Source organism: Hypanus sabinus, chromosome 1, assembly GCF_030144855.1.
Source record: "Hypanus sabinus isolate sHypSab1 chromosome 1, sHypSab1.hap1, whole genome shotgun sequence".
NCBI classification, from domain to species: domain Eukaryota; kingdom Metazoa; phylum Chordata; class Chondrichthyes; order Myliobatiformes; family Dasyatidae; genus Hypanus; species Hypanus sabinus.
The window spans coordinates 43297056-43559064 of NC_082706.1; the positions used below are offsets into that span (position 1 = coordinate 43297056).

At 50.3% G+C, this 262009-nt stretch overlaps 5 protein-coding genes across 6 annotated transcripts; 2 read left to right on the forward strand and 3 right to left on the reverse strand.

Annotated features, from left to right (window-relative positions):
- The first annotated feature begins 35840 nt into the window (after positions 1–35840).
- On the forward strand, positions 35841–57065 carry upk1a (uroplakin 1a). Its single transcript, XM_059968433.1, has 8 exons — positions 35841–35939; positions 40098–40182; positions 47153–47353; positions 48008–48082; positions 52672–52782; positions 53601–53780; positions 55708–55791; positions 56147–57065. Exons 2-8 carry the CDS (start codon positions 40117–40119, stop codon positions 56189–56191), a joined length of 762 nt encoding a protein of 253 aa, XP_059824416.1. The 5' UTR covers positions 35841–35939; positions 40098–40116; the 3' UTR covers positions 56192–57065.
- A 4816-nt stretch (positions 57066–61881) lies between these two features.
- On the reverse strand, positions 61882–148848 carry LOC132398847 (rho GTPase-activating protein 33-like). The gene is made up of 24 exons (XM_059978712.1): positions 148511–148848; positions 141370–141461; positions 114213–114286; positions 112952–113036; positions 111312–111398; positions 106892–107029; positions 106694–106786; positions 102427–102549; positions 100223–100300; positions 94193–94274; positions 93829–93906; positions 93124–93273; positions 92742–92844; positions 90938–91082; positions 87134–87216; positions 86158–86265; positions 85662–85807; positions 72201–72357; positions 68136–68278; positions 66802–66876; positions 65866–66120; positions 63996–64372; positions 62686–63507; positions 61882–62202 (listed from the first exon to the last, which is right to left on the reverse strand). The coding sequence occupies exons 1-24, from the start codon at positions 148578–148580 to the stop codon at positions 61882–61884; spliced, it is 3885 nt and encodes a 1294-aa protein (XP_059834695.1). The 5' UTR covers positions 148581–148848.
- Positions 135578–139225, reverse strand: LOC132401504 (uncharacterized; the record flags this gene model as incomplete). Its single annotated transcript, XM_059987212.1, has 5 exons — positions 139160–139225; positions 137428–137690; positions 136860–136901; positions 136145–136654; positions 135578–135860 (listed from the first exon to the last, which is right to left on the reverse strand). Coding segments are annotated over exons 1-5 (1164 nt in total), but the record flags the coding sequence as incomplete, so codon positions are not given.
- A 5731-nt stretch (positions 148849–154579) lies between the features above and the next one.
- Positions 154580–186437, reverse strand: proser3 (proline and serine rich 3). Of its 2 annotated transcripts, XM_059968448.1 has the most exons (12): positions 186370–186437; positions 177648–177753; positions 177174–177463; positions 174767–174915; positions 169280–169419; positions 168879–168967; positions 166868–166998; positions 163966–164165; positions 161974–162615; positions 158974–159175; positions 158457–158538; positions 154580–156215 (listed from the first exon to the last, which is right to left on the reverse strand). In XM_059968448.1, the coding sequence occupies exons 1-12, from the start codon at positions 186387–186389 to the stop codon at positions 156170–156172; spliced, it is 2097 nt and encodes a 698-aa protein (XP_059824431.1). In that variant the 5' UTR covers positions 186390–186437; the 3' UTR covers positions 154580–156169. The 2 variants fall into 2 exon arrangements, 1 of the variants encoding a protein (XP_059824431.1); XR_009511842.1 differs by having other exon boundaries at positions 156148–156215; positions 158457–159175.
- Positions 186438–186606: 169 nt separating this feature from the next.
- Positions 186607–218332, forward strand: lin37 (lin-37 DREAM MuvB core complex component). Its single transcript, XM_059968458.1, has 10 exons — positions 186607–186691; positions 209533–209639; positions 210276–210351; positions 212495–212548; positions 214407–214436; positions 215279–215364; positions 215577–215743; positions 216647–216790; positions 217230–217303; positions 217576–218332. The coding sequence occupies exons 2-10, from the start codon at positions 209585–209587 to the stop codon at positions 217655–217657; spliced, it is 768 nt and encodes a 255-aa protein (XP_059824441.1). The 5' UTR covers positions 186607–186691; positions 209533–209584; the 3' UTR covers positions 217658–218332.
- The last annotated feature ends 43677 nt before the right edge of the window (positions 218333–262009 follow it).

A 262009-nucleotide genomic window follows, 5' to 3' on the forward strand; every position in this document is an offset into this window, starting at 1 on the left:
CACTCCACACACACTGACCCCACTGGTGGACAGTGATACCCCACTCCACACACAATGACCCCACTGGCGGACAGTGATACCCCACTCCACACACACTGACCCCACTGGCGGACAGTGATACCCCACTCCACACACGCACTGATCCCACTGGCGGACAGTGATAGCCCACTCCACACACACTGACCCCACTGGCGGACAGTAACACCCCACTCCACACACACTGACCCCACTGGCGGACAGTAACACCCCACTCCACACACACTGACCCCACTGGTGGACAGTGATACCCCACTCCACACACAATGACCCCACTGGCGGACAGTGATACCCCACTCCACACACACTGACACCACTGGCGGACAGTGACACCCCACTCCACACACACTGACCCCACTGGCGGACAGTGATACCCCACTCCACACACACTGACCCCACTGGCGTTCAGTGATACCCCACTCCACACACACTGACCCCACTGGTGGAAAGTGATACCCCACTCCACACACACTGACCCCACTGGTGGACAGTGATACCCCACTCCACACACAATGACCCCACTGGCGGACAGTGATACCCCACTCCACACACACTGACCCCACTGGCGGACAGTAACACCCCACTCCACACACACTGACCCCACTGGTGGAAAGTGATACCCCACTCCACACACAGACTGACCCCACTGGCGGACAGTGACACCCCACTCCACACACAGACTGACCCCACTGGCAGACAGTATTACCCCACTCAACACACACTGACCCCACTGGCGGACAGTAACACCCCACTCCACACACACTGACCCCACTGGCGGACAGTGATACCCCACTCCACACACACTGACCCCACTGGCAGACAGTGATACCCCACTCTACACACACTGACACCACTGGCGGACAGTGATACCCCACTCCACACACACTGACCCCACTTGCGGACAGTGATACCCCACTCCACACACACACTGACCCCACTGGAAGACAGTGATACCCCACTCCTCACACACTGACCCCACTGGCGGACAGTGATACCCCACTCCACACGCACACTGACCCCACTGGCGGACAGTGATACCCCACTCCTCACACACTGACCCCACTGGCGGACAGTAACACCCCACTCCACACGCACTGACCCCACTTGCGGACAGTGATACCCCACTCTACACACACTGAACCCACTGGCAGACAGTGATACCCCACTCTACACACACTGACACCACTGGCGGACAGTGACACCCCACTCCACACACACTGACCCCACTGGCGGACAGTGACACCCCACTCCACACACACTGACCCCACTGGCGGACAGTGACACCCCACTCCACACACACTGACCCCACTGGCGGACAGTGATACCCTACTCCACACACACTGACCCCACTGGCGGACAGTGATACCCCACTCCACACAAACTGACCCCACTTGCGGACAGTGATACCCCACTCCACACACACTGACCCCACTGGCGGACAGTAACACCCCACTCCACACACACTGACCCCACTGGCAGACAGTAACACCCCACTCCACACACACTGACCCCACTGGCAGACAGTGATACCCCACTCCACACACACTGACCCCACTGGCGGACAGTGATACCCCACTCCACACACACTGACCCCACTGGCGGACAGTAACACCCCACTCCACACACACTGACCCCACTGGCGGACAGTGATACCCCACTCCACACACACTGACCCCACTGGCAGACAGTGATACCCCACTCTACACACACTGACACCACTGGCGGACAGTGATACCCCACTCCACACACACTGACCCCACTGGCAGACAGTGATACCCCACTCCAAACACATTGTACCTCACTGGGGGATGGGGATACCCCTCTCCAGTCACTCTGACCCCACTGGTCGACAGTAATACCCCACTCCACACACATTGTACCTCACTGGGGGACGGGGGTACCCCACTCCACACACAGTGACACCACTGGCGGACAGTGATTCCCCACTCCACACACACTGACCCCACTGGCGTACAGTGATACCCCACTCCACACACACTGACCCCACTGGCGTTCACTGATACCCCACTCCACACACACACTGACCCCACTGGAAGACAGTGATACCCCACTCCACACGCACTGACCCCACTTGCGGACAGTGATACCCCACTCTACACACACTGACCCCACTGGCAGACAGTGATACCCCACTCCACACACACTGACCCCACTGGCGGACAGTGACACCCCACTCCACACACACTGACCCCACTGGCGGACAGTGACACCCCACTCCACACACACTGACCCCACTGGCGGACAGTGATACCCCACTCCACACACACTGACCCCACTGGCGGACAGTGATACCCCACTCCAAACATATTGTACCTCAGAGGGGGACGGGGGGTACCCCACTCGACACACACTGACCCCACTGGCGGACAGTGATACCCCACTCCACACACACTGACCCCACTGGCGGACAGTGATACCCCACTCCACACACACTGACCCCACTGGCGGACAGTGATACCCCACTCCACACACACACTGACCCCACTGGAAGACAGTGATACCCCACTCCACACACACTGACCCCACTGGCGTTCAGTGATACCCCACTCCACACACACACTGACCCCACTGGAAGACAGTATTACCCCACTCCACACAAACTGACCCCACTGGCGGACAGTGATACCCCACTTCACACACGCTGACCCCACTGGCGGACAGTGATACCCCACTCCACACACACTGACCCCACTGGCGGACAGTGATACCCCACTCCACACACACTGACCCCACTGGCGGACAGTGATATCCCACTCCTCACACACTGACCCCACTGGCGTTCAGTGATACCCCACTCCACACACACACTGACCCCACTGGAAGACAGTGATACCCCACTCCTCACACACTGACCCCACTGGCGGACAGTGATACCCCACTCCACACGCACACTGACCCCACTGGCGGACAGTGATACCCCACTCCTCACACACTGACCCCACTGGCGTTCACTGATACCCCACTCCACACACACACTGACCCCACTGGAAGACAGTGATACCCCACTCCACACGCACTGACCCCACTTGCGGACAGTGATACCCCACTCCACACACACTGACCCCACTGGCGGACAGTGACACCCCACTCCACACACACTGACCCCACTGGCGGACAGTGACACCCCACTCCACACACACTGACCCCACTGGCGGACAGTAACACCCCACTCCACACACACTGACCCCACTGGCGGACAGTGATACCCCACTCCACACACACTGACCCCACTGGCGGACAGTGATACCCCACTCCACACACACTGACCCCACTGGCGGACAGTAACACCCCACTCCACACACACTGACCCCACTGGCAGACAGTAACACCCCACTCCACACACACTGACCCCACTGGCGGACAGTGATACCCCACTCCACACAAACTGACCCCACTTGCGGACAGTGATACCCCACTCCACACACACACTGACCCCACTGGCGGACAGCGATACCCCACTCCACACACATACTGACCCCACTGGCGGACAGTGATACCCCACTCCACACACGCACTGATCCCACTGGCGGACAGTGATAGCCCACTCCACACACACTGACCCCACTGGCGGACAGTAACACCCCACTCCACACACACTGACCCCACTGGTGGACAGTGATACCCCACTCCACACACAATGACCCCACTGGCGGACAGTAATACCCCACTCCACACACACTGACCCCACTGGCGGACAGTAACACCCCACTCAACACACACTGACCCCACTGGCGGACAGTAACACCCCACTCCACACACACTGACCCCACTGGCGGACAGTGATACCCCACTCCACACACACTGACCCCACTGGCAGACAGTGATACCCCACTCTACACACACTGACACCACTGGCGGACAGTGATACCCCACTCCACACACACTGACCCCACTTGCGGACAGTGATACCCCACTCCACACACACACTGACCCCACTGGAAGACAGTGATACCCCACTCCTCACACACTGACCCCACTGGCGGACAGTGATACCCCACTCCACACGCACACTGACCCCACTGGCGGACAGTGATACCCCACTCCACACACACTGACCCCACTGGAAGACAGTGATACCCCACTCCACACACACTGACCCCACTGGCGGACAGTGATACCCCACTCCACACACACTGACCCCACTGGCGGACAGTGATACCCCACTCCACACACACTGACCCCACTGGCGGACAGTGATAGCCCACTCCACACACACTGACCCCACTTGCGGACAGTGATACCCCACTCTACACACAGACTGACCCCACTGGCGGACAGTAACACCCCACTCCACACACACTGACCCCACTGGTGGAAAGTGATACCCCACTCCACACACAGACTGACCCCACTGGCGGACAGTGATACCCCACTCCACACAAACTGACCCCACTTGCGGACAGTGATACCCCACTCCACACACACTGACCCCACTGGCGGACAGTGATACCCCACTCCACACACACTGACCCCACTGGCGGACAGTAACACCCCACTCCACACACACTGACCCCACTGGCGGACAGTGATACCCCACTCCACACACACTGACCCCACTGGCAGACAGTGATACCCCACTCTACACACACTGACACCACTGGCGGACAGTGATACCCCACTCCACACACACTGACCCCACTGGCAGACAGTGATACCCCACTCCAAACACATTGTACCTCACTGGGGGATGGGGATACCCCTCTCCAGTCACTCTGACCCCACTGGTCGACAGTAATACCCCACTCCACACACATTGTACCTCACTGGGGGACGGGGGTACCCCACTCCACACACAGTGACACCACTGGCGGACAGTGATTCCCCACTCCACACACACTGACCCCACTGGCGTACAGTGATTCCCCACTCCACACACACTGACCCCACTGGCGTACAGTGATTCCCCACTCCACACACACTGACCCCACTGGCGTACAGTGATACCCCACTCCACACACACTGACCCCACTGGCGTTCAGTGTTAACCCACTCCACACACACTCACTCAGAGATGTGAACACACCACCCCAACACCCTGACTGTGGACAGGTCACATTCACACACACACACGACCATACCTAGACAGCGGAACGGTACAACAATGTGGACATGTCCATTACACTTCCTCTTCCCCCTCTTGCACCAATTCTCAATCTTCGTCGGCTGGTTCGACTCTATCACACCACTGATCTGCAAATCCGGGTAAACCTGCAAAGTACATCCAACGGAACAAAGGTCAGACACAGAGTGAAACTCCCTCCACACTGTCCCCTCACACACTCCTGGGGTCAGACACAGAGTGAAACTCCCTCCACACTGTCCCATCACACACTCCCGGGGTCAGACACAGAGTGAAACTCCCTCCACACTGTCCCCTCACACACTCCCGGGGTCAGACACAGAGTGAAGCTCCCTCCACACCTCCCATCACACACTCCCGGGGTCAGACACAGAGTGAAACTCCCTCCACACTGTCCCCTCACACACTCCTGGGGTCAGACAGAGTGAAACTCCCTCCACACTGTCCCCTCACACACTCCTGGGGTCAGACACAGAGTGAAACTCCCTCCACACTGTCCCCTCACACACTCCCGCGGTCAGACACAGAGTGAAGCTCCCTCCACACCTCCCATCACACACTCCCGGGGTCAGACACAGAGTGAATCTCCCTCCACACCGTCCCATCACACACTCCCGGGGTCAGACACAGAGTGAAACTCCCTCCACACTGTCCCCTCACACACTCCTGGGGTCAGACACAGAGTGAAACTCCCTCCACACTGTCCCCTCACACACTCCTGGGGTCAGACACAGAGTGAAACTCCCTCCACACTGTCCCCTCACACACTCCCGGGGTCAGACACAGAGTGAAGCTCCCTCCACACCTCCCATCACACAATCCCGGGGTCAGACACAGAGTGAATCTCCCTCCACGTCGTCCCATCACACACTCCCGTGGTGAGACAGAGTGAAGCTCCCTCCACACCGTCCCATCACACAGTCCCGGGGTCAGACACAGAGTGAAACTCCGTCCATACCGTCCCATCACACACTCCTGGGGTCAGACACAGAGTGAAGCTCCCTCCACACCGTCCCATCACACACTCCCGGGGTCGGACACAGAGTGAAGCTCCCTCCACACCATCCCATCACACACTCCTGGGGTCAGTCACAAAGTGAATCTCCCTCCACACCACCCCATCACATACTCCCAGGGACAGACACAGAGTGAAGCTCCCTCCACACCGTCCCATCACACACTCTTGGGGTCAGACACAGAGTGCAGCTCCCTCCACACTGTCCCATCACACACTCCCGGGGTCAGACACAGAGTAAAACTCCCTCCACACTGTCCCATCACACACTCCCGGGGTCAGACACAGAATGAAGCTCGCTCCACACCGTCCCATCACAAACTCCCGGGATCAGACACAGAGTGAAACTCCCTCCACACCGTCCCATCACACACTCTCAGGGTCAGACACAGAGTGAAACTCCCCCCACACCGTCCCATCACACACTTCCGGGGTCAGACACAGAGTGAAGCTCCCTCCACAGTGTCCCATCACACACTCCCAGGGTCAGACACAGAGTGAAGCTCCCTCCACACGGTCCCATCACACCCTCTTGGGGTCAGACACAGAGTGAAGCTCCCTCCACACTATCCCATCACACACTCCCGGGATCAGATACAGAGTGAAGCTCCCTCCACACCGTTCCGTCACACACTCCCGAGATCAGATACAGAGTGAAGCTCCCTCCATACCGTCCTATCACACACTTCCGGGGTCAGACACAGAGTGAAGCTCCCCCCACACCGTCCCATCACACACTCCCGGGGTCAGACAGAGTGAAGCTCCCTCCACACCGTCCCATCACACACTCCCGGGGTCAGACAGAGTGAAGCTCCCTCCACACCGTCCCATCACACACTCCCAGGATCAGATACAGAGAGAAGCTCCCTCCATACCGTCCTATCACACACTTCCGGGGTCAGACACAGAGTGAAGCTCCCCCCACACCGTCCCATCACACACTCCCGGGGTCAGACAGAGTGAAGCTCCCTCCACACCGTCCCATCACACACTCCCAGGGTCGGACACAGAGTGAAGCTCCCTCCCCATCATCTCATCACACACCTTAGAGCAGTAGTTCAGAATTTCATCCTTCGTTCCCAGGCAGCTCTGCGTACCCAAGGGATCTGCCTCCCACTTCCCGGTTTTGATGTCCATGAACATGTTGAGCTTTCCGCAGAACATCGCAATCTGGGGCTCTGCGAGTTGAATCCTGGCGTCTCCATGAGGTCCCGCTGCCTGTGGGAGCAGAGACTGGAGTTATAACCCTGCACTCTGGGCAGGAGCACGGAATTCGCGGTCGATCCACAGCCTTGTCGTCGCTGTTAACTCAGCTCCTCTGCTCCAACCTTGGCATCGTGATGGAGGAGGTATGATGTACAGCTGGACAGTATGTGGGGCAGGTGCGCAGAGCTGGGGTTGTGCTGAACAGCTGTGGTGCCGAGGGGAACAGATACCATGCACAGCTGGACAGTATGTGGGGCAGGTGCGCAGAGCTGGGGTTGTGCTGAACAGCTGTGGTGCCGAGGGGAACAGATACCATGCACAGCTGGAGATCTGTGGGAGCTGCTTAATACCGAGAACATGAGTTGTAGAGTTCTCAAAAGTGAATCAGTTCAGTGTCGAGGTGAGTGAAATTTTCTCGACTGGTTCAGGAGCCTGATGGTTGAGGGGTAATGACTGCTTCTGAACCCGGTGGCGTGGGACCCGAGCTCCCGTACCTCCTTCCTGATGGCAGGTGTGAGGAGAGAGCATTGCCTTGACGATGGATGCTGCTTTCTCATTGCAGTGTTCCATGGTGATCCCTCTCATTACCGAGGTGTTTTCACCCACACAACTGTGTTGGTTTTTTTCTTTCAGACACTGTAGTGCATAAAAATCCCGGGAGATCAGCAGTTTCTGAGATACTCAAACCACCCCGTCTGGCACCAGCAATCATCCTATGGTCAAAGTCACTGAGATCACATTTCTTCCCCATTCTGACATTTGGTCTGAACAAGTGAACCTCCTGACAACGTCTGCATGCTTTTATGCATTGAGTTGCTGCCACAAGATTTTCATTAATGAGCAGGTGTACCTGACAAAGTGCTCACTGGGTCTACGTTCACAGGTATGCACAGTAAGGGTGTTTTGCAGGTGTCGATGTAATGCACGGCTGATTTATTCTGACCGACAGAAGACAAGTATATCTGGGTATACATTCGTAGTATTATGGGCTGGTGTTATAGGAGCAGGTATGCTGCACTTTGCCCTCCCTCCCTCCCTGTCTACACACACCTACCCAGAACAATGGTTTGCCTAAACCACAAACCTCTGCCATGTCCAATACTTCCCAAACTGTATGCCTCTGGGGGAGGGTAGCTTTGTTTCCCACCCCCACCACGTCCAGGCGTGCCACACATCACATCAACAGAGGGTTCATCCCTCGGGGCTTCACCCTGGGCAGGCTGCATGGCCAAATGGGGTTACAGAGGGCTGTAGGAGAGGGAGGGGATCACAGAAACAGGAAGGAGTGTGGGGCCAGAGGGAGTCACATCAACGGAGAGGGGCGTCGGGGGTTACAGATAATCAGGACTCCTCTCTCTCTCTCTCTGGAGAGCACAGGGTTAACCTGTGCTTCTGGCAGACGTCAGGCCTGAGGGAGCCCTGACAAGCCTCAGCACAGCCCGGGCAAACGGGGAGACGCCCCGCACTCCCACACAGGCTCAGCCGAAAGCCAACCAGCATGCTGCTGCCCCTCCACCTCATCTCCCAGTGGCCTCTCCTGAGCAATTTTCACCGTGTTGTTTGCCGCGGGCAGAGCCTCTGTCTCCCAGGTCTGGAGACCCAGATTCGATCCCCACAACTACGTGTGTGTTTATAGTTTCTGTGTTCTCCCTGTGACCCCATGGGCTTCTCCCTGGGAGCTCCAGGTTCCACCCACAGTCCAAGACCACACCAGTTAGTGGGTTAATTGGTCATTGTAAATTGTCCCGTGATTAAGCTGAGGTTCAGTCGGTGGGTTGCTGGGCAGCCAGGATTGAAGGGTCGGAAAAGCCCATTCCGCTGCATTTCAAAATAAATAAATCTGGAGGAAGTTGATGGCAGTGTGGGGGGAATGAAGTGGGGATTGGTGGTCAACATTGACTTGATGGGCCAAAGGGCCTGTTTCTGTGACTGCGCATTGAAACCACAAGGTTTTGTACTTTGAGGATTTTACACAAGGAGGATGAGAGGTGACCTGACAGAGGCATATAGATGATGGGAGACAGTGATTATGTGGATAGGCAAAGGGTTTTTCCCAGGGCTAACACAAGGGGGCATAGTTTAGGTACAAGGGGCATGTCAGAGGTAAGTTTTTCCCACACAGAGAGTGGTGGGAATGCACTGCCAGCGAAGGTGGTAGAGGTGGATACAACAAGTTCTTTTAAAGGACTCTTACGTAAGTACATGGAACTTAGAGAAATAGAGGGCTGTGCGGAAGGGAAATTCTCGGCAGCTTCTAGAACAGGTTACATGGTCAGCACAACATTGTGGGCCGAAGGGCCTGTAATGTGCTGTAGATGTCTATGTTTTTGTTTCTATGTCCTTCAGAAACAGAAGCGAGAGGACATCCCCCCCACCCACCACCATTCCTCTTCCCCTATTCATCTTCCAGCCTTCTTGCTCAAAATTCAAAGAAAAATTTATTATCAGAGGACACACGACACCACAGACAACCCTGAGATTCTTTCTCCTCGGGCACACTCAGCAAATCTATCGAACAGCAATTGTAAACAGGATCAATGAACAACAAACTGTGTAAATGCAAATATAAATAAACAGCAATAAATAACGAGCATGAAATAACAAGATAAGGAGTCCTTAAAGTGCGACCATTGGTTGCGGGAACACCAGAAATAGAACGAGTGTAGTTAACCCCTTTTGTTCAAGACCCTGATGGTTGAGGGGTAGTAACTGTTCTTGAGCCTGGTGATGTGAGTCCTGAGGCTCTTGTACCTTCTACCTGATGGCAGCAGCGAGAAGAGAGCACGGCCTGGGTGGAGAGGATCTTTGATGATGGATGCTGCTTTTCTATGGCAATGTTTCATGTAGATGTGCACAATGGTTGGGAGGGTTTTACCCATGGTGTACTGGGCCAAATCCACTACCCATTGCAGGATTTTCCACTCAAAAGCATTGGTGTTCCCATACCAGACCGACACATCTATAGGGGTTTGCCAAGGATTTCAATGACAAGCCAAACCTCCACAGACTGCTGAGGAAGTAGAGGCACTGTCATGCTTTCTTTGCTATTATACTCATACGATGGGTCCAGGACAAGTCCTCTGAGAGAGTGACAAAGCTACTGACCGTCACCACCTCTGATCCTCCAATGATTACTGGCTCATAGACCTCTGGTTTCTTTCTTTGAAGTCCACAACTAGTTCCTTTATCTTAATGACGTTGAGTGAGAGGTTGTTCTTATTACACCACGCAGCCAAATCACGGATTTCCAGTTCTCCCCCCACCACCCTGGTTAGAAATCCAGTGAACACAGCAACTAATCCGCTAGAGATTTTTTAAAAAATCAAGAGAATCACCAATCCTCTGGGTGAAGACACACAGCATGGAAACAGGCCCTTCAGCCCAACTGGTCCATGCTAACCAAGATTCCCATCCAAGCATTTGGCCCATATTCATCTATAGCAGGGGTTCGCAGCCTGGAGTTCTCATAACCCTCGATTAATGGTAGACAATCCACGGCATAAAAAAGGTAAGGAGCCCCTGGTCTAAATCTTCTCTATTCATTTACCTGTCCAAGGGTCACTTAAACATTAATGTATTTGTTTCAGTCACATCACTCGTTCCATATACAGGCCACCCTCTGGGTGAAGAAGCTTCCCCTCAGGTTCCTATCCAATCTCTCTCCTCAAACCGAGGGTTAGAGATCAATAACCCTCTAGTTCTTGATCTCTCATCACAGGGAAAATGTACGTTCACCCTCATGATTTTACACACCTCTAGACGGTCATCCTTCAGCCTCCAACACACCCAGAAATAAAGTCCCAGGCTCATCAACCTCCCTTCATAATCCAGGCCTCAAGTTCTTGCAACATCTCTGTAAAGCTCCTCTGCACTCCTTCCAAATTAATTCCTACAGCTGGCTGACCAAAACCAGGAGGAGCCTCACGAACTCTGTCGTGCATGGGGCCCCCGATCCTAGCTTGCTCATCTGAGGGGAAGAACTGCCCCAGACCCAATCCTCTGAAGACCAGTGAGAACAGTACTCTTCACTGCGGCATTATGACCAATCCCACTACCTCTTCGGAAGGAATTTGGCGTGTCCCTACCCATCACCAATTTTTATGGATACATCACAGGTTGGTACGGCAACTCTCTGCCCGTGATCGCAAGAAACCGATGGGAATTGTGGACATGGGGAAACCAGACTCCCCTCCATGCTCTCTCTCTCTCTACACTTCCCACTGCCTTGGTTAACATAATCAACCCTGACATTCCTTCCTCACCCCTTCCCATCAGGCTGAAGATACAAAAGCCTGAAAGCACCTTTCACCAGGCTCAAGGTCTGCTTCTATCCCGCTGTTGAACAGTTCCCTAGTACAATAAGTTGTACTTGTGACCTCACAACCTATCTCGAGATGACTTTGTACCTTATTGCCTACAGCACTGCTCTCTCTGTCACTCTTACAAATTATTCTGCATTCTGTTATTGTTCTATGTCAATGCACTGTATGATCTGTATGAACAGGGTGCAAACAAGCCTTTCACTTGTTATATGTGACAATAATAATCCCAGTCCAATTCATTCTTCTTAACTTAAAGGGAGTACAAGCCAGCCTGCTCTGTTCTCTCTACACCCATGACTGTGTAACTAAGCATTGCTCAAATGTCATCGATAAATTCACCAGTGACTCCTCTGTTGTTGGCAGAATCTCAGGTGGTGACTCAGAGGTGTACAGCAGTGAGATAGATCAGCTGGTTGAGCGTGGACATCGGGAAGGAGAAATCAGGAGAACACGTACGAGTCCCCATCGGGAGGTCAGCAGCGGAAAGGGTGAGCTCCCGGGCGTCGACATCGCAGAGGACACATTGATACAATCACAAAGGAACGTCAGTGGCTGATGTGGACACAGATGAAACTTTCGTATAAACTTCTACAGATGTAAGGGGGAGAGAACCGTGTCTGCATCAGCTCCTGGTGCGGAAGCTGCAGAGGGCAGTAGCTCAGGAAGGCTGCAGCTAACAAGAACCCTCACCACCTAGGACATGTCTTCTTCTCACTGCTGTGGCAAAGCAATAAATTTCATATTATCAAAGTCAAAGATAATGAATCTGATTTTATGATCATTTTCTCATATTGGCCATCGTCGGTCAGGAACTGATGCAGGAGTTGGGATTCCACGTTACAGCTGTACAAGATCTCACACTGGGAGTATTGCGAGAAGTTCTCAGCACACAGCTATAGGAATGATGTCAGTAATCTGGAGAGGGTGCAGGAAAGTCACTGTAGTTATAAGGAGAGGCTAGGTAGTCTGGAACTAAACACAAGAGATTTTGCCGATGCTGGAAATCCAGAGCAAAACACACAGAACGCTGGAGGAGCTCAGCAGGTCAAGATGACGCTATGGAAATGTCGTCCATTTATTCATTTCCATAGATGCTGCCTGACCTGCTGAGTTCCGCCGGTGTTCTGTGATAGTCTGGGACTGTGTTTCCTGGAGTGAAGGAAGCCAAGAGGTGACCTTATAGAGGTTTATAAATCAATGAGGGGCATAGATAAGGTAGAATGTCACAGTCTTTTCTCCAAGTTTGGGGAATTTAAAACGAGAGGGCACAGGTTTAAGGTGAGAAGGGAAAACAGCCCCCTGAAAGTGGCCACACAGGTTCATCGTGGACATCGGGAAGGAGAAATCAGGAGAACACGTAAGAAAGTGAATGGCACGCTTGCCTGTATTGAGTTCAAGGGTCAGGAAGTTATGTTGCAACTTTATAAAATCCCAGTCAGTCCACACTTGGAGTAATGCGTAAACGCAAGAGATTCTGCTGATATTGGAAGTCCAGAGTAACACACACAAAGTGCTGGAGGAACTCGGCAGGCCAGGTAGCGTCTACGGAGAGGAATGAACAGTTGACATTTTGGGCTGAGTCCCTTCATCAGGACTGGAAAGGAAGGGGAAGACGTGTTTAGTTGTAGATAGGGGCAGGCGAGAGGTAGACAGAATGATGCGCTGGAGTTGGAGGGGTGGGGCATGTTGGGTGGTAGGTTAGGAAAAGGGGAACCCTATTCCTGTTATGGTGGCAGGAGATGAGCGGGAAATAGTGGGTGGAGTACTGCATTCAGTTCTGGTCACCCTACTACAGGAAGCATGCAGAGGCTTTAAGAGGGTGTAGAAGATGTTCACCAGGATACTCCCTGGATTAAAGAGTATGAGCTATAAAGTTGAACAAACGTGTTGTTTTCTCTGGAGCAATGGAAACTGAGGAGAGACCTGATGGAATTTAATAGGATTCTGAGAGATGCAGATGTTATACCGAACTAATTCAACCAATAACATCTAACTTTTTCTGCTTACACAATGTCCATGTATCTATCTAAACACTTCTATCATGTCTGCCTCCCCCACCACCCCCAGCAGCACATTCCAGGCACCCAGCACTCTCTGTGAAAAAAGAACTTGTCCCACACCTCTACTCTGAACTTCCACTTTAAATCCATGCCCGCTGGTATTAGGCCCTTCAACCCTGAGAACAGGGATGTCAACTCTGTCTGTGCTTCGCATAACTTTATAAACCCTCATCAGGACTCCCCTCAGCCTCTGCAGAGAAAACAACCCAAATCTGTCCAACTTCGCCTTACCCCTGAATCCAGGCACGCTGGTGAGCTGCACCCTCCACTGAGTCCAGGTGTGCCTGGGAACAATGCAGCAACTGTGGAGAGGGGGTGGAAGGGGGCTTACGGGAACAATTCAAGGACATGATTTCCGTGGAAAAGTGCTGACTGTGAATGTCCTTGGAGCAGAGGGGATGAGTAGTGATGGGATTTCATGGCGGGGGTGGAGAGGAGAGGTCTCATGAAGGTGAATGGACAGAGAGGGGGAGGCTGTGGGAACAATGAGGGGACTGTCTGAAATAAAAGAACTAACAAAAATAAAGGTAATGGGAGGGAACTATTTCCTGGAGCAGAGGGTCAGGGGGTTGGATTCCACAAGGTCAGGAGGGTAATGGGACTCTACCCACTTCCCAGGAGGAGGGCGGTAACTCTGGAGAAGCTTGACACTGTCTGGGACAGAGTAGACAGTTTCCCCGTCCACCTATCTCCCTCAAATAATGCCTCCGGTCACCACCGGCTGTAGTCTGCACTGTCTGCTGGACACACTGCAGCTCTCCCGAAACCTCCACCTCTCCTGCCCAGAAACACATGGGTAGCAGGGGGGTGGGGGGTTAGGCAGGGGAACACTACCACTGCTAGGGTCCCCTTTGTCCCTGACCGGGAAAGCTATTGGCCATTCCTTCAGCGTCAGCTGGTCTGAACCCTGGGACTCCCTCCCCACTCCAACAGCACCTCCCCCACATGAACCACGGTGGTTCGAATGGGTGGCTCAACCTCACCTCCACACCACAACCACTTCTATAACCAGTCTTTGTACAGCAAGCTCTCCTCCCTGCAGAAGGGACAACTCCCACTAACATATCACCCAGTGGGGGGAGGGAGAGAGGGGAAAAAGGGGGAGGGGGAGGGGGAGTGTGAAGAGGAGGAGTAGGAGAGCAGAAGTGGTGAAGGGGGTCGAGGGGAGAGAGGGAGGGGGAGGGGGGGTTGAAGAGGATGGGGGCTATGAAGAGGAGGGGGAGTGAAGAGGGGGAAGAGGAGTAAGAGAACAGGTGGCAAGAGGAGTGAGCAGTAGAGTGGAGGTGAAGGGTGAGAGGGGAGGGGGTAGAGTAGAGAAGGGAGGGGAAATAGGAGGGGAGAAGAGAGGGTGGTGAAAGAGGAGGGGGCAGGGAGAGGGGGAGGGGGAAGAGTGGAGGGGTGGGAAGTGGGAGGGGAAATGGAGAGAGTGAGGGGTGGGGTGAGGGAGATGAGAGGGGAGTGAGAGGGGTAAGGTTGAGGGGTTTGAGGCTATTTGAGGGGATGTGGGGTGAGGTGGGATAGTGGGGATGAGAGTGGGGGCAGTGTTTGAGGGGAGGAGAGTTGAGGATGTGTGGGGAGGAGGGGGTGAAAAGGAGTGGGATGAGGGCAGAGGTGTGGGGGAGAGAGGGGCGGGGTAAGAGGGTGTGAGTGGTTGAGGAGGGTTGGTGATTTGAGGGGATGAGGAGTGAGGTGGGAGAGTGGGGGCTGTGAGAGGGGAGGGGAGTTGAGGGTGTGAGGGGAACGAGGGGGAGAGAAGTGGTGAAAAGGGATGGGATGAGGGCGGAGAAGTGAGGTATGAGAGCGGAGGGAAGGGGTGGGGGTGAGAGTGGATGGGTTGGGTTGGGAGAAGGGTGGGGGTGTGGTAGCAGAGGTGGCTAGTGGGGGGCATGAGTGGGGAGAGAGGTAGAGATGGGAGAGGTAGGGGGGGAGAGGGGGGGGGAGAGGGGGGGAGAGGGGGAGGGGGGAATGAGTGGTGGTGTGAATAGGAGACTCCCCTTTTACCCCCTTCCCACACTGTCCCCTCTCCCTGAGGATGGAGGAGAGTGTGGGACAGGGGGTAAAAGGGGAGAGAGTTGAGAGGTAGGGGAAATGGGGTAAAACAATAGAGGTAAAGCAGTTCAGGTGAAAGAAGTAGACAATGTAGGTTCCTTTCCTTCCTCCAATTTTCTGAGGCTCCAAGGCTTGAAGGCCCATTTCCATGGCAACCAATCCCACCAGAGCTGATCCAGCCCGGCCTGTTACCATGGCGACAGATCCCTAAGGAAAAATCGGCTCTCGCTTCAGCTGCTGCTGAATATTCTGGGGTGGATCTGGAGACAGGATACAGGCCCCAGCTATGTCTGTACTCCCACTGTCCCCATCACCACACCAGCAGACTTGTGAGAGTGAGAGACCATGAGGGAGTGAGACAGAGTGTGAGAGTGAGAACAGAAGTGAGAAAGCACTGCATGTCAGAGTGGCTCACTCTGTGTCTGACCCCGGGAATGTGTGATGGGACGGTGTGGGGGGAGCTTCACTCTGTGTCTGACCCCTGGAGTGTGTGATGGGACGGTGTGGAGGGAGCTTCACTCTGTGTCTGACCCTGGGAATGTGTGATGGGACGGTGTGGAGGGAGCTTCGCTCTGTGTCTGACCCCTGGAGTGTGTGATGGGACGGTGTGGGGGGAGCTTCTCTCTGTGTCTGACCCCGGGAGTGTGTGATGGGACGGTGTGGAGGGAGCTTCGCTCTGTGTCTGACCCCTGGAGTGTGTGATGGGACGGTGTGGGGGGAGCTTCTCTCTGTGTCTGACCCCGGGAGTGTGTGATGGGACGGTGTGGAGGCAGTTTCACTCTGTGTCTGACCCCGGGAGTGTGTGATGGGACAGTGTGGAGGAAGCTTTACTCTGTGTCTGACCCCGGGAGTGTGTGATGGGACGGTGTGGAGGGAGTTTCACTCTGTCTGACCCCGGGAGTGTGTGAGGGGACGGTGTGGGGGGAGCTTCACCCTGTGTCTGACCCCGGGAGTGTGTGATGGGACGGTGTGGAGGGAGTTTCACTCTGTGTCTGACCCCGGGAATGTGTGAGGGGACGGTGTGGAGGAAGCTTCACTCTGTGTCTGACCCCGGGAGTGTGTGATGGGACGGTGTGGAAGGAGCTTCTCTCTGTGTCTGACCCCGGGAGTGTGTGATGGGACGGTGTGGAGGGAGCTTCCACTGTTGCGAGTATATTGGAAGTGTATCTCAGAACCAGAATCAGGTTTAACATCACTGACATATTTTGTGAAATTTGCTCTTTTGTGTTAGCAAAACATAGAGTCATAAAAATCACTAAAGGTTAGAATCACAGAATAGAGAATCAGTGCAAAAGAGGAATTGTGAGGTTGTGTTCGTGAGTTAATGGGTCGTTCAGAAATCTGATGGTGGAGGGGAAGAAGCTGTTCCTGAATCATCGAGTGTGGGTCTTGAGCCTCCGGTACTTCCTCCCTGACGGTGGAAATGAAAAAAGGGCAGATCTCTGAAGATGAAGGTCCATGATGAGTCTTGCCTCCTTATTGAGATAAACACACGCACACTCACAGTGTAGAGGATAACAGAGATAAGGAGATTTGTTACAGGGTTTCAGAGATGGGAGGCAGTGTAGGGGCCAGAGGGGGTCACAGACATGGCGCTTCCCTACACTGTCTCTGTGTGACTGGAAGTGACCAGAGCCCTCCAGATCTGGGGTGAGTTGAGGTCCTGGGACGAAGGCTGAAATTCGGTTTGAGGTGCAATGTTTATGATTGGGATGGAAGTCTCCCCCAGTCCTTAAACACCAGCTCCCTTCCCTTCGCTTTATTGGCTTTCCTTTGATGCTAGAAATTTCTGGCGCATGTTGGCCCTGCTGTGAAACTTCAATAATAGAGGTCAGATATTTCTCGGAGAGAAGCATGCTCCTCGTGTTTCACAGTTCCTGGGCTTACTACAGTCATGGGATGAGTCTGTTGTAGCAGGTCATCTCCACATCCCCTCCCCTCAATGTCCTGTCTCCCCCCCACTCATCAACGTTCCTCACTGCAACTCCAACACGCTTATCTACTCTTTCTCTCCCCAGTCTCTGTATGACACTCCTCCATTCCCTCAATCACACATTCCACCCCTCCTCTCCCTCTTCATTATACTCTCCTCATCCAACACTGTCCCTGCTGTCTTTAGTAATTCTCATTTGCCACTCACAAATCTTCAACCCTGCCTTGCTCACTCAGTACACACCTCCCCATTCCCTCTCCCCTTCACCCTACCCCATTCCCTCTCCCCTTCACCCTACCCCATTCCCTCTCCCCTTCACCCTACCCCATTCCCTCTCCCCTTCACCCTACCCCATTCCCTCTCCCCTACGCCCTACCCCCATTCCCTCTCCCCTACGCCCTACCCCATTCCCTCTCCCTACGCCCTACCCCATTCCCTCTCCCTACGCCCTACCCCATTCCCTCTCCCCTTCACCCTACCCCATTCCCTCTCCCCTTCACCCTACCCCATTCCCTCTCCCCCTTCACCCTACCCCATTCCCTCTCCCCTTCACCCTACCCCCATTCCCTCTCCCCTTCACCCTACCCCATTCCCTCTTCCCTATGCCCTACCCCATTCCCTCTCTCTCCCTACGCCCTACCCCATTCCCTCTCTCCCCTACGCCCTACCCCATTCCCTCTCTCCCCTACGCCCTACCCCATTCCCTCTCTCCCCTACACCCTACCCTCCCTCTCCCCTACACCCTACCCCATTCCCTCTCCCTACGCCCTACCCCATTCCCTCTCCCTACGCCCTACCCTATTCCCTCTCCCTACGCCCTACCCCATTCCCTCTCCCCTACGCCCTACCCCATTCCCTCTCCCTACGCCCTACCCCATTCCCTCTCCCTACGCCCTACCCCATTCCCTCTCCCTACGCCCTACCCCATTCCCTCTCCCTACGCCCTACCCCATTCCCTCTCCCTACGCCCTACCCCATTCCCTCTCCCTACGCCCTACCCCATTCCCTCTCCCTACGCCCCTACCCCCATTCCCTCTCCCTACGCCCTACCCCATTCCCTCTCCCTACGCCCTACCCCATTCCCTCTCCCTACGCCCTACCCCATTCCCTCTCCCTACGCCCTACCCCATTCCCTCTCCCTACGCCCTACCCCATTCCCTCCTACACCCTAACCCATTCCCTCTCCCTACGCCCTAACCCATTCCCTCTCCCTACGCCCTAACCCATTCCCTCTCCCTACGCCCTAACCCATTCCCTCTCCCTACGCCCTAACCCATTCCCTCTCCCTACGCCCTAACCCATTCCCTACACCCTACGTCCTACCCTATTCACTCTCCCTACGCCCTACCCCCATTCCCTCTCCCTACGCCCTACCCCATTCCCTCTCCCTACGCCCTACCCCATTCCCTCTCCCTACGCCCTACCCCATTCCCTCCCTACACCCTACCCCATTCCCTCTCCCTACGCCCTACCCCATTCCCTCTCCCTACGCCCTACCCCATTCCCTCTCCCTACGCCCTACCCCATTCCCTCTCCCTACGCCCTACCCCATTCCCTCTCCCTACGCCCTACCCCATTCCCTCTCCCTACGCCCTACCCCATTCCCTCTCCCTACGCCCTACCCCATTCCCTCTCCCTACGCCCTACCCCATTCCCTCTCCCTACGCCCTACCCCATTCCCTCTCCCTACGCCCTAACCCCATTCCCTCTCCCTACGCCCTACCCCATTCCCTCTCCCTACGCCCTACCCCATTCCCTCTCCCTACGCCCTACCCCATTCCCTCTCCCTACGCCCTACCCCATTCCCTCTCCCTACGCCCTACCCCATTCCCTCTCCCTACGCCCTACCCCATTCCCTCTCCCTACGCCCTACCCCATTCCCTCTCCCTACGCCCTACCCCATTCCCTCTCCCTACGCCCTACCCCATTCCCTCTCCCTACGCCCTACCCCATTCCCTCTCCCTACGCCCTACCCCATTCCCTCTCCCTACGCCCTACCCCCATTCCCTCTCCCTACGCCCTACCCCATTCCCTCCCTACACCCTAACCCATTCCCTCTCCCTACGCCCTAACCCATTCCCTCTCCCTACGCCCTAACCCATTCCCTCTCCCTACGCCCTAAACCCATTCCCTCTCCCTACGCCCTAACCCATTCCCTCTCCCTACACCCTAACCCATTCCCTACACCCTACGTCCTACCCTATTCCCTCTCCCTACGCCCTACCCCATTCCCTCTCCCTACGCCCTACCCCATTCCCTCTCCCTACGCCCTACCCCATTCCCTCCCTACACCCTACCCCATTCCCTCTCCCTACGCCCTACCCCATTCCCTCTCCCTACGCCCTACCCCATTCCCTCTCCCTACGCCCTACCCCATTCCCTCTCCCTACGCCCTACCCCATTCCCCTCTCCCTACGCCCTACCCCATTCCCTCTCCCTACGCCCTACCCCATTCCCTCTCCCTACGCCCTACCCCATTCCCTCCCCTACACCCTAACCCATTCCCTCTCCCTACGCCCTAACCCATTCCCTCTCCCTACGCCCTAACCCATTCCCTCTCCCTACGCCCTAACCCATTCCCTCTCCCTACGCCCTAACCCATTCCCTCTCCCTACACCCTAACCCATTCCCTACACCCTACGTCCTACCCTATTCCCTCTCCCTACGCCCTACCCCATTCCCTCTCCCTACGCCCTACCCCATTCCCTCTCCCTACGCCCTACCCCATTCCCTCCCTACACCCTACCCCCATTCCCTCTCCCTACGCCCTACCCCATTCCCTCTCCCTACGCCCTACCCCATTCCCTCTCCCTACGCCCTACCCCATTCCCTCTCCCTACGCCCTACCCCATTCCCTCTCCCTACGCCCTACCCCATTCCCTCTCCCTACGCCCTACCCCATTCCCTCTCCCTACGCCCTACCCCATTCCCTCTCCCTACGCCCTACCCCATTCCCTCTCCCTACGCCCTACCCCATTCCCTCTCCCTACGCCCTACCCCATTCCCTCTCCCTACGCCCTACCCCATTCCCTCTCCCTACGCCCTACCCCATTCCCTCTCCCTACGCCCTACCCCATTCCCTCTCCCTACGCCCTACCCCATTCCCTCTCCCTACGCCCTACCCCATTCCCTCTCCCTACGCCCTACCCCATTCCCTCTCCCTACGCCCTACCCCATTCCCTCTCCCTACGCCCTACCCCATTCCCTCTCCCTACGCCCTACCCCATTCCCTCTCCCTACGCCCTACCCCATTCCCTCTCCCTACGCCCTACCCCATTCCCTCTCCCTACGCCCTACCCCATTCCCTCTCCCTACGCCCTACCCCATTCCCTCCCTACACCCTAACCCATTCCCTCTCCCTACGCCCTAACCCATTCCCTCTCCCTACGCCCTAACCCATTCCCTCTCCCTACGCCCTAACCCATTCCCTCTCCCTACGCCCTAACCCATTCCCTCTCCCTACACCCTAACCCATTCCCTACACCCTACGTCCTACCCTATTCCCTCTCCCTACGCCCTACCCCATTCCCTCTCCCTACGCCCTACCCCATTCCCTCTCCCTACGCCCTACCCCATTCCCTCCCTACACCCTACCCCATTCCCTCTCCCTACGCCCTACCCCATTCCCTCTCCCTACGCCCTACCCCATTCCCTCTCCCTACGCCCTACCCCATTCCCTCTCCCTACGCCCTACCCCATTCCCTCTCCCTACGCCCCTACCCCATTCCCTCTCCCTACGCCCTACCCCATTCCCTCTCCCTACGCCCTACCCCATTCCCCTCTCCCTACGCCCTACCCCATTCCCTCTCCCTACGCCCTACCCCATTCCCTCTCCCTACGCCCTACCCCATTCCCTCTCCCTACGCCCTACCCCATTCCCTCTCCCTACGCCCTACCCCATTCCCTCTCCCTACGCCCTACCCCATTCCCTCTCCCTACGCCCTACCCCATTCCCTCCCTACACCCTAACCCATTCCCTCTCCCTACGCCCTAACCCATTCCCTCTCCCTACGCCCTAACCCATTCCCTCTCCCTACGCCCTAACCCATTCCCTCTCCCTACGCCCTAACCCATTCCCTCTCCCTACGCCCTAACCCATTCCCTACACCCTACGTCCTACCCTATTCCCTCTCACCTATACCCTACCCCATTTCCTCTCTCCCTACACCCTAACCCATTTCCTCTCCCTACGCCCTACCCCATTCCCTCTCCCCTACGCCCTACCCCATTCCCTCTCCCCTACGCCCTAACCCATTCCCTCTCCCCTACGCCCTAACCCATTCCCTCTCCCCTACGTCCTACCCCATTCCCTCTCCCTACACCCTACCCCATTTCCTCTCCCTACACCCTAACTTCCTCTCCCTACTCCCTAACCCATTCCCTCTCCCCTACTTCCTACCCCTATTCCCTCTCCCCTACTTCCTACCCCTATTCCCTCTCCCCTACTTCCTACCCTATTCCCTCTCCCCTACTTCCTACCCTATTCCCTCTCCCCTACTTCCTACCCTATTCCCTCTCCCCTATTTCCTACCCTATTCCCTCTCCCCTACTTCCTACCCTATTCCCTCTCCCCTACTTCCTACCCTATTCCCTCTCCCCTACGCCCTACCCCATTCCCTCTCCCCTACGCCCTACCCCATTCCCTCTCCCCTATGCCCTACCCCGTTCCCTCTCCCCTACGCCCTACCCATTCCCTCTCCCCTACGCCCTACCCCATTCCCTCTCTCCCTACACTCTACCCCATACCTTCTCCCTACACCCTGACCCATTCTCTCTCCCACACCCTACACCACTCCCTCTCTACCACCTTCATCCCCCATTCACTCTCTCACCCTATACCCTCTGCCATTCCCTCTCTCCATACACCCTTCCCTATTCACTCCCTCTCTCCCTACACCCTATCCCATTCCCCTCTCTCCCTACAGCCTACCTATTCCGTACACCCTACTACATTCACTCTCGCTCCTTCTCTCCACCAATACCCTACTCTCAATCTCTCTCCCTGCATCCTACCCCACTCCCTCTCTACTACACACCACAGCATTCCCTCTCTTTCAACACACTACTCCATTCCCTTCCTCTCTCTCCCTGCACCCTACACCACTCATTGCCTCTCTCCTACACCCTAATTTCCTCTCTACTTTCACCCTATCCATTCCCTCTCCCTCTCTCACACCCTACAGCATTCCCTCTCTACCACCTTCATCCCCCATTCACTCTCTCACCCTATACCCTCTGCCATTCCCTCTCTCCATACACCCTTCCCTATTCACTCCCTCTCTCCCTACACCCTATCCCATTCCCCTCTCTCCCTACAGCCTACCTATTCCGTACACCCTACTACATTCACTCTCGCTCCTTCTCTCCACCAATACCCTACTCTCAATCTCTCTCCCTGCATCCTACCCCACTCCCTCTCTACTACACACCACAGCATTCCCTCTCTTTCAACACACTACTCCATTCCCTTCCTCTCTCTCCCTGCACCCTACACCACTCATTGCCTCTCTCCTACACCCTAATTTCCTCTCTACTTTCACCCTATCCATTCCCTCTCCCTCTCTCACACCCTACAGCATTCCCTCTCTCCCTACAACCTACTCTATACCCCTCTCTACACCCTGACCCATTCCCTCTCCCTCTCTCACACCCTACAGCGTTCCCTCTCTCCCTACAACCTACTCTATACACCTCTCTCTACACCCTACCCCCATTCCTTCCTTCTCTCCCTACACCCCACCCCCATTCCATCTATCTCTCTCCTTACAGCATTCCCTCTCCCACTCTACATCCTTCCCCATTTTCCTTCGCTCTCCCTACACTCTACCCCACTCCCACTATCTCTCTCTGACAATCTACAACTTTCCTCTCTCTACACCCTACCACAGTCCCTCCCTCATCTCACCCTGCAACCACATTTTCTCTCTCTGTACCCATACGCCATTCCCCCTCTCCCTACACCATATCCCACTCATTCTCTCCCCTACACCCCTACCCACCCCCTCTCTCCAACCCACCCCATTCTCTTCCTGCCTCTCTCCTCTTTCTTCCATCGCATCATCACTGTCTCCTTTCCTCCCTTTTCCACATCTTCTCACTCCCCTGCCTCTCCATCTCTCTTGCCCTCCCACTCCCTCCTCATCTCCCTCTCTCCCCTCTACCTCCCCTTATCCCTCTCTCCCTACCTTCCCTTAGTTCCTTTGCTGTCATCTGCTTCCTCCATCCTCCCCTTCCTTCCCTCTCATCCCTTCTATCCTACCCCTCATTTCTCTCCACTCTCTCCCCAGCCCTTCATTCTGCCCCAATTCCCTCCCTCTGTCCCTGCCCTTCCCCTCTCTTCCCCCTGACTGTGCTCTCTCCCTGATTTCTTAACCTTTAGTCTGCTCGATTCAAGGTCTCCATGTTCCAGCCTCGTCTGCGCTTCCCTCTCCTCACCTCCTCCTGCGTCTGCCTCGCGCCGCCTCCCCAATCTCCCTATCCCTACTCCCTCTTCACTCCTCCCACCTCCATTTCTCTCACCCTGTTCCCCCTCGTTTCTTTCCCCCTCTCTCTCCCCATTCATCTCGGCCACCACACCCCAGCCCTTCCCCCGTCGCCAGCTGCTGACCGACTCAGATACCAGCCGGTGTCAGCGCCGCCGTCTCTGCGTCTCTCGGCGGCAACAGTAACGTCACCACAATCACCCATTGTCCGACCGCAGCCCCACAGTCACCCATTGTTTCCCTGGTTTACCCTACCCCACCCACCACTGTCTGCATCGTTCTCCCTTTCTGCTACACCTTCTCCATCCTCTGTCACGGTCCCTCCATCTTCCTCTCTCCACGCGTCTCCTATTCCTCTCATCTCTCTCTATCCCTTATCCTCCCCATCCCTCTCTCCGCCCCTCCCTCTCCACCGTCTCTCTCACTTCTATCCCTTTCCCTCCCCCATCCCGCTCTCCACCCCTCCCTCTCATCCTCTCCCACCCTCGCTCCTTCCCCGTCCCTCTCTCCCCACACGTAGCGGGTTTTCAGACAATCCTGGGAGATGGAGGGAGAGAGGGGCGCTTTGACAGCGACACTGAAACAGCTTCACACAAGGAAGGACTCACCTCCACACTCAGCGCCCCAGCGACAAAGCACAGCAGCCAGAGGCCGATCTCCCTCCAGCAGCCGGACGCTATCAACACCATCCTGACCCACTGTACAGCTCCGAGATCGTTCTGCGAATGCCTGGCTTTCCGTCCGCGCTGGGCTCTGAGAGCAAACACCACCTCTCGCTCAAAAATACTGAGGCAGATTCACTGGCGTGAAAACACCTCCCACCGCGCCGGCAGCAGCGCACGGGCGCCTCCAGCTGTCCGACAGAGGTACTGCAGTCAGAGGGAGGGAGAGACAGGAGAGAGAGAGGAGGGAGGGAGGGAGAGACACAGAGAGAGAGACAGACAGATAGAGAGAGGGAGAGAGAAGAGAGAGGGAGGGAGAGAGAGTGAGTGAGTGAGGGAGGGAGAGAGGGAGAGACAGAGAGAGGAGGGAGGGAGAGGGGGAAAGGGAGGGTGAGAGAGAGAGAGAGAGACACACACACACACAGAGACAGACAGACAGAGAGAGGGAGACAGAGAGAGGAGGGAGGGAGAGGGAGAGACAGAGGGAGGGAGAGGGGAGAGGGAGGGATAGAGAGGGAGAGACACAGATAGAGAGAGGGAGAGACAAAGAGAGGGAGAGAGAAGAGAGAGGGAGGAAGAGAGTGTGAGTGAGTGAGGGAGGGAATGAGAGAGGGAGAGACAGAGAGAGAGACATACAGAGAGAGAGGGAGAGACAGAGAGAGGAGGGAGGGAGAGGGGGAAAGGGAGGGTGAGAGAGAGAGAGAGACACACACACACACACACACACAGAGACCATATAACCATATAACAATCACAGCACGGAAACAGGCCATCTTGGCCCTCCTAGTCCGTGCCGAACCCTTAATCTCACCTAGTCCCACCTACCCGCACTCAGCCCATAACCCTCCACTCCTTTCCTGTCCATATACCTATCCAATTTTACCTTAAATGACACAACTGAACTGGCCTCTACTACTTCTAAAGGAAGCTCATTCCACACAGCTATCACTCTTTGAGTAAAGAAATACCCCCTCATATTTCCCTTAAACTTCTGCCCCCTAACTCTCAAATCATGTCCTCTAGTTTGAATCTCCCCTCCTCTCAATGGAAACAGCCTGTTCACGTCAACTCTATCTATCCCTCTCAAAATTTTAAATACCTCGATCAAATCCCCCCTCAACCTTCTACGCTCCAATGAATAGAGACCTAACTTGTTCAACCTTTCTCTGTAACTTAATTGCTGAAACCCAGGTAACATCCTAGTAAATCATCTCTGCACTCTCTCTAATTTATTGATATCTTTCCTATAATTCGGTGACCAGAACTGCACACAATATTCCAAATTTGGCCTTACCAATGCCTTGTACAACTTTAGCATTACATTCCAACTTCTGTACTCAATGCTTTGATTTATAAAGGCCAGCGTTCCAAAAGCCCTCTTCACCACCCTATCTACATGAGACTCCACTTTCAGGGAACTATGCACATGGATTATTCCTGCCAAAATGTAGAACCTCACACTTCTCAGCATTAAACTCCATCTGCCAACGTTCAGCCCATTCTTCTAACCGGCATAAATCTCCCTGCAAGCTTTGAAAATCCACCTCATTATCCACAACACCTCCTACCTTAGTATCATCCGCATACTTACTAATCCAATTTACCACCCCATCATCCAGATCATTTATGTATATTACAAACCACATTGGGCCCAAAACAGATCCCTGAGGCACCCCGCTAGTCACCGGCCTCCATCCCGATAAACAATTATCCACCACTACTCTCTGGCATCTCCCATCTAGCCACTGTTGAATCCATTTTATTACTCCAGCATTAATACCTAACGACTGAACCTTCTTAACTAACCTTCCATGCTCCTGCTATTTCTACACAAACTTCCCTCAAGGTCCTGGGGAATATCCTGTCAGGATCCAGAGATTTATCCACTTTTAAATTTCTTAAAAGCGCCAGTACCTCCACCTCTTTAATTGTCATAGGTTCCATAACTTCCTTACTTGTTTCCCACACCTTAGGAAATTCAATATCCTTCTCCTTAGTGAATACCGAAGAGAAGAAATCATTCAAAATCTCTCCCATCTCCTTCGGTTCCACACATAGCTGACCACTCTGATTCTCTAAGGGGCCAATTTTATCCCTCACTATCCTCTTGCTTTTAATATAACTGTAGAAACTGTAGACAGACAGACAGAGAGAGAGGGAGAGACACAGAGGGAGGGGGAGAGACAGAGAGAGAGGAGGGAGGGAGTGGAGAGAGAGAGTGAGGGAGGGACAGAGTCAGAGAGGGAGAGACACAGAGAGAGGAGGGAGGGAGAGGGGTAGAGAGGGCGGGAGAGGGGGAAAGTGAGGGAGAGAGAGACAGAGAGGGAGAGACAGAGAGAGAGACAGACAGAGAGAGGGAGAGGGAAAGACAGTGAGGGAGGGAGAGGGAGAGAGAGAGGGGGGGAGACACAGAGAGAAAGGGAGAGACCCAGAGAGAGACAGACAGACAGAGAGACAGAGACAGAGAGAGAGGAGGGAGGGAGAGGGAGAGACAGACAGACAGAGAGAGGCACAGAGGGAGAGAGAGGGGAGAGGGAGGGAGGGAGAGACAGCGAGAGGGAGAGACAGAGAGAGGAGAGAGAGAGGAGGGAGGGAGAGGGGAAAAGGGTGAGAGAGGGAGACAGAGGGAGATAGACAGAGAGAGAGGGAGAGACAAAGGGAGAGGGAGAGTGAGAGGAGGGAGGGAGGGGAGAGAGAGTGAGGGAGGGAGAGAGAGAGGGAGAGACACAGACAGAGAGAGGAGGGAGGGAGAGGGGTAGAGAGGAGGGCGGGAGAGGGGGAAAGGGAGGGAGAGAGAGGGAAAGACAGAGAGAGGAAGGGGAGAGAGAGACAGAGAGAGAGAGTGGGGGAGACAGAGAGAGGGAGAGACAGAGGGAGAGGGAGAGAGAGAGAGAGAGGGAGAGACAGAGAGGGGGAGAGGGAGGGAGACAGAGAGAGGAGGGGGAAAGGGAGGGATAGAGAGAGGAGGGAGAGAGAGAGAGGGGGAGAGACAGAGGAAGAGGGAGAGACAGAGAGAGGAGGGAGGGAGAGACAGAGGGAGAGGGAGAGACAGAGAAAGGGAGGGAGAGAGAGAGAGGAGGGGGAAAGGGAGGGAGAGACAGAGAGGGGGAGAGGGAGAGAGACAGAGAGAGGGGGAGAGACACAGGAAGAGGGAGAGACAGAGAGAGGAGGGAGGGAGAGACAGAGGGAGAGGGAGAGAGAGAGGGAGAGGGAGGACAGAGAAAGAGAGGGAGAGACAGACAGACAGACAGACAGAGGGAGGGAGAGAGAGAAAACGAAAGCATGAGATCCACTATCTGTTGTAGGCCACATTAATGGTATTCAAGTCTGGCGACCAAGTTAATAACAGAAGTCCCAGTACGATCTCCAGAAAGTCATGTCATGGACAAAATGGCAATTCTGGACCGAACCTGCAGGATGTTTTGCAGCTGTGGCAGGGCCTGAAAACTACCAACCGAGCGACATAGGTGACTGCAGTGCTTCACTTCCAGATGAGCTCAAGGCCTTCCAGACTCACTCTGACCGTCAAACCATGGAGGAACCTTCAGGAACTTCCACAGCGCCCCTGCCCCGATAACCCTGTGATTTCTGCATCTGAGAGCGATGTGAGAACATCCTTCAGGAGGGAGGACCCACGAAAAGCATCCAGCCCAGTTGGGGTCCCTGGCCAAATACTAAAGCCCTGTGCTGATCAGCTGGCTGCAGCATTCACCAGTGTCTTTAACCTCTCACTTCGGCAGTCCGAGATTCCCACCTGCTTCAATTACACCGGTAACCAAGAAGAACGTGGTAATCTGCCCTTCCATCCACTGTGATGAAGTGTTTTGAGAGGCTGGTGATGAATTAGATCAACTCCTGCCTGAGGAGTGACTTGAATCCAGGCCAGTTGCTTACCAGTACAACAAGTCCAGAGCAGATGCCATTCTCAACCCTCGACCATCACTCTAGACAGAAAAGATGCATACAGCTTTATTGATTACAACTCTCCATTCTAGACTATCATCCCCTCTAAGCTTCAAGACCTTGGCCTCAATACCTCCTTGTGCAACTGGATCCTCGATTTTCTCAGTTGCAGACACCAGTCAGTTCGGATTGGCAATGACATCTCCTCCACAATCTCCATCAGCACAGGTGCACCACCAGGCTGTGTGCTTGGCCAACCTTTACACTTGTGGCTATGCGGCTGAACGTAGCTCCAATGCCATATTTAAGTTTGCCGTTGGCAGCTCTGCCGTCGGCCAAATCAAAGGTGAGAGACCAGCGTACAGGAACGAGTTGGGAAATCTGGCTGGGTGGTGCCACGACAGCTTCTCACTCAATGTCCGCAAGACCATGGAGCTGAATATTAACCAAAGCTCCGTGAATCTGTCCTATCCGAGGATCAAAGGTGGAGAGGGTCAGCAACTTTAAATTGCTTGACGTTGTCACTTTGGAAGCTCTATCCTGGGTCCGACACGTGTACAATTATGGAGAAAGCACTCCAGCGCCTTTACTTCCTTAGACGTTTGTGAAGATTCTGTATATGGCATCTAAACTTTTGACAAATATGTGGTGTGGATATATTGACTGGTTGCATGATGGCTTGGCATGGAAACACCAAAGCCCTGGAATGGAAAATCCTACAAAAAGTAATGGATGCGGGCTGGTCCATCGCGGTTAAAGCCCTTCCCACCTTTGAGCACATCTACATGGAGTGTTGTCGCAGGAAAGCAGCATCCATCATCAGGGACCCCCACCACCCAGGCCATGCTCTCTTCTCACTGCTGTCATCAGGAAGAAGGTACAGGAGCCCCAGGACCCACACCACTGGGTTTCGGCAACATGTACAACAAGCTGGAGGAACTCAGCAGGTCGGGCAGCATCCGTGGAAACGAGCAGTCAACATTTCGTCAGGTCTCGGCCCGAAACGTTCCACGGATGCTGCCCGACCTGCTGAGTTCCTCCAACGTGTTGTACAGGTTGCTTTGACCCCAGCATCTGCAGTGTACTTTGTGATTACCACCAGGTTTAGGAACAGTTATTACCCCTTAACCATTAGGCTCCAGAACCAGTGGGGATAATGTTCACCCAACTTCACTTGGCCCATCACTGAATTGTTCCCACAAACTACAGAGTCACAGTCAAGGACTCTTCATTTCATATTCTCGATATTTATTAATTATTTATTTACTTGTTTAGTTTTTAATTTGCACAGTTTGTTGTCTTTTGCACATTTGCACATCTATTGGGTGCAGATGTTCATTGATTCTATCATGTTTCTTGGATTTACTGAGCACACCTGCAAGAAAGCAATGGCAGGTACTTCTGGGAATAATTCAGAAGGTGCAGGATCAGTCCATTCCAAAGAGGAAGAAAGATTCTAGGGGGAGTAGGGGGCGACTGTGGCTGACAAGGGAAGTCAAAGACAGTATAAAAGTAAAAGAGAAGAGGTATAACATAGCAAAGATGAGAGGGAAACCAGAGGATTGGGAAACTTTTAAAGAGCAAAAGAAGATAACAAAAAAGGCAATATGGGGAGAAAAGATGAGGGACGAAGGTAAGCTAGCCAAGAGTGTAGAGGAGGATAGTAAAAGCTTCTTTGGGTATGTGAAGAGGAAAAAAATTAGTTAAGACCAAAGTTGGGCCCTTGAAGGCAGAAACGGGTGAATTTATTATGGGAACACGGAAATGGCAGACGAGTTGAACAGGTACATTGGATCTGTCTTCACTAGGAAAGAGACAAACAATCTCCCAGATGTAATAGTGGCCAGAGGACCTCGGGTAACGGAGGGACTGAAGCAAATTCACATAAGTCAAAAAATGGTGTTGGGTAGACTGATGGAACTGAAGACTGATAAATCCCCAGGGCCTGATGGTCTGCATCCCAGGGTACTTAAGGAAGTAGCTCTAGAAATCGTGAACATATTGGTAATCATTTTCCAATGTTCTATAGATTCAGGATCAATTCCTGTGGATTAGAGGGTAGCTAATGTTATCCCACATTTTAAGAAAGGAGGGAGAGAGAAAATAGGGAATTATAGACCAGTTTTCCAGACATCAGTGGTGGGGAAGATGCTGAAGACAATTATAAAAGATGAAATAGCGGCACTTTTGGATAACAGTAACAGGATCACTCCGAGTCAGCATGGATTTATGAAGAGGAAATCATGCTTGACTAATCTCCTGGAATTCTTTGAGGATGTAACTTTGAAAATGGACAAGGGAGAGCCAGTGGATGTAGTGTACCTGGACTTTCAGAAAGACTTTAATAAGGTCCCATATAGGAGATTAGTGGGCAAAATTAGAGCACATGGTATTGGGGGTAGGGTACTGACATGGATAGAAAATTGGTTGGCAGACAGGAAACAAAGAGTAGGGATTAATGGGTCCTTTTCAGAATGGCAGGCAGTGACTAGTGGGGTACCGCAAGGCTCGGTGCTGCGACCGCAGCGATTTACAATATACATTAATGATTTGGATGAAGGGATTAAAAGTAACATTAGCAAATTTGCAGATGACACAAAACTGGGTGGCGGTGTGAAATATGAGGAGAATGTTAGGAGAATGCAGGGTGACTTGGACAGGTTGGGTGAGTGGGCAGATACATGGCAGATGCAGTTTAATGTGGATAAATGCACAAGAACAGGAAGGCAGATTATTATCTGAATGGTGTCGTTAGGAAAAGGGGAAGTACAACGAGATCTAGGTGTCCTTGTTCATCAGTCACTGAAAGTAAGCATGCAGGTACAGCAGGCAGTGAAGAAAGCGAATGGCATGTTGGCCTTCATAACAAGGGGAGTTGAGTATAGGAGCAAAGAAGTCCTTCTGCAGTTGTACAGGGCCCTAGTGAGACCACACCTGGAGTATTGTGTGCAATTTTGGTCTCCAAATTTGAGGAAGGGCATTCTTGCTATTGAGGGAGTGCAGCGTAGGTTCACGAGGTTAATTCCTGGGATGGCAGGACTGTCATATGTTGAAAGATTGGAGTGACTGGGCTTGTATACTCTGGAATTTAGAAGGATGAGAGGGGATCTGATTGAAACATATAAGATTATTAATGTATTGGACACACTAGAGGCAGGAAACATGTTCCTGATGTTGGAGGAGTCCAGAACCAGAGGCCACCGTTTAAGAATAAGGGGTAGGCCATTTAGAACGGAGTTGAGGAAAAACTTTTTCACCCAGTGAGTTGTGGATCTGTGGAATGCTCTGCCTTAGAAGGCAGTGGAGGCCAATTCTCTGGTTGCTTTCAAGAGTTAGTTAGAGCTCTTAAAGATAGCGGAGTCAAGGGACATGGGGAGAAGGCAGGAACGGGATACGGATTGTGGATGATGAGCCATGATCACAGAGAAATGCAGTGCTGGCTCGAAGGGCTGAATGGCCTACTCCTGCACCTATTGTCTATTGTAAAGCAAACCTCAGGGTTGTATATGATGACATATATGTACTTTGATAATAAATTTACTTTGAACTTTGAGAGAGAAAGAGAGATGGAAACAGAGACAGTCAGTCCCACGAAGTGACCCTCACTAGGGGACAGATCATACACACGTACATACACTGACCCTCACTGAGGACGGGTTACGCAGACACTATGAGAAGTTAGAGAGAGAGAGGAAGAGAGGGAATAAGATTTATTATCACTGTCTTATATGATATGAAATTTGTTTTTTTGGCATCAGTCAGGGTGAAGACGTAAAATTACAATAAATTACAAACCAATAAAGATCATGCAGAAACAGAAATTAGTATTCATGGGTTGATGGGCTGATCAGAAATCTGATGGCAGAGGGGAAGAAGCTATTCTTGAATCACCGAGTGTGGGTCTTCAGGCTCCTGTACCTCCCCCCCCATGCCGGTAATGAGAAGAGGGGATGTCCTGGATGGTGTGGGGCCTTGGTGATGGATGGTAGTTTCTTGAGGAACCGTCCCTTGAAGATGCCCTTGAGGACAGGGATGGTTGTGCCCATGTTGACATACCAAATGAAATCTAGCCACTGGGGTCAGTCGGGCAGGAGGTACAGGAGCCTTAGGTCCCACACTATCAGGTTCATGAACAGTTATTACCATTTAGCCATCAGGCTCGTGAACCAGGGTGGACAACTTCACTCACCTCAATGCTGAACTGATCCCACAACCTGTGGACTCACTTTCAGGGACTTTGCACAATTTGTCTTCTACACAGTGGTTGTCAGTCTTTGTGCATATTTTTTCATTTATTCAATTGTATTTTACTGTTCTACTGTGAATGCCCGCAAAAATTTTTATCTCATGGTGACATATATGTACTTTGATAATCACCAGATAATAGCCACAGCTGGAGAAGAGGGATGCTTATGTGAGAATGCTGTTCCTGGATGACAGTCCAGCATTCAACACCATCATTCCCTCCAGGCTCGACAAGAAGCTCAGAGACCTTGGCCTTCAGCCTGCCTTGTGCAGCTGGATCCTGGACTTCCTGTCAGATAACCAGCAGGTAAGAGTGTGCTCCCTCACCTCTGCCCCTCAACACAGGTGTCCCTCAGGGCTGTGTCCTAAGCCCCTCCTTTACTCTTTGTGTACCCATGACTGTGTCACCACCCACGGCTCCCATCTGCTAATTCAATTTGATTGGCCTAATCTCAAATAATGATGAGGCAGCCTACAGAGAAGAAGTCATCACCCTGACACAGTGGTGTCAGAAAATCAACCTCTCCCTCAATGTCACAAAAGCAAAGGAGCTGGTTGTGGACTACAGGAGGAATGGAGATGGGCTAACCCCTATGGACATCAATGGATCTGGGGTTGAGAGGGTGAACTGCTTTAAGTTCCTCACTGAGGATCTCACATGGTCTGTAATGGTGGAAAAGGCACAACAGCACCTCTTTCACCTCAGATGGTTGAAGAAGTTTGGCAAGAGTTCCCAGTTCCTAAGAACTTTCTACAAGGGCACAATTGAGACATCCTGACCGGCTGCACCACTGCCTGGTATGGAAACTATATTCCTCAATCGCAGGACTCTGCAGAGAGTGGTGAGGACAGCCCAGCGCATCTGGAGATGCGAACTTCCCACTATTCAGGATATTTACAAGGACGGGTGTGAAAGGGCCCGAAGGATCATTGATGACCTGATTTCCCCCACCCCCAACCACAAACAGTTCCGGCTGCTACCATCCAGGAAACGGTACCACAGCCTAAAATCCAGGACCAACAGGCTCCGAGACAGCTTCTTCCACCAGGCCATCAGACTGATTAACTCATTCTGATACAATTGTATTTCTATGTCATACTGACTGTCCTGTTGTACGTACAGGATTATGTACTATATTATAAATATACAAGTTACTATAAATTGCACACTGCACATTTAGGTGGAGACGTAACGTGAAGATTTTTACTCCTCGTGTATATGAAGGATGTAAGTAATAAGGTCAATTCAATTCAATTTACTTTCTTCCAGATTGCATCGATATGTTGAGCCCAGGATGGATCCTCTGAAATGTTGAACGCTGTTGACCCCTCAATGGGGACTAGTATGTTTTCTCCCGACCTCCCCTTCCTGAAGGCCACAATCAGTTCCCCGCACTTACTGCACTCAACAAGCTGATCCATCTCACTCCTCGTCGCCATCTAAGCTTCTGCCAACCACAGTTATGTCATCGGCAGATTGATAGATGGTGTCTGAGCTGTGCCTCGCCACACAGTCACGGGTGCAGGGGCTAAGCAAGGGGCTAAGCACGCATCTTTGAGGTGCACCAGTGTTGAATGTCAGCGAAGAGGGGATGTTATTTCTCCGGCTGATGAGGTCAAGGGTCCAGTTGCCGAGGGAGGTACAGAGGGCTAGGTTCTGAAGCTTGTTGATCAGTACTGAGGGGAATGATTACTACCGATCCAAGGCCGAGGGGAGAGCCAGTGAGACTGCATCTGCTGCAGACCTATTGTGGCGACAGGCAAATTGCACTGAGTCCGGATCCTCGCTGAGGCAGGAGTCAATTCTGACCGTGACCAGCTTCTCATCACCGTAGTTGTGGCCGCTCGCCCTGCTCTTCCTGGGCACCGCTACAATTGCTGCCCTTTGAAAACCTCCGACTGCAATGGTGAGAGTTTGAAGATTAGACCGGTTGGCCGACATATCACATGAGTGAGAGAGGAAGGGGTAGAAGGGTGTGTGAGAAGGAGCTGTGATAGGGAAAGAATATGGGGGGAAGGGGGAGCAAGTGAGGTGAGTGAACTTCGGGAGAGAGGATGACCGTGAAACTAAAGGAAAGAGGACAGAAAAAGGAATAGATAGAAAGAGAGGGAGGGATGAGAGGTAGAGTGGGAGGGAGGAGTGGAGTGAGGGGGTAGAGAGAGGGAGGTAAGCAGAAGTGAGCTATAGGGGTGAGAGAGATGGAGTGGGGGAAGAAAGAGGAGAGAGGGGTGAGGAGGGTAGGAGAGAGGGAGTGGAAGAGGGGTAGATAGGAATTGTGGTGAGTGGTGTGGGGAGCCTGCAGGATATGACAGTGGCAAACCAGCCTGTTCCACTGGGGTAGAAACTCACACCATCACTCCCTTCACCCCCTCTCCACCCCACCCAAGCCTTCCATCCCAAAACCCACTCCTCCACTTCCTTCTCCCTCCCTCTCAGCCTCCCCATCATGCCTATCTCTCTCCACCTCTCCCTCCCTCATTTCTCTCACTCCCTTGTTCTACTATCCTGCCCTCGTACCACCCACAACCTAATGCCCCCTTTTGCTCCCCTAATCTTTTGCCCCCCTGCTGCTCCACCTCCCACTCCGCTGTCATATCTTTCGCCCCTTTCCCTCGGTACCCACTCACTCAACCTCATTGGAGAACGGGTCTCATACACACACCCGGACTCTCACTGGGGGTCGGATCACAAACTCATACACAATTATTTCACGTCTGGATAAGTTTAGTCTTTATTTATCAGGTGAGTTGAAGTTTGCCAACGACTGCAGCTTCTGAACTCCGCAGCAGGTCCGATCCAGATGAGTCCTGATCCCGCCTCTTGCTTCCTGCCCCGTGTGACGTCAGAGAGCAGGCGGACTGGCTGGTGTGGTATTCAGGTGTTGGCGGCGCAGGTGTTGGGACAGGGTGGCTGTCGGTCTACAGGTAAGGCTGGGAGATGAAAATTTTCCAAAGGGTTGGCTGTGTAAGTGGGGGGGGGGGGGGAGAGAATTCCCAAAATGTCTTGAGAAGTGTGTATAAAACGTGAGATGCGAAAGGGGGTTAAGAGGGAAAGAGAAAGTTTTGAGAAAAGGAATACAGGCTGGATGCGGGTAAAGAGAGAAAGATTCCATCAAAAAGTCTTGATGAGAGTGTGGGTTGAGGGGAAAGAAAGTCCAGGATGGTGGGTGGGTGGAAGAAATAATGTGGGGGGGGGGGAAGTCCCAGACGTCTTGACTTATGTGTATAGAATGTAGGGTGAGAAAGGGGCGTTGGTGGGGAAAGTAAATTCAGGAGAGAGAGAGAGAGAGAGAGAGAGAGAGGAGGGAAGGTGGGAAATACAGACAAGTGTGAGTATAATACAAAGTGTCCTAACTAGTCTGTAAGAAGGTGGGATAAAGGAGGTGAGAGAGGGAGGGTGGGACAGAGTGAAATGGACATGCTGGAGGGGTCTCAAAATGTCAAAACAGGTGTGTATAGACAGAGTGCAGAGATGAGGGGACAGGAAGTTCAAAAGTGAGTGGAAGGAGGATGGGAGGCTGGAAGAACGGGCATCTGTAGCGAGGAGACCCCAAATGTCTCAACAAGGTGGCTGTGTATGTAAGATTAGGGGATGGAGAGAGGCAAACAGATCACAAAAGGGTGTGCGTGTTACACACAAATGACAATAAACCTTGACAAGTGACAGGGTGGCTGTTTACAGAAGGTAAGGGGTGGTGGGAAGAGACAGAGGGAAAGATCTTGACAAGGTGGTGGTTTATTAAAAAGTGTTCAGGAAAGTTTGGAGGAGGGTTGGTAGAGATATATCTGAAACTGCTTAAAAATTTGATATCCAACGCAATGTAGGACCCCACCCCCACCATTTCAAAATAAGGTCTCAATCACTCACACTGAGGCTGAGCTGAATCTTCCCCTCGGGGAGTCTTGACTTTCGCCCTACTTTCCTCCCTGAGAAGGAATGTTCTCTACAAAGTTCAGGAAGGGAGGGTTGCTCGGGGGGGTGGGGGGAGAGAGAGGCAAACAGTTACCTGGAGGTGCTGGTGGACGTTAAACCAGTGGTGATTGTGGTGTTGGGGACCAGGGGCCAGACTGAGATTCAGCTACTTCTGCTTCGTGGGCAAACGGGCAGCTAGTTTCATCAACTGATCAGAATCTGATTTCAATAAACTGTGTTCTTGAAATGTGTCTTAACTTTCCAGAGAACTTTGCAAATATTATTTCAGTCCAGGTAAAGGGACCTGAGAGGTTGTGGAGGGGATGTTTCTAGGACCAGCGGGCGCAGCTTCTGAATGGAGGGATGCCCTTTCAAACAGGAATGAGGAGGATTTTTTTTAAGCCAGTGGGTGGTGAATCTGAGAAATTCATTGCTACAGATGGCTGTGGAGGCCAAGCCATCGGGTATACTTAAAGCAGAGATTCATGGGTTCTTGATTAGTCAGGGCATCAAAGGTTACGGGAGAAGGCAGGAAAATGGGGTTGAGACGGATAATAAATCAGCCATGGTCAAATAGCGGAGCAGTCCCTGGGCCGAGTGGCCACTCCCTGCACCCGTGGAAGCTGTTCGACCTGCTGAGATCCACTGGCACTTTGCATGTTAGTCAAAGATTTCCAGCATCTGCAGCCTCCTGTGACCTCACCTGCCTCCTGCACCTGTTTTATCAAACTTTCATTAACATTCCTGCTGAGAGCTGTTTGTATTCTTGTCATGAGAAGGCAGATTGTACGCATCCTACCTTCCTGAAAGTTTGTTTTGATTATCCTCCCTACATACCTGAGCTTTTACAAACTTTGCTTTCAATGTTGCTTCAATTCTTGGGTGTGGTTTTTAATCTGCCTTCTTAACCTATTGCTCAGCGGATGGCCTCTGAGGAATGTCAGCTCACCGGCTGAACACTCAACTGATACTAAATGTCCCAGTTGTCTTGAAGAAAAGGTCAGGCAGGCTGAGCCTATCTCTATGCATAGTTGGGAACCGTGAGAAAGGGCTGGACTGAGATGAGATACGATGCCTTATGGGGGCCTCAGTCTGTTACTGAGGAAAATACCTTTCTCTGTGAATCAGACCCCTTAAGTGTCATATTTTCCTTCTATTGGATCAGAATCGGGTTTAATTTCACTGATGTATGTTGTGGATTTTGCTTTGCAGCAGCAGTGAAGTTCTAAAAAAACTAAATTATAATTAAAACAAAACACTACGTCGTGCAAAAATAGTGAGATGGTGTTCGTAAGTTGGTTCATTGTCCCTTCAGAAATCTGATGGTGGAGGGGAAGAAGCTGTTCCCAAAACGTTGTGTGTGTCTTTAGGCTCCTGCACTTTCCCCCGGTGGTAATAAGAAGAGGGCACGTCTCAGGAGAGCCTGGAGCCAAGATTGTTTTAGGGATGAGAATCGTGGGTCATCCATTTAAGTAAATTTTCCTGAGGCTTAGATCTCTCCCTCAAACAGGTGGAAGCAGTTTTTTTTAATATTTCAGTGGCAAGGGGGTGACAATTGCTTCTCAAGACATGGGGGGGTCAGGGGAAGGTCACAGAAGCTGGGAACATAAGGACAGATCCCAGTAATGCCCTACTCCCTCAGAGGGTCTGTGATAGGTTTGAGTGTTACAATTTGAGGAGTGGATATTGGTTTCCTTTGTAACCACCAACTCCAAATTGTGCTGTGGTATCTTTCTGGAGTGGAGTCTCCGGTGATTGTTGGAAACCCCCTGGCCTGTCTGAGATCGTGGAAGAGGGAGGAGAGAAGTTCCAAATCTCCGGGAGGCTCGGAACCTTCTGAGCACACTGAGTGGGGAAGGGATCTCATCCTGGGTTTTAATGGGAAGCCTACACCTCATGGAGAGGATGTGGAGGCTTTTGGAAAACGTGCAGAAGAGGTTTAAGAGGAAGGAGACATGAGAGAGAAAAGAGGAGAATGTCCTTAAAGTAGGAATGATGCTGACTGTAAGGAGAAGCTGGACAAACTTGGGCTGTTTTCTTGGAGTGATGAAGACTGAGGTTTGAGAGGCAGAGACAGAGTAGACATCCTGTGTCATTTTCCAATGGTTGAAATGGGAAGTCACATTCGAGCCATACAAAACTTTGGTTTGGGCTGCAGTTGGAATATTATGCCCAGTTCTAGTCACCCTAGTACAGGGAGGCTTTGGAGAGGGTGCAGAAGAGGTTCGCCAGGATGCTGCCTGGATTAGAGGGTATGCTTTGTAAGGAGACGTTAGACAAACTTGGGTTTGTTCAGCAGAGGCTGAAGAGAAACCTACAGAGAGTAGACGGTCCTGATGAAGGGTCTCGGCCCAAAATGTCAACTGCTCATTCCCCTCCATAGATGCTGGCTGACCTGCCGAGTTCCTCCAGCACTTTGTGCGTGTTGCTCAAGATTTCCAGCATCTGCAGAATCTCTTCAGTTGTAGATAGCTAAATGTCTTTTTTCCAGGGTAAAAACAACAAGACAGAGAATGGGGGTAAACTTAGAAAGAAAAGTGCGCTGAAAAGTGATGGAGTCATTTGAGTTGCTTTTGGGTAGGCAGATGTGCAGAGAATGGAGGGATATGGACATTGTGTAGGCAGAAGGGATTTGGTTTAATTCTGTGTAATGTTCTGTACAGTTACCTACATCTACATCCCTTGGAATGCCGAGTCAACTTGGGAGAGCATTTCCCAAAGTCTGGTTCACTTTTCATCAGGAACTGACAACTGCACTGGAATTCAATTCCAGACATCTTCCTGGAGTAGTTGACAGGGGTGGTAGAACAGAGATGAGGGTGTGGAAAAACTCTGGGGACAGGAAATTCTGGGGGAGAGGGGGTGGAAGAAGGTGGGGCAAGTGGAGGATTGACCTCAGGACCAGCATTGCAACATCCAGTGAGAGATCTGTTGCCCACAAGAGGGAGGGATGATACTGGTGAATTCTTGATTGGGGTGGAGAGAATGGAGTGAGCCAATATTTACCTGTCTCAGGCCACCATCTGGGTTGTTGGAATCTTTGTGCTTTTCTCACATCAATGTCTAGTTCCCAATGAGTCAGCCAATCGTGCGCCCGGAGAGGGGTGGTGGGGTCTGGTGTTTTGAGGGCAGTGGGTGCCTCCCTTCTCATGGCTGCCTTCTCTGCACAGGAAGATCCTAGCGAGAATCATGGGCGATACGTCTGCCTCAGCGGGGTTCAAGGCCCTCCTGATCTTCGGCAAGCTCGTGCTGGCGGTGAGTTTCGGACTGGTGCAGGGAAGTGGGGAGCCTCGATATCACCTTCCCCCTCGGGTGGGCTGGGAAGGAAACATCAGCTTGTCAAAAGAGTGGGAGGGGACACATGAACTTGGTGGGTTGGAGAGGGTGGACGAGAATTGGAGTGTTGGGTGCCTGGCAGGTGGGATCACCCCCTTGTCTGTGGGGACAGGGAGGGGAGACTTCTGAGGTGTGGTGCACTCAGTGTCTTTGGGTGGCACCCTTGGGTGTTAAGGGAGAAGAGTTGGCTACCTGTCTATTCACAGGGATGTGTGGGTCGTACTTGGTTGGTTTGAGCACCTTTTGGAGAGTGGAGGGGAATGAGTGGAAATGTCAGTGGGCAGTGACACCCTTGTCTGTGGGTAGAGGGGTGTGTCTGTGACAGTGGGCGCCTTAAGGTGGGGGCTTGAAGAAAGTGATTGTTATTCAGGTTACAGAAGCCCTGTTGAGTACAGAGAGGGGGGAAACGGGTCTGCTGATGGGTGAGATTTACCAGTGGCTGTAGGGGAAGTGATATGCTTTAATGTTCGAGAAAGGGCAGGAGTAGAACCCTTGGGTCTGCTGATGGTGGAGAGGAGGGAGAGCAGGTGGGGTCATGCCAAGGAAGAGGGCAGACTTGTGAGGAGTGGCCCTGGCCTTGGGTGGGTGGACAAGTGGGTGAGTGAGTGCTCCTGTGTTGGAGGGGACCCTTGGGTGGGTGGATGTGGGTGAGTGAGTGCTCCTGTGTTGGAGGGGACCCTTGGGTGGGTGGATGTGGGTGAGTGAGTGCTCCTGTGTTGGAGGGGACCCTTGGGTGGGTGGATGTGGGTGAGTGAGTGCTCCTGTGTTGGAGGGGACCCTTGGGTGGGTGGATGTGGGTGAGTGAGTGCTCCTGTGTTGGAGGGGACCCTTGGGTGGGTGGATGTGGGTGAGTGAGTGCTCCTGTGTTGGAGGGGACCCTTGGGTGGGTGGATGTGGGTGAGTGAGTGCTCCTGTGTTGGAGGGGACCCTTGGGTGGGTGGATGTGGGTGAGTGAGTGCTCCTGTGTTGGAGGGGACCCTTGGGTGGGTGGATGTGGGTGAGTGAGTGCTCCTGTGTTGGAGGGGACCCTTGGGTGGGTGGATGTGGGTGAGTGAGTGCTCCTGTGTTGGAGGGGACCCTTGGGTGGGTGGATGTGGGTGAGTGAGTGCTCCTGTGTTGGAGGGGACCCTTGGGTGGGTGGATGTGGGTGAGTGAGTGCTCCTGTGTTGGAGGGGACCCTTGGGTGGGTGGATGTGGGTGAGTGAGTGCTCCTGTGTTGGAGGGGACCCTTGGGTGGGTGGATGTGAGTGAGTGAGTGCTCCTGTGTTGGAGGGGACCCTTGGGTGGGTGGATGTGAGTGAGTGAGTGCTCCTGTGTTGGAGGGGACCCTTGGGTGGGTGGATGTGAGTGAGTGAGTGCTCCTGTGTTGGAGGGGACCCTTGGGTGGGTGGATGTGAGTGAGTGAGTGCTCCTGTGTTGGAGGGGACCCTTGGGTGGATTTGGCGGTATTAGAAAGTAGCTTTGGGTGGGTAATGAGATGAGCCTTTTAAGGGGTTGGGGACAAGAAGGGGTGAGTATCTGAGGGCACCTAGCATGGGAGTGATGATAGGGCTGGGAGTTGCTTAGCAGAAGGGTAAGTGGGGGTGGGAAGAACCTTGCAGAGGGGTAAAGTTGGAGTTCTGTCACCTGGATGTGCACCACATGGTCCTCCTTTTCTCTCCTCCCATCCACCCCGTCTCGCTGTTCTCTCCTCCCATTGAGAGGGGTCCAGCCTCACCCCTGACAGGAATGCTACAGAAATTCTCGGAATCTCCCCAAACCGGTTCCCACAACTTCCTTGATTCCCTCATAGCTCAGAGGATTGTGTAAGCTTGAGGTTCTGCAGATGTTGTAAACCTAGAGCAAAGCACACAAAATGCTGGAGGCAGGTCAGGCAGCGTCTATGAAGGAGAAGAAGCAGCTGCCATTTCGGGCTGAGACCCTTCATCAGGATCCTCCGACTCAGCATTGCAATGTGATGCTTTGCATGTCTTGGGTTCAAAGAAAGGGCAGGAGTGATACCGGACCATTCCTCAACTGGAACGTCCTCTCTAAATTAAGCAATACGCACGATGTTGAAATAACTTGGCAAGTCAGACATTTCTTGCTGCTGCAGGAAAGAGTTTGTACACACTCCCCATGAATGTGTGTGTTTCCTTCGGGTGTGCCGGTTTCCTCTCACAGTCCAAAGACCTGTGGGCTTGTAGGTTAATTGGTCATTTTAAATTACGCTGCGATAGGGCTAGGATTAAATTGGGGGGGGGATTGGCCTGTTCCACGTGTATCTCAATAGATAAATAATCTATGGGAGAAACAGTCAACATTTGTATTGTTCAAGATTTCCAGCATCTACCGAACCTCTGCGTCTCTAAGCAAATTAGTTTTTTTGTTGTTGTCACGTGCTGAGATTCAGTGAAAAGCTTCTCCTGCATAATCAGAAAGGATAAATCCAAAGCAACACACAAGGAACGCTGGAGGAACTCACCAGGTCTGGCAGCATCCATAGAAATTAATAAGCAGTTGGCATTTTGGGCCGAGACCCTTCATCAGAACTGGAAAGGAGGGAGGAAGATGAGAGAATAAAAAGGTGGGGGTTGGGGAAGAGACATCCATAATTGCATGAAGCATTGGTGCTGTTTCCTGCACTCATGCTGAGGTCATCAATTTCATCAACTTTGCCTCCAACTTCCACCCTGCCCTTAAATTCACCTGGTCCATTTCTGACAGCTCTCTCCCCATCTCTGAAGACCAACATCTTTTATTAACCTACCAATTCCCACAGTTATCTTGATAGCTTCTTCCCACCCTGTCTCCTGATTTTAAAAAAAAATGTTTTTGCTTTTCCTCAGTTCCTTTGTCTTCGCTGCATCTGTTCCCAAGATCTGGCGTTCCTTACCAGGACATCAGAGATGTTCACAGTAGTGCTTCCCTTCCTTCACCATTGTTGCTGCCTTCACCTGCACCTCCTCCAGTTCCTGATCATCTGTGCTCACCCCATATCTCTGCTGCCTCAACACTGATAGAGTTCCTCTTGTCCTTACCTACCACCCCATGAGCCTCCATATCCTTCTGTTTAACTTCCACCATCTCCAAAGGGATCCTACCACCAAATGTATCTTTACCTCACTCCCCCTCTATCCTTTCTGAAGGATCTCACCCTCTGTGATTACCTTGTCCATTCATTCCTCCATACTAGTCTCCCTTCAGGCACTCATCCATCCACCTCCCTCGCCTTCATTCAGGGCCCCTGACAGGTGAGGCAATACTTCACCTACAAATCCACTAGAGTCGTCCAAAGTAGCTGGTACTTCCAATGCAGCCTCCTCTACGTTGGTGAGACCTGTCATAAACTGGGAGATGGCTTCCTTCATCGAGCACCTCCATCTGCCAAAAGCAGAACTTCCCAGTGGCCAAACATTCTAATTCCAATCCCTGTTCTGACATGTTGGGCCATGGCCTCCTCTTGTGACACAATGAGGCCACCCTCAGTGAAGAAGCTGATTTCCAGTTTTAAAAAATCCCTCCCTTTCCACTCTTCAATTCTTCACTCAGGCAGGTGAGAAGGGATAAGAGGTCGGTCACCTCCCCCGGGTTCCCTCCTCACCTTTCTGCTATGTTCCGCTCTCCTCTCCTATCAGATTCCTTCCTCTTCAGCAATTTAACTTTCCTATCACCCTGCCTTCACCTATCACCTTCCAGGGCTATCCTCCTTCCCCTCCCCTCATGTTTTTATTTTGTTCTGCTGTCTCCCCTTTTCTTTCCATTGCTGATGAAAGATTTCAGCCCAAAATGTTTCTTCATTTCCATAAATGAGGCATAACCAGCTGAGTTCCTCCAGCATTTGGTGGGTGTTGCTTTGTCTTGCATACCGTTCATACAGATCAAATCATTACAGTGTACTGAGGTAGAACAAGGCAAAATCCTGCAAGCCGTGTAATGGCTACAGAGTAAGTGCAGTGCAAGTAAACGATATGATGCAAGTTCATAACAAGGTAGATTGGGATCAAGAGTCCATCTTGCTGTACGAGGAATTATTCAATACTCTAAGTGGGATAGAAGCTACCCTTGAACTGGATGGTACAAGGTTCCAGGCTCTTGTATCTTCTGCCTGTTTTTTTTCCCTGATGGGTGGGGAGAGAAGAGAAAATGTCCAGGGTGGGAGGGTTCCTTGATTATCCTGGCTTTAGTGAGAAATGGACAGAGTCCATGGAGAGGAGGTTTGTTTTCATGATGTGCTGAGCTGTGTTCACAACTCTGCAGTTTCTCATGGTCGTAGCTGTCATACCAAGCTGGGATACATCCGGATAGGATGATATCTATTGTACATCGTTTTAAAGAAGAAAAATGAGATTCAAATGGGACAAACCAAATTTCTTTGGCCTCTGAAGAAGCAGAGGTACTGCTGAGCTCTCTAAGTCATTGCATCAATGTGGCTGGATTAGGACGGGCTAGTGGTAACGTTCACTCCTAGGAACTTGAAGCTTTCAATCTTTACACTGTTGATGTAAACGGGAAGAAAGTATGTACCACACTCCACCCCCTTCCAAGGTTGGGCTTGTGTTTGCTGGCTGAGGGATCTTGGTCATCGAGCAATCCAACTGCTCCAGATGCCTATCTTAACTACTCCCACTTGTCCCATAGCCCTCTTAAAACTTTCCTGTCCAAATGCCTTTGGCAAGCAGCTTGTTGCCTTTCACATTAATGTTTGTCAGAGTGTGCCAACTTGTTGCGAGCTGCCCTCTGCAGGTCAACTAATGGGAAAGTGTGAACACTGCAAACTACAGAGTGACTCTGCACTCCAAGTGTGGAGAGTGTGGGGAGCGTTCTTGTAGAACTGGAGTCTCAAAAGATGGACCTCGGTTCTGTCTGTGTGGAGTTTCCCTGTGACCCTGTAGGTTTCTCTTGAGTACTCTGGTTTCCTCCCACACCCCAAAAATAGGCTGTGGGGTGGGTCTGCTGTGAATTTACCCCCAAGTCTGGGTGAGGGGCAGAATCTCAGGAAAAGGGCAGATGAGGATGGTGAATCTGTGAAATTCATTGCCACAGATGGCAGTGGAGGCAAAGTCATTAGGTGTATTTAAAAATGGAGGTTGTAGTGTTCATGATTTCCATTCCATCATGGTTAATTTATTATCCTTCTCAATCCTATTCTTCTGTCTTCTCCCCGTAACTTTTGACACCCTGACTAATCAAGAATCAATCAACCTCTATAAAACATAAGAACAGTTATGGGGAGAAGGCTAGAGAATGGGGTTGAGGATGAAAAGTAAATTGGCCATGATGGAATGGTGGAGCAGACCTGATAGGCCAAATGGCCGAATTCTCCTCCTATATCTTGGGGGAGAATTGGTGATGAAGAGAGAGGAATGAAATGGACTGAATATCCTCATTTTCTTCAGGGAAATGAACCCAGCTAAAAAAACCAGAAAAGGCTTGGCAGTCTCCGTGGAGAGGGACATGGTTGTTGTTTTGGGTCAGATTATTTTGCTTGTAGTTGAGGGAGGTGAGGGGGAAATGTGGTCCAAGTTTCGGCAGACTGGGTGGAGATTGACAGCTGAGTGACGCAGGTACAGGAGGCAGTGAGTCATGACTTGTTAGGAGGCACAATCCGCAAAAGCGCAGTGGAATTTGGTTCAGCAGGAATCTCAAACTTTATTCATGATCATTACAACATTGGTTTCTTCTCGATGACGCTTGTTTGTCACTGTACACCTCCCTCAGCTGATTCAACTAAGGTCATCCCACTGAAGTCACTTTATTGTTGTTTTCACCATCCCTGGCAGAGACAGCAATTCAACAAAGGAAGGGTGGGGAGCGGCATTCAAGGAAGACAATAATACAAATTGCAATAATGATATCAGATTCTGTCAAACTATTGCTACAGGAGTTGGTTGTCAGGCCTTTTTGCCAAACCATGCTGACCAAGACTTCCATGTAAATTGGCCCCATTAGCCTGCAGTTGGCAATCTGTCCAAACCTTTCCTCTCCATGTACCTGTCTGAGTATCACCAAAATATTCCAATTGTACACACCTCCACCATTTCCTCTGGCAGCTCAATCCATGTGTTCACCAGGAGGGGTGAGATTTTTGCTTTAAATCTTTCCCTCTCAGTTTCAGAGTCCTCTAGCCAGGGGAAAAGACTGTGACCATCCACCTTACCTACACCTCTCATGGTTTTATAAACCTCAACCTCGTGCACTGCAGGGAAAACAGTACCAACCTGTCCAGTCTCTCGCTATGACTCAAGCCCTCCAGTCCTGGTAACATCCTCATGAATCTTTCCTACACCTTCTCCAGCTTCCTTCCTGTATGTGGGCAACCAGAACTGCACACAGTACACCAAGTGTGGTCTCACCAACGTCTTGTACAGCTGAAATGTGATGTTCCAATTCCTGTACTCATTGCCCTAATTCTACCCTCACCACCCTGAGGCTCGAGAAAGATGAAACTATTAGAGGTGCAGATCTGAGTTGAAGGGTGGGCAGAAAATTTGGAAGGGAAGCTAACTTCCACCCAGATGGGCGAGTACCCAGAACACATTGCTTCCCTCACTCATTTGTAAAGTCCCTGGCAGTGTCTGGACGTGCAGTTCAATCTCCTGGGCAGAGAGAGGGCTACTGGCCAGGTAGGTGCTGGGTGGGAGGACTAATACAGATGGGTTCACAGTGGTAGGCATGGACATGATGGTCCCAATGTCTTGTTTGCCTGCTGGATGTGGGTGGGGGCGTGGTTCAGGTGAGGTTCTCTGTCACAGGGTTGTGGAGAAGATGAGGTGGATCATGTGTTTGATCTAATATCACATTTCTTGTCTCCCTCTTTCACTTTTGGTTTGCTCTTATCTGTCTTCACTCCCCCCCTCCCCCGTGACCTCTCTCTCTCTCTTCTGCCCCCTCCCTTTTCTCTCTCCAGCTAGCTGGGTTGGCCCTATTCGCGGTCACCATCTGGGTGGTGACGGACCCATACCGAGTCTACCCAGCACTGGGTGCCTCCGGTAAGGATGATGTGTTTGCAGGTGCCTGGATCGCCATCTTCACTGGCTTCGCCTTCTTCTGCATCGCCGTCTTCGGGATAATCTCCGTGCTGAGTGAGAGCCGCACTATGATGATTACGGTAAGCTAGCAGGCTCGTAGGACCGGAGACCCCAGTTCCATCGCTGTGTGCACACGCGGGTCCCCCCTGCGGGCTTGGATTTCCTCCCATACAAAAAAAAACATGTTGGGGTCAGTGGGATTATCATCCGCTGAATTGCAACCCCTCCCCACCCCAATTAGTGTGGGTGGAGGTAGGGGAAAGAACCTGTGAGGGACTTTATTGCAATGGGATCAGTGTCAATGGGTTGGCACAGACTTGATGGGCTAAAGGGTCTGATTCTGAACAGTGCCACCCCCCCCCCCCCCACAAAAATCAATTAGTTGCTTAGGGTCCAGAAACTGGTGGTGATGGGGTAAGAAATGGTTGGGATTACTGTGGTAGAAGCTAGTAGATTCTTGTTAGTTGAATTGCCTCTTGTTTGGCCGTCCTGAGGATGGTGGCGGTGTTGGACACTGCATTGGCTAAAAGGGCATGAATTTGTGTCATGGGACAGTTGATACCTTTGAATGGATTGATGAAGTTTTGGTGGTTGGGTAATTCTGTGGGGGTCTGTGAACACACCAGCATGTGAGTGTGTGTGTACAAACCCTGTGTGTGTCTGACTAACTACTGTTGTTTTGGTCTTGAAGCCATCCAAGACCCCCTCACTAATCCCCTCTCTCCCACCCACAGTACCTAATCCTAATGCTGATTGTCTACATCTTTGAATGTGCCTCGTGCATCACTTCCATCACCCACAGGGACTACGTGAGTATTGGGGGAACTTCCTGTATAGGGAGGGTTGGGTCTATCAGTCCTGCTTGGAGAACATGGAGTGAGGGTGGAGGGAGATTCCTTACTTCTGTTGTGCTATAGGACACGTTCTCCTTGTTGGGAAGAGCAGGCAGGAGCATCTTCCTTGCCCACCCATTCCCACTTGTGACAGCCCCTTTGTCCAATGGGAGTGCAGTGGTGTTGAGATCTTGCTGTGAGACTTTCTCCATCCTGACCCTGTTCATTAAATGCAGTCCAGTGTGGAAATGGGCTCTTTTGCTCAACTCATCCATGCTGGCCAAGGTGCCATACCTGAGCTATTCCTATTTGCCTGTATTCCCTCTAAACCTTTACTAATCATGCACCTGTCCAAGTACCTTTTAAATGTTAATGTACCCGCCTCAACCTCTTCCTTGGGCAGCTTGTTCCGCATATCCACCAGCCCCTTGTGGGAAAAAATTGCCTCTCAGATTCCTCCATCTCCCTTTAAACTTGTCCCTTCAGTTTCAGATTCCCCTAACCCTGGGGAAGAAACTGTCCTTCCGCCTTGTATATGTTCCTCGGGTCTTTATAAACTTCTGAGGTCGCCCCTCAGCCCTCTTTGCTCCAGGGAAAACAGTCCCAGCCTGTTCAGCCTCTCCTTGTAACTCAAGCTCTCCAGTCCTGGTAACATCCTTGTGAACCTTTTGTGAACCCTCTCCAGCTTAATGACACCCTTCCCGTAGCTGGGTGACCATAACTGCACACAATACTCCGAGTGAGGTCTCACCATCCTGTACAGCTATAATGAGGCATCTCAGCTCCTGTACTGAGTGCCCTGACCAATGCAGGAATTGCAAAACATCTTCGCTTAGGGCCCTGCCATTGGGAAATTAAACAGGGCAGCACTTGCAGACAGAATACAACATCTCACACTTGCCTGAGTCAAACTCCATCTGCTATTCCATAAGGCAATAAGATATAGGAGCAGAATGAGGTGATTTGGCCCATCGAGTCTGCTCTACCACTTCATCATGGTCCCTCTAAACCCCAGTCTCCTGCCTTCCCCTGTTAACCTTTCTCATCCTGACTAATGAAGAACCTAACAACCTCCATCTTAAATATACCCAATGACTTGACCTCCACAGCAATTTTTGGCAATGGATTCGAGATTCACCACCCTCCGGCTAAAGAAGTTCCTCTTAATCTGTTATAAATGGATGCCCCTCTATTGAGACTGTGCCCTCTGCTCCTGCACATCCCCACTATAGGAAACATCCTCTCCACATCCACTCTATTGAGGACTTCCAACATTCTTCTGAATTCCAATGAGTACAGGCCCACAGCCATCAAATGCTCCTTGTACAATAAACCTTTCATTCCCGGAATCGTTTTCATGAACCTCCTCTGACCCGCTCCAATGTCAGCACATCCTTCCTTGGATAAGAGGCACACAATACAGCAAGTGCCTTATAAAGCCTCAGTATTACATCCTTGCTTTTATATTCTAGTCCTCTTGAGACGAATGTTAACATTGTATTTGCCTTGCTTCCACTGACTCAGCCTGCAAGTTAACCTTTAGGGAGTCCTGCATGACTCCCAAGTCCCTTTGCATCTAGAGTTTTGAATTTTCTGCCCATTTAGAATATGGTCTATGCTGTTATTCCTTCTACTAAAGTGTATGATCATACACTTCCTGACACTGTATTCCATCCTCCTAATCTGTCTAGGTCCTTCTGGAGCCTCCCTGCTCCTCAACACTACCTTCCTCTCCACCTATCCTTGTAACATCTGCAAACCTGGTCACAGAACTATCAATTCCATAATCCAAATCACATATAAGACAGAGAAGCAGTCCCAGCACCAACCCCTGCAGAACACCACTAGTCACCAGCAGCCAACTAGAAAAGGCTTTTTATTCCCATTCTTTCCCTCCTGCCAATCAGTCAAAGTTCCATCCATGTTAGTTTCCCGTAATACCATGGGCTCTTAAGTTGTTAAGCGGCCTCATGTGGCACCCTACTAATCGAAGTACATAACCTCCACCAATTCTCCTTTGTCTATCCTACTTGTTATTTTTTCAAAGAATTCCAACAGTTTTTCTTTCCGGTAAGAGCTTCCTTTAAAGAAACCATGTTGACGTTGGCCTATTTTATCATATGCCTCAAGTACCCTGAGACCTCATCCTTAGCAATTGAACTCCAATATCTTCTGACCACTGAGGTCAGGCTAACTGGCCTATAATTTATTTTCTGCTTCCCTCTCTTCTTAGAGTGGAGGGATATTTGGAATTTTTGAGTCCTTTGGAACACTGCCAGAATCAATTGTTCCTTGAAGGATCAATACCATTGATCTTTCCACAATTACTCCAGCCATCTCATTCAATACCCTGGAATGTGGTCCATCTGGTCCAGATGACTTAACCTTCAGGCCTTTTTAGCTTGTCATGCAGCTTCTTCCTAGTAATAGCAATTGCACTCACTTCTGCCCCAACACTCTCAAATTTTTGGCATACCAGTCTTCCCCAGTGAAGATGGAAGCATATTACCTCTATGTCATTTTCCAGTGGTATGACTTCTGCTCTAGCCTCCATTTTATTCTTTATATGTCAGAAAATACTTTTGGTATCCTTTGATGTTATTGACTAGGTTACCATCACACTTCATCTTTTCTCTCTTAGTGGCTTTTTAGTTGCCTTCTATTGGTTTTTAAAAAAGCTTCCCAATCCTGTAACTTCCCCATAACTTTCGCTCTATTATAGCCTCTATTTGGCTTTTATGTTGTTTCTCACTTCCTTTGTCAGCCATAGTTGCATCATCCTGCCTTTAAAGTACTACTTATTTGGGATGGAACTACCCTGCACCTTCTGAATTGTCCCTAGAAATTCCAGCCATTGATTTTAGCTTCTCCCCCTCAACTTGCAGGGTGAAGACCATTATATTATGATCACCATCTCCTAAGGGTTCCTTTACCTTGAAGCTCCCTAATCAAATCTCGTTCATTACACAACATACAATCCAGAGTAGCCTTTCCCTAGTGGGTGCAACCACAAGCTGCTCTAAAAATCCATCTTATAGCCATTCTGTAAATTCTCTTTTTGGATCCAACGCCAACCTGCTTTTTTCCAATCTTGCTGAAATCAAATTACAAAGGGAGATGGAAGATCTATCTTTTCACCCTTGCAGTTTTTTTAACACTGTTCACACCTCTTTCTAAAGATTTCATTATTTTTTTGATCAACAGATCCACCTCACCCCCTGTGCCTACCTTCCTGTTCTTTCAATACAATGTGTACCCTTGGATGTTAAGCTTTTTTTGGCCATGACTCAGTGATGCCCACAACATCATACATACCAATCACTAAATGCGTTACCAGATCTCTAACTCTTTTACACATACTGCCTGTATTCAAATCTAACACCTTTCGTCTTGTCTTGTGAGATGTAGGTGTGAGGGAGGGGGTATGGGAATCAGCTGCTGTAGATTACCCCAAACCAGGGAATTACAAAGAGCCTAAAGTTGTATATGAATGACTTGGTTGAGGAAGTGGAGGGATAAATAAGTTTGCAGATGATTCAAAGGTAGGTTGTTGTGTGGATAGTGTAGAAGTTTATCATGGTTACAACAGGACATCAATAGAATGTAGAGCTTGGCTGAGAAGTAGCAGATGGAGTTTAATCCACACAAGTGTGAAGTGATTCACTTTGGAAGGTTAAACTCTAACGTGGAGCACAGGGTTAATAATAGGATTCTTAACAGTGTGGAGGAATGGGTATCTTGCAATTCAAGTTCATAGATCCCTCAAGTTGCTGTGCAAGTTGATAGGGTGGTTAAGAGGGCAGAGGGTGTGTAAGCCTTCATTCATTGGGGGAATGAGTTCAAGAGTCACGAGGTAATGTTGCAGCTTTATAAATCTCTTGTTCAACTACACTTGGAGTATTGTGTTCAGTTCTAGGCACCTCATTATAGTAAGAATGTGAAAGCTTTAAAGGGAGCGCAGAGGAGTTTTACCAGGATGCTGCCTGGATTAGAGAGAATGTCTGAGGAGGAACGTTTGAGTGAGCTGGGGCTTTTTTCTTTGAGTGAAGGAGGATGAAAGGTAACTTGACAGAATTGTTTAAGATAAGAGGGATAGATGGAGTGGGCATCCAGTGCCTTTCTCTTAGGGTGGTAATGGTTAATACGAGAGGACACAATTTTAAGGTGACTGGAATAAAGTACGGGGGGGGGGGGGGGTAGTGTCAGAGATATGATTTTACAAAGGTAACTTTGTGGAATGCCCTGCGGAGGGGTGGTGGTAGAGGTAGATACATTGGGGAGATGTTAAGGGCCTCTTAGATGGGCACACATGGATGAAAGAAAAATGGAGGAAGGAAAGGTTAGATTGATTTCAGAGTAGGTTAAAAGATCAGCACAACACTGTGGGCTGCATTGTTCTGTGCTGTGGATTGGGTTGCTGTTCACTGGTGGTGGGAGTAGCATCCCCACTTGGCTCATTCGGGTGACTGGTGCTGGAGGGACAATGGTGGGAGTATGATCAGACTACTGGATGAGTTCACACCTTCCCTCTTGGTCTCTTTTGTCCCCCACCCCTCAACACGCAGCTGGTCTCCAATCCCAAGTTCCTCAAAAAACAAATGCTCCAGTTCTACGGTGATGAGACTTCAAACCAAGGCCGGGACATCACTGCCCTCTGGAACCGAGTCATGCCCATGGTAAGTTGCAAGCTAGCTGGCAGAGGCATTCCATCCAATGTGAACTATACCTGAAACCAGACAGGCTGTGCTCATTTGGAGTGAGGTAGTGGGGTCATAATGGTCTCAGTGGGGCAGAGTGGAGAGGAGCTCTTGTGTGGGGTGGGGTAGGAATCTGGAACCAGGAGTTGCTTTGGCAAGGGGAGGGGGTCTGTTTAAGAGACTTTTTTTTTAAACTGAGGCCAGTCTTTAGATCTGCTCCACAGAAGGAGGTGGAATTCAGAGGCACAATAATTCTCAATAAGCAAGGGTCCCTGAGACATGGAATGCTATAATGTGCCTGGCTTGCTGTGGTGGCTATAGATGGTAGAACAGTGGCCTAACTTGTGCTTATAATTTATATATCTGTATACTGACTGGTGTATCTCTCTCCAGATATCTGAACATTGTCCAATGCCTCTAGTATTAGACCCTTCAACCCTGGGGACAAAAATAATGGTTGTCTATTCTACCCATGCCCTTGATTATTTTTTTCTGACATCTCTCCCCCTCAACCTCCAGAGAAAGCAACCTAAGATTGTCCAACCTCTCCATAGAAGTGCATATGCTCTAACCAGGCAGCGTCCTGGTGAATCTCTTCTGCACCCTCTCCCAAGCCTCCACATCCTTCCTGCAATGGCAAACAACCCTTCAGATGCAGTCTAATTTTTTTTTATAAAACTGCAATGTAACTTCACGACCCTTGAACTCAATGTGTTGACTAATATAGACTTTCTTTAAAACCTTATTAAGACTACACACTGTCTGATTACTAATGTGGGTTTCTCTCTCTCAAACAGGAGAAATGCTGTGGGTCAGTGGGCCCTGCCGATTGGGTTAAATACACATCATTCTTCAGGAAAGGGTTCAACGAGACGTATGCCCCCTGGCCCTTCCAGTGTTGTAAGAGGAATGCCGATCTTCAAATCATTAACCAAAGAGGTTGTGCTGTTGGTCACAAAGACTTCCTGTACCAAAAGGCAAGTCCTTCTTTTTCCACAACCTCCCACCTCCAGTGACCTTGGCTTCCAGAGTCAAATTGAAAATACAGGAGAGTACAGCACAGGAATAGGACCACAGTCCTGAATTAAACACCCTAACTAAAGTAATCCTTTCTGCCTACACAAGTGCCAAAGTATCACAGCAGTTCGCGCAACACTTTTACAGCTGGAGGTGTTGAAGATCGATTCCGATATCATCTAATTCCTCTCCACGGGATGCCTGGATTTTCTCCACGTGCTTGGGTTTTCATCCACAGTCGAAAGACATAGGTTAATTTGGTCATTGTAAATGGTCCTGTGATTAAGCTAGGGTTAAATTGGGGGTTGCTGGTCATTGTGGCATGGAGGGCTGGAATGACCTGCTCCACACTGCATCTCAAATAAGAAAATTATCCCCATCTATCCATTCTCTGCAAGTCTAACAGAATCTTAAACACCTATCGTTTCTGCCTCCTTCACCCCTGGCAGTACCTTTCAGGCACCCACCCTTTATTTTAAAAAGGAGAAAACAAACTTGCACCTTCATCATGAATACATGCCATCTGTGCCTCTCATCATTGATACTTCTATCAGATCTCCCCTCAGCTTCCAGAGAAAACAACCCAGTTTGTCCACCCTCTCCTTGTAGCTCATACCCACTAATCCAGGCAGCATCCTGGTGAAGCTCTCCGCAGCCTCTCCAAAGCATCCACTTCCTTCCTGTAACGGGGTAATCAGAAATGGATGAAGTACTCTAGATGCGGCCTAACCAGAGTTTAATAGCTGCAATGATCCCATCAGAATCCTCAGATTAGACACAGTGAAGCTCCCTCCATGCCATCCCATCACACACTCCTGGAGTCAAGACATTTTGAAGCTCCGTCCACATGGTCACATCACACATTCCCAGGGTCCAACATAGGGTGAAGCTCCCTCCACACCATTCCATCATGCTCCAGGGTCAATGATTGAACACATGGGCCAGGCCTTTTAGTCCACAATGTTGTGCCAAACGAATTGAATGCCCAATGGAACATCAGAGGGAAGACTGTCATTTTGACCATGTTTTGTCCCATCCCACTTCTCCAAGGATTTGTTTCTTTGAACTTGAACCATTCCTCCCTCAATTTGCAGGTGCCCTATTTTGATCCCTAAACTTGCCTTGAAATTCCTTTCCTGTATACACAAAATGTCAGAATCGAACCCTATTCACTAGCATTATCCCATGTAATCTGTGGCTTATTCCTGCTTATTTTTCCAAGCATGGCTGTTCTCCACAAACAAATCCTCCATCCCCAGCCCTCAGGCTCAAACCCTGAATGGTTATATCACAGCCACATACAGCATTTTGAATGCACAGGAACATAAAAAGTTGCAGAGAGTAGTGGACTCGGCCTAATACATACGAGCACATCCCTCCACACCATCAGTAGTATCTGTAGGAGGTACTGCCTCTAGAATGTCCAATAAAGATCCCTACCTTCCAGACCATTCCATCCTCTCGCAGATCGCATCGGGCAGGAGGTACAGAAGCCTGAAGTCCCACACTACCAGGTGCAGGAACAGCTACTTCCCTTCAAACATTCACTGGCACAACCCCAATCACTCCCTCAGTATAGCAACACTAGGACTACTTTGCACTACAACTTTTTGTTCTAAATGTGTTCTTTCTTAAACATTGTGTAATTTGTGAATGTTGTGTCTGTGATGCTTCTACAAGTAAGTTTTTCATTGCACCTGTGCACACATGGACTTTGTGTCTACCAATAAACTGACTTTGATTTGATGTCCTTGTTCTGAACTTGCACAAAATCCACTCCCACTCTAGATCTTCCCTGTGACCCCTGCCCTGGAGGCTTGGTGCTCTCTACCTACACACTGTAGATGACTGTTGAAGGTTAATCTATTCTCTTTTGTTTTCACACAGGGCTGCTTTGAATTTTTCAGCACTGCCATCAACAGCTATGCTTGGGCAGTTGCCTGGTATGGGTTTGCCATTCTGATGTGGACGGTAGGTGAAAGGGGTTCTTATCATCCAAAGTGCGGTGGTGACACTGGACTAATCACGAGTGTGTGTGTGTACGTGTGTGCGCCTGCCTCTGTGTGTCTCACTGTGACCGCCCAGGGTAAACCCTTGCAGTCATAGAATGTGTGCACACAGAATGTGTCAGAGGTGGGTCTTTGAGGCTTGAAAACGGCAACTTCACCCACTGTGCTGCTGTTGAGATTCCTCCAATTCGCACCCCTTGAGTGTTGAATCTAGGATCTTTGGGTGGGGTTGCAAGCAGGCGAGGTTGACCAGGGCAAGAGAAGGTGTTATGACTGGATTTGAATCCCATTCACAATTGTCTTTCTTTCCTCGCCAGTTTGTTCTCCTGCTACTCAGCATGTATTACCTCACCACCCTCTAGACCATGGACCACAGGAGCAAGACTTCAACCTATATGTCAACAACAATCTCTCCTCCCTCACCACCCTCTAGACCATGGACCACAGGAGCAAGACTTCAACCTATCTGTCAACAACAATCTCTCCTCCTAAAACTACCAAATTCTAAAGCAGATGGACCTGAACAAGTCAACCTGGGACTCAAAACCTTCAACCCGTGGGAAAATTAACCAACCAGGGTGTCCTGTTATGGATCTGATTGGGAAAACTGAAGAGGCAGAAGGTTGTTACCATCCTCCCAACAATGCTGTTTCACCAACCTGTTCCTGACCATTTCTTGCTTCCTGGTCGTAATTCCAACTTTCTGGAATCTATAGTGGGTACCTTGATCTGTTTGAGGCTCTCCCAAGTGTGGATGATGCCATTCTCCAAGTGTTATTGTTTGGTTTGGAGGCTCCCAAGCATGACAAGGCTGCTGCCTTGGAGCTGGCCTTTCCCAAACCTTCCCCTTTCCTCTTCCCTTTTACAGCAGGGGTTCCCAACCTGGAGTCCATGGACCCTTTGATAAATGATGGGGATCTATGGCATTAAAAAGGTTGCGAACTCCTGTTTAAAGTACAACGCTGACTCTTTAATGAAGGACTTTCCTTTTCCCTCTTGCCAAGTACTGCCTTCAAATTGGATCTTCTGTGGATTAAACAAAAGCAGTTACAGTGGAATCATTATATAGCCCTATGTAAAATTACCAGTGATTTTTGTTTGAGAGCATCTATGTATATGCAAATAGCCCTATGCATACCTTTGGTGATTATATTTATGTGAATGAGTCTTTAACTAAAAGATGGAGTTAATTGCATGTAATATTTTGTAACCATTAAAGCAGCTGTCTTTCCTGTTCTTGTGCCTTTTTTTTAATTTGGGTCCTGCTGTGAGCAGGGCTGCAGATGAACTGTATTGTCACAGTGTTGATGTGCTGACTTTGAGAGGTTGCACACTAGATACAGTACTCCCCTCTCCTCACCACTTGCTGAACCTCCAAACCTCTTCCCTACGTATATCCATGCCCCAAAAAGATGAGCACCTTAAGCAAGCTGAAGGGTTCAAAGTTTTGACTGGGAGGATGGAAATTGGAGAGATACAGACCCCTTTGGCTCATGGTGACTGTGCTGACCCTCGGCCATCTTTTTTACATTTAACCCCATGCTTATTCGCACAGATTCTACCCCTGCATATAATTTCATAGAACACTACAGCATAGTATAGTTTCTTCAGCCCACAAAATTGTGCTGACCCTTTAACCTACTCCGTGATCAACCCAAACCTTCCCTCCTACCCTCCATTTCATTCACATCCATGTCTGCCTAGGGATCCCTGGAACACCCCTGTTGTATCTGCCTCTACCACTACCCCAGCAGCAAGTTCCATGCACCTTCTACTACCTGTGTATAAAACCTACCGCTAATATTTCCTCTCTTCCCCCCCCCCCCCCCGCCCCCCAGAATACTTTCCACCAATCACCTTAAAATTATCTCTCTTGTATTTGCCATTTCAACCCGGGGAAATGCCTCCGATCATCCAACATGTCTATCAAATTGGTTCACCTCCTCCTCCACCTTGGTAAGAAAAGCCCCAGCTTGCTTAAACTTTCCTCATAAGCCATGCTCTCTAATCCGGGTAGTATTCTGACAAACCTCCTATCCAGCCTCTTGAAAGCTTCCTCATCTCTATAATGAGGCAACCAGAACTGAACACAATATGGTCTAACCTGCAATATTATTAAGTGCCTGTGAGGAAACTGGAGTGTGGAGTTGGTGGTCATGGAGATGGGAGAATGCACACACGCAGTGAACCTCTCTCACTAGACCTGAGGCAGCATCTCGGCCTTCTGCACCACGGAGCCAGTTCTGACAGGAACCCTTATGAATGGAAATTGAATGCACAGTTTAGATACAGGGAGATGATTTCTAACTAAACCAGACAGTGAATACTGTGTGGTGTTGGAGGCTCAGTAGTGTACGAGTTAACGCAACACTTTTTTTAGAACAGTGGCTCAGGTTCAATTGCTGCTGCTGTCTGTACATTTTCTCATTGACCCCGCAAGTTTCCTCCCACATTCCAAAGAGGTACTGCTTAGGGTTAATGAGTTGTTGGCACCAGAAACATAACGACTATTGCAAGCCGCCTCCAACACATCCTCAGACCGTGTTGGTTGTCAACGCAAATGACACAATTCACTGAATGTTTCACTATAGATTTGATGAATAAATCTTCGGATTATAGCGGGGGGGGGGTGGTTTCTCACTAACTCACCCTAAGGCCCAGGAGGTGGGAGGGAAAGATGCCACTCTCCTTTCACACCCCTGCAATCCTTCCAAGTTAGGACCTTGTGCAGAGAGATATTCATTTATCTCATACTCTCTCTCACCTTTACTGCTGTGAAGAGATCTGCCCTCCAATTCCCACCCATCCCAGTGTTACAGTATATCCCTGACGGAAGGCAATTACAGTTGCCGTGTTGGGTGCAGACTCTTGAATCAGGAGCAACACCCATTCCTATTGGGGAAACTCGGTGGGGGGGGGGGGGCAAGAACGGCCTTGATGCTGGTGGGAGGAAGAGAGGGATTGGTATTTGGGATCCTGTTGAGAGATTACAACACAAAAGGTCAACTGATTTCTTGCTCCTACCGATGCAGGCTCCTGTCGTAGCTCCATGTTCGCTGTCTCCTGTTTGTGGTTCTCCACAACCCAACCCACTAACTCCCTCTATTTCCCCCCTCTTTCTCTCTACCCCTCCACTCCCTCCCTTTCCTTTCTTCCCCAACCCACTCCTCCTTTCTCTCTACCTCCTCCACTCAACCTCCCCTCACTCCTCCCTCTCCATTCCCACCCTCAACCTTTCCAACTTCTACCCTTCCCTGCTCCCTCACTCATCCCCTTTACCCCACATTTCTACAGTAGTTTCTACTTTTAAAAAAAAGGGAAAAATGCTCCTCCCCTTTCCCCTCTCCCTCACCTTCCTATTCTGGCATCCTCCCTTTCTTTTCAGCCCTGATTAAAGATCTCAGCCAAAAACATCACCTGTTTATTCATTTCCATAGTTGCAGCCTGACCTGCTGAGTTCCTCCAGCATTTTGTGTGTGTGTTACTCTGATTTTCCAGCATCTGCAGAATCTGGTGTTCTGTACTGAGAAGCCTGTTCTTGTCGAGCTGGTTGGGTAGGAACTGTAAGGTTCTTTGGGAGGGTGCTGATAGAGTGGCAGCTAGATGATGTCAAGTTAGATGGCATTCCTGTATTAAACCTGCTGCACCAGGTTACAGACCACAGCTGGCAGTCCCTGCACCTGCTCACACCACCACTGATACATATACTATATACCTCTGTAAATCCATCCTCCTCTCGTGTCCTGTTTCATCCTCCTACTAACCTCTCCATCCCTGTCCCCAGTACCAGCACCCACCCCATCTGTATGACTCCCTCCCCTCTGGCCCCTACATCCCTCCCCAGCTCTCTGACCCTTGCACCCATCCTCCCATCTGTGAACCTCTCCAGTCCCTGCACCTCTCCCTGTCTGTGACCACCTCTAGCCCACTACGTCCCTCTGACCATTATTCCCCTCACCGTCTCCGTGACCCCGTCCAGTCCTATGCCCTTCACATCTCTGTAACCCTCTCCAGCCCTGCACACCTCCCAGTCTCCATGACCCCCTCCAGTTCCTACACCCCACACTCACTCTGTAACCCCCCTCCCATTTCACTGGTGTGTGAGCTCCCTCTGTCTCAGCCAGGTGTTGTATGGGTGTGTGTTTGTGTGAGATCAGGAGCGAGAGAGACAGACACATACAGTCTGTTCAAGTGGCAAATGTGATCCAGGACTTCGGGAATGTAGCTGGTTGGACCAGTTTCTCTTGCCCTAGGCAGTCCCAGAATAAATAAGCTCTGCGTCACTGATTCCCCCACAGCCCTGGAGACTGAAACTCCAGACCATTCAGCCCAGCGAACCAGCACTAATTCTCCCATCAATTTCTTTCCCCATACAACAAAGCCCAGCCCATCATGGAAACCAGACTCCCCTCCATGGACTCTGTCTGCACTTCTCAATGCCCTGGTAAAGCAGCCAGCATAATCATAGACCCTCTCTTCTCCCCTCACCCACCAGCTAGAAAATACAAAAGCCTGAAAGCATGTACTACCAGGTTCAAGGCCAGTTCTATCCCAGTCACTGCAACACTTCTCATATGCAAAAGATGGACTCTTGATCTCACAATCTACCTTGTTGTAGTCTTTGAACCTTGTTGTCTGCCTGCCTTGCATTTTCTCGGTAACTGTTCCAGCATACTGTTTCCTACTGAAACTTTCGACTGTATCTTGGTACGTATGACGATAATAAACCAGTTCCCATGTCCTGTATTTTTCCTGCTTTGGGAAGTACCTATTGGACCCATGTCACCACACCCCTTCCCAGGGTCAGACACAAGGTGAAGCATGTTTCATCACCAACTCCAGGGGTCAGACACAGAGTGAAGCTTCCTCCACGCCGTCCCATCACACACTCCCGGGGTCAGACACAGAGTGAAGCTTCCCTCCACACAGTCCCATCACACACTCCCTGGGTCAGACACGGAGTGAAGCTCCCTCCACACCGTCCCATCACACTCTCCCGGGGTCAGACACAGAGTGAAGCTTCCTCCACACCGTCCCATCACACACTCCCGGGGTCAGACACAGAGCGAAGCTCCCTCCACACCGTCCCATCACACACTCCCGGGGTCAGACACAGAGCGAAGCTCCCTCCACACTGTCCCATCACACTCTCCCGGGGTCAGACACAGAGCGAAGCTCCCTCCACACTGTCCCATCACACTCTCCCGGGGTCAGACACAGAGTGAAGCTTCCTCCACACCGTCCCATCACACACTCCTGGGGTCAGACACAGAGTGAAGCTTCCTCCACACCGTCCCATCACACACTCCTGGGGTCAGACACAGAGTGAAGCTTCCCTCCACACAGTCCCATCACACTCTCCCGGGGTCAGACACAGAGTGAAGCTTCCTCCACACCGTCCCATCACACACTCCCGGGCTCAGAGTGAAGTTCCTTCTACACCAGGGATTCTGAACCTGGGGTCCACGGACTCATCATTTAATGGTAAGGGTCCATGGCATAAAAAAGGTTGGGAACCCCTGCTCTGCACCATCTATCACAGAGACAGAGATGAGTGTCTGAGACCCACTGCAGCTTCCCAATTGTATCCCACTGCAACACCACATTCCCCACCCCCTAACGCATCCAGGAAGCCTATTCCCTCTCTGCCCTGACCCTCAATGGGTGAGTGACTATGATTCAAAGATCATCACAGGCTTCTTGTTGATGGCTGGGAAAGGGGGTGGGAGCAGTTTTTCAGTCATTTGCACTGGGGGGGGTTGGAAATCAATGGACAGTTGGAATGAAGAGGTTCAGGTTGGCCCAATCTCTGGTGTCCTCCAATCTCCGGACTTCTTATGTAGAAGGGGAGGCCATCCTCAACTTCCCTCCCCGTGGACCCTTGGCACAGAGGTTTGGTTTGTCTTGGGGAGCCTCTGACCCTCAGCGGGACAGGCATTCCTCGGAGGTGCGTTCGTTAGATGCCCCACCACTCAAGAGAGGGTTAAATTGCCGATTATTCTTCTTTTTCACTGGGGGAAGGAAGTTGTGGTGGCGGATTTCCCTTGCCTCGTCAGCAAAAGCTCCGCTCCAGGCCCCTGAAGCTCCATCGCTGGTGGTGACGGGAGAGGGAGGCCCGTGGCGGGAGGTCCCGGGCTGGTCCGATGCCATACCGCCGAGCCACGGCCACAGCTCGTTCAGGCAGGCCGGGATAGAGGGTGGGGGGCCGGTGGAGGGGGTGGGGGTGGCGGGGGCAGGCCAGGAGGCGCTGCCTTCCCTCAGGCCACCCCGCCGCCAGCAGCAGGTCGGGGTGGTGGTAGGGGGGAAGGGGCAAGAGGTGACGGTGATGCGGGGGACGGCGGTGATGGTGGTGACTGCGCTGGCGGCGAGGGCGCTGGGTGGGTGGAGGAGGGGGTGGGGGGAGAGTAGGGGGTGGGGGAGGGGGTGGGGGAGGGGGAGGTGGAGGGGGAGGTGGAGGGGGAGGAGGAGGTGGTGGTGGTATGACCCCAATAGGGCAGCGGACAGATGGGACCCTCCCTCGAGTTTGCTGCTGTGGGTGGTCGGTGGGGGTGGGTCGGGGAGCGAAAGCAAAGGGGGGTGGAGGTGGGCAGGGTCCCTCGCCCCTCCCAGTACCCTCCTGCCTGGTGGGTGAGCGGGAGCGGCGGGGAGGGGGAGAGCCGTGCAACTGAGGAAGCAGAGAGGGGTGTCCTGGTAGCAAGAGGTGTTTGGAGGAGGGTGGGGGAGGGGGGAGGGGTCCACGAGAGAGGGAGCCAGCACGGGCAAAGGGTGAGGGGCGGGTAGGCCCTTCCCGGGGGTCTCGGGTAAGGGAGGGGTGGGCACTGCGGCGAAAGCGGCATGGGGGGCGGGGAGGGAGTACCAGATCGGGAGGCCGAGGAGGGGCTGAATCAGGAAGCTGAGGAGGTGCTGAATCCGGGGGCCGTGTGGGGGCTGAATCCGGAGGTCGTATGGGGGCCGAATCTGGGGGCCGTGTGGGGGCCGAATCCGGGGGCCGCGTGGGAGCTGAATCCGGGTGCCATGTGGGGGCCGAATCCGGGTGCCGAGTGGGGGCTGAATCTGGGTGCCGAGCGGGGGCCGAATCCGGGTGCCGAGCGGGGGCCGAATCCGGGTGCCGAGTGGGGGCTGAATCCGGGTGCCGAGTGGGGGCTGAATCCGGGTGCCGAGCGGGGGCCGAATCCGGGTGCCGAGTGGGGGCTGAATCCGGGTGCCGAGCGGGGGCCGAATCCGGGTGCCGAGTGGGGGCTGAATCCGGGTGCCGAGCGGGGGCCGAATCTGGGTGCCGAGTGGGGGCTGAATCCGGGTGCCGAGCGGGGGCCGAATCTGGGTGCCGAGTGGGGGCTGAATCCTGGTGCCGCGTGAAAGCTGAATCCGGGTGCCGCGTGAAAGCTGAATCCGGGTGCCGCGTGAAAGCTGAATCCGGGTGCCGCGTGAAAGCTGAATCCGGGTGCCGCGTGAAAGCTGAATCCGGGTGCCGAGTGAAAGCTGAATCCGGGTGCCGAGTGAAAGCTGAATCCGGGTGCCAGGCGAAGGCCGAATTCGGATGCCGAGTGAAGGTTGAATCCGGGGGCCATGTGGGGGCCGAATCAGAGTGCCGATTGGGGGCTGAATCCGGGTGCCAAGTGGGGGCTGAATCCGGGTGCCAAGTGGGGGCCAAATCCAGGAGCCAAGGAGGCCCTAGGACCTGCAAAATGAACAGAGGTAAAGGGAAATGTGAGATGGAGGCAGAGAGAGTGAGAGAGGAGGAAGGAGCTCTGAGGAGGGAACGCAATTGTGGGGGTAGGGAGCACTGTGGGAGGGAATGTGAAGGGGCACTGTGGGAGGGGCAGGGAGGAGGGAGCGCTGGGGGCGGTGGTGATGAGGGAGCACCATGGTAAGGGCGGTGAGGAGGGAGCGCTGTGGGAGGGAGGGGTGGTGAGGAGGGAGTGCTGTGAAAGGGACGGTGAGGAGGGAGCGCTGTGGGAGGGAGGGGTGGTGAGGAGGGAGTGCTGTGAACTGGACAGTGAGGAGGGAGCGCAGTGGGAGGGAGGGGTGTTGAGGAGGGAGCACTGTGAATGGGACGGTGAGGAGGGAGCGCTGTGGGAGGGAGGGGTGGTGAGGAGGGAGCACTGTGAACGGGACAGTGAGGAGGGAGCACAGTGGGAGGAGGATCCAGCGCCTCCTCGCACTTACCTGATCCAGCGTCTCCTCACTCTGGTAGCCAAGCCCATGTTCTGGGTGAATCCGGGAGAACAAGGGGTGGTCCTGGCCCTGCCAGGTAGCGAGTACATATCTGTGGTGGTCCGACCCTCTCCAGGCTGGGTCTGCTTCCATCGGTGCAGTCCGGAGCAGTCGGGGAGGCTCGGGAGACTGGCGCCCTGACTCGTGTCTGTGCCGGAACACATGGTGCGCCTGATGAGTCAGAGCTAATGCAATATCCCGGGCAGGGCCCTTTGTGGGTGGGGGAGGAGGGGGCAGGGGAGGTGGTGGTGGGGGCAGGGGAGGTGGGAAATGTGGGGCGACAGGGGGTGTTGGGGAGGGGGATTTCCGGTGAGTGATCAAGAGCCAACCTGTGAAGAAAAGCTGAAGATGAGGGCAAGTTGCAGACCTCACGCTCCACCCTGTCTCTGTGACTCCTTCCAGTCAACACTCCAGTCTCTGTTAACCCCTCTGGTCCCTACACCCTTGCATGTCTCTGCAACCACCCCCCTCCCGATCTCTTACATCCCTCTCCATCTCTGTGACCCATAATCCAGTCTCTACAAACCTCACTGCCTCTGTGACCTCTTCCAGGCCCTACACTCCTCACCATCTCTGTGACCTCTTCCAGGCCCTACACTCCTCACCATCTCTGTGACCTCTTCCAGGCCCTACACTCCTCACCATCTCTGTGACCTCTTCCAGGCCCTACACTCCTCACCATCTCTGTGACCTTTTCCAGGCCCTACACTCCTCACCATCTCTTTGACCTCTTCCAGGCCCTACACTCCTCACCATCTCTTTGACCTCTTCCAGGCCCTACACTCCTCACCATCTCTTTGACCTCTTCCAGGCCCTACACTCCTCACCATCTCTGTGACCTTTTCCAGGCCCTACACTCCTCACCATCTCTTTGACCTTTTCCAGGCCCTACACTCCTCACCATCTCTTTGACCTTTTCCAGGCCCTACACTCCTCACCATCTCTTTGACCTCTTCCAGGCCCTACACTCCTCCCATCTCTGTGACCTTTTCCAGGCCCTACACTCCTCACCATCTCTGTGACCTTTTCCAGGCCCTACACTCCTCACCATCTCTTTGACCTTTTCCAGGCCCTACACTCCTCACCATCTCTTTGACCTTTTCCAGGCCCTACACTCCTCACCATCACTTTGACCTCTTCCAGGCCCTACACTCCTCACCATCTCTTTGACCTTTTCCAGTGCTTACACCCAACCTCAACTCTGTGACGCACTCCATCCCTTACACCCCTCCCCAACTCTGTGAACCCTCTGTTCCTTACACCCTTCCCTCTGCAATCCCTTCCAATCACTACACCCCTCCCAGTCTCTGTGTCACCTTCCTGTCCCTACACCCTTCCCTGTCCCTGGAACTCCCTCTGGTCCCTATAACCTGCTCTGTCTCTGCTACTCAATAGACAATAGACAATAGGTGCAGAAGTAGACCATTCGGCCCCTCGAGTCTGCACCACCATTCTGAGATCATGGCTGATCATTCACTATCAATACCCAGTCCCTGCCTTGTCCCCATATCCCTTGATTCCCCTATCCATCAGATATCTATCCAGCTCCTTCTTGAAAGCATCCAGAGAATTGGCCTCCACCGTCTTTCGAGGCAGTGCATTCCACACCTCCACAACTCTCTGGGAGAAGAAGCTCTTCCTCAACCCTGTAGAAGCTCTTCCTCAACTCCTTCCAGTCCCTCCACCCCTCCCCGTCTCTGTGACCCCTTGCAGTTCCTGCATCACTCTCTGTCCCTATCTTAGCCCCACCCGCCCCACCCTCCTCACACAGGAGTGAGTTCTGCTGTGAGGTCATTGTGGAGCTGCTGACTTCCAGCCGTACCCTGACTCTGAGCGTTGACCTCTGCCTGCGGGCTGCCAGCTGAGGAACGTAGGGATGGCCGCTCTCCGTCTGGGCCATGTTGTCTGGACCTGGCCTCATCGGGCCCTCGCCGCATACGCCGGGGTTGGAGCTGGGCGTAGAGGGGCTCGGTGAAGCCGGGGTTCTGCAGCTGGACTAGCTGATCAACCGAAACCAGGCGGTCCGATGGCCCATCTGCGCTGGAAGAATGGCGGAGGCTGTGGTGTCGGGGCAGGGCTGATGAGAAAAGGGGAGAGGGGGTTTGTTGGAGAGGGGTTGGAGAATGGTGAGGAGAAGAGGGGTGGAGAAGGGGTGGTAATGAGGACAGGGGGAGAGAGGAGAGGGGGAGAGGGGTGGAGGGGAGAGGGGTGGAGGGGAGAGGGGTGGAGGGAAGAGGGGCGAAGAGGGGAGAGGGCAAAGAGGGGAGAGGACGAAGAGGGGAGAGGGCGAAGAGGGGAGAGGGTGAAGAGGGGAGGGGCAAAAGGGGGAAAAGAAAGGGCAAAGAGGGTGGAAGGGGTGGAAGAAGGGGTGGAAGAGGGGGAAGGGGAGGGGAAGTGAAGGAAGAAGGGCAGAGGGGAAAGTGAGGGTGGAAAACAAGATGAGGGAAATTGAGAGAGAGGGAGTGAAAGAGGGGAAGCAGGTGGGGTGGAACATGGAAGAGGGGTAGATGGATTATAAGGGAAAGGGAGAGAGAAGAAAAAGCTGCGACAACTAACATTCCTGTAGCATACTGCCCTCTCCTCACCGCCCCTCCCACAGTGTGGCACCCCCTCCTCTGACCCTCCTACAACATTCGCTCCTCACCCCTTCACAGTGCTCCCTCCTCACCACCCCAACCACCCCGTCCCGCAGAGTACTGGCACACTCCTACTCTAAGGAGGATTGGACACCACCCTGAAAGAAAGGGTCACACCCTACCTGTGACTCCCGTCTGCGAGGACAGAGACTCTTCACTCTTCACTGAGCGAAGTGTTCGGTACTCACCACTGGATCCTGAGAGAGAGGGTGCAGAGAAAGGTTCAGCTGTTTTACAGTGCCTAGGGGGGGTTCCACTCTCTGTCTGATCCTGGGAGCGTGTGATGGGACGGTGTGGAAAGTGCTTCACCCTGTCTCTGACTCTGCGAGTGTGTGATGGGACAGTGCAGAGGGAGCCTCACTCTGTGTCTGACCCCGGGAGTGTGTGATGGGACGGTGTGGAGGGAGTTTCACTCTGTGTCTGACCCTGGGAGTGTGTGATGGGACGGTGTGGAGGGAGCTTCACTCTGTGTCTGACCCTGGGAGTGTGTGATGGGACGGTGTGGAGGGAGTTTCACTCTGTGTCTGACCCTGGGAGTGTGTGATGGGACGGTGTGGAGGGAGTTTCACTCTGTGTCTGACCCTGGGAGTGTGTGATGGGACGGTGTGGAGGGAGCTTCATTCTGTGTCTGACCCCGGGAGTGTGTGATGGGACAGTGTGGAGGGAGCCTCACTCTGTGTTTGACCCCAGGAGTGTGTGATGGGATGATGTAAAGGTAGTTTCACTTTGTACCTGACCCTAGGAGTCTGTGATCGGATGCTGTGAAGGGAGCCTTACTCTGTGTCTGATCCCCAGCTGTATGTGATGGAACAGTGCATTGGGAGCTTCACTTTGTGTTTGATCCCGGGAATGGGTGATGGGACAGTTGATGTGAATGTTTCAACAGAACAGCACTATGGCTAGACAACATCTGAAATATTATGGATGTGGAGGCTTTGGAGAGGGTGCAAAAGAGGTTCATCAAGCTGCTGTCTGGATTAGAAGGCATGAGACACAAGGAGAGGTTGGACAAACTATGGGGTGGAAGAGGCTTAGATAGAATAGACAGCCGGTATCTTTTTTCCCGAAGTCTAATACCAGAGTGCATGTATTTAAGGTGAGAGCAGGTGTTCAAAGGAGATGTGTGAAGCGAGTTTTTTTTGATCTGGAGTGTGGTGGCTGCCTGGAGTGTGCTGCCAGGGGTAGGGTTGGAGCCAGTACAACAGAGGGGTTTATGAATGCGCAGGAGCATAGCGCAAGTAGAAGGGATTAGGTGTCATGATCTGAATTAGTTTGGCACAACATTGTGGGTCCTATTCCGGAACAAGACTGTTCTGTGTTCCATGAATGTGAGAACAAAATGAGATTAGTGTAAGCGGGATTGCCTCTTTCTCAGATTCCCACCCCGTGTGCCTACAAGTGTCTGAGGTCACCGTTATATGATGAAGTGAGGGCACAGAGAACTTGGATCCAGTACCCCGGCCCCTGTTGGCTGCCCGGAACAGCAGGCCCACTTCTGGATGGGAATCCCGCTCTGTCGTACTCGAGGACTTTCCCAGGGTGAAGAAGCTCTTCCAGCTCCCTGTTCCAGCCTTGCGGCCCTTCCCCGCATTCCTGTTCCTGCCAAGAGATTGGGAGAGGTTGCAGGGAGTTCAGAGACATGGCCTGTCAAAGTTGCCCAGCACAAGGTAGTCTGTATTTCTGCAGGACACAAGATTGCAACAAGGTTGTAGTCTCAACCAGCTCCGTCACGTGCAAAACCCTCCTCACCATCGAGGGCAGCTTCATGAGATGGCGCCTCAAGAAAGCGGCATCCATCATTAAGGACCCTCACCACCCAGGACATACATTCTTCTCATTAGCACCATCAGGGAGGAGGTACAAGTGCCTGAATACCCACACTCAACATTTCCGGAACAGCTTCTTCCCCTCTGCCATCGTTTTTCTGAATGGGCCATGAACCCAGGAACATTAGCTTGTCATTGTGCACTACTCCTTTGTTTTAGTAATTTCATACCTTTGCACTGGACTGCTGGCACAAAAGAACAAATTTCCCATCATATACACTTAGTGGCCACCTTTTTATTCATGCAAATATCTAATCAGCCAATCATATAGCAGAAACTTGATGCATAAAAGCCTGCAGACATGGTCAAGAGATTCAGTTGTTGTTCAGACCAAACATCAGAATAAAGGATAAATAAATATGTATGTATGTATGCATGTAATATAATATATACGTATGTGTGTGTGCGCGCGCATGTTTGTTTGGGTGTGTGTGTGTTTGAGCGTGAGTGTGTATCTATATATATTATTTGTTTTTGCATGATTTTAATTCATTCAATATACATATACTGTAACTGGTTTATTAACTTATTTGTTTTTTATTTATTTGTTTATTTACTACTTCTTGTTCTAGATGATGTATTGCATTGAACTGCTGCTGTTAAGTTAACAAATTTCACTACACATGCCTGTGATAAATAAACCTGATTTTGATTCTGATCCTGAAATGCGACCTAACCTAAGTGGCTTTGACCATGGAATGATTGTTGGTGCCAGATGGTTTGAGTATCTCAGAAAATGCTAAGCTGCTAAAAGTTTTCACACACGACAGTCTCCGCGTGGGAAACAGAGAAACATCCGGTGAGCAGCAGTTGGCTGGGTGAAAGCACATCGTTAATGAGAGAGGTCAGAGGAGGTTGGCCAGGAAGGTGACAGTAACTCAAATAACCACGTGTTACAACAGTGGCGTGCAGAAGAGCATCTCTTTAAGCACGACACATCGAACCTTGTAGTGGATTAAGTATAGGCTGTACCTAATAAAGTGGCCACTGAGTGCAAGTCAGTGATAACATGATTCTGATTCTGGATTAAGAAGGGAAAAGGATCAGTAAACTGGATGCTTGAGGGCTGAAAATTATTAATTAGTTATTAACAGAAGGGAAGTTATTGAATCAAAAGGGCAGGCAGGTAGGCAGAGTGGGTGTGGTGGCTCTGTTGGTAATAAAATCCTCAGAAAGAGGTGACATAGGGATTGGAGGATGCAGAGTCCTTGTGAGTAGAGTTGAGAAACTGTGAGGGTAAAAGACCCTGATAGGAGTTAGATACAGGCCTCCAAAAAGTAGACAGGATGTGGGGTACAATTACAACGGGAGAGAGATGCAGCATTTAAAAAGGGGCAATGTTACGTTAATCATGGGGAATTTCAATATGCAGGTAGATTAGGGAAATCAAGTTGGTGCTGGATGCCAAGAGAAGGAACTTGCAGAATGCCAATGAGATGGCATTTTAGGGCAGCTTGTGGTTGAGTCTACTAGGTAAAAGGCAATTCTGCATTGGGTGCTATGTAATGAAGCAGATTTGATTAGGGAGCTTAAGGTAAAGGAACCCTTAGAAGCTAGCGACCATAATATGATAGAATTCACCCTGCAGTTTGAGAGGGAGAAGATAAAATCAGATGTATCAGTACTCCAATCGAGCAAAGGGAACTACATGAAAGAGGAACTGGCCAAAGATGTTTGGCAGGGGACACCATCAGGAATGATAGCAGAACAGCAATGGCTGGTGTTTCTGGGGAAAAATCGGAAGGCACAGGAAAAATACATCCCAAAGATGAAAAAGTATTCTACAGGGAGGATGAGGTGATCATAGCCGACAAGGAAAGTCAAAGACAGTATAAAAGCAAAAGAGAGGGCACAAAATACAGCAAAAAACATTGGGAAGCTTTTAAAAAACAACAGAAGGTAACTAAAAAGCAATAAGGAAATAAAATATGAACTATTTTACATCCATCTGTACTGTGGAAGACACCAGCAATATGCCAGAAATTTGAGAGTGTCTGAGGGCAGAGGTGAGAGTAGTTGCTATTACTTAGGAGAAGGTGCTTGGGAAGTTAAAGAGCCTGAAGGTAGACAAGTTACCTGGAGCAGATGGACTACACAAGAGGTAGCTTAAGAGATTGCAGATTTAGGGGCATTGGTCGTGATCTTTGAAGAATCACATGGTTCAGAACGAATGGAAAAACTGTAATGTCACTCCACTCTTTAAGAGGAGGGAGGGAAATGATGAGAAATTACAGGCTCGTTAGCCTGACCAGTGGTTGGCAAGTCCGTTATAAAGGATGAGGGTTTGGGCACATGATAAAGTAGACTGAAGTGAACATGGTTTCCTTAAGGGGAAATCTTGCCTGACAGTTCTATCGAAATTCTTTGAGGAAATAACATGGATGATATTGTTTACTTAGATTTCAGAAAGTTTTTGACACGAGGGTGCTTAACAAGATAAGAGCCCACGGTGCTGTTATTGTTGTTGTTCCTTTCCATGCCGTGTGGCACATTGGACAGCAACCTTGCCGTTTCTTTAGCATTTTCTTGTTCGTTTTTATGAGGCTGAGTTGCTAGCTTGACGCTCAACCCAGCACAGATGGAAAGCGTGCAAGGAGTTGGCCAGATTCAAACCCTGGCCCACTTGTCTCAAAGTTTGGTGCGAATGCCACTACATAACCAGCCGGCATACAAGAACCTATGGTATTACGGGAAAGATACTAGCATGGACAGAAGACTGGCTGACTGGCAGGAGGCAAAGTGGCTGCCAGTAACTTGTAGTTTTCTGTAGGGGTCAGCGTGGGGATTGCTTCATTTCACATTACACGTTAATGGTTTGAAAAACGGAATTGATGGCAAAGTTGAGGATGATACAAAGGTAGGTGGAAGGCAGGAAGTGTTGAGGAAACAAGGAGTCTGCAGAAGAATTTGGTCAGATTAACACAAGCGGCAAAGGAGATGGAGTAATATGTGCAGTCATGCACTTTGGCAAAAGAAATAAAGGCATAGATTATTTTCTAAATGGGCATAAATTTCAGAAATTGGAGGTGCAAAGTGACTTGGGTGTGCTTGTGCAGGACTCCCTAATGGTTAACTTGCAGGTTGAGTTGTTTGTAAAGAAGGCAAATGCAATGCTGGCATTCATTTCAAGAGGACAAGAAGAAAAAGTCAAGGATGTAATGTTGAGACTTTATAAGACCACACAGAGTATTCTGAACTGTATCGGATCCCCATATATAAATGTTTTCTGGACATTGGAGAGGTCCAGAAAACATTTATAAGAATAATCGAGGAAATGAAAGGGTTAATGCATGAAGAGCATTTGATGGATCTGTCTCACTAGAGTTTAGAAGAATGAGGGGATATCTCATTGAAATGTACTAAATATTGAAAGGCCTAGATAGAATGGACATGGAGAGGATGTTTCTATTTGTCGGAAAGTCGAGGACCAGTGGGCACTGCCTCAGAATAGAAGGAAGAACAAAGATGAGGAAGAAGTTCTTTAGCCACAGACGGTGGTGAAGGGCGAGTCATTTGGTATATTTGGTATATTTAATGGAGGTGTCAAAGGTTAGGGGAGACGATGTCAGACCCTCCATCCGGTTCAGACACTGGCCTGGACAAACACCATCTGACCCATTACCACAAGAAGGTGCTGGCATTTCCAGATGACGGAGAGCCGGTCTCGGCACGTACCAGATCTCTGCAGTGCTCACCTCTGTACTGGAGGTCGGTCAGAACAGGGACACCTGTTGACACTGCCGGGTCTGGTCCGGTGCACAAGCCCCCAGTCCTGAGCGTCTTGCAGGGGCAGCAGGCGGGAGCTGCAGCTTGTCCTCGACTGGGCCTTGCCTCGACTTCTGTTAGCGCTGCCTGCAACACAGACACACACGGGTGGACGTATGGGAATAGAAAATTCCAGAGAAATATCAGAGTGAAACATCCCAGAGAGAAAATCAAGGCTGCTCAGATGGTCAGAGATACAGACATTGAGAGTGTGTTCTGCTTCCCAAGTGAGAGTTCATGTGGCGTGCGTGTGCATGAGTGCATGAGGGTCAAGACGACTGACTCCCCTCTACACGATCATCAAGAAGGGGAGAACAGCAGCAAGTGCAAAGCGCTGCTGGAGCAAAGAGGTCAGAGCTCAAGAGCAACAGATCACAGCAGGAGCCGGGCTAGCAGAAGCTGATGAGGGTCAGATAGGATCGGGGCCATTACCTGGAAAGGATTCATCCACAATCCTTGGATCCTGAAACCCCATCCATATCAGCATCATTCACAGGTCTGAAACAGAGAGAAACTCTGCAGGACAGGGTGATGCTCCCTCCACACCGTCCCATCACACACTCCCGGGGTCAGACACAGAGTGAAACTCCCTCCACACCGTCTCATCACACACTCCCGGGGTCAGACACAGAGTGAAGCTCCCTCCACCGTCCCATCCCACACTCCCGGGGTCAGACACAGAGTGAAGCTCCCTCCACACCGTCTCATCACACACTCCCGGGGTCAGACACAGAGTGAAGCTCCCTCCACCGTCCCATCACACACTCCTGGGGTCAGACACAGAGTGAAGCTCCCTCCACACCGTCTCATCACACACTCCCGGGGTCAGACACAGAGTGAAGCTCCCTCCACCGTCCCATCCCACACTCCCGGGGTCAGACACAGAGTGAAGCTCCCTCCACCGTCCCATCACACACTCCTGGGCTTAGACACAGAGTGAATCTCCCTCCACACTGTCCCATCACACACTCCCGGGGTCAGACACAGAGTGAGGCTCCCTCCACACTGTCCCATCACACACTCCCGGGGTCAGACACAGAGAGAAGCTCCCTCCTCACCGTCCCATCACACACTCCCGGGGTCAGACACAGAGTGAAGCTCCCTCCTCACCGTCCCATCACACACTCCCGGGGTCAGACACAGAGTGAATCTCCCTCCTCACCGTCCCATCACATACTCCTGGGCTTAGACACAGAGTGAAGCTCCCTCTACACCGTCCCATTCCACATGCTGGGGGTTAGACAGAGAGATTAGTGCCAGACACTGCTGAGCTTCTCAAGAGTTGCTGGAGCCACATTCACCCGGTCAAGTGAAGAGCGTCCCCTCACACTCCTGACCGGTGCCTTGTAGATGAGGGAGTGGTAATATGGTGAATGTTGAGTGTGTGGACTCAGGTAGGTATAGAATGGAGGGGAATTAAAGGTAACGGGGAAAAGGCATGTAGGTGAATATGAGTCCGTGACCAGATCAGCCATGATCTTATTGACGGACTAGGCTCGACTGACCAGATGGCCTACTCTTGCTCCTATTCCTTGTAAGTGTCCCATCAGAGGGAGAACTGGAGGAGGGGTGGTGAGGAAGGAGCACCCCCCGTGAATCAGACCCTATGGCCAGGTGAGGGTGGTGGGATTCCCAGTGGAATTAAGGCGGAGGTTTACCCGTAACACGACTCTCTGTGAAATGTTGTTCGCACAACACTTACCATATCTCCAACATTATAACAGTGATGGCGTTACAAAAGAAGTTACAGAGGAGTGAGGGACAGCGAGAGACAGAGGGAGTGAAAGATAGAGACACAAAGGAGGGAGTGAAAAAGAAAGAGTGAGAGAGGCAGGGAGAGACATTTAGAGAGAGATAAGAGGTGGAGAGGGGAGGAAGGGAAGGAGAGTGTGGAGTGGGGTAGAGGGGAAGGGGGCAAAGGTGTCGGAGAGGGGGCTGGAAGAAGATATAAAAGCCTGAAAGCATGTACCAGCAGGCTCAAGGACAGCCTTTATAAGGTAATTCAACAGCCCTGTTGTATAATCAGATGGACTTCTGACAGGTCATGGGTCCTGCCCATTGTCTGCCTGCACTGTAACACTTCATTCCGTTATTGTTTACTACTTTGATGTACTGATGTAACAATAATAAAGCAATTAGCAATTCGTCAGCACCCTCAGCCAGTTCTGAATCCAGACAAAATGCAGAGAAAAACGCTGGAGAGCAGTCTTACCGGTGGCACCACCGGAGGCCTGGAGGCTCCCACACCTGCTCCATCACGGGCACAGCCCTCCCCATCATCAAGGACATCTCCAAGAGACTGCGCCATAAGAAGGTGGTATCCATCAGTAAAGACCCTCACCGCCTGGCTTACCACCATCGGAGAGGAGGTGAAGTGTTACACGCAGCAATTCAGTGAGTTTTTGCCCCTTTCAAGATTTTAAATATAGATTGAGAGAGAGACAAAGATGAGAGAGACGGAGATATGTATGTATGTAAGGCGCAGACTCACTGGTTCAGGAACAGATTATCCCCTCCACCATCAGATTCCTGATGGTCCACAAACCCATGAACACTAATTAGTTCTCTTTTTTTTTGGCGCTGTTTATTTATCTTTGTAATTTACGGTAATCTTGTCTTTGTTTTATGCACACATTTCCCATTCCGATTCTACACCACTAAGCCACCGTGGGTTCCACACATCTAAAGCTTCTGACTCAGCCTGCCATGAAGGACCTTCTCAGGTGCCTTCCACAAGTCCACGTGCTCCAGCCTCACCAATCACCTTCGTCAATCACTTGATCAATATGGTGGCAACAGAGTAGCAACTCCCGAGGGAGCAAAATATGAATGAGAAAGTAAGATAATTTAATAGAAGTTCTTCGAAAGGAAATTGCAAGTTTGCAGTCCACCCTGGACTCTGGCAACCTAGGTTTCTTTCTCAGCCTTCTCCAAGGGGTAATGTCATTCTTAAGTCAGACCCTTGGCCAACAGGGTGTAAACTCCCACGAAATGTCAACATCCGTTTGTTCCCGATGCACACCAAGGAATTTTAAACCTCCTCCGTCTCTTCCTCCTCCGTGCTAACTCTACTGTTTGAGCCGGGATCCCGATCCTGCTGTGCCTTGAGCATTGCCTCTTCCAGGGTGAGGAGACGCTGGCGTTCCATGGGGGTGCAGGAGACTTTGCGGGCAACCGAGGGTGCTCCATTCACTGAGGCTTTAAAGGATCAGAGTCAGTCCTTGTCTCCACAGGGTCGGAGGGGAGAAAGGGGCGGAGGGGGTGCATGTGTGGGACCCACTGCCATTGAGGATCAATGTGTGAGAGCAAGGAGGGAGGAGGGTGGAGGGAAGAGGGTGGAGGGAGGGGGCAGGAGAGAGGGGGAGCAGAGGAGGGAGACAGAGAGGAGGTAGTGGAGAGAGGAGGAGTAAAGAGGTGGGGGATGAGGATGGGATGGGGAGAGGAGGGGACGGAAGGAGGGAATGGCGGGGAAGTGAGGGAGGTTGGTAGGAGGAGGGTTGAGAGAGAAGGGGAAGAGAGGGAAGGAGTGAAGATGGAGAGGGATGGGAGGAAAGGAGGGGGAAGTATGAGGAAGGGGGAGGGGTGGGAGGGAATGAAGGGAAGGAGAGGGATGGAGAGGTAGAGGGAGGGATAGAAAAAGGATGACCTGTCCTCTCCCACTCCTCCAACCACTCCCCAAGGTTCTGAGTGTGTGTATGTATCTTCGTATGAGAGACATTCCCCAGTGAGGGTCAGTGTGTGGGGTTATACATTCAACACACACAAAATGCTGGAGGAACTCAGCAGGCCAGACAGCATCAATGGAAAAGAGTACAGTCAACGTATCGGGCCGGGACCCTTCAGCAGGTCCGGAGAGAAAAAGATGAGGAGTCAGAGTTAGAAGAGAGGGGAGGGAGAAACACAAGGGGATAGATGAAACTGAGGGGTGAGGTGTGAGTTAAGAGCTTTTCCTCTCCAGTTCTGCAGAAGGGTCTCAGCCCAAAATGTCAATTATATTCTTTTCCATAGATGCTGCCTGGCCTGCTGAGTCTCTCCAGCATTTTCTGTGCGTTGCTTGGATTTCCAGCATCTGCAGAATTTCTCTTGTTTGTGGGTGTCATGTATTGGCAGGTAGTTGGATCAAACCGTTAAGCAGCCAGGAGCTGCTTCACTCAGCTGTCTGTTGCTGGCATGCCCGTTCCCCGTGTGCCCAGGATCCACCCGTTCCCCGTGTGCCCAGGATCCACCCGTTCCCCGTATGCCCAGGATCCACCCGTACCCCGTGTGCCCAGGATCCACCCGTTCCCCGTGTGCCCAGGATCCACCCGTTCCCCGTGTGCCCAGGATCCGCCCGTTCCCCGTGTGCCCAGGAGCCGCCCGTTCCCCGTATGCTCAGGATCCACCAGTTCCCCGTGTGCTCAGGATCCACCCGTTCCCCGTGTGCTCAGGATCCACCAGTTCCCCGTGTGCTCAGGATCCACCCGTTCCCCGTGTGCTCAGGATCCACCAGTTCCCCGTGTGCCCAGGATCCACCCTTTCCCCGTGTGCCCAGGATCCACCTGTTCCCCGTGTGCTCAGTCCTGCCCATTCCCTGTGTGCCCAGGAGCCACCCATTCCCCATGTGCCCAGTCCTGCCCGATCCCCGTGTGCCCAGTCCTGCCCGTTCCCCATGTGCCCAGGAGCCAACAATTCCCCATGTGCCCAGTCCTGCCCGTTCCCCGTGTGCCCAGTCCTGCCTGTTCCCCATGTGCCCAGTCCTGCCCATTCCCCGTGTGCCCAGGAGCCAACTATTCCCCATGTGCCCAGTCCTGCCCATTCCCCGTGTGCCCAGTCCTGCCTGTTCCCCATGTGCCCAGTCCTGCCCGTTCCCCGTGTGCCCAGTCCTGCCCGTTCCCCGTGTGCCCAGGAGCCACCCATTCCCCATGTGCCATCCTGCCCATTCCCCATGTGCCCAGGAGCTGCCCGTTCCCCGTGTGCCCAGGATCCACCCATTCCCCGTGTGCCCAGTCCTGCCCGTTCCCCGTGTGCCCAGTCCTGCCCATTCCCCGTGTGCCCAGTCCTGCCCGTTCCCCATGTGCACAGGAGCCACCCGTTCCCCACGTGCCCAGGATCTACCGTTCCCCGTGTGCCCAGTCCTGCCCGTTCCCCACGTGCCCAGGATCTACCGTTCCCCGTGTGCCCAGTCCTGCCCGTTCCCCGTGTGCCCAGGATCTACCGTTCCCCGTGTGCCCAGGATCTACCGTTCCCCGTGTGCCCAGTCCTGCCCGTTCCCCATGTGCCCAGGAGCCACCCATTCCCCATGTGCCCAGTCCTGCCCATTCCCCGTGTGCCCAGGAGCCACCCGTTCCCCGTGTGCCCAGGATCCACCCGTTCCCCGTGTGCCCAGGAGCCGCCCGTTCCCCGTGTGCCCAGTCCTGCCCATTCCCCGTGTGCCCAGGAGCCGCCCGTTCCCCGTGTGCCCAGGATCCACCCATTCCCCATGTGCCCAGGAGCCACCCATTCCCCATGTGCCCAGTCCTGCCCATTCCCCGTGTGCCCAGGAGCCGCCCGTTCCCCGTGTGCCCAGGAGCCACCCATTCCCCGAGTGCCCAGTCCTGCCCGTTCCCTGTGTGCTCAGGAGCCGCCCGTTCCCCGTGTGCTCAGGAGCCGCCCGTTCCCCGTGTGCCCAGTCCTGCCCATTCCCCGTGTGCCCAGGAGCCGCCCGTTCCCCATGTGCCCAGGATCCACCCATTCCCCATGTGCCCAGGAGCCACCCATTCCCCATGTGCCCAGTCCTGCCCATTCCCCGTATGCCCAGGAGCCACCCATTCCCCATGTGCCCAGGAGCCACCCATTCCCCATGTGCCCAGTCCTGCCCGTTCCCCGTGAGCCCAGGAGCCACCCATTCCCCATGTGCCGTCCTGCCCATTCCCCGTGTGCCCAGGAGCTGCCGGTTCCCCGTGTGCCCAGGAGCTGCCCGTTCCCCGTGTGCCCAGGAGCCGCCCGTTCCCCGTGTGCCCAGGATCCACCCATTCCCCGTGTGCCCAGGATCCACCCATTCCCCGTGTGCCCAGTCCTGCCCGTTCCCCGTGTGCCCAGTCCTGCCCGTTCCCCGTGTGCCCAGGATCCACCTGTTCCCCGTGTGCCCAGGATCCACCTGTTCCCCGTGTGCTCAGTCCTGCCCATTCCCTGTGTGCCCAGGAGCCACCCATTCCCCATGTGCCCAGTCCTGCCCATTCCCCGTATGCCCAGTCCTGCCCGTTCCCCGTGTGCCCAGTCCTGCCCGTTCCCCATGTGCCCAGGAGACAACTATTCCCCATGTGCCCAGTCCTGCCCGTTCCCCATGTGCCCAGGAGCCACCCATTCCCCATGTGCCCAGTCCTGCCCATTCCCTATGTGCCCAGGAGCCACCCATTCCCCAAGTGCCCAGTCCTGCCCATTCACCACGTGCCCAGTCCTGCCCGTTCCCCGTGTGCCCAGTCCTGCCCATTCCCCGTGTGCCCAGTCCTGCCCATTCCCCGTGTGCCCAGTCCTGCCCGTTCCCCGTGTGCCGAGTCCTGCCCGTTCCCCATGTGCCCAGGAGCCAACTATTCCCCATGTACCCAGTCCTGCCCGTTCCCCGTGTGCCCAGTCCTGCCTGTTCCCCATGTGCCCAGTCCTGCCCGTTCCCCATGTGCCCAGTCCTGCCCGTTCCCCGTGTGCCCAGTCCTGCCCGTTCCCCGTGAGCCCAGGAGCCACCCATTCCCCATGTGCCGTCCTGCCCATTCCCCGTGTGCCCAGGAGCTGCCGGTTCCCCGTGTGCCCAGGAGCTGCCCGTTCCCCGTGTGCCCAGGAGCCGCCCGTTCCCCGTGTGCCCAGGATCCACCCATTCCCCGTGTGCCCAGGATCCACCCATTCCCCGTGTGCCCAGTCCTGCCCGTTCCCCGTGTGCCCAGTCCTGCCCGTTCCCCGTGTGCCCAGGATCCACCTGTTCCCCGTGTGCCCAGGATCCACCTGTTCCCCGTGTGCTCAGTCCTGCCCATTCCCTGTGTGCCCAGGAGCCACCCATTCCCCATGTGCCCAGTCCTGCCCATTCCCCGTATGCCCAGTCCTGCCCGTTCCCCGTGTGCCCAGTCCTGCCCGTTCCCCATGTGCCCAGGAGACAACTATTCCCCATGTGCCCAGTCCTGCCCGTTCCCCATGTGCCCAGGAGCCACCCATTCCCCATGTGCCCAGTCCTGCCCATTCCCTATGTGCCCAGGAGCCACCCATTCCCCAAGTGCCCAGTCCTGCCCATTCACCACGTGCCCAGTCCTGCCCGTTCCCCATGTGCCCAGTCCTGCCCATTCCCCGTGTGCCCAGTCCTGCCCGTTCCCCGTGTGCCGAGTCCTGCCCGTTCCCCATGTGCCCAGGAGCCAACTATTCCCCATGTACCCAGTCCTGCCCGTTCCCCGTGTGCCCAGTCCTGCCTGTTCCCCATGTGCCCAGTCCTGCCCGTTCCCCATGTGCCCAGTCCTGCCCGTTCCCCGTGTGCCCAGTCCTGCCCGTTCCCCGTGAGCCCAGGAGCCACCCATTCCCCATGTGCCGTCCTGCCCATTCCCCGTGTGCCCAGGAGCTGCCGGTTCCCCGTGTGCCCAGGAGCTGCCCGTTCCCCGTGTGCCCAGGAGCCGCCCGTTCCCCGTGTGCCCAGGATCCACCCATTCCCCGTGTGCCCAGGATCCACCCATTCCCCGTGTGCCCAGTCCTGCCCGTTCCCCGTGTGCCCAGTCCTGCCCGTTCCCCGTGTGCCCAGGATCCACCTGTTCCCCGTGTGCCCAGGATCCACCTGTTCCCCGTGTGCTCAGTCCTGCCCATTCCCTGTGTGCCCAGGAGCCACCCATTCCCCATGTGCCCAGTCCTGCCCATTCCCCGTATGCCCAGTCCTGCCCGTTCCCCGTGTGCCCAGTCCTGCCCGTTCCCCATGTGCCCAGGAGACAACTATTCCCCATGTGCCCAGTCCTGCCCGTTCCCCATGTGCCCAGGAGCCACACATTCCCCATGTGCCCAGTCCTGCCCATTCCCTATGTGCCCAGGAGCCACCCATTCCCCAAGTGCCCAGTCCTGCCCATTCACCACGTGCCCAGTCCTGCCCGTTCCCCGTGTGCCCAGTCCTGCCCATTCCCCGTGTGCCCAGTCCTGCCCGTTCCCCGTGTGCCGAGTCCTGCCCGTTCCCCATGTGCCCAGGAGCCAACTATTCCCCATGTGCCCAGTCCTGCCCGTTCCCCGTGTGCCCAGTCCTGCCTGTTCCCCATGTGCCCAGTCCTGCCCGTTCCCCATGTGCCCAGTCCTGCCCGTTCCCCGTGTGCCCAGTCCTGCCCGTTCCCCGTGTGCCCAGGAGCCACCCATTCCCCATGTGCCGTCCTGCCCATTCCCCGTGTGCCCAGGAGCTGCCCGTTCCCCGTGTGCCCAGTCCTGCCCGTTCCCCGTGTGCCCAGGATCCACCCATTCCCCGTGTGCCCAGGATCCACCCATTCCCCGTGTGCCCAGTCCTGCCCGTTCCCCGTGTGCCCAGTCCTGCCAGTTCCCCGTGTGCCCAGGATCCACCTGTTACCCGTGTGCCCAGGATCCACCTGTTCCCCGTGTGCCCAGGAGCCACCCATTCCCCATGTGCCCAGTCCTGCCCATTCCCCGTGTGCCCAGGAGCCGCCCGTTCCCCGTGTGCCCAGGATCCACCCGTTCCCCGTGTGCCCAGGAGCCGCCCGTTCCCCGTGTGCCCAGTCCTGCCCGTTCCCCGTGTGCCCAGGAGCCACCCATTCCCCATGTGCCGTCCTGCCCATTCCCCGTGTGCCCAGGAGCTGCCCGTTCCCCGTGTGCCCAGTCCTGCCCGTTCCCCGTGTGCCCAGGATCCACCCATTCCCCGTGTGCCCAGGATCCACCCATTCCCCGTGTGCCCAGTCCTGCCCGTTCCCCGTGTGCCCAGTCCTGCCCGTTCCCCGTGTGCCCAGGATCCACCTGTTACCCGTGTGCCCAGGATCCACCTGTTCCCCGTGTGCCCAGGAGCCGCCCGTTCCCCGTGTGCCCAGGATCCACCCGTTCCCCGTGTGCCCAGGAGCCACCCATTCCCCATGTGCCCAGTCCTGCCCGTTCCCCGTGTGCCCAGGATCCAACCGTTCCCCGTGTGCTCAGGAGCCACCCGTTCCCCGTGTGCCCAGGATCCACCCGTTCCCCGTGTGCCCAGGATCCACCCGTTCCCCGTGTGCCCAGGAGCCGCCCATTCCCCGTGTGCTCAGGATCCACCTGTTCCCCGTGTGCTCAGGATCCACCTGTTCCCCGTGTGCCCAGTCCTGCCCGTTCCCCGTGTGCCCAGGATCCACCTGTTCCCCGTGTGCCCAGGATCCACCTGTTCCCCGTGTGCTCAGTCCTGCCCATTCCCTGTGTGCCCAGGAGCCACCCATTCCCCATGTGCCCAGTCCTGCCTGTTCCCCATGTGCCCAGTCCTGCCCGTTCCCCGTGTGCCCAGTCCTGCCCGTTCCCCATGTGCCCAGGAGCCAACTATTCCCCATGTGCCCAGTCCTGCCCGTTCCCCGTGTGCCCAGTCCTGCCTGTTCCCCATGTGCCCAGTCCTGCCCGTTCCCCGTTAGCCCAGTCCTGCCCATTCCCCGTGAGCCCAGGAGCCACCCATTCCCCATGTGCCGTCCTGCCCATTCCCCGTGTGCCCAGTCCTGCCCGTTCCCCGTGTGCCCAGTCCTGCCCGTTCCCCGTGTGCCCAGGATCCACCTGTTCCCCGTGTGCCCAGGATCCACCTGTTCCCCATGTGCTCAGTCCTGCCCATTCCCTGTGTGCCCAGGAGCCACCCATTCCCCATGTGCCCAGTCCTGCCCATTCCCCGTGTGCCCAGTCCTGCCCGTTCCCCGTGTGCCCAGTCCTGCCCGTTCCCCGTGTGCCCAGGAGACAACTATTCCCCATGTGCCCAGTCCTGCCCGTTCCCCGTGTGCCCAGTCCTGCCTGTTCCCCATGTGCCCAGTCCTGCCCGTTCCCCGTGTGCCCAGTCCTGCCCGTTCCCCGTGTGCCCAGGAGCCACCCATTCCCCATGTGCCGTCCTGCCCATTCCCCGTGTGCCCAGGAGCCACCCATCCCCCGTGTGCCCAGTCCTGTCCATTCCCTGTGTGCCCAGGAGCCACCCATTCCCCGTGTGCCCAGTCCTGCCCGTTCCCCGTGTGCCCAGTCCTGCCCGTTCCCCATGTGCCCAGGAGCCAACTATTCCCCATGTGCCCAGTCCTGCCCGTTCCCCGTGTGCCCAGTCCTGCCCATTCCCCATGTGCCCAGGAGCTGCCCGTTCCCCGTGTGCCCAGGAGCCGCCCGTTCCCCGTGTGCTCAGGATCCACCAGTTCCCCGTGTGCTCAGGATCCACCCGTTCCCCGTGTGCTCAGGATCCACCAGTTCCCCGTGTGCTCAGGATCCACCCGTTCCCCGTGTGCCCAGGATCCACCCGTTCCCCGTGTGCTCAGGATCCACCCGTTCCCCGTGTGCCCAGGATCCGCCCGTTCCCCGTGTGCCCAGGATCCACCCGTTCCCCGTGTGCCCAGGATCCACCCGTTCCCCGTGTGCCCAGGATCCACCCTTTCCCCGTGTGCCCAGGATCCACCCGTTCCCCGTGTGCCCAGGATCCACCCGTTCCCCGTGTGCTCAGGAGCCGCCCGTTCCCCATGTGCCCAGGATCCACCAGTTCCCTGTGTGCCCAGGAGCCACCCATTCCCCATGTGCCCAGTCCTGCCCGATCCCCGTGTGCCCAGTCCTGCCCGTTCCCCTTGTGCCCAGGAGCCAACTATTCCCCATGTGCCCAGTCCTGCCCGTTCCCCGTGTGCCCAGTCCTGCCTGTTCCCCATGTGCCCAGTCCTGCCCATTCCCCGTGTGCCCAGTCCTGCCCGTTCCCCATGTGCCCAGGAGCCAACTATTCCCCATGTGCCCAGTCCTGCCCGTTCCCCGTGTGCCCAGTCCTGCCTGTTCCCCATGTGCCCAGTCCTGCCCGTTCCCCGTGTGCCCAGTCCTGCCCGTTCCCCGTGTGCCCAGGAGCCACCCATTCCCCATGTGCCGTCCTGCCCATTCCCCATGTGCCCAGGAGCTGCCCGTTCCCCGTGTGCCCAGGATCCACCCATTCCCCGTGTGCCCAGTCCTGCCCGTTCCCCGTGTGCCCAGTCCTGCCCGTTCCCCGTGTGCCCAGTCCTGCCCATTCCCCGTGTGCCCAGTCCTGCCCGTTCCCCATGTGCACAGGGGCCACCCGTTCCCCGTGTGCCCAGTCCTGCCCGTTCCCCACGTGCCCAGGATCTACCGTTCCCCGTGTGCCCAGTCCTGCCCGTTCCCCGTGTGCCCAGGATCTACCGTTCCCCGTGTGCCCAGTCCTGCCCGTTCCCCATGTGCCCAGGAGCCACCCATTCCCCATGTGCCCAGTCCTGCCCATTCCCCGTGTGCCCAGGAGCCGCCCGTTCCCCGTGTGCCCAGGATCCACCCGTTCCCCGTGTGCCCAGGAGCCACCCATTCCCCGAGTGCCCAGTCCTGCCCGTTCCCCGTGTGCCCCGGATCCAACCGTTCCCCGTGTGCTCAGTCCTGCCCGTTCCCCGTGTGCCCAGGAGCCACCCGTTCCCCGTGTGCCCAGGAGCCACCCGTTCCCCATGTGCCCAGTCCTGCCCATTCCCTGTGTGCCCAGTCCTGCCCGTTCCCTGTGTGCCCAATCCTGCCCATTCCCCGTGTGCCCAGCAGCCACCCGTTCCCCATGTGCCCAGGAGCCACCCATTCCCCATGTGCCCATTCCTGCCCATTCCCTATGTGCCCAGGAGCCACCCATTCCCCAAGTGCCCAGTCCTGCCCATTCACCACGTTCCCAGTCCTGCCCGTTCCCCGTGTGCCCAGTCCTGCCCATTCCCCATGTGCCCAGTCCTGCCCATTCCCCATGTGCCCAGGAGCCACCCATTCCCCATGTGCCCAGTCCTGCCCGTTCCCCATGTGCCCAGGAGCCATCCATTCCCCATGTGCCCAGTCCTGCCCGTTCCCCGTGTGCCCAGTCCTGCCCATTCCCCGTGTGCCTAGTCCTGCCCATTCTCCGTGTGCCCAGTCCTGCCCATTCCCCGTGTGCCCAGTCCTGCCCATTCCCCGTGTGCCCAGTCCTGCCCGTTCCCCATGTGCCCAGTCCTGCCCATTCCCCATGTGCCCAGTCCTGCCCATTCCCTGTGTGCCCAGCAGCCAGCCGTTCCCCATGTGCCCAGGAGCCACCTGTTCCACACGTGCCCAGGATCTACCGTTCCCCGTGTGCCCAGGAGCCATCCATTCCCCATGTGCCCAGTCCTGCCCGTTCCCCATGTGCCCAGGAGCCATCCATTCCCCATGTGCCCAGTCCTGCCCATTCCCCGTGTGCCCAGTCCTGCCCATTCCCCGTGTGCTCAGTCCTGCCCATTCCCCGTGTGCCCAGTCCTGCCCATTCCCCGTGTGCCCAGTCCTGCCCATTCCCCGTGTGCCCAGGAGCTGCCCGTTCCCCATGTGCCCAGTCCTGCCCATCCCCCGTGTGCCCAGTCCTGCCCATTCCCCGTGTGCCCAGGAGCCACCCATTCCCCGTGTGCCCAGTCCTGCCCATTCCCCGTGTGCCCAGTCCTGCCCATTCCCCGTGTGCCCAGTCCTGCCCGTTCCCCACGTGCCCAGGATCTACCGTTCCCCGTGTGCCCAGTCCTGCCCGTTCCCCGTGTGCCCAGGATCTACCGTTCCCCGTGTGCCCAGTCCTGCCCGTTCCCCATGTGCCCAGGAGCCACCCATTCCCCATGTGCCCAGTCCTGCCCATTCCCCGTGTGCCCAGGAGCCGCCCGTTCCCCGTGTGCCCAGGATCCACCCGTTCCCCGTGTGCCCAGGAGCCACCCATTCCCCGAGTGCCCAGTCCTGCCCGTTCCCCGTGTGCCCAGGATCCAACCGTTCCCCGTGTGCTCAGTCCTGCCCGTTCCCCGTGTGCCCAGGAGCAACCCGTTCCCCGTGTGCCCAGTCCTGTCCGTTCCCCGTGTGCCCAGTCCTGTCCGTTCCCCGTGTGCCCAGTCCTGTCCGTTCCCCGTGTGCCCAGGATTCACCCGTTCCCCGTGTGCTCAGTCCTGCCCGTTCCCCGTGTGCCCAGTCCTGCCCGTTCCCCGTGTGCCCAGTCCTGCCCGTTCCCCATGTGCTCAGTCCTGCCCGTTCCCCGTGTGCCCAGTCCTGCCCGTTCCCCGTGTGCCCAGTCCTGCCCGTTCCCCGTGTGCCCAGTCCTGCCCGTTCCCCGTGTGCTCAGTCCTGCCCGTTCCCCGTGTGCTCAGTCCTGTCCGTTCCCCGTGTGCTCAGTCCTGTCCGTTCCATGTGTGCTCAGTCCTGCCCGTTCCCCGTGTGCCCAGTCCTGCCCGTTCCCCGTGTGCCCAGTCCTGCCCGTTCCCCGTGTGCTCAGTCCTGCCCGTTCCCACTGTTGCCCTCACCTGGGACATCCTTGCCGGCGGAGGTAAAAGCATCACTGAAGAGGACATCCACATGGCTGAGGAGGAACTCAACCACAATTGACTGGATTCGCACCTCCCGGAAGGCATCGGCCCCCGTGAATCCCACTGCCTCAATACCCTGGGAGCTGAGGAAAGAGAACCCAGGGTAACAAACAGAGCTCCAGAGAAATGGATCATCTCCCTACTCCATCGCCCCCGCACAGGCAAACACACAGACTCCCACTGGGGTATGGTTCACATACTCTCCCTCCGGCGACTGGCCACTCATACACTGAGGGACAGATTTCTCACACCTCAGCCACACATACACACAAACAGTCCCTCACTGGGGGATGGGTCACAAATACACACACACGTTCACTGGGGGATGGGTCTCTCCCTCTCACACACACACACACACAGGGACAATGGAGTTGTCAGAAGGGATTGAGATTCGGGGGCAGGGGAGGGGAGGGAGAGCGAGGCTGTCTCTCACCGCAGTAGGTTGGGGGCCCAGACGATGGCGAGGTTCTTTCCGTGCATGCCGGTGGAGGCGCAGTGCTTGGCCAGCATCGACAGGTGCCTCAGCAGGAAGCGCAGCGTCCTGTCGGTACACAGCGGAGTCACACCACAGGAACCCAAGGCAGGGACACTCTGACCGTAACGGGAGGGACCGAAGTGGAAGAGAGGGGGTGGGGGAGAACGAGAGGGGTAGGAGTGGGGATAGGGGAAACAGGATGGGTAGGGGATGGGGAGATGGAGAGATGGGCAGACAGGGATGGGGACGGGGGGGTGGGGAAAGGGAGATGGGGTTGGGGGACAGGTATGGGGGTGTAGGTGGGATAGGAGGATATGGGGATGGGGAGATGGGCGGACAGAGATGGGGACGGGGGATGGGGACAGGGGTGGGGAACAGGGGGATGGGACCGGGATGGGGGACTGGTATGGGGGTATAGGTGGGATAGGAGGATATGGGGATGGGGATAGGTGGGATAGGGGGATGGGGATAGCAGAGTGGGGGATAGGGGAGTGGAGGAGGTGGGAGGGGCAGAAGGGAAAGGGGGAGAGGAGGTGGGGAGGAGGGGTGGAAGGGGATGGAGTGGGGAGAGAATGGGGATGGGAGGGGGAGAGAAGTTGGGGAGACAAGTTGGGGAAGGGGAAGATGGGAGGGTAGGGGAGAGGAAAGGTGGAGAGGACGGAGAAGGGGGAGAGAGAGAGGTGGAGAGGGAAGGAAGAGAGGGGGAGGTGAGGGGAAAGGGGGTAGAGTAGAGAAAATGAGGAGGGGTAGAGGGGTACAGGAGGTGGTGGGGAGAGGGGTAGGTGGAGAAAAGAAAGGGGAGGTGGTGGAGTAGGGAAGGGGAGGGTAAGGGGGAAAGATGGGGAGGAGGTGGGAGAGGAAGGGAGCAAGAATCTGAGACAGTGGGATTTTCAGGGTGTGACACCCAACCCCCTCTGTGACCCACCGCACACACCTGTAGTTAGGGGGAGGCAGCTGTTGGATCACATCGTGGACCCTTAGGAGTCGCTGTTCCTCACTCTCCACTGTCACGGCCTCCTGTGGGGTGTGCACATACAAACGTGTGAGATGGAGGGCAGGACACTGTTCACACACACAATGGCGCCACAGCAGCAGAACAGCGCGACACTGGCTTTGGGCGTAGAAGTCCGGAGTTCAATCCAGGCATCCACTGTAAGGAGCCTGTACGTCTCCCTGCGGAACGTGTGGCTTTCCCCACACGTTCCAATGACAAACCAGTTAATAGTCATACCTGGTCATTCTAAATTCTCCTATAATTAGCTAGGGTTAAATTGGGGGTTGATGGGTGCGTGGCTCCAAGGAATCTGTTCCTTATTGTATACCTAAACGAGTAACTCATCTATCCACATTCACACCCTTTCCCATAGACAAATTTCATACACACATTCCCATACACAAATCCCATACACACCCATTCCCATACACAAATCCCATACATACCCATTCCCAAACACAAATCCCATACATACATTCCCATACACAAATCTCATACATACCCATTCCCATAGACAAATCCCATACACACACATTCCCATACACAAAACCAACACACACACATTCCCATACACAAATCCCATGCACACATTCCCGTACACAAAACCCATACACACCCTTTCCCGTACACAAATCCCATACACACCCATTCCCGTACACAAATCCCATTCATACCCATTCCCATACACAAATCCCATACACACCCATTCCCATACACAAATCCCATACATACCCATTCCCATACACAAATCCCATACACACATTCCCATACACAAATCTCATACATACCCATTCCCATAGACAAATCCCATACACACACATTCCCATACACAAATCCCATACACACCCAATCCCATACACAAATCCCATACACACCCATTCCCATACACAAATCCCATTCACATTCCCATACACAAAACCAATACACACACATTCCCATACACAAATCCCATACACACATTCCCATACACAAATCTCATACATACCCATTCCCATAGACAAATCCCATACACACACATTCCCATACACAAATCCCATACACACATTCCCATACACAAATTCCCATACACAAATTCCCATATGTACCCATTCCCATACACAAATCCCATACACACCCATTCCCATACACAAATCCCATACACACATTCCCATACACAAATCCCATACATACCCATTCCCATAGACCAGGGGTCGGCAACGTTTACCACTAAAAGAGCCAATATGGACCCATTTCCCACAGAAAAGAAAACACTGGGAGCCACAAAATGAAATAACACTGCATACAACGGGTTTTTTTTGCCTTTATGCTATGTATAAACAAACTATAATGTGTTGCATTTTTGAAATTGATGAACTCCTGCAGAGAAAACGAAATTACATTTCTGCATGCAACAAAAACATTTTGAACTCCGAAAAAAAGACGTTGGGTTGAAGGTTACTACATAGGTAGCCTACCTTGGATCGAAGAATTAAAAGAAAGCGCGCACTGGCGGGTGTCAAGCATTGGCTGTGGTGATGTATATTAATAGCGATAAAAAACACGTTGTAGCGGTGTAGCGCTACACGCAGCGCTAAAATAAAGACTGCAGTCAAAGGTAACTTTATTCGAACTAAACAGCCTTGCTTTTAAGCCTCCCTCAACCCATCCCCGTGGGCGCGGATGCTGCAAAAGACGCGTACTCACAAACCCCCGTAGGCTATCTCCCTTAGCCGGAATGCTGGCTAATTGTGAGGAAATGTGTCGCCACACTTAGATTGTACAAGATCACCATAATCTTCAAATTTAGAATTACATTTCAAAAGCTAACAAACTAACATAAAATACATTTTAATTAAATACTGACCAATTATTTCCCAAAGCCACAGGGAGCCGCAGCACAGAGGTGAAAGAGCCACAAGTGGCTCGGGAGCCGCAGGTTGCCGACCCCCGCCATAGACAAATCCCATACATACCCATTCCCATAGACAAATTCCATTCACACCCATTCCCATACACAAGTCCCATACACACCCATTCCCATACACAAATCCCATATGTACCCATTCCCATACACAAATCCCATACACACCCATTCCCATACACAAATCCCATACACAAATCCCATACACACCCATTCCCATACACAAATCCCATACACACCCATTCCCATTCACAAATCCCATACACCCATTCCCATACACAAATCCCATACACACCCATTCCCATAAACAAATCCCATACACACCCATTCCCATACACAAATCCCATACATACCCATTCCCACAGACAAATCACATTCACACCCATTCCCATACACAAATCCCATATGTACCCAATCCCATACACAAATCCCATACACACCCATTCCCATACACAAATCCCATACACACCCAATCCCATACACAAATCCCATACACACCCATTCCCATACACAAATCCCATTCACACCCATTCCCATACACAAATCCCATATGTACCCAATCCCATACACAAATCCCATACACACCCATTCCCATACACAAATCCCATACACACCCATTCCCATACACACCCATTCCCATACACAAATCCCATACACACCCATTCCCATACACAAATCCCATACACACCCATTCCCATAAACAAATCCCATACACACCCATTCCCATACACAAATCCCATACATACCCATTCCCACAGACAAATCCCATTCACACCCATTCCCATACACAAATCCCATATGTACCCAATCCCATACACAAATCCCATACACACCCATTCCCATACACAAATCCCATACACACCCATTCCCATACACAAATCCCATACACACCCATTCCCATACACAAATCCCATTCACACCCATTCCCATACACAAATCAGTTTCACTACCATTCACATGCACTCAGACGTACCACATTCCTTTCTCCTTGAAGCCACGGACATGCTAATGGAGAACGCCTGCGTGTGACTTTGTTTTGCGTGGGGAGGCTGATGCACAGGCAGCCACATGGACCCAGACAGACTGGGATCAGAATCCAGTGGCATAGACTGGGAACCCCACCCTTCTGTAGCCTTCCTCCAGCTTCACTGCCGTTGTGATGTGTCACCACCTTCCTCCAGATCCAATGTTGAGGTCTTGGTTAGATCGCTCTTTGTCTGGAATCTCCTCTTGGACCTTACTGCCATGGCTGACCCCCTTCAACTGCTGAGTTGTAGGCTGCCAACAGAGGCTCACCAGATTCCTTTGTCCTGGACCAAAGGTTGATCAGCCCTGTGGCTTCCTGCTTTCACCACACAACTTCATAGTTCTCCGAGGTGAAGATCCATCTTTTCCCATGGGTGTTGCAGGTCACACATCGTAGTAAGGCCCAGAGGAGATTCCAGACAAAGAGCGAACCAACCGAGACCTCGACGGTGGGTATGACAGAGGGTGATGACATATCACAACGGCATTGAAGATGGTGGAAGGCTGCAGAGGTGAAGGGTTCCCTGTCGCTGACCTTAGAGTTTCTGTAACTGTGCGATTTTACAGGATGAGGTTCCTACCCCATGTCCAACCATCTTTACACAGCCGGGCTTGGGACCATCCATGGGTGACCTAAGCTCTAGATGGCATCACTCTTGGTATATCAGGAAGTCACAAGAGATTACACACACACACACACACACTCATTATCTCACACCCTCTCTGTGTCCACACTTCTGACTCCCCAATCTCATTCACTCCATGTGTACACACCAGTGACCACACCCCACCCCCCCCACAGGACATGTGGCACTCACGGCAAAATGGTCGTACAGCTGGTAGGTGAGCAGGGGATTTGGAAGCTCGCGGAAGTAAAGTTTGCACAGAGAGCCAACGCAGTGGATGTCCTGTAGGTACGGGTCCTTGGTGAGGTCCGGAACATGGCCGCAATCAAACTCGTGGCTGCAGCAGAGAGGAAGAAGGCAGAGAGGGGTTAGATCCAGAGAGAGAGGAGAGGGGGTGAGATACTGAGAGAGGAGAGAGGGTTTAGATCCTGAGAGAGGAGAGGGGGTGAGATACTGAGAGAGGAGAGAGAGAGGAGAGGGGGTGAGATACAGAGAGGAGAGAGAGAGGAGAGGGGGTGAGATACTGAGAGAGAGGGGTTAGATCCTGAGAGAGGAGAGAGAGAGAGGGTTTAGATCCTGAGAGAGGAGAGAGAGAGAGGGTTTAGATCCTGAGAGAGGAGAGAGGGGTGAGATACTGAGAGAGGAGAGGGGTTAGATCCTGAGAGAGGAGAGAGAGAGGAGAGCAGGTGAGATACTGAGAGAGGAGAGAGAGAGAGAGAGAGAGAGGGTTTAGATCCTGAGAGAGGAGAGAGAGAGGGGGGGGTTAGATACTGAGAGAGGAGAGAGAGAGGAGAGGGGGTGAGATATTGAGAGAGGAGAGGGGCTAGATCCGAGGAGAGAGAGGAGAGGGGGTGAGATACTAAGAGAGGAGAGAGAGAGGAGCGGTGAGATACAGAGAGAGAGAGAGAGAGAGAGAGGAAGGGTGAGATAGAGGGGTGAGATACTGAGAGAGGAGTGAGAGAGAGGAGGGGTGAGATACTGAGAGAGGAGAGGGGTGAGATATTGGGAGAGGAGAGAGAGAGGAGAGGGGTGAGATACTGAGAGAGGAGTGAGAGAGGAGGGGTGAGATAGAGAGGAGAGAAGGGTGAGAGAGAGGGGTGAGATACTGAGAGAGGAGAGAGGGGTTATTACTGAGAGAGGAGAGAGAGAGAGGGTTTAGATCCTGAGAGAGGAGAGAGAGAGGAGAGAGGTGAGATACTGAGAGAGGAGATAGAGAGAGGAGATGGGTGAGATACTGAGAGAGGAGAGAGGGGTTAGATACTGAGAGAGGATGGAGAGGGGGAGGGGATTAAATACTGAGATAAGGAAGAGCGCGGAGAGGGTTGGATAATGAGGCAGGAGGGAAGAGGGGAGCGGGTTAGATACTGAGAGAGAGGTGAGGGTGAGAGAGATGAGGGTGAGAGAGGCGGGAGAAGAGAGAGGGGCATAGGGGAGAAAGACAAGTTGGGTAGAAAGAGAGAGGAGTGGGAAGAGAGGGAGGAGAGGGGAGGGAGGGAGAGAGGAAGGAGGGGGAAAGAGAGAGAGAGGCGGGGTGCACGCGAGAAAGAGGTAGGTGGAGATTGAGAGAGGTGGCTGGACAGAGAGACTGGTGTGGAAGAAAAGAGGCAGATGGGGGGAGGGGCGAAGGTGGGGAGGGGTGAGGGAGGGTGAGAGAGGGGAGAGGGGGAGGGAGAGATGGGAGGGGGAGATGGGAGGGAGAGGGGGAGGGGAGAGGGGGAGGGGAGAGGGGGAGGGAGAGAGGGGGAGGAGGGGGAGGGAGAGAGGGGGAGAGGGGGAGGGAGAGAGGGGGAGAGGGGGAGGGAGAGAGGGGGAGAGGGAGGGGAGAGGGGTGGGGGAAGGGGAGGGGCAAAGAGGGGGGAGAGGAGGAGAGGGAGGGAGAGGGGGAGAGGGAGGAAGGGAAGGGAGAGGGGAGAGGGAGAAAGGGAGGGAGTGATAGAGGGAGAGGTGTGAGAGGATCAGGACAAAGGAATGGTGTGATAGGAGGCTGAGCCATTACCGCAGTTTCTGGATGTTCGAGGAGACACCAGAGAGCCGGTAGATGCCGTCCACTATCCCATGACGCTCAATGAACTCAGCACAGCTTTTCAACACCTGGGGGACTGAAGAACAGCAGCCGTGGGTACGTGGGGGTCACAGAGAAGCGGAGGGCAGTAGGAGCCACAGGGAGTCACAGAGACAGGGAAGGGTGTCACATGTTGTCTGTTTTGAAATGTTGGATGGGGGGTGGGTCAAGGCCTGGAATTAATCGGGGAAGGTTACCATCTGCGAGTGGGACAGACGGGCTGGGAAATGCCTTACCACTGTCCCCCTGCCCACGCCCCCCACCACGTTCCAGCCCATGGCTCCCTCTGCTGCTCTCACAGCCTGCCTCTTCGTACCGTCCAACCCAGAGTTCAGGAGGTGTTCGCCCAGGTCGCACCCAAAGACTCGCTCCCGGAGGATCCCTCTCTGCTTCAGTCGCAGACGGCTAGGACGAGACTTCATGAAGGCCAGGAGGTATCCCATCAGGGACCCGTGCTTCTTCAAGCCTGGAAAGCGGAGGGGCAGTGTCAGTCAGTGAGTCAGACACCTGCAGAGCAGCACTCCCTCCACACTCCCTCCCTTCTCACGGTGAGGCTCTCCTTCCTCACTGCCCAACCCAGAGAGCAAGATTTGGCAGACAGTTTGGAGGAGATTACAGAGACGGGGAGGGGTGTAGGGTGCAGAAGGGGTTACAGAGACTGGGAGGGGTGAAGGAGCCATAGGGGGTCACAGAGACGGGGAAGGGCATAGAGGCCAGAGATAGTCACACAGACGAGGAGGGGTTTTGGGGGCAAATATGGTTACAGAGACACGTATGGGTACGGGGCTGGGGGGAGGGTGGGAGGTCACAGAGATGGGGTGTAGGGACCAGAGGGAGTCACAGAGTCATGGAGAGGGTCACAGAGACGGGGAGGGGTGTAGTGGCCAGACGCGGTCACATAGATGAGAAAGGGTGTAGGCAACTAAGAGGATACAGAGACGGAGATGGGTGTAGGGGCTGGAAAGGGTGCACAGAAGGGGAGGTTGTAAAGGCTGAACAGCATACCACCTTTCCAACTTACCCGGTCCCAGATTCTGTTCCTGACCTGTGGGGACACTCAGGCTCCGAGTTACTGGACTGACACCAGCTGCCTCAGAATCTTGGAATGGGTAAAAGAATGAGTGGAGAAAGTCATTGAGTGTCAAAAATACCCTCCCAGTTACATAAATAACACCCCTCTCTATCGACCCTACATCACCAATTCCCTCCATAAGACAGGGGTCAATGGGCAATAATGGGGAGCAGGAAACCTGGCTGCTTACCCCCCCCTCTCTAACCCAGGGCTCACAGGGCAATGATGGGGAACAGAACCTTTTTCTCTCTCTCTCACACACACACACACACCCCACCCTACTGGGTCACAGCTATGTCAATATAATAATTACCAGATTTCACTGTGGCAGTGGTGTTTGAAGCAGGAGCTCTCTCAGTGATCAACTGAACACATTCACTAGGAAAATATCCAACCTGTAAAAATGAGAAATACGACAATGTGTAAACTTCAATCTACATTTTCATTACCCCAGCCCGACACCACTCCTGATCACTGACACCCCTCTGACACTGACACCCCTCCTGATCACCGACACCCCTCCTGATCACTGTAACCCCTCCTGATCACTGACACCCCTCCTGATCACTGACACCCCTCCAGATCACTGTAAACCCCTCCTGATCACTGTAAATCCCTCCGGCCCCAACACTGCCCACCGATCACGGTAAACCCTTCCTGATCACTGACACCCCTCTGACACTGACACCCCTCCTGATCACTGACACCCCTCTGACACTGACACCCCTCCTGATCACTGTAACCCCTCCTGATCACTGACACCCCTCCTGATCACTGACACCCCTCTGACACTGACACCCCTCCTGATCACTGACACCCCTCCTGATCACCGACACCCCTCCTGATCACTGACACCCCTCCTGATCACTGACACCCCTCCTGATCACTGACACCCCTCCTGATCACTGACACCCCTCCTGATCACTGACACCCCTCCTGATCACTGACACCCCTCCTGATCACTGACACCCCTCCTGATCACTGACACCCCTCCTGATCACTGACACCCCTCCTGATCACCGACACCCCTCCTGATCACTGACACCCCTCCTGATCACTGACACCCCTCCTGATCACTGACACCCCTCCTGATCACTGACACCCCTCCTGATCACTGACACCCCTCCTGATCACTGACACCCCTCCTGATCACTGTAACCCCTCCTGATCACTGTAAACCCCTCCTGATCACTGTAACCCCTCCTGATCACTGTAAACCCCTCCTGATCACTGTAAACCCCTCCGCCCCCAACACCGCCCACCGATCACGGTAAACCCCTCCTGATCACTGACACCCCTCCTGATCACTGACACCCCTCCTGATCACTGACACCCCTCCTGATCACTGACACCCCTCCTGATCACTGTAAACCCCTCCTGATCACTGTAACCCCTCCTGATCACTGTAAACCCTCCTGATCACTGACACCCCTCCTGATCACTGTAACCCCTCCTGATCACTGTAACCCCTCCTGATCACTGTAACCCCTCCTGATCACTGTAACCCCTCCTGATCACTGTAACCCCTCCTGATCACTGACACCCCTCCTGATCACTGTAAACCCCTCCTGATCACTGTAAACCCCTCCTGATCACTGACACCCCTCCTGATCACTGACACCCCTCCTGATCACTGACACCCCTCCTGATCACTGACACCCCTCCTGATCACTGACACCCCTCCTGATCACTGTAAACCCCTCTGACACTGACACCCCTCCTGATCACTGACACCCCTCCTGATCACTGTAAACCCCTCTGACACTGACACCGCTCCTGATCACTGTAAACCCCTCCTGATCACTGTAAACCCCTCCTGATCACTGACACCCCTCCTGATCACTGACACCCCTCCTGATCACTGTAAACCCCTCCTGATCACTGTAACCCCTCCTGATCACTGTAAACCCCTCCTGATCACTGTAAATCCCTCCTGATCACTGTAAACCCCTCCTGATCACTGTAAACCCCTCCTGATCACTGTAAACCCCTCCTGATCACTGTAAATCCCTCTGACACTGACACCGCTCCTGATCACTGTAAATCCCTCCTGATCACTGTAAACCCCTCCTGATCACTGACACCCTTCCTGATCACTGTAAACCCCTCTGACACTGACACCCCTCCTGATCACTGTAAACCCCTCCTGATCACTGACACCCTTCCTGATCACTGTAAACCCCTCTGACACTGACACCCCTCCTGATCACTGACACCCCTCCTGATCACTGACACCCCTCCTGATCACCGACACCCCTCCTGATCACTGACACCCCTCCTGATCACTGTAAACCCCTCCGGCCCCAACACTGCCCACCGATCACGGTAAACCCTTCCTGATCACTGTAACCCCTCCTGATCACTGACACCCCTCCTGATCACTGACACCCCTCCTGATCACTGACACCCCTCCTGATCACTGACACCCCTCCTGATCACTGACACCCCTCCTGATCACTGACACCCCTCCTGATCACTGACACCCCACCTGATCACTGACACCCCTCCTGATCACTGACACCCCTCCTGATCACTGACACCCCTCCTGATCACTGACACCCCTCCTGATCACTGTAAACCCCTCCTGATCACTGACACCCCTCCTGATCACTGTAAACCCCTCCTGATCACTGACACCCCTCCTGATCACTGTAAACCCCTCCTGATCACTGACACCCCTCCTGATCACTGTAAACCCCTCCTGATCACTGACACCCCTCCTGATCACTGACACCCCTCCTGATCACTGACACCCCTCTGACACTGACACCCCTCCTGATCACTGTAACCCCTCCTGATCACTGTAACCCCTCCTGATCACTGACACCCCTCCTGATCACTGACACACCTCCTGATCACTGTAACCCCTCCTGATCACTGTAACCCCTCCTGATCACTGACACCCCTCCTGATCACTGACACACCTCCTGATCACTGACACCCCTCCTGATCACTGACACCCCTCCTGATCACTGACACCCCTCCTGATCACTGACACCCCTCCTGATCACTGACACCCCTCCTGATCACTGTAAACCCCTCCTGATCACTGACACCCCTCCTGATCACTGACACCCCTCCTGATCACTGACACCCCTCCTGATCACTGACACCCCTCCTGATCACTGTAAACCCCTCCTGATCACTGACACCCCTCCTGATCACTGACACCCCTCCTGATCACTGACACACCTCCTGATCACTGACACCCCTCCTGATCACTGACACCCCTCCTGATCACTGACACCCCTCCTGATCACTGACACCCCTCCTGATCACTGACACCCCTCCTGATCACTGTAAACCCCTCCTGATCACTGTAAACCCTCCTGATCACTGACACCCCTCCTGATCACTGTAACCCCTCCTGATCACTGTAAACCCCTCCTGATCACTGACACCCCTCTGACACTGACACCCCTCCTGATCACTGACACCCCTCTGACACTGACACCCCTCCTGATCACTGACACCCCTCCTGATCACTGTAAACCCCTCCTGATCACTGTAAACCCCTCCTGATCACTGTAAACCCCTCCTGATCACTGTAAACCCCTCCTGATCACTGACACCCCTCCTGATCACTGACACCCCTCTGACACTGACACCCCTCCTGATCACTGACACCCCTCCTGATCACTGACACCCCTCCTGATCACTGTAAACCCCTCCTGATCACTGACACCCCTCCTGATCACTGACACCCCTCCTGATCACTGTAACCCCTCCTGATCACTGTAAACCCCTCCTGATCACTGACACCCCTCCTGATCACTGACACCCCTCTGACACTGACACCCCTCCTGATCACTGACACCCCTCCTGATCACTGACACCCCTCTGACACTGACACCCCTCTGACACTGACACCCCTCCTGATCACTGACACCCCTCCTGATCACTGACACCCCTCCTGATCACTGACACCCCTCCTGATCACTGACACCCCTCCTGATCACTGACACCCCTCCTGATCACTGACACCCCTCCTGATCACTGACACCCCTCTGACACTGACACCCCTCCTGATCACTGACACCCCTCCTGATCACTGACACCCCTCCTGATCACTGACACCCCTCCTGATCACTGACACCCCTCCTGATCACTGACACCCCTCCTGATCACTGTAACCCCTCCTGATCACTGACACCCCTCTGACACTGACACCCCTCCTGATCACTGACACCCTTCCTGATCACTGTAAACCCCTCCTGATCACTGTAAACCCCTCCTGATCACTGTAAACCCCTCCTGATCACTGTAAACCCCTCCTGATCACTGTAAACCCCTCCTGATCACTGTAAACCCCTCCTGATCACTGTAAACCCCTCCTGATCACTGTAACCCCTCCTGATCACTGACACCCTTCCTGATCACTGTAAACCCCTCTGACACTGACACCCCTCCTGATCACTGACACCCCTCCTGATCACTGTAACCCCTCCTGATCACTGACACCCCTCCTGATCACTGACACCCCTCCTGATCACTGACACCCCTCCTGATCACTGACACCCCTCCTGATCACTGACACCCCTCTGACACTGACACCCCTCCTGATCACTGACACCCCTCTGACACTGACACCCCTCCTGATCACTGACACCCCTCCTGATCACTGACACCCCTCCTGATCACTGACACCCCTCCTGATCACTGACACCCCTCCTGATCACTGACACCCCTCCTGATCACTGACACCCCTCCTGATCACTGTAACCCCTCCTGATCACTGACACCCCTCCTGATCACTGTAAACCCCTCTGACACTGACACCCCTCCTGATCACTGTAAACCCCTCCAGATCACTGTAAACCCCTCCTGATCACTGTAACCCCTCCTGATCACTGACACCCCTCCTGATCACTGTAAACCCCTCCAGATCACTGTAAACCCCTCCTGATCACTGTAACCCCTCCTGATCACTGACACCCCTCCTGATCACTGTAACCCCTCCTGATCACTGACACCCCTCCTGATCACTGACACCCCTCCTGATCACTGTAACCCCTCCTGATCACTGACACCCCTCCTGATCACTGTAACCCCTCCTGATCACTGACACCCCTCCTGATCACTGTAAACCCCTCTGACACTGACACCCCTCCTGATCACTGACACCCCTCCTGATCACTGTAACCCCTCCTGATCACTGACACCCCTCCTGATCACTGACACCCCTCCTGATCACTGACACCCCTCCTGATCACTGACACACCTCCTGATCACTGTAAACCCCTCCTGATCACTGACACCCCTCCTGATCACTGTAAACCCCTCCTGATCACTGTAAACCCCTCCAGATCACTGTAACCCCTCCTGATCACTGACACCCCTCCTGATCACTGTAAACCCCTCTGACACTGACACCCCTCCTGATCACTGTAAACCCCTCCTGATCACTGTAAACCCCTCCAGATCACTGTAAACCCCTCCTGATCACTGTAACCCCTCCTGATCACTGACACCCCTCCTGATCACTGACACCCCTCCTGATCACTGACACCCCTCCTGATCACTGACACCCCTCCTGATCACTGACACCCCTCCTGATCACTGACACCCCTCCTGATCACTGACACCCCTCCTGATCACTGTAACCCCTCCTGATTATTTGTAAACCCCTCCTGATCACTGACACCCCTCCTGATCACTGTAACCCCTCCTGATTATTTGTAAACCCCTCCTGATCACTGACACCCCTCCTGATCACTGTAACCCCTCCTGATTATTTGTAAACCCCTCCTGATCACTGACACCCCTCCTGATCACTGACACCCCTCCTGATCACTGACACCCCTCCTGATCACTGTAAACCCCTCCTGATCACTGACACCCCTCCTGATCACTGACACCCCTCCTGATCACTGACACCCCTCCTGATCACTGACACCCCTCCTGATCACTGACACCCCTCCTGATCACTGACACCCCTCCTGATCACTGACACCCCTCCTGATCACTGACACCCCTCCTGATCACTGTAAACCCCTCCTGATCACTGACACCCCTCCTGATCACTGACACCCCTCCTGATCACTGACACCCCTCCTGATCACTGACACCCCTCCTGATCACTGTAAACCCCTCCTGATCACTGTAAACCCCTCCTGATCACTGTAAACCCCTCCTGATCACTGACACCCCTCCTGATCACTGACACCCCTCCTGATCACTGTAAACCCCTCCTGATCACTGTAAACCCCTCCTGATCACTGTAAACCCCTCCTGATCACTGTGAACCCTTCTGGCCCCTACACCCCTCTGGTCCTTTCTACAGTATGAAAAAAGCACTGAGGAAGGGTACTAGTGAGGACTCAGAATGGGTCAGAATTCCCACCTGGAAACCCCTTTTCCCCCTCCACCACGTGCTTTCTTGCTTTGAGGGCATGTCGATGACAGACACAATGTCTCCAACCTGTGGGCATGTAGAGGAAGGTAAAGGTTAGTTGGTTTATTATTGTCACGTTTACTGAAATGCGGTGACAAGTTTTAGTCTCCGTACCATTCTGACATAAGTACATCGAGGTAGTACGAAAGGAAAAAGCAGTGATAGCATTACAGAGGAAGCGCAGTGCCAGCAGTCAGTACCCACACGGCATGGTAGGTTGGGACACCAAGAGTGTAAGAGCAATCCAATCAGGAGTCTGATAACAGTGGGAGAGAATCTATCCTTGAGCCTGGAGGGACACGCTCTTAGCCTTTTCTATCTTCGGAGCAATGGGAGGGGTGGGAGAAGTCCTTCTGACCGAAGCAGCGCGGAGTGTGGACAGAATCCGTGGAGGGGAGGCTGGTTTCCGTGATGTGCTGAGCCGAACCCACGACTCCCTGTCACGGGCAGAGCGGTTGCTGAATCAAGCCATGATACATTTGGATAAGATATTCTATACAGTTCATCCATCCCTATACACAGAGACAACTTTGTGTATGGACGCACACACACAAACAGAAACACACACACACACAAACATAAATATTCAAACACAACTACAGAAATCACATACACACAGAAACAGACACGCGCAGAAAAACAAACACACACAGAAACAGACACACAGAAAAACACACACAGAAACAGACACACAGAAGAACAATCGCATACACACAGAAACAGACACACAGAAAAACAATCGCATACACACAGAAACAGACACACAGAAAAACAATCGCATACACACAGAAACAGACACGCACAGAAAAACAAACACACACAGAAACAGACACACAGAACAATCGCATACACACAGAAACAGACACACAGAAAAACAATCGCATACACACAGAAGAACAATCGCATACACACAGAAACAGACACACAGAAAAACAATCGCATACACACAGAAACAGACACACAGAACAATCGCATACACACAGAAACAGACACACAGAAAAACAATCGCATACACACAGAAACAGACACACAGAAAAACAATCGCATACACACAGAAACAGACACACAGAAGAACAATCGCATACACACAGAAAAACAATCGCATACACACAGAAAAACAATCGCATACACACAGAACAATCGCATACACACAGAAACAGACACACAGAAAAACAATCGCATACACACAGAAACAGACACACAGAAGAACAATCGCATACACACAGAAAAACAATCGCATACACACAGAACAATCGCATACACACAGAAACAGACACACAGAAAAACAATCGCATACACACAGAAACAGACACACAGAAGAACAATCGCATACACACAGAAAAACAATCGCATACACACAGAAACAGACACACAAAAACAATCGCATACACACAGAAACAGACACACAGAAAAACAATCGCATACACACAGAAACAGACACACAGAAAAACAATCGCATACACACAGAAACAGACACACAGAAAAACAATCGCATACACACAGAAACAGACACACAGAAGAACAATCGCATACACACAGAAGAACAATCGCATACACACAGAAACAGACACACAGAAAAACAATCGCATACACACAGAAACAGACACACAGAAAAACAATCGCATACACACAGAAACAGACACACAGAAGAACAATCGCATACACACAGAAAAACAATCGCATACACACAGAAACAGACACGCAGAAAAACAATCGCATACACACAGAAACAGACACACAGAAAACCAATCGCATACACACAGAAACAGACACACAGAAGAACAATCGCATACACACAGAAACAGACACACAGAAGAACAATCGCATACACACAGAAACAGACACACAGAAAAACAATCGCATACACACAGAAACAGACACACAGAAAAACAATCGCATACACACAGAAACAGACGCACAGAAAAACAATCGCATACACACAGAAAAACAATCACATAGACAGAAACAGACACGCACAGAAAAACAATCGCATACACACACACACAGAAAGTGACACTGAGGGAATAACGCACCAGCACATACACACATGCTGAGGTCGACACAGTCACGCACAGATGCTCACAATCCCCTCAGACATGCAGATGTTGATGCCCGTGTGCTCTTCCCCTTGTGGCACACACCCTGGTGTTTACCTCGAAGGAGATCTCGTCGCTGGCCTGGGCAGCGTACCGTTTGATAACTTGAGCTGCAGCAATGGCGGGAACGTTAATGAAAGCCTCGTCATTCACAAGCAGCCGATTGCCTTTGTTGTCAATCTGTTGGGGGTAACAGACGAATTGGGTGGAGGGAGGAACAGTGACACACCCCTCCAATGGCTCAGCAACCTGACTGTCCCTCCGACAGCCAGCACTGCCTCCCTATCTCAACCTGCTCCCTCGCTCCCTCCCCACGGCTGCTCCCACAGCACTCCCTCCTCACCGTCCCTTCCACAACACCATGCTCACTCCTCACCGTGTCCCTGCAGTGTTCCCTCCTCACCGTGTCCCCGCAGTGCTCCCTCCTCACCATGCCCCCGCAGTGCTCCCTCCTCACCGTGTCCCCGCAGTGCTCCCTCCTCACCGTGTCCCCGCAGTGCTCCCTCCTCAGCATGCCCCCTCAGTGCTCCCTCCTCACCGTGTCCCCGCAGTGCTCCCTCCTCACAGTGTCCCCGCAGTGCTCCCTCCTCACCATGCCCCCTCAGTGCTCCCTCCTCACCGAGTCCCCGCAGTGCTCCCTCCTCACCATGCCCCCTCAGTGCTCCCTCCTCACCGAGTCCCTGCAGTGTTCCCTCCTCACCGTGTCCCCGCAGTGCTCCCTCCTCACCATGCCCCCGCAGTGCTCCCTCCTCACCGTGTCCCCGCAGTGCTCCCTCCTCACAGTGTCCCCGCAGTGCTCCCTCCTCACCATGCCCCCGCAGTGCTCCCTCCTCACCGTGTCCCCGCAGTGCTCCCTCCTCACCATGCCCCCGCAGTGCTCCCTCCTCAGCATGCCCCCTCAGTGCTCCCTCCTCACCGTGTCCCCGCAGTGCTCCCTCCTCACAGTGTCCCCGCAGTGCTCCCTCCTCACCATGCCCCCTCAGTGCTCCCTCCTCACCGAGTCCCCGCAGTGCTCCCTCCTCACCGTGTCCCCGCAGTGCTCCCTCCTTACCGTGTCCCCGCACTGCTCCCTCCTCACCGTGTCCCCGCAGTGCTCCCTCCTCGCTGTCTCTTCCACAACACCATGCTCCCTCCTCACCGTGTCCCCACATTGCTCCCTCCTCATCGTGTCCCCACATTGCTCCCTCCTCACCGTGTCTCCACAGTGCTCCCTCCTCACCGTATCCCCGCAGTGCTCCCTCCTCACCGTGTCCCCGCAGTGCTCCCTCCTCACCGTCTCTTCCACAACACCATGCTCCCTCCTCACCGTATCCCTGCAGTGCTTCCTCCTCACCGTGTCCCCGCAGTGCTCCCTCCTCACCGTCTCTTCCACAACACCATGCTCCCTCCTCACCATGTTCCCACAGTGCTCCCTCCTCACCGTGTCCCTGCAGTGCTTCCTCCTCACCGTGTCCCCGCAGTGCTCCCTCCTCACCGTCCCCGCAGTGCTCCCTCCTCACCGTGTCCCCGCAGTGCTCCCTCCTCACCGTGTCCCCGCAGTGCTCCCTCCTCACCGTGTCCCCGCAGTGCTCCCTCCTCACCGTCTCTTCCACAACACCATGCTCCCTCCTCACCGTATCCCTGCAGTGCTTCCTCCTCACCGTGTCCCCACAGTGCTCCCTCCTCACCTTGTCCCCGCAGCGCTCCCTCCTCACCGTGTCCCCGCAGTGCTCCCTCCTCACCGTGTCCCCGCAGTGCTCCCTCCTCACCGTCTCTTCCACAACACCATGCTCCCTCCTCACCATGTTCCCACAGTGCTCCCTCCTCACCATGTCCCCGCAGTGCTCCCTCCTCACCGTGTCCCCGCAGCGCTCCCTCCTCACCGTGTCCCCGCAGTGCTCCCTCCTCACCGTCTCTTCCACAACACCATGCTCCCTCCTCACCGTCTCTTCCACAACACCATACTCCCTCCTCACCATGTTCCCACAGTGCTCCCTCCTCACCGTGTCCCCGCAGTGCTCCCTCCTCACCGTGTCCCCGCAGTGCTCCCTCCTCACCGTCTCTTCCACAACACCATGCTCCCTCCTCACCGTATCCCTGCAGTGCTTCCTCCTCACCGTGTCCCCACAGTGCTCCCTCCTCACCTTGTCCCCACAGCGCTCCCTCCTCACCGTGTCCCCGCAGTGCTCCCTCCTCACCGTGTCCCCGCAGTGCTCCCTCCTCACCGTGTCCCCGCAGTGCTCCCTCCTCACCGTCTCTTCCACAACACCATGCTCCCTCCTCACCGTATCCCTGCAGTGCTTCCTCCTCACCGTGTCCCCACAGTGCTCCCTCCTCACCTTGTCCCCGCAGCGCTCTCTCCTCACCGTGTCCCCGCAGCGCTCCCTCCTCACCGTCTCTTCCACAACACCATGCTCCCTCCTCACCATGTTCCCACAGTGCTCCCTCCTCACCGTGTCCCCGCAGTGCTCCCTCCTCACCGTCTCTTCCACAACACCATGCTCCCTCCTCACCGTATCCCTGCAGTGCTTCCTCCTCACCGTCTCTTCCACAACACCATGCTCCCTCCTCACCATGTTCCCACAGTGCTCCCTCCTCACCGTGTCCCCGCAGTGCTCCCTCCTCACCGTGTCCCCGCAGTGCTCCCTCCTCACCGTCTCTTCCACAACACCATGCTCCCTCCTCACCGTATCCCCGCAGTGCTCCCTCCTCACCGTCTCTTCCACAACACCATGCTCCCTCCTCACCATGTTCCCACAGTGCTCCCTCCTCACCGTGTCCCCGCAGTGCTCCCTCCTCACCGTGTCCCCGCAGTGCTCCCTCCTCACCGTCTCTTCCACAACACCATGCTCCCTCCTCACCGTGTCCCTGCAGTGCTTCCTCCTCACCGTGTCCCCACAGTGCTCCCTCCTCACCGTGTCCCCGCAGTGCTCCCTCCTCACCGTCTCTTCCACAACACCATGCTCCCTCCTCACCGTATCCCTGCAGTGCTTCCTCCTCACCGTGTCCCCGCAGCGCTCCCTCCTCACCGTGTCCCCGCAGCGCTCCCTCCTCACCGTGTCCCCGCAGTGCTCCCTCTTCACCGTGTCCCCGCAGCGCTCCCTCCTCACCGTGTCCCCGCAGCGCTCCCTCCTCACCGTGTCCCCGCAGTGCTCCCTCCTCACCGTGTCCCCGCAGTGCTCCCTCCTCACCGTCTCTTCCACAACACCATGCTCCCTCCTCACCGTATCCCTGCAGTGCTTCCTCCTCACCGTGTCCCCACAGTGCTCCCTCCTCACCTTGTCCCCGCAGCGCTCTCTCCTCACCGTGTCCCCGCAGCGCTCCCTCCTCACCGTCTCTTCCACAACACCATGCTCCCTCCTCACCATGTTCCCACAGTGCTCCCTCCTCACCGTGTCCCCGCAGTGCTCCCTCCTCACCGTCTCTTCCACAACACCATGCTCCCTCCTCACCGTATCCCTGCAGTGCTTCCTCCTCACCGTCTCTTCCACAACACCATGCTCCCTCCTCACCATGTTCCCACAGTGCTCCCTCCTCACCGTGTCCCCGCAGTGCTCCCTCCTCACCGTGTCCCCGCAGTGCTCCCTCCTCACCGTCTCTTCCACAACACCATGCTCCCTCCTCACCGTATCCCCGCAGTGCTCCCTCCTCACCGTCTCTTCCACAACACCATGCTCCCTCCTCACCATGTTCCCACAGTGCTCCCTCCTCACCGTGTCCCCGCAGTGCTCCCTCCTCACCGTGTCCCCGCAGTGCTCCCTCCTCACCGTCTCTTCCACAACACCATGCTCCCTCCTCACCGTGTCCCTGCAGTGCTTCCTCCTCACCGTGTCCCCACAGTGCTCCCTCCTCACCGTGTCCCCGCAGTGCTCCCTCCTCACCGTGTCCCCGCAGCGCTCCCTCCTCACCGTGTCCCCGCAGCGCTCCCTCCTCACCGTGTCCCCGCAGCGCTCCCTCCTCACCGTGTCCCCGCAGTGCTCCCTCTTCACCGTGTCCCCGCAGCGCTCCCTCCTCACCGTGTCCCCGCAGTGCTCCCTCCTCACCGTCTCTTCCACAACACCATGCTCCCTCCTCACCGTGTCCCCGCAGCGCTCCCTCCTCACCATGTTCCCACAGTGCTCCCTCCTCACCGTGTCCCTGCAGTGCTCCCTCCTCACCGTGTCCCCGCAGTGCTCCCTCCTCACCGTGTCCCCGCAGTGCTCCCTCCTCACCGTGTCCCCGCAGTGCTCCCTCCTCACTGCCTGTCCTGCAGTTGTCCCTACTCACTGCCTCCCTTCCACCGCTGTGCTCCCTCCTCATCGCCCCTCTCAGAGTGCTGTCTCCTCACTGCCCTTCTGTCCCTCACCTCCATCCATGTGAGGACGGGCCCACAGTTGATCTTGTTGTCAGCGATGTTACTCAGTCTGACCAAGTAATCGACCAACTCCGAGGTAATGTCCTGTGGGAAAGGAGGAGATACAGGTAAACCTGACCCACACGCATACACCCTGACCGTCACTGGGAGATGAGTCTTACATTACACACACACGCACGGGTAGGTTACCTCGATGTCGTCACTCTCGGCCTGCAGAGGTGGCAGTTCAGGCAGCTGCGAGAACCGCCGATCGTAGATGCACTGATGGAGGTGTGAGTCCAACATCCGGAAATCTTCCCAGCTCCTGCGTACCAGCCATTCCTTCCCCTGTGAGTCGGGGGTAGAGGGAGAGAGAGGGTGTGAGAGGAGGGCCAGAGGGTGAGCGTGACAGAGTTAGGGAGAGGAAATCGAGAGGGTGAGTGTGTGAGAGTTAAGGAGAGGCAAGCAAGAGAGTGAATGCAAGAAAGGAGACATAGAGAGGAAGGTGAGAGTGAGTGTGAGAGAGATGGGGAGAGGAGATCGAGAGGGAGAGTGTGTAGGGGTTAGGGAGAGGAGGGCCAGTGTGAGAGAGTTAGGGAGAGGAAGGTGAGAGTGAGTGTGAGAGAGATGGGGAGAGGAGATCGAGAGGGAGAGGGTGTGAGAGAGGAGTTAGGAAGAGGAAGGCAAGACAGTGAGTGTGAGAGAGTTAGGGAGAAGCAGGCGAGAGTGTGTGTGTGAAAGAGTTAAAGAGAGGAGGGAGAGTGTGAGAGGAGGGTGACAGAGTGAGCACATGACAGTGGGGAGGAGTGCAAGAGAGTGAGTGTGTGAGAGAGTTAGGGAGATGGGAGTGAGGGAATTAGTGTGAGAGAAAGAGGAGGGTGAGAGAGAGTCTGAGAGGAGTTAGGAAAATGAGGGTGACAGTAAGTGTGAGAGAAAGAGGGAGGGCAAGAGCGTGTGAGAGAGTTAGGGAGAGGAGGCCGAGAGTCAGTGTGCAAGAGGAGATAGAGAGAGGAGGGTGAGAGAGTGAGCGTAAGAGAGGAGATAGGGTGAGGAGGTCAAGAGAGTAAGTGTGAGAGAGGGGATGGCAGAGAAGGCAGGATGAGAGAGAGAGAGTGTGTGAGAAGAGTTAGTGGGAGGAGGATGAGAGAGTGTGTGTGAGAGAGGGGATGGCAGAGAAGGCAGGATGTGCGTGACCTCCTATCAGTGCTGATCTGTGCAAGTCCGGGTATGATCACAACCCTCACTGTCTGCTTGCCTTCACGCCATGCCTCCTCCTCAACTGATCCCCAAAGCCTATTTTGCAAATCTCCGAACTGAAACTTGTTCCATCTCCCTACACGTGCAGCAAAGTGAGCATTCTATGCGGCGCTGTTAGCGTAAGACTATCACTGCACCAGAGACCAGGTTCAACTCCCAGCACTGTCTGTAAGGAGTTGGTACGTTCTCCCCGTGACCACGTGAGTTTCTCAGATTTCTCCCACAGTCCAAAAGCCATAATGGTGAGTGGGTTAATTGGGTGGTGAGGGTTTGTTGGGCTGGAGGGACCCTGTTGCCCTGCTTTATCTCTGAATAAGCAAAGTCCTATCCAGATGCAAACTGCCATGCCCATGACCACAAGAAACTGCAGAGAGCTGTAAGCACAGTTCAGTGCTTCATAGAAACCAAACCCCTCTCCATGGACTCTGTCTATGCTTCTCACTGTCTCGGTAAAGCAGCCAACATAATCAATGACACCACACAACCCAGACTTCCCGTTTCTCTGCTCTCCCATCAGGCAAAAGGTATAAAAGCCTGAAAGCACGTACTGCCAAGCTCAAGGACACCTACCCCAATGTTAAACATTATGGTCTCCTAGAATGATAAGATGAACTCTTTACCTCACAATCTACCTCACTATCCTTACCATTTTACCTGCACTGCACTTCCTCTGTAGCTGCAACAGTTTAATCTGCACCCTGTCAGTTTTCCCTTGTTCCCCCCAATGCACTGAGACGATCAGACCCGTTGAACAGTGTGCAAGACAAACTTCTCACTCTATCTTGATATATATGACAATAAAAGCGCAATTTACTTTACCATTTAACAAAAATAGTATATAATGTGTTTATCTGTTTCTTGTGAATGTTAAGTTTGTTTATTGTCGTTCAACTATACAGCAAAACATCATTCCTTGGAACGAGATGCAACTGTACATATATCCTACACAGTGCATAAAATAATATTAACACAATAATATTAAAAAATAACATGTATTCTGTAATGTACTAGTTGACATAAGGTACATCTATTTAATATAACACTATTACTGTCAGGCGCTGTCATAAATAATACATACTAGGTGGCAGCAAGGTGTTCAGAGGTCTCATAGCCTGGGGTAAGAATTGTTACACAGCCTTCTCCAGCTCTGTATCACTTTCGCCAATCACCTTTCCAGCTCTTAACTTCATCCCACCCCCTCCGGTCTTCTCTCATCATTTCGCACTTCCCCCTTCCCCCCACTACTTTCAAATCTCTTACTATCTTTCCTTTCGGATAGTCCTGACCAATGGTCTCGGGCCGAAACGTCGACAACGTTTCTCCCTATAGATGCTGCCTGGCCTGCTGTGTTCCACCAGCATTTTGTGTGTGTTGTAGGGGTAGAAGGGTGGGTTGGCAAGTTTGCAGATGACACAAAAAGGTTGGTGGTGTTGTAGATAGTGTAGAGGATTGTCGAAGATTGCAGAGAGACATTGATAGGATGCAGAAGTGGGCTGAGAAGTGGCAGATGGAGTTCAACCCGGAGAAGTGTGAGGTGGTACACTTTGGAAGGACAAACTCCAAGGCAGAGTACAAAGTAAATGGCAGGATACTTGGTAGTGTGGAGGAGCAGAGGGATCTGAGGGTACATGTCCACAGATCCCTGAAAGTTGCCTCACAGGTAGATAGGGTAGTTAAGAAAGCTTATGGGGTGTTAGCTTGCATAAGTCAAGGGATAGAGTTTAAGAGTCGCAATATAATGATGCAGCTCTATAAAACTCTGGTTAGACCACACTTGGAGTACTGTGTCTAGTTCTGGTCGCCTCACTATAGGAAGGATGTGGAAGCATTGGAAAGGGTACAGAGGAGATTTACCAGGATGTTGCTTGGTTTAGAGAGTATGGATTATGATCAGAGAGTAAGGGAGCTAGGGCTTTACTCTTTGGAGAGAAGGAGGATGAGAGGAGACATGATAGAGGTGTACAAGATATTAAGAGGAATAGACAGAGTGGACAGCCAGTGCCTCTTCCCCAGGGCACCACTGCTCAGTACAAGAGGACATGGCTTTAAGGTAAGGGGAGGGAAGTTCAAGGGGGATATTAGAGGAAGGTTTTTCACTCAGAGAGTGGTTGGTGCGCGGAGTGCACTGCTTGTGTCAGTGGTGGAGGCAGATACACTAGTGAAGCTTAAGAGACTACTAGACAGGTATATGGAGGAATTTAAGGTGGGGGATTATATGGGAGGCAGGGTTTGAGGGTCGGTACAACATTGTGGGCCGAAGGGCCTGTAATGTGCTGTACTATTCTATGTTCTATGTAGACGTGAGAAGCACTCTGCAGAGAGTCAGCCAGCCAGGCCAGACAACACCACAAGTCAAGTATTTGGGTAGTGTGCACACTATATTTATTGGGTTCTTTATCTTACTATGTTTTTATATGCTTCATCAGATCCAGAGTAACAATTACTTAATTCTCCTTTCCACTTTTGAACATTAAACAATCTTGAATCTTGAAACAAGGACTGCTGCGGTTCAAACAGGCAACTCACCAATACCTTCTCAAGGGCAAGTAGTAAAGTGAATTTTAAAAGATAAACTTCAACAAAGCAGTCTTGCACCTTGCCGTCTACCTGCACTGCATTTTCTCTGTAAGTATAACACATTATTTTGCTCTTTATTTTCCTTTTTACTGCCTCAGCTTTCATACACTCTGTAGCCACTCAATGGGGTAGCATGAACATAACTGAGAGTAAGTTCATGGCTTTCAGCTGCTGGTTCTTCAGCACACCACTGTGGTTATGTGAATTACTGTTGAACCAGTCTGTTCATTCCCCTCGGGCCTCTCTCACTAACAGGACATTTACACCCACGGAACTGCTGTTCACTGCTTTTGCATCCTCCTCTTGAGACTTGCATGAAAATCCCAGGGAATTAGCGGTTTCTGAGATACTCAAACCACCCCATCTGGCACCAACAACCACTCCAAGGTCAAAGGCACATAGATCACATTTCTTCCCCATTCTGATCTTTGATCTAAACAACAAATGAACCTCTTGATCATGTCTGCTTTATTTTATGCATTGAATTGCTACCCCATGATAGGCTGATTGGATATTTCCATTAACGAACAGTATATCCAATAAAGTGGTCGCTGAGTGTATGGATAGAATGAGCTGTCTCAACAGCGTGCAAAAAAATGTTTTCATTGTATCTCAGTACAAGTAACAAAATATATTAAAAAGCAATTCGAGAGAAAGAAAATACTCTCAGAATATTTGTCAATTATCATCACTCAACTGGGGATGTCAAAAGTCAAAGCTCAAGACAAGGGTCAAGGGTCAATATTCCAGGACAAAGCAGACACATGCCCCCCCCCCCCTTGTCATCCGGTAGTACCTGGCAGACAACCTTCACGAGGAATCGCAAGTCTTTAGTGGCCAGTTCATTTCTTTCCGCGTCAGGCGGTTGTGCAGCAAGGGACAGCTGGAGGAAAGCACAGGGGGGGGGGGGGGTGAAGTGTGGTCAGACTACAACCGAAATGCAAAAGCCCCACCCATGAGATACTTTCTGTTCCCCAACACTAACAGGAGAATCCTTCAATAATACTTTAAACCCAACAATTACAGTCCAAAGTACCCCCTGACACCACAGCCGAAATATAACAACACCCCCTATACCTACCAGAAATATAACCCATCGCCATACAACCCACCACAAATATACCCCCTCACCTTACACCTCACCACAAATATAATCCCTCTCCCTGTACCCTGCCTCAAATATACCCCCTCCCCCTACACACCAACACAAATATACTCCCTCCCCTACACCCTACCACAAATATATCCCCTCCCCTACACACCAACACAAATATACTCCCTCCCCCTACACCCTACCACAAATAAACCCCCTCCCCTACACAACAACACAAATATACTCACTCCCCCTACACCCTACCACAAATATACCCCCTCCCCTACACAACAACACAAATATACTCACTCCCCCTACACCCTACCACAAATATACCCCCTCCCCTACACACCAACACAAATATACTCCCTCCCCTACACCCTGCCTCAAATATACCCCCTCCCCCTACGCCCTGCCTCAAATATACCCCCTCCCCTACGCCCTGCCTCAAATATACCCCCTCCCCTACGCCCTGCCTCACATATATTCGCTCCCCTCTACACTTCAACACAAATATAATCCCAGCCCACAACACCCCGACACAAATATACGCATTCCCCTTACATTCCATCACAAATATATTCCTTCCCTGTTACACCACTCCACACAGTGAGGATGGAAGAGAGGGAGGAATTGATGGAAGGGGGGGGTTGGAGAAGATGGGAGGTAGGTGGGAGTAGAGGGAGGGAGGGGTGGGAGGAAAAGGGGGAGAGGGAGGAAGGAAGGAGAGGGATAGAGGAAGGGAGAGGGAGGGAAGAGAGAGGGAACATGAGAGGGAGGGTGGAGAGGGGAGGAGGAGAGGGAAGGGGGAGATGGGACAAGAAGAGGGAAGGAAGAGAGGGTGGAGGCGGAAGGAAGGAGGGGAAGGGAGGAATGGTAGGGAGGAGGTGGTATAACAGGAGGAGCGGAAGCTGGAGAAGAGAAGGAGGAGAGGGAGGGGAGGAAGATGGGGTGGGAGGAGAGGGATGGGGTGCGAGGAGAAGGAGAGGCAAGAGAAGAAGGAGATGGAGAAGGAAGTGACGGGGAGAAAGAGGGGATGAGGGAGGTGGGAATGAGGGATAGGAAAACTGAAAGATCAAGGGATGGAATCAGGGGGTGAGAGAGGAGGAAATGGGGAGTGAAGAGAGTGTGGGGGGGAAATGGAAGGGCTGAGGGGTAAAGGGTCAGGGGGCAGAGGTTGCCGAGGTGGTGTAGAAAAGGAAAAGGGTGGGGAAAGGAAGGAGTAAGGAGGGATGGGACACAAGAGGAGCGGGAATGGACACGAGGAAGTGGAGAAGGGAGACATCAAAGGTGAGGAGAGGGAGGAGGAGGGGAGTGCTGGAGATACAGGGCTCTAGATTTACCTGCACTGTCCTGAAGTCAACGGATTCATAGTGGAAGTGAGCACAGTCGGCCAGTTTCGGAAAATGTCCTCGCACCACAGAACATCTTCAGAGGGAAACAGAGGTAATTGGTCAGAATGCACTGGTCAGGAAGGAAGAGGCATTGGTGGCAAACAAAGTTGGGAGGGGGGAGTTGGAAGAGAGACAGAAATTGGGAGAGAAAGGGGTTTGGGGAAGTGAGGGGGTTTAGGAGGGGAGGTTTGGGGGAGAGGAGCTTTGGGAGGTTGGGCAGGAGTGACAGAGGTTGGGCTGGAGAGAGAGGTTAAGTTGGGCGGGCACTGGGGGGGTTCAGCCGGGGAGAGGGAGGTGTGTGAGAGAGTGGGGCAGGGAGAGATGGGTTTAGATAGAGGGGTGGGGAGGGAGTTGGGGGAAATGGGTTAGGAGAGAGTCGTCAGTAGATGAACATTGGAAGAGAGATTGGGGAGACAATACAAGTGAGAGAGAGTGCGGGTGTAGAGAAGCGAGTGTGAAAGGAGAGAGAAAGAGGGAAAAGGATGAAAGGGAAGGTGGGATGAAAGGGGGAAGAGAAAGGGAGACAATGGAAATAGAGAGAGAGGAGGAGAATGAGTGGGTCAGCAAAAGAGAGAGAAGGAGGCAGAAAGGGAAAGCAAAAGAGTGAAAGTGAGAAAGAGAGAGGGAGCAGAGAAAGTAGAGGAGTAACAAAAGAGAAGGAGAGGGAAAGAATGGAAGGAAAAGGATCAGAGAATGGGGGTGCAGAGAGGGAGAGAAAAGGTGAAAGAGAGTGAGAGTTGGAAAGAGCAGACAGAAAAGAAGGCAGAGAGAAAGACAGACAGCAAAAGAGAGAAAGCAAATGGAAGATGGACTGAAATGGGCAGTGAGAAAGAGTGGGAGGCAGAGAGGGTCAAGGAAAGAGAGTGAGAAGGAAAGGAGGCAGAGGGATAAACAAAGAGAGGGAGGGGGCAGAGAAAGAGAGAGTAGGGAGATAGAGATGGACAAAGAGAGGCAGACAGACGGGAGCCGGTGAGGAGATGAGTCAAGGGAGAGGGAGGGGAGTTGGGAATCGAGTAGAGTTTGAGGAGAGAGTCGGTGGGGAGAGTCAAGTGGGGGATAGCGTCGGAGGGAGAGTGTGGGGAGAGTCAGAAGGACACAGGAGAGCCGAGGGGGCCAGGGGAAATGGGGATGGGTGGGGAGACAGGAGCAGAGTGCTGCAGAAGCAGGATCTGACATTCCCAATCCCAGGCACATTAAGCTTCATCCTTACCTCTTCCCGCTTCTACCCCTGATGCTGGACCGCTGTTGCTCCCCCTGGCTCTCCACGTTATCTGTGGTCCGGGCCTGTGGAGGAATTAGTGGAGACACAGAGTGATGCAGCACCGAACCAGGCCCTTCGCCCCAATATGACCACACCAACCAAGAGTCTCAACTAAGTTAGTCCTGTTGGCCTGCTTTTCCCCCCTCCCCCCATCCCCCTAACCCTTTCCCATCCATGTAGTTGTTTGTGTCTTATAAATGTTGTTAATGTACCTACCTCTTCTTCTGGCAGCTCTTTCCATGTATGGACCACCCTCTAGGAGAAAAACTTACCCCTTCAGGTTTCTATTAAATCTCTCCCACTCACCTTCAACTTGTGCCCTCTAGTTCTTGATTCCCTGACCCTGGCGAAAAAACGTCTGTCTATTCACTCTATCTCTGGCCCTCATGATGTTATTCACTTCCATAAGGTCACGCTCTCAGTCTCCTACACCACAGTGAATAAAGCCTAAACCTGCACAACCCCCTGGGCTTTAACATATTGGCTGACCTGTCCCGGGACGAGCATACAGATGTAATCACCAGGAGGTTTTGCACCAGTATATTTACTTTCATCCTGTCAATGAAAACTAACAAACTTCTACAGATGTACTGTTGAAAGTATCAAAGTCTGGTACAGCACAGAGTAGTGGAAACAGCCCAATACATCATGGGCATATCCCTCCTCATCATCGGTAGTATCTACAGGAGGCACTCTCTCAACAAGGCTACATGGATCACTAAAGATCCCCACCATCTGGACTATGCCATCTTCTTGCTGTTCACTTCAGGCAGGGGGTACAGAAGCCCACACCTCCAGGTTCAGGAACAGCTACTTCCCTTCAACCATCTGGTCTGGAACCAACCGGCACACCCCTAATCACTGTTCCAGTATTGCAACACTAGGACCACTTTGCACTACAATGGACTTTGTGTTCTAATTGAGTTCTTTCTGGTTAAAAATGTTTATAATTTATATATATGTACAATGTCCTGTGTATGTTACTCAAAATGGGTTATTTTGGTTTGTTAAGAGTAGGAATGCTTCTTTGTCTGATAAGTGTTTCTCTCGCAGTTGTTTTGCTTTTACTTGGTGATATGGTAATTGTGTTCATTTGTTAACCAATGGGGAATGTTATTTTGTTGTGAGGCTGGGAACTTGGGGGAGGGGTTTTTCACAGGCTTTTGGGGAGAGAGCGGGAGGAAGACATCGAGGAAGGTGGACGTGCGCTGCACTGCTCGGAAGGTCACCAGCGTGGTCCTAAGTGCGAAGACAGGGAGACGCCGAGGAAGGTGGACGTGTGCTGGACTGCTCGGAAGGTCACCAGCGTGGTCCTAAGTGCGAAGACAGGGAGACGCCGAGGAAGGTGGACGTGTGCTGGACTGCTCGGAAGACCACCGGGGTGGTCCCAGGTGCGACGGCGTGGCGGTCGGATGGGTCGATTGGTTCGTGGATTGAGCTCCAACGAGTGCACTAAACATACTGAACTCTGATAAGTTGGCGCCTTTTGTTTTTTTCCTTATATATATATAGTGTATTGCCTACTACTCTTTTAATTTTAGTAAACTCTTTAAAGTGTATTTCATAACGGTATTTGTTGTGGGTTTGATACTGTTGGCGGGCGTGAGGCATAAACTCGATTCTCACAGCTCCTGCACGTACAGGAGGTGGGTTGGTGAGTTGCTGGAACTCCGTTTCCCCATTTACCAGCCTTTTGGGTAAGTGTTACACATAATTTATTTTTTCTAGAGAATGTTGTGTATCTGATGTTCTATGCCTCTAATGCTGCTGCAAGTAAGCTTTTCATTGCTCTTGTGCATCTGACAATCTCTTCTTCATTCTTTCCAGTTTAATAAGATCTTTCCTATAGCTGGACGACCAAAGCTGGACACGATACTCCATGTCCATCAACATCCTGTTCAACTACACCATGAGCTCCCAACTTCTATACTCGGTGCCCTGACTGATAAAGGCCTGCATGCCAAACGCCTTCTTCACTGGCTTGTGCTCTGTGACTCCTCTGGATACTGATGACCATTCATTCCTATCCCTATGGAAACTGGGGTGTGAGGGATAAACTCACCTTCAGCCCCACTGAACACACCCACCTTCCTTCACACTGTCTCTGAGGAAGACAGAGGCAACACTCGGGGTAGGTGGGGTTAGAGTAAGAGGGAGCCTCATTGCATTATGGAAAAGGGGATAGACAGGGCGGGTGTTTACCTGCAGTGGGATAAGGATCCAGGGGCAATGGCTTTGGAATACAATGATGGTCATTTTAGGACAGAAGTGAGGGCTGGAGGTATCTGAAGTTCTCTGCATTGGGAAGCAGAGAGGTGGAAACTGAGACAGTAGAAACCGGACGAGTGTAGAAGACACAGAGATGGGATAAAAGGGAAAAAGAGGGAGAAAGAGAGAGAAAAAAACCCACTCCCACCAGTAACACCTTAGTTTTGTTGTGACAGACCCTTCCCCACCAATACTGTACCCCCAGCATTTTGTTGTGACCCACCAATACTGTACCCCCATATTATACAGTGACAGTCCCATCCCCACTGGTTCTGTAACCCACTGTTATACAGTGACAAAACTGTCCCCACTGGTTCTGTAACCCACTGTTATACAGTGACAAAACTGTCCCCACTGGTTCTGTAACCCACTGTTATACAGTGACAGAACTGTCCCCACTGGGGCTGTGGTGGTTGCCCATCGTGCCCGACAATGACAGGAAACATGTGGGAGAGCTTTTAAAGTGGAAAAGCCATTGCACTGGGGCAGTTTCACTCTCTCAGCCTCAGAAGTCTGGGTCTAGTGGTCCAAACAGGCACCACAAACTGGGCTCTTCCACAGTTGCAGTGCATGATCAAGATGTCTTCTGTGCCTTGTCGTGCTCTTTCTGGCCATTTGATCTCACTGTCAATCTCATCCGCCCAGTCCGCTAAAGCTGACTGCATGCTAGGAGAGGCCTGTCCACCGGGGTACAAGGGTGCCAGATACTCTCACATCATTTAGCCTGCTTGTCGAAGTGGTGTACTGGGGCACAGTCTCTCTCGCATGCTAACAGCTACTTGGATCTACGGTTGAGAGCTGTGCATCCAGTAGGAACCAAAAGTGAGTGAACTGCCCCAGAAATGACATGACAAGCTCCTTTACCAAAGGTGCTACCCCTCCCTGGACATCCCATACACCCCAATAGACCTGCACCCCAGTGTTATATAGTGACAGATCAATTCCCCATCGGAGTTACAAAGCAACAGACACAGTGTACTGATACTGGTGTTATACAGTGACAGTCCCATCCCCACCGGTACCATGCCCCAGTGTTACACAGTGACAGACCCATCCCCACCGGTGTCATACCACTGTGTTAGACAGTGACAGACCCGTCCCCACCGGTACCATACCCCAGTGTTACACAGTGACAGACCCGTCCCCACCGGTGTCATACCACTGTGTAATACAGTGATAGACCCGTCCCCACCGGTACCGTACCCCGGTGTTATACAGTGACATACCTGTTCCCACCGGTGTCATACCACTGTGTAATACAGTGACAGACCCGTCCCCACCGGTACCATACCCCAGTGTTACACAGTGACAGACCCGTCCCAACCGGTACCGTACCCCAGTGTTACACAGTGACAGACCCGTCCCCACCGATGTCATACCACTGTGTAATACAGTGACAGACCCGTCCCCACCGATGTCATACCACTGTGTAATACAGTGACAGACCCGTCCCCACCGGTGACATACCACTGTGTAATACAGTGACAGACCCGTCCCCACTGGTACCGTACCCCAGTGTTACACAGTGGCAGACCCGTCCCCACCGGTGTCATACCACTGTGTAATACAGTGACAGACCCGTCCCCACCGGTACCGTGCCCCAGTGTTACACAGTGACAGACCCGTCCCCACCGGTACCGTGCCTCAGTGTTACACAGTGGCAGACCCGTCCCCACCGGTGTCATACCACTGTGTAATACAGTGACAGACCCGTCCCCACCGGTACCGTGCCCCAGTGTTACACAGTGACAGACCCGTCCCCACCGGTACCGTGCCTCAGTGTTACACAGTGGCAGACCCGTCCCCACCGGTGTCATACCACTGTGTAATACAGTGACAGACCCGTCCCCACCGGTACTGTACCCCGGTGTTACACAGTGACAGACCCATCCCCACCGGTACTGTACCCCGGTGTTATACAGTGACAGACCCATCCCCACCGGTACCGTGCCTCAGTGTTACACAGTGGCAGACCCGTCCCCACCGGTGTCATACCACTGTGTAATACAGTGACAGACCCGTCCCCACTGGTACTGTACCCCAGTATTACACAGTGACAGACCCGTCCCCACCGGTACTGTACCCCAGTAGTACACAGTGACAGACCCGTCCCCACCGGTGTCATACCACTGTGTAATACAGTGACAGACCCGTCCCCACCGGTACTGTACCCCAGTGTTACACAGTGACAGACCCATCCCCACCGGTGTCATACCACTGTGTAACACAGCGACAGACCCGTCCCCACCGGTACCGTGCCCCAGTGTTACACAGTGACAGACCCATCCCCACCGGTGTCATACCACTGTGTAATACAGTGACAGACCTGTCCCCACCGGTACCGTACCCTAGTGTTACACAGTGACAGACCCGTCCCCACCGGTGTCATACCACTGTGTAACACAGCGACAGACCCGTCCCCACCGGTACCGTGCCCCAGTGTTACACAGTGACAGACCCGTCCCCACCGGTGTCATACCACTGTGTAACACAGCGACAGACCCGTCCCCACCGGTACCGTGCCCCTGTGTTACACAGTGACAGACCTGTCCCCACAGGTGTCATACCACTGTGTAATACAGTGACAGACCCGTCCCCACCGGTACCGTGCCCCAGTGTTACATAGTGACAGACCCGTCCCCACCAGTGTCATACCACTGTGTAATACAGTGACAGACCTGTCCCCACTGGTACCATGCCTCAGTGTTACACAGTGACTGACCCATCCCCACCGGTGTCATCCCACGGTGTAATGCAGTGACAGACCCGTCCCCACCGGTACTGTACCCCAGTGTTACACAGTGACAGACCCGTCCCCACCGGTACCGTACCCCGGTGTTACACAGTGACAGACCTGTCCCCACCGGTACCGTACCCCAGTGCTACACAGTGACAGACCTGTCCCCACCGGTACCATACCCCGGTGTTACACAGTGACAGACCCTCCCCCACTGGTTCCGTACCCTGGTGTTATATAGTGACAGACCTGTCCCCACCGGTACTGTACCCCAGTGTTACACAGTGACAGACCGATCCCCACCGGTACCGTACCCCGGTGTTACACAGTGACAGACCTGTCCCCACCGGTACCGTACTCCAGTGCTACACAGTGACAGACCCGTCCCCACCGGTACCATACCCCGGTGTTACACAGTGACAGACCCTCCCCCACTGGTTCCGTACCCTGGTGTTATATAGTGACAGACCTGTCCCCACCGGTAACTGTACCCCAGTGTTACACAGTGACAGACCCGTCCCCACCGGTACCGTACCCCGGTGTTACACAGTGACAGACCTGTCCCCACCGGTACCGTACCCCAGTGCTACACAGTGACAGACCCGTCCCCACCGGTACCATACCCCGGTGTTACACAGTGACAGACCCTCCCCCACTGGTTCCGTACCCTGGTGTTATATAGTGACAGACCTGTCCCCACCGGTACTGTATCCTAGTGTTACATAGTGACAGACCTGTCCCCAGCGGTACTGTACCCCGATGTTACACAGTGACAGACCCGTCCCCACCAGTACCGTACCCTGGTGTTATACAGTGACAGACCTGTCCCCACTGGTACCGTACCCCGGTGTTACACAGTGACAGACCTGTCCCCACCGGTACTGTCCCCCAGTGTTACATAGTGACAGACCTGTCCCACCAGTACCATACGCCAGTGTTACATAGTGTTAGACCCGTCCCACCGGTGTCATACCACTTTGTAATACAGTGACAGACCCGTCCCCACCGGTACCGTACCCCGGTGTTACACAGTGACAGACCTGTCCCCACCGGTACTGTCCCCCAGTGTTACATAGTGACAGACCTGTCCCACCAGTACCATACGCCAGTGTTACATAGTGATAGACCCGTCCCACCGGTGTCATACCACTGTGTAATACAGTGACAAACCTCTCCCCACAGGTAGTGTATCATGGTGTTATGCAGTGAGAGACCCATTCCCACCAGTACCATATCCTGGTGTTACGTGACCTGATCCCATTGGTATCATGTGGTGTTATACAGTGACAGACCTGTCCCCTCCTGTACTGTATTCTGGTGTTATACAGTGACAGATCCGTCCCTACTTTGTACTGTACACAGGTGGTAATTAACAACAGACACAACCATAGTGCAGTATTGTACAGTGACAAACCCATCCCTACTGATACAGAACCCTGAGGTAATACAGTGACAGACCTGTCCCCACCAGTGCTATACCCCATTGTTATACAGTGACAGACTGGTACTGTACTCTGGTGTGATACAGTAACAGGCCCATCCTCGACAGTACAGATCCCTAGGGTAATACATGACAGACCCAACTCCATTGGTATCGTACTGCCGTTTTATAGTGACACACCTATCCCCACCAGTAGTGTACCAGAATCAGAATCACCACCATATGAAATCTGTTAACGTTGTGACAGCAGTGCAATGCAATACACGATAAATATAGAAAAACATTAATTACAGTAAGCATCTGTAAAATAAGTAGTACAGAAACAGAAATAAAAAGTAGTGAGGTAGTGTTCATGGGCTCAAAGTCCACTTGGAAATTGGATGGCAGTGGGGAAGAAGCTGTTCCTGAATCACTGAGTGTGTCCCTTCAGGCTTCTGTATCTCCTTCCTGATGGTAGCAATGAGAAAAGGCCATGTCCTGGGTGGTGGGGGTCCTTAATGATGCACCACTCCTTGAAGATGTCTTGAACGTTACAGACTAGTACCCATAATGGAGCCGACTAATGTACAATTCTCTGTAGCTTCCTTCGATCCTGTGCAGTAGCACCCTGCACCCCCGTAGCAGAGGGTGATGCAACCAGTCAAAAGGCTCTCCACAGTGCATCTGGAGAATTTGTGTTCTATGTGACGGACCAAACCTTCTCAAACTCCTAATGAACTGCCTTACCTCCGTTATAGCTGCATTGATATGTTTTGACCAGTTTCGACATATTGACACCTAGGAACTTGAATTTTGCTCACTCTCTCCACTTCTGGTCCCTCTATGAGGATTGGCTCCTGTTCCCTCATCTTACTCTTTCTGAAATTCACAATCTGCTCTTTTGTCGTACTGACACTGAGTGCAAGATCACCACTGAAGTCAGACTCACTGGTCTATAATTTCCTGGGTTATCTCTACTCCCCTTCTTGAACAAGGGAACAACATCCACAGCCCTCCAATCCTCTGGAACCTCTTCCATCCTCATTGATGATGCAAAGATCATCACCAGAGGCTCAGCAATCCTACAGTAGCCTGGGGTATATCTCTTCCAGTCCCCATCGGTTTTGTACTAGTATTATACAGTGACACACCTATCAGCACTGGTATCGTACCACAGTGTTATAGAGTGACACACTTTTCTCCACTGCTACTGTGCCATGGTGTTATGCAATTACAGACCTACCACTACCCACATTATACAGGCCCATCCTAACTAATATTGTACGACACTGTTATACAGTGACAGAACCATCCCCAACAGGACTGTACGCCATTGTTATATAACGACAGACCCTTCACCACCAGTACTTTACCCCAGTGTTTTACAGTGACACATCCATTTGCACCAGTTGCTGTACCCCGGTGTTATGCAGTGACAGGCCCATCTCTACTGATACTGTATCACGATGTTACACAGTGACAGATGCCTTCCCCACTGCTATTACACAGTGACAGACCGGACCCTACCTGTACCATACCTCAGTGTTAATGTGACACAGCCATCCCCAATGGTGCTGTACCCCAGTGTTATGACAGCCTGGTCCCCATGAGCCTGTACTCTGGGTACAGAGACAGATCTGTCCCCACCAGTACTGTACCCCACTGTTATAAACACATCCCACTAGTACTGTACCCCACTGTTATAAACACATCCCACCAGTACTGTAACCTGTAACAGATCTATCCTCACCAGACCTGTGCCCTTAGTACAGTGTTCGACCTGCCCTACCAGTATCGTATCCTGGTTGTACAGTGACAGACCTGTCCCCACTGGTATGGTACCCCGTGGTACATTAAACAGTGTTCAAAGTTTAATCCCATGTCTCCCAATGATCCTTTGGTCTCAGTATCTGAAGATGACATGTGGCTGCCTTCAAGACAATGAATCCAAGGACAGCATCCAATCCGGATGGAGAACCTGGCCGAGTACTAAAGATCTGTGCTGACCAACTGGCTGGTGTATTCACAGATATCTTCAACCTCTTGCACTGGCAGAGATACCCACCTGCTTCAAGCAGGCTTTGATCATCCCAGTGCTCAAGAAGAGTGTGGTAACCTGTCTAAATGATGTCACCCGGTGGCACTGACATCCACAGATGAAGTGTTTTGAGAGGCAGGTGTTGAAGCATATCGGCTCCTGTCTGAATGGTGACTTGGATCAGTTCCAATACACCTACCAAAGCAACAGATCTACAGCAGAGGCTATCTTGTTGACTCTTCACACAACTCTGGGACATCTGGACATCAGGATACCCTTTATCAATTACAGCTCAGCATTTAACGACATCATCTTCTTCAACATTAATCAGTAATCATTAATCAGAGATTTCTCACTTGTAGATCCCAGTCAGTTCAGATTGGTAAGAACATTTCCTCCACAAACTCCATCAGCACAGGAGCATCGCAGGGCTGAGTGCTTAGCATCCTGCTCTACTCACTTTACACCTGTGACTGTGTGGCTACGTACAGCTCCAATACTATAAACAATTTTGCTGACAATACCACTGTAGTGGGCTGTATCAAAAGGGGTGATGAATCAGCATACAGGAGAGAGACTGAAGGCATAGCTGAGTGGCGTAATAACAACAACCACTCACTCAATGTCAGCAAGACCAAGGAACTACTTGTAGACTTCAGGAGAGGAACATCAGAGGTCCATGAGCCAGTAATCATCAGAGGTGGAGAGGGTCAGTAACTTCAAATTCTCGAGTGTCATTATCTCAGGGGACCCGTCCTGTACCCATCATATAAATATTACTATGAAGAAAGCATGACAGTGCCTCAACTTCCTCAGGAGTCTGCAGAAGCCTTGGCAAGTTCTATAGATGTGAGGTGGAAAGTGTGCTGACTGGCTGCGTTACAGACTGGTAAAGGAACACCAATGCCTTTGGGTGGAATATCCTACAAAAGGTCGTAGATACGGCCCAGTACATCACGGGTAAAACACGCATAACTACTGAGTACATCTACATGAAACTTTGCCGTAGAAAAGCAGCATCCATCATCAAAGATCCTCACCACCCAGGCCGTGCTCCTTTCTTGCTGCTGCCATCAGGTAGAAGATACAAGAGCTTCAAGACCTGCACCACCAGGTTCAGAAACAGTTCCTACCCCTCACTCATCAGGCTCTTGAACAAAAGGGCATAGCTACACTCTGTTAAGGACTCTGTTATATTGTTATTTCATGCTCATTATTTATTACTACTTACTTATATCTACATTTGCTGTTTGGTTACAGTTAACCTTTCCTGATGCTTACAGCTTACAGCTCACAGTGACTATTCTATAGATTTGCTAAGTTTGGCCTGCAGAAAAGAAAATGAATCTCAAGGTTGTATGTGGTAACATGTATGTGCTCTGTTAACAAATTTTACTTTGAACTTTGAACCGGCCCAGTACCCTCGGAAGAATGATAGACCTGTCCCCACAATTATCATATCCTGGAGTTATACAGTGACAGACCTGTCCCAACCCATAGATCAACCCTGTGTTATATACTGACAGACACATCCCCACCAGTACTGTACCACAGTGTTATACAGTGACACACCAGTCCCCTCCAGTACAGTATCACAATGTTACACAGTGACAAACCCATCCCCACTGGCACTGTACCACAGTGTTACACAGTGACAGACCTGTACCTCACTGCTATACAGTGACAGACCCATTCCAACGGTACTGTAAGCCGGTGTTATACGGTGACAGATCCATCCACACCAGAACTCTACCCTGGTTTTATTCCATGACAGGCCTGTTCCCAGCAGTTCTGTACCCCGATGTGTGACAGATGTATCCCCAGCAGTTCAGTACCTTGTTATAATACAGTGACTGACATGTCCCCAACTGTACTACATCCCAGTGTTATTCAGAGACAGACCCATCCCTACCTGTAACTTGGGGTTATTCAGCAATAGATCCGTCCTCAATGGGCCTGTACCTTTTTCTATCCCACTCTTTCTCTATCCCAGTCCCCTTTTTCACTTCCTCTCTCTTGCTCCCTCTTGCCACTCACCTTTCTCTTCCCTCTTACCCTTTTCTCTTCTTCTCCTCCCTCTCTCCCTTCCCTCTATCTCTCTCTCCCATTCCCTTCCATCTCCCCTCCTTTCTCCTTTTTCTCCCTCCCCTCTCTTTCTGTTTATCTCATCTCTCCCTCCTCTTTAGGACTCTGCCCTCCCCTCCCTTATTCCTCTCTCCTCCATCTCTCCCCTCGCCCCACCTGTCCACTCCACTAACTCTGTTGCTCCCTGTTTCTGAGTTGGTCGGACTGTCTGGTCCCTCCCCCGGAGTCTCCTGCTCAGAGAGTTTGTGGCAGCTTTCCAGGACATGCCACGCCAGTTGCCACTGAGACGGGCAGAGAGAGAGGAGAGGGGAAGGTTCAAACAGGAAGCCCCTGCTCCCCAGCAGCTGGAGTCTTTCTGGTCCCCTGTGAACTCATGGTACAGCAGAGGCCAGTTGCCCCATCCCTGTTGAAGGGAAAGAACCTCGCCAGCCATTCTGCCTGAGTCTCTGCTCCTCTGCACATACAGGTATAAGAAACCGAGAGCCACCAGTTGGACAATCTGATAGTTACGTTGACACTATGAATGAAAAAGCTCACCAGCACCTTTACTTCCTCGGGAGGCTAAAGAAATTCAGCTTGTCTCTGCTGGACCTCACCAATTTTTACTGACACACCACAGAAAGCATCCTAACCGGATGTATCAGTTGGCACTGCAACAGCTCTGCCCATGACCACAAGAAATGGCAGAGGTGACGACGTTGTGGAAGCCAGCCTCCCCTCCGTGGACTCTACCTCAGTAAAGCAGCCAGCATAATCAAAGACCCCACCCACTCGGATGTCCTCTCTTCTCCCCCCTCCCACAGGTAGAAGATACAAAAGCCTGAAGTCACTTCTCACCAAACTCAAGGACAGCTTCTACCCTGCTGTTAACAAGGTATTGAACAGACTGCTTGTATGGCAAATATAGAACATTGCAGACAGGACATCAAATGGTACCACACAGGAACAGGCCCTTCAGCCCACAAAATCGGCCACGGTTACAAATTAAACTCAAACTCTTGCCTGCACATCCATGTGCCTATCTAAGAGCCACTTAGCACCTCTATCACACCTGCCTCCACTGCCACACTTCGCAGCACATTCCAGGCACACACCACTCTCTGTGTAAAAAAGAACTTGTCCCATACATCTCCTTAGAGCTTACCCCCTCTCACTATGCACATCCTCTAGTATTAGACCCTTGATCCTGGGGAAAAGATTCTGTCTACACCTCTACGTATCTACACCTCTCAGAATCTTATAAACCTCCATCGGGTCTCCCCTCAGCCTTTGCCACTCCAGGAAAAACCACCATTTGTTAACCTCTCCTTATAAGCTCATGCCCTCTAATATGGACAGCATCCTGGTGAACCTCTTCTACACCCTCTCCAGAGCTTCCACATCCTTCCTGTAACAGGGTGACCAGAACTCAATGCAATACCCCAAGTGTGGCCGAACCAAAACTTTATAAAACTGCAACACCAATTCCTCACTTTTACGTCAATCAATTCTCTGAGTGTATCTAACCTCTAGTTATACTAATACTCTCCAATCCAGGCAACACACTTGGGAATGTATTCCGCATCTTATTTTAAAACTATTTACATCATTTTACAACTTTTCAACAAGACCTGTATGTTCAGTTTCCACCAGTCCCACATTGATACAGCATGGCTACAGGCCCTTCAGTCCATGCTAACCACACTGCCCACCCAGCTGGTTCCATTCCCTGAATCTGGTCCATATCCCTCCAAAGTGCTTCTTAAACAATATCATTGTACCTGCCTGAACCACTTCCACTGGCAGCTTGTTCCATATACTCACCACCCTCTGTGTGAAGAAGTTGCTCCCCAGGTCTGTTTACCCTCTCATTCTTTATCTACAGTATGCCCCCTGAGATTTGGACTTCTCTACACTGGGGGGGGGGGGAACTGTGACCATCTATACTTCTCAAAATTTATCAACCCGTCATTCTCCCATGCCATAAAAAGTACAGATTCAAGCCTGGCTAGCCTTTCCCTATAACTCAGGCCTTCCAATCCTAGAAACATCTATGCAAGTCTCCACTGCACACTTTCCAGTTTAAACCAGTACAATTCAGGTTGACTATAAAAGGTGACAATATCACCCTTCAAAATGTAGACCATTTTCCCTACCTTAGCAGCATTCTGTCCTCAAAAGCAGACATTGACTCAGAGATCAAGCAGCCTGAGTACTGCTGGTGGAGCCTATGCAAGATCAAGGAAAATGGTCTTTGAAGACCACAATCTACAAGTCCAAACAAAACTTTTGTTCCATAGAGCAGTCGTCATTCCTAGATTACTGAATGGAACTGAATCATGGACCATCTACAGCAGACACCTGGAAGTCCCGGAACAATACCACCAAAGAACCTTATAGCAGATGCTGAGGATCAGCTGGAAGGACAGACGCACCAACACCAGTGCACCGGAGGAAGCCAACATGAACAGCATCTCCATCACGATAACGCAACAATAATTCTGAAAGACAGGTCATGTCATCCGGATGCCAAAATCATATCTCCCCAGACAGATACTTCACTCCCAGTTGAAAGAAGGTCAGGAAAGGAAATGTTTGAAAGAGAACATCAAAATCAGCCTGAAGACATTCACCATTGCATGTAAAAGCTGGGAAAACATTGGACTCAATAGGTACACCCGGAGGAAATCTGTTCGAGAGGGAGCTGTGTTATGTGAGAACAAGCAAAAGGAGAGACTAAACAACCAACTACTAACCACTTTCTGTTAGCCACACTGCACCAGAATATGTGCATCCAGGATTGGCCTCTGTAGTCACTTGAGGACACACCAACAGACAACACAGTAGTAGAACATCATAATTGATTCGAGTGATCACACTGCTACTATTATACGGGAAATATGCACAATGGAAAAGGCAAACCCATCCAGGTGAACATGTTGGCTAACAACTTTCATTCTCAGCCCGGTACAGAAGCTCCAATGCACTGGATCCCTACATGCTGTGGAGGTTGCAAACAAAGCCAGATCAATCATGGGCACAACCCTCTCCACCATTGCCAAGAGGAGGTGCCACAAGAAGGTAGCACCTGCCATAAGAACGCTCATCATCTAGGATGTGCCCTCTTCTCATTTCTACCACTAGTGAGGAGGTACAGGAGCCTAAAGACCCACATTCAATTGTTCAGGAACAAACTCTTCCCTTCTGCCGTGAGATTTCAGAAGCCTCACCCTTTTTCACACCTCACTCTCTGCCCCCTCCACCCCTTCTCTTTCTACCCTCTCAGCTCTGCACTCAACCTCTCATCCCTCCCTCCTCTATACCTTCTCCCTCATTCTCTCTCCATATATCCTTTTTTATCCTACCTTCCCTTGTTTTCCCACTCATTCCTTTCTCTCCCAAACTTTCGCTCCCCCCTTTGCTCCATTGTCTTTCCATATCACAGCTCCCTCTCACACACCCCTCTGCCCCTTCCTCTCTCACTCCTATAATATGCTGAAGAACTAGTGGGATCAATTTCTCACCATTGTAGTCAGAGGTTCCCAAGGGCGACAATCATACCAGTGCCTAATAAGAGCAGAATGAGCTGCTTCAATGACTATCGCCCAGTAACACTCACATCTATTGTGATGAAGTGCTTTGAAAGGTTTGCAATGGCCAGAATTCACTCCAAGGACCTGGATTCACCACAATTTGCCTTTTGCCACAATAAGTCTGCAGCAGATGTAATCTCACCGGCTCGCCACTTGGCCTTGGATCACCTGGACAACAGCATTACCTGCTGCTTACTGATTACAGTTCAGCGTTCATCACAATCATACCCTCAATAGGAATCAACAAACTTCTCAATCTGGGCCTCTGGACCTCCCTCTGAATCGGAGATCCTTGACCTCATCAGCAGAAGATCACAGTCAGTGAGGACCAGAAATATCATCTCCTCGTCACTGACAATCAACACTGGCACACCTCAAGGATGCATGCTTATCCCACTGCTCTACTCTCTACACCCTTGACTGTGTGGCCAGGCACAGCTCAAACACCATTTATAAACTCACCAGTGACACAACTTTTGTTGGCAGAACTTTATTTGGCAAAAAGGAGATGTACTGGAGTGAGATAACTGAGCTTGTTGCAATATCAGTAAGATCAAGGGTCTGATTTTGGACATCAAGAAGGGGAAGTCAGGAGAACATTGAGGGGTCAGCAGTGAAAAGGCTGAGAAGCTTCAATTTCCTGGGTGTCAACATCTTTGAGAATCTATCCTGGAGCCTAACATAGTGATGCAATCTCGAAGAAAGCTCAAGTTCCAAGTAAGTTTATTATCGAAGTGTATACATACATACACACACACGTCACCATGAGATGCAACTTCTTATGGGTATTCACAGTAGAACAAAGAAATACAATAGAATCAATGAAAAACTACACACGAACAGAAGACTGACAATCAGAAGACAAACTGTGAAATATATAGCTAGGTGAATAAATAATCCTGAGAACATGAGTTGTATCTTCTTGAAAGTAAGTTCACTTGGGATAGAATTCTTCAATTAGTTAATACATCATCGTTATGTGCCAAACATTCATTAATACAATTTAAGGTCGTACATAGGGCCCATATGTCCAAGGATAAATTAGCTCATTTTTACTCTCATATTAGTCCTATTTGTGATATTTGTCATTCTGAAATTGCGTCTTTAACTCATATGTTTTGGTCTTGTTCATCTTTGGAGAAATATTGGAAAGATATTTTTGATATTATTTCTGCGGTTTTGAATATCGATTTACAACCTCATCCTATTACCGCAATTTTTGGTTTACCAACCTTAGACTCACTTCATTTATCTTCTTCTGCCCGTCGAATGATTGCATTTCTAACTCTGATGGCTAGAAGATCTATATTGTTGAATTGGAAAGAAATTAATCCTCCCATTGTATTTAATTGGTTCTCTCAAACTATGTTATGTTTAAATTTAGAAAAAATTAGAAGTGGTACTTTTGAGACTTCTATTAAATTTGAAAAGTTATGGAGACCATTTATTCAACATTTTCATATGATGTAATATGACCCTGTTCCAAGTTCATTTGATTTCCCAGCTTTTAGCTTATGTATGTTGAGAGGACCGGAAGTGACGGCATTGATGAATACTTATTTTTGTGAGATATTATAAACAGCCCCCTTTTTTTTTCTCTCTCTTTTTTTGCTTCTTTTTTCTTCTATATTAGTTATTAGATTAAATTAGCTAGTTTGGCATTATATTTTTTTGTTTTTTTTCTTTCTTTTTTCTGTTTTCTTTATATGATATATTATGAAATATTTAGACTTACTATGTTCATACATATATTTTATGGCTTATGTTTTGGTAAACATTTATATTGTAACTATTATGTATGTTTTTTTCATATGTAATGGAATTTATATGTTGGTAATTTCTTTATCAATATATCATTTGTATTCTGTCCATACTACTAATATTAATAAAAAGATTTAGAAAGAAAGAAAGAAAGTTCACAGGTTGTGGAATCAGTTCAGTGTTGAAGTGAATGAAGTTATCTGGTTCAGCAGCCTGACGGTTACAGGGTAATAAATGTTGTGGGAGATTTGGCATGTCAACATGGGCACAAACATCCCGGCATTCAAGAGACAGTTCTTCAAGAAAGCAGCATTCATCAGCAAGGCCCCACGTCATCTAGGACATGCCCCTTTCTCATTACCAACATCAGGGAGAAGGTAGAGGAGCCCAAAGAACCGCACCTCAATGATTCAGGAACAGCTTCTTCCTTCTACCATCAAGTTCCTGAAGGGTCTGTGAACCCATGTACGCGACCTCACTATTCCTCGTTTTGTTGCAGTACTTATTGTCTAACTTATAGTAATCTTATATCTGTGCATAGTACTGCTGCCACAAGGCACAAACTTCATGTCCTCTAGCTGCCTGGCAATAAATCTCAGTCTGCTTCCCACTATCATCGTGCAGCTGACCCAGTTTTGGATTTACTTTGCCACTAGCTCTTGGATTCTGTGGGATGTTGTAATCCCGACCTGTCTCAGGCTCAAAACCTTGTTACAAACTCTTCTGCGACCCAGATACACCGCCTCCAACAGCTTGTGCTTGCCTCACTTAAACTAGCAGGAACAGGAGCTGGGTGCTAAATCACTGAAACCATTTCATCCCCACCAACAGGAAGTCCAACCACAAATGAACCACCACAAGTCTTGTAGAGGGAGCTTCACTCAGTGTCTGACCCCAGGAGTGTACGATGGGATGGTGGGGAGGGAGCCTCACTCTGTGTCTGACCCCGGGAGTGTGTGATGGGTCGGTGTGGAGGGAGATTCACTTTGTATCTGACACTGCGAGTGTGTGATGGGACAGTGTGGAGGGTGCTTCATTCTGTGTCTGACCCCGGGAGTGTGTGATGGGACAGTGTGGAGGGAGTTTCACTCTGTGTCTGACCCCGGGAGTGTGTGATGGGACAGTGTGGAGGGTGCTTCATTCTGTGTCTGACCCCGGAGTGTGTGATGGGACAGTGTGGAGGGAGTTTCACTCTGTGTCTGACCCCGGGAGTGTGTGATGGGACAGTGTGGAGGGAGCCTCACTCTGTGTCTGACCCCGGGAGTGCGTGATGGGACGGTGTGGAGGGAGCCTCACTCTGTGTCTGACTGTGGGAGTGTGTGCTGGGACGGTGTGGAGGGAGCCTCACTTTGTATCTTCACTCTGTATCTGACCCCGGGAGTGTGTGATGGATCGGTGTGGAGGGAGATTCACTCTGTGTCTGACCCCGGGAGTATGTGATGCAACGGTGTGGAGTGAGCCTCACTCTGTGTCTGACCCCGGGAGTGTGTGATGGGTGATGTGGCGGGAGCCATCTGACACAAGAAGCTCTGGATCCCACAGCAGGGAGACTAAATAATAACAGGAAATGGTTTAATAGGAGAGATTGGAGTTTTGTTGAGTGTGGAGTGAGGTAGCTGGGGGAGAGAGAGAGAAGGTATGGGGGAGAGGGAAAGACAGGATAGTTAAAGGGGATGGGGTAGAGAGAGGGAGAGTGGTGATAAAGAAAGCAGGGGAGGGGGAAAGAGGAGTCAGGGAGAGAGACTCAGAGAGTGTGACTTGGAGAAGGGTACAGAAAGATCTTTAGGTGTGGGTTAGGAGAGCCAGGAGAGGAGAGAGAAGGGAAAGTGAAAGGGGAGAGGAAGGGTGGTGAGAGGATGGGAGAGGGAGAGAGGAAGATGGGACAGATGAAGGAGAGAGAGACAGAAACAGACGGAGAGAGAGGGAGAGATGGAAGATTGTAATTGACTGGAGTGGAGAGGTGTGAGAAGGTGGGGGGGTGATGGAATCCCTTTCCTGCAGTAAGCTCAAGGAGCCAATCGCCCTCCTTCTGTCACCATGTAGTGGGCAGACAGGATCCTGAATGCCCTCCCACTGTCTGTAAGCAGCCTTGTCCTGGTGTCCCAGTTTCAGCGTTGCTGTATGTGGGGCAGAGCTGAATCTAGAGCACTCCCAGGGGCATTGGAGAGCTGGCACCGCCTACTGCAAGCAGGACACATCCAAAAATACACTCGCTAATCTCCCAGGCAGGAACGGACACAGGTTTGTCCCATATCCCAGTTTACGTAACGTCCAAACCACCTAATGAGTGCAAAGCCACACCACTCGTATCCCTAGCAATTGGTGCTGCCACCCACAACTCCCACGGTCTTGTACAGAAACACAAGCTCCTGGTAACACTGCACCCTTGTACAGAAACACAAGCTCCCGGTAACACTGCGCCCTTGTACAGAAACACAAGCTCCCGTAACACTGCGCCCTTGTACAGAAACACAAGCTCCTGGTAACACCTTGCCCTTGTACAGAAACACAAGCTCCCGGTAACACCACCCCCCTTGTACAGAAACGCACGCTCCCCAGTAACACCACCCCCTTGTACAGAAACACAAACTCCGATAACACCACCCCCTTGTACAGAAACGCACGCACCCAGTAACACTCACCCCTTGTACAGAAACGCACGCTCCCAGTAACACCACCCCCTTGTACAGAAACACAAACTCCTGATAACTCCACCCCCTTGTACAGAAACGCACGCACCCAGTAACACCACCCCCTTGTACAGAAACGCACGCTCCCAGTAACACACCCCCTTGTACAGAAACACAAACTCCCGATAACACCACCCCCTTGTACAGAAACGCACGCACCCAGTAACACCACCCCCCTTGTACAGAAACACAAACTCCCGATAACACCACCCCCTTGTACAGAAACGCACGCACCCAGTAACACCACCCCCTTGTACAGAAACGCACGCTCCCAGTAACACCACCCCCTTGTACAGAAACGCACGCTCCCCGGTAACACCACCCCCTTGTACAGAAACACAAACTCCCGATAACACCACCCCCTTGTACAGAAACGCACGCACCCAGTAACACCACCCCCTTGTACAGAAACGCACGCTCCCAGTAACACCACCCCTTGTACAGAAACGCAAGCTCCCGATAACACCGCGCCCTTGTACAGAAATGCAAGCTCCCGATAACACCACCCCTTGTACAGAAAGCACGCACCCAGTAACACCACCCCCTTGTACAGAAACGCAAGCTCCCGATAACACCGCGCCCTTGTACAGAAAACAGCAAGCTCCCGATAACACCGCGCCCTTGTACAGAAATGCAAGCTCCCGATAACACCGCGCCCTTGTACAGAACTACAAGCCCCAGTAATACCATCCCCTTGTACAGAAACGCAGGGCCCTGGTAACACCAAGCCCTTGCACACCAATATTTGTTCCTGACAACACTGTGACCTTACACGATGATGTATGTTCCCTGTGACACTGTGCTCGTACACTTGTGTTCCCAGCAATATCGTGCCCTTACACACTAATGTGTCTTGCTGGTAAGACCACACTCTCACACATTAATGTGGGTTCCCAATAACACTGTGCTCTTACCATGAATGTATGTTTGCAGTGACACCACATTCTTACACGCTAACATGTACTCCCAGTAACACCTCAATCTTACACACCAATGTTACTACCATTGAAACTGTTCCCTTACATATTAGCATGTGTACCCATAACAGTTCATTCTTAAACACTCACATGTACTTGTGGTGCTTACACACTCATGTGCACTGCCAGTGAAACGGCTCTTTCACATGCTGACACATATTGATGGCAACATCATGCTTTTACATGTTTTCCCAGTAACACCGTGTCCTTACACTCACGTGAGCTCCTGGTAATACCACATTCTCACACACCGGAGTGTGTTCCCAGTAACACCGCAGTCATACACACCATGTGCTCCCAGAAACGGCACACTTACACACTAACATCGATATTTTACACTGCACATTAACCCTGAGCTCGCTGTAGTTGCCTTAGCTCAACCACATTTACTACAAGGTACCTGCTGCGATAACCTTGTTCCACTCACTGCCTCCACAGACATTTAACACCCTTGCTGTGAACAGCAATCTGCCAACACGTTTGACCCAGTAACACAGACATACTGAGGAAACAGGAAGCAGGAATTTATCAGTGTCCCAGTTAACACACTCCCAACCCACAGCAGAATCCACTTCTGCCACTTCCCTCCAACATCACACACTCTGCACTACCCAGGGGTGGTGGTTTGAGGGGGAGGGGGGAGTCGGAGGTGCAAGGAGGGAGGAGAGGAGAGGAGTGGGTGAGAGGGTCACAGAATGGGGTAGGGGGAAATGGAGGTGGAGATAGGGAGCTGAAGATAATGGGTGTGCTCTGGTGAGGTAAGTGGATGAGGAGGAAAGGGAGAGAGAGAGGGACAGTGAGTGGAGGGAGATGGAAAGGGAGAGGATGGCGGAGAGGTGGGAGGGGAAGGATATCAAGGATGGAGAGGACAGAGAGAAGGGGGAGAGGGAGAGGAGGAGAGGAGAGGGGGAGGAGAGGGGGAGAGGGGGAGGAGAGGGGAGAGGGGGAGAGGGGGAGAAGGGGAGAGGGGGAGAGGGGGAGAAGGGGAGAGGGGAGAAGGGGAGGGGGGAGAGGGGAGAAGGGGAGGGGGGAGGGGGGAGAAGGGGAGGGGGGAGGGGGGAGAAGGGGAGGGGGGAGGGGGGAGAAGGGGAGGGGGGAGAAGGGAGAAGGGGAGGGGGGAGAAGGGGAGGGGGGAGAAGGGGAGGGGGGGAGAAGGGGAAGGGGAGGGGGGGAGAAGGGGAAGGGGAGGGGGGGAGAAGGGGAGGGGGGGAGAAGGGGAGGGGGGGAGAAGGGGAGGGGGGGAGAAGGGGAGGGGGGAGGGGGGAGAAGGGGAGGGGGGAGGGGGGAGAAGGGGAGGGGGAGAAGGGGAGAAGGGGAGGGGGGGAGAAGGGGAGGGGGGAGGGGGAGAAGGGGAGGGGGGAGGGGGGAGAAGGGGAGGGGGGAGGGGGGAGGGGGGAGGGGGGAGAGGGGGAGAAGGGGAGGGGGGAGGGGGGAGAAGGGGAGGGGGGAGGGGGGAGGGGGGGAGAAGGGGAGGGGGAGGGGGGAGAAAGGGAGGGGGGGGAGAAGGGAGGGGGGAGAAGGGGAGGGGGGAGGGGAGAAGGGGAGGGGGGAGGGGGGAGAAGGGGAGGGGGAGGGGGGGAGGGGAGGGGGGAGGGGGGGAGAAGGGGAGGGGGGAGGGGGGGAGAAGGGGGGGAGGGGGGAGAAGGGGAGGGGGAGGAGGGGAGGGGAGGAGGGGAGGGGGAGAAGGGGAGGGGAGGAGGGGGGAGGGGGGAGAAGGGGAGGGGGGAGAAGGGAGGAGGGGGAGAAGGGGAGGGGAGGAGGGGGGAGGGGGAGGGGGAGAGAGGGGAGGGGGGAGAAGGGGAGGGGGGAGAAGGGGAGGGGGGAGGGGGGAGAAGGGGAGGGGGGAGGGGGGAGAAGGGGAGGGGGGAGGGGGGAGAAGGGGAGGGGGGAGGGGGGGAGAAGGGGAGGGGGGGAGAAGGGGAGGGGGGGAGGGGGGGAGAAGGGGAGGGGGGGAGGGGGGGAGAAGGGGAGGGGGGAGAAGGGGAGGGGGGAGAAGGGGAGGGGGGAGAAGGGGAGGGGGGGAGAAGGGGAGGGGGGGAGAAGGGAGGGGGGGAGAAGGGGAGGGGGGAGAAGGGGAGGGGGAGAAGGGGAGGGGGGAGGGGGGAGAAGGGGAGGGGGGAGGGGGAGGGGGGGAGAAGGGGAGGGGGGAGGGGGGAGGGGGGAGAAGGGGAGGGGGGAGGGGGGAGGGGGGGAGAAGGGGAGGGGAGGGGGGAGAAGGGGAGGGGGAGGAGGGGAGGGGGAGGAGGGGAGGGGGAGAAGGGGAGGGGGAGAAGGGGAGGGGGAGGAGGGGGGAGGGGGGAGAAGGGGAGGGGGAGAAGGGGAGGAGGGGGAGAAGGGGAGGGGGAGGAGGGGGAGGGGGAGGAGGGGGAGGGGGAGGAGGGGGAGGGGGAGGGGGGGAGAAGGGGAGGGGGGAGAAGGGGAGGGGGGAGAAGGGGAGGGGGGAGAAGGGGAGAAGGGGAGGGGGGGAGAAGGGGAGGGGGGAGGGGGGAGAAGGGGAGGGGGGAGGGGGGAGAAGGGGAGGGGGGAGAGGGGAGGGGGGAGAAGGGGAGGGGGGAGAAGGGGAGGGGGGAGAAGGGGAGGAGGGGGAGAAGGGGAGGGGGAGGAGGGGGGAGAAGGGAAAGGGGGAGGAGGGGGGAGGGGAGGAGGGAGGAGGGGAGGGAGGAGGGGAGGGAGAGGGAGGGAGAGGGAGGGAGGAGGGGGAGAGGGGAGGGAGGAGGGGGGAGTGGGGGGGAGGAGGGGGGAGAGGGGAGGGAGGTGGGGAGGGGGGAGGGGGAGAAGGGGAGGGGGGAGGGGGGAGAAGGGGAGGGGGGAGGGGGGGAGAAGGGGAGGGGGGAGGGGGGGAGAAGGGGAGGGGGGAGGGGGGGAGAAGGGGGGGTGGGGGGAGAAGGGGAGGGGGAGGAGGGGAGGGGGAGGAGGGGAGGGGGAGAAGGGGAGGGGGAGAAGGGGAGGGGGAGGAGGGGGGAGGGGGGAGAAGGGGAGGGGGGAGAAGGGGAGGAGGGGGAGAAGGGGAGGGGGAGGAGGGGGGAGGGGGAGGGGGAGAGAAGGGGAGGGGGAGAAGGGGAGGGGGGAGAAGGGGAGGGGGGAGGGGGGAGAAGGGGAGGGGGGGGGGGGAGAAGGGGAGGGGGGAGGGGGGAGAAGGGGGGGGGGAGGGGGGGAGAAGGGGAGGGGGGGAGAAGGGGAGGGGGGGTGGGGGGAGAAGGGGAGGGGGGGAGGGGGGGGAGAAGGGGTGGGGGTGAAGGGGAGGGGGGAGAAGGGGTGGGGGGGAGAAGGGGAGGGGGGGAGATGGGAGGGGGGGAGAAGGGGAGGGGGGGAGAGGGGTGGGGGAGAAGGGGAGGGGGGAGGGGGGGAGAAGGGGAGGGGGGAGGGGGGAGGGGGGGAGAAGGGAGGGGGGAGGGGGGAGGGGGGGAGAAGGGGAGGGGGGAGGGGGGAGGGGGGGAGAAGGGGAGGGGGAGGGGGGAGAAGGGGAGGGGGAGGAGGGGAGGGGGAGGAGGGAGGGGGAGAAGGGGAGGGGGAGAAGGGGAGGGGGAGGAGGGGGGAGGGGGGAGAAGGGGAGGGGGGAGAAGGGGAGGAGGGGGAGAAGGGGAGGGGGAGGAGGGGGAGGGGGAGGAGGGGGAGGGGGAGGGGGGGAGAAGGGGAGGGGGGAGAAGGGGAGGGGGGAGAAGGGGAGGGGGGAGAAGGGGAGAAGGGGAGGGGGGGAGAAGGGGAGGGGGGAGGGGGGAGAAGGGGAGGGGGGAGGGGGGGAGAAGGGGAGGGGGGAGAAGGGGAGGGGGAGAAGGGGAGGGGGGAGAAGGGGAGGAGGGGAGAAGGGGAGGGGGAGGAGGGGGGAGAAGGGAAGGGGGAGGAGGGGGGAGGGGGAGGGGGAGGAGGGGAGGGAGGTGGAGGAGGGAGGGAGGAGGGGAGGGAGAGGGGAGGGAGAGGGGAGGGAGGAGGGGGAGAGGGGAGGGAGGAGGGGGGAGAGGGGAGGGAGGAGGGGGGAGAGGGGAGGGAGGAGGGGGGAGAGGGGAGGGAGGAGGGGGGGAGAGGGGAGGGAGGAGGGGGGGAGAGGGGAGGGAGGAGGGGGGGGAGGGGAGGAGGTGGGGAGGAGGGGGGAGGAGGGGAGGAGAGGGAGGAGGGGTGGAGGGGAGGGAGGAGGGGGAGGAGAGGGAGTGAGGGGGGAGGAGAGGGAGGAGGGGGGAGAAGGGGGGAGGAGAGGGAGGAGTAGAGGAGGGGAGGGAGGAGGGAGAGGAGGGGAGGGAGGAGGGAGAGGAGGGGAGGGAGGAGGGAGAGGTGGGAGGGAGGAGGGAGGTGGGGAGGGAGGAGGGTGAGGAGGGGGAGTGGGGGGGAGGAGGGGGAGGAGGGGAGGGAGGAGGGGGAGGAGGGGAGGGAGGAGGGGGAGGAGGGGAGGGAGGAGGGGGAGGAGGGGGAGGGAGGAGGGGGAGGAGGGGGGGAGGGAGGGGGGGAGGGGGGGGAGGGGGAGGGGAGGAGGGGGGGGAGGGGAGGAGGGGGAGGGGGAGGGTGGAGGGGGAGGGGGAGGGGAGGGGGAGGGGAGGGGGGGGAGGGGGAGGGGGGAGGAGGGGGGAGGGGGAGGGGAGAGGGGGAGGGGGAGGGGTGGAGGGGGGGAGGGGGAGGGGAGGAGGGGGAGAGGGAGGGGAGGGGGAGGAGAGGGAGGGGAGGGAGGAGGGGAGGGAGGGAGGGAGGGGAGGGGGGAGGAGAGGGAGGGAGGAGAGGGAGGGGAGGGGGGAGGAGGAGGGAGGGGAGGAGAGGGAGGGGAGGGGAGGAGAGGGAGGGGGAGGGGAGGAGAGGGAGGGGAGGGGAGGAGAGGGAGGGGAGGGGTGGAGAGGGAGGGGACGAGAGGGAGGGGGAGGGGGAGAGGGAGGGAAGGGAGGGGGAGAGGGGAAAGGGAGGGGGAGGAGGAGAGGGGGAAAGGAGGGGGAGGGGAGGGGGAGGGGGGAGGAGGAAGGGAAGGGGAAAGGGAGGGGGAGAGAGGGGGAAAGTGAAGGGGAGAGAGGGGGAAAGTAAAGGGGAAAGGGAAGGGGTAAGGGAGGGGGAGAGAGGGGAAAGGGAAGGGGTGTGGGGAGAGAGGGGAAAGGGAAGGGGTGTGGGGAGAGAGGGGAAAGGGAAAGGGTGTGGGAGAGAGGGGAAAGGGAAAGGGTGTGGGGAGAGAGGGAGTGGGAGAGGGAGGGAGGAAGGAGAGAGAGGGAGGGAGCAGGGAAGGAAGGAGGAATGGAAGGAGAAGGGAGGCGACGGAGGGCTGGAGAGAATGATTGAAGGAGGGAAGGGGGAATGATGTATGGTGGGAGGAATGGCAGGAGGGAAGGATAGCGGAGGGTTGGAGGGAGAAGAAAGATTATCCAGCGGCAATAACTCACCACCATGACAGCAGGATCCAGCGACTGCCCGGGAGTTGGTGGGCTCTCGAGGATCTCTCTAGTCATACCCAGTGGGAAACTACACCCCAGACCCCTCCACCCTCACCCCCCTCAGACATATACCACACGCAAACACTCCGTCGTCCTGGGACCCAAACGAACTCCACGCACCCCCCTCCCTCCGGTCGTCCCCTCCGTCAGTGAGGCAGGCTAATGTCACTGCCTCCGGCGGCTCCCATCCCACCCGCACCAGCCCCAGACTCCCGCGGAAAACCTCTTTCTCCGCCTCCCGCTGACTACCGTGTCCTTCCCGGGTCGATAGAGAGCGAGAAGGAAAGAGTCAAATTCTCCTTTCTCGCTCTGCCCCGTCTCCGCCTGGGAACGGGGGAGGTGACAGATTCTGCGGCACCGCCCCCCGCCGCTCATCCTGCTCGGATCGAAGAGACCATGCCCGGACACGGGACGCCCGGCGAGGCACGGGGTGTGTGCGGCCCGCCGACCCCCCATTTCCGAGGCGGCAGTGGGGTCTCCCTACCCCGACAGGAACACTCCAAGGTGGAGGTGTGTGGTTGGGTTGGGTCGGATCGTCACCTGAGCTCAGCAACGCGAAATCAATGAGAAACTCCTTGTAGGTCGGCGGCCCCGTGACCCGTCACCTAGTATGTGTGAGTGAGGGAATGAATGAGCGACCGATTGCAGAAAGAGTGGGAGAAAAATAGGGAAAGGGCAGAGAGTGTCCGTGACACACGTCGCTGGGGAACTGAGGGACGTGTGAAGGAGCTGGAGTAACATCGGTAGGGATATAGAGCGCTGAGGGCAGAATGACGGTAATATCTGTCCCCAGAGAGCGAATCCATTGAGAAAATCGAAGGAGTTCGGCCTGAAACGCCGACTGTACTTTTTTCCCATAGATGCTGCCTGGCCTGTTAAGTTCCTCCAGCACTTTGTGTGTGTGTGTTGCTAGATTTCCAGCATCTGCAAGATTTCTCTTGGAGAAAATCTATCCTATCACTGCCCTATCACATATCCCAGGGACAGACACAGAGTGAAGCTCCTCCACACTCTCCCATCACACACTCCTGAGGTCAGACACAGAGTGAATCTCCCTCCACACTCTCCCATCACACACTCCTGAGGTCAGACACAGAGTGAATCTCCCTCCACACCGTCCCATCACACACTCCCGGGGTCAGACACAGAGTGAAGCTCCTCCACACTCTCCCATCACACACTCCTGAGGTCAGACACAGAGTGAATCTCCCTCCACACCATCCCATCACACACTCCCGGGGTCAGACACAGAGTGAATCTCCCTCCACACTGTCCCATCGCACACTCCCGGGGTCAGACACAGGGTGAAGCTCCCTCCACACTGTCACATCGCACACTCCCGGGGTCAGACACAGGGTGAAGCTCCCTCCACACTGTCCCATCGCACACTCCCGGGGTCAGACACAGAGTGAATCTCCCTCCACACTGTCCCATCCCACACTCCCGGGGTCAGACACAGAGTGAATCACCCTCTACACTGTCCCATCGCACACTCCCGGGGTCAGACACAGGGTGAAGCTCCCTCCACACTGTCCCATCGCACACTCCCGGGGTCAGACACAGAGTGAATCTCCCTCCACACTGTCCCATCGCACACTCCCGGGGTCAGACACAGGGTGAAGCTCCCTCCACACTGTCCCATTGCACACTCCCGGGGTCAGACACAGGGTGAAGCTCCCTCCACACTGTCCCATCACACACTCCTGAGGTCAGACACAGAGTGAATCTCCCTCCACACCATCCCATTGCACACTCCCGGGGTCAGACACAGAGTGAAGCTCCCTCCACACCGTCCCATCACACACTCCCGGGGTCAGACACAGGGTGAAGCTCCCTCCACACTGTCCCATCACACACTCCCGGGGTCAGACACAGAGTGAAACTCCCTCCACTCTGTCCCATCACACACTCCCGGGGTCAGACACAGAGTGAAGCTCCCTCCACACTGTCCCATCACACACTCCCGGGGTCAGACACAGAGTGAATCTCCCTCCACACCGTCCCATCACACACTCCTGGGGTCAGACACAGAGTGAAGCTCCCTCCACACTGTCCCATCACACACTCCCGGGGTCAGACACAGAATGAAGCTCCCTCCACACCGTCCCATCACACACTCCTGGGTCAGACAAAGTGAAACTCCCCTTACACCTCCTTACCACAGACAGTATGCTCTCCTCTTTACTGAAGATATCCATCAGAGACCGCCTCCAAAACCGAGCGTTTTCCATTCCTTTCCGAACTTCCAGAACTGCAAAAGACGAATATCTGTGAAGCTCCCACCAATTAACCATCGAATCTCCTCAACTCCCACAGTTGTGCCCCGACCCATGTCAACAAAGCAGGAGATGTTTGGATTGGCAAATCGGCTCTCTCTCTGCTCCAGAGACCTGTGTTTGATCCTGATTCTGGGGGTGGGGTGTGTGTGTGTGTGTGTGTGTGTGTGTGTGTGTTAACCATCCGACTTCTGTTCTCTATGATCCCATGAACACTACTATAGTTATTCCTTGTTTTGTTATTTTTGTAATTTATAGTAATTTTCTGTACTGCTGCTGCAAAACAACAAATTTCACGTCATCTCTAAGTTTAATGCTGATCTGTCTCACAGCTCCCATTGGGAAAGTTGCACATGAGCAAGTTCAGGAGCAGCTACTTCCCTTCAACCATTGAGTTCTTGAAACAACTGGCTCAATCCTTATCATTACCTCAGTATAGCAACACTCAGCACTACAATGGGCTGTATTTTGTTCTTTCTCGAACATTGTGCTTCATTTAATTTTCCTTGTGGATGTTGTCTATCTGATGCTACCTGCGATGCTGCTGCAAGCACGTTTTTCATTGTACCTGTGCACACGTAGACTTGTGCATCTGACAGTAAACTTGACCCAGGTCTGGCAATGGACACACACCTGACTCACATTCCCCACAGAGTTCTCAGCCGGACCACCGGGATATCGGAATGACTGGGTCCTTGGATGACCTGCAAATTACAGGAAAGTATCAGCATCTCAGGAAGTAAATGAAAGGGATAGTGGTTGACTGAATCAGGCCACCATGGTAGAAGAGCAGCCACTCTAAAGCTCAGGCCAAAGAATAAACTGGGAGGATTAGAATAAACCAGCGGGATTAGGATAATGGATGGGGGGGTTGTGATGGTCATTAGGGAGTTTATTAGACCATTAGATATCGGAGCAGAATCACTATAGATCATTTGGCCCATCAATCTGCTTCACCATTTGATCATTTTGCCTCTCAATCCCATTCTCCTGCCTTCTCCCTGTAACCTTTGACACTCTTTCAAATCAACAAACCACCCACCTCCACTTTAAAAATACCCAATGACTTGGCCTCCACAGCCATGTTTGGCAATGAATTCCAGATTCACCACCCTTCGGCCAAAGGAATTCCTCATCATCTCCATTCTAAATGGACATCTCTCTATTCTGATGCTATGCCTTCTGCTCCCCCACTATAAAGAACATCACGTCCACTCTTTTCTAGTTCTTTCTAAATTCAATAGGTTTCAATGAGATTCTTCTAAACAGGAGAAAATCTGCAGATGCTGGGAATCTTGATAAAGGGTCTTTGGCCAGAAACATCATCAACTGTTTACTCTTTTCCATAGATACTGCCTAGCCTGCTGAGTTCCTCCAGCATTTTTTGTGTGTGTTCCTCTCATTCTTCTAAATTCCAGTGAGTATAGGCCCAGAGCCATCAAACAATCCTCATATATTAACCCTTTCATTCCCAGGATTGTTCTCGTAAAGCCCCTCTCCAACTCCAGCACATCCTTCCCTGGACCAGGGGCCCAAAACGGTTCAAAATATTCTAAATGTAGTCTGACTGATACCCAATAAAGCCTCAGCATTAATAGTCCAGTACTCTCAAAATGAATGCTAACATCGTATTTTCCATTCTTACCATCAACTCAACCTGTAGGTCAACCTTTAGGGGATCCTGTAGCAGGATTCCCAAGTCCCTTTGTACCTCTGATTTTTGGATTTTCTCCCTATTTCAAAAATAGTCTATGCCTTTATTCCTTCTACCAAAATGCATGACGATACACTTCTCTACACTCTATTCCATTGCCTATTCTCCTAATCTGACCAAACTCTTCTGTGGACTCTCTGCTTCCTCAACACTATCTGCCCCTCCACCTACCTTTATATCCTCAGCAAACTTGGCCATAGAGCCTTCAATTCCATCAGCGAGATCACTATCATATAATGTGTAAAGAAACTGACCCAGCACCAACTGCTGCGGAACACCATTGGTCACCGGCAGCCATCAAAAAAGGCCCCCTTTACAACCACACTTTGCCTCCTGCCAGTCAGCCAATCCTTCATCCATGTTATTATCATTCCTGTAGTACAGTGGGCTCTTATCTTGTCCAGCAGCCTCATGTGTGGTACCTCGTCAAAGGCTTGTAGACTCAAGAGGCTGTGTCTGTGAATGCAGAACAAAGAATGCTGTGCAGACTCTCTCAAGAACTCAATCCCTCCAGCTCAGGCAACAGAGAACAGTACAACACAGGAACAGCTCCTTCAGCCCACAATGTCTGTGTCAAACACAATGACAGATTAAACTAAGTCCCTTCAGCCTATGCAATGTCCACATCCCTCCATTCTCCACACATTCAAGTGCCTATCTATCAGTTTCTAAACACAAGAGTTTCTGTAGATGCTGGAAATTCAGAACAGCACACAGAAAATGCTGGAGGAACTCCTCAGGTCAAGCATCATCTAGAGAGGGCAATAAACAACTGACATTTCAGGCTGAGAGGCTTCATCAGGACTGGAAAGGAAGGTGGGGGGAGGGGAACCCAAATAAACAGTTGAGAGGGAGGAGAAGGACCATTATTCCTTTTTTTAAAAAACATAAGCTGCTGTTGTCAGAACAAGTACTGTTGCAATTCAGGAAGGGGGAGAGAGGTAGGAAAGAAAGAAGGAGGTAGGAGAGGGGGCAGAGGGAGGGTGGAGAGATGGGGTATGAGGAGAGAATAGAGGAGGGAGAAGAGGAGGGTGGTGGAGAAGGGGAGGGTGGTTGAGAGTGGGATAGGAGAAGGGGGTATATAGGTCAGATAGAGAAAAAGACAGAGAGAGATAGTGATAGAGAGGGAGAGAAAGAGGGGAGAGAGGCGTGGGGGGACAGAAAGGAGGAAGAGAGAGAGATCTTGAAAAACACAGCAGACAGTGCAACACATATGTTTCTGGAGGTGGAAATGTTAAAGACAGAATCCATTTGATGACGAGGATTCTTGGAAGCCACAACAGTCAGGGCAGTGACACTGGCAGCTAATTCCCCTGTCTAAATTCTGCAGAGAATTGAAACCTGCACCCAAAGTCCCCTTTCACCACTTCTGCAAGTCCTTCTGGTTCCCATTATTCAGATAACATCTCCCCAGCTTCCTCACCCAGACACACTGCACCGAAAATGCAACTGATTTAACACTTCCTCAAGCAAACAATGTACATGGGACCTTTCCCACACACACCCACTGTCCTGTTCCCAGTTAGTCCCACCATCCAGAAACACCATCAGACTTCACCTCTTCCCACTCATCCTCACCATCCACACTCCCAATGCGACCCCACCCCTTCCCATTCACTCCCATGGGAAGGGGTGAGGTCCCATGGTGGGAGTGATTGGGAAGGTGTGGGGTCTTATTTGGAGTGCAAATGGTGGGAGTGATTGGGAGAGGTTGGGGTCCCATTGAAATGTAGATTGTGGGAGTGAATAGGAAGTGGGTGGGGTCACACCCAATGAGACCCCATACCTTTCCAATCAATCCCTCTATGGGACCTCACCCCTTCTCATTCAATCCCACCATCAACACTCCAAACTGGACCCACCCCTCCCCATTCACTCCCTAAAATTAGTTTGCTATAAGGGAGTACATCTGTGTATTTTGGGAGAATTTCAATGTGTGGGAAGAGCTGGTAGTGGGAAAGAGTGATGAAGCGCTGTGGGAAGGGATTCAGTGTGTAGGGAAAGAGTAGGTGAGGGGGGAGAGTGTCCAGTACGCTGTGGGAAGGAAAATAGAGGCGGTGATGGGGGACAGTGTCTGCGGGCTGTTGGGATGAGGTAGTGATGGGGTGTCTATGGGCTGTGGAAGGGGATTCAGTAAGTGTGGGAGAGTGTCTGTAGGCTGTGAGAGAGAATTTGGTGGGTTGGTGGGGAATGGGGGAAGTCAGTGATGGGAAATGGTGTCTGTAGGCTGTTGGAGCAGATTCAGTGGGTAGAGAGACTGTAGGTTGTGGGTGGGGAGAGTCTCTGACGGGGTCTGTGTCTGTGGGAGGGGATTCAGTGAGTGAGGGAAGAGACCATGATGGGGGAGGCTGTCCAGGGGTTGAGGGAGGGATTCAGTGTGTGAAGGAAAGAGTAGGTGAAGGGGAGAGCGAGTGGGGGTCATGGGAGGTGATTCAATGGGGGGGGGAAGGAATCAGTGATGAGGAGTGTCTGTGGGCTGTGTGAGAGGACTCAGTGGATGGGGAGTATCTGTGATAGGGTAAGTGTCTGTGGGTCATGGGAGGGGGATTCAGTGGGTGGGGAGAGTCAGTGTTGCAGGGAGTATCTGTGGGCTGTGGGAGCGGATTCGGTGAAAGGGAGGAGAGGTGATGGAGGAGACAGTGAGTTATGGGAGGGGATTCAGTGGGTGGAGCAGAGAAGGTGATTGGGGAGTGTGTCTGTGGGCTGTGGGAGGAGATTCAGTGGGTGGGAGAGTCGGTAATAGGGGAGAGTTGGTGATGGGGAGTGTGTGGGTCATGGGAGGAGATTCAGTGGGTGGGAGAGTCAGTGATGGGTTGAATATTTGTGAGCTGTGGGAGGGGAATTCAATGGGTTGGGGAAGGGATGGTGATGGGGCAACTGTGGGTTGTGGGAGGGGATTTAGTGGTTGGGAAGAGTCGGTGATGGAGTTGAGTGTCTGTGGGTCATGGGAGGGGATTCGGTAGGTGAGAGGAAGAGTAGATGATGGGGAAAGTGTCTGTGGGTTGTGGGAGGGGATTTTTGGGTGGGGTAATAAAAATGATGGGGGACGCTGTGGGTTGTGGGAGGGGATTCAGTGGTTGGGGAGAGTCAGTAATGGGGAAGTGTATCTGTGGGTTGTGGGAAGGGAGGGCTGGTGATGGGGAGACTGGGTTATGGGAGGTTGGTTGGAGAGAATATTGAATTGAATTGACTCTATTTCTTACATCCTTATATACATGAGGAGTAAAAATCTTTACCTTACGTCTATCTAAATGAGCAATGAGTAATTTATAATGGTATGTACAACAGGACAGTCAATCATCATGGAAGTGCGATTGTATCAGCGTGAATTAATCAGCCTTATGGCCTGGTGAAAGAGGCTGTACCGGAGCCTGTTGGTCCTGGCTTTTATGCTGCAGTACCATTTCCCAGCTGGAACAGTTTGTGGTGGGTAGAGTGTCTGTGGACTATGGGAGTGGGTTCAGTGGTTGGGGGGGGGGGGAGAGAGATTGATGGGGAGACTCTCTCTGGGTTATGGGAGGGGATTCAGTGCTTGGACAGAGGAGGTGATGGGATTAGTGTCAGTGAGTCATGGGAGGGGATTTAGTGTGTGGCTGTGGGTGGGGGGGGGGGTCCATGAGATACACATCCAGTAACTCCCCTTGTCAGTGAGTTAACATCCTCGCCACATCCACCCGGTCCAGACCCCTGAGGACATAATGCTTCCTCTCCCTCTCATAAGCTCCAACAAGCTCAGCCTGTCCGACCTTTCCTCCCAGTGCAAGTCTCAGTCTGGCACACATTTTCTGAACTTTTTCAACATGCTATCATCTACCCTAAGATAAGGACATTGCTGCTGTATGCACTGTCCCAGATGCAGTCTTACCTCCACCTGACAGAACTGATGTCTTCAGCATTCAGTTGACAGGACAGAGGCGATCAGGGCTGGAGTCCCGCTGTAGGGTCAGGACAGGGGGAGCTGGTCAGGGTACCTCAGACTAGTCTAATACTTCTCTGTGTTCCCGAGTTTTGAGGGTGGGTTGGTGAGGAGAGGGGGCCAGTGAGGAGGGAGCACTATGGGGAAGATGGCGAGGGGGAAACGCTGTGGGATAGATGGTGAGGAGATAAATGCTATGGAAGGGGGTGGTGAAGAGGGAGCATGGTGGGAGAGGCGGCGAGGAGGGAGTGCTGTGGGAGGAGACGCGAGGAGGGAGTGCTGTGGGAGGAGACATGAGGAGGGAATGCTGTGGGAGGAGGGTGAAGAAACTACCACAGTCTAGTACCTCCAGAACATGGAACAGTACTGCTCAGGAGCAAGCCCTTCAGCCCATGGTGTTGTACCAAACTAATTCAACAAGTGATTAAATGCCTAACTGAACTAATCCCTCCACCTACACAACCCCTCTGCACATCCATGTGCCTACCTAAGAGCCTTTTTAACAATGTATTGTATACACCTCCAACACAACCCCAGACAGCACATTCCAGGGACTCACCACTCTCTGTGTAAAAAAAAACTCAATCCATACATATTCCTTGAACATTTCTTGTCATCTTAAATTTTATATTCAGCATTTCAATGTCAAGGGAGAAAGATAGCAGCTGCCTACTCTAATTCTATCTCTCATATTCTTATAAAGCCCCTCTGCCTCCACCATTCCAGACAAAACAACCCAAGTTTGTCTGAACTCCAACTGCCTCTGCAGAATGCCATCAAACCAACTGACTCCTCCACCTCACATCTGCCCAGTTCACCTACAACCCACCATCCTGGCATACATTCTGCACTGCCTTCTCCACTCTGCCCTCTGTTGGGAAGAGTTACTCCCCAGTTTCCCACTGGTCACCTACCCCAACCCACTGCTTCAGACCCCTGACACCATTCGAATTTGGGGAAGATGTTGGTGGGTGGCAGGGGGAGGGGGAAGTGTTAGAACTTCTGGTGGATCATCCCATCCTCTCTCTCAACACCAACCTTTAACCCAGCTACCCACTGGAGGACTGAGCTCTCTGTCCCTCTCTACATTTCTCTCTCTTCCTCTTCTCTCTCCCCCTTGCCCCTACGTTCTCCCTCCTCTTTATCCTTCTCCCTTTCCCTCTTTCTGCCTCTTCATGTCTCTCCCTCTTCTCCCCTGCGATCTTCCTCCCTCCCTCTCCACTTCTCTCTCTATCGGTAACACCACAGTTTTAGGCAGCAAGTCACATCATTTCCTGCCGTGTCTTGCATTTGTTTCCTTCTGCAACAAGTCTCAAGCTGCACTTATAAAAAGCACCCCGTCCTCCTCCACTACTTCACAAACTTTAGCTTCAGAGGGAGCAAGGAAGTCCTACCTTGGAATACGACCCTTGCCTCTGGTGCAGAAACAGCACACTCCCCTCTGACAGATGCCCGAGGCGTCATCCGGCCAAGGACAAGCCAGGCAACAGGACACGGGTGAGTTGGTGGCCAAACTGCACACAGCAAGATCCCACCAGCACCGAGTTGACGTGGCAGGACGTCAGAACGCTCAGCTCCCCTGCTGAGTGGCTGGGGGAGGGGAATCGTTCACTGCCATTGCATTTGCAGGGAAGTGTCAGGGAGCTGCAGCACACATTCCCACCCCCAATAGAGCTCCCTCCTCACCAGCCGACAGACAATCTCCAGCATCACCGACTCTCACCCCACCCACTGAAACCCCTCCCACAGCACCATGTATTCTCAAGGCCAGTCAATGTAGAGGGAGCACTGAGCTGAGGAAAGAGCAGTGAGGAGGGAGCTCTGTGAGAGACAGGCGGTGATGAGGGAGCACCACGTTGCAGTGAGGGAGCATCACCCTGTACATAACCAGTGCTAGTTTCAGTAGAAATGCAGATGTGCCTGTGAACTATTACCATCACTGCACCACCCCTCCCCACATCTTCGCCCTTTCCATTTCCCTCCACCCACTCCCTTTTCCTTTGCCCATCAGCCCACGACTCCTTCACCTCAAGTTTCCATGCTGGGAAGCGGCAAGGGGCCGTACGCAAATTCCTCCTACTCTTCCTCACTCACTCTTTTTGCCGATCCTGAGTTTGAGGGGGAGGGAGAAGGGGGCAATCCAAGCCCTCGCAGTGAGGCACAGCCTTCCTCTTGCTCTCGTTCTCAGAGTTCCGACTTCAATGGCTGCTGCTGCCCTGCCTGTAAGTCATTAGGAAATGTGGTACGAGGACCCACACTCTAGCACAGTTTGCAAACAGAAACGCAAAAGAGGAACTGTTGATACATTAACCCTGCACTTTCTTGTCTGCACTCTTCTTGTGCCCACCGGGGTCTGGCCTCATGTCCCGCACTCCCCGGTGGTCAGACACCACAGAGAATTCCTGCCATCATTTCAGACCAAACAACAGTGCAGTCTCTGGGTGCAGGGTGAGGGGGAAGGGGGTTGAAAGGTAAAGGTCTGAGAGGCAGCATTTGCAGGCAGCTGGTTTCAGTACAAGTACCGCAGCAGCAGCATTGAGGTCACCTGCAGTTATCCACAGCCGACGAGGTGCAGATCTAGATGAGGAAGATGAACTCTCTGCAAATAAAGGCTCATTTTGCTCACCGGAAGTCAGACTTCAACTTGCTCAGCAGTTATCTTACCTTTAATGAGACGGTGTGGAGGGAGCTTCACTCTATGTCTGACCCCGGGAGTGTGTGATGGGACAGTGTAGAGGAGGTTTCACTGTGTGTCTGACCCCGGGAGTGTGTGACGGGACGGTGTGGAGAGAAATTCACTCTGTGTCTGACCCCGGGAGTGTGTGATGGGACGGTGTGGAGGGAGCCTCACTGTCTCTAAACTTATTTTTGTCCCCAAACATCCATTTTGTGTTGTGTGGCTTCTTTACTTTTAGAGCAATTTCATGAATATGTTTGCAGTATTTTTAAAATAAAACAATGGATCCATTCAAGCCCCTGTGTCACCCACTGGTGACAGAAGTCCTCCATTGTAGTCAATAGACATTAGGTGCAGAAGTAGACCATTCGGCCCTTCGAGCCTGTACCGCCATTCTGAGATCATGGCTGATCATCTACAATCAATACCCGGTTCCTGCCTTGTCCCCATATCCCTTGATTCCCCTATCCATAATATACCTATCTAGCTCCTTATTGAAAGCATCCAGAGAATTGGCCTCTACTGCCTTCCAAGGCAGTGCATTCCAGACCCCCACAACTCTCTAGGAGAAGAAGTTTTTCCTTAACTCTGTCCTAAATGACCTACCCCTTATTCTCAAACCATGCCCTCTGGAACTGGACTCTCCCAGCATCTGGAACATATTTCCTGCCTCTATCTTGTCCAAACCCTTAATAATCTTATATGTTGCAATCAGATCCCCTCTCAATCTCCTTAATTCCAGCGTGTACAAGCCCAGTCTCTCTAACCTCTCTGCGTAAGACAGTCCGGACACCCCAGGAATTAACCTCGTGAATCTACGCTGCACTTCCTCTATAGCCAGGATGTCCTTCCTTAACCCTGGAGACCAAAACTGTACACAATACTCCAGGTGTGGTCTCACCAGGGCCCTGTACAAATGCAAAAGGATTTTCTTGCTCTTGTACTCAATTCCCTTTGTAATAAAGGCCAACATTCCATTAGCCTTCTTCACTGCCTGCTGCACTTGCTCATTCACCTTCAGTGACTGATGAACAAGGACTCCTAGATCTCTTTGTATTTCTCCCTTACCTAACTCTACACCGTTCAGATAATAATCTGCCTTCCTGTTCTTACTCCCAAAGTGGATAACCTCACACTTATTCACATTAAATGTCATCTGCCAAGTATCTGCCCACTCACTCAGCCTATCCATCACCCTGAATTCTCCTAACATCCTCATCACATGTCACACTGCCACCCAGCTTAGTATCATCAGCAAACTTGCTGATGTTATTCTCAATGCCTTCATCCAAATCGTTGATGTAAATCGTAAACAACTGTGGTCCTAATACCGAGCCCTGTGGCACCCCACTAGTCACCACCTGTCATTCCGAGAAACACCCATTCACCGTTACCCTTTGCTTTCTATCTGCCAACCAGTTTTATATCCATGTCAATATCTTCCCTCCAATGCCATGAGCTCTGATTTTACCCACCAATCTCCTATGTGGGACCTTATCAAATGCCTTCTGAAAATCAAGGTACACTACATCCACTGGATCTCCCTTGTCTAACTTCCTGGTTACATCCTCGAAAAACTCCAATAGATTAGTCAAGCATGATTTGCCCTTGGTAAATCCATGCTGGCTCAGCCCAATCCTATCACTACTATCTAGATATGCCACTATTTCATCTTTAATAATGGACTCTAGCTAATCTTCCCCACTACCAATGTTAGGCTGACAGGACGATAGTTCTCTGTTTTCTCCCTTCCTCCTTTCTTACAAAGTGGGATAACATTAGCCATTCTCCAATCCTCAGGAACTGATCCTGAATTTAAGGAACATTGGAAAATGATTACCAATGCATCCGCAATTTCCAGGGCCACCTCCTTTGGTACCCTAGGATGCAGTCCATCCGGACCTGGGGATTTGTCAGCCTTCAGTCCCATCAGTCTACTCATCACCGTTTCCTTCCTAATGTCAATCTGTTTCATTTCCTCTGTTACCCTATGTCCTTGGCCCATCCATACATCTGGGAGATTGCTTGTGTCTTCCCTGGTGAAGACAGATCTAAAGTACTTATTAAATTCTTCTGCCATTTCTCTGTTTCCCATAACAATTTCACCCAATTCATTCTTCAAGGGCCCAACATTGTTCTTAAGTATCTTCTTTCTCTTCACATACCTAAAAAAGCTTTTGCTATCCTCCTTTATATTCCTGGCTAGCTTGCGTTTGTACCTCATTTTTTCTCCCCGTATTGCCTTTTTAGTTAAGTTCTGTTGTTCCTTAAAAATTTCCCAATCATCTGTCCTCCCACTCACCTTAGGTCTGTCATACTTCCTTTTTTTTTAATGCTATGCAATCTCTGACTTCCTTTGTCAACCACTGTGGCCCCTTCCCCCCCTTTGAATCCTTCTTTCGCCGGGGGATGAACTGATTTTCCACCTTGTGCATTATTCCCAAGAATACCTGCCATTGCTGTTCCACTGTCTTTTCTGCTCGGATATCCGTCCAGTTAACTGGCCAGCTCCTCCCTCATGGCTCCATAGTCTCCCCTGTTCAACTGCAACACTGACACCTCCAATCTGCCCTTATCCTTCTCAAATTGCAGATAAAAACTTATCATATTATGGTCACTACCTCCTAATGGCTCCTTGACTTCAAGATCGCTTTTCAAATCCTGTTCATTACACAAGACTAAATCCAGATTAGCCTTGTCCCTGGTTGGCTCTTGTACAAGCTGTTCCAAGAATGCATCCCGTAGGCACTCTACAAACTCCCTATCGTGGGGTCCAGCACCAACCTGATTCTCCCAGTTCACCTGCAAGTTGAAATCCCCCATAACTACTGCGACATTACCTTTGCCACGTGCCAATGTTAACTCCCTATTCAACTTGCACCCAATATCCATGCTACTGTTTGGTGGCCTGTAGACAACACCCATTAGGGTCTTTTTGCCCTTACTGTTCCTCAGTTCTATCCACACAGACTCTACTTCTCCTGACCCTATGTCCTCCCTTGCAAAGGACTGAATCTCAAGGGGCGTATAGCCCGATGGGAGTTCGGGGAGTTGGGTTAAGCACAAGAGGCAGCGATTTAAACAGGGAGAGGAGAAATGGGCTAAAAATTCTATATCTGAATGCACGAAGTGTCAGAAATAAGGCAGATGAGCTTGAAGCTCAGGTGCGAATGGTTAACTATGATGTTGTTGGAATAACGGAGACATGGCTGCAGGGAGATCAGACCTGGGAAATTAATGTACAAGGGTATACGTGCTATCGTAGGGACAGAAATGTGGGCAGAGGGGGTGGGGTGGCCCTGTTGGTGAGGATTGAGATTCAGTCCTCTCTGGGGACACACGGAAATAACCCTGGAAGGGAAGCAGGCAGTCCACTTGGGCAGAACTCTTGACTGCCCGAAACTCCGAAACAGTGAACGTCCACCTTGGCTGAGCCCAAGAGCAAATTGACCAGGAGATACCCTGAGTGACCCTCCCTCAGGGACACGAAGTAAACCCTCCGCTGGAGCAGACGGGAAGGCTCTACAAACGGGTAGTCAAAACCACCCACCATATTAGTGGCTCCAGCCTACCTACTATCAAAGGCATACATACAGAAAGGTGCCAGACAAAGTTCAGTAACATCATGAAGGAGCCCACCTACCCCACTCATGGACTGTTTGTCCTACTCCCATCAGGAAGAGGCTGCTTAGCATCCATACCAGGACCACCACTCAAAAGGAGCTACTTTCCCCAATCAACAAGGCTGATCAACACCTCCACTCTCTAACTCCACCATTAATCCCCATCAATCATTTTATGTACAGACTTGCATCACTTTATGGATATACAACCAATCTACGTACATAAGCTATTTCATGTATTGTTGTTTATTACTATTCTTCATCTTTCATGTTTTTTTAATGTTGCATCAGATCCAGAGTAACAAATATTTTGTTCTCCTCACACTTGTATACAGAAAATGACATTAAACAATCTCCCCACTGACCAAAGATCAGGAGTGTGGGGCTGAAGTGCAGCCAGAAGTTGAGGAGAGCCCCGCCAGATGCTCAAAACAGGGTATCTGTGACCTCTCACTCTCCATTGCTACAAGGGACATGGACTCTTCCTGGCCACTATAGTGACCCAGCACCTGGGAGTCCTTAAATCAGATGGGAACCCCATTATATGGTACCACTCCGTTCAACACTCTCCACCCTAGGTCACCAACGTCGAGGGGATGGATTCCCACTGAAGGGACCACCACTAGGAACCCTCCTTCTGCTGGACAGTGGTGTCGTGGTGTGACCAGACAGCAGGCGATGGAAATGCAGTGTATGGGAATCATTGATCCCCACTATCAGCAGCCCACCAGGGGGATGGCTGCAACTGCTGCTCCACAATTGCACCAACACACACACCCACCTGGTCTTTTTGAGAAGAGGCACAGGGAGACCCCACAAACAGGCCAAGATCCAACCTGAGACATTTGATGCAGCCAAGTGGAACTGAGTGACCTCAGAATAATGAGCACTTAGTTCCAAGAAGTGAACTATCCCCACTGTTAACAGACTATTGAACAGACTTCTTATATGCTAAAAGACCAACTCTTGATTTCCCTCTCTACTTCACCAGGGCCCTTGCACCTTATTGTCTACCTGCACTGCACTTTCGATATTCTGCATTGTTTTAACTTTTGTACTAACTTGATGTACTGATGTGATGAAATTTGTTTGGATCCTGGATCATATATAAAACAGTATTTCACGTATCTCAATACAATAGACTATAATAAACCAATTTGAAGTTTCGATATAAATTTATTATCAAAGTACAAACATGTTACCATTTACTACCCTGCTATTCAGTTTCTTGCAGGCATTCACAGAAGATACAAAGAGAACCTAGTAGAATCAATGAAAAACTACACATGAGCAAAGACTGACAAACAATCCACGAAACTACAGAAAAACTAATAACAATAATAAATAAATAACACTGACAGCACAAGTTGTCAAGTCCTTAGATGTGGAATTAGTTCAGTGTTGAGATGAGTGAAGTTATGCCAAATGGTTGAAGGTTTTTTTGAACCCGGTGCTGTGCGACCAAAGGCTTCTGTATCTCACCTCTGGTGGCAACAGCAAGAAGAGAACAAGGTATGGATGGTTGTTGATGATGCTGCTGCTTTCTTGTGGCAGCGCTCTTTGTAGAGGTGCTCAATGGTGGGGAGAGCTTTTCCTGTGAGCTGGGCTGTATCCACCACTTCATATAGGCTCTTATATTCTTGGGCACTAGTATTTCCATACCAGGCCATAATGCAACCAGTCACAATTATGTACACTGTGCATCAATAGAAGTTTTAGATTCATCAAATCTCCACAAACTTCTAAGAAAGTTGAAGCACTGCTATGCCTTTTTTGTAAAGACACATGCTGGTCTCAGGAGAGATCCTCTGAAATGATAATGTCAAGGAACTTAAAGTTACTGAACCTCTCTCTCCACCTCCGATTCTCTAACAAGGACTGGGTCATGGACCTCCAGTTAGCCATAGATTGTATGATGGGACGGTCTGGAGGGAGATTCACTGTGTCTGACCTCGTGAATGAGTGACAGGACGATGCAGAGGGAGCTTCTCTCTGTGTCTAACCTTGTGAGTGTGTGATAGGATGGTGTGAGGGATCTTCACCCTTTGACTTTGATGGGACAATGTAGAGAACGCTTCACTATCTGAACGTTGTTGGTGAAATGTTGAGGTAACTGAAATGCAGCCTCAGACATCCTGTTGATAATCAGATAAGTGGTATGCAGAAGTCAGACAGAGCCTGCATCCTCTTTGTGGAGCACAACTAAACAGTTTTTACATTGAGCTGGATGAGGTTCAGAAAGGCACAAGTAAGAAACACATATAAAAAACTTTATTGCATCAAAATAATCTAATTAATCCAAGTTTAGTGAAAACAATAGTCCTTTTCCTAAAATGCATCCATGAATACATGGGAAAAATCAAAGAGCTCAGTGAAAGAAGGAGGGGGTCTCACAGAGGTGGGGAACATGCATCATGATTAGCTGTGGGAGCTCCACCCACTCTCCCAGACACAGACCCCGTCTCCGTGTGGGGGAGTCACAGACACAGACCCTGATGTGTCTCCGTGTGGGGGAGTCACAGACACAAACCCCGTCCTGACATCGTATGGGGGGGGGCGGAGGTGTTGCAGACACAGGCCTGTCCTGTTTGTGGTGAGAAATTGCAGGAACAATATGAATATGGAGGAACTCTCACTCCTTGGCCGCTTTTGTTCTGGACCATTTGTGTCCCCTTCTCTGCCCACATCGATATTCGTTACTCACACGGCTCTGCAGAGGTCACGCCAGATGTCGGCTCTTCCAGCCACTGTCCTTATGATCCTTGGCAGCTAATAGACTCAAGCCTCAAGTTGGCTTCCCTGTGGTACAGAGAAACAACCAGTGAGGCCTGGGTCAAACCAGCACCCTGCTCCACCCTGTTATGTTCCACATCAACCCCCTCATTTACATGACAAAGCACACATTTTCCTCTGACAAGGGGAACAAGGAATATGACATCACAAGATCCCACACAAACAACTTGGATCAGAGTACAAAGCTGCCTGAAAGAGGTTATAGGTAGCAAAGATGACGTATGGCATGCTTGCTTTCACTGGTTGGGGTGTTGAGAACCGAGGCAGGAAATCACATTGCAGGCATACAAATCAGAATTAGGTTTATTATCACTGGCATGTGACATGAAATTTGTTAACTTAGCAGCAGCAGTTCAATGCAATACATAATCTAGCAGAGAAAGAATAATAATAAATAAAATAAAAATAATAATAAACAAGTAAATCAATTACGTATATTGAATAGATTAAAAAAATACTGTATAATAAAAAGAGTGAGGTAGTGTTCCCAGCTTCAATGTCCATTTAGGAATCTGATGGCAGAGGGCAAGAAGCTGTTCCTGAATCGCTGAGTGTGTGCCTTCAGGCTTCTGTACCTCCTACCTGATGGTAACAGTGAGAAAAGGGCATGCCCTGGGTGCTGGGGGTCCTTAATAATGGACACTGCCTTTCTGAGACACCACCCCCTAAAGATGTCCTGGGTAATTTGTAGGCTAGTACCCAAGATGGAGCTGACTAGATTTACAACCTTCTGCAGCTTCTTTTGGTCCTGTGCAGTAGCCCCTCCATACCAGACAGTGATGCAGCCTGTCAGAATGTTCTCTATGGTACAACTATAGAAGCTTTTGAGTGTATTTGTTGACATGTCAAGTCTCCTGAAATTCCTAATAAAGTATAGCCCATGTCTTGCCTTCTTTATAACTATATCGCTATGTTAGGACCAGGTTGGATCCTCAGAGATCTTGACACCCAGGAACTTGAAGCTGCTCACTCTCTCCACCTCTGATCAGGCCGCATTTGGAATAACCGGTTCTGGTCACCCATTACAAGAAAGGTATGGAGGCTTTGGAGAGGATGCAAAATAACTTCACATGATAGCTGCCCGGATTAGAGGGTATGAGTTGCAAGGGGAGGTTGGAGACTCTTTGACTCTGTGGAGTGTCAGAGGCTGAAGGGAAATCAGATAGAGGTTTATAAAATTATAAACCTCTAGACCCTTTAACGCCAGAACCTTTATCCCAGGGCACTAAAGGGCATGCATTTAAATTAAGAAGGGGAAAGTTTAACAGAGATATGCAGGTCATTTTACTTCATCTGAACAGAGCGAAGTGGGTGGCTGGAACATGCTATCGGGGTGGTGGGGGGGCAGATACAATGGAGGAGGTGTTCAAAAAACTGTTTTATAGGCTTCCATTAGTCTCGAGAGACCATGGATTTGTGCCTTGGAAACTTTCCAGGGCGCAGGCCTGGGCAGGGTTGTATGGGAGACTGGCAGTTGCCCATGCTGCAAGTCTCCCCTCTCCACGCCACCGATGTTGTCCAAGGGAAGGGCAAGGGCCGATACAGCTTGGCACTGGTGTCATCGCAGAGCAATGTGTGGTTAAGTGCCTTGCTCAAGGACACAACACGCTGCCTTAGCTGAAACTCAAACTAGCGACCTTCAGATCACTAAACCAATGCCTTAACCACTTGTCCGCGCGCCAACAAAAAAACTGTCAGTCACGTGATTATGCAGAAATAGAGAGATATAGATCATGTGCAGGAAGAAGGGATTTAGAAATATTTGACATTGTTCAGCAAAGACAAAGGACATGCTCCTCTGTTCGTAAAATGGTGAGCTACAGAATAAAAGCCTCAATGCAATACAGGACATACCAATAGTCGCTCATTGGTGATGTTTCCCACTCCCGTTCCAACCCAAAGCAGGAGGCCCTCCCCCACTCCCATGAAACCCAACAGGACCCCATTTCCTGCTCCTTTTAAACTGACTGGGACCTCGTTTCCCCACTCTCAACCCACTGGGGCCCCAGTTCCTAACCCTAAATCACTCAACCTGTCCCATTTTCCAGGTTCCTTTCAAACAGAAAAGGATTCCAATTTTCTGTTTTTTATTAAAACAACCAGGGTCGCTAGGCAATCTGTGCAACATTTTAAAGCAAATAAAAGCTGCTTAGGGATGTAATTACAAATAAAATGCCCAACAGCCCAGAAAGGGCATCAGTCTTCAAGCTGAGCCCTGGATGTGTCAGATAATTGCACTCTCGGTACCTGAGCTGCCGTCGTACCCAGTCTCGCTGTTGTCGTAGCACCTGAAGCAATACGTCCTCCTCAAACTCCACACCATCTGATTCTGTTGAGAGGGAAGAGAGGATTGTGGCAGGGACACAAAAATACTTCTCAGAGAAAAAGCGACATTAGAAGATGGTGTCTGGAGTGAGAAGTGGTCAACATTACAGTGTAGTTCAGCAGTGATTGTGCCCACAGAACAGTGTGGAAAGAGTTTCACTGTGTCTGACTCCAGGAGTGTGCGACAGGACAACGTAGAGGGAGCTTCACTCCATATCCAACCGTGTGAGGGGACCCTGCACCCAGCCCCCAGGATGGGAACCAACACCAGAGCCCCGGGACCGTGTGATGGGAACCAGCACCAGATCCCGGGACCACGCGATGGAACCCCGTGCCAGACCAACCAGGACATCATCTTGGGAGCAGCGCCAGACCCCCAGGACCGCGTCTTGGGAACCAGCGCTTGCACGATGGTACTCCAAGTTGGTATATCCAGTACCTTCAGCCTCCTCCAGCAGCTGAGCCAGCACCTCTGGGGACTGACTGGGGCCCACTTCTGACGAGGGCCGCAAGTGCAAACGTGCACTGGGTGACACCGTCGGTCGATTCTTTCTCATAGCTCTTGCCACTCTCCTTGGATTGCCGTGAGTTTTCCGTGACAATTGAGGAGGAGGGGGTGAGAAGATCGCCTCAGAGATAACCTTAGATGCAATGAGAGAGTAAAGACTTTGACCCCAATTGTTTCCCAGAGTTGTGGCTCGGCACATTTCCACTCTAAAATCATAAAGACATGAGCCCAGAAAACTGCCTTTTGACCACTGAGTCTGTGCTGACCACACTCACACCGATCCTGTTTCATCGGCCTACATTCTCATCAACTGCCCTCAGCCACACAGCAGGGGGTGATTCACAGTAGCTGGGTAACCTATCCACAAAACACATACCTGTCTACGGGTGAGGAAGGGAGCTGGAGAACCTGGGCAATTCACAGGGACACTGAGAAAATGTGCAACCACACACACATGGGGGATGGATGTTCCCCACACGTGGGCATACACACACACATACAGTTGAAGGGATGGGTCCCATGCTCATACATACACTGCTGTGCATGCACACACAAGCACATATACACAAGCCAACACACCCATACACACACACACCCTCACTGGGGGACGAGTCTCTCACACACACTCACTGCCCAGAACTGAGGATGGATCTCACACACACACTTACTCACTCACTCACTGGGGGACGAGTCTCTCACACACACTCACTGCCCAGAAATGAGGATGGATCTCACACACACACTTACTCACTCACTCACTGGGGGACGAGTCTCTCACACACACCCTCACTGGGGGACGAGTCTCTCACACACACACACACACTGCCCAGAACTGAGGATGGATCTCACACACACACTCACTCACTGGGGGACGAGTCTCTCACACACACTCACTGCCCAGAAATGAGGATGGATCTCACACATACACTTACTCACTCACTCACTGGGGGACGAGTCTCTCACACACACCCTCACTGGGGGACGAGTCTCTCACACACACACACACACTGCCCAGAACTGAGGATGGATCTCACACACACACTCACTCACTGGGGGACGAGTCTCTCACACACACTCACTGCCCAAAAATGAGGATCGATCTCACACACACACACGCACACTTACTCACTGGGGGATGAGTCTCGCGCACACAAGAGCATACGTTCACCTCTGGGAGTAGGTCACATACACACACTGGCCCACAATGAGAAGGGATCACACACACACTCGGGTGATAGGTCCCACACAGAGGAGTATGTGAGTCCGTATCCCCCACACATGGGCACACAAACGAGAGTCCTCAATGTGAGGGATACAGTCTTATATACTGACACACACACACACATCCCACCCCCCCCCCCTTTGCTGCCCTTCCACTGCTAGCAATCACCTTCCTGGTTTGTCCTCTGGACCACTCCACTGTCAGAAGTCATCCCTCTTGATCCAAGTCTTTCGCAATCGCAAGTACATCCGGTCCTCCCAGGTTCCCTCATGACTCCCCCGCTCCTTGGAGAGCGATCACTGCTTCTCCAGCTTCGCCCTCAAATTTACCACCAGCATGAATGTGTCGTGCCCAAGGATACTGAGGACCAGAGGATGCAGTCACACAGCACCTTAAAGAGATGCTTCAGCCCACTGAGGCGGTGCCTAACTTCACACAAGCATTTTATTCTCCCCACGGTCCGAGTATCCCTGCACAGGTGGTTTAAAGAAAATGGGACATCTGCCTCCATTAGCTGGGGCACAGAATACAGCCTCATACATCATCCTCCAAGCCACTGCGTACAGTTCTGGTCACCATGGTGTAAGGAGGTGACTGCACTGGAGAGGGGGCAAAGGTGATTTCCCAGGAACCCGTCTGAGACTGAGTAGGTGGGGGGGGGGGGTTGCTGAGGGAGGAACCTGATAGAGATGGACAGAATTATGAGGGGAATAAATGAGAAAGCCTTTCCCCACAGCTGAAGGGAGTAGGTTTCGCATGATGGGTAGCTTTAGGAGGGGTTTTGGGATCTGGAATGCACTGCTTGACGGGGTGAAGACTCACCACACTGACAAAGTATGCACTTGAATGGCCGAGGTACAGAGAAGGGTACAGACCGAGTGCTGGGGAGTGGTATCGGTGCAGGTGGACACGCTTCAATCATCACATCCTTCCAAATGTACAGTGCCCAGAACTGAACGAAACACTCCAGCTGTGACTTAAGTCAATGATTTAGACCGTTCCATAATTTTACCCACTACGTTACAAAATGTTCATGAGACCACTTGGAGTATTGTGTACATTTATGGTTGCTCAGCTAAGGGAGGGATGTCATTACACTGGAAACGGTGCAGGAAATATTCACGAGGATGTTACCGGGACTGGAGGGTTTGACTTACAAGGAGAGGCTGAACAGGCTGGGACCATTTTCCCTGGAGTGAAGGAGGCTGAGGGGTGACCTTCCAGAGGTTTATTAAACCACGTGGGGCAGAGACAGGCTTTTTCCCGAGGATCGGGATTCCAATACGAGACAGCAGAGATCTAAGCTAAGAGGGGAAAGATTTAAAGGCGACCTGAGGGTGGTGGGTATATGATATGAGCTGCCATGGAGATGGCAGATGTGGGTACAATCACAATGTTTAAAAGCCACTTGAACAGGTACGTGTTAGGATAGGTTTAGAGGAGCAGTTCCCAACCTTTTTTATGCCATTGACCCTCTACCATTAACCGAGGGGTCTGTAAGAGCCCAGGTTGGGAACCCCTGGTTTAGAGGGAAATAGGTGAAACATGGGTAAAAAAAAAGACTGACTCAGGTGGGCACCATGGTTGGCACAAATGGGTGCTCCATTTCTGTACTGTGTAACTTGATGACCACAATTCAATACAGACCGAGGGCTGCCCAAGGTGTCCAGATGGGAGGGTGTGGGGATCAGTATTCCCAGTCAGAGTACCTGTCCCAACACGTGATGAACATCAGATGGTGCCAGTCTGGATTCCACTCCACGTTCCACCCTGGATCGCTGCACACCAGCTGGAGAGCTGCAGGCCTCATCACTGGACGATTCCTGGCCTGGATCTGGCCTGGGATGTCGATCTGGGATCCTGGCGGCTGCAAGTCCAGGCCCTGGGATCCCTGCAGGTGCCGAATGGGGCTCCAGGATTTCAGTACCAGGAGGTCCAGGCTCACTGGATGTTTCCTGGCCTGGATCCAGCCCGGGATGCAAATCTGAAATCCTGGTGGTGGTCAGCGCAGGCTCCAGGATCCGGGTAGTTACTGGTCTTGGCTCTGGAATTTTGGAACTAGGTCTGGGCTCTGGGATCCTGGCAGTGGTCAGTCCAAACTCTGGAATTTCAGGACTGGCAAGTCCAGAATCTGGGTGCCTGGCTGCGGCCAGTCCAGGCTCCAAAATACTCGTGGTCTGACACCACGCGCTCTCTTTCTTGTCCCTTTGAGATGCCAGCTGACTGGAACATTGCGAGCACTGGGGGAGGAAGGGATTGGGCTGGGGTTGGCTTGGGGATCCATGAGCAGAGAAACCATCCCCAACTGAAGGTCCTATTCGTGTAAGTCCACACTCGCCAAATTCTTCCACCTGCAGATCAAATAGACGCAGTCAGACCCTGTTTCGTTCAGCATGCCAACTGAACCAGAATGCTTTATGGAGATCGCCACCTTGCAAAAGGGAAGTCCTGGCAAAAATAGGGTGTAGGAACCAGAGGACTTACAGAAATCAGGAGGGATGTAGTCACCAGTAGGAGTTACAGACATGGGGAGCCATGTAGGGGCTATAGGGGTTTAGAGGGGGAGGGATACAACGGACAAGTATAGAGAGAATTCACAATGTCTTTTTCCCAGGGAAAGGGAACTAAAACTAGAAGGCATGGGTTTAAGGTGAAAAGAGTAAGTTTTAAAGAGCAAATGAGGGGCAACCTTTTCAGTGAGAGAGATGGTGATGCAAGAGGAAATGGTACAGCTGGCTACAGTAACAACATTTAAAAGATATTGTACTGTACATGGATAGGAAAGGTTTAGAGCAGGGGTTGAGAATCTTGGTCAGCTGGGCTTATTTCTGGGCTCTAAGACTCTATGACAAGGGGTCGATTTACAACAACCAATTAACCCACCAAAAACTGCACATCGATTTTGGAATGTGGAATGAATCCAGAGCACCCAGGAAAACCTACAAGGGTCACAGGCAGAACACGTAAACTCCATGCACAGCAGCATTAAAAATGAACTCACATCCTCAATCTACCTCATCGTGGCCTTTGCACCTGACCGTCTGTCTGTACTGCACATTCTCTGTAACTCCTACACTTTATTCTGCATTCTGTTATTGTTTTCCCTTGCACTAACTCAATGAATTGATGTGGTGAAAAGATCCTATGGATAGCATGATATATAAGGTTTAACACAGCACCATTGATAAACCAATCTACCAATCTTTTTCTACACACACACACACACACACACAGAGCACCAGAGGTCGGGATCAAACCTGGATCTCTGGAGACATGAGGCAGCGGCTCTACCTGATGCGCCACTCACCTCTCTCTCAAATGCACCTAACTGTACCATAGCAGTTAGCGCAAGCTCAGGGCGGAGTTCAGAGTTCAATTCCAGCGTCCTCTGTAGGAAAGTTTGCACATCCTTCCTGTGTGTGGGTTTCCTCCCACAGTCCAAAGATGTACCTGTTTGTAGGTTAATTAATCATTATAAGTTGTCCAGTAATTAAGGTAGGGTTAAATAGGAGGGTTGCAGGGCAGAGGGTCTTGAAAGGCTGAAAGTGTCTGTTCCACACTGTATCTCCCTCAGAACAGTTTTTTGCCCACTAACTGGCGTGTGGCCTTTGGGTTTCTTCCTGCCTTTCTAAACACAGATTGTTGTTCCGCCAACATCGCCCACTCATACGAGTGGGCACGGTGAAGTTCTTCGCTCTCACCTGCCTGGGCAGACGAACCGGTGGAGAGTGGGCCATCCTAACGGGCAGCGATAGCCAAGGGCTGTCCTGGGCCACCTCCATCTTCCTCCGCAGACGCCACTGGTATAGAATGTCGTCCTCAGGACGCAGAGCAAGGGAACGGGCTGGGGCCAGGTAGAGGCGCTCAGACGCTGGAGAAAGCTGTGCTGTTCGTCCTTCACCTGGGTAAAGGACAGATGGTTAAACTAAAAAGAAGGTGGTGGAGATTGACAAGGATGTTGTCGGGACTCGGTGGCCGAGTTACGGTGAGAAGCTGAGACTATCTACTGAAGCTTAAGTGAATGAGTGTGATCTTACAGAGGTGTATAAAATCATGATAAGCATTAACAGGGAGAAGGTACACAGACTGTACAGTTGCAATCATCTACCTACAAGAAAAATATCAACAATACTGAAAGAGTGCAGAGAAAATTTACAAAGACATTGCCAGAACGTGGGGACCTGAGTTATAAGGAAAGGTTGGATACTTTATAACTTTATTCCCTGAAGTGTAGGAGAATGAGGGAAGATTTGATAGAGCTATGAGGTGTATAGACAGGGTAAATATTTGCAGGCTAACTCCACTGACATTGGGTGAGACTAGAACTAGAGACCACAGGTTTATTAGTGCAGCGTGCTTTGATTAATTGGGACACATTGGGACCAATACATTGCCCAATTAAGTGGCTGCCCCAAGAAGCCGAAGCTTAATGGAAATAATTAAAAAGATATTTTAAAAAAAGACAAACTGAGTAACAAATTATGTATTAAATAAAATACAGAACAGAGAAGCACACTACCAATAGTAATAAACAAAATCAGCGCAGACGCCTTGTACAGATAATGGACTACCTTTGTGCAATACCATCATCAATTGGACGCTCAAAGCTGCTACGCAGGTTGACTATGGTTAAGAAGGCTTTCGGTGCATTGGCCTTCATTAATCACGGGATTGAGTTTAAGAGCCAAGAGGTAATGTTGCAGCTATATAGGACCCTGGTCAGACCCCACTTGGAGTACTGTACTCAGTTCTGGTCACCTCACTACAGGAAGGATCTAGAAACCATAGAAAGGGTACAGAGGAGATTTACAAGGATGTTGCCTGGATTGGGGAGCATGCCTTATGAGAATAGATTGAGTGAACTCGGCCTTTTCTTCTAAGAACTACGGAGAATGAAAGGTGACCTGATAGAGGTGTACAAGATAATGAGAGGCAATGATCGTGTTGCATAGGCTTTTCCCTAGGGCTGAATTGCTAGCACGAGAGGGCATAGTTTTAAGGTGCTTGGAAGTAGGTACAGAGGAGATGTCAGGGGTAAGTTTTTTTACGTGGAGAATGGTCAGTACGTGGAATGGGCTGCCTGCGGCAGTGATGGAGGCGAAAATGATAGGGTCTTTTAAGAGACTCCTGGATGGCTACATGGAGTTTAGAACAATAGAGGGCTATGGGTAAAACCTAGGTAGTTCTAAGATAGGGAAATGTTCGGCACAGCTTTGTGGGCCAAAGGGCCCATATTGTGCTGTGTGTTTTCTATGTTTCTAATTGCATCCTCCAAATCGTCATCTTCATTGTCACATTCAAGGTGACTGTCAATATCTTTAAGTTCTTTGGAGTTCCTAACTTGCTGAAGTGGTAAAATCACTTCATTTTCACTCCCAGCAGTTTATGGTATCTCCAAGCCTGAATACATGAAACAGTATCGAGCAAAACGATTTGGAATTGTCTTACTAACTTTTCACCAGCTATCAGTGACAAAAATCACTGCTTCTTAAACACAAACACATGCAATTGATGCTATTTAAATGCAGCTCGTTCCAAGCACAGAGTAACGTCTAATGGCCACACAAGTGCATGCGACTGACAGTCTCCTGCTCTAATTAAGCAGCATAGTGTCCCAAATAAACAAAGGGAATCCTAGCTATATTCTAGATTAGTTTTTGTTCTTTAAAAGTTGTCTCAGGTAAGTGGCTGCCCTCATTAACCAATGACCCAATTAACCGGAATCCACTGTATTAAAATAGGTTTATTATGGTTTAGGGTAAGAGATGAAGATAAAATATTTTGGGGTACCTGGAGGGGATCTTCTTTCTCAAAGGGGGGGTGTATGTGTGGAATGAGCTGCCAGTGAAGGTGGTAGACACGGGTTCAATTGTAACATACACACAGTGGCCACTTTAAGAGGCATAGGAGTGGAACCCATCCACTTCTAGGCTCGACATGTCAAGTGTTCAGAGATGCTCTTCAGCACACCACTGTTGTGATGTGTGGTTACTTCTGTCAGCATGAACCAGTCTGGCTATTCTCCTCAAACCTCTCTCATTAACAAAATGTTTTCACCCACAGAACTGCCACTCACTGGACGTTTGTTTTTTGTGCCATTCTCTGTAAGCTCCAGAGACTGTTGTGTGTGAAAATCCCTGGAGATCAGCAGTTCCTGAGATACTCAAACCACCCCCTCTGGCTCCAACAATCATTCCACAGTCAGAGTCACTCAGATTACATTTGTTCCCCATTCTAAACAACAACTGAACCTCTCGACCATGTCAGGATGCTTTTTGCTGCCACGTGACTGGCTGATTTGATATTTACGTTAACAAGCAGGTATACAGGTGTACCTACTAAAGTAGCCACTGAGTGTATGAGAGAATTTTGACTAGGTCCTTGGTTGGAAGGGGATCGAGGGATATTATCTGAGTGCAGGTAGATGGGACTAGGCAGAAGACAAGGTTGGCACAGACTAGACAGACTGAAGGGCCTATTTCGGTGCTGTAATGCTCCACAACTCTAGAACTGTCCTCAGGGAAAGGACATAGATTAAAGTGAGAGACGATAGTTCTTTAGGCAGTGGCATGCTGCACTACATCACCATCCCAGGGATCTTACCAACCGCCAACTCTCTGAGCGGAACACAAAGGGGCCGGCGTGAAGTCTCTTCGAGGCTGGGGGCATCTGACTCCGGTGGAGACCCAACTCCTTCTGAGCTGACGGGGACGGGGTCGCTGAGCGTTGATTCGCTGTTGGGAGGTAGGGGAGAAAGTGAGAGCAGGTGGGATGCAGCAATACCCTGCACTGGCACAAACCGGGAGAGATGGCAAAGGTGGGGTGCTTCCTCTTCCGCCATCTGTTCCCACTTATTTAGCACTCTTCTTACAGCTCCTCCAACAGCACAGTGCTCCCTCCTCACCGTCCCTCCCTCTCTCTCCCAGTACAAATGGAAAGGACCACCTCCCTCTCCATCACCACCAATCCGTTAACCCTGTTCTCACTTTGAACAACTTCTCCTTTAACATTGCCCACTTCCTCCCAATGAACTTTGTCACTATGGAAACTCGTCTAGGTATAAGCCAAACCTGCTTCCTCCCTGCTTTCAGTGTTACACAGCTCCAGCTTCTCCCCCCACCCCCCAACCTGCTTCAAGCACCACTTCCTGCTGGAATTTCATTGCCATAGCTTCCAACAGTGCCACGGTTGTTTCATGCTGGTACAGCAATTCGGAGGTGCAGGAATGCAAGAAGCTGGAGAGTCGGGGACTCAGCCCAATACATCATGGGCACATCCTTCCCCACCAGTGGTAGCACAAATCTACAGGAAATAAAAGGAATGCTCAGAGATCCCCACTATCCAGACAGTGCATCTTCTCACAAATACCATCAGGCAGGAGGTACAGAAACCTGAAGGCCCACACCACCAGGTTCAGAAACAGCTACTTCCCTTCAACGATTCAGCACCCTAATCACTATCTCAGTATATCAACACCTAGACATTTTGCTCCTTCATAAAAAAATTTGTCTATAATTTGTGAATGTAACTGATACTGTGCCTGTGATACTGGACTTGTGATTTGACAATAAACTCAACTTCGACCTAATCACCTTTCCTCTGATAGCAGCAGACACAAATTGCACAAGATCTTCTTTACTATAGAATTCCTCATGATTCGATATACAGACAGACATACTTTATTAATCCCGAGGAAAATTGGGTTTTGTTACAGTCGCACCAACCAAGAATGGTGAAGAAATATAGCAATATAAAACCATAAATAATTAAATAATAATAAGTAAATCATGCCAAGTGGAAGTAAGTCCAGGACCAGCTTATTGGCTCAGGGTGTCTGACACACTGAGGGAGGAGTTGTAAAGTTTGATGGCCACAGGCAGGAATGACTTCCTATGACGCTCAGTGTTGCATCTCGGTAGAATGAGTCTCTGGCTGAATGTACTCCTGTGCCTAACCAGTACATTAAGGAGTGGATGGGAGTCATTGTCCAAGATGGCATGCAACTTGGACAGCATCCTCTTTTCAGACACCACCGTCAGAGAGTCCAGTTCCACCCCCACAACATCACTGGCTTTACGAATGAGTTTGTTGATTCTTTTGGTGTCTGCTACCCTCAGCCTGCTGCCCCAGCACACAGCAGCAAACATGATAGCACTGGCCACCACAGACTCGTAGAACATCCTCAGCATCATCCAGCAGATGTTAAAGGACCTCAATCTCCTCAGTCTCACACTATGGAACCACATGGAACTTCCATAGTGCTGGAACGAATAGCATCAAAAACACACCAGGTTGACAGAGGGATGCAGGTGGGAGAAAACGGCAGATACAAGAGGGTAGGGGAAGAGTGAGAGATGGAAGTAGGTAACAAGTGGTCTAGTTCTGTGAGGGGTTGATGGTATGGACTAGGTAGACTGAAGTGCCCGATTACTTGCATGTGACTCTTTGACTCGGCCTGCCTTGCTGCACCACAGTGTCACCCAACGGCCCTAACACCGCCCTCCCCACGCACTGCCTACTTGGGTGCACACCCTCACAACCTTTCCCGAGTGTGCTCATGCACACCCACACCACCCTCTCCGCCCGCACACCAAACACACTTCCCAGACGCTACCTGTGCTCGAGCAAGCGGTGGGCTCTCTCCTGAAGCTGTAGTGTATTCGGGTCGAGGGGTTCCTGCAGGGAACTGTCATGCACCCTCTCCTGTGAAGGGAGACCAGAGTCGGTAGTGGTAAACCCACCATCGGACATAGCCTGCACAGTTCAAAAATTCCTCCGACACACCGACCCTCTCGGGGGGAACAGGAGACACACACACACACACACACACACACACACACACACACACACACACACACAGTGACACAGTGACCCTCACTGGGTGACAAGTCACTCACACCCACTCTCACTGGGCAGGAAACGGGTCAGACACATATGCACTCTTTCTAACCCAGGGGTCACTGGGCAGTGATGGGGAGCAGCACCTGAGATCCAGAAATCAATTATTATCCTCACCGAAGCAGACAGTCCCTTCAGCGAAGGCAGGCTTAAGCTGGAAACGACAGGCAGGGCCGAAATCTCTTGCAGGCAGTGAGACTCTGGCAGATAGAAAGGGGAGTGACTGCTGCCTGGTCCCCCTCCAGGAAGAACTGACCCTGTGGACAAAACCTCATCAGAAAAATTATGTTCAGCGTGCTACAGTCTGCTACAACATATGGAACAGATCCCCAGGAGTGGGTAACAGGCTAGGCTCTAATAAGGGGTCCAGGGGTTTATCTGCAGAATAACAGATCCCCAGGAGCTGAGGTGAATCAGTTAAGAATGGACCAAGTGGCAAAAGGCGACCAGAAGTCAGAACTGATCGCTTGGAGTCTCTGATTGTCTCGTAAGACGCAACCTGTCCCTTGTTCGTCGAACTGATCAGAGAGTAACAGAAGAGGAGAACATGATAGGGTCGCGGGAGTGCCCGGAAGTGCTCCCCTTGGCTGAGATTACCATTCTCTGGGGTGGGTTATCGGTGGTCAAGGAACTCGTGGCAGACTTTAGGACTGAGATGTCTCGATTGTTATCAGCAGGTGCGACTACCCCACAAAATAAAGCCAACAGGTGTTGGACCCTCTAAGGGGACGGACTAAGAAGAGGGGTGCAGGTGAATGGGGTCCCACTAGAAGGGGAGTGACCGGTACTGTCTGTTATAACTGTGGTGAAGAGGGACACATCAGGCAGAAGTGTGAAGGATGGGAACACCCTCGGACAGTGAGCCCCCGGGTACCTGGCATCTCAGGGGGAACACGTTCCCAGCAATATATTGACCCTGAAGGCTTAGTGGGGCCAAGCTCCAGCATATTGCTACAGATTGAGGGTATTTACGCTAGAGTTATACCTGACACCGGCACTCAGGTTACTCTGCTGTACCGTTCGTTTTACAACTGATATTTGACGCATTTACCATTGACACCACTCAGTGCGCTAGAGGTCTGGGGTCTTAGCACAGATGACTATCTGTACGATGGTCACTTGTCAATGAAGCTGGAGTTTTCAGAGGCAGATGTGGGAGTAGCTGAGGTCCTTGATACATTAGTGCTGGTTTGTCCGGACCTGGTTGAGAAGGACGAAGCTTCATTTCTTGTGGAGGCTAGTGGGAACCTGCAAGGAAAGTTGGAGAGCACTTTCTGAAAACAACGTCTGCTCACCCTGCGTTCCGAGCTGCTTTTGAGGAGGAGCGTGGCCATGCTGAGCTGGATGATGAGCGTAAACAAGAGACTGTGTGGCTCACCCAGTCAAAACCAGTTGTGTTATGGCCTGGGGAAATAGCGCGAATGATGGGAAACCCCAAATTTCCCGGAATGCCCGAGGCCGAGGCCCACTTGGTGGATGCTCCAGAAGACCATGAAGAGGAGTCAGGTTTACCTGCTGGGGTACTGGTGAGGCCTGAACTGTAGAAGCCCTTGGTTGTACAGGTGAACAGGATGACAGTGAGTGCCAGCAACACTTCAGAGCAGGAGCCACCCTCAGGTGGGGGGGGGGGGGGTGCCAAAGGCACACCCCTTCCTGGTGATGGTAATGTTTAGAGTCTGTGAGACAAGCCGGGGAGAAACTCTCAGAAAAGAGGGAAGTTGACTGCTGAGATATTCAACTCTGGGAACTCCCTGATACCTGGAGGTTGGAAGAAGAGGTTGATAGAGAAGATGTTGAAGCTGGAAGATGTCTTTTCTAATGACGAGTTTGATGTGGGTTGTTTTAGGGGCACTCGCCACACCATCCTGGTGACCGAGGATGCCCTGTTCAGAGAAAGGTACGGCGATTGGCACCTGCAGAGGTGAAGGATGTTCAGCAGCATCTGCAGAATCGGAAGGCGGCTGGGATCATCACCGAGTCTAGAAGCCCCTACATGTCTCCAATAGTAGTGGCCAGGAAGAAGAATAGGAAGGTACTATCAGACTATCAGACTCTAAACAGGCGTAACGTCCCTGACCAGTATACAGTCCCGAGAATTGAGGATGTGCTGGCCTGCCTGAATGGTGCAAAGTGGTTCAGCGTGCTGGACTTGAGGAGTGGGTATTACCAGATACGCATGAGTGAGGCTGATAAAGAGAAGATGGCATTCACATGTCCACTGGGATTCTGCCAGTTCGAAAGGATGCTCCAGGGCATATCAGGAACCCCTGCGACCTTCCAATATGTCATGGAGAAAATGGTTGAAGTATAAGTATACCTGGATGATCTAACAGTGCTTGGGTCTATCCTGGAGGAACACGAAGTGAAGCTACTGAAGGTGCTGGGCCACCTAAAAGCTGAAAGGTTAAGTACCAGTTCTGCAAGACATCTGTCAACTAAGTTGGGCACATAGCCTCAGAGAATGGAGTAGCTATGGTGACCACATGGCCAAGGCTTCAGCCTGCGAGTGCGTTGTGCTTCGTGCTTCTTCCTTGAATTCCGTGGGTACCATCGGAGGTTCATGAAAGACTACTCCAAAGTGAGTCACCCTTTAAATCAGCTTCTGTACCGTTACCTTCTCTTGGGGAAGAAAGGGAGGACAAAAGAAGAGGGTGGTAAAGATTATCTTAGCCCTTTAGAGCCTCTTGGAGTGAGATGGGATGCAAAATGTGAAGAGGCCTTTCAGTTGCTGAAGGAGCTGCTGACAAAAGTGCCTCCAGACCCCGGTTGCCATGTGTATTGCATACAGATGCTAGCAGAGAGGGCTGAGGGGTATTCTGTATCAAGATCAGGGCTCCGGGTTGAGACCTGTTGCGTTTGTCAGTTGGAATCTGTCACCCTCTGAGCGAAACGACTCCAAACACAAATTGAAGTTCCTGGCATTGAAATGGGCTGTGGTGGATAAGCTAAGTGCCAAATTTGGGGTGAGGACAGACAACAACCCATTAACTTATATCCTGATCTCGACAAAATTGGACGCCACAGGCCACCGGTGGTTGGTGGCATTGTCTGTCTATGACTTCAGCCTGAAATACCGGCCGGGAAGTAGGAATATTGATTCTAATGCTTTGTCCCGATGTGCGCACAAAGGGGGCTGGGCTCTAAAGTAACTGGGAATGAAGCTGAGCTCAGCCAAGTGACAGAGGGACCCGAGTTGTCATAAGGCATGAGTAATAGACGGCGTGGGATCCTCACCGTAGAGACCAGAAGTGTCCCAAGGAGATTCTGAAACTGAAGACGTAGATGATAGGATAAGGAGATCTCAAAGAGCCAGGAGACCCCCAGATAGACTGGCCTATATAGCACCGGGGGAACAGAGGGCTGTGACTATCCCTCAAGTGAGATATGGCACTACCATTTACAAATGGATTGGAGGTTCTGACATCCAGAAATTCCTTTGAAAACAGTGTTAATAATGACAGGGTGACAAATTATTTCAAAGTCATGAGGACATGACTATTTGTGGGGGGGGGGGGGGAAGAGTGTAATACCCTGGTTCACAACTTTACTGTTATGCTGCATGCATTTCATTTAGCAGCTCTGTAAGTGCAGTTTGTTCTGCTGTCAGCCTGTTTGGGTTATTGTTGAAGATAAGGGATGATGTGGAATGTGTGCCATCCATTTAGCGGAAGGTTTTCTTGGTGAAGGACAATAAGGTTGGTCTTGGACTTGTGTTTGTGGGAAGGTGGGGAGATGGAGAAGATGCTAGGGAGAACCGATCGTAGCATACAGTCCTGTGGAAGACCCGTTTGTTTGAGATGGATTGTGGGCAATGTTTGAAAGGCAGTGTGGGCATTCCCGCTCTCGGGGGCCCAGTGCTCAAGTGACAGAGTTCAAGATGAGCTCCAACTCGTGCACATTTGACTGTTTAATTATAGTGGGCGCTTTTCCTTTTGTTATTCTTTACTAACCCTTTAGTTAAGATTCATAAATATAATTCTTTTAATCGTATGCAGCATACTGTCTGTTATTTCATGGAACTAACTTGTAACAGGGTAGCAAATTACACAGCATCCACACAAACTGAGGTTTGGGGTGGGATGAGCCATCTCAATCTGATGAGTTTGGTAGGACTTGAGGGTGTCTACACTAGACTTACACAGCCAAGGAAACCAGGGTGTCTCATACATAAATATTTCTTGTAGCTGCATGTTCCTGACCTCATGAGCTTTCTGTGTAGCAGTTTCTACTGTTTCATTAAGCCACTCCGCTTTAATGAACTGACAGTTCTTTTGCTCTCCACGCCCTTTGCTTCTTTGGAATTTGACAGCGAATCAATAATTTCTTCAATACAAACAGTATAAAGAAGCCAGTTCTAAAATCTGCAGACAAATCATTGCAAACTCCATGTTGTCAGCACCTTCTGCATCAAAAACTGGAAAAGGAAACGTGATGGTATACAATTGTGAAATATACTTAATATGACAATGAGATCAAGGGTGACAGCTTGTTGTGCAGTTTAAATTCCTTTATGCGATAGTAGTGATCGATGTGTGTGCATGCACACCTTACAGGGAACATTGGCTACAGGCTGTGATCTAGTCCAGGGTTTGGGTGTCTATATAGGAAAAACAGACCCCCCCACCCCCCTTGAAGTGGGTTACATGCTGGGATCTAATCCTAATAGATTCCTGGGAGAGGATTTCAGGCTGGGGTCTAATCCAGGGGTTCGTGGGTGTAAGTGTAGAGTAACAGATCCATGGGAGTGGGTTTCAGACTGAGATTTAACTTTGGACATTCAATGGCTACTTTATTAAGTACACCTACTCATTAATGATCAGCCAATCATTGCCAGCAACTCAATGCATAAAAGCATGGTGACATGGCCAAGAGGTTCAGTCATTGTTCAGACCAAACGGGAAAAAAATGTGACCTAGGGGACTTTGACCGTGGAACGATTGTTGGTGCCAGACAGGGTAGTTTGAGCATCTCACAAGCTGCTGATTTCTTGGGATTTTCAGTAACAGTCTCTGGAGAGTGGTGCAATAAAAAAATCCAGTGAGCAGCAGTTTTGTGGACGGAGATGCCTTGTTAATGAGAAGTTAGAAGAGAATGGCTGGACTGGTTCAAGTTGACAGCAAGGCAACAGCAATTCAAATAACCACCCATTACAATGCTGTGGGTGTGCAGAAGAGCATCCCTAAACACACATCAAACCTCGAAGTGGATGGGCTCCAGCAACAGAAGACCACTAACATATTAGGTACAGGAGGTGCCTAATAAAGTGGCCACTGAGTGTATGTACAGATTTACAGATCCGTGGGACTGTGTTACTGGTGAGGATCTAATCCAAGGCTTTATATATAGATTAACAAATCTGTGACAGTGGTTTACAGGTGAGGATCTGGTACAGGGACTCAGGGGTTTATATATAGAATAACTGATCCCTGAGAGTGGGTTACAGCCAAGTCTAATCCAGGATTTTGCAGGTTTATATACAGATTACAGATCCCCGGGATCTAATTCAGGGATTGAGGGGATGAGTGGGATCCCAATGATGGAAGATTTGTTAACAAGGTAACACTGCTGTCTGAAAGGAATCTCTCCACACTCACTGGATCTTACCACAGTCAGCAGAGTGCTTTTCTCCATTTGGTGTGGAGCTGCTGCGGGGAGAGTTATGGAGCCACCAGAAGTCATCGAGACCGGCTCTGAGCTGGGCCGCACGCTGCTCTCGGCTCTGCGGCCGGGCATGACGGAATCTCTGAATGTACCTGGAGGGAGCAGATGAGAGGGTTTAGAAATCTAAGTGAGCAGACAGGAAAAGTTTAAAGCCACCCACCCGAAGAAAGTCACAGAGTACTCAGCATGGAAACAGGCCCTTTGGCCCAATTAGTTCATGCCAACCAAGATGCCATCCAAATTAGTCCCATTTCCCTGCTTTTGGTCTCCGAACCTTTCCTATCCATGTACGTACCTTCACTACTTCCTCTGGTAGCTCATTCCATATATGGACCGCCCTCTGGGTGAAAAAATCTCTCCCCTTTTACCTTTAACCTGTGCCCCCTAGTTCTTGATGTCCCAGCCCTGGGAAGAGAAACCACGTAGATTCACACCATGTCCCCCATGATTTTATTCATCTCTACAAGGGCTCCTGTGGTCCAAGGCATAAAGTACCAACCTGCTCAACCTCTCTCTGGAACCCAGTCCCTTAAGTCCTGGCAACATCCCGGTAAATCTCCTCTACACTTCATCCAGTGTATTGGCATCTTTCCTAGAGCAGGGTGACCAAAACTGCACACAATACTCCAAGTGCGGCCTCACCAACATTGTGCGCAAATGCAAAATAACATTCCGAATCCTGTACTCAGTGCTCTGACTGATGAAGGCCAACATGTCAAATGCTTTCTTCAACAGCCGGTCTAATTATGGCTCCACTTTCAGGGATCTTGTACCTGTATCCTTGTCCCCTCAGACGCACAAAACTCCCCAGGAACCTACCACTGTTTTCCTTGCTTTAACTTCCCTGGATGAGATAATTTGCACTGAGAAAGGATGTCTCAGATCACAGTAACTTTTCCTCCTCATCAGTGGACAAATCCCTCTGGTCCCCAAACCTTCCACCCTCTGGGAAAGCCTTCTCCCAAATTCACTCCAACTCTGATCCCCCTTAACCAGTTTCCCCAATATCCTGATCTGATCTACCCATTCCCCAACGTCCCCAACTGATCCCTGTAACCCGTTCCCCAATGGCCCAATCTGATCCCCCTTAACCCATTCCCCAACATCCTGAAGTGATACCCATAACCCATTCCCCAATGTCTTGATCTGATCCCCTGAACCCATTCCCCAACATCCCGATCTGATCCCCATAACCCATTCCCCAATGTCTTGATCTGATCCCCTGAACCCATTCCCCAACATCCCGATCTGATCTCCATAACCCATTCCCCAATGCCCGGAACTGATCCCCTTAATCCATTCCCCAATGTCCGGAACTGATCCCCTTAACCCATTCCCCAACGTCCCGATCTGATCCCCATAACCCATTCCCCAATGTCCCGATCTGATCCCCATAACCCATTCCCCAACGTCCGGAACTGATCCCCTTAATCCATTCCCCAATGTCCGGAACTGATCCCCTTAACCCATTCCCCAACGTCCCGATCTGATCCCCATAACCCATTCCCCAATGTCCCGATCTGATCCCCATAACCCATTCCCCAACGTCCGGAACTGATCCCCCTTAACCCATTCCCCAACGTCCCGAAGTGATACCCATAACCCATTCCCCAACGTCTGGAACTGATCCCCCTTAACTCATTCCCCAACGTCCCGAAGTGATACCCATAACCCATTCCCCAATGTCTTGATCTGATCCCCTGAATCCATTCCTCAATGTCTTGATCTGATCTCCCTTAGCCCATTCCCCAACATCCAGAATTGATCCCCTGAACCCATTCCCCAATGTCTTGATCTGATCTCCCTTAGCCCGTTCCCCAACGTCCAGAACTGATCCCCCTTAACCCATTCCCCAATGTCCCGAAGTGATACCCATAACCCATTCCCCAACGTCCGGAACTGATCCCCCTTAACTCATTCCCCAACGTCCCAAAGTGATACCCATAACCCATTCCCCAATGTCTTGATCTGATCCCCTGAATCCATTCCTCAATGTCTTGATCTGATCTCCCTTAGCCCATTCCCCAACATCCAGAATTGATCCCCTGAACCCATTCCCCAATGTCTTGATCTGATCTCCCTTAGCCCGTTCCCCAACGTCCAGAACTGATCCCCTTAACCCATTCCCCAATGTCCGGAACTGATCTCCCTGAACCCATTTCCCAACATCCTGATCTGATCCGCTTAACCAGCTTCTTCCCATTTTTGATTCAATTTCCACCATAAGCTGCTTTGCTCCCAGGACCTCCACCCTCTCCAGTTGACCACGATCCCTGTATCCCAGTGTAATCCTTCCCTCCACCACCTGCACCGTAAGGGTAAAGGGATAATTCAGACAGGGACAGCTTACTTGGCAATGATGGAACTGTCTGCAGGTGGTCCATCTGGGCTGCAAACCCATCCCGTATCTGGGCAAAAGTTCTCACCAGGTGGGTCACCGGACCCGGTCTGCACACGGCTTGACGCACCCTCCAGTGTGGAGGGAGATGCACTCTCACTGGAGGGCCAGGACTCCTCCAAATGGCTGATGGAGTCGGAACGTGCACCATCGCCTGTTGGTTCCAGGGGATCAGGGGCTGAAGGTGTGTCCTCAAAAGGCAGGTGCTGTCTGGCCCACTGGATCCTGCCTTCTCTCATCACCTGGGGGAGAACCACATTGTTACTCCCCTTCTTCCCCTCCCTTCTTTTCCTTCGCTGCTTCCCTCCCACCCTCCCAGCACACAACAAAACGCTGCATTTCTGCTGTCCCGTCTTCTCCATTCCCAACCATCACATAACCCCCCCCCCCACCCCACCACCACCACCACCACTCATCCCATTTTACCTTCCGCTGCTGCTGCTTGGATCGGCTCTGCAGCAAGGAGGGGCAGTAGTGACTACGGGAGATCAGAGGCTCCACAAAAGGGTTGGCGTGGCTGAAGAGTGCAGAGCTACAGGGTAGGGAAGAGAGACACAGCGGGTCAGGATGCCGGTTTCTGCGGTGTTGGACGTAAAAGAAACCCAGAGGGATAGGGCATCAACAGTTTTTTACAGCTGTATAGTGCCTGGGATGGGTACTCCAACACACAGGAACAGAAGAGCAGTGGGATTCTGCTAGCTCCATCACAGGTACTGCTTTCCCCACCAGAGGACCTTTACAAGACAATGGCTTATGAAGGCTGCATCTGTCATCAGGGACCCCTACCATCTGGGCTCTGGCCTCTACTCAAAGCTGCCATCAGGCAGGAGGCACAGAAGCCTGAAACGTTCAATATCAGCTTCTCCAACACTGCCATTGGGTTCTTGAACACAACTATAAAACCCATCACTACATAGGATTATATTATTTCTTTCTCTCACACACACTAAACATGGACTAACATTGTTATATTTATTATGTGAGCTATGTATTAGATATGTTAACTTAACTTCATGGTCAAGTGGGTTTGAAATGTCTGTAACGCACTGTGGTGCTGCTGAACAAAGCTAGTTTTAATGGTATTGACGTGAATTCACAGAGCATATCAGAATCTGATTTATTATCGCTAGCGTACACAGTTAAATCTGTTGTTTTGGGCAAAGCCTAACAATGCTACTGTGAGTTACAGAACAAACAAATAAAGAGCAATAGAGTAGTGAGGTCGTGTTCCTGGACCGTTCAGAAATCTGACGGCGGAGGCGAAGAAGCTGTTTCTAAAGTGTTGAGTTAAGCAGAATTAGGCGATTTGGCCCTTCGAATATGCTCCACATTCAATCATATTTGATTTTTTTTAAACCCCACTCTCCCTCCTACTCCCCATAAACCTTAGCCTGCTCACTAATAAAGCTCTGCCTTAAATACACGCATTGCCTTGGTCTCCACTGCCCTCTGCTGGCATAGATCCACCACGCTCCAGCTGAAGAAAATGCTCCTCTACTCAGTCCTAAAGTGAAGTTCTTTCATTTCTGAAGCTGTGTCCTTAGATTTTAGACTCTTCCACTGATAGAAACACCCTTGTCATGTCCACTCTCTCCAACCCCTTTCTGTATCCAGTGGAGCTTCAGTGAGATCCCTTCCCCACCCTTGAACCCCATGGACAACAGGACCAAAAACATGAAATGCTCGTCATAAATTCAGAATCAGAATCAAAATCAGATTTATTATCACCAGCATATGACATGAAATTTGTTAACTCAGCAGCAGCAGTTCAATGCAATACATAATCTAGCAGAGAGAGAGAAAAAAAAATAAACATAATAAACAAGTAAATCAATTACGTATATCAAAGTTATCAAAAAATGTGCAAAAACAGAAATACTGTTATTTTAAAAAAGTGAGTTAGTGTCCAAAGCTTTCATTTCCAGGATGATTCTTGTGAACTTTCTCCAAACTCTTTACAATGCCAGCACATCCTGTGAGCTCAGAACTGCTCAGAAGATTCAAAAAGTGGTCCGACTCCCACCTTATAAAGCCTTAATATTACACCCTTACTTGTACAGAATATGCTAACCGAAAGTGAATGAGAACAATAATTTACTTTCTTTACGACTGTGTCAGCTTCTAAGTTAACCTTGAGGGAAACCTGTATTAGGACAAGTCCTTTTGAACCTTTGACTTCTGAATTCTCTCCCTGCTTAGAAAATTGTTCACTTCTTTGTACCTTCTACTTTAGTGCACAATCCTGCACTGCCCTATTCCACAAGCCACTACTTTTCCCATTCTCCTGAACTGCCAAGTTCTTCTGTAGACTCCCTTCTTCCTCAGTACTACTTGCCCCTCCTTGCATCATCCACAAACTTGGCCACAAAGCCATCAATTCTGTCATCCAAATCACTAACATGAAATTTCAGAAGTTGTGAACTCAGCGTCGACTCCTGGGTTTACTGACCACCAGTCACCAACAGCTAAACCTGTCTTACTTCTGAACACCATTGGGTACAGGCCCAGAGTAGTACACATTAACTCTTGCATTCCTGGAATTGGCTTGGTGAACCTCTTCTCGACCTTCTTCATTTAGAGGAACCAGATGGCAGAATTAAACGTGTTTCACCAAAGCTATCAACAAACAAAACTTCATCTGAGGCTTGGTCTCAATGCAAAACATTGACCATCATTCGCCCCACCATCCCAGCTGCCTGACCTACCCTGCTTCTCTAGCTGTTTGCGTGCTGCTCCAGATTCCAGCGTCTGCTAACTCTCGTGTCTCCAAAATTTTACTTAAGCCCTTCAGAAGGTTCATAGGAGGGAATTACTAAGATGGTGGAAGAGAATTAGAAATGGCACTTTTACACTTATGACTGGGGCTAAGCACAACTCCAATGCCCTATTCAAGTTTGCTGACAACACCACTGTTGTTGGCCAAATTAAAGACAGTGACGATCACTTTTGGTTGTATGTTAATTTAAACAAATTAGAACTTTTTTTCTGTTTCTTAGTTTGATGTTTTCCTGTCATGGGATGTCTGTGTAAATATGCCGTACAGACAGACAGACATACTTTATTGATCCCGAGGGAAATTGGGTACTGTATCTGCTCTATGATATGCTGTGCTGCTTTGTAAAATAAGAATAAATAATAACAATTTGAATTAAAAAAAAAGACGGTGACGAATCACAGCAGGTAGGAGGGAGACTGAAAATCTGGCTGAGTGGCGGCACAAGACCAACCTCTTACCCAATGTCAGCAGAACAAGCCAAGGAGCTGATTATTGACTTCAGGAAGAGGAAACCAGAGGCCCCTCCGTGACTAACAGTGGTCTCATCTGGGGGGGGGGGGGGCGGAATCAGAAGCAGAGAAGTCAGCAATTAAAAATTCCTCGATATTATCATTTCGGAGGACCTGTAGCAGGCCCAACACACAAGTTCAATCATGAAGAAAGTACAGCAGCACCTCTGCTTACTTTAGGGTTTGCAAAGATTCGGCACCACATCTAAAACTTTGACAAACTTCTGTAGTGGAGTGGAGACTACACTGACTGGCTGGTATGGAAACACCAATGCCCTTGAGCAGAAAATCCGACAAGGCTCAAGTGGATACGGTTCAGTCCATCACTGGTAAAGCCCTCTTCACCACTGAGCACACGAAGTGTTGTTGCAGGAAAGCAGCACCCATCATCACTGCTACCATTAGGAAGAAGGTGGAATCGGAACCTCAGGACTCACACCACCAGGTTCAGGTATGGAGGGGCTACCGCACAGGACCAAAAGAAGCTGCAGAAGGTTGTAAGTCTAGTCAACTTCATCTTGGGGACTAGCCTACAAAGTACTGTTACATACCCCGTGGTTATCTTGTGACTGTCTTATGACCATGATGTAATTGAGTATCTGGTGAGCATGATGTAATGGTCTTGTGATGGTGGGGTGACATAATTTCCCACCAGTGTGAGGTCACATGATGACATGTTCCAACAGGTATAAACCAGGGAAAGCCTGCTGTGACGCGGGAGTTTTTGTTGGAACATCGTTTAAGTTGTGTAAAGTGGAGTTTTAATTTCTACTGTAAGGTACAATATCATTGTGCTGGCAGTTTTGAAAATCACTGCCAGTTATGTTAGATGTATTTTCCATTTAATCTTAAAAGTATTAGAGAGTGAAGATTTACCGAAGTACGGAAACCCGAAGGATTGAGTAAAAGTTGGTGTCGTCAGCGGTTTAATACAGGATTGACCTTATTGGATCTTCGTTCGGGAAATAGTAACCTGCATCCGAGATAGCCCCTGCCTTGTGAGAGCAGAAAGGGTTGGGCGCAGTGTAATTCGCCAAGGAAAAGGTCAGTTCCTTCAAGTCGTTTTTATTTCCTTCATCGTGAGTCTTTCGGGGAAGACATATTTCGGCTGGGATCAGCAGTAACATCACATCATCGAGGAATTCATTACTTCAGAAAAGTCTCTCCTAATTGACTGTATAAATCATTTGGACTTTCGCATTTATCGCTTTAAGAACTGTTCGAGTTGCCGTATAGCAGTTAACTTCTGGTTAAGTTAGTCGTTTGTTTTCTTTTCATTTTTTATTGGGCAGAGTTTAATAAATGTTTATTTGTTTATAAAAAAAACCTGTCTCAATTCTATATTCATTGTTGCCGTATCGTAACAGTACCCGGGACATCTTTAGGAAGCGGTGTCTCAGAAAGGCAGCGTCCATTATTAAGGACCCCCAGCACCCAGGGCGTGCACTTTTCTCACTGTTACCATCAGGGAGGAGATACAGAAGCCTGAAGGAACACACTCAGTGATTCAGGAACAGCTTCTTCCCTCTGCCATCCGACTCCTAAATGGACTTTGAAGCTTTCGACACTATCTCAATTTTTTAAATACAGTATTTCTGTTTTTATATATATTTTAAATAATCTATTCAATATACATTTAAAGAGCAAACATGAGGAAATCTGTAGATGCTGGAAATTCAAACAACACACATAAAGTGCTGGTGGAACATAGTATCTACAAGGAGAAGCACTGTCGACGTTTCGGGCTGAGACCCTTTGTCAGGACTAACTGAAAGGAAAGATAGTAAGAGATTTGAAAGAAGTGAGGGAGGGGGAAATGCGAAATGATAGGAGAAGACTGGAGGGGGTGGGATGAAGCTAACAGCTGGAAAGGTGATCGGCAAAAGTGATACAGAGCTGGAGAAGGGAAAGGATCAAAGAAAGGGGGGGGGGGGAGAGCACCAGAGGGAGATGGAGAACAGGCAGAGTGATGGGCAGAGAGAAAGGGAAAAAAAAACAAACAACTAAATATATCAGGGATGGGGTAAGAAGGGGAGGAGGGGCATTAACGGAAGTTAGAGAAGTCAATGTTCATGTCATCAGGTTGGAGGCTACCCAGCCGGTTTATAAGGTGTTGTTCCTCCAACCTGAGTTTGGATTCATTTTGACAATAGAGGAGGCCATGGATAGACATATCAGAATGGGAATGGGACGTGGAATTAAAATGTGTGGCCACTGGGAGATCCTGCTCCGTAATTCCCCATAACTTCTGCCACCTCAAACGGGATCCCACTACGCAGGGATCGCTGCCTATGTGACTCCCTTGTCCACTCGTCCCCCCTATCCCTTCCCACCGATCTCTCTCCTGGCACTTATCCTTGTAAGCAGAACAAGTGCTACACCTGCCCTTACACTTCCTCCCTCACCACCATTCAGGGCCCCAGACAGTCCTTCCAGGTGAGGGGACACTTCATCTGTGAGTTGGCTGGTGTGGTATACTGTGTCCGGTGCTCCCGGTGTAGCCTTTTATATATTGGTGAGACCCGACGCAGACTGGGAGACCGTTTTGCTGAACACCTATGGTCCGCCAGAGAGAGCAGGATCTCCCGGTGACCACACATTTTAATTCCACGTCCCATTCCCATTCTGATATGTCTGTCCATGGCCTCCTCTACTGTCAAAATGAATCCAAACTCTGGTTGCAGGAACAACACCTTATATACTGGCTGGGTAGCCTCCAACCTGATGCCATGAACATTGACTTCTCTAATTTCTGTTAATGCCCCTCCTTCCCTTCTTACCCCATCCCTGACATATTTAGTTGTTTGTTTTTTTTCCCTCTCTCTCTGCCCATCACTCTGCCTGTTCTCCATCTCCCTCTGGTGTTCCCCTCCCCCTTTCTTTCTCCCACCTCCCATCCCATGAGTCTTTCCCTTCTCCAGCTCTGTATCACTTTCGCCAATCACCTTTCCGGCCTCTCAGCTTCACCCCACCCCCTCCAGTCTTCTCCTATCATTTCACATTTCCCCCTCCCCCCACTACTTTCAAATCTCTTACTATCTTTCCTTTCGGTTAGTCCTGATGAAGAGTCTCGGCCCAAAACGTCGACAGTGCTTCTCCCTATAGATGCTGCCTGGCCTGCTGTGTTCCACCAGCATTTTGTGTGCATTATTCAATATACATATTTGATTTACATGTTTATTTACTATATTTTATTTTATTTATTATTACTTTTTTCTCTCTCTGTTAGATTATGTATTGCATTGAACTGCTGCTGCTAAGTTAACGAATTTCACATCACATGACGGTGATAATAAACCTGATTCTAATTCTATTACCCCTTAACCATCAGGCTTTTGAACCAAAGGAGATAACTACACTCGCCCTGTTATTGAAATGTTCACACAACCTATGGAATCACTTTCAAGGAATCTTCATCTCATGTTTTCGATATTTATTTCTTTTAGTTATTTGCACAGTTTGTTGTCTTTTGCACACTGGTTGCACGCCTGAATTGGTGTGGTCTTTCATTGATCCTATTATGGATTTATTGAGTATGCCCGCAAGAAAATGAATCTCAGGGCTGTAAATAGTGACATGGATGTGCCTTGATAATAAATTTATTCATTGTGAATGGGCAGTGAGGAAGGGGGATCTACTGAATCTCCGGTCTCTGACAGAAAAATTAATAGGAATGTTGTGAGAGTAAGATGGTTACCACAGACTCAGTGGGAACGGTCTGTTCCTGTACTATTTGGCTCTGGGAGGCTTTTAGAACTTGAGAAGTCGGTACCAAGGACAATAGCAGAGCAGTGGATATCCAGAATAATTAAGGGGCTGGATTTGAAAACAGGAACTAGAGGCAGGAAGCAGGACACTCAGCCACGTTGATCCTGCTGTCCAATTCACCTGGATCAGGGCTGCTCTTCTACCCAAACACCATTATCCCTGGCTCAGATCCACCTCTCTTGATCCCACTAACAGCTGGGAGATTCTTGAACCTTGAAAGGATCTGGTGCACAGAATCACAAAGGGCCACTGTGCTCTGAGTGGAGGAAAGATTTCTCCTCAGCTCGGACCCTGACACCAAGGGAGAAAATTTTTAAGAAAACGTGATAACTGGAAATCCTAAATAAACATAAAGTTCCAGAATTGCAGACCCCACCCAACCCAGACCACCCAATCCAATGCAAATACAAACCCCTCCAACCCTAGACACAGACCCATCAACTCAATGTAGTTGCACATCTCTCTGTAGCCCAAACGCAAACCCCTCCAACCCTAGACACAAACCCATCAACTCAATGCAGTTGCAGATCTATCCTGCCCAAATGCAGAACCCCTCCAACCCTAGACACAAACCCATCAACTCAATGCAGTTGCAGATCTATCCTGCCCAAATGCTGAACCCCTCCAACCCTAGACACAAACCCATCAACTCAATGCAGTTGCAGATCTATCCTGCCCAAATGCAGAACCCTTCCAACCCTAGACACAGACCCATCAACTCAATGCAGTTGCAGATCTATCCTGCCTAAATGCAGAACCCCTCCAACCCTAGACACAAACCCATCAACTCAATGCAGTTGCAGATCTATCCTGCCTAAATGCAGAACCCCTCCAACCCTAGACACAAACCCATCAACTCAATGCAGTTGCAGATCTATCCTGCCCAAATGCAGAACCCCTCCAACCCTAGACACAAACCCATCAACTCAATGCAGTTGCAGATCTATCCTGCCCAAATGCAGAACCCCTCCAACCCTAGACACAAATCCATCAACTCAATGCAGTTGCAGATCTATCCTGCCCAAATGCAGAACCCCTCCAACCCTAGACACAAATCCATCAACTCAATGCAGTTGCAGATCTATCCTGCCCAAATGCAGAACCCTTCCAACCCTAGACACAAATCCATCAACTCAATGCAGTTGCAGATCTATCCTGCCCAGATGCAGAACCCCTCCAACCCTAGACACAAACCAATCAACTCAATGCAGTTGCAGATCTATCCTGCCCAAATGCAGAACCCCTCCAACCCTAGACACAAATCCATCAAACTCAATGCAGTTGCAGATCTATCCTGCCCAAATGCAGAACCCCTCCAACCCTAGACACAAATCCATCAACTCAATGCAGTTGCAGATCTATCCTGCCCAAATGCAGAACCCCTCCAACCCTAGAAACAAATCCATCAACTCAATGCAGTTGCAGATCTATCCTGCCCAAATGCAGAACCCCTCCAACCCTAGACACAAATCCATCAAACTCAATGCAGTTGCAGATCTATCCTGCCCAAATGCAGAACCCCTCCAACCCTAGAAACAAATCCATCAACTCAATGCAGTTGCAGATCTATCCTGCCCAAATGCAGAACCCCTCCAACCCTAGACACAAATCCATCAAACTCAATGCAGTTGCAGATCTATCCTGCCCAAATGCAGAACCCCTCCAACCCTAGAAACAAATCCATCAACTCAATGCAGTTGCAGATCTATCCTGCCCAAATGCAGAACCCCTCCAACCCTAGACACAAATCCATCAAACTCAATGCAGTTGCAGATCTATCCTGCCCAAATGCAGAACCCCTCCAACCCTAGACACAAATCCATCAAACTCAATGCAGTTGCAGATCTATCCTGCCCAAATGCAGAACCCCTCCAACCCCTAAATGCAAATCACCCAGTTCAAAGCAAGTGCAGAGACCCATCAACTCCATGCATAAGTGGAACCCCCAATCCAATGTACCTTTCAATCCGTTTCCAAACCCATAAACCTCACCACAGCCACACAACCCACTCGACAGCACCAACCCAAGAAGCCCCATAAATTGGCAGCCCACCCTCTACCTTTTTACCCCCTCCCCTCCCCTCCCCTCACTCACTCTCCCGTCGCTCGCTCCATCTCGCTCGCGCCCAGCGGGCCCAACGGCTTTCGCCTTACGTCACGCGTCCCAAGCGGCGTCGGTGGGCGGAGTTAACGGTCGGCCGGGTGACGGACAGGGAGAGGAAGACAATGGAACCAACCACCGTGAAAAGACTGGCTCCTCCCCCGTCCGGCTTCAGATAACGCTGCCAATCTCGAGGGTGGGCGGGACGGGTCTCCGCCAGCCAGTGCGCGATGACGTCAGCGCGCAGAGGAGGGAGACGGTTGGAGGATCGGTCGTTGGCGGGGTTGTTGGGGGAGAGACGTCGCCTGAGGATCTGGTGAGCGCGATGGCGGTGCGGTTGGAGCGGAATCGCTCCGATAGGGCAGTGGGAAGGATAAGCAGCCCGGCGACTGGGCATCGGGGAGGGCTGGGCGGCAGGAAAGCGCGGCGGAATCATATCAATGGGATTGATAGAGCTTGCCCACTTTTGACATGTAACCGGAAGTAGATGTCCGCCATTGATATGTACAGTATTTGAATTGGTTTATTATTGTCGCATGTACCGAGCTACCATGAAAAGCTTGTCTTGCGTTATGTTCATACAGATAAAATCATTACATAGCACCTTGAAGTAGAACAAAGTAAAATAATAGCAATGCAGAATAAAGTACAACAGCTACAGAACAGGTAAACAAATACAGTGCAAAATCAGATCGAGATAGATTGTGAGCGAAAAGTCCATCTTACTGCACTAGGGAACCGTTCAATAGTCCGATCAAAGTAGGGCAGAAGCTGTCCTCGAGCCTGGTGGTATGTGCTTTTAGGCTTTTCAGTCCTGATGAAGTGTCTCATCCGGAAGTAATGACTAATCGTCTCCACAAATGCTGCCTGACCTGTTGAGTTCCTCCAGCATTTTGTACATGTTGATTCATATCTTCTGCTTGATGGTAGGAGGAAAGAAGAGAGATTTTCTAGGGTGGGAAGGATCTTTGATTACCCTGGTTGCTATAATGGGGCCGCAAGAAGTATAGACGGAGTCCAGGGAGGGGAGACTGAGCTGTGTCTACAACTCTGCAGTTTTGTGTGGCCATGTGTAAGGCTTTTGCCATACCAAGCTGTGGTGCATCCAGCTGGGATGTTTTCTATTATGCATCAATAAAAAATGGTGAGGGTTTGTTTTCAGATTTATTATCACTGACAGATGTCATGAAATTTATTTTGTGACAGTAGTACTGGACATAAAGATTACGGCAAGTTAAAATAAATTTATAAAGTAAAAGAGGAATAATGAAGTAATGTTAATGGATTTATGAACCATTCAGAAATTTCCCTGATGTAATGTGTTAAGCACCTTTTTGCTATATTTTATAACAAACAACAATTAACTCAGAGTGGATCAATCATACACATGTTTACTTGTTACAAGGGAAGGCTGTTGCTGCAGAGGAGCCAGTGGTAGCTTTGAGAAAACAGACAGCATAGTCACTCTTATATACAAGTGTTATCTACTTGCACTAGTTCAGCAACAGGGCACACTCTGTTAGTCTGCTTGATTAGTGTACCTAACATTCATCCAGTAACCAAATCTGCTCATCTTTCAGCAGATTGTAATATTCATGGTCCATCTGCATAACGTTGCATAAACACTATTAACAAAGACTCTGGTACAATACAGATTCCACTTTGTTACTACAAGAAAAGTATATTTCCACATTCCCTCCTTTTTGCTGTTTTATGTCAACATTACATTTCACTAATAGTAATTGAAATATGAATATATGTGTACAACAATGATGTGGTTTCAAAGCTTAACCCCAAAATTCCCTTTTCATCCGTCCACTTTAAAGAATACCTTTCCTTTCCTTAATATCCTCTCCTTCATCCTGTTATTTTACACAAAAAATGGTAAAAGAATAACAGCCATTATAATACCAATAGTTACACCATAATGCAGAATAGTTGCCCACCATCCTCCCAGTTTGCCAGATGGCCACCATCCATGTCCCAAAGTGTTATATTCATGGTACTGATCCCCTACTTTGCTAAACTCTTTGGTAGCTTCTCAAATGTGTTTTGTCAAGTTAGTTATGTTTTCTGTTTTGTCAGGTATGGAAGTACAGCATCCTTGCCCTATCAGGGCACAAGTACCCCCACTTTCTGATAGAATAAAATCCAAAGACATTCTGTTCTCTAATTCTGCTGTACCAATTCAGTTCTGACAACAACTTTAATGCTTGCTATTTTCTCCAAAGCTGATCCCATATTAATCAGTTCCTGGGAAGTCCAGCAGTCCCACATCCTGGAAAGACAATCATCCAGAATCTCTTGGTCTCTTTTATGGATCTCTGGTGCCACCAGACCAGAGGGTGGTGAGGTAGTGACACCAGCTGTCACTTGTGGGGCACTGTATAGGCAAGATAACAACAGACCTTCCAGGGTCAAGGCTCTCTCTTTACTTCAGGGTGGGGGGAGGGAGCATGCCCAGCAGCCAGGGATAGGCCTGGTTACCACACACCCAATAAGTGCAGTTCAGTAGACAGGCAGGACTGAGACTTTTCAGTTCTGTGTGTGTACTGTTACTGCTTCCCGGAGAGGGACCCTTGCCTTTCCAATTGTAGTGACACATTACCTGATCAATACCGCACTAGACAGCTTCATGTGGGGGATCTGGTCACTGTCCCCATACTCACTGTGGCTGCACCAATCGCACATAAAAGGGGGAACATACCATCCATTAAAGTACTAGCAACAGCATTCAGTGTCTGTCTTGTAAAGGTTCAGTTTTCAGTTTGGCTCCACTCGTCCCCGAGCTATTTCAAAACATGTACATTGAACCCCATTCACTGGAATTATAGGGAACTGCCTAGTGCGTATTCCTCCTTTACTGTGGGATGGAAGATGGGTAGAAATCCAACATGCTGAAACATTGGGCATATTCCTAACTAAGTGAAACGAAAGAGTTATGAGCAGGGGCACTGTTAATATATGGCAAAGCATCTGCTAGTTCCAGCATCACCAATACCAGCAGGGCAATCAGTGCAGTGTTAAGGGGTCTCATGTTTTTATTGTCTCGGAAGTCTTATTACAGTGTGAGGCATGTATCTACAATAATTTTTCTCGTGTCTTGATAGCTGTATTTGTCACCAACAGTACCTGAAATGGTCTTTCAAACCGAGGTTACAAAATTTTCCCTCTTAAATCTCCAGGCTCTAAGTCATGGTACTTAGTAATTACCTTCCCAGTAAAGTGGGTACCATTGTCACTAGACAGTTTCCATGGGAACCCATTATTTCCTTCAATAAACATTTAGCTTCTATAACCACATCAACCTTTCTATAAGGAAATGCTTCAACTCATGGTGAAAAACATCAATAATGACCATTACATTTTTCTATCCTTCACATGGAGGTAATTCTATAAAATCCATCTGTACCTGCATGAACGGTCCATTCGAGGGTGATGTATGAGATCCTACCACCTTCACCAGTGTCCGTGGATCTTGTAACATACCTATCATACATTGTTCACAAACACGATTTACAGCTTGCAGTTAATCTGGTACATCATGTTTGATTTATGCAGTCTATTAATCCCTTCTTGCCCACACTGTGTGAACGTGTGAGCACAGCGTGTAATCCAGGTAACAATTCTGCAGAGGCATCCATCGAGGTGACGCCAAAGGCCACTGTGTTGGTCACAGACCTGTTGGGTCCAACAGCTTTGCTCCTCGGGGGAGGCCCGTAGACCTTCACGTCATCAACATTGGAGACACTGACGAAGCCAAACTATTCTGAGTGGCTATGTCCTCAGAGACGCCAAGTGAGGGCTGGAGATGAGCCTACTGCGAGAAATATCATCAGTATGACCTGTCTGTGCTGAACATTTAAAGCTAGCTTCCTGTTTAGGCTCCTGGACAGCCAGTAAGTACATATAATTCTTAATTGGGGAACCAGATGAGGCGAGAAGTCCCCTAAGTTTCCAGATTTGTCTGTAGTCATGTGCTACCCCAAAGGTGTAGCAGGATATATACACAGAACGATTCTTGTCTAGGATACACACTCTGGTAAGAACAATAAGTTTTGCCTGTTGGGCAGAAGAGGATGGAGAGAGCAGCATCTTCAGCAACATGGATAGGACTGGTGATGGCATATCCTGCACTGGCCTTACAGGCAAAGCAGAAACATGCACAAAGAAAATCAAATTGGCACCAGTAATAGGCACCTCAGTCAAATCAACATGGGGCTTACTTATTACCTTAGTGACGTTTCGTCGTATTGTGAATCTCCATTGTCTTTGATAGGTAGAAGGGTGGCTGGTTTAAGAGTTGTGCACCAGACGTTTCGAATACTTAGTCCCTCTGCTAGAGTGAGGTGTTTAGTAGCACAGCAAGTTAGCAGTGTTTCAAATGCGTGGGGTAGAATGGTTCGGGTTTCTAGACTGGGCCTGTGGTACAACATACTAGGTGGCTGCCAAGGCAGGCAGGCAGCCTGGCAGTTCCCTGGAAATTGGATCTAGTTTGGTTGCTATGATAAGCATCTATCCTGTGATCAGGAGTGCCAGCACAAACTCCTCCCTACAGTATATGAATAAGCAGAATTCTTTATCATAGTCTGGTAGCCCCAATGCAGAGGCAGACAATATTGCAATCTTGATGCTGTCAAATGTGCCTTCTGCCTCAGGGGTCCAGACCTGTGTGTCTGGTTGCTTTGGCAGGGAGATGTCCTGGAGAGGCCTGGCAATGGCTGCATAATCTAAAATCCACTGTCTGCAATATTCTGTCATGCCCAAAAACTACTTCATTTCACAGCTTGTTTTGGGCCACGGTGCCTCAGTTATAGCCTCTATCTAGGTTTTCACAAGACAGAAGACACCTAATGCCCTAAGTATGTAATGATTGATTGAAACCCGTTGCAGTTTCTGCTTGGAGACGTTCTGTTCTTTTGGCTAGCTCACAGAGGAAATAGACGGAGTTATGTTCACATTCTGCTTGTCTGGGGAAGCCAGTTAAAGGTCATCAAGATAGACTGCTTTAATAACTTTAAATCAACAAGGTGTGGTTACTGGGAGAAGATAGTAGGGCTTTCAGTGTAGCCCTGAGCCAGCCTCCTACAAGTGCACTGTTGTCCTTTATAAGTAAGGGTAAACAAGTACTGTGAGTCAGGATGGCTGGGGATAGAAAAGAAGGCTGAACACAGGCCTACTACAGAGTAAAATTTAGAGTCACTGGGGATTGTTGTCAAGACGGTAGCAGGATTCGGGACAATAGGGTGGTACAACCATGTCGTTAACAGCTCTCAGATCTTGTACGAGCCTCCAAACATTCCTTCCTGGTTTCCTAACTGATAGAATATGGGGGTTGCAAGGGCTGGTAGTGGGTATAATAATCCCCTGTTGTAGAAGGGATTCAACAACACCTCAGATCCCCTCCTTAGTCTCTGGGGAAAGAAGACACTGTGCCCTGATGGACACTTTATTGATGGGTTGATGGGAACTTTATGTGGCTCAGCTGTGAGCATCTTACCTGTCTCATTTGGCTGGAGGGCCCGAAGTTGCATTGGGCCTTGGAAAGTAAAGGTTCCACATCAGCACTGAACAGCATCTCTCTACAACTTCCTTTCAAAGGTTGCCTCTGCTCCTGATGTACTGGGGAGCAATAAAAGAAAAGGCTTGCCTCCTTACATGCACCACAGACTCCATCCAGTCATTTTCAGTACCTTCTGTCATTGCAGTCCTCACAGACCCTTGACCATTGGTCCAAGGTCCTTTGCCACCTTACCTCTGGACACTGCTAGAGTTTGGTGGGTTTCCCTGTTCTCCTGGAATTGTATCGTCCACTGATCCTCACGGGACGTCAAGCTGCCACTGCTATACCACATATATTTCAGAAGTGTATAGAACAATTTCCTTACCAATATAGTCCAATTTCTGATGCATAAAATGACCATTTCACGCCGAGTCATAATAAGCTGTACAGTGAAGTTAACCATGCCACTTATCGAGTTGTAAGTCTAAAGAGAACCTAGAGAAATCTCTGAGGCTTTCAAGGCACAAAACCAGGGATTTTGTTCTCCATCCTAAACAGGCCAGCTTGAGGGCTGATTGCAATTCAGAAGGGCTGAAGACCTTTCAACGTAATAGTAATTGTAGGTCCCATACACTGCTCATTCAGCATTCCTGAATATTGTTCCATTTTTTTGTTCTACTGTGTATATTCTTCTAAACTCACCTTTACCTTGTGTCTCCAGAATTAGCCTTTCTAGGAAAGACTGCATGTAATGCATCGTACAAATTTTTCTAAACATCTTCATTTGGCACGGTGACAGGTCCTGGCCTGGCACTGTTATAACGTTCTTGAAAGCCTTGAAATTTAACCTCATAAAATTCAAATCTGGGGTCCAGCCATGTCCTCATTAAGGTTTCCAAATCCTAAGACTAGGTTCATGTCTCAAAATAATAGTTTTAAGTTTCTGAATAGCTTTTTCTAAACCTATCTCTGGGATGGGCAGTTATTCTACCATGGCCTGTAATTATGCCATCCAGTATCGATATACATCCTCGGTTCCCCATCCAGCCCCGCGGAGAAATACCGTAAGGGGAGTACTCCAGGAGGTGGTGTGGTTGGTTGTCCTTCCTGATCCTGACTAGTGGTCAACGCACTGCTTCTAATTCCATATCTTGCTAAGGCTTAGGGGGATATAGTTTGGGTCTTCGAAGGCTCTGAATGATAGATTTTTCAGGATAAAGTGATGGACTTGATTTGATCCACTGAATCTGGAGCAGGAGTTTCAGGATTAGGTGTTGTCACTGCACCACTTTGTGTTTTCAGAAACATATATGGAGGAGAGGAAATCATTGTCCTCCTTGGGAGAGACCAATGACACGTCGGCCAACCTCTCCTCCTTTTTCTAAGCTGACTAGCGATTATACTACAGTGCTTACTTTGCTCATAACCCTTTTTTGATTCTGCCTCCCAATCCTTTTGCCCGATGCCAGCCCCCTAGTCCTGAGTCGACATAGTAGTAGTAGTAGTCCTAATCCTCAGATGCCGGACATCTCACATGCTTAATTCTTGTCATAAAAGGGGCCCCTTTCCTCCCATACCATTTTCAACTGCTGAACCTTACCCTGATTAGAAGACTCGGGCAGTGGGAAGGGTTTGTCAGTATTCCTTGTCCATTTAACCCATCTGGGCAATTATTCCAATAGTTCTTTCCCATAATTATTAAACACCATGAGACAGGGAAGGACTTTCCTTGTCCCGTTAATACTACTTTCTATTCTCCCTTCATCACCCTACTTACTGATTTTGTTTTTCTCTCTCTTCTTTCTTGCATCCTGTAAGGATTATACTCAGCTTCTACAAACACCACTCTTACTTACTTTTCACTGGAACCGGGACATTCCTGGCACCAGATCTTGGGTGTCCCTGACACTCGTGCCAGTCATATCTAATCATTGATACCCATGTGTTTCTGGTCATCCTGCATAAAGCATCGGAATCACGGAAAGAGAAACTGATCCGCTCAATAGACGGTAGCTCAGATCACAATGTACGGAACGAGAACGGGGCAGAACCTGGTATTTGCTACTCACCTGAACAAAAAACAAACTTACTTCTTGGTGATCACTCCACTACCGGAGTTTTCCCCGGGGTCAGGCATTCACCAGAATCCCCCTTGGTGTTTTCATGCACCAAAACATGGGATTTCAGTGGAACCTCCAGGTTCTGTCGAGCGCCTTTTCACTACATCTTGTAATAAACAACAATTAACTCAACTGGATCTGCTGCACATTTATGCAGCGAGGAAAGGCAACACCACACAATAGCCAGTGGTAGCTTCGAAAAAACTAACAGCTTGTTATCTACCTATGTCAGTTCAAGAATAGGGTGCACACTGTGTCAGCTTAATCAGCATACTTGGCATTCTTCCAGTAAGTGAATCAGCTTGTCTTTCAGAAGTTTGTCATATACCCATCACCATAATGTTGGATGAACATCAAAGCACTCCGGTACAGTGAAGGTTCCATTTTGTTACAGACAAAAATGCCATTTTGTTCCTACAAGTAAAGTAGGTTTCCACAAATGAGATGCAAGCATGCCCTCAGTGGTGAGGGCCCTTACTGATTGACACTGCCTTCTTGAGGCATCGCCACTTGAAGCTGTGACTGTGATCAAAGTCACCAGAGAAACACTGAAGCTGGTGATCTAGAAGTGTTTATTCAGTACAACAAGCAGGCATAATTGGAGACACTCTTGGTAGAGGCTCCCTGACTCAACATTAGATCACATTTTTATATCCTAAAAATCAAGGGTAACAGCAGGATCATTCTCTAGTTACGATGCATTCATAAGGCTTTCTTTGAGTTACATATACAGTCGGCCTTCTTTATCCGTGGGTTCCGCATGCGTGGATTCTACCAACCGTGGGTCAGGAAAACCCAGAAGTTCTCTCTTCAGCACTCATTGTTTGAGCATGTACAGACTTTTTTCTTGTCATTATTCCCTAAACAATACAGTATAACAACTATTTAAATAGCACTTACATTGTATTAAGTATTATAAATAATCTAGAAATGATTTTAAAGTACAGGCAGTCCCCGGGTTATGAATGAGTTCTGTTCCTGAGTCCATCTTTAAGTCGGATTTGAAGTCAGAACAGGTACATATAGTATTATTTAGCGTCAGTTAATCAAACGTTAGTCTTAGTATGTATTTTACCTTTCTATGCATATAAAAGACTTAAGAAATGTATGTATTTCAATAATTAAACCACTGCGTTGCTTAGTAATAATTGTAGCTTTCATTGGGGCAGGGCCTTTCACATGCTCCATTAAAATTGTTCCGATTGTTGACCGACTGTAGCCTGACGCTTTTCTGACGACCGATGGCGTTTCATCTCTTTCCGAGCACTTTATTACTTCCACTTTATTTTCAATCGTGATTGTTATTATTTTCGTGAACAGAAACACTGCAGATTCAGAGCTGCACTGGGTCCTAAAGACCACCACACTGTCACAGGTTAAATAGGGGACTTGAGCATTCGTGTTTTTTGGTATCCGTGGAGGGTCCTGGAACCAATTCCCCACAGATAAGGAGGGCCAACTGTACTTTTCAACACCTCAATCTTCACACCAACACTCCAAACACACCAAATTGAATGTTAATCATCACTGTCTCTGGGCTACCTTCATACATATGCAGACATCTCAGGACAATGGGGTGTTTCCTGGTTTGCAATCTGCAGCACCAGTAAGAATATTGTTCTGAGCAGCATTTTAAATTCAATCTACAACCAGCATTCAGATCTGAAGACTCATTACTGTTGAAATTAATATTTTCTATATTCCATAACTCCATAATATTTTTCCCAAGGAAGACCAAACTTCAAGAAGGATCTAATCAAGTAGGACAGCAAAAATGCCCTGGACCTCGGAGCCCCCTTTCCCAATTAACTGTCCTATCCTCTCTGCATCTATGTTTACGCTATCGTCCCTAATGGACAGTACAAGCAGAGATCATTCTAGAACTGTGACCAACTGTCTTTAAGTTGCAGCTTTATATTCACATGCCTGTATCCTCCTTCCCTCCTGGCCAATTGCAGTTTAATCACATTATTTACGTCCACCTCTTCATTATCTGATAGCTAAAAGTCAGCAATGGCTGTCAGTGGTTGCTGTCTGGTCAGGGGCACCAGCAAAGTGAGTGTATCAGACTCACAGACAATGGTTCACACTCCATGCCATAACAAAAGATTGTTAGAAAGATCTGACAAATAAGTCTCTCAGACCTTTTCATTACTGTAGAAGGGGTTAGGGCAGTCTCTATTTGAATGGCTGCAAGGATCTCACCCCAGTGGCACCCCCTCCTGGACTGTCCAGTCAAGGGCCCAGTTCAGTTGTATTCACTCCCCATTCAGTCTGGGGTGACTGCGTTCAGACACTGTGTGTAATGTTACGAAATTCCCGTAACTGGATCACTTACCAGCAAAGATAGAGAGGTCCGTTGAAGTCTGATGGTACTATTTTTAAAAGTATTTATTGATAAAGGGCACAAAAAGAAGATTAATGCAAACATACGTCATCAATACTAAATCTAAGCGCGGGTATAATAATAACCATTAAGAAATAACTCTATCATTGTCTAGGGGTTACTGTATTGTCCGATAGAAAGGTAAGTCACTATCAGTTCATTCAAGCTGGGTTTAAAACTGATGCGGTTTAAACTTGCCCAAGTCTTTTATGATGTCAATCCATTGAGTCAGGGGAGCAGGTTTCCCCGTTGTTAGCTAAAAAGCCGTTTTCCGTGGTTTCAGCCACCAATTCCAGCCACAGAATTGAATGCATGTGGCTTGGTTTCCGATGACCGTCTGCTGTTATGTGGTCGCTTAACGTTTCTTCTGGTGCGTCTGAGGGGTTGTTCCTACAGCCCCTCTTTTATTCTGACTCGCAGGGTCATAGATGTCAATAAGGTTGGGGGTGATGCAATCTCTCCCTCAACCAGCCCACTTTGCCCGAGGGCATTCACGTAGCAGAGCATCTCAATCCACAAATCTGTCTCCAAGAGACAATGGTCATGTCCCGTAGCTTTACATCGCTATGGGGGGGGGGGGAGAAACGTGACATCCTGCACGTCTCCCCCTCATGTCTTGGGCCCCCCTTTTGACTCAACCCAACAGTGATCTGGCGATTCTCACAAAGGAGGGGGCTACGGACTTAACACCCCCTTTCTTCAACGCGTTTTTTACCATCGAGAAAAAAACGAAATAATACCGAGTCTTACAGGGGGTTAGAATCCAACACAACACCAAAGTTTTTTTTCTACAGAGTAATACAGTTATACATTCAATTCAGTATCTAAACAGTTAACGACTTCAGTGTCACTTTCTTTAATATCTTAACATCTTGTACCGTACTAACGTCTTGTAGCATCAGACTTCAATTTAATAACCACCTATTTTATTTTTTTCAGCAACAAAACTAAGGAGGTGTGCTCTTAGCTTACGTGCATCTACAAAAGTTTATGTAAATACTAGTCTTTCGGTCGTTTTCAAACTGAACAGGCAGGCTTCCAAGGGGATTGTCTTTATTATTCACAGGCTTTGTCGAAATCCCGTACAACCGGCTTTGCTATTTAAAAATGGTGTCCCCCTTAACCGTCGCCTCTTTTCCGGGGAATTTGAGTAAGGTGGCGAGATAAACCCTCGCCCGCCTGTTCCATAGGAATTATTTTATCAACACCGTGTCCCAAACTTAGCCCATCTTCTGAATTTCCACCCCCCTCTGTAATTTTACACAGGTGGCTAACCCTCTCGTCAGGCCCCTTTAGACTATGTGGTTTCAGTTCGACTTCCTTGCTCAAGCAGAATTTCAAATTCTGCCCTTTTACACCACACGCTGGAATAACAATAGCGTGGGGGGCCTGTCATATTCTGGCTTAATCTGTAAGCGATCTGCAGGGCTTAAAATTTCTTCATTCGATTTGGGAACTACAGATTTCCCGTTTCCTTCAATGATAATTCTTATCTCCCCATTCTTAAACTCTGCATTAACTTTGAACACACCTTCGAGCACAAACACCTGGGAACTCTCACTTCCCACTGTTACCAAGGTTAACCCTTTTTCCACTGAACCAAGTCTATCTGACCCACAAGGACGGCCGTCCTGTTCCACTGAGTCAAATACCTCAGACTTTTTCTGAGCTCCGTTACTAGGTTCAGTACCACGTGTATCCTCATCTTGGACACACTCAAACAGGACATTGGCCTCTTCCAGGCTTTCAATACCCGTACCCTTTTCAAATTCTAAGTTCCCCCGATCCTCCCAGGTACTCTCTGGGCAACTCCCTTCCGGAGTAAACTCAACCCCGCGGGCTGAAACAAACTCATCTGCCAACCCAGCAGACTTCTTCAAGGTAATGGCATACTTTTCCTTTAGGACTGCCCTCATTTCATTATCGGGAACTCCTTCAGAATTTTCAACTTCTTCAAACAGTTCTGCCAAACCAGACCTGGACCTCTTAACCGCTCTAGCGGTTCCTCATCTTTATTTCCGGCCTCTAGGACCTTTCTCCTCGCTAAGGGGAGATCTACCTCCGCTTCCTTACCCTCTTTTACTTTACTACTCTTCGTTTTACCACCCTCTAAACCCTTGTGGTACAAGGTCGGTAGAAACATCTCGGCCAAATCGAAACTGGCCAGATTTAAACTGCTCTCGTTCTCAGCTGCCTTTCTTGACAGGCTGCGAGTGACCGCGCATGCGGGGTAGATCTTGGAATCTAGGGGCGGGGCCGCAACACTCACCAGTCGGCTGGCCATCGTCATGGCTGCCCAAACCTTACCACCTGCTAAATCGTTACCGAGAAGGACGTCCGCATCCTTCCTCGGGAATTCTGATCGCACCCCTATTTCAGCTAGTCCAGATACCAGCTCACAATCCATAATGACCTTATGTAAGGACACCATTTCTGTTCCTTTACTTATCCCCTTTACAGCTACCATTCTCGTCTTTCGACCAAATTCTAGTACCTTACTGCTGATCAACGACAGCTCAGCCCTCGTGTCTCTCCAGAGTATCTCCCTCCCTCACAGACATGATTCTGTGTGACAGACAAGTCTCCAACCCTTCTCGTACTCTGTCTACCCGGAGCTCTCTTGTCGATCTACTGATTACCACGGCACATCCGATAGGGACTGCTGCTTTCCCCTTTCCTGTTTCTTTCCTCGGAGCAAAGCACCGCGATGCAATATGCCCCACTTTTCCACAATTAAAACAGGTCAAGCCTGGAAATCTCTGGCCGTTTGGCCTTTCCCCCTCGACCTTACCACTAGCTCCCGGCGGGACCTCTGCCTCAGCCGGCGGACTTTCTCGATCATTCCCACGGTCTCTCTGGGTACTTTTATTCGAGGAAAACTTTGTCTTGTGGGTTAGGACATGTTCATCTGCGAACCTAGCAAATTCTGAGATGGACTTATCCGGCTTCTCATTCAGATACGTCCGGATATCCTCCAAAACACACCCTTTAAGTTCCTCAATCAGAATTAACTCCCTGAGACGCCCATAATCTTCTCCCACTCTCTCTGCGGTGCACCACCAGTCCAAGAGCACACCCTTCTCATAGGCAAACTCGGTATGCGTCTGATTCCACCCTTTCTTTAAACTTCTAAACTTTTGTCTATACGCTTCAGGTACTAGCTCATAACCCCAGAGAATGGCCACCTTTACTTTGTCATAACTCTCCTCCTCTCCCTCCTCCATGGCCAACGGCGTATATGCCCGCTGTGCCTTCCCCTTTAACACACTTTGTAACAGCACCACCCACTGACCTTTGGGCCACTTCTGATTCACTGCCACCTTTTCAAAAAGCAAGAAGTAACTATCGACGTCCGTTTCCTCGAACGGAGGTACTAGCCTCAATTCTCAACTAACATTGAAACGCTCCTCTCGGTCTGACCCCAGAACTCGTGGCTCTTGCCGTAACTTCTCCATCTCCAAGTCATGTTTCCTCTGTTTCTCTTTTTCATCTGCTTCCAGCTGTTTTAACATTTCATGCTCTCTCTCTCTCTCGGTTCTCTCTCTCTCGGCCCTCTCCCTCTCTTTCTCTCCCTCGGCCCTCTCCCTCTCTTGCTCTCCCTCGGCCCTCTCCCTCTCTTGCTCTCCCTCGGCCCTCTCCCTCTCTTGCTCTCTCTCGGCTGCCTCCAGCTGCTTTAACTTAACTGCATGTTCCAACTTTAATTTCTCCAACTCTAACAGCCATCCCACTAGCGGGTGCCTCTTCAGGGATATTTTCCAATACCTCATCTGTAAACTCCTTCTTCCCAACATAATACTGAGTTATTGCCCTTCGCACCTCCTGCTTTTTCATTGACAACCTCACCCCTGCAAGGTTTAACTCCTTCGCCAATTTTATCAAGTCAGATTTGGAGGCCACCTCCAGCGCCTCCAAAGTCGGGTTTTCTATAAATTCACCCACGTCCATCTTTGCTGGTTTCCCATCTGGCTACCCGCGTAACCAGATCCAAGTTTTGGACTTACAATCCCGATTCACTGGCCTCCCAATTTGGTGTCAAATCCCGAGACGAGAACCCCAACTTTGTTACGAAATTCCCGTAATTGGATCACTTACCAGCAAAGACAGAGAGGTCCATGAAGTCTGATGGTACTATTTTTAAAAGTATTTATTGATAAAGGGCACAAAAAGAAGATTAATGCAAACATACGTCGTCAATACTAAATCTAAGCGCGGGTATAATAATAACCGATAAGAAATAACTCTATTGTTGTCTAGGGGTTACTGTATTGTCCGATGGAAAGATAAGTCACTATCAGTTCGTTCAAGCTGCAGCATTGTTGGGTTTAAAAGTGATGTGGTTTAAACTTGCCCAAGTCTTTTATGATGTCAATCCGTTGAGTCAGGGGAGCAGGTTTCCCCGTTGTTGGCTAAAAAGCCGTTTTCCGTGGTTTCAGCCACCAATTCCAGCCACAGAATTGAATGCATGTGGCTTGGTTTCCGATGACCGTCTGCTGTTATGTGGTCGCTTAACGTTTCTTCTGGTGCGTCTGAGGGGTTGTTCCTACAGCCCCTCTTTTATTCTGACTCGCAGGGTCATAGATGTCAATAAGGTTGGGGGTGATGCAATCTCTCCCTCAACCAGCCCACTTTGCCCGAGGGCATTCACGTAGCAGAGCATCTCAATCCACAAATCTGTCTCCAAGAGACAATGGCCATGTCCCGTAGCTTTACATCGCTATGGGGGGGGGGGGGGGAGAAACGTGACATCCTGCACGTCTCCCCCTCATGTCTTGGGGCCCCCTTTTGACTCAACCCAACAGTGATCTGGCGATTCTCACAAAGGAGGGGGCTACGGACGTAACAGTAATTTCTTCTCTTTCCCAGTCTGCCATGCCACTGAAGTTGTGGAACCTGATGTCTCTGCTGTAACTCAGATTCCTTCCCATAAGTTTTCCACAATATCTTTCTATTCTGATCTCTAAGACTAATCATCTACCTTCAGGAGCCAGCCTGCATTGCAGAGTTACAGTTATCTGTTCACGGCTTGCTGTCACACCGTTTCACTGTCTTCTGCCTTTGCATTTATTGCATTAGGTGCGGTCAGAACTGGAGAAGACTGCTGGTGTTCATTACTTGGGTGCAATGATACTGTTACGGGGTACATTCGATCCCTCATTCAATTTGTGAGGACGATAAGATGAGTCATACGGTTTAACCTGCATCTAATGTTCCTACTGGCTGCCTCACCAGCATTGTACACCAACATGGGTGTCATTCACTCAGAACTCCACCTGGGAGCAAAACTTGTCTTTTCATCCAACTCCCTTACCAACTGGCTGTGGGAGAGCATCTTCTCTCCCTTTGGCTCTCTCTAGTCAGCAGTATGTTGCCGCTGTTTTGCTCGATACCTCAATGTGTTACCCTGTTTACAGTGGTCCTTCACATCTCCATATAATCTTACTAACTTGGCATGTGTAGTTTTTTATCTGTACAAGTGTAATTTCTGTTGTTTCTAGTTCTTCTGCTGCCTTCCTTACACTGATGTCTGCCCAGTCATTTACTGTCTGCTCCTTACTATCCGCTTTCTAGTGAGCCTTTACTTTAATCACTGCTCCCTCTCAGGCAGCTGCACTACTTCTAACAGCTCCTGACTGTGCTTGGCCACGACCCTTGGGACCTCCTGACATGATTCCCGCACGTTGCCGTCTCGCCTCTCTGCTTGGGGCTGCTGTCTCTCTGTGGGTCACATGTTCACCGCCCCTGTCTTGTCCATGTTATTTCTCCATTTCCTGAGTACAGCCTTACTCGGTGTGTCCAGGATAGTATCTTCATTGTTTCCAAAAGCCTACAGAAAGCTGCAATTCTGAGTCTCAAATACCTGAGGCTGACTTCAATCAGTCCTCGTTGTTTCACCTCTTGCACTGGTAATGTCAATTGCCTCTCCAGTCGAGAGCAGTGTCAGTTATTGATGCTGTCGACCCCTCGTCCGCTAACATCTCAAATTGTCAGCCCTCTAATAAACCTTTTGTGCACGATCATGGATAACCAGCACTGGCAATAGAGGATAGCACCAGCCGTGTGCCTGACCACGAGCTCGGTAACCTGGTCAGCAGTCAAATCGGTAAGACAGGGTGCTGCTATGGATTCTGCCTGCTTTGGTGAGTGATTCTCACACCTTTCTCTCTTTTCAGGACGCTGCCTTCAACCATTCAACCACAGCTGTAACAAATCACCTCCTTAACCTTTCCACGTCTATTCCAGCAGTTCCTTGCTGGGTGCCCTGGCACACAAAGCAAGTCATCTCTAACGTCACAGCAGCTCCATCCACTACAGCTACTCTGGGACCTCTCTTCCCCCTCCTCTTGTCTATCTCACCGGCCCACTGCTGTCCCTAAATCTAAAACTTCCTGGTGGGCTGAGCTCATGGCTTCCTTCAGCATTCTCAGGAAGACTGGGTCATCTCTCCCTGGATTATCTGACCCTGAATACTCGTACACTCAGTATTTACATTCACATAATCCATGGCAGGCTCATCAGCCCTCTGAACCACTGACATTATCGTTCCCCAGTTACGCCCACCTCCCCCCACTTGCTGCCTCAGTTCCCCCCATAAAGAAGCGAACTCTCTCTTCATTGCTGGTATTCCCAGTAGTTGTCCATGTACTATCCTCCACTCCCTGGGCCATATAGTCCCAGATATTTCTTGGGAGCTGCTTTTACCAACACATGTATATCTCTGGGGTGCGTCTGGTGAATTTCCTCAAGCCTGCAACAGAATTCTGTGTTCTACAGATTACTAAATGAAGGCAGCTCCAACAAAATGCTCGGCTTCTCCCTGGGAGTGGAAGGCATATGGATGGTCATAATTAGGGTCATGGGCTGGTTTGGGTCACCATGGTTTGTCATTGCCTGACCTCAATAGATGCCATCCCAACTGAAAAATCTGGGTATAACCTCTACCTCAAATATCTCCACACTAATTCTCACGATATGCAAAATATAAATGACAGATAAAAATTAAATAGTACAGACTTAAAGCACAGAGTATGTACTCTACAATCTGCTAGTATGTGTGTCTGAACTAATAATGCCTGTTGTATTCCTTTGCATTTCAAACTGTTACACCAAGGTTAAAAACTCATTCTAAAAACACACTTGCAAACAAGTCTGCTACTGTAAAGTTTACTGAACTTCATACAGTCGACCCTCCTTATCCGCGGTTTCCGCATGCGTGGATTCAACCAACCGCGGATCAGGAAAACCCGGAAGTTCTCTCTCCAGCACTCGTTGTTTGAGCATGTACAGACTTTTTTTCCTTATCATTATTCCTTAAACAATAAAGTATAATGACTATTTACATAGCATTTACATTATATTAGGTATTATAAGTAATCTAGAGATGATTTAAAGTATCCAGGAGGACATGCATTGGTTACCACAGATCAGGAATCAAAAAAAACTGAAGTTCTCTAAGTCAGAACAAGTACATCCGGTATTATTTAGCATCAGTCAAACGTTTGTCTTAGTATATAGTATATATTTTACCTTTCTATGCATATAAAACACTTGAGAAACATATGTATTTCAATAATTAAACCACTGCGTTACTCAGTAATAATTGTAGCTTTCATCGGGGCAGGGCCTTCACATGCTCCATTAATCTCACTTTATCCTTTAAAATTGTTCCAATCCTTGACCGACTGTAGCCTAACATTTTTCCAATGACCAATGGCAATCTTTCCGATTGCTTTATTATTTCCACGTTATTTTCGATTGTGATCGTTTTCCAGAACCAAAACACTGCAGGCGGTGGGCCCCAAGCTCCGCTGGGTCCTAGAGTCCACCACACCAAGACAGGTTAAATCAGGTCCGGAGATCCGCCGGGTCCTAATGTCCTCCAACTTGAGCATCCAATTTTTTTGGTATCCGTGGGGGGTCCCAAAACCAATCCTCTGCGGATAAGGAGGGCTGACTGTACACACACCCCACTAGCGTCCTGAACGGTCAGTAACCATCCTTCGCAACTAGTGGCCCTGTCTTGCCAAGCTACCCAAAAATGTCTGATCTCTTACATGTGGTATGGTAGCGTAGGAGTCTGTATGTTCTCCCCGTGACTCTGTGAGTTGCCTTCAGGTGCTCCGGGGTGGGTGTGTGTTGATTCTGAAGACTAAAAGGGTTCTTCAACACAATAAGGTCCCTTTGTGATCCCATGGTTATTGACCTGAACAGATCTAAGCATGGGTACTAATCTTAAAAATGCTCACCCACTGAGATTGCGGAGATCATTGGTCACAAATATATCCCATCAAGCCCCCAAATATTGCGACTGTGATCGGTCAGCGGAGAAATCCTGAAACTGGTGATATAGAAGTTTTCATTCAGCACAACAAGCAACCGTCATTGGAGCCACTCTCAGCAGAAACTCCCTGACCCAACATTAGATCAAATGCTAAATATAAAAGGTAACAGCGAATAATTTCTACAGTTACAATGCATTCATAATGCTTCCTTTGAGTTACATATAATTTTCAAAGACCAAGATCTTCACACCAACTCTCCAGACACCCTGGATTGGATGTTAATCACTAATGTCTCTAAGCTGCATTCATGCTTATGCAGACATCTCAGGTCAATGGGGTGTTTCCGTACTTGTAATCAACCCTAATTGGCAGTTCCAATATGAAAGTCCTTCTGATCAGCATTTAAAATTTAATCTACAATCAACATTTGAAAGACTGGTTGCTGTTGAAATTAATATTAGCTATATTCCATAACTCCAGAATTCGCTCTTAACAGGGAGGGTTGTACCTGTCAGTTCTGGATAAAATTCCCACTGATTGAAAGTTAGCGAATATAACCACACTAATTAAGTGTAACCCTCTCACTGGCTCATATACAAATCTGACTCGTTCGCTAACTCCGCTAACAGCCACATGACTCAATGGTAAGAAGGCCACTTTTCATAAGCAATATATGTTTAGGGTTGGTGTAATTTGGGGTTCAACCAAATGGGCAAGTTGGGATGTTCCAATTAAGGAACATTGATTGTAGTGAATGCTGTGTAAATACTGCTGCATGCAAAGTTATTGTTCACCAGAATGTTAACAGATTGTACATCAGCATAAAATTACAAAGGAAATATAATTACCAAATTTTCAACTTTAATAGTTACAGAAAAAGAAAAGAAAAATAGTGACCTATTACAGTTAAACCAGCCCAATGTGCATGTTAATGTTAGAGCTCATTTCTGGAGTAGTCGGATGTATTGCTTTACTCACATGCTGAACCCATATTCTGCATGAAGGACACCAGCCACAGCTACAACTGTGTCTGGTGATGGTCTGTGTCAAGATGGTTCTCTTGAAGACCATCTTAAACAAACTGGTTCTCTCAGGGGTATTGGCCCTTCCTTTTTGGCGCCATTTATCTGCATGAAGCACTTCTTACAACGGGGTCTCTCCTTCGACCAGCATTCTGCGGCATGTTCCCTTGTGTCCCATTCAGCAGCACCTGCCAAACAACTGTAAACCAGACTACAGTCCTTCAAAAGTCTGATCCTGCCCATCTCTCTCGAATCTTCCACTGGGCAGAAAGTTGCAATTGGTTGACACATCATTACTCCTTATGCCTTCTTATCTTTAGCCAAAGCCAAAACACTATCACTAAAATTACACACTGCTTTTGCAGAAAACTGCTAAAGTAAGAATACCTCCCAGCATAGCAGTAGAAATCTTAACCAGGGCATTGCATGTGAGAAGGAGAGAGAGTAAAATACAACTGGCCAGTTAGCCACAGTTCAACACTCTGGATCATTCTAAGTGAGAATTCAGTAAAAACTCCCACAATGTGTGTGGTATCAGAACTGTGGTGTGAACTCCCTGACCTTCCTATTATTATTGGTGACAGTAAGATCAGATATAATTGGAGTCAGTTCACAATGTGTAGTTTTGGTCACCTACCTACAGAAAAGATACTAACAAGGTTCAGAGTGCAGAGAAAATTTTCAGTCATGTTGCCAGGTCTGGAGGACCTGAATCATGAGGAAAGACTGAATAAGTTAGGATTATATTCTTTAGGATGTAGAAGATTGAGAGAAGATTTGATAGAGGTGTACAAAATTATGAGGGGTATGCAGGCTTTTTCCACTGAGTTTAGGTGGGACTACAACCACACAACGGCTGGTGGCATAGTGGCATCAGCGCTGGACTTCGGGGTGAGAAGTTCCTGCCGGCTCCCTTGCACGCTCTCCATCTATGCTTGCTAGCAACTTGACCTCGTAAAAAAAAACCTGGAGAGGAATGGACTCCGCCAGAGGCCCCTTAACTCCACCAGGAGTTAAGGGCGCTCGCACGTGCACAAGCACAAATGCGTGACGGGTTAAGGGTGAAAGGTAAGAAGTTTAAGGGGGACATGAGGGTTCTGAGAGTTCCCAGCACAAGTGGTGCACGCAAGCTCAATTTCAACATTTAAGAGAAGTTTGAAATGGTAGGGGTATGGAGAGCTGTGGTCCTGGTGCAGGTCGATGGGAGTAGGCAGTTGGCATGGACTGAAGGGGCCCTGTTTCTGTGTTGTATCTCTCTATGATTTGGATGCTCAGCTATGGTCCGATGGAGGAATTTATTTACTTACGTTTAGAACGAGGTGATCATATTTGAGTTACAGTATATAACACAGAAACAGGCCCAACTCATTCCGACCGAGGTGCCAATCCCATTTGCCCGCATTTGGCCTGTATCATTCTAAACTTTTCCTATTTGTGCACTGGTCCAAATGTTTTTTTAAATGTTGTAACTATACATTCCTCTCACTTCCTTTGGCAGCTTGTACCATATACCCAACACCCTCTGGGTGGAAAACATTGATCTTAAACCTTTTCCTCTGATTTTAAACCTGTGGCCTCTAGCTTCAAACTCTACTTCCCTGGGAAAGAGTCTGGGATGTTCCATCTTATGAATGGAATCTTATAAACCTCTCTATGCCATCCAGATGCGGGAAAGCAGTCCCAGCTTTTCCACCCTCATGACTGAAGCCCTCTACTCCCTTGTGAATCTTTCCTCACCCTCTCCAGCTTAATAACGTCCATCCTATAGGTGAATGACCAGAACTGTGCACAGTACAGTCGGCCCTCCCTATCTGCGGGGGATTGGTTCCGGGAACCCCCGCGGATACCAAAAATTGCAGATGTTCAAGTCCCTTATTTAACCTGGCTCAGTGCGGTGGTCTTTAGGACCCAGTGGAACCCTGGATTTTATTTAACCTGTCTCAGAGCGGTGGACATTAGGATCTGGCGCAGCTCTGAATCTGCAATATTTCTGTTCACGAAAATGATCATTTCTGGAAAACAATCATGATTGAAAATAAGGTGGAAGTAATAAAGTGATCAGAAAGAGGTGAAACGCCATGGGTCATTGGAAAAGCATTAGGCTGCAGTCGGTCAACGATCGGAACAATTTTAATGGAGCATGTGAAAGGCCCTGCCCCGATGAAAGCTACAATTATTACTAAGCAACACAATGGTTTAATTATTGAAATACGTATGTTTCTTAAGTTTTATTTGCATAGAAAGGAAAAATATATACTATATACTAAGAAAAACGTTTTACTAACTGACGCTAAATAATACCGGATGTACCTGTTCCGACTTCAAATCCGACTTAAAGACGGACTCAGGAACAGAACTTTTATACTTTTAAATAATCTCTAGATTACTTATAATACCTAATACAATGTAAATAGTTGTTATACTGTATTGTTTAGAGAATAATGACAAGAAAGAATAGTCTGTACATGCTCAAACAACGAATGCGGGAGAAAGAACTTCCGGGTTTTCCTGATCCGCGGTTGATTGAATCCACGCATGCGGAAACCGCAGATAAGGAGGGCCGACTGTACTCCTAGTGCAGTCTCTCCGATGTCTTGCACAGCTCTAACATTTCGCCCCGACTGATGAAGGTCAGTGTGCTACAGCCTCTTTCACCACCCTGTCTACCTGAGTTGTTCTATTTCCCAGGAATCTTGCGTTTCAAGTAGACAAACTGACTTGATGGCAAGTCAGTTCAAGACTGGGCTCTTTGGGTTGCCCTGTGTGAGACGCACAAAGTTCATAGTCCAAACTTATTATCAAAGTATGTATACCATATACAGTAAAACCTGGAGATTCATTTTCTTGTATCCTAAACAAAGAAACAATAGAATTCACTAAAAACACATGCGACTGCCACATATACAGTTTGCAAAAGAGGACAAATTGCGCAAAAGGTTTAGTTTGCCAAATCCCCCAGCAAGTCACAAGAGCACCAGATCACTTAGTCATTTCTAAAGTACATCTTTAAAAAGGAAATTATACAAAGAACATGTACCACCCTGGGAAAGGTTTCACTGTTAACGTAATGGTCTTCCTGTAGAAGGAGTGTTTGGGTTATGGTTAGAGATAACGGGTGCTTTGGAATGTGAGCTGGGTCTTTTGTTCGGCGAGAGATGAAGCTGGAGATAACCGGTCATAGGATATGACCCGGTGGGGGAGCGTGATCCAATGGAGTCCGGCACCAAGATCGACGGAAGATCAGTGAATTGAGCTCCAACTGGTGCATATTTGACTGTTTAATTATAATGGGCCTTTTTTGTTTTTTTCTTTACTAACCCTTTAGTTGAGTTAAGATTCATAAATATAATTCCTTTAATGATATGCATTGTGCTGTCTGTTGTTTCTCGGCACTGAGTTGTAACAGGGAGGCAGATTACACAGCATCCACACAAACCGGGGTTTGGGGTGGGAGAGCCCTCTCATGGGCTTGGTGCGACTGGAGTGTGTATTCCCAAGGAAACCAGTGGGGTTTCGCTGGTCCATTGAATCCACACTGACAAGAAACATTTGTTTATGCTAATCCTTCACTCAGTTACTTCCCTAAATTGCCCAAGAATTCACCTCTCTGGACAAATACTGGAATCATCAGTGTACAGCAGGACCTAACCTTGGGTTCAGATTTGTGACCAGCATGAACTTGTTGGGTGGAAGGGCCGGTGTCTGTGCTATAACAATTCTGGTTGACCGTTTCCACGTTGTGAGTCCCCGGTGGGATTCCGTGACTGCCCCAAGTCGAACCCTCACAGGATGGTCAGTTGAATCTCAGACTTGCCTCTTTTTGTGCCTTCCCCACCCACTGTGTTAGGCCTCCGAGTTCCTTGTGTGGCCTGAGAGCTCCCCCTGCTGTGAACAGGTAGATGAGACCTCAGAGCGCCACCATGCTAACGGTGAAGGTGAAGACGGAGAAATCAGGTGAGGTGCTCGCATGAGCAAGCTGGTGTACCCTACCACCACATAGCCATCTTCTGTCCTTTATGGTACTCCTTCCCCACCGCCAAGCCTCGTAACCCTACCTCTCCCGGAAAACATCTGAATTCACTCTCCCCCCACCACGTCTGTGTTACGCCCTCTCTCCCCAAAAACCATCCTAAAGGGTTAACGAGATCACCTAATGGCTCACCTACCCCCCCCCTCCCCATTTTGGCCCTGAGGTCAGGTAACTTACATTCTGTATTCCTGATCTCTTTCTCTCCCTCTCCCTCCCTCCCTCCCTCCCTCCCTCCTTCTGCTTCCCCCATCTTGTCTGTTTTCCAATATCTCATCTCCCATTTATGTTCCCCCTCCCCTTTCTGGTTCCATGCACCCACAGTCCCCACACCTTGCACCAGATCTCCTCCCCAGTCTTGTTTTACCTGCCCTTCCCTCCCCCAATGTTGCCCGCCCTTATCAGAGTCCAGAACTGGTACCCTTTTGTGTTTCTGCTCGTACCCCTGCAACCCCCTCTGGAATATGGCAAGCTCGAGTCTCCCCCTTCAGCAGTAGTGAATGATCTTTGCCAGTCTTCTGCAAACCCCCGGTTCATTCGTTGCTTGCCCCCATCTCTTGCAGATCTAGAAGCCTCCACCGCTCGCAATCGACTAGAAGCTGTTCTGCAGTGCTTGGTTGAAAAGAGTGACGTGGAGAGGTGAGTGGATTCATGAGACCTCTTGCAACCTCAAACTGTGAAGGAAAGGCACCATCTTGCATCGAAGCAGGTTGACCTGTTGAGTGCAAAGAGCAGAATTCAAAGTACATATACGTCATCATATGCAACTCTGATATTCATTTTCATGCGGGCGTATTCAATAAATTCATAATAGAATAATAATCATAATAGAATTAATGAAAGACAGCACCAATTTGAGTGGTCCACAGTGTGCAAAAGACAACAAACTGTGTACAAATACAAAACAAAATAAATAATAATTATAAATAACTAAGTAATAAATACCGAGAACATGAGGTGAAGAGTCCCTGAAAGTGACTCCATAGGCTGTGGAATAATTTCAGTGATGGAGCAAGTGAAGCTGAGTGATGTTACCCAGGTTCAACAGTCTGGTTGTTGAGAGATAATAACTGTTCCTGAACCTGGTGGTGTGAGGAGTCCTGTGGCACCTGTACCTTTTCCTAATGGCAACAGTGAGAAGAGAGCACAACCTGGGTGTTGGGGGTTCCTGACAATGGACGCTGCCTTCCTGAGATGCTTCATGTAGATGTGCTCAGTGGTGGGGAGGGCTTTACCTGTGATGCACTGCTCCGTATCCACTACTTTTTGTAGGATTTTCCATCTGAGGGCGTTGGTGATGCAACCAGTCAATATGCTCTCCACTACACATCTGTAGAAGTTTGACAAAGGTTTAGTTGTCTTGCCAAGTCTTCGCAAACTCCTAAGGAAGTAGAGGTGGGGCCGTGCCCTCTTGATAATTGCACTTGCATGCTGGGCCCAGCACAGATCCTCCGATAATAACAATACCGAGGGATTTAAAGTTGCTGACCCTCTCCACTTCTGATCCTCTGATGAGGACTGGCTCATGGCCCTCTGGTTTCCTCCTCCTGAAGTCAATAATCAGCTCCTTTGTCATGGTGACATTGAGTGAGAGGTTGTGGGACAGATTTTCAGTGTCCCTCCTATATGCTGATTCAGCAACAACCTTGATTCAGTCTACAATGTGGTGTCGTCAGTAAACTTTAACATGGCATTCGAGCTGTGCTTAGTGATGGGTGTAGAGCAGGGGTAAGCTCACCACTGCTGACTTGTGGAGGAGATGATGTTGCCAATGTGAACTGACTGGTCGGCTCCAACTGGCTGCAGCAATCAGAGTCAGCTTCATTATTAATGACATACATTGTCAAATTTGTTGTTCTGTGGCAGCAGTACACGCAAGGCATAAAAAAAGGATAATGAAAGATAAACAGCACAAAAGAGGAATAGTGGGGTAGTGTTCATGGGTACTAGCACCACTTAGAAATCTGATGGTAGAGAGGAAGAAATTGTTCCTAAAATGTTGAGTGTGGGTCTCTTCAGGCTTCTGTGCTTCCTCCCTGATGTAGATAGTGAGGAAAGGGTGTGTCCTGGGAGCTGAGGGTGATGGATACTGCCTCATGAGGATGGCCTCAATGGTGCGGAGGGTTGTACCCTTTACATTCCTCTGCAGCCCTTTTCTGATCCTCGGAGCCTCCATACCAGGTGGTTACAGAACCAGTCGGAATACTCTCCATGGTACAGAACATCTGGATAAACTCATTAGTCTTTGGTGACATACCAGATCTCCTCAAGCTCCTAATGAAATATACCTGCTGTGACTGCATCAATACAACATTGGGCTCAGGATAGATCCTCTGAGCTGCTGAAGCCCAGGAATGCGAAGCTGCTCACCCTTTTCACGGCTGACCCCGCAATGAGGACCTTTCCTGAAGTCCATAAGATTGTAATAACACTCTACAAGCTGATCTATTCCCTCACATCACGATGAGATTGTCTTTCTCCTCTGTTTGTCTGTTTTCCTCTGACATTCAGTGTGTGTGGGATTCGTCCCCAGTGAGGGTCATGTGTGTAAACTATTGAGCAAATCTTAAGTTTTGTATACCTTCTACATTCTTTGACAATAAATAGAACTTGAATCTTGAATTTTATTTTGTAACTTATACTAATTGTGTGTCTTTGATGTAAATGATGTGCAGAACTGATAATCAGCTGATTGAGTTTTCCAGTCGGTGGGGCTACAGTCAGTTCCTTGCTCCTTGCTTGACTCACAACGTCTCTGTCTCTTTCTCTCTGACTGTTCCAGGGACCAGACTGAAGACGAAGCTGCAAAGCCAGCGCTGTCGGACCTACAGAGCAAGTGAGTGCGCCACGCATTCTGTCGGCATCCGCCGATATCCAGTTTGCAGCGGGTGTTTGGGTTCAGCTTCTGTTGTTGTACAATGCTAAACCCTTAGAATGGAGGGGGTTAGGCTTCTGTTCCTCTAAAGGTTCAGAGAGCTGAACCCTGAGAGGGATGAACGAGGCGAGCAAGAAAGAAAAACAATCTGCTGGAGATGGTACGGAGGGGTATGGTGCAGGAGCAGGTTGTTGGGACTAGGCAATTTAAATGGTTTGTCATGGACTAGATGGGCCGAAGGGCCTGTTTCTGTGCAGTGTCGTTTTTTATAACTCTACCACTCTGTACGGCAATGCTATGAAGGGTCCTGATGCAGGGTTTTGAGCTGGAATGAGAACAAATCCTTTCCTCCCACAGTTGCTGCTCTACCCATCCTCCAACAGATGTTCTTTCTCTTTCACTCGCCTTGTCTCAGATCCCTGTCAGAACCTTTAGAGGAATGGAAGTATAACTCCTCCCAAGTCCAAAGCTCCCTGAAGGTGGCCACACAGGTTGTTAGGTTTGTAAAGAAGGCATACGGCACACTTGCCTTTATTAGTTGAAGCACTAAGTTCACAAGCCAGCAAGTTGCATTGCAGCTTTATAAACTCTGGTTAGGCCGCATCTGGAGTATTGCATTTGGTTCTGGTTATCTCATTAAACGGAGGTTCACCATGATGCTGCCAGCACTAGAGGGCATGAGTTATAAGTGGTTGGACAAATTTGGGTTTATTTATTTATTTATCAAAGTACAGCACGGAATGGGCCCTTCAAGACCGATCACAGGACAACTTACAATGACCTATTGAGCTACCAACCAGTATGTGTTTGGACTGTTTTCTTGGGAGCAGTGGAGGTGGGGGGAGACCCATAGGTTTCTAAGAGGCGTAGATATGTGGTATCTTCCCCCCACCCCCGGGTTGAAATGCCTAATTTCAGAGGATACGCAGTTAATGTGAGTTGTGGCAGGTTTTTTCTTATACAGAAAGTGGTGGGTGCCTGGAATGTGATGGAAACAGACAGATAGAGGCATTTCAGAGGCTGTTAGATGGATGGAAATGGACACTCCATAGGCAGAAGGGACTGGTTTGATTACCAATTCAGTTGAATTGGCACAACACTGTGGACTGAAGGGCCTGTTCCTGTTCAATCGTGACTCTGGAGTGAGAGTGAGAGACCAGTCAACCAGCATCTTTCCATTTCTCATCTGTGTTTTATCACTTCGGCTTCATTTCACGTGCTACACACAGGAGACAGGAATGCAGCGGTTCAGCATAGGAACATGCCCTTCAGCCCACAATGCCAGACTAAACTAATCCCCTCTGCTTGCACGGGTTCCATATTCCTGATGCAGGTGATGGATCTAAAACCTCAGCCACCCATGACCCCTACCCACAGGTGCTGCTCGACCCTGCTGAGCTCCTCCAGATTCCAGTGTTTGCCGTCTCCTGTGTCTCTGTAGATGATCTTCAGAGTGCTTGACTAGGTAGTGGTCAGCACGGGCATAATGGGCCAAAGGGCCTGTTTCTGTGCTGTCCTCATCTCTGTTCTGTGAAATCCTGCCTTGGGACCGAGAGGGGAGATGGCCAGTACCAAGAGTGGGAGAGAGGAATGGTGTGTCGAGTGAAAAGGGGATTGTGGGGGGGGAGAGAAGATGGACCGAAGGATTGAGAGAGAATAGATGCTGGTGTAGCAAGAGGGAGAGGAGCCAGGGGAGAAGGGGATGGAGAGGCAGGGGGAGGCTGGAACCAACCAGCGTTGCCCCAGCTGAAGGCTGCCCTTCCTTTACCAGCAGGAATGAATAAGCACACTGACCCATTTCCTTTTTGTTCTGTTGCAGGGACTGCTCTCCGCCGACAGCAGGAAAACGGTAAGGAGGAGGGTCAGGGAAGCGTAGGTGGGAACCAAGATTTTATCAGACCATATTTGGAGTATTGCGAGCAGTTTTTGTCCCTTTTTCTAAGTCCGCATGTGCTGGCATTGGAGAAGTTCATGAGAATGATTCTGAGAATGAAAGGCTTAATGTATGAGGAACATTTGATGATTCTGGGTCTGTACTCGCCAGAGTTTAGAAGAATAAGAGGGAAAATCTCAATGACATCTATCGAATATTGCAAAACCGAGCTAGAGTGGATATGGAATAATGTTTCCTATAGTGGGTGATTATGGACCGGAGAGCACAGCCTCAGAATAGAGGAATGTCCATTTAGAACAGAAGTTACTTTAGCCAGAGAGTGGTGAATCTGTAGCATTCATTGTCACAGGTGGTTGTATTGTATCTGTGTGTGTGTGTGTGTGTGAGAGTGCGTGTGTGCGCACACACACATGATATATTTAAAGTGGATGTTGATAGCTCTTGATTAATCAGGATGTCAAAGGATATGGGGAGAAGGGGGAGATGTGGTTGAGAGGGTAAGTGAGTCAGCCATCATGGAATGGCAGAGCAGACGAAATATGTCTAATTGTCTAAGAGAGGGAATGGGAAATGTGGGAGGGTGGCAATTCCCTACCCAACTGCCCTCCCACCCAACTCTCTCCTTTCTCCTACTTCCCTCCTCTCCTTCCTCATTCCATCTTTTCCCCCAACTCTCTTGTCCCATCCCCCTCCTCCCCAACCTTCTCCCACTCCTTTCAACCTCGCTCCCTTCGCACAGCTCCCCTCCCTGGTGCTGCCACCCCTCTCTGCCTCACTGCCTGCCCTTTCTCCGCCAGATCATCCACGCGCTTCCCCCACCAGAGGAGAAAGAGGAGGAAGGAGATGGACGATGGCGGCTGTGAGGGAGCCCTGCAGAGACCCAGTGAGCAATAACCTATCCAGACAGAGGGACTGGGGGGAGATGGCAGGTGGAGGAGATGGGGATGGGGCAGAATGAGGGGAGATGGGGAGGGAGATGGAGAACAGTGTTGAAGGCGAGGAGGGCGGGACGAGGATGGGGCAGGGAAGTGGGCGAGAGAGGGAGACGGGTTGGAGAGAATGACCGGGATGAAGATGCCCTTTGCTGCCCCGCAGATGCCTACACCATGAAGCTGTTCGACCGCAGCGTGGACCTGGCGCAGTTCACCGAGGACACCCCCCTCTACCCTATCTGCAGGGCATGGATGAGGAATAACCCCAGCCACCGTGAGGGAGCTCGCAGCCCCAGCCCACAGCCACCCCCCACCCTGGAAGATGAGGAGGTGGGAGAGATGCCGGAGTCGGAAGGGGTGTGGAGGGTGTGAGGCAGGCTGGGTTCTGTGGAGGAAGGGGTGGTTGGGGTCAAAATTGAGGTTCTGAAATCAAGGAAGGGTCAAAGTTGATATTAAGGTTGGGGTGAAAATGAGTTTAGGAACAGGTTCGAGGGATACTGGTCAAAGGTGAAAATCATTAGTGAGGGAATAAAGTGAGATAATGGGGTTAGGGACGGATTGAGGGTGGGCCACTGATATCAAGGAGGTTCAGGGGTCAGAGATGAGGACCAGGTTCCGGAAGGGTCAAAGGTGAGAAGAGGGCGAGGGTAAAGGTAAGGTATGAGTGAGGTCAAAGATGAATCGGATTGGAGATGAGGTTACTGAGGTCGAGTAAGAATAGATTGATAGAGGGGGTTAAGAGTGAGTTACAGGAGTTGGGTAAAGGTGAGGTACTAGAGTTGGGGGTGAAAATAGTAAAGAAGGGGTCAAAGATGAAATACTGGGGTGAAAGGCCAGCAAAATCAGGGGTGGGGTTAAAGAAGCAACCATGCAGATGAGGTTAACAGAGGGGCTGAAAGTGAGATGCTGGGGTCAGTGAGAATAGGGTTGGGGAGAGGTTAAAGTTGAGAACATGTTTAAGGTGGGGGGGTAAAAGTGGTTACTGGGGTCAAGGGTGGGGCCAGGGTCAGGGAGTGTTCAGGAGTCATATTGGGATCATGGTTAAAATGGAGTTATGAAGTGGTGAAAAGTGTGATACTGAGCCAGGGCAGAGGTAGGGAGGGGTGAGATGCCGGGGGCAAGGCTGATATCGGGGGTGGGGAGATTAATGACAAGGGTCCAGCAGAGGGTGGGGCTGGGATCACACAAGCAGGTGTGGAGTGAGTACTGACCCAGTGACTTGTACACCCGCAGGTAGCTGAGCTGAATGGCAAGGGTCAGGACGTCTACAAAATGCCGTTGCCCACAGCCCGCTCAGCCAGTGCTGGCGGGAACACCCTGAGCCTCCGCATCCCCTCACCGCTTCCCTCCACCGAGAAACCGCTGGACATCAACATGGTAAATGTATCTGGCCACTGGCCATCTTCCTTCTCTCACTCTCTCACTCTCACTCTCTCTCTCACTCACACGGTGACGGGACGGGGTCTGTGTCTGTGATTTCCCACACGGTGACGGGACAGGATCTGCGTCCATGATTCCCACACATGATGAGAGGATGGGGTTTGTGTCTGTGATTCCCCACACGGTGACGGAACGGGGTCTGTGTCTGTGATCCCTCACACGGTGACGGGACGGGGTCTGTGTCTGTGATCCCTCACACGGTGACGGGACGGGGTCTGTGTCTGTGATTCCCCACAAGGTGACGGGACGGGGTCTGTGTCTGTGATATTTCCCCCCCACCGATGGTGACAGGACGGGGTCTGCACTTTCCCACTGTGGTGTTGAGCGTTATCTCTCCAGGCAGGTTATAACCCCATCCCCTTTTGCCTTAATACAGAGCCGTTTCTCTGCCCCGGGGGTGCCCACCCTCCTCTACAACCACATGGAACGTTGGAAGAAGATTCGCCAGAGGTAGGCAGATTTAGTGTGCCTTCCGACCTGGGGAGATATCCTCATCACTCTCCTTCTCTTAATCCCCATCTGCTCCAACCATCTCATCCGTTCATTCCCACAGTTCACACTCCCAATGGAAACCCTCCTCTTCCCATTTACTCCCACTGTCTGCAATACCAATAGGACCCTACCCCTTCCCATTAACTCCCACCGTAATGCCTGCCAGTGAGTATGAAGTTGAAGCTGCCATGGGTGTTACTGACCGCCTGCACTCTCTCTTCCTCCCACAGGTGGAAAGAGTCCTCACACAGGAACCAGCATCGTTATATGGACAGCATGAGGATACTGAAGGAGATGTTTGAACGGCAGTGAAGGGGGCAGCAAGATTACAGTCTGACAGCTCCCACTACTCCATTCTCCTGACCCCCCAGGATGAGGCAGGCTTTCACCAACTGGACCCTCCCTGGACTACCCCCCACCCCCTTCACATTCCTGCAGTGATCAAGGGAGGTCACATGAAAGTTCGGTTCCATGCCAATCTGACACCTCAGACCTGTCAACCCTCCACCATGAGTTCTCATTCCCCAGATGCAGCTCAGAAAGTGTGGGGGGTGGTGGGTGCGAGTGAAAATCAGCCAAGGTTCCTGCTCCCCTCCACTGCCTCAAAAAAGGATATGTGGGTGAGTGTATTAGCCTGCCGCTGTGAGTTGCCCCCTGGTTGTGTGCTTGAGGATGTCATCAATAGGGATGTGGGTTTCAGGGTGGATTGATGGTCAGCACGGTCTCTGTGCCTTATCTCTCCGACTGTCAAACCCCGACTCACTCTGACCCATAGGTTCGAGTGTGCAGTGATTCCAGTCCCCATCTCTCAGAATCTCCACGCCCCATTGTTCTCTCCCCTTCCCTCCCGGTGTGAGTGAGAGGGGAAGAGTGGTGCTCTTCGAGTCGCAGCTACTGCTTCGGGAACCTGCCTGTGTATAAAATCCAACACAGAATTGCTTGCTTTTTTGACGAGACTGCTAATAAAACATTGGCTCTGTAACTTTGCCTTCTGAGGTGAGGGACATCCTGAATTTAATTACTTAAGGCCATCATACCTACTGGGGCATAGACCTCTGACTGCAGTCCGGGCCAGTCTTTCAAATTGTCTCCAGGTGTAGCTTTCCTCTCCCAGGAATGAGGTCTTTGAAGCTTCTGTAGCAGTGGATTGTCGTGGGATGGAGTTGCCAGCCCCATGCCGAGCCCATCTCCTTTCACAGCTGGGCCTGGGACCACTCATGGCAGAGTTACTTAACCTACAGCAGGTGAGAATTTTCCTGACGGCCGAGGACGGATAGTTTGGTGCGGCAACGGGAAGATCGTGAAGCAGCTGAAACCCAGGAGCTCTAGGTGGAGTTGGAGATTGTTGCCTGGGGATGTTCCCTGGACAGGGCCAGAGCAGTGACCCTCTTAAGTTGAGCAGGTTGGATTGGGACATTGGGGAACTGGTTCAGGGAGATCAGATCGGATTGGACCAGGATATTAGGGAATGGGTAAAGGGGGATCGGATCAGGATGTTGGGGAACAGATCAAGGGGGGTTGGATCAGGATGTTGGGGAACGGGTTAAGTGGGATCGGATCGGGATGTTGGGGAACAGATTAAGGGGGGAGCAGATGGCAAGTGGATCAAAGGGGGATCAGAGTGGGACATTGGGGATTGGGTTAACGGGATCAAATCGAGTCCTTGGGGGACAGTTTAAGGGAGATCAAATCAGCATATTGTGTGATCAATTAAAGAGGTTCAGATGGGGACTTTGGGAAATTGGTTAAGGAGAGATCAGACTGGGATGTTGGGGGACGGATTAAAGTGGATCAGATCAGGACATTGGGGGAACGGGTTAAAGGGGATCAGAGCCGGACACTGGGGAACAGATTAACGGGGGATCAGATCAGGACCTTATGGAGTGGGTTAAGGGGGATCAGAACGAGGTGTTGGTAAACAGGTTAAGGAGTATCAGATCTGGATGATGGGAGCGGTTTAAGGAGGGAATCAGGTCAGGACTTTGCAGAGTGGGTTAAGGGGGATCACATCGAGATGTTGGGTTACTGTTGAGAGGGATCTGATTGTCATGGTGGGAAACAGGTCAAGGGGAGATCAGATCAGGATGTTGGGGAATGGGTTAAATGGATCAGATTGTGACATTGAGGAAATGGGGAGAAGCTATCAGATTGGTTTGTAAGGGAACAGATTAAGGGGGATTAGGTTGAAGTGCTAGGGAAGGATCAATTCAAAACATGGAGTGGCATAAGGGGTTCATAGCAGAATGTCAGGGATTTAGGGGGATCGGATTGGGACATTGGGAAATGGGTTTAGGGGAGATCGAGTCGGGGCATTGGAAATGGGTTAGGGGATCACATGGGGTATGGGTTAATATGGTTTGGATAGGGTACGTTGGAGAATGGGTTAAGGGGAGAACATAATGGCACCTTGGGGGAGCGGGTAATGGTGGATCAGGTTAGAACGTTGTGCACCAGATTAAGGAGGAACTGGACTGGATATTGGGAACAGGTTAAGGAGATCAGATCAGGACCTTGGGAACATGTTATGGGAGATCAGATTGGAACATTGGGGTACGAGTTAACGGAGATCAGATCAGTCCACTGGGGAACAGATTAAAGGGGATCAAATCCAGATGTTGGGATTCAGGTCTGGGGGATCAGATCAGGACATTGGGGAACATCTTATGGGAGATTGAATCAGGACATTGATAAACGGGTTAATGAGGATTACATTGGGGTACGGATTAAAAGGGTTCAGATAGTATGTTGGGCAACAGGTTAAGGGTATCAGATTGAGATGTTAGGGAATGGGTTGAGGGGAGATCAGACCGGGTAGCTGGGGATCAGATTGGAACCTTGGAAAACTGGGTAAGGGAGGATCAGAGCAGGCTATTGGGGAACGGGGTTAAGGGGAGATCAGATCAGGACCTTGGGGAGCGGGATAAGGGGAGATTGGATGGGTACATTGAGGAGTGGATCAGCAGGGAACAGATCAGGACATTGGGGAATGGGTTAAGGGGAATCACATTTGGGTACTGCTTAAGGGTGTTTGGATTGGTACGTGGGGGAACGGGTTGAGGGTATCAGATTGGGTCGGTGGGGAACGGGTTAAGGGTATCAGATTGGGTCAGTGGGGAATGGGTTAAGGGGAGATCACTTCGGACCTTGAGGAACGGGATAAGGGAGATCAGAGCAGGAAGTTGAGGATCAAGTTATCGGTGATCAGGTCAGAACTTTGGATAACTGGTTAAGGAGGGGATCAGAGCAGGCTGTTGAGGAATGAGTTAAGGGGATCAAATTGGGACCTTGGGGAATGTGTTAAGGGGAATCAGATCAGGGTGATGGGGAATGGGTTAAAGGGGATCAGATTGGGACGTTCAATAATGGGTTAAGTGGGATCAGATCAGAACGGTGAGGAATGGATTGAGGGGGATCAGATTGAGACGTTTGGGACCTTGGGAAATGGGATAAGGGGGTTCAGATTGGGACATTAGTCAATGGGTTAAGGGGATCAGATCGGGGCGTTGGAGAAGGAATTGTAAGGGATCAAATTGGGATATGGGTTGCCAATGAGAGGGGATTGGAGTGGGATGTTGGGAACAGGTTAAGGGAATCGCATTGGAGCACCTTGGGGAACGAGTTATGGAGGATCAGACGGAAAGTTGGATAACGGATTAAGAAGGGATCAGTTCGGGAAGTTATGGAACCAATTAAGGGATGATGAGTTCAAGAAGTTGGGCAACCAGTTAATGAGTGATCAGATCAGGATACTGGAGAATGGGTTAAGGGGGTTCCGAGTAGGACGTTGGGGAATGTGTTAAGGGGGATCAGATCATGACACTCGAGATCAAGTTAAGGGGGGTTAAGTTGGGAAGTTTTGGGACCGATTAAGGAGAGATCAGGTCTCGGAGAACAGGTTAGGCGAATCAGATCAGAGCACTGGGGAATGGGATAAGGGGATCGGAGGGATGTTGGGGAACGGATTGGGGGGCCAGATTAGGATGTTAGGGTACAGGTTAAGGGGGACCTGAAGATATTAGAACAATCTAAGGGGAGCAGATTGGGGTATGGGGTAAAGGGGTCATATCAGCACCTTAGGGAGCGGGATAGGGGGGATCAGATCAGGATCCTGGGGAAATTGGATCGGGTTGTTGAGGAACTGGTTAAGGGGATTAGAATGGGACGTGGGAGAACACGATAAGGGGAATTAGTTCAGTACCTTGGAGATAGGAATAAGGGGGTTCAGATTGGGTCATTGGGGAGCGTCTTGGTTGCCCATTGTACAGTGCAGGCAGGATGATAGATATGGCAGTAGAATGCTTCTGCAGATGTGGGAATTCATGGAACCTGAACGTCTCCCTGATTACTACACCTCCAGGAAGTACAACCAACTCAGCTCCTAAAGACTGCATTAAGGAGCTGGGGCTGGAGTTGGATGAACTAAGGATCATCCGAGAGCAATTGATAGACACGATTTTTGAGCAAGTGATTGCACCCGGAGTGCAGAATTCAGGGAGTAGATGGATGAACACTGAGAGAGATAACTGGAGAAAGAAGGCAGTACAGGATCCCCCTGTGGCCATTCCCCTCAGTAACAGGTATTCTTTGGATACTGGTGAGGGGGATGATCTATCTGGGCAAGGCAGCAGCAGCCACAGCAATATGCCTCAGAAGGGTAGGGAGGTCAGGCAGAGCAACAGGTAAGAGATTCTGCAGCAGCATAAGAGACACCAGGATAGTGTGTTGCCTCCCGGGTACTAGGGTCCAGGATGTCTCTGAGCGGCTGCTAATTATTCTTGAAGGGGAGGGTGAGCAGCCGGAGAACATAGTACATATTGATACCAGTGACATAGGCAGGAGACGGGTAGAGGTTTGAGGAGTTAGGAAGGAGGCTAGAGAGCAGGATCTCTGGATTACCCCCAGTGAAACGAGCTAGGGAGGGTCAGAACAAGAAGTTAGCGCAGACAGATGAGTGGCTGAAGAGATGGTGCAGGGGCAGAGTTTCTAGTTCTTGGATAATTGGAATCTTTTCTGGGAAAACAATGGCCTATACAAGTGGGGCGGGTTGCACCTGAACTGGGAGGGAGGTTTGTTAATGCTGTTGGGAAGGGTTTAAACTAGATTTGCAGAGGGGTTGGACCAGGTAGAGATAGCTTGTAGGGAGTTTGTGAGGAAGGATAGGCAGATGATAGAGATTGAGATGTGTTGTTTTAATGCAAGGAGTATCATAAACGAGGCAGATGATCTTTGAGTGTGAATCAATACGTTGAACTATGATGTTGTGGCCATTACAGAGACGACTGTCTCAGGGCAGGAATGACTGCTGAGTGTGCCGGGATTTAGATGTTTCAAGAAGGGCAGGAAGGGAGGCAAAAGAGGTGGCGGTGAGGCACTGCGCATCAGGGATAGTGTCACAGCTGTAGAAAATGAAGTATTGGAGGGATTGTCTGCTGAGTCAGTGTGGGTAATAGAAACAGGAAGGGGGCAACAACTCTACTGGGTGATTTTATAGACCACCCAATAGGAACAGACATTTTGAGGAACCTATAGGGAAGCAGATTTTGGAATGGTGTAATAATAACAGGGTTGTTGTGATGGGAGATTTTAACTTTCCTAATATCTGCTTGAGCAAAGGATTTAGATGCAGTGGAGTTTGTTAGGTGTGTTTAGGAAGGTTTCCTGACGCAATGTATAGAAAAGCCAACTAGAGGAGAGACTGTACTTGGTCTGGTATTAGGAAATGAACCTGGTCAGATGTCAGATCTCTCGGTGGGAGAACATTTTGCAGGAAGTGATCACAACTCTTATCTCCTTTACCATAGTGCTGGAGAGGGATAGGAGCAGACAATCTAGGAAAATATGATGCTATTAGGCAGAAACTTAGGAGCAGATGTTCTAGGGGAAATGCACAGTAGAAATGTGGCAAATATTCGGGGAACATTTGCATGGTGTTCTACATAGGTATGTTCCATTGAAACGGAGAGGATGGTATGGTAAAAGAGCCATGGTGTACAAAGGATGTAGAAGGTCTAATTAGGAAGAAAATAAAAGCTTACAAAAGGTTTGAGAAGCTAGATACTGTTAGAGCTCAAGAAAATTACAAGATTGCCAGGAAGGAGCTTAAGAATTAAATTTGGAGAAGCCAGAAGGGGCCATGAGAAGGCCTCGGAGAGCAGGATTAAGGAAACTCTCAAGGTATTCTACAAGTGTGTGAAGAGCAAGAGAATGTGCTTTGTGAGAATAGGACTGAACAGGAGTGATATCATGTGCATGTGCATGTGCATGGAATTGGAGGAGGTAGGCGGAGGTACTTAATGAATACTTTGCTTCAGTATTCACCAGGGGGAAAAAATTGGCAATTGTGGGGATGACTTACAGTGAACTGAAACATTTGAACATATAAACATTAAGAAAGAGGCTGTGCTGAGGCTTTTGAAAAGCATTAAGTTAGGTAAGTAGATGGGTCCAGATACTGTTGGAAGTGAGGGAGGAAATTGCTGAGCCTCTGGTGATAATCTGCACCATCAATAGGGATGGGAGAAGTACCAGAGGCTTGGAGGTTTGCAAATGTTTCTTTGTTAAAGAAAGGGAGTAGAGATAACCCAGGAAATTATAGACCAATGACTGACTTCAGTGGTGGGCAAGTTGTTGGAGAAGATCCTGAGCGGCAGGAGCATTTAGACAGACATAATCTGATCAGGGGTAGTCAGCATGGCTTTGTCAAGGGCAGGTCCTGCCTTACAAGCCTGATTGAATTCTTTGGGGATGTAACAAAACACATTGATGAAGGTAGAGCAGTGGATGTAGTGTATATGGATTTCAGTAGGGCATTTGATAAGGTTCCCCATGCTAGGCTTGTTCAGAAAGTAAGCAGGCATGGGATCCAAGGGGACCTTGCTTTGTGAATCCAGAACTGGCTTGCCCACAGAAGGCAAAGGCTGGTTGTAGACGGGTCGTATTCTGCAGGAAGGTCAATGACCAGTTCTGCAGGGATCTGTTCTGGAACCCCTCCTCTTTGTGTTTGTTATAAATGACCTGGATGAGGAAGTAGAAGTGGGTTTTTGAGTTAATGACACAAAAGCTGGGAGTCTTATGGATAGTCAGAGGTTATAGTGCGACATCAATAGGATGTAGAACTGGGCAGAGAAGTGGCAGATGGACTTCAACCCAGATATGTGTAAAGTGGTTCATTTCAATAGGTTAAATTTGAATACAGAATATAATATTAATTGTAAGACTCTGAGAGATCTTGGGGTCCGTGACAATAAGACACTCAAAGCTGCTGCACAGATTGACAGTATTGTTAAGAAGGAGTATGGTGTGAACCCATGGAGTACTATGTTCAGTTCTGAACACCTCACTACAGATAAGATGTGGATACTACAGAGAAAGTGCAGAAGAGATTTACAAGTATGTTGCCTGGATTGCGGGGAGTACCTTATGAGAATACGTTGAATGTACTTGGCCTTTTCTCCTTGGAGCGACAGATGAGAGGTGACCTGATAGAAGTGTGTAATATGATGGGAGCCATTGATCATGTGGCTTTTCCCCAGGGCTGAAACGGCTAACATGAGAGAGCATAGTTTTAAAGTGCTTGGAAGTAGGTATGGTGGGGCAATGTCAGAAGTAAGTTTTTCACACAGAGAGCGGTGGGTGCGTGGAACGGTAGATGCGGTAAGAGACTTAGATAGCCACATGAAGCTTAGAAAAATAGAGGACATCTATTCTAGGCGGTTTCTAGAGTAGATTACATGGTCGGCACAACATTGTGGGCTGAAGGGCCTGTAATGTGCTGCAGATATCTATTTTTCTATGATTCTTGGATTCAAAAGGAAACTATATCTTTTGAAAAAATCATACTGCAAAAGGAAATCTTGAAATATTTCCTCTGCTGCTTTGGCTTGAGAGTGGGGAACGATATCAGAAAGTCTCGAGTCTTATTGAAAACCACTTGGAGAAACAGCAGAACAAAATGGAACAGTATTTTTCCTCCCTTTCAATGTAAATGTATGACTGGGTAAATGAAGAACCCCTTCTCTGAATCTTCTGCCAGAGAACTTGACTTTGAGAGGAGAGGAAGAAGTTTGTGGGCTGCACTCTGATCGTGCACTCAGGATGAGATTTACTGACCTGGCCCTGGACAAGTTCTGGATTTCTATGAAGGAAGAGTATCCTGCCATTCTTAGGAAAGCAATAAATGTTTTGTTGCAGTTTTCAACTTTTTACATTTGTGAGCAGGATTTTTCTTGTTTAACAAGCAAGGATAGAAATCATCTAATTTCGGTTGAAGATGAAATCCATGTGAGTTTATCTCAAGTTTGACCCAGAATTGAGAAACTTATTATGTTTGCCTTATGATGTTTTTTAATATAAAAGAAAAAGAATTTCAAGAAAGGTAAGCTTAACTGTGTTTTTTCCCAAGAAAAGTTGGCTAAAAATTCATTCTCTACTCAAAAGAGCATTGACAATTATTTTTAGATTATTATATCTACAACTTACTGATCACACTAACATACTGTGAACTCTAAATATAATCGGGATGTTGGGGGAATGGGTTAAGGTGGTTCATATTGGGACGTTGGGATACACATTAAGTGGGTCTGGATCCAAACGTTTGGGAATGAATTAAGGGTATCAGATCAGGATGTTATGGATCGACTTAAAGGAGAACAGCTCGAGAGGTTGGGGTCTGGGGTCAGTGGGGATTAGATCGGGACACTGGAGAATGGGCGAAGGATAATCAGATCGGACGGTGGGGAACAGGTTAAGAGGAGTTCAGATTGAGGCATTGGAGATCGGGTAAAGGGATCACAGCAGGACATTCTGTTGCAGGTTGAAAGATCGGAACGTTGGGGAGCAGTTTAAAGGTAACTGAAAGGAATGGGTTAAGGGAGATCAGATTGGGACGTTAGGGAATGGGCTAAAGGGGGCTGGAGTGAGAACTTGGGGAATGGGTTAAGGGTATCATCAAGATGTTTGGGAACATCATGGGAACGTCATGGAATGGGGTAAGGATATCAGATTGGGTCGTTGGAGACCGGCTTAAGTGCGATTGGATCGGGACCTTGGGGAGTGGGCTGAGGTGGTTTATGTTGGAACGTTGGGGTTCAGGTAGGGCACATTGGGGGGCGGGTTAAGTGCGATTGGATCGGGACCTTAGGGAGCGGGCTGAGGTGGTTTACATTGGAACATTGGGGTTCAGGTTAAGGGGGTTCAGATAGGGCACATTGGGGAGCGGGTTAAGGGGGATTGGATTGGGATGTTGGGGTACAAGTTAAGATTGGTCCCAATGGGACGTTGGGATACAGGTTAATGGGGTTCAGATAGGGTACATTGGGGAATGGATTAAGGGGATCACACCACGACATCAGGGGATGTGTTAAGGGGAATCAGTCCAGGACTTTGGGGAGCAGAATAAGAGTTTTCAGATCGGAACATTGGGGGAAGCATTAAGGGAGATCAGACTGGGACCTTGAGAAATGGGTGAAAGGTGATCAAATTGTTACGTTGAGGTATAGTTAAGGGAGATCAGAATGGGACATTGGGGAAGCGCATAATTGGATCGGATTGAGTTGTTGGGGAACAGGTTAAAGGGTATCAAATAGGGACGTTGAACAAATTATGGGAGATCAGATCCCGATGTTGGAGAACGGTGTGAGAAGGAATCACATCGCGGTGTCGATTCCCAACAAATTAGGATGTTGCGGTAAGGGTTAAGGTATCCGATTGATGTATTGGAGAGCGGGATAAGAGTTCCTGATCAAGACGTTGAGGAACACATTAAGGGAAATCAGATCACGATGGAGATTGGGTCAAGGTGGTGCAGATTAGGAAGTTAGAGAACAGATTAAGGAGGATCAGACAGGGATGTTGGATAACGGTTAAAATGGGTCAGGTGGAGAAGTTGAGAAACTGGTTAAGGAGAGATCAGATCGGGGTGTTGAGGAATGGATTAAGGGGATCACACCAGGACATTTAGGGACGTGGTAAAGAAAATCATATCTAACTTTGGGGAACAGGTTAAGGGGGATCAGATTAGGACATGGAGAATGGGTAAGGAGGATCGCCTCAGGATATTGAGGGACAAACTAAGGGAATCAGATTGGGACTTTGGAGAACAGGTTAAGGGGGATCGGAGTGGGACTTTGGGGAACATGTTAACGGAGATCAGATTGGCATGTTGGAGTACGGGTGAAGGGGGATCAGTTTGGGTGTTGGAGTACGGGTTAAGGGAGATCAGAAAATGTGTTAACGGGGATCAGTTTGGGACCTTGGGGAGCCAGATAAGAGGGTTCACATCGGGATGTTGAGCGCGTTTAAGGGAGATCAGATCAGCACTTCGATGTATGGGCTATGTGGGTTAGGACGGAACGTTGGGGAACAAGTTAAAGGTAACTGATCAGGACCTTGGGGAATGGATTAAGCAGGGTCTGATTGGGACCTTGGGGAATGGATTAAGCAGGGTCTGATTGGGACCTTGGGGAATGGATTAAGCAGGATCTGATCAGGGCCTTGGGGAATGGGTTAAGCAGGGTCTGATTGGGACCTTGGGGAATGGATTAAGCAGGATCTGATCGGGACCTTGGGGAATGGATTAAGCAGGATCTGATCAGGACCTTGGGGAATGGATTAAGCAGGATCTGATCAGGACCTTGGGGAATGGATTAAGCAGGGTCTGATCAGGACCTTGGGGAATGGATTAAGCAGGATCTGATCAGGGCCTTGGGGAATGGATTAAGCAGGGTCTGATCAGGGCCTTGGGGAATGGATTAAGCAGGGTCTGATTGGGACCTTGGGGAATGGATTAAGCAGGATCTGATCGGGGCCTTGGGGAATGGATTAAGCAGGGTCTGATTGGGACCTTGGGGAATGGATTAAGCAGGATCTGATTGGGACCTTGGGGAATGGATTAAGCAGGGTCTGATTGGGACCTTGGGGAATGGATTAAGCAGGGTCTGATTGGGACCTTGGGGAATGGATTAAGCAGGATCTGATCGGGGCCTTGGGGAATGGATTAAGCAGGGTCTGATTGGGACCTTGGGGAATGGATTAAGCAGGATCTGATCGGGGCCTTGGGGAATGGATTAAGCAGGATCTGATTGGGACCTTGGGGAATGGATTAAGCAGGGTCTGATCGGGGCCTTGGGGAATGGATTAAGCAGGGTCTGATCAGGGCCTTGGGGAATGGATTAAGCAGGATCTGATCAGGGCCTTGGGGAATGGATTAAGCAGGGTCTGATTGGGACCTTGGGGAATGGATTAAGCAGGGTCTGATTGGGACCTTGGGGAATGGATTAAGCAGGATCTGATTGGGACCTTGGGGAATGGATTAAGCAGGGTCTGATTGGGACCTTGGGGAATGGATTAAGCAGGATCTGATTGGGACCTTGGGGAATGGATTAAGCAGGATCTGATCGGGGCTTTGGGGAATGGATTAAGCAGGATCTGATCGGGGCCTTGGGGAATGGATTAAGCAGGGTCTGATTGGGACTTTGGGGAATGGATTAAGTTGGATCAGATTGGAACAATGGATAACAGGTTAGGGGGTATGAGATCAAGGCATTCGATAAGACTGGGTGATCAAAACGGGCCCGTAGGAAGGGTTGAGGGGATCAGATCTGGGCCTTGGGGAACAGGATGGGTACCCAATTGGGACGGTGGGGAACGGGATAAGGGGTATCCAAGCGGGACGGTGGGGAACGGGATAAGGGGTATCAGATCAGGATGTTGTGGAAGGGTTCGGGGAATCAGAGCAGGACTTTGAGGATCAGGATAAGGGGGATCAGATCGGGACACCGGGAAACGAGTTTTATAAGATCAGAACATAACATTGGATAACGAGTTAAGGGGGTATCAGAACAGGCCGTTGTGGAAGGGTTCAGGGAATCAGAGTGGGACTTTGGAGAACGAGATAAGGGGATCAGATTGGGACATTGTGGTGTGAGTTAATGAAGATGAGATCGGGACGGTGTGGAATGGGTGTAAGGGATCAGATCAGGAGGTTGAGGAACAGGTGAAAGGGTTATCAAATTTGGATCTTGGGGAGCAGATCAAGGGGGAATCTAATCTGGACGTTGGGGATCGCGCTAAGGGTATCAGATCGGGAGGTTCAATACCGGGTTCAGGGGATCAGATCAGTGTATTGAGGGGCGGGATAAGGTTTCCTGATGGAAACATTGGAGAACACATTAAGGGAAATCAGATCACTGTGTTGGAGACTGGTTCACGGTGGTGCAGATCGGTATGTTGTGGAATTGATAAGGGAGAACAAGTTAAGGAAACATTCAAGGGAATTATATCTGAGTCTGGGCAATGGGTTAAGGGGGATCAGACTGGGACATTGGTAAGGAGGATCACCTCAGGACGTTGGGAAATGAACTAAGGGAATCTGGGATTTTGGAGAACAGGTTAAGAGGGATTGGAGCGGCGCATTGGGAAATGGGATAAGAGAAGATTGGGACATTGGAAAACTGGTTAAGGGAGGATCATATTAGGACTTTGGGGAATGGGTTAAAGGAGATCAGGTTGTGTCGTTGGTGAACAGGTTAAAGGGGGTCAGATTGGGATGTTGGGAGATGTGTTAACGGGGATCAAATCGGGATGTTGGAGTACGGGTGAAGTGTGGTGAGATCGCAATGTTGGGGAACAGGTTAAGGAGTATATTAAGGAATATCTGGGAAGCTGCTCAAGAGGATCAGGCCGGGACGTGGTGGAACAGATTAAGGATATCAGGTCAGGATGTTGGGGGATGAATTAGGGGGAAATCAGATTGGCATGTAGGGAAATGGGTTAAGATCGGGACTTTGGGGTACGGGTGAAGTGGGATCAGTTTGGGTGTTGGAGTATGGGTTAAGGGGGAGCAGTTCTGGACCTTAGGAAGCTGGTTAAGGGGTTCACATCGGGATGTTGGGGAGTGTGTTAAGGGAGATCAGATCGGGACTTTGGTGTACTGGTTCGGGGAATCAGAGTGGGACTTTGGAGAACGAGATAAGGGGATCAGATTGGGACATTGTGGTGTGGGTTAATGAAGATGAGATCGGGACGGTGTGGAATGGGTGTAAGGGATCAGATCAAGACTTTGGTGTACTGGTTCGGGGACAGGACGGGACTTTGGAGAACGGGTTAAAAGGAATTAGATCTGGAATTTGGGGAACAGATCAAGGGGACCAGATTGGAATGTCAGGGAACAGGTTAAGGGTATCAGAGCGGTATGTTCGATAATGGGTTAAAGGGGATCAGGTCGAGAAATTGGGAAACATGTTAAGCGGGTTCAGCCCAGGACTTCGGGGAGCGGGAATAAAGGGTTCAGATTGGAACGTTGGGGAATGTGTTAAGGGTGATCAGATCGGGATGTTGGGAAGGGGGTTAAACCTATGAGATTGAGATGTTGGGGAATGGGTTAAAGGGGATCAGATAGGGATGTTAAGGAACTAATTATAGGGGATCAGAATGGGACATTGGGGAAAGGGTTAAGGGGAGTTCAGATTCGGACTTTGGGGAATGAGTTAAGGGTATCAGATCAGCACGTTGAGAAATGGGCTGGGAGATCAGATCGGGGCTTTGGTGTATGTATTTAAGGGGATCAGATCGGGACATTGGGGAACAGCTTAAGTTGGTTCACATTGGGACTTTGGGGAATAGTTTAAATGGATTCGGGTGCATACATTTGGGAACAGATAAAGGTATCAGATCGGGAATCTTGGTACAGGTTCAGGGTGTTCAGATCAGAACATTGGGGTACAGGTTATGGCGAATATGATTGGATGTCGGGTTAAGGGGATTAGATTGGGCATTTGGGGTATGGGTGAATAGGGATCAGCTTGGTACTGAGGTATGAGTTAAGGGGAATCAGATAGGGACGATGGGGAATGGGTTAAGGGGAATCAGATAGGGACGATGGGGAATGGGTTAAGGGGAATCAGATAGGGACGATGGGGAATGGGTTAAGGGGAATCAGATAGGGACGATGGGGAATGGGTTAAGGGGAATCAGATAGGGACGATGGGGAATGGGTTAAGGGGAATCAGATAGGGACGATGGGGAATGGGTTAAGGGGAATCAGATAGGGACGATGGGGAATGGGTTAAGGGGAATCAGATAGGGACGATGGGGAATGGGTTAAGGGGAATCAGATAGGGACGATGGGGAATGGGTTAAGGGGAATCAGATAGGGACGATGGGGAATGGGTTAAGGGGAATCAGATAGGGACGATGGGGAATGGGTTAAGGGGAATCAGATAGGGACGATGGGGAATGGGTTAAGGGGAATCAGATAGGGACGATGGGGAATGGGTTAAGGGGAATCAGATAGGGACGATGGGGAATGGGTTAAGGGGAATCAGATAGGGACGATGGGGAATGGGTTAAGGGGAATCAGACAGGGACGATGGGGAATGGGTTAAGGGGAATCAGATAGGGACGATGGGGGACGGTTCGAGGTGAGATCGGTTTGGCCATTGAGGAACAGGTGAAAGGGAATCAGATCGGGATGTAGGGGAAATGTATTAACAGGGAATATCAGATCGGGACGATGGGGAATGGGTTAAGGGAATATCAGATCGGGACGATGGGAAATGGGTTAAGGGAATATCAGATCGGGACGATGGGAAATGGGTTAAGGGGAATTCAGATCGGGACGATGGGGGATGGGTTAAGGGGAATTCAGATCGGGACGATGGGGAATGGGTTAAGGGGAATTCAGATCGGGACGATGGGGAATGGGTTAAGGGGAATTCAGATCGGGACGATGGGGAATGGGTTAAGGGGAATTCAGATCGGGACGATGGGGAATGGGTTAAGGGGAATTCAGATCGGGACGCTGGGGAATGGGTTAAGGGAATATCAGATCGGGACGATGGGGAATGGGTTAAGGGGAATTCAGATCGGGAGGTGGGGAACGGGCTGAGGGTATCAGATCGGGACGTTGGGGAACGTGCTGAGGGTATCAGATCGGGACGATGGGGAATGGGTTAAGGGGAAATCAGATCGGGAGGTGGGGAACGGGTTAAGGGGAAATCAGATCGGGACGATGGGTTAAGAGGGTTCGGCCAGGGTATGTTGAGTAATGGGTGAAGGGGTATGAGATCGCGACACTGGGGAATGGGCCAAGGGTAGATTGGGCCGGCCCCTTGGGGAACGGGTTAAGTGGATCAGATCAGGACGGTAAGAGTGGAACGGGGCTGAAGTTGCGAAAGGACACACCAGATCGGGAATTTGGGGAACCTATTAAAAGTGATCAGTTCGGGACCTTGAGGAGCGGGATAAGGGGGTTCAATTTGGAAAGCTGAGGAGAGCGTTAAGAGGATTCAGATCGGGACATTGCGAATCGATTAAGGGGAGTCAGATCGGGAAGTTCGGTAAAGGGGAGGTGGGATCGAGATGTTGGGAAACAGGTTAAGGGGAGGTCAAATCAGGACGTTGTGGAACGGGAAAGAAGAGATGGAATTCGGAAGCCGAGGAATGGGTTAAGCTGGTTGGCATCACGTCCTCGGGGGACGTGTGAAGGCGACATCAGATCGCACTGTTGGGGACCGGGCCGTCAGATAGGGACTGTGAAACGGGTAACGGGTGATCAGATCGGGATGGCGAGGAACGTTTGAAAGGGATCACATCGGGACGTTGGGAAGCGGTTCGCGGTAGATGGGAGCGGGATCTTGGGGAACTGGGATGCTATCAGTACTTCAGCGAAGAAGTTAAGGTACCTCAGATAGGAGAGCTGGGGGACGGATTAAGGGGAATCCGATCGAGACTTCGGGTAAGGGGATCACATCGGGACATTGGGAAGCGGGTTCGCGGGAGATGGGCTCAGGACGTTGGGGAACGGGCTAAGGGGAGATCTGAGTGGAGCGTTGTGTAGTGGATTAAGGTGGATCAGATTGAGATTTGGTGTACGGGTGAGTGGGGATCGGACAGGGATGTTGGAGAACCGGTAACGGGAGATCGGAATGGGGCATTGGGGAACGGGTAAAGGGGGGGGGGGGGGGTCAGATCGGGCTACTGGGAAATAGGTCAAGGAGATCAGATCGGGATGTTGGGAAGCGGGTTAAGGGTTATCAGATGGGGGCATTTGGGAAACCGTTAAGGGGGAATCAGGTCGGTACGTTGGAGAACGGTTTAAGGAGATCAGTTCCGGATGCTTAGGATGGGTAAGTGGAGATATCGTCGGGATTTTGAGGAACTGGTTCCTGGAAATCAGATCGAGAGGCTGTGCAACGAGTTACGGGTGGCGGGGGTCAGAGCGGGACGTTGGGGAACGGGTTCAAGGGACATCTGATCGAGAGGTTGAGGAATGGGTAAATGAGAGTAAGGATTGAGACATTGGAAACGGGTTACGGGGTATCAGATAGGGAAGGTGGGGAACGAGTTCAGGGGTATCTGATCGATACAATTGGAATGGGTTAATGATGATCCGTTCGGGACTTTGGGAAAGAGGTTAAGGCGACATGAAATCGGGACGTTGGGGAATGGGTAGAGGGGAGATGGGACCAGGACATTGGGGAACGGTTTAAGTTGGTTGACATCGATCGGGACATTGAGAAACGGGTAAAGGGTAATCAGATCGGGACATTGAGAAACGGGTAAAGGGTAATCAGATCGGGACATTGAGAAACGGGTAAAGGGTAATCAGATCGGGACATTGGAAGAGGGTTAGGGGTGATGGTCGGCAGGTTGAGTAATGGTTTAAGGGGATCCGTTCCGGACAGTTGAAAACGGGTAAAGGGGACCTACGCTCCGTCCGCCACAACAGACAGCATCTCCCGGTTGCCAGTCACTTCAACTCTTCTTCCCTTTCGAATATGTCCATACGTGGCCTCCTCTGCTGCCACGATGAGGCCAAACTTCGGTTGGAGGAACAACATCTCATATACCGTCTGGGTAGTCTCCAGCCCCTTGGCATGGACAACAAATTCTCCAACTTCCGGTAATTCCCTCCTTCTCCCTTGCCCATCTCCTCTTCTAGCTGCCTATCACCTCTCATGACTCTCTACTTCCCATAGTGCTTTCCCTTTAGATTCCTTCTTCACCTCTCCTGCCTATCCCCTCCCCCTCCCCCACCCCTCGATCTTTCCTCTGATTGGTTTTCCACCCTCCCCCTCCTTCTTTAGTCATGACGAAGGGTCTCGACCCGAAACGTTGACTGCTCCTTTCTACAGATGCTGCCCGACCTGCTGAGTTCATCCAGCTTGTTGTACGTCTTGATTTGACCACAGCCTCGGCAGTGCACTTTGTGTTTAAAGGGGAGATGGACCCGAGACGTTGGGAAACGGGTTAAGGGGTGCTGGCGAGCGTGTTCGGGGGATCTGACTGTTATATCTGGGAATGGTTTAAGGATGATGAGATCAGAACTTTGGTGAACGGCTAAAGGGGAGATGGGATCAGGATGTTGCGGGACGGGTTACTCTGCTTGACATTGGGTCCTTGGCGAACGGGTTAAGGCGACATCAGGTCGGGACGTCGAGGAACGGGTTAAAGGGTTCACATGAGGACGTTGGGAAACCCTATCGGGGAGATAGATCGGGACGTTGGAGAACGGTTTAAGGAGTAGCGGGAACGAGAAGTCGGGCAACCGGTGAAGGAGGGTCAGATAGGGTCGTTGTGTTACGGGATAACGGGACGCAGACCGGGACTTTGGGGAGTTGGTTAAGTGGGGATCGGAACGGGACGTTGGAAACGGGCGAAGGGGGGGTCAGATCGCGTCAATGGGAAACGGGTCAAGGGGATCATATCGGGAAGTTGGGGGTCGAGTTAACGGGAGATAGGAATGGGAGGTTTGGGAAACCGTTAAGGGGTTCAGATCGGCACGTTGGGTAACTGGCTAAGGAGGTTCCGATCGGGATGTTAGGAAACGTGATCAGTCAGATCGGATTTGGTATATTTGGAAACGGGGAAGAGGTTAAGGGGATATGAAATCAGGACGTTGGGGAATGGATAACGGGAAGGTGGGATCACGACGTTGGAAACGGTTTAAGTTGGCTGACCTTGGGTCCCGTTAAGGCGACATCGGATCGAGACGTTGGGGAACTGATAAAGGGGAAATCAGATTGAGACATTGGGTAACCATTTAAGGGGGTTAGATCCCCGTTGGGGCATGGGTCAATGGAAATGAGATCGGAACATTGGGTGTAGAAGCGAATCAGATCAGAACATTGGGAACGGGTTACGGCCGATCGCATCCGGACGTAGTGAACGAGTTCAGGAGAGATCAGATCGGCATGTCGGGGAACGGGTTTACAAGATAACATCGCGACGTAGGGGAACAAGTAAAGGGGTTATGTGAACGAAACATTGGCGAAATGGTTAAGGGGATCTGGTCGGGAGCGTGGGCGTTAAAGGGGAGTGTGATCGGGACATGGGGGAATGAGTTAAGGGGGATCCAGTCGGGAGACCGGACAATGGGTTAAGGTGTTTCAAATCAGATGTCGGTGATCTGATTAAGGGGTGATCAGATTGGAACGTTGTGTTATGGGATAAGGGGAAACAGATCAGGAATTGGTTGAAGGGAGATAGGAACGGATAAAGGGGATCGGGGGAGCGGGTTAACCAGAGATCAGAATGAGAGGTTCGGGAACGGGTTAAACGGTATCAGATGTGCTTGTTTCGGAACCCGAGAAAGGTCAGATCGCGACGCTTGGGACCGGTCGAAGAGGATCAATTCCAGATGATTGGGATGGGTGACGGGAGATAGCATTGGGACGTTGGGTAGCGGGTTCCTGGAAACCAGATCGGGACGTTGTGAGCGGGTTAAAGGGATCACATAGGGACGTTGGGAAACGATTTCGGGAAGATAGATTGGGACATTGGAGAACAGGTTAAGGAGTGGCGGGAACGAGGAGTTGGGCAATCGGTTAAGGAAGATTAGATGGGGTCGTTGTGTTACTGGATAGCGGGAAACAGATCGGGATTTGGGGAACTGGTTAAGGGGGGATCGGAACGGGATGTTGGACAACGGGTGAAAGGGGATCAGATCAGGTCATTGGAAAAAGGGTCAGGGGGATCATATCGGGAGGTTGGGGGTCAGGTTAACGGGAGATAGAAACATAGAAAATCTACAGCACAATACAGGCCCTTCGGCCCACTAAGTTGTGCCGAACATGTCCCTACCTTAGAAATTACTAGGCTTACCCATGGCCCTCTATTTTTCTAAGCTCCATGTACCTATCCAAGAGTCTCTTAAAAGACCCTATCGTATCCGCCTCCACCACCGTCGCCGGCAGCCCATTCCACACACTCGCCACTCTCAGCGTAAACAACTTACCCCTGACATCTCCTCTCTACCTACTCCCCAGCACCTTAAACCTGTGTCCTCTGGTGGCAACCATTTCAGCACTGGGAAAAAGCCTCTGACTATCCACACGATCAATGCCTCTCATCATCTTGTACACCTCTATCAGGTCACCTCTCATCATCTGTCCTCCTTGGAAAAAAGGCCGAGTTCACTCAACCTGTTTTCATGAGGCATGCTCCCCGATCTGGGAAACATCCTTGTAAATCTCCTCTGCACCCTTTCTATGGCTTCCACATCCTTCCTGTAGTGAGGTGACCAGAACTGAGCACAGTACTCCAAATGGGGTCTGACCAGGGCCCTATATAGCTGCAACATTACCTCTCGGCTCCTGAATTCAATCCCATGATTAATGAAGGCCAATACACCATACGCCTTCTTAACCACAGAGTTAACCTGTGCAGCTGCTTTGAGCGTCCTATGGACTCAGACCCTAAGATCCCTCTGATCCTCCACACTGCCAAGAGTCTTACCATTAATACTATATCCTGCCATGATATTTGACCTACCAAAATGAACCACTTCACACTTATCTGGGTTGAACTCCATCTGCCACTTCTCAGCCCTGTTTTGCATCCTATCAATGTCCTGTTGTAACCTCTGACAGCCCTTCACACTATCCACAACTCCCTCGACCTTTGTGTCATCAGCAAATTTACTAACCCATCATCCAGGTCATTTATAAAAATCAGAAAAATAAGGGTCCCAGAACAGATCCCTGAGGCACACCACTGGTCACCAACCTCCATGCAGAATATGACACATCTACAATGACTCTTTGCCTTCTGTGGGCAAGCCAGTTCTGGATCCATAAATCAATGCCCCCTTGGATCCCATGCCTCCTTACTTTCTCAATAGGCCCTGCATGGGGTACCTTATCAAATGCCTTGCTGAAATCCATATACACTACATCTACCACTCTTCCTTCATCAATGTGTTTAGTCACATCCTCAAACAATTCAATCAGGTTCGTAAGACACAACTTCCCTTGACAAAGCCATGCTGACTATTCCTAATCATATTATGCTGCTCCAAATGGTCATAAATCCTGCCTCTCAGGATCTTCTCCATCAACTTACCAACCACTGAGGTAAGACTCACTGGTCTATAATTTCCTGGGCTATCTCTACTCCCTTTCTTGAACAAAGGAACAACATCCGCAACCCTCCAATCCTCCGGAACCTCTCCCATCCCCATTGATGATGCAAAGATCATTGCCACAGGCTCAGCAATCTCCTCCCTCGCCTCCCACAGTAGCCTGGGGTACATCGCATCCGGTCCTGGTGACTTATCCAACTTGATGCTTTCCAAAAGCTCCAGCACATCCTCTTTCTTAATATCTACATGCTGAAGCTTTTCAGATGCTTTAAGTCATCCCTACAATCGCCAAGATCCTTTTCCATAATAAATAATGAAGTAAAGTATTCATTAAGTACCTCTGCTATTTCCTGTTTTACCACTTTACCACTGTTACATTTGATAGGTCCTATTCTTTCATGTCTTATCCTCTTGCTTTTCACATACTTGTAGAATGCCTTGGGGTTTTCCTTAATCCAGCCCACCAAGGCCTTCTCATGGCCCCTTCTGGCTCTCCCAATTTCCTTTTTAAGATCCTTACCGTTAACCTTGTAATCTTCTAGATCTCTAACATTATTTACCTCTCTGAACCTTTTGTAATCTTTTCTTTTCTTCTTGACGAGATTTATTACAGCCCCTGTACACCATGATCCCTGAACCCTACCATAACTTCCCTGTCTCATTGGAACCTACCTATGCAGAACTCCACACAAATATCCCCTGAACGTTTCCCACATTTCTTCCGTGAGAACATCTGTTCCCAATTTCAGCTTCAAATTTCCTGCCTGATAGCCTCATAATTCCCCTCACTCCAATTAAATGCTTTTCTAATTTGTCTGTTCCCATCTCTCTCCAATGCTAAACACAAAGTACACTGCACATGCTGTGGTCAAATAAACACGTACAAACAAGCTGGATGAAGGGCACTGAAGAATGCAGTAGAACAGAGTGATCTAGGAATAATGGTGCATAGCTCCCTGAGGGTGGAATCTCATGTGGATAGGGTGGTGAAGAAAGCTTTTGGTATGTTGGCCTTTATGGTTCAGAGCATTGAGTATAGGAGTTGGGATGTAATGTTAAAATTGTACAAGGCATTGGTAAGGCTGAATTTGGAGTATCGTGTACAGTTCTGGTCACCGAATTATAGGAAAGATGTCAACAAAATAGAGAGAGTACAGAGAAGATTTACTAGAATGTTACCTGGGTTTCAGCACCTAAGTTACAGGGAAAGTTTGAACAAGTTAGGTCTTTATTCTTTGGAGCATAGAAGGTTGAGGGGGGACTTGATAGAGGTATTTAAAATTATGAGGGGATAGATAGATAGATTTGATGTGGATAGGCTTTTTCCATTGATAGTAGGGGAGATTCAAACAAGAGGACATGAGTTGAGACTTGGGGGCAAAGTTTAAGGGTAACATGAGTGGGAATTTCTTTACTCAGAGAGCGATAGCTGTGTGGAATAGCTGGTAGAGGCAGGTTCGGTATTGTCATTTAAAGCAAAATTGGATAGGTATATGGACAGGAAAGGAATGGAGGGTTATGGGCTGAGTGCCGGTTAGTGGGACTAGGTGAGTGTAAGCATTCGGCACGGACTAGGAGGGCCGAGATGGCCTGTTTCCGTGCTGTAGTTGTTATATGGTTATATGAACTCAGCAGATCGGGCAGCATCCGTTGACTGCTCCTTTCAACGGATGCTGCCTGACCTGCTGAGTTCATCCAGCTTGTTTGTATGTGCTTTTCTCTCCAATGCTATTGTAAAGGAGATAGAATTATGATCACTATCTCCAAAATACTCTCCCACTGAGAGATCTGACACCTGACCAGGTTAATTTCCCATTACCAAATCTAGTACAGTCTCTCCTCTTGTAGGCTTATCTACATATTGTGTCAAGAAACCTTCTTGAACACACCTAACAAACTCCACCCCATCTAAACCCCTTGCTCTAGGGAGATGCTAATCGATAACTGGGAAATTAAAATCTCCCATCTCAACAACTCTGTTATTATTACACCTTTCCAGGATCTGTTTCCCTAGCTGCTCCTCGATATTCCTGTTACTATTGGGTGGCCTACAAAAAATATACCCAGAAGAGTTATTGACCCCTTCCTGTTCCTAACCTCCACCCACAGAGACTCTGTAGACAATCCCTCCTTTTCTGCAGCCGTGACACTATCTCTGATCAACAGTGCCACGCCTCACCTTTTTTTGCCTCCCTCCTTGCCCTTTCTGAAATATCTAAAACCAGGCACTTGAAGTAACCATTCCTGTCCCTGAGCCATCCAAGTCTCCGTAATGGCCACCACATCATATCTCCAAGTACTGATCCACACTCTAAGCTCATCCGCTTTGTTCACAATACTCCTTGTGTTAAAATAGATACATCTCAAGCCTTCGGTCTGAGCGCGTCCCTTCTCTATCACCTGCCTATCCTCCGTCTCGCACTGTCCACAAGCTTTCTCTATTTGTGAGCCAACCGCCTCTTCCCCAATCTCTTCAGTTCGGTTCCCACCCCCCAACAATTCTGGTTTAAACTCTCCCCAGCAGCCTTATTAAACCTCTCTGCCAGGATATTGGTCCCTCTGGGATTCAAGTGCAACCTGTCCTTTTTGTACAGGTCACACCGGCCCTAAAAGAGGTCCCAGTGATCCAGAAATCTGAATCCCTGGCCCCTGCTCCAATCCCTCAGCCACACATTTATCCTCCACCTCATTCTATTCCTATTCTCACTATTGCGTGGCACAGGCAGTAATCTGAAGACCTGTTTCTCAACTTCCTTCCTAACTCCCTGTAGTCTGTTTTCAGGACCTCTTCTCTTTTGCTACCTATGTCATTGGCACCAATATGTACCACGACCTCTGACTGTTCTCCCTCCCATTGCAGGATATTTTGGACGCGATCTGAAACATCCTGGACCCTGGCACCTGGGAGGCAAATTACCATCCGAGTTTCTTTCCTGCATCCACAGAATCGCCTGCCTGACCCCCTAACTATAGAGTCCCCTATCACTACTGCCTTCCTCTTCCTTTCCTTACTCTTCTGAGCCACAGGGCCAGACCCTGTGCCAGACGTCCAGACGTCTAAACGTCCCCATCATTATCCAACCATATAACCATATAACAATTACAGCACAGAAACAGGCCATCTCGGCCCTTCTAGTCCGTGCTGAACGCTTACTCTCACCTAGTCCCACTGACCGGCACTCAGCCGATAACCCGACATTCCTTTCCTGTCCATATACCTATCCAATTTTACTTTAAATGACAATAGCGAACCTGCCTCTACCACTTCTACTGGAAGCTCGTTCCACACAGCTACCACTCTCTGGGTAAAGAAGTTCCCCCTCGTGTTACCCTTAAACTTCTGCCCCCTAACTCTCAACTCATGTCCTCTTGTTTGAATCTCCCCTACTCTCAATGGAAAAAGCCTATCCATGTCAACTCTATCTATCCCCCTCATAATTTTAAATGCCTCTACCAAGTCCCCCCTCAACCTTCTACGCTCCAAAGAATAAAGACTTAACCTGTAACTTAGGTGCTGAAACCCAGGTAACATTCTATGGGGATCAGATCGGTACGTTGGGGAACTACTGAGGAGGGTCAGATTGGGAAGGTGTTCTGTTCCAGATGCTGCGGGTCAGGGAAAAGGAAGATAGCATTGAGACGTTGGGAAACGGCTTAAGGGGTATCAGGTAGGGAGGCTGGGGAATGTGTTCAGGGGGATTTGGTCGGTACGTTTGGAAACGGTTTAAGAGTGATCAGATCGGAATTTTAGAGAGCGGTTTAGTGGGAGAATAAATCGGGACGTTGGGGACATTGGATTGGGACTTTGGGGAACAGAGTAACCTGATCATGTCATGACACTGGGGAATGTGATTGAAATGCTGGCAAACGGGTTAAGGGGATCTGATTGGGATGTTAAGCAACCAGTCAAGGAGAGATCGGATCGGGACGTTGGGTACCGGTAAGGGGGATCACATCAGGTTGTTGTGTTACGGGATAAGAGGTTGGAGATCGGGACTTTAGGGAACTGGTTAAGGGGAGGAGACATTGATGAATCGGTTCTGGGGGATCAGATCAGTACATTGGGGAAAGGGTCAAGGGGATCAGATCGGGACATTGGTGAAGGGGTTAAGGGGTAGATCAGATCAGGTTTGGGAACGCATTTCGGAGGATCAGATTGGGAAATTTGGGAAGGGGTTAATGGGATCAGATGGGGATGGTTGTGAACTGGATAAGTGGGATCAGATCGGCATGTTTGGGAACAGTAAAATGGGAGACAGGTTTCGGGACTCTGGAAAACGGGTTTATCAGAATATATCGGTTGATCGGAATACTTAACCATTTAAGGGTGATCAGTTGGGAACTCAGGGGTACGGGATAAGGGAAGATCTAATCAAAACCTTGGGGAAAGGGGAAAGGGGAGATGGATTCGAGACGTGGTGGAACGGGTTAAGGTGGTTGACATTGGGCCCACAGAGAACATGTTAAGGGGATCAGAACGGGACGTTGTGGAACTGTTTAAAGGGAATCTGATCAGGACTTTGGGGAATGGGCTAAGGGGGATCAGATGGGAATATTGGGAAACAAGATAAGAAGAATCTGATTGATACCTTGAGGGACGGGTTAAGACCATAGACAACAGAAATAGGCCACTTGACCCATCAGGTCTGCTCCACATTCAGTCACAGCTGATCCTCGTTTCCCTCCTCATCCCCACTTCCCAGCCTCCTCCCCGTAGCCTTTGACGCCGTGTCCAATCAAGAACCTATCCAGCCCTGCCTGAAATACCCCCAATGACCCGGCCTGCACGGAGGCCTCTGGTAACAAATTCCATGAATTCACCAGCCTCTGGCCAAAGAAATTTCTCCACATTTCTGTTTTAAATGCACGTCCCTCAATCCTGAGGCTGTGCCCTCTTGTCCTAGGCTCCCCCACCATGGGAAACATCCTTCCCACATCTACTCTCTCTAGGCCTTTCAACATTTGAAAGGTTTCAATGAGATCCCCCCCCCCATCCTTCTAAGTTACAATGAGTACAGACCCAGAGTTATCAAACATTCCTCGTATGATAACCCTTTCATTCCCAGAATCATACTTGTGAACCTCCTCTGAACCCTCTCCAATGCCGGCACATCTTTTCTAAGATGAGGTTCCCAAAACTGTTCACAATACTCAAGGTGAGGCCTCACCAGTGCCTTATAAAGCCTCAGCATCACATACCCGCTCTTGTATTCTAGACCTCTTGAAATGAAAGCTAACATGGCATTTGCCTTCCTCACCACTGATTCAACCTGTAAGTTAACCTTCAGGGTGTTCTGCACGAGGACTCCCAAGTACCTTTGCATCTCAGATTTTTGGATTGTCTCCCCGTTTAAAAAATAGTCTGCACATTTATTTCTACTACCAAAGTGTATGACCATGCATTTTCTAAAATTGAATTTCATTTGCCACTTTCTTGCCCATTCTCCTAAGTCCTTCTACAACCTATCTGTTTCCTCAACACTACCTGCCCATGCACTAATCTTCGTATCATCTGCAAACTTATCAATAGAGCCATCCTTCCATCATCAAAATCATTTATATACAGGATACAAAGAAGCAGTGCCAACACCAACCCCTGCAGAACACCATTTGTCACTGGCAGCCAACCAGAAAAGGATCCTTTTATTCCCACTCACTGCCTCCTGCCAATCAGCCAATGTTCTAACTGTGCCAGTAACTTTCCTGGAATACCATGGGCTCCTAACTTGGCAAGCAGCCTCATGTGTGGCACCTTGTCAAAGGTCTTCTGTAAGTCCAAATATACAACATCCACTTCATCCCCTTTATCTATCCTAGATCTCCTCAAAGAATTACAAAGTGTTCATCAGGCAAAATTTTCACTTTAGGAAACAGTGCTGACTTAGTCCTATGTCATCAAGTACTCCATAACCTCATCCTTAATATATGACTCTGTAACATCTTCCCAACCACTGAGGTTAGGCTAATTGGTCTATAATTTCCTTTCTGTTGCCTTCCTCCTTACTTAAAGAGTGGAGTAATGTTTGCAATTTTTAAGTCCCCTGGCACCAAAAGATCATTTTCTCTCCGAAAGATCCTTTTAGTTGCTCTCTGTAGGGATTGAAAAGCTTCTCAATCCTCTGTCTTCCCACTAATTCTTGCTTTGCTGTATGCCCTCTTTTGCTTTTACATTAACACTGATTTCCCTTGTCAGCCATGGTTATACTATTTTACCATTTGCGTATTTCTTCATTTTTGGAATACAACAATCCTGCACCTTCCTCATTTCCCCCAGAAACTCACACCATTGCTGTTCTGCTGTCATCCCTGCCAGCATCTCCTTCCAATTTACTTTGGCCAACTCCTCCCTCATACCACTCTAACTTCCCTGACTCCACAGAAATACTGTAACGTCAGACTTTACTTTCTCCCTATCAAATTTCAAGTTGAAATCAATCATATGCTGATCGCTGCCTCCTAGAGGTTCTTTTACCTTAAGCTCCCTCATCTCCCTTGGTTCATTACAGAATAGCCAATCCAGTATAGCTGATCCCTAATTGGCTTCACGACAAATTGCTCTAAAGAGCCATCTTGTAGGCATCAACAAATTCACTCTTAGGATCCTAAGTTCCCCAATCGACCTGAAAGCTAAAATCTCCCATGACGATCATATCATAACATTGCCCTTTTTGACGCCTTTTATATTTCCCCATTGTAATCTGCGGTCTACATGTTATTTATAACTGCCTTCAGGGCCAATTTATCCTTGCAGTTTCTTAATTCAACCCACAATGGGAAACAAGAGAAAATCTGCAGATGCTGGACGTCCAAGCAAAAAACACAAAATGCTGGAGGAGCTCAGCAGGCCAGGCAGCATCTATGGGGGAAAAATAAATACAGTCAATGTTTCAGGCCGAGACCCTTCACCCTTACGGATGAATGGGGGATGAGATTTGAACATCGGATTGGGATGTTTAGAAATGGGTTAATGGGAGATCGGAATGGGACTTTGGGGATGGGTTAAGGGAGATCAGATCGGGCGTTGGGTTAAAAGTTAAGGGGAATGGGTGAAAGGGGATCAGATCGGGACAATGAGGGGTACTGGTAAAGGGGGATATTAACAAGACATTGTGTTATGGGATAAGGGGAAACTGATCAGGACTTTGTGGAACGGGTTGAGGGGAGATCAGATTGGAACGTTTGGAGAACTGGTTAAGGGGGAATAGATTGGAACATTGAGGGTACCAGTAAAGGGACATATTATCAAGACGTTGGGGAAGATCAGAATGGGACTTTGGGGAATGGGTTAAGGGGGATCAGATCGGACATTGGAAGATGGGTTAAGGGGATCAGAGCGGGACATTCGGGAAACGTTTAAGGGGCATCAGATTCGGACCTTGGGGAATGGGTTGAGCGGAATCTGAATTTGATATTGGGATCGGGTTAAGGGGAAATCAGATTGGGACAATGGGGAACGGGTTAAGCGGGATCAGATTGGGATGTTGGGAAACAGTTCACGGAAGGTCAGACCGGTATGTTGGTGAACGGGTTCAGGGGAGATCAGATGGGGTCGTCAGGGAATGTCTAAAAGCAGATGGGACGGAAACGTTGGCGAACGAGTTAAGGGGATCAGATCGGGAGCGGGACTTTGGGGAATGGGTTAAGGGGAGATCAGTTTGTGACATTGGAGAATAGGTTAAGGGGATCAGAGCGGGACCTTGGTGAGCAGGTTAAGGGAGATTAGATTGGGACCATGGGGATTGATTTAAGTGGAATCTGATTAAGATGTTGGGAATGAGTGAGCAGGGAGGGATCGGAGCAGGAGTTTGGGAAACAGACAAGGGAGATTATATCAGGACAGTGGGAACCGATTAAAGAGAATTATATCAGGTCATTGGGAACGGGTTAAGGGAATATAGGGATGTGGATAATGGGTTAATGGGCATTGGATCGGGACGTTTGGGAACGGGTTAATAGGGTCCATGTCGGGACATTGGAGGACGCGTTAAAGGGATCAGATGGGAACATTGGTAACGGATTGGGCGGATCCAATTGGGACGTCGGACAACCGGTAAGGGAGATCAGATCGGAAGATCAGTGGGAAATGGTGCAAGGGGATCACTTCTGGAGAATGGGTAAAGCGGAGATAGCATCAAGACATTGGGGAATGGGCTCAGGAAAATCAGATCAGTACGTTGGGTGTAATGGGAAAGCAGATCAGGACATTGCGGAACAGGTTACAAGGGGTCAGATTCGGACATTGGGGAATGGGTTTAGAGGAGATCAGATCGGGACGTGGGGAAAGGAGTCAAGGGAATATCAGTTTGGGATGCTGGGAATGGGTTTAGAGGAGATCAGATCGGGACGTTGGGAAAGGAGTCAAGGGAATATCAGTTTGGGATGCTGGGAATGGGTTTAGAGGAGATCAGATCGGGACGTTGGGAAAGGAGTTAAGGGAATATCAGTTTGGGATGCTGGGAATGGGGTTAAGGGGGATCAGATCGGGACGTTGGGAAAGGAGTTAAGGGAATATCAGTTTGGGATGCTGGGAATGGGGTTAAGGGGGATCAGGTCGGGACGTTGGGAAAGGAGTTAAGGGAATATCAGTTTAGGATGCTGGGAATGGGGTTAAGGGGGATCAGGTCGGGACGTTGGGAAAGGAGTTAAGGGAATATCAGTTTGGGATGCTGGGAATGGGGTTAAAGGGGATCAGATCGGGACGTTGGGAAAGGAGTTAAGGGGGATCAGACTGAAAGAATTTGTGAGCTGGGATCCGATGGGGAAGGGGGTCAAATTGGGACAGTGAATAGAGTTGACTTTATTACTTGTATCTTTCATATACATACAAAGTAAAAATCTTTACATCTCCATGTAAATGTGCAATTTATAGAAATTTATAATAAATAATATGTTCAGCAGGACAGTCAATATCACATAGAGATACAATTGTGTCAGCACAATTTAATCAGTCTGACGACCTGGTGGAAGAAGCTGTCCCGGATCCTGTTGGTTCTGGCTTTTATGCTGCGGTACCGTTTCCCAGATGGTAGCAGCCGGAACAGTTTGTGGTTGGGGTGACTTGGGTCCCCAATTACCCTTCGAGCCCTTTTTACACACCCATATTTGTAAATGCCCTGAATAGTGGGAAGTTCACATCTGGAGATGCGCTGGGCTGTCCGCACCACTCCCTACAGTTCCCATAACAGGTGGTATTGCAGCCAGTCAGGATGCTCTCAAATGTGTCCCTGTAGAAATTCCTTAGGATTTGGGGTGCCTTTTTCACCACACAGCCGGTGTGTACAGACCACGTGAGATCCTCGGTGATGTGGATGCCGAGGAATTTAAAGCTGTTCACCCTCTCAACCCCAGATCCATTGATTCAATAGGGGTTGGCCTGTCTCCATTCCTCCTGTAGTCTACAACCAGCTCCTTTGTTTTTGTGACGTTGAGGGAGAGGTTGTTTTCTTGACACCACTGTGTCAGCGTGATGACTTCTTCTCTGTAGGCTGTCTCATTATTGTTTGAGATTAGGCCAATCAGTGTAGTGTTGTCAGCAAATTTAATTAGCAGTTTGGAGCTGAGGGTGGCGACACAGTCATGGGTATACGGAGAGTAAAGGACCCAGTCCTGAGGAGCGCCTGTGTTGAGAGTCAGAGATGAGGGAGCCCACTCTTACCACCTGTCGACAATCTGACGAGAAGTCCAGTCCAGTTCAGGGATACAGGTTAGGGGGCTCAGATCGGAATACTGAGAACGGATTAGGACAGATATAATTGGGTCGTTAGGAACAAATGCAGGGGATCAGATTGGGACATAGGGGAACAGGTTAAGGAGGGTCAGATGGGGATTTTGGTGAAAGGGTTAAGAGGAGATGAAATCGGGACATTGGGAAACGGGTTAAGGGGAACCAGATCAGGATTTTGGGGTTAACATATAAGAACATAAGAGATAGGAGCAGGAATAGGCCAATCAGCCCCTCAAGCCTGCTCCGCCATTCAACAAGATCATGGCTGATCCAATCTTAACTCTAGCTATCACCGAATCCCACAAAGCAACAGTGCCAACCAACAGGGCACCATGCTGCCCATTTTATTTTATTATTCATCCCACCCAAACGCATGTGATCACCCGGGGGAAAAAAAACGATTTGCCAATTGAGGAGAAAAAATCTGGAAAATTCCTCTCCGACCCATCCAGGCTATCGAAAACTGGTCCAGGAGATCACATGGCTGATCTAAACCTAACCTCATGTCCACTTACCTGCTCGCTCACCGTATCCCCTAATGCCATTTTTATCCAGGAAAATGTCTATTTCCGTTTTGAATTTATTGAGTGTAGTAGCTTCCACAGCTCTCTGGGGCAGTAAATTCCACAGCCCCACTACCCTCTGAGTGAAGAAATTTCTCCTCATCTCAGTCCTGGAACGGCATCCCCTTATTTTAAGATTATGCCCCCTAGTCCTAGTTTCACCCATCATTGGGAACATTCTCCCCGCATCCACCCGATCAAGCCCCTTCACAATCTTATATGTTTCAATAAGATCGCCTCTCATTCTTCGGAACTCCAATGAGTAGAGTCCCAATGTACTCAACCTCTCATCATACATCAACCCACCCATCCCCGGAATTAACCTAGTGAACCTTCTCTGCACTGCCTCGAGAGCCAGTATGTCCTTTCTTAAATATGGACACCAGAAATGTACGCAGTACTCCAGGTGTGGTCTCCCCAATACCCGGTACAACTGCAGTAAGACCTCCCTGTTCTTATACTCTACCCCCCCCCAGCAATAAAAGCCAGCATTCCATTGGCCTTCTTGACCACCTGCTGCACTTGCATACTAACTTTTTGTGTTTCCTGCACCAGGACCCCCAGATCCCTTTGCACAGAAGCACTTTCCAGTTTCTCTCCATTTAGATAATAACTTGCTCTATTATTTTTCCTGCCAAAGTGCAAGACCTCACACTTGTCAGTATTATATTTCATCTGCCAAATGTCTGCCCAATCACTCAGCCTATGTATGTCCCCCTGCAGGGTTTCAATGCCCTCCGCACTCATTACACTCCCTCCCATCTTTGTGTCATCAGCAAACTTCGATACGTTGCACTTAGTCCCTTTCTCCAAATCATTAATATAGATTGTAAAGAGTTGGGGTCCCAACACCGACCCCTGCGGAACACCACTAGTCACCAACTGCCAGTCTGAGAATAAACCATTTATCCCAACTCTCTGTTTTCTGTTAGAAAGCCAATCCTCCACCCATGCCAGAATATTATCCCCAATTCCATGATTTTTTACTTGGAGTAATAATCTTTGGTGTGCCATCTTGTCAAATGCCTTTTGGAAGTCCAAATACACCACATCCACTGGTTCCCCTTTATCTACCCTATATGTTATGCCCTCAAAGAACTCCAACAAATTTGTCAAACATGACTTCCCTTTTGTAAAGCCATGCTGATTTTGTCCTATTAAGCTATGTTTATCCAAATGCCCTGTTACTGTTTCCTTAATTATCGATTCCAACATTTTGCCAACCACAGATGTTAGGCTAACTGGCCTATAATTCCCAGCCTTCTGTCTATTGCCCTTTTTAAATAAAGGAGTTACATTAGCATTTTTCCAATCTGCCGGGATCATCGCCGAGTCCAGCGAGTTTTGAAAAATTATCACTAATGCATCCACAATCCCGACCGCCACTTCCCTTAAGACCCTAGGATGCAAGCCATCCAGTCCCGGGGATTTATCCACCTTCAGTCCCATTAATTTATCAAGTACCATTTCCTTGGTGATTTGAATCGTAGTTAGCTTCTCTCCCCCTCGAGCCCCCTGTTTATCCAGTGTTGGGATATTTTGAGTGTCTTTTACTGTAAAAACTGATACAAAATATTTGTTCAGCGTTTCCGCCATCTCCATGACCCCTACCATTAATTTCCCGGTCTCATCTTCCAGGGGACCAACATTTACTTTAGCCATCCTTTTTCTTTTTATGTAACTATAAAAACTCTTACTATCTGCTTTTATGTTTTTCGCTAATTTACTTTCATAATCTATCTTCCCCTTCTTAATCAATCTTTTTGTTATTTGCTGCTGATCTTTAAAAGCTTCTCGATCTTCAATCTTCCCACCAGATTTAGCTACCTTATATAACTTTCTTTTTAGTCGTATACTTTGCTTTATTTCTTTACTTAGCCACAGATAACTATTTACTCTTTTACACCCTTTTTTCTTCAGTGGAATATATTTTTCTTGATAGTTGTAAAATAACTCCTTAAATATACACCACTGATCAAGTACCGATCTACCCTTTAATCTATTTTCCCAATCCATCTTAAGCAATTCCGCTCTCATACCATCATAGTCTCCTTTATTTAAGCTCAGTCCGCTTGTTTGAGATCCAACCCTCTCATCCTCTAATTGAATATGGAATTCGACCATGTTATGGTCACTCATTCCAAGGGGATCCTTTACTAGGAAATTTTTTATTAGTCCTGTCTCATTACACAGGACCAGATCTAAGACTGCTTGCCCCCTTGTCGGCTCAGTAACGTATTGTTCAAGGAACCCATCCCGAATACACTCAATAAACTCTTCTTCAAGGCTGCCGTGTCCAACTTGATTAGTCCAGTCAACATGAAAGTTAAAATCCCCCATAATTATAGCTGTTCCCTTATTACAAGCCCCAACTGTTTCCTGATTTATGCTCCGACCAACTGAGTTACAGCTGTTTGGAGGCCTATAGACTACTCCCACCACTGCTTTTTTCCCTTTACTATTTCTTATTTCTACCCAAATTGTTTCGTTATCCTGATCCTTTGAGCCAATATCATTTTGCTTTATTGCAGTGATTTCTTGCTTTATTAACATAGCCACCCCACCTCATTTTCTTTCTTGCCTGTCTCTCCTAATTGTCGAATACCCTTGTATGTTTAATTCACAGTCCTGGTCACCCTGCAGCCATGTTTCCTTAATTGCCACAATATCATAACCATACGTAATTATTTGTACCGTCAACTCATCAATTTTATTCCTAATACCACGTGCATTCAAATAAAGGACTTTCAAATATGTTTGACATTTATTTCCTACCTTTTCCTTTTGTACAACTTTACGCTTATCTCTGTACATTCTTTCCCCTCCTGACACACTCTGTCGTTTTATTCCTCCACTTTTACCTACATCCATTACATTCTCCATTGTCTTTTTAATTATTTGCTCTCTAGAATCCTCCCCCCCCCCCCACTAGTTAGTTTAAAGACCTCTCTGCAGACCTAGTTATATGATTCGCCAGGCCACTAACCCCAGCCCGGTTCAGGTGAAGCCCGTCCCTCCGGAACAGTTCTCTCCTGTCCCAGTACTGGTGCCAGTGTCCCAAGAAGCAAAACCCACTTCTCCCACACCAGTCTTTGAGCCACGCGTTTAACTCCCTAATTTTATTTAACCTAGCCAAATTTGCTCGTGGCTCAGGTAATAATCCAGAGATTATTACCCTTGAGGTTCTGTTTTTTAATTTGACCCCTAGCTGCTCATATTCCGTAACAGAACCTTCTTTCTTGTCCTATCTATGTCATTAGTACCGACGTGTACTAAGACAACTGGATCCTCGCCCTCCCACTGCAAGGGGCATCTGATTGGAGCATAGGGGAACGGGTTAAAGTTTTTCAGTTCAGGTTAAGGGGTATCTGACTGGGTTGTTCAGGAAGGGGTTAAGAGGGATTAGGTTGGGATGTTGGGGAATGGCTTAAGGGTAGATAGAGTCGACATGGCGGAGGATGGATTAAGGAAGATTGGATCGGGACAATGGGGAACATGTTAAGGAGAAAACGATTGGGACGTTGGGGAACGAGTTAATGGAGATCAAATCGGGATATTGGGGAACATGTTAAGACCATAAAATATAGGAGCAGAATTGGGTCATCGAGTCTGCTCCACCATTCAACCACAGCTGATCCTTTTCTCCCCTCCTCATCCCTATTTCCCAGCCTTCTCTTCGTAACCTTTGATGGCATGTCCAATCAAGAACCTATCCATTTCTGCCCTAAACGCACTCAACGATCGAGCTTCCACAGCTGCCTGTGGTAACAAATTCCACAAATTAACCACCCTCCCGCTAAAGAAATTTCTCTGCATCTCTGTTTTAAATGGACGTCCCTCTATCCTGAGGTTGTGCCCACTTGTCCTAGACTCCCCCACCATGGGAAACATCTTTTCCACATCTACTCTGTCTAGGCCTTTCAACATTCGAAAGGTTTCAATGAGATCCACCCCCCCCCCCCCATTGTTCCAGCGAGTACAGACCCAGAGCCATCAAACGTTCCTCATATAACCCTTTCATTCCTGGAATCATCCTTGTGAACCTCCTCTGGACCTTCTCCAATGCCAGCACATCTTTTCTAAGATGAGGTACCCAAAACTGTTCACAATACTCAAGGTGAGGCCTCACCAGTGCCTTATAAAGCCTCAGCATCACATCCCTGCTCTTGTATTCTAGACCTCTTGAAATAAATGCTAACATTGCAGTTACCTTCCTCACCACTGACTCAACCTGCAAGGTAACCTTCAGGATGTTCTGCACAAGGTCTCCCAAGTCCCTCTGCATCTCAGATTCCTAGATTTTCTCCCCGTTTAGAAAATAGTCTGCACATTTATTTCTACTACCAAAGTGCATGACCATATTTTTTCCAACATTGTACTTCATTCGCCATATTCTTGCCCATTCTCCTAATCTGTCCTTCTGCACCCTGCCTGTTTCCTCAACCCTACCTGCCCCTCCACCGATCTTTGTGTCATCTGCAAACTTGGCAACAAATCCATCTATTCCATCATCTAAGTAATTGATATACAACATAAAAAGAAGCGGTCCCAACACCTACCTCTGCGGAACACCACTAATCACTGTCAGCCAACCAGAAAAGGATCCTTTAATTCCCACTCACTGCCTCCTACCAATCAGCCATTGCTCTAACCATGTTAGTAACTTTCCTGTAATACCATGGGCTCTTAACTTGGTAAGCAGCCTCGTGTGTGACACCTTGTCAAAGACCTTCTGAAAATCCAGATATACAACACCCACTTCATCCCCCTTATCTATCCTACTTGTGAACTCCTCAAAGAATTTCAACAGGTTCATCAGGCAGAATTTTCCCTGAAGGAAACCATGCTGACTTCGTATTATCTTGTCCTGTGTCACCAAGTACTCCATCACCTCATCCTTAACAATTGATTCCATCATCTTCCCAACCGCTGAGGTCAGGCTAACTGGTCTATAACTTGCTTCTCTCCATGCTTCCTCCTTTCTTAAGGAGTGGAGTAACATCTGTGTCCCGTTTACTTGAACAGACATAAACATTGCAAGGACTGGCAGAAAACTGTCACAGAAGTGTGGACGCAGGTCGGGTTTTGGGGGATCCAGGGGTTGTGACTGGGGGTGTACCGACCTGGGCGGTAGAAGGGGTTTCGTTTGCTGTTCCTGGTCATCAAAGGATGCCGAAAATCCAGCGCGGCACACACATAATGCCAGAGGTCAGGCTGCATCGATGGAAATGAATAAACAGTTGAATGACAGTTTTCGGCCAGTCCTTGCAATGTTTATGTGTTGAAGTAAATGGGATATTTGCCGACCCCGTGACAGGTTGCTCCTGAACCCGAGGGGGACCAACATCCTCGCGGGCAGGTTCATTAGAGCTGTTGGGGAGGGTTTAAGCTAACTGGGCAGGGGTGGGAACCGGAGTGAAAGGACGGATGGTCACCGGCGAAGTTAAGATGGCGCTAAACGGCGACTCCTTCGCTTGCATCTTCGGAAACAGCCCTATTTCCATCTTCATTTTTCTCTTTCAGGGTTCTTTTCGGGACACGATCTCGGGGTTTCAGGACTGGCCGCTGCTCGGCCTGAGAGTCCGGTTTGGATTTGGAAGCCTAGGATCTCGGGGCTCTGGAGACGGGCGGATCGAGGGTCGGTGTCACGGCAGGAGACCCGTGTGTCGTTGGGGGAGTCGGAAAATCTACGGCTGTGTGACCAAAGACCCAGGATCTTTGACAACAGTGCTCGAAAAAAGCGACGTAACGGGCTTTTAACGTGGTACACCGGTGAGTGGTAATGCCTCCCTGCTCGCTGGGAAAAACGGAGACACCTCCTTATTAGGGAGAGAGAGCCTGTGGTATGTGGAATGCCGGGTGAAACTGCAAGCCTGCGTCTTTGCTCACGCTTGTGGTTGGTGGCGGTGCCGATGCCCTATTTTGCCAATGGAGGGAGGGGAGCTGAGGGTCTTTGGGGTTCTTATATCCTTTGGGGAACTCCCCTGTTTTTGTGGATGTCTGCGAAGAAAAAGCCTTTCAGGATATATACATTTCTCTGACATTAAATTGGACCTTTGAAAATTGAATTTTCGGCCGATACCCTTGTTCAGGACTGGAGAGGAAGAAGGAAGAAAGCGGTTGTGGTGGCGGGCGAGGGAAGGAGTACAAGCTAGAATATGATAGGAGAAGAAGCGGGTTGACCCGAGACGCTGGGAAGTGCAGGTGGAGGAGTTTGAAGAAAGAGGAATCTGATCGGAGAGGAGTGCGGACCATGGGGGAAAGGAAAGGAGAGGCACAAGTGAAGGTGATAGACAGATGATTTGGGAGTTGACGAAAACTGAAAATCGTCAGCAAAAGCAAAGAGCTGATTATTGACGGCAGGAGGAAGAAACCGGGACGGAATATGAGGTGCTTGTACACGGCTACGTATTTTTCTGCTTAAAACTATGGGCGACACTAACGCGGTGTCCCCAGCACATCTTCAGACTGTATTGGTTATTACTGCAAACGACGCATTTCACTATAACCAATTAATCTTGTCTCCGAGGCGGAGTTGAGAGGAATTTCCTTCCCAGTTGATCCACCGGCTCGGCTCGGCTCGTCTTGGACAGCAGGTGGCGGCAGTGAGCTAGGGTGCGGATGGTACCAGTATTGACCCAGCGTACTTATGTGCTGATTCCAGCACAGATCCTCTGAAATGATAATCCCAATTAATTTAAATTTACTGACCATCTTCAGCCCCGTTCGCCTGATGAGAACTGGTTCATGGACCTCTGGTTTCCTCCTTCTGTGGCCAATAATCAGTTCTTTGGTTTTGCTGACGCTGCGTGAGAAATTGGCACTATTCAGCCAGATTTTCAATCTCCTTCCTATCTGATTCGTCACCACCTTTGACGAGCTGCAATGTTATGTCAGCTCTTGAACTCAATAGCACGACGAAATGCGGCGAACACACCATACACTTTAACATCTCTATTCACCTCCACAGCAATTTTGAGGGATCAATGGATGTGAACCCCCAAGGTCCCTCAGTTCCTCTACGCCGGATCTCTAAAGATAGATAAATATCTACACCACCGATTTTCGTGACATCTGCACGCTTACTAATCCAACCTTCCACTTCCTTATCCAAGTAATTTATAAATACGAAGAGCAGGGCTTCCAGAACAGATCCATGTGGGACACCACCGGTCACTGAATACTCCCTATCTACTATCACGCTCTGCCTTCTGTGGGCAGGTCTATTCTGAATCCACACAGCCAGGCTTCCCTAGATCCCATGCCTCCCGGCTTTCTGTTGCGTCCACCATGGGAAATCACGTCAAATGTCTTAAATCCATATACGGTACTTACATACACTGCTCTGCCTTCATCAATATATTTTGTCAGTTCTTCAAATAATTCAATCAAGCACGACCCTCACCTCACACAGCAATGCTAACTGTCCTTAATCCATGTCAAAAGTTTGTAAACGCTGTCTCTAAGAATCCTCTCCAATAGTTTGTGCACCACTGACGTAAGACTCATTGGTCTCTGTTATCTGGGTTATCCGTCCTTTACGCTCTCTACACCCGTGACTATGTCACCACCCACAGCTCCAATCTGCTAATTAAATTTGCTGACGAAATTACACTGATTAGTCTAGTCTCAATTAATAACGAAGCAGTCTACAGAGTAGAAGTCATCACCCTGACACAGTGGTGTCAAGAAAACAATCTCTCCCTCATTGTCACAAAAACAGAGGAGCTGGTTGTGGACTACAGGAGGAATGGAGGCAGACTAACCCCTGTGGACATCTATGGACCTGAGGTTGAGAGAGGGTTTAGGTTTAAATTCCTAGGCATAAACATCACCGAGGATTTCCCGTAGACCGTACATACTGGCTGAATGGTGAAAAAGATACACAGCACCTCTTTCACCTCAGAGGGTTGAAGAAATTTGGTGTGGGTCCCAAAATCCTAAGGAATTTCTACAGGGACACAATTGAGAGCGTCCTGACTGGCTGCATCACTGCCTGGTATGGAAAATGTACTTCCTTCAATCACAGGACTCTGCAAAGTGGTGTTGTAGGTGTGAACTTCCCATTATTCGGGACATTCACAGACAGGAATGTAAAAAGGGCCTGAAGGATCATTGGGGACTTGAGTCACCCCAACCAGAAACTGTTTCAGCTGCTATCATCCTGTAAACAGCCATCAGACTGATTAGTTCATGCCGATACAATTGCATTTCTAAGCCATATTGACTGTCCTGTTGTACATAATACTATAAATTGCACGTTGCGCGTTTAGAGAGAGACGTAACATAAATATTTTTACTCATGTATGTGAAGGATGTAAGAAATAAAGTCAATTCAATTCCATTTCTTGAAAAAGTAACATTTGCCGCCCTCCTGTCCTCTGGCACTACTCTCTGCGAGTGAGGATACAAAAATTATGCTTTCTAATCCAGGCAACATCCTGATAATCTCTTCTGCACCCTATCTAAAGCTTGCACATCCATTCTATGAGATAACCAGAATCATATTCAATACTCCCAAGTGAGGCCTGACCAGATCATTCGATCAGTTTATTTATTTACCCCTCTCTCTCAACTCCATTCTCCTTCCTCCCCTCCCACCCCATTACCTTTGATACCCTTACTAATCAAAAACCAATCAAACTCTGCTTTATATATACCCGAATGACTTTGCCGCCACAGACGTCTGGTAATTAATTCCACAGATTCACCACTTTCCGCTAAAAGAACATTTATCAGCATCTCTTCTACACACCCTTTCATGATGAGGTGGTGCCCTCAGAACCTAGTCTCTTACAGCCTCTCCACTCCAACATATTCAGACCTTTCAATATTAGTTAGGTAACATCCTGGTGAACTTCTTCCGCACCTTTTCCAAATCCTCCACGCCCTTTTTATGAGGCGACCAGAACTACACACAACATTCCAATGTGTTTTACACAGTTGCAACAACTTTTATACTAAACAGTCGGACCGATGAAGACAAGCATTCTGTCTGCTTCATTATCAGCCTTTCCACTTGTGGACGGTATATACCTTAATAAAATCTGGGGTCCTGTAGCAGCCCACACTGAAAGGAATTCGCCTCCAGTACACAACGATCCGCTATTGGATCATTCAGATAGATGGATGGCTCACCGGGTGCACGAGTTCCCGCTCAATCTCGGATGACTCCATGTTCAACCCGCTCCTGAAACTTGCGGCTGGAGAAACTGGTTGGGCAGCGTCCGTGAAGGTGAAGTGAAGAACCATCGATGTTTCTGGCCGAGCCCACCTCATCTCGCAGATTCCAGCATCCAGTCTTTGGCATCTCCCTTGGAACTTACCGTATTCCCTGGAGTGTTTAGGTAATATAATCCAGACAACATCCTGGTGAACCTCTTCTGCGCCATTTCCAAATCCTTCACGCCCTTTTTACAATGAGGCGACCAAAACTACACATAATATTCCACGCGTTTTATACAGCTTCAACAACTTTTATACTAAACAGTCGGACCGATGAAGACAAGCATTCTGCCTGCTTCATTATCACCATTTCTACTTGTGTTGCCAGGTTTAGGGAGCTATGGATGCTGACTAGTGCCAGGAAATGCTTCTGCTCACCTTTCCCTGGGGGGGGGGGGGGGAGGGACAACTGTCCTTTTTTAAGTTTCAATATTACCCAAGTCATACAAGGGTTCTGTGATCTGTCCGTTTCTATAAGTGTGAGATTTGTGTGCAGTTCTAGTTGCTCAGGTGTGGGAAGGATGCGACTAAACTAGAAGGATAGAGGAAAGATTCACGAGGTTGTTATCCGGACTGAAGGAGAGGCTGGGACCATTTACTCTGGAGCGAAGGAGGCTTCAGGGTGACTTTGTAGAGGTTTATAAAACCATTAGGTGTGTAGATAAGATGGATGGTCAGCCTTTTAATCCAGGGTAGAGGAGTCTAAAACTAGAGGGCACAGGTTTAAGGTGCAAGGGGGAAAGATTTAAAGAGAACTGGGGTGGGGGGGGGGGAGTGTTCCACACACAGGATGGTGGGTGTATGGAAAGAGATGTCAGATGTGGGTACAATTACATTTAGACAGTGACTTGTGCAGGAAGGGTGTAGAGGAATACAGACCTCTACAGGGAGGCACCTTGGATGCCATGGCTTAAGGGCCTATTTCCAAGCTGCGTGACTTTCAGAAACACTGTCAACCTAGATAGTGATACTCGAACGGGTTGGTTAGTTCGTTACAAAGTGTAGACTTTAGATGATTGTAGATTGAAGTTCATCTGTACTACAGATTCAAAACATGCTGGACCACAGGACTTCAGACTAATGTTGGAACCTGTACTGTGAAAATATTATGTAGTAAACACAAAGTGAGAAGACGCAGCGTAGTGGATTCAGTTCAATTTATCAGGGGCTCATCCCTCTGCACTATCAATAGTATCTACGGGAGGTAGAGAGGCAAAACACATCAGCAGAGATCTTCACCAGCTGGGCCATGCAACCGGTTCAGGAACAGTTACTTCTCTTCAGTCATTTAGTTCTTGAGCCAACTGGCACAACCCTGCTTGTTACAGCTCAGCAATGCATCTCTTTGACTGTTTTGTTGTAAAAACTGTACAATCTACATTTTCTTGTGACTGCTCTGTGTCTTATACCATTGGCCTCTGAGGTTACTGCAAACAAGTTTTTATTGCAACTGTGCTCTCATGGACACACATAAATGGCAATAAAACTCTGACCAAATCCCCATCTGCACTGATCCTGTCTGCCTCCTTTTCTCTACCTCAGTTGTTCAAATGTTCGTTCTGGATACTTTGGTCAGTATTGTATCTAACTCCACTAACAACCACCTCACCTCTCAGATCCCCTCTAGTTTTGGATACCACTAATGTAGGGTAAAGTTTTGTCCTTCATGATTCGGTATACTACCGTTTGGTCCCCCTCAGCCTCAGGGTGACATGATCCATACCAGGCAGCATGCTGGGGAACCTTCTCTGTACCCTTGAACTGTTTCCCATCCTACAGAGGCTACACAACTTGCAGCTAATATTCACCCTTCCAGCATCTGCAGGATTTATTAAGGTTGAGAGCTTCAGGTTCCTGTAAGTAAACATCACCAATGTCCAGGTGCTAGAAAGTTTGTGAACTGTAGAATTTTCTCTATTTCTGCATAAATATGACCTAAAATGTGATCAGATCTTCACAAGTCCTAAAACTAGATAAGAGAAGCCAATGAGATAAATAACAGAAAAAACAATTGTTCATTTATTTATTGAGGAAAAATATTATACATATCTGTTGTGAACCTGTGGGGTAATGCCTTCTACAAAAGCTACTTAGGGTCAATGAGGTGAGATAGGGTGTGACACACAAAGTGAAGTTTCTGAAAGGGCCTGCTCTTATCAAGAAAGAACTGTTTATGTTCCATGCCTCAATCAAAACCTTAGGAGAATTGTAGAGACGCATGAAGCCGGAAAAGGCCTCAAAGCAATTTCTAAAGACCTGAGTGTTCATCAGTAAGAGAAATTGTCTACGAATGGAGGAAACTCAATACTGTTGCTACTTTCCCTAGGAGTGGGCATCCTCCAACAATTACACCAAGAGCACAATGTGAAAAAGAACCCAAGGGTAACAGCAAAAGACCTGCAGGAATTTTGCTGAAGTCTCTGTCGCTGTGTCTACTATAAGAAAAACACTGAACAAGAATGGTGTTTATGGAGGAAACCACTGCTCTCCAAATAAAAACATTGATGCATGTCTCAAATTTGCAAAAGGCCACCTAGATGTTCTACTGGAACAATGCTCCATAGACAGATGAGACAAAAGTTGAACATTTTCAGCAGAAAAATACAATTGGAGGAAAAAGGGCAATGCACACTAACATCGAAACCTCATCCCATCTGTGAAGTATGGTGGAAGGAGCATCATGATTTGGGGCTGCTTTGGACAATTTGCAATTGCTGATGGAACAATGCATTCAAAATTGTATCGACATTTTACGGGAGAATGTCAGGGTAGCAGTCCGTCACCTGAAGCGTAATAGAAGTTGGGTAATGCAACAATGATCCTAAAGACAAGAGTAAATCAACAGCAGAATGGTTTAAAAAAAAAGAAAATTAGTATTTTGGAGTGGCCAAGTCAAAGTCTTGACTGTAATCCTTTCGAAATGTTGTGGAAGGGCCTGAAGCAAGCAGTTCATACAAGGAAGACCACCAGAGTTGAAGCAGTTATATAAGGTGGAATGGCCTTAAATTGCTCCAAGCCAATGTGCAGGTCTAATCAAGTTACTGGAAACGTTTGGTTGAAGTTATTGCTGTACAAGGGGGTCACACCAGTTACTGAAAGCAATGGTTCACATACAGTACTTTTTCCAACATACATGTAATATTGGACAAGGGTCTCAGCCTGAAATGTCGACAGTGCTTCTCCCTATAGATGCTGCCTGGCCTGCTGTGTTCCACCGGCATTTTGTGTGTGTTGTTTGAATTTCCAGCATCTGCAGATTTCCTCGTGTTTGCTCATGTAATACTGGATCATTTTTCTCAATAAATAAATGAACAAATATAATGCTTTTGTGTTATTTATTTAATTGGGTTCTCTTTATCCAGTTGTAGGACTTACGTCACCACAGGAAACATCCAAACCAGATGTCTTATGGCTTGACATGGCCCATCCAGAAGGGTGATGATGACAAGACACTGCAGAGAGCTTTGGACACAGCCTTCCCTCTATGGACTCTGTCTACACTTGCTGCGGCCTTGGTAGAATATCCAGCCCCCTTGGATATTCTCTCTTCTCCAATCAGGCAGAATGTACAAAAGTCTGTAAAAGAATGCTCTACCTGTCAAGGGCAGACAGTGCCCTGCTGTTAAATAGCTCTTGATGGAATCTACCATATTATAATCTTGCACCTTATTGCATACCTGCACTGTACTCTCTCTGTAGCTGTTACTTTATTCTGCATTGTTATTGTTTTACCTTGTTCTACCTCAATGCACTATGTAATGACCTAATCTATGAACAGCATAAAAGACAAATTTTTCACAGTACAGGTGACAATAATAAATCAGGACGAATGCTGGACGATCCACTCTCCAGAGAACTGCCCGATGCGATGAGTGGTTCCAGTCTTCTTTGTTTCAAGCCATTATCTTTCTCAACTCTGAGACACCCATCCCCGCTGGTACCATACCAGTGTTACAGTGACAGACCCATCCCCATTGGTACCATACCCCAGTGTTATATAGTGACACACCTGTCCCCATTGGTACCATACCCCGGTGTTACACACTGACAGACCCGTCCCCACTGGTACCGTACCCCAGTGTTACACAGTGACAGACCCATCCCCACCAGTACCGTACCCTGGTGTTACACAGTGACAGACCCGTCCCCACCAGTACCATACCCTGGTGTTATACAGTGACAGACCCGTCCCCACCGGTACCATACCCTGGTGTTATACAGTGACATACCTGTCCCCATCGGTACTGTACCCTGGTGTTACACAGTGACAGAGTCATCCTGATTGGTTTCATCCCTTGCAAAAAATGAAACTTGTATGTTTTCCTCATAGACTGTACACAATGGTGATTGTTCAGATTCAGAACCTTGAGCCCCAGAGAACAGGTAACAGGATAGTTTGTACATCCATGGAACCAACCCCCCTCCACCCCAAAATGAACAACTAGGGCTGGTGAGAGGTGTACTGAATATCTAAAGTGGTTCTGTGACCCAATAACGACCTGCTTCCGGCTCCAGTGTGGCAACCTCCCTGCGTCACTCTGCTTGTGAACAGACCCATCGCATGGCAAACGGCACTCAACAATTCACAAACCTGCCAGTGATTTTCTTTTTTATATATATATATATATATATATATCCACACACACACACACACATATATATATATATATATTTTTAAAACAAAGTGTTAGGAAAAAAGAAATTTAAAAGACAAATCTAAAATCCTGTACAGTTACCCATTGTCCCACCCTCCCCCCTTTACTGTTTTCAGTCATTAGAGATCTCCCCCCCCC

Coding starts and splice junctions, on each gene's coding strand:
- upk1a (XM_059968433.1), top strand. CDS start 40,117: ATGGGCGATACGTCTGCCTCAGCGGGGTTCAAGGCCCTCCTGATCTTC. Junction 40,183..47,152: donor TCGGCAAGCTCGTGCTGGCG/GTGAGTTTCGGA, acceptor TTCTCTCTCCAG/CTAGCTGGGTTGGCCCTATT. Junction 48,083..52,671: donor CCATCACCCACAGGGACTAC/GTGAGTATTGGG, acceptor CTCAACACGCAG/CTGGTCTCCAATCCCAAGTT.
- LOC132398847 (XM_059978712.1), bottom strand. CDS start 148,580: ATGACGCCTCGGGCATCTGTCAGAGGGGAGTGTGCTGTTTCTGCACCA. Junction 86,266..87,133: donor CTGCCTCCCCCTAACTACAG/GTGTGTGCGGTG, acceptor GTGTACCGACAG/GACGCTGCGCTTCCTGCTGA. Junction 66,121..66,801: donor CTCGCAGACGGGAGTCACAG/GTAGGGTGTGAC, acceptor TTTTCTCATCAG/CCCTGCCCCGACACCACAGC.
- proser3 (XM_059968448.1), bottom strand. CDS start 186,389: ATGGAGCGAGCGACGGGAGA. Junction 174,916..177,173: donor GACAGTTCCATCATTGCCAA/GTAAGCTGTCCC, acceptor TGCTCCCTCCAG/GTACATTCAGAGATTCCGTC. Junction 164,166..166,867: donor GCTCAGAGAGTTGGCGGTTG/GTAAGATCCCTG, acceptor TCCTTTACCCAG/GTGAAGGACGAACAGCACAG.
- lin37 (XM_059968458.1), top strand. CDS start 209,585: ATGAGACCTCAGAGCGCCACCATGCTAACGGTGAAGGTGAAGACGGAG. Junction 209,640..210,275: donor GGTGAAGACGGAGAAATCAG/GTGAGGTGCTCG, acceptor CATCTCTTGCAG/ATCTAGAAGCCTCCACCGCT. Junction 215,365..215,576: donor GGGAGCCCTGCAGAGACCCA/GTGAGCAATAAC, acceptor GCTGCCCCGCAG/ATGCCTACACCATGAAGCTG.